Genomic DNA, 249959 nt, shown 5'->3' on the forward strand with positions numbered 1-249959 from the left:
GTTTCAATCATACTGTATTAAAATCATTTCTGGGGCATTCATCCCTGTGCATAACTCTTTGCTCACTTGCCTAATTATTTTCCTAGGAATCCCTAGAAGTGGAATTGCTGGATCAGCCATTTATACTTGCTCTAAGGATGCTGATCCATAATTCCAAGAAACCATCTGGAACAGCTGGACCAACTTGCCCTCCCCCAGCAAGCTAGGAAAATGCCCGTCGCCCACACCCTCACCAACTCAGCGCACTGTAAAATGATTCGACCTTAGTTTACACAATTGCAATAAAGCACATCACTGTTCTGCTGTGTGCTGACCTCCAAAGTGTCTGGACAGAAGCCCTGGGGGAGGGGAGAGAAGGACCAAACACAGCCAGGAGCTCTAGGTACAGTGAGCATTACTCTGGCCTTGCTCTTTCAGGGCAGAAAATGAAAAGGTCCCGGGGCATTATCTTTTTATGTGCCAACTGGAGGTTAGAGGAATTTGAGGAAAAGAAGGGGCCGTGGGTGTCATAGCTCACTTCCTTCACACTCCCAGGTGGAAAGCATTTCACCGCCTCCCCCAGCCTCCTTCATCCCAAACAACATCTGCTGGTGAAAGCAGAGGAAGAAAGAGGAAAAGCAAATACAAGGGCCAGAAGGGAACAGCTTGGTCCTTCAGGTTAGAAGGGCAGTCTGTTCCCACCAGGGACCCCTGTTCAGCTGCAAACTGCTGCCTTTGACATTTCAATGTGACCAAGGAGGGGTGGGGGAGGAAGAGGAGGGAGCAAAGGGGCTGCACGGGAGACCTGAATAGGGACCAGGGGACAAAAAAAATCTGCATCTCTTTAATTCTGCCACTTGTTCTTTCTCCCCTTTTTCCCTCACCAGAATGTGACACTCAGGAGCAAAAGCATTTTTTCTCTCACTCTCTCTTTTTCTTTTCCTTTTTCCTTTGACATTTAAAAACAATATACACTTGGGTGCATTGAAAGCTGGGGATGGTTAGGGGGAGGAGGGAAGAGGAAGATTGTTTCTGGAAGAATTGAACCTCAGGAAAGCTGCTTTCATCTTCCCTGGGACTTGTCCTGGCAGCCACATTCCTTTTCATCACTTTGGAGGGGAAAAGTAAAAGGACTTGGGTTTTGCAAACAAAAAAGGTAAAAATCTAACCCTATCTAGTGAATGTGCTTTCTGGTGGGGGAGGGAATTCCTTGGAGAAAGGCCCTGGGAGCTTTAAGGAACAGGACTCTTCTGAAGCTAACCTCCGACAGCAGCAGCAGCACCTCTGAGTGGGGTTGGGGTTAAGGTGGGGTCAGAGCCAGGCTGTCCTCTCCATGCCCGTTCCTGAGACGGAGTCCGCACCTACTCCCACCAGGCAATCCAGTTAACCCTTGAACAACGTGGGTTTCAGCTGCACCCGTCCACTTGTACATGGTCCCCCCCCCAATAAATACTGTAGATGTGTTCTCTCCTCCTTATAATTTTCTTAATATGTTCTTTGCTCTGGTGCACTTTATTGTAATCCAGTATATAATACATATAGCATACAAGATACGTGTTAGTCAGCTGTTATCAGTAAGGCTTCTGGTCTAGAGTAGGCTATTAGTAGTTCAGCAGTTCAGGGAGGAGTCAAAAGTTTCCACTGCGCAGGGGTCAGCGCCCCTAACTCCTGTGTTGCTCAAGGGTCACCTGTGCTGGCTGCAGCCTCTGGCCTCCGGGAACACCACTGGGTGGAACACATTTCCCAGTCGGGCTTGTCTTTTCCCAACTCTTCCCCCTCTGCCCCGGCTGCAGGTGAGAGCACTGAGGCCCAGGAAAATGGAAGGCAATAACCTCACAAAGCCAGGCAAATCAGCCCCAAAGCCAAGTCCTTCCTCTCCTAGGAACACCCCCATCTCACTGTGGCTGCCCGGGTCTGTTACAAGAGATTGAGTCACAGCTCTCTCTCTAAGTCACAGTGGCTTTCTCCACCCACCACTGAGCAAAAATAGCAGGAAACCCAAGAGAAGTGTTCCCCAGGGGGAAGAAGGGACAGGAATATCACTTATGCTGGAGCAAGCAGGAAATGGGCAGGCTTGAAACTGAGAGGAAATGACATTCTGAAGTCCTCAGGGACTTCAGGTGGCTGAGTCTGGAGTGGTTCCCTGACCCAGCCACCGAGACCCCTGAGGACACGGGAAGAAACGGCCATGTGTGCACAGCCGGGAGCGTGGGGTAAGGGAAGGAGCCCAGGCCTGAAGCCAAGATGCACAGGTGCCATGGGGAGAGTGGCCTCTCCCTGCCTCGTCCAGATGGGCAGGACAGTACCCACTGAGGCCATAGGTCACCGCCCTAGAGTGGACAACACCAAGCTGCCCATGTATGTTTACAAAGATGTGGCCCTATTCTGTACCCCAAGCTGGTAAAGTGAGACATAAGGATAAGATAAGGTAGTGCCTAAACCTTTGTCACAGTATTTTAAATCACTTTAGCCTCCAAGTATGACCAGAAAGAACCCAAATGAATTAAAAAGACCCTTTTCCTATAGTAGGAAATATTAACATAACAGAATAGAACCTTTTTAAAAAATATAAAATTTTCAATTTTAAAGCAGATTTTTTTAAATCAGCAATAGTATACAGAGTCCCCATATATACTGTGCCATCCTACATTCATATGGTACATTTGTTACAGTTAAAGAACTACGATCAATGCATTATTAACTACAACCTATAACTTTACTCAGATCTCTTTAGTTTATAAGCAATGTCCTTTCCCTGTTCTGGGATGCTGTCCTGGACAGCGCATTACTTTGAGTGGTCATGTCTCCTCAGGTACCTCTTACTCTGACAGTTTCCCAGACTGACTTTGTTTTGATGACCTTGACAGATTTGAGAGGTTCTGACCAGGTATTCTGTGAAATGTCTCTCAGCTTGGTCTATGTTTTTTTCATGATTTGACTAGGGTTATGCATTTTTGAGAAGAAGACCACAGGGGTAAAATGCCGTTCTCATCACATCCTATCAAGGGGTACATCCTATCAGCCTGACTTATCACTGCTGAAGTTGACCTTGACCACTGGGCACAGGAAGTGTTTGCCAGGCCTCTCCACTGAGAAATTACTCCACTTTCATGCCTTTCCACAGTGTCCTCTTTCGAAAGAAGTCACTGTGTGTTGCCTATACTTAAGCAGTGGACAATACGCTCCACCTCATGAAGAGCAAAGTATTTAGATAAATTATTTAGAATTCTTCTGCTTGGAAGATTTATAACAAACTACTTTGTTAAATGTGGACTGAGATTACTAGTTTAGCATCTTTATTTTTGAGAAACAGGTCATAGAGTGTATGAGAGGTTCTCAAATCATGTCCTACAAAGCTGTGGGAATCCGGGGGGTGGAGGGGGGGGGTTGGAAGGGCTTCGGGAGAAGGCAGGCAGTGAGCAGGGCTGCAGAGTCTCGCCATGGTGACCTACCACCGTGTCATCGTGCTTTATGAAACCCATCATGCCCTTGTCTTGTTCTCCCACTGAAGTCCTGTGTCTGCTGTCATTCAGGTCTCTAATGCTTCACTGAGTGAGTGGGTTCCCATTCCACTCACTGCTTATTAGCCAGCAGACCTTGGGCAAGGTACCTACCCCTTGAAGTCCCAAATGTCTCACTTTTAATGTGCAGATGGCACCAACTCGCCCTGATTGCTGAAGTGAGGACAGAGCCAGGCAATGTGTGTCAGACACTTCCAGGCCTGGCCCAACCTGGCCCAATGTAGGTTTGTGAGTCTGAGAAGCTATTCCTGTCTCTCTCTAGGGGGCTCAGAAAAGGGTCATGTGAACTATGAAACAATGAACAAAAAAGCTCAGTGACTAATACGGAGGGTGGGAATGAGAAGCAGCAGTGTCTAGGAAAGAGCAGCTCAGAACGGCCAGCTGAGTGCTCTGAAACAACCTGGAAAGTATCTCGGCCAGCCAGGAGAAAAGGCACGCTGTTCCCAGGGAACCTTCACTTTGACTCACAGCTCAAAGTTGATGCTGTATTAGCCACGGCTGCTCCCCAAAAGCAGCGCAGGACCAACAGGGCCTGGGATCAACACTCCCCCAGCTCAGCCTCAGCAACTCTGTGCGGCCCCGCCTGAGCTGTCAGGCTCTCTGGCTGCAGAGAGAAGCACTTGAGGCAGGATGGCTGAAACCCCAGGAGGAGGTCCCAGGGGTGAGGAAGGGGAAGCAGCTGGGCAGAGAGAGAACTTATTTTTACCAGAAGTTTGAGGTTACTCGGTTGCCATCTCCCCATGACACAAGCAAAATCCCTACTATTTACATCGCTTGTTTGGGCCAAAGCACTGCCCCCCAAATCCCTCTTAAAAGGTTGATATGGCCTCTGAAAGGTGACATATTGACCAAAAACTGCCCATCAAAATAGTTCTTTAGAATTTATAAACAAAGTTTTCTTTTTAAAGAGAGTAGCTGTAGGCAGAAAGGACCAGTTGTGGGGTTCAGAAGGTGGGAAGACAGCCTGGCTTGCATGCCTGAAGTCCCCATCCTGGCTCTGAGTTGGCAGCTGGGCCAGGAAATGGACAAACGTGTCTTCAAGGAAGGCCTGTGTGTTCAGCACCAAGGGTTTGAATAAAACCCAGAATGAAACCAACCCATTTAGCAAATTTCCTCCGCAAACAGCGTACCCTCCTCTGGATGTGCCCGGCCACCTGCCACCATCACCCTGTGAAACTGACATGGTCAGATGTCACGCTAACAGAAGACTTTAATTGAAGCTGAGTTAGATTCACGACATCAGTTTGCTGTCCGAGCTGAATTCCCCTGAAGTTACATCACGAAACCAGGGCATTACCAAGGATTAGGGACCAAAGGAAGGTACATGTGAATAGGTTTCCACATGGCCATGACTCATGTCTCAGAGTCAAGTCCCACATGTGGGCCCTCATGACTCACCACTGATATCAGCACCACTTCCGTGCGGCCTCCACATGTGTGGATGCGGGACCTTGGCCCTTGCTGCTGGGAACGCTGAGAGGCCCCGGGTATAGTCAGAAGGAAGGGGCGCCACAGACAGGAATCATCATCCCAAACAGAGCCTCTCAGGGGAGCTCTGCTTATCCAGGAAGAGTTCAACACCGTCTGAGTTCAGTGTGGCCCCCAAAGTGTCCCATGGTCAAACACGTTTGGGAAAAGGATTGGTGAATGGGTTTCCCCACTGCAAGTCTCCTCGGGGCCCTCAACCTCCTACTGCTCATTGTGAATGCCCATGAAAGCAATGAAGTGGGCTGCATTTCCCAAAGCTGCTTCTCTGGGGAACCGTTTTTGAGGCAGAATCCATGGGGTTGGTGCATTAAAAAACACACTTTGAAAAAGTCTTTTTAGTTGTAGCTTCTCCCTGCACTGTTCTCCCTTGCCACGAAGACAGAGAGGCCTCCAGCCCCCATGTTTCCAAGACCTCTTCTCCTTCTGCCCTACTCGAATGCTGCAGGCTCTGCAAGAGGGAGGCCAGTGAGAAGGAAGAAGGCAGAGAAGAGAGGTAGGGAGGGAGGGAGAACACTAGGTCCAAGCACCAGCACCTCCCTGAACTTTCCCTTCCCACTTCAGGCATGAGGACTGCCCAGTGCCCACGCCCCCACCTTGCCCTGAACTGTGGCTGCCCAGCAAGTTAGCACCATGTTTCTCCTACCACATGCACCCTGGCACCTCAGCCTCTGGCAATACCAAGAACCAAGAACTTGACGTTCCTCCAAGCATACCATGGCAACCTACCCAGTATCCACTCTCTGCTTCTTCCTTAATAACAGACTTTGATTAATTCAGGGCTACAAGATGCTCAGCTAAAAGACTATATTTTACTGCCTCCCTTGAATCCAGGCAGAGACTGAGAAGTTTCTTTCCAAGGAGGTGATTCAGTTAGAGGGCATAACCTTTTGCCCCTCTTCCTTCTCCATTCTCTCTGCTTGGAACACAAACATCCTGGCTGGAGCTCCAGCAGCCATCCTGTGACTTGAGGATAGAAGACACATGCTAAGGATGGACAACGCAGAGAGCAAGAAGTCCCCTCCATACCAACTCTGAATTGCTTGCTTTTGGACTTCTTTATGAGAGAAAAGTAAGCCTTCATCTAATTTCAGCCACTTATTTGGTTTTCTCTTTTAGACAGCTAACCCTAAATCTCACACAACAGCCATGCAGTATCATGCCTCTGAGCCTTTGTATAGCCATTCTCTCCACCAGGAAGAGTGCCCAAAAGCAAGGAAGCCAAGGACCAGAAAGGTAAGTGACTTCAGGGCTGCACAGGTGTGTGCTCTGCCCTCACCCCTCACTTCTCACAGTGTGATCCTCAGACCAGAAGCCGCCTGCCCTGGGAGCTTGTTAGAAATGGATCACAGATTTCTTTAATAAAATTATTTGGCCCTCCCCATCATCCACAAAAATGCCACTATCCAGGGAACTGGCCTCATTTCCTCAGCTACCCAACCACCTCAGTGACATCAGAGAATGTCTCTGAATAGACACAGGAATCTGGGGCTTGATGCCCTAGATGGGAACCCAGGGCTGTGTGACAGTTACTCTACGTTCTAACCTGGGTTCCCAGTTTGTTTCAAGTTGACAGTACCAGCACCTCGGCCTCTCCGGGTGGCCATGGGCACATGCGGGTACGAAGGGCAGAAACCCACGTATATCAGACTTCCACAAACAGCAGCTACTGACCCACTGGTCACAAAAAGCACTCCAGCCACAGAGTCTCAAAGCCAACCAGTGACAGAGTATTTCCCCCAGCTCTCCTAGCAAAGAGCTGTTCCCACGTTTCTTGTGGCAGATGTGGCTCTCACTTTTATCCCTCCCTCCAAAATGCACCGTGGACCACTGCAAGCCCTTTGTTCCCAGAGCAGCTTAGCAAGGAATCTGCAGCACTGCTGTGGGAAGCCTCTGGTGAGAAAGCAGCTGGCCCTCCAGCTGGGCCCAGGTGGTGAGGATGCAGGCAGAGGTGGGCTGGGTGAGCCCTGCAGTGGTGGATAAAGGGGCGCTCAGCTCGGCAGCAGCAGAAGCCTCTCCTCTCCCAGCCCTAAGAAGGGTCAAAGTTTGCCCCTCCTCTCCCCAGGCTTGGTTGGTTCCTCAATCAGCTAACCTCAGGCACAGGACCAGACTTTTTTCTTTTCCATAATACAGGCCAGCATGCATGGGGGAGCCTGGCCCAGCTGGGCACACAGCATGAGAGTGGCCATGTGGGGCCACCTGGAGAGTTCAATGCTCTGAATTATCATGGCTACACGGTAGGAATGAGGGGTTTCATTCTCATGCAGAGTTGGAGTCTGTGGTTCTGGGAGGTGCTGAGATTCTGCATTTCTAACAGCCCCCAAGTGATTCCTGAGCTGCTAGACCACAGAGACCACACTTTGAATAGCACGGACTCAGCACACCCAGGTTTGAATACTTCTCCACTCCCCCCCACCAACACACACACACACACACACACACACACACACACACACTCACTACTGATTGCACTCTCTGAGCCTGTTTCCTCATCTGCAAGACAGAGTGACAATCAGCACCTGGTCCATGGGGAGGAGCTGGAGCTCACAGGCAGGCTGTGCCTCCTGCACAGCAAGATAAAGCCCCATAAGATGTTCAAGCAGGGTTGGGGCCCAGTGACACTGTTGCCACCAAGAGGCCATGTGACAGCATGGGTTTTAAATCAAACAGACTGAATGGCTTGCTGAGTCTCAGAAATGCCTCTATAACTCACAGGCAACAAGATTTAGAGAAAGATTTGGTTGTTAGGCAGTTAAAAAAACAGAAAAAGAAATCTTTAAGGTGCTTAGCACAGGGCTTAGCATGCAGGAGGAAGTCAAGAATTGTTAGTTTTCTTCTTCCTATGTTCCTTTTTTTCTAGGTTGGTTTTCCACTCTCCTCTCTTCCCAGAGAAAATGCAACTGCAAACCAACAGGGTCCACCAGGGGCTTCCCGGGCAAATCATTCAATGACCATGAGCATGAACACTTCTCTCTCAATCACACTTATTTGTCAGGAACCTTCCATTACAAGTGAGAAGAACCCAACTGAAACTGGCTGAAAAGGGTACTACGGCCCCCTTCACTGAACAGTCCAGTGGGGTTCAGGCACCACTGTATCTAGGTCCCCAAGTCCTAGTGTCAGGAACCTGTCTCCATCTCTTTGTTCTGCCTTCCTCAGCATCAGCTTCACTCTGGGTCAGGCTCTGAATGTGGTGGCAAAAATTTCCTCCAGCAGCTCCATGTTGACAGATTTGACAGAAAAATGAAAAAAAGATTCTCTTTCTCAAAAAATATAGAAAAAGCCTCAGGGCTCACTTTTACTGGCCCAGATGGAGTGATGTGTCTGTCCCTGAGTGAACTGCTATGCGTTGTGCAGTCCCGAGCAACACGTCACCTGGAGGCAGGGATGGAGCCCAGCCACCGTATTCATGTCCTAGGACCATCATAGCAATGTACCCCAAAGTGTGTGGCTTAGACAACAGAAACTTATCGTCTCACAGTCCAGGCGGGCACAAGTCCAAAGTCAAGGTGTGAGCAGGGATGGTTCCTTCTAGAGGCTCCAAGGAAACATCTGTCCCCTGGCTCTCTCCTGGCTTCTGGTGCTCTCCACTCGTAACTGTCTCACTCCATCCTCTAACTCCATTTCTTTCATTTGCTCCTCTGTGTCTTCACATGGCCTTCTTATAATGACACCCATTATCAGACCTAGGGCCCACCCTAACCCAGAATGACCTTATCTTACCTAATTACGACTGCGAAGACCCCATTTCCACATTAAGTCACATCCTGAGTTTCTAAGTACATATGAGCTTAGGGTGGGGCCACTGTTCAATCCAGTTCAGGTAGTAAACCAAAAGAAAAATGGGGTATGGATACCAGAAAAAAATAAGATACAGACGCTTGGCAGGCAAACCCCAAAACCAACAGATGTTCATAATACCACATAAGTCACCAATCATCAGATTGTCAAAACAGGGGAGATCTTAAACAAATCTGTACTCCCAGTGCCTAGAAATGACTGTGCCTAGTTACACATGGGAAATCCCACAGGGAACCCAGCTCTACAGCAACCAGAAATCTCGTTTTGATGAGAATGATTCTTAGAAGCTGAGCTAAATTTACAAGTCAGGAGACTGCCATTCTCTTTCAGGCAAACTCACAGCAGCCCCCCCACCCCACTTCCTCGACTGCTCTGACTTCACATGTGTCTGAGATAGTGAGAGCCCTGCCCTGCAGGGAATTCCTCCGGCCCACAGAGCCCAGCTGTGTCTAAAAATGTAAATCTGCTTTGGGAAGGCAAAGTCAGCTGTTTCTGAATCTCCAGCCTCGGGAGGCTACCCTCCAAGTTGGCCGAACTGGCTCATCTTCTCAGAACTGCCGTCGCCAAGACTCAGACCAGTTATGGATTTTACTTCCTTTCCTCCCTGCAGAAAAAAAGTAATAACTTTCAATTTCTTGGGGGGAAAAGTTCTAGGAGAATTTAAGCCAAACTCTCATAGTGTAATCTCTGGAGGGTAGGATAAAGGAGGGTTACAGGAGCATAAATTATTTTTGAAAAGAATTAGAAAGATATTTCTAAATTAAAAACATCTCCTAGTGGTTCTGTGAAGGCTTCCATTATCATGTTGGTGAGCTAACAACCTTTCATTCAGGATGTCTAATAAATAAGAAAATTTCTCCCTCAACCATAAGGAAAGAAAAAAATCTAAATGAAAAGAAAGCAGTGGAAACAGAAAAGTACATGTAAAAAATAAAAATCCCAGCCAAGTGCCATTTCACATTCTTATTTCCTCCAAGAAGCGAAGGTTTCCTATTTGGTGCAGTGATACACCCAGGGGACCTGAGACCCTGGATAAGAATCAAGATTCCCAGGTCTGACTCACAACGTTGTCACTTCCCAGATGTGTGACTCCGGGCGAGTCACTTTACCCATTTGAGCCTCAGTCTCCTCATTTTCTAAAAATATCTCCACTATCTAACTATATTTATGTAGTTGTCATAACACTCGAATGGGTCCACCTACAGGCAAGGGCTCTGAAAACACCATAAACATTATAGGGGATTATTATGAAAATTCTCTGTTATTTAAGCATGTGTGGCATCCTACCAGGCCCCAATAAAACTCATAACCAACAAAAGGTAATCCTTTTCTTCAAAATGATGGCCTTTTTTGCCTGTTTATTTTCCCTCAGGTATACTGAAATCATCACACTTAGCCCATGAAATATGATCACACTGGCCCATGCAAGCTTCCACTCACTCTTTATTTATTCCCTGTTTGCTCCCTTCCCCCCTCCCATCTGCCTCCTCCCTGCCTATAGGCGACTATTTCTTTCTGGTTAGTATGTAGTCTTTTGCACATATTCCTTAAGAGCTGTGTATATCTGCACATTGTTTAATGGTTCCTTTTGCTTCTTAGGGTTCTCCTTAAATTCTTAGGATCCAGCTATGTTTTTGTGCACCTGGTCTACATTTCCTCTCACTGTGGCATTGCACTTCATGTGCGTCTGCAGCACTTGGCCAGCCTGGTCTTCCAGCTTGAAGGAGGACCCCTTCCTCTAAAAACAACACTGCAGTGATCATCTCTGCTGCCGGCTCCAGGGCACGTGCACACTCACTTTGCTGCTCTCCTGTTTAACGTCCTGGTGTCGCCACCACACACGGCGTTATCCAGCCTTCTGACAGATACTAATACGTAGACATACAGGGAAATGTCATTGGCTAATTTCTGCTAATTGGTTACGAATGATATTAAGCACCTCTTTGTGTGTTTATCACTTCAGGTGTGAGGGAGGGTTCTTTTTCTAAAAATTGCCTATTCATATCCTTTACCCATTTTGTTATGAGTTGCTGTCTTTCCCCTGTCAGTTTGAGGGTTTTCTTGCATAGCATAGGTATATCTTCTTCCATTCTGTCTCTAGTGAGTGGGCCAGGCAGAGATCCTTAATTGTGATGTGATCAAATCCTCTCTCTCCTGCGTTGCAGTGTGCACTTCCTGTGAGGCACTTCCTATCCGCATCCACGTGAGCTGGCCACACACTAGCCAGCAGCCACTGCGCCCTGAGAGTGGCCCATCCTAACCACCAAAACTCACCTGTGCCTTCAACTCTCCCGCTGGCTCAAGGATGAAGTCAAAGCATCTTACTCTGGTATCAGGGTCCTTATGAACCTAATCCCACCTTTTCTGGCCCTTTTCTGCTGTCTAAGCCCGCACTTCTCTCCCAGGCCCCTCTACCCCCGCATCCACAACAAGGCTGTCCTGCATACATTGCCCGCATTTTTAAGATACCCCCACCCTGTCCCTCTTCTTAGCAGGTAAATGGGAAGACTCAACTGTTGCTTTTGCCCTTTTGTAGTTGGGTTTTCCCCCCTAGTCGACACACCACTGATATCTGCATGTGTAACAAACGTGGTTTCATGTCAGAAGACAATCCTAATGGCCCATGACAGGTTCCTGTCAGTATAGTCATGATAGTCAGTCACTGTCAGTCACAGAGCAGCACACAGGAGAAGCAGCAGCCGTCACCTCTCTATCACACAGGTCAGAAAGCTGAGACTCTGCTGAAGAAAAACAGCACTGGACCCGTGTTACGGTAGATTTTGTTCAGACGACTGCCATCAGGGACAGAGACTCCAGTGTAAACTGAGCTCAGTGCCAGCCAAGACAAAGGTAATTTGAGGTTTTCAAAGAAGAACAGAGAGAAAACAGACAAAAAAAGGTCTACAGGGAAGTGAAAGAAGGTAAAAAAAGACTAGGCAGACTCTAAGGACACGGGAAATTACAGAAGGAAAGGGGGGAGAATTGCTGTGCATGGTGTGGCAAAGTGAGTGGAGGCCATGCACATTTTTAGATTTGACATCACTGTGTTTTCTGGAGCAGAAACTCATCATGGGAGCTGAGGTCACTTTTGGGGACACAGCCTAGGGCAGGTGGAAGCCAGGCTGAGGCTTACAAGCACAGTGTTCAGGCGAGCCCTTTGTGCCACACTGGAGTTCACAATTCACTCCTCTGGTGGTTAGCTAGCTACCTAGCATGTGCCTGTACCAGCAACACGGCAAAGCCTAGAATGAAATACAGGCCTGCCCGACCATAAAGCCCTGTTTCTGGTTGGTATTTGTCATTTTGGTGAGGTGCTTATTTGGAATGAGCCCTGGAGGAGACTTGTGAGCAGAAGGCAAGCAATTTATCTGATGAGGCTGCCCAGCTACCCTCAGGGTTGGGGGGCGGAGGTTCTCCTCTGACCCTGAGGCAGCAGGAACCCTTGTGAAGGAATATACAAACTTTTTAAAAATCACTTTGTAGAAATTTGCCACCATGTGAGAAAAAAACCTCATGGCAAAGTTGATGAATGATAAAATATGCAAGAATTATGTGTTTCTTAAAGGGAATACAACCTAGGAGAAAGCTTAAACATTTCCTTCAGAGACATGGGAAGGAACTCCCAGAAGCTTCTAGAAGAAGCCCTCTCAAGTGTCTCCATTCTGAGACACAATGAACTCCCTCAGTAGGTTTTGGCAGAGTGCAGTTTTAAGAATCACCTGGAAATTAGCCAGGAGGCACCTGGCTGTAGGCCACACCCTTCGCAGAGAGACATCAGCAACTTTACTTTCTGTGGCAGGGAGCATCAGGCTGTAAAACTCAAATCCCTCTCTGGGTCTCATTTAGGTAATTATAGTTTGCCTCCTAGGACCCTCCCTGTGGATCCAACTGGCTTTGGTTGTCATCATTACTGCTATTCTTCTAAATTACTGGGTAGGGCAGGATTAAAAGGCCAAGCTTCCTACAGGGAGGACAGAGCCGGGAAGGTGGTTTCCTCTATCAGCTAAATACCCCCTCTCTGAGAGAACCAATTCCTTTGCACAGAGCACAAAATGCCTACATTTGGTGTAATGTCATCAGAAAAGTGAGTGAGTCTCGTGTGGTTTTTCCTGACCTTGCACTGTCCTGGGACCCGAAACTGTTCTCTACAGCAGACCAGGTTCTGGAACACCAGCTGGCCCACTCAGAGGCAGCATCGCATAGCAGTTAAGTGTATCTTGTCAGAGCCAGGTTGTTTCTGAAACACTGGGCTGAGACAGACACCTTCTTCACTGCGAGTCAGAGGCAGTGACTGGCTTTTTGTACGCACCAGGCACAGAAGAGGCCCCAGTGTGTGCTCAAAAGTATTAGCTCTTACCTGTCCATCCAAGATCAGGCCACTAGTCTCTCTGAGCTGGGCCATGGCCCATGTCATGCAGTTACTGCAAATGAGGAGAGTGGGAGTACAGTGCGTATATACATTTGACCCTTGAACAGCATGGGTTTGAACTATGTGGGTCCATTTATATGCAGATTTTTTTTTCAACTGAGCCACACAGTTTGAACCTGAGCTCAAGGTCAACTGCATAGGTTGTTGGGAAGAGGTAAGCTGTTATGACAAATGGCAGGCCCTTGGCATGTGGGGAATGGGCCACAGGGTCTGGAATGGGTTCTATCACATACTGGCTGTGGGGTTGGGTCACACACACCTCCCTTCCTATGCCTCTATTTCCCCACCTGAGAATATACCAGTTCCTATTTCTCACCTTCCATTCTAAGGCTTCCAAACTCTGCCTGGGCCTAGCTGAGACAGTCTTGCAAGGTCAGATTTTAAAATCATCTCAACTTGTAGTATTTATACCTATACTGAAAATAAATCACCTGCAATGAAGACAAAAATGTGAAATCTGGGGGAAACAAAGGTACTGAGAGACCTCCTACACAGGCCTCCAAGAGTAACACTGAGATTGGGGACTGAGGAAGGGGGAGGGAGGGAATTCCTCATGTCCACTGAGTAAAGATGGAGTCAGAAAAGCACTTGCTGAGAGGCATTTCAGAAATCAAGAATGTAAGCACCATCACCAAGTGAGGGAGAAAGTAGGAACCGGGACAAAGGCCTAACCCTGCAGACAGAGGGGCCGTTGTGCCGGACCGGGCCAGCTATCAGGGGCACCCAGGTCACGTGCCCATGTGGGCCATCCACAGGACCAGCCCCAGGTTTGGCGCCCACCTGCTCGCAAGGACAGGGCCTAATGAATGACCGGCGCCCTCTGCTTTGTCTCAAGCCCAGGATGTGTCTGATACATCAGCCTGAAATTCTTCAGGGCCTTAAGCCTGCTGAATCTGGGGACAGCATAATGACAGCCAGAGAAATTCCTCTATAATTTTCAAGGCCCATTTAGGGTTTGATGCCTAGAAAGCAAACTCTTTATTTGTTCAAATCTAAAGTGTTAAAAGCCCCCAGTGGACAAAAGCTCTATTTACAGGCCTGGCCCCCACCCCTCTCCTCTCCTGGGCATCATTGGGCAGCTCAGCATGTTTGCTGTTTTTGTCTGTTGTGTTTTGTTCTCCTTCTTCAAGTTGGTTCTGTGTTCCAAGAAAAAGACAAGACTGACAACTTGAAGAGAGAGCAGCCCTCTCCTCTCTGGTCTACAAGGTCCAACATCTCCTTGGCAATCAGCCAGCCTAATTTAACGTCTTTCCTAATGATGGGAAAGGGCTGCTGATTAAAAACCTGCAGACAAGGCTGCCAGGAGGCGTGGCAAACCCAAGGGGACTCCAGTGGCTGCACAAAAGGGGCTGCCAGGAACTTGCACCACAAGGGGCTCACACTGGCAGGGTCAGACCTGCCACCCAGCTGCCCTGCCCTCACCTCCACCAGGCATCATCACCAGACGCCAGTGTTCAGGCCTCATAAAACCGGGTTTTCCTGTAGACAGTGCAGACAGCAAAGAATAGCCAGGGCCCTAGCAAAGAAAGAGGGGCAGAGCGCTTACCAGAGAGTTGTACTCCTTCCCAAGCAGACAGACTCCAGGTAAGGGGGAGGCAGGCCAGCGAGTTAGACCCTCAAGAGGTGGAGGGTCTAACCTGACTGCAAAGGCCCTAACTCTATTCCCACAATCATGACTGCAATGTTTTATTCCTCGCCTGCCCTGGGCTGCAAGGCACACATACTCAGCTGCCCATCAACACCTCTTCTTGGCTGGGAAAAGCACGTTGTTAGGTGTGCTCATTGTGTGGTTACCCATTCTTCTTTATACTCTGAATAGAACCTTGATTTGGTCTGGGGTGCAATGCGCTCCCAGATTGCCTTTCCAGTAGTATGTGTGGCTGTGAACAACATACAGGTGGAGGACCTGGGGAAAACTTGTACTTTCTTTCCTGATAGTTTCCTGTCTCCACCCCTCCTACTTTCCCCTTCCTGCTTCTTCCTGGATGAGAATGGGAAGCTGGGGGTGGGGAGTAGAGACCATCTATGACTGAAAGCCACAAACATAAGCACAAGGTGGCAGAGCAGAAAGGCGCCCTAGAGCCCTCGGTCCAGCCCCAGAGCCACCACCTCGGCCTTCTTACTCCACTAGACACAAAGCCCCACTATTTCGTGCTTGCTTCTGACACTCACAGTGAACTCAGCACATCCAGAGTCAAACTCAGGATTTCTCCCAAACATGGCTCTCTGGCAGTCTTTGCATATCTGCAAGTCAGAAACCAGGGCTGCCATGAATTCCCCAGGTCCCTCCTCCTCTGTGCTGAGACAGACCAATTATCTGTCTATTGCTCCTTCTCCTCTGCCCACAGTCCCCAATTCATTTGCTATCCAGCACCAGAGTGATCTTCTCCAAGTGCCCATCTTCTTGGGCCACCCCTGGCCCCCCGCCACACACTTAGGAGAAGGATCTTCACCTGACCCCAACCTGGCAGCCCCATACCTCCTATCCTGGCCTCTTCCCTTCTGGGCTCCATGCATTCTTGACTTCTTCCAGGTTACCGATTCCCAAACTTGTCCCACATTACAGTCATCCCGGGCTTTCATCAAATTTAACTAAACCACCATCTCCAAGGGTGTGGCCTAGGCATTGGTATATTTTGAGCTGATTCCAGGGTGCAGACGAACTTGGGAACCATTGTTTCCTTAACCAGCGGGTGCTCCTGCAATCCACTCATGGGTTTTCGCAGATGGTCTTCCTCTTGCCTGGACCACTCAGGCCTGCCACGCCGCTTCCTCATCCCCTGCACCTTCTCCTCCCTCAGCCAACATTTCAGACATCCCTGTCTTGGGGAAGCTTTTCCAAGCCCCCAACCTCAGTGGGGTGGCCCTGTCCCAAACACAATGTCTGACTTCCCAACCAGACATCAACCTCTCTGAGCTCCAGTCCTTCTTGTTTTACTTGGATTGTGTCTCTAGGTCAAGCACACTATCTGGGCTTAGTTGGTGAGCAACACATACAAGGAGGGACCCCCCAAAAACCAGAGTTACCTTCTGGAGGGCAGGCCCCTTATAGTACAGGCTTCCCCTCCTAGGTGAGTGTCCTAGGAACCCATGTGGGTCAGCTGCTGTTGTTGTGAGAAGCTGCGTTGGGCTTCAGTAAACTTTTTTTGAAGACTCTTTCAGTGCATTTGCCCATTTCACAATGGGCGATTTACAAGCGCACCTGCCCACACTGCACTGAGTGTTCAGCAGTTTTTGACCAAAAACAGCATGACCCCCACCCCCTCTCTGCAATCGCCCAATCTCACCATAAGCAACTTTTGTTTCCCCAAATGAAAAAAGTCCTCAAAGAGAAACATTTTGTTGATGTGGAAGAGGAGAAACAAAAAACAGCAGAAGCACTAAAAGGCATCAAAGTCAACGAGTTCAAAAACTGTTTTTGAGCAGTGGGAAAAACGTCTCAATAGGTGTATTGCATCCAAGGGAGAGTACTTTGTGAATGAAGTTTAAACAACAATAAGTAAACAATTTTTTAATAAATAAATTCTGGGTTTTGGGGGGTCCCCCCTCATATTTGTTGAACTTAGGAATGGTCAGTAGCAGCTCACCTCACAGGTGTGAATCTGAGGCCCTAGATCTAAGATCACACGGCTGAGTGTAACAAAAGAGTGAGCACTCACAAGCCAGGCGTCAGCCCCCCTCTCACCCCAGAGTTTGCAAACGTCCAGTTCATCAGCATAACCGCGCAGGCCTCGGGCCCAGAGTGCGTGATGCAGTAGGTCTGAGGAGGGGCTCAAGAATTCTTATTTCCGTCAAGTCCCCAAATGACGCTATTGCTGCCGGCCTGGGGGCCACACTTCAGGACCACTGCCCGGCTCCCCTGTCAGTGCCTTGCAGCCACTGGGTGCACTGACTGACAGGAAGTCAAAGTTCAACTCAGGCCCACCTTTACTCTAACAACTATCTTAAAGCTTTATACAAGAGTTATAGTCATATCATTAGAAGCCGGTGTTCATCCTGGGTTCTGAGAAGGGTCTTCTTCCTCCCCATCGCCCTACTGACAGAGCAAGTCCAGCGGCAGCAAAGCTCAGTCTCCCAGGGGGCTGGCAAAGTTTCTAAACCTATCGGCAGCCAAGTGGCAAAGGGGTCTGGCAGGGCACTCCAATCCCAGCACACCTGACTCGTGTCCAGAAAAGAGACAAGCGTGAAATTCTGCCTGTAGAGAAATGGGCCAACCACAGCTCTTCCGCTCTCCCACCCTAACCCTGCCTCCCATCCATACTCTCAAAGCCCTGGAGATTTCCAGAAGATTCCTGGAGCCACACTTTCAGACAATCCACAGTCCATTTAAAAATCCCCCTTTCTCTACTCTTTCTTCTTCTCTTCCGCGTTTTCCAACAAACCGCTGTGAATGAACCTGTGCCTGTCTTGAACACACGCACATTCGGGCAGGTGAACACGAAAGGCACGGGCCTGGCAACGTGGACGACAGCTAATTCTACCCGGATCATTCCTATCTTCAGCCTGGCAGACCTGTTCCAACCCACAGGTTTCATGTTCATACTGACTGCCTTGTCAGGAGCAGTGGCCGCACAAAAAAAAAAGTAAATAAAAAAAATAAAATAAAATCATAGCCCCTTAGTTAATGGTTCATTTCAAGATTGAGATTGCCATGTCAGAGATATTACAAGTAAAGGCAGTTCCATGGGGGTAAAAAATGGAGACATCTGAAACATTTGTAACAAAAACCACTGGGTAGAGGCCTGTGGAGATGCCTGGAATGAATGGGTTTCTAGCTTATTCTTAGCCAGAGCTAAGGCCACTAGGACACTCATTCATTCACATCTTACATCCGGAATTTGGGAAAGAGATGTACTATGACTGAGGTTTACCCCAACACAACTGGGGAAGAAAGCATTTGTAGCTATTGTTCTAACTGTTAATTAACTGTGTCAACAAGATTGTAGAGAAAATGTTTTTAAAGCCTCTTAAGAGGGCAAACACATTTTAAGCACCTCTAAGTACTTTCGGAATACCCAAGGATTTAAATTGACAATGATAAACAATCACTAATTATAGTCATTCTTAACTGGTTCTCACCAAGGATCTTTATTAGATAACACTGGTTAACCTAGTTTCAACCACAGTGTGTATTTAAGGAAGATTAAGTTCAATTTAATTCAACTCTGCTGTTATCGCGTTTCCTATAATGTGTGTCAAGTGATGAGACTGATTATTCTCAAATACACTGTCGTTCAGACTGGCCCTTCCCTGGTTAGCCAAAAGTGGTCAGACTTTACTCTAAAACCTGTAACCACAGAAATATAACTTTATCATGCATTGTACTAAAATCACTAAGATGTCCCATGATGGGGATCGATGTATCATATCATCTTTGTACGACTAGCACCCAGCACAATGCTTACCACAAAGACCCTAATACGTGTCCACTGGACAACGGAGTCGCAGAAACAACAACAATCCTCCATGATGGATTGTTTCAGAAGATGAAAGGAGAGGAATTAGTGTCACTGGTTTTTCAAACAGGACTCGCTCTCTTTCATTGCACGTTTGAGACAGCAAACACTGAGTTAAGCTTTTCCAGTGTTTCATCTTACTCAAGCCGCAGGACCAGTTCTGAGGAAGGTCTCTCAATGGACCCATTTTACTAACACAGACTAAGACAATGGGACTGTGAAGGGTGGGAGGAAAAAGAAAACCCGAGTCCCTCGGGCTCCAGGCCAGCCCCCTCAACCTCTGGGTGCCATGCCTCCCGTTCAAGTCCAGCCTGGCTCCACACCCAGGGGCCCTGGGTCTTAGCACTTCTGACAACTTAACAAAGTAAAAGACTCCAGAAGTAGCACGGTTATCAAGTATGAGGAAGAGGAAGGGGCTGGACAGGGAATAAAAGCAAAGTAGAGGAAAGAGGAGTGCTTTGCACAGATAGACAAAGTATTGCTTCATTTTCTCTCCTTTGTGTCGTCAAAATAATGTGGACCTGCAGAACGAACAGCCTTGAACAAGCCACAGGCACCCCACTCACCATCAAAAAAATAAATTAAATAAAGACTTTCTTGTCATTGCAATCTTTGAGCAAATTAGCCTAGTACGAAATAAATACATCGAGGTGTCCAATGTGTTGTTATTTTGTTACATAAATTATTGCTTACCCTTAGCATCAAGTAGGTTTTGAAAGGAGAACAGGAAAATGAAGTCAGATTGCGCAAGCAATGTTTTAATACAAGCAATGGGGGTTAAAAAAATCACAGTTCAAGAAAGTAGGTCTCAAATTTCAGAGGGCATAAAAGCTCCAGAAGAGATTCTTAGAAACAGATTCCAGAGTCACACAGAGTCACATTCCCAGAGAGTAGGCTAGTGTGAGGCCCAGGCCTTGTAGCTTCACTTCCACTGTCCAAGCCCCCTTATTCATTCATTGCTCTGTATACTGAGCAGCCGCTGTGTCCAATGGGGGCTCCAGAAGGCAGGGAGACAGAGGTAAGCCAAGTACTCAAAACCCCTGCAGTCACAGTGGGCAGACAAGCCATAACCGGAGGCATCTACAGACAACATGCCAACCAGTGAGAAGGGTTCTATGAGGGATAAAGTAGAGAGATGAGAATGAGGGGCATCACCTCCTTTACCGGGTGTTGTGGGAAGCTTTTCTAATACAGGAACAAAGCAGGTTTCTACATAGAATTCTAGGGAAACTGTATGCCAGACGGAGAGAACACCAAATACAAAGACACTTGGAAAGCTGGTGCTGAGCTGAAGAGCACTTGCTATGTGCTGGATGCTTTACAGCAATGGTCTGATTTCAGCAACACAGCGACTCTGCGCTACTAATTACTACGTCTCCCACTTACCCCATGACTACATGGGGGATCTGGCCACAGACCCAGCAAAGGGTGGAGCTGAAGGATGGCCCAGGTGTCCATCAGAATTTCCCCAAGCACAGTGTTTTAGGGGTGTCCACCATGGGGAACAGGTCCCTCCTGATAAGTGGTGAACATGCAGAGGGGTAAATAAACCATGATTTAACTGTAAGATAGTTCATTAGTGCAGCTGCCTAAATGGTATTTATGAAGAGCTTAATGATTTGGGTAAGTGTAACGGCATCAGAAGTAAAACAGTATATAGAATTACATCGATAGAAAGGACTTAACTATATAAAAAAACTGCACGAGAAAAAAAAATGAGAGGGAAATGTGTGCCAAAATGTGAACTTTGTGGTTGCCTCTAAATGTACATTTATCTTTTCACTTTTTCATACTTCCCAAATGTGCCTATTGTGATAAGCAGACATCTGTTTCATCATCAGGGAGGAAAACGAAAAATATTGAGAGATGTGCATTGCTGATGCTTCAAATTTTGACTATGGCCCCACCTGCAGGTAAGAGTGACGGCCCCACTCACGTTAAGGCCTCCAAGTGACACTCCATTCCTACACATGTCCCCTCAGGGAGGCCCTGAGCCGGAAGCAGCCAATAGTCCCCGGAGCCAGGGTCTAGATGCTGCTCCCTGGCTGCTGAGGGAGGGACATGGGGAGGGAGCCTGTGCTGCCTCCACCCATCACGTGGGCAGCCAAAGGGGTCACCTTTTACAGGCGGTATGAGCGCTCCACTGGTGAGCCTTCCAGCGTGTCACTGCTATAAATTCTCCTGGCTCTTATTAATAAACCATAACAGTAATTCCTAGAATGATGGCCTATTATCCAAAGTCGCAGAATGACAGCACAATCAAAATCAGAATGAATTATAGGCCCGAAGACGTGGTGGAGAGGTGGGCAAGTTTAACTGGCTCCAGGGGAGCAGCAGTAGGCCCATGCAGCAAATCAAAGTAGTAATACGCAAGGCAATTGTTTAAATTGCTAGAAGAATAATAATGGTAAGTTTATAAAGCAAATACTTTCCCAGAAATGGATGCTGCACCAAAGACGTTAGTTAGGTGGGCATGTGATGGGCTACAAACTGACCCCCAGCCGGCCACACTGGTCTTGTTTTCTGTATTGTGTTTACTTCCCAAAGCGTTTTCATTTTAATTTTGCTTTGTGTCTGAGTTCTAGGTTGATGGTACTACATGATTTCTTCTTTCACCAGGTAAAAACCATTTAACACATTTGACCAAGACATGACCAAGCCAGCTGAAGGTAAAAAAGAAGTCTTTGAAGTCCAAAATAAAAATGCCTCGGAGTCATCTCTAACAGAGAACCAGAGTGACTAGGAGGCCCCCAAGTGACTTTGTGACTTGGTCTCCCAGCACTAAGAGGCTTGCTGCCTTTGGAAATCCTTGACAAGGACTTAGCAGAGAGGACTCTGAACCCACACAGTGAACTTTTCCCCTGGAGACTCCAATGCCACCTGCTGTGATGACTTATCTGTGACTCCCCCAAGTAAGCTCAGAGATCCATCTAATTCCACACCAGGGGCGATTCCTATCATACCATCTGTTACATTCTTACAGCGGGGAGAGCTTCCATCACAGTGGCCCCCAACTTCCTGCAATCCATCTTTTATTAGGTTCTAAGGCAATGGGTCTTACCCCTAAAAACATGGGGAGTGTTAATAAAAAACATCCATGGCTTGGATCCACCTCCATGATTTAATTGTCCTCTAGACCCTTGCTACTCGGAATGTTGCCCTCAAGCCAGCAGTGACAGCAGCACTGGACAGCTTGTCACGCATACAGAATGTCAGACCCCACTTGTACCTAATTCATCAGAATCTATGTCAACAAGATTCCCAGAGAATTCTAATGCACGGTAGAGTTTAAGAAGCATTGGTCTAGGGTAGAGCCAGGAAATTTTTTTTAATTTCCCCAGGTTATTCTAACGTTCAGCCAAGACTAAGAATTCCCCACTTAGATTCTATCACTGGCCTTTTCTTTTTCTTGCTGACCACAGCCAAGCCTAGGACCTGAGGCATCAGACCAGCTGATCCAAGCTTCATCCCTCATAAGAGGGACTGTTGTTAACTGGAAAATTCCCTGTATCCCACCACTGCTTCCCTGAGGTTTATCCCAGACAACCACATCTAGTGGTCTCCCCACACTCAATGCTAGGAATTTTTTAGCCCTCTCCTTATCCCGTTGCTGACCATCTCCCTACCTTGTTTCTACCTTGCTTGTAGGAGTTGGCCCCTCCCCATCAGCTGCCCTCTCCCCACCACCTTTGTTTCTTGGCAGCTTCCAGTACAAGTGTTCCCACAGTAAGAAATACCGAATGGAACAAGGGAAGGCTTTTCTTTCTCTCGTCTTCAAGCACCATCACCCACCGACAGCTTTCTACATGGCACACATGTGAGTTATGTTAATGGCATGAAGGCAGAGAAAAGGAGGAGAATGCAGCAAGCAGAGAGCCATGGGAGAGGCATTATCTGACATCTGAAGTTAAAAGCAACATCAGTTTTAAGCAAGGACGCTAAGTCCACATGAGGCAAGCAGCAGACAGAAACTTGGGACAAACACTGCATCTCATATTAGGAGATTCCATAAGTGACTCAAATTATTAAAGGCAACTAAAGGTCCAGCACCGAATATTATCCCATTTCAAATTGCAGCCCCAATGACAGAGAACAGCCAGATCTCCTAAACAGCCACTGTAATTCAGAGCCGCAAAGTAGCCTGAGCTTAGGTCCAGATGCATCTTCACTTCACCGAACGTCCTCAAAAACACGCAACAGCGTTAGAACAAAAACTAGACAGGTTAAACACCTGAAACACTTACTCTGCTTACTCTGGGTTGGCTATGAAGGTCACCTGGCAGTACACTCTCCCTGGTGGCCAGTCACGAATACACTCAGACGCTGGGGGACAGTGCAAAATGCTTCACTGTTTTGTTGTTTTTCACTTGGTACCTGGAGAGTCAAAGGCAGCCTCTCTCAGGCATCTGCTGGCCTCACTGCCTGTGTCCTTCCCTCTCCCGGTTCCTCTCCCTCCTCCCTCACCAGGCCCCAGCATCATCATACCAGTTGCAAAGGTGCCACCGCTAAGAAGGCCGTCATTCCTGCTTTTACCCTGGGAGGGTACCTTGCAGCCCTCAGCACCTTCCATCCCTTCTCTGACCTTCAACGAGAAGCACCTGTAAAACAAAATGATATTTTTCCTAAGAAATGGCATCTCAAGACATAACTTGAATGCATTATTATGGCAAAAGACCCTCTTTGCACATTCCCACATAAAAAAAAGACTTCTGTCTTTGATCACGCTTCCTATTCTTGCATACCTGTATTCTTTCTCTCCCCCTGTGCATCAATCAGTATAAACTGGACTTTGCTGCAGTAACACACAACCCCACCTCAGCGGCTTTAAAACAACAGTTTTCTCTCTCACTGAGTCCATAGCCCATGGTGTGCCGGCAAGGGCTCTGCTCCTCACAGCTACTGTGGAGCCCCAGCAGGCCACCATGCCAAGAAGAGAAAGATTTCTGCGGGTCATGCGCGTCCTTCAAATAAGCCACGTCACTCCTGCTCGTCACTCCTTGCTCAGAACTATTCAAAGGCTCTATCCAACCCCAGAGCAGCCACGAGTGCAGTCCTGCCACATGTTCAGAAGAAGAACCAGGAACATTGTTTTGAAATGCCTTATTTACTACCATTGCTCCCTAAATTCAAACTCCCAGGAGAAAGAACACAACTGGTTCCATTTGACCATACTGCCCAAGCTTACTGGCCGGGCGGAAAGAGGAACCTGTGTACTTCATGAGTGTCTGGGAACGTGGGGAACAATGGACATGGATGAAGAAGGCAATTCAAAGGTCACGAGCCAAAGAAACAAACCGTAAGACATGAAAACAGGACCACTGGGTGTGGATGAGTTGGAGACGGGATGAGAGGATTAAAAGCACACAAAACAAAGCAGCACAACTTGCAGGGATGAAAGTAGCAATAAGCAAGGAAGCTAATACCCATTACCTGAACTCAGTTTCCAAACATTCATGGAAATTTTCCCACTGTGTAGCTACTGACACACCTGCAAGGTAGAAAAGCTTCTCAACCAGAGGTAAACCATGACGGGGGCTGAGCTAATAAGAGCACACTCAGATTCTTCTGCTGCTCCACTTATAATTTATATACTAGTCAGACACAATTTTCATTTAATCAAGAGCTATCTTGTCCAACCTTTCAGCTGTGAGTAACTTTGTACAAGATGAAAATAACCTAATCCATCATGATGATAGAAATTTTTCTACTTCTTCCAGGCCCTTACTGCCAACAAAATGCCAGGAATCTTGCTGCTTTGGATGGTTTATTAAAACGCAGCAGACCCAAACTGCATTAGGGCTATGTAATAGCATGTCCTGCCCACCAGCTAATGCTTGCCAGATGTGCGAGCTCAGCCGCATCTGCAAGCACCTGCTCAGGGGAGTGGGCCTCCAGAGCCAATTCAGGGAGAATGCAAGTGCTGGCTGTATGTGCCCTCCAACTGATGCACTCTGAAGCAAAGAGTTAAATTAAAATGGGGAAGGGGGGTGCCAGGCTGAGCAGGCAACTGTTTCAATGAAGTGATTTTCCACTAGACTTTTGCAAGCATATTCCCTGGACTTCTGCACCCATATATTTTTGAGGCTGAACACCAAAGTTCTAATCCACACCCACAATGATCTTGGGAAATAACTTCCTTAACTTCTCTGAGCTCTGCATTTCTAATTTGTAAAATGCGGACAACTACACACACTTGCAGGCTGCTGTGAGGATGAAACAAGATGAAGTATAAGGAACTGCTTTGCACAGTAAGAGGGACAGAGTAATTACTCAATAAATGTCCCATCCACATAAGCATTTAACACACAGACAGGGCCAGAAAACATGGATCTCTCGTCCACACTCAAACCCTGTTACCCTCTACACACACACCTATTCCCCCCCCCCTCCATACCTCCATCCCTCCATCCCTCCTGCTCCCTCTCCTGTCTTTGTCTGGCACTGTACTATAATGCAGGATTGGCAAAAGGGACAGGAGGAGCACTCTGCCCAAGCCAGCTCATTTCTCTGAAGGGAAAAGTTCCGAAACAGGCAGAGAGACAGAGTAATGCAAGTCCCACCTCTTCGCACCCCCTAAAGCATAAGGCAGTGCTGGCATGAATCACTAGCTCTACCCACCTATCCCTAAGAAATATAGTACTTAGTTTGATATGTGTTTAAACTTTATATAAAAACTTGTATATTTCTACATGACTTGCATTTTGTACTCAAGATTGTACTTTTGAGATTCTCTCCCGTTGGCGCATGAGGCTGTAATTTATTCACGTTCACTACCATATAATATTCTACTGTGTGGCTGTACCACCATTTATACCACCACGGACGGGCATCTGCGCTGTTGCCGGTGTTCTCACCGTTACAGACAGCACTGCTATGAGCGTTCTCATGCTGGTGTATGTGATCCAAAGACCTTCCGAGGCAGGAAGCTAAGAGAACACTGCTGGGTCACAGGTTTATGGTCACCAATTATTTTTCCAAACAGTTTGTTCCAGTTTACACTCTGACTCCCCAGGCAAAAACATTGCAAACTACCTTGGAGGATGTTACTCTACCAAGTAGAGGGCTGCTGGAGTTTCAGAACACTGGCCAAATCAATTCCCACACATGCCACCTAGAAGTTCACAGTCACAAACACTCCTCCAGGGGAAGGAGAGGTTTTGTCGTGTACATAATTTTTAACAAAGAGGGTCTTGAGATGAGTGGTTTTGCGGCCCCCTGGCTCAAGGGATGAAACCTGCCCAGGATTAACGTGTACTATGCAGACCAAGAACAGAACACTCTGTAGCTGCTGCTGTTTTTCCCATGGGGGTGGTGGAAACTGGCATAAGACTTTACTTCCAAACCACTCTTCATCAGCAGACTACAAGGGCTAGACTGATGTCTTTGAGGACAAGAAGCATACTTTTCTCTCTCATTTATATCTGTAATGCTTAATATGGTGTCTACACATCATAGATGCTCAATGAAACTTCCTATAATGGAATTAAGAGTTCATCATTTTGGCAGATACTGCTGTGTATTACTGAAATCTGTCTCTTCCACCTCCTAGGCACAACGCTAGACCTTGTTTCCCAGCTTTACTCACAGTACACTGTGACCATGTGACTGATTCAGACCAATCAAATGGGAGCGGAGGGGATATCTACCACCTCCTGTCCTGGTCTATCACAACCACCCACAGGATCCTCCACAGCCTCTCTTTTTCTGGCTGGCCGCCAGATGCCTTTTCTCCCTCGGTCATCATCTGGGCTCACATCAGGAAAGGTGTTTATGGCATCTTTTTTAAGTCAACCAAGGAAATAAACATGTTTTCTCTGTAAAGCCAACAGAGCTGTGTGAGGGCCTCTTTGTGTGTTTTTCATGTGATGGGGAGAGCAGATGAGCACAGTCATGACTCACTGCCTCAGGTGATTCGCACTCAGCTGCCCAAGCCAGCTGCCGGGCTGGCTCTGAATAAAGTTCTATTTCTGATATTATGCCTTTTATATCCAGGTACCTCTTCACGTACATCAACAGGATGCATAATGGTGGTGCTAAAATCCAACAAGGAAGTAACAAGGTATATTAATTATCTATTGCAGCATAACAAATTACCCAAAACTTCAGTGGATTAAAACAAAAACACTTATTATCTCACATCATTTCTGTGAGTCAGGAATCTGGGCACAGCCTAGCTGAGTCCTCTGGCTCAAGACATCTCATGGGCTGCGATCGAGCTGGTGGCTGGGGCTGCCGTTACCTTAAGGCTCCACTGGGGAAATCAACATTTAAGCTCACTCTGTGGTTACTGACAGGATTCAGCTTTTCATGGGTTATTGGACTAAGGGCCTCACTCAGCTTCTCACCAGCTGTTGGCTGCTGGCTGCCCTGTACAGAGAGTGTGAAGGCTTCCTCATAGCATGGTGGTAGCTTCATCAGAATGAGCAAGTGAGAAGAGGGGAGTAGAAGGAGGGGTGGGGAGACAGGGAGGGAGACAGAAAGGGAGGGAGAGCATGAGCAAAGGAGAAGTCACAACCTTATCTTGGAAGTGACATCTCATTTCTTTCGTTATTAGAAGTAGGTCACTAGGTCCAGCCTTAGAAGCTGCCTTCCACACAAAGAAATTAAAGATCACAATTTTACCAATTCACTCCTCAATTTTTCTGAACCTAACCTCTAAATTTCAATTATCTAGTCAAAAGTCTTAATAGCTCTTCAAGCTCTCTTCAACATCTCAGAAGCCAATGTTAAAGTGAGAAAACTATAATGGAAATTATATCCAATTTGCTTCTTCCTTAACTGGGAATAAAGCTATCCACTTCTGCAATGAAATACTTTGGAAAAACAATGGCAAGTGGCCTATTTTCCTCTCTTATGTCAACACTTAGAAATAAAACTCAAAATTTACACCAATTAGCTGGTTGATTTTTTAAGTCAAAATGCAGGAATTCGAAACACAAAAGCAGGACTATTTTTAATGCTAATATGAAATTAAATTTCCATCTGCATTTTAAAATTGTGTCTCTCAACCAAGTATGATAACCTGTGTAATTTGTGTATATACTTGTCGACAAATCATGCTTTTCTAACATGAAGTAAATTAAACAGTATGTATCACTTACTAGATAAATTTTTTAATTCTTAAATTCAATTCTCATAACATGTAAAAATGACAAAATGGGCTTTTGCTTTTAATCCCTACAAGATGAGGAGAGGTAAGAAATGGCATGTTCCCAGAAGAAAGATCCAGGTGCAGACTTTTGAGAAGCATCTCTCTGCCTTACACACCACACCCTCCTCTCCTTTCCAACCCATGTGACTGTGGGCAAATCAGACCTCTTGGAAAAGACCCACCATACACTGTTTCCATGTCCTATGAGAGGCACGGATTTGGAAATATCAGTCCCCGGCAAGCCCGCACATTTTAATGAGCCATGGCCAACTGCACTGACAGAATCCTTCAGCCACGTCAAGTGTGCTGCCACAGCTGACCCTGGGCAGCAGAAGCTGCCTCCTCCCCGGGATATCTCCCAGTGTCTGGTCACAACCACATGAGCCCTAAACTCGGGGCACGTGTTCCCAGCTGCGCTCAAAGCCCAGGAGAAACTGGCCTCGTGGAGCGCCGGGAGCCATGGCAGTGCAGCAGAAGCTAGAGTATGTTGGAGGAACACCAGCTGAGACAAGGAGTGGGCAGGGAGTGGGGTACCAGGCCAAGAGAAGGAAGCCAAACCTAATCAGTCCAGCAGCCTTGCAAAGACATTTTAAAGTGTAAAGTCATTCTCAGTTCCAGAACCAGGAACGTCTCCAGATGTTGAAATGGCTTTTGCCAAATGCTGACTTGGAAAATTTGCCTTTCCTTTGGTTCATTAAGAGAGAATAACCATTTATGCATTTGTAAAAGGAAATATGAGCCTCCAGGGTCTACAAGCATCTACTCAGGGGCTGGCATAATCTCTCCTTGGAAGCCAATTCTGCTCTTTCTTTCTAGCAGCAAATGTTTATTCACCAAGGGGCTTCAAGGTCCCTGAGAAACAGTGCCTACCCTCAAAGAGCTTTCAGTCTGGTGCAGGGACAGACTGGGATGTAGATAATTATGACACAATGTGGAACTGTAGCCCCTTCTCCAGAAGCAGTGATCACTGGGCTATAAAAGCGGATGCACGAGATCCCTGGCCTAGCTGGGGATAGAGGCTTCAGGGCACTAATGAGCTATCGTGGAACTGACAGCTGAGCTGAGACCCCAGAGTTCTAAGGACTCATGGGAGTGAACCAGAGAAAATGAGAGTACGTGCAGAGTAAAGATTCTCTGTGCATAAACAGGCATGTGAAGGCGGCTGGCTCAGATCAGAGCATGGTGCCTATATGAATTTATTTTATTCCCTAGAATCTCATACAGGTGCTGCTATTAACCCCATTTTACAAATGAGGAAACTAAGGCACAAGGAGGTTAATTGACTTTTCCAAGATCCTCCAGCTAGGGAGTGGCTGAAAGTAGTTCAAAATGAGTAGAGTATATGGGGGAAGTGGGGGAGGCGCAGGCTGTCCAGAGACATAAAAGCAGGCAGAGGCCAGATCACGCAGGTTAGGCATTTGCAAGCATCTAAGCAACCATTGCAGGAGGGAGGCGAGCTCCGCAGATCTCTCACCACATGCCTTGTGGAAAATGTGTTGGAGACAAGTGAGGGTGGTGGTGGGACACCAGCGATGTGGTGAGATGTCAGTGACCTGAGCTAGAGGAGCAGCAGTAAGGGTGGCAGGGACTGTGGTTCCTGGGACCTTTGGTGAGTATGGTCAACTGAACAATGGCTGCTGGCGTGGGTTCCACAATGGTGGGGCCCCCAGAAGAATTCTGAGACCCTAGAATAACAACGAAGGGACTGGCTATGATCCTTGACTATTGCACGGCACCAGGCTGGACGCCTGGAAGAATACATCTGCCCTAGGGGTTGTCCAATGTGACCAGCACGTTGCCAGACACAGGGTCCTTCTCTGCTGCCCAGTGTTTGGGAGACTAGGGCCCGCACTGGCGTCTCCAAGTCCTCCTGGTCTGTGTTTCTGGACAATTCCTTTTTTAACAGGGCCTGGCTTTGCTCACCCCAGGAAAGACGTGCACCCAGGAGTCTTGGTGAAGAAGCAGCAAATACACCTAGGTGCCTCTGGCCTTTTCCATCTGCACCCAACAGGCTGAATTCTTTTTTGAACCCATATCAGGCTTGGCCCGGGCATATTTTCCTGACATATGTGGGTTTTTGGTGAAATTTATTTTAATCTGTCTCTTTCTGATTCTTCTACACTTAACTCATTCACAGGGTGTGAGGAAACAGCTACTTGAAATCCAGGAAACCTTCCTGGGTATTTTGTGGCATTTTAAAGCCTCATTTTCTTTCATCTTAGACATAGGAAACAACAACTTGCCAAGTATAAACAAACTTTCTCCAAGATGACTTTAAATGTCTTCTCAGATAGAAGTAAGAGGACAGAAAACAAGGGATGGAGACGGAGCAGAAGGCGTATGGAAGAAGGAATACGTTTGGGCTTTTGAATAACACCAAAGGACTATAAAAAACAAATTAAATACAGGCACCAGTAATGTTGTAAGTACCAGAGTCACCTCTGGCTTGCCAAATACTACCCCATCAGCCTTATCCTATGTCCCTCCACAGAAGGCACTTGAAGACTCTAGGAGAACAGATGTACTGAGCAATGGACTTATACTTTGTGGCTATTTCTCATTATCCTAATGTCCACAAGTCAGCTCAATGTCCTGAATTAAGCAGTGCTTCTCATGTTTGGGCCCTACAGGTGGCCATAAGAAAGAGGTCACTAGATGCATAAACCACTGAAAATTGAACTTTTCTTTCTTTTTTTTTTTTCATTTTGGAGACTTTCTCCTACTTCTTGGGAAAGAAACCCCAAAGCCACGCAGAAACGATCGTTTTTATGACTGCTGACACATCTGGGGGGTATGAGAAAAGTCTGCATCCCTTCCCTTCGGTTGTTGAGAGCCAACAGTTGAGAGAGCTTACTTTTGGATTTCTGTACTGAAATCCAAAAAGGCGGCAACATACACTCCAAAGGGGGCAGCCCTGTGGGGCATCAGGAAGCTGACCCGAGTGTTCAGGGTCTGGGATGGGTCCCCAATGAGGGCCAAGGCTGATGATGAATTCCTGTGGGCTGATTTGCAGAGAATGACCACTGATTACTCTGGGCTTGTTAGGACAGTGTCCTCTAGACAAAATGTAACCCAGAAGATAACAAGGTGAACCAGCTGAAGCCACAGTCACCAAGGCCTCTGTCCCACACCTGACCGCAGCAGCAAGGCAGGAGGCAACCCAAGTGGGATGCCGTCCCCCACCTCAATTGCACCCCCACCTCAACTGCACTGTCGTTTTACATCTCATCTCATTGGCTCTTGTGCACACTGAGACACTGGGGAAGGGCTGGCTCAAAGACTGACTGACTGACTGCTGTCTTCAGCATTAGCGAAGAATCCCGCCTCCTCTTCCTCTCCCCACCCCTGCTGGAAAAAGAACACTGATGTGGCAGGCAGCATTTTCAGCTGAAGGAACCACTGTCACCCTTTACGCGTTTGCTGGTTTGGGGTATTTATCAATGTGTGCTCAGCACTTTCCACAGAGAAATTAAAGTGGCCACAAGAAAACTAAGAAACAGAGACTGTAAATTGAAAAATTATCAAAGCCAAGGTAATAGGAATTGGATTGGGAGCTCAACATGGCAGCCCGAGATCCACCACCCACATCTCTCGTCCCTCTGAGGACCTCTGAAACAGATGTGCAGAAGGACAGACACAAACACCCCTGCGTGCCACTGCATCACACGGAGGCTCTAATGAGCTAGAACGGAGCTCACGTCAGTCTAGTCCTAAAGCCTGTGAGCCATGCACCATGCTAGGGGCCTGTGCACAGGAAGGGAAAACTAATTGGCTCAAATAAAGATAAAGCTTATACACATAGCCACAGGGAATGGTGCCTTCTGGCACTGAGCCAATCCACAAGGAACACAGCTGACATTTGCCTCTTTCTTTCTGGCCCTTCTGGCCCAAAGAAGAGAAGAATCATCTCTATGCAAACTGTTAACAGGCCTCATTAAACCAAACCACTTTGCCCAACTGAACACGAGGCACAGATTCCACAAAGAGAGTCAAAGTCAAGTCACCCGCGAGAGTTCTTCCTGAGACCCAACAACCAAGATTTTCCCTGAACATGTTAGAAGGGAGAAGCTTGTGAACAACTGGAAAATACCACCAAACAACCCACAGTTGCCACAGAAAAAGGATGAAAATCCAAGGGCAAGTCCAGACCATTCTACATATCAGACTGTCTTCTAGCCAGCGAGAGGGATCCAAGCCCCTCACCTCGCAGACCTAGTGTCCTCATCTGTCACGGCTATGACAGTGCCCCTCCACAGAGGTATGGCAGGGCTCAAGCAAATCAGGTACAAAATGGTTTAGAAGGGCATCCGCCATATTGGAAACAGTTATAAGCAGCTTTTATCATCATTTTTCTTATTACATGGTATTTAAAATTTTTATTTTTAACTGTATTAATTTATACTTAAAGGGCCATAGATACAGAAAAGTGTTTGCTTGTATATTTATTTGTTTACATGCTTATTTGTTTGTTTGATACACAAGATAAAGCCTAATTGCCAATAACAGTTAGCAAAGTGCCTGGTTTTGGATAGCTGCACCATAAACTTTTGTTGATTGAATAAGTAAAATGAAAAAAATATTATCAGGAAGGAGACTTGACTTGGGGTGGTGAACACACAATGATGTACTATAGAATTATACACCTGAAACCTATATAATTTCATTAACCAATGTCACCCCAATAAACTCAATAAAAAGGGGGAGTGGAAGAAAAAGAAAATATATTATCAGGCTTCTGGAAATAAGAAGAGTAAATTAGTAAAGCAAGACAAATGAGCAACTCTGAGAGCTAGGACAGGTATATAAACACATTTAGATGTGGAACCAAAAGATCTTCATGAAATTCACCCAAACCAGCTCGGCCACAATGACGTCACTGAAGGTAAATCAGACACGTTGCTGAAACCAATGAGGCTGATCAACTGCACTGAGTCATGATGGAGTGACAACCAGTACGTCAAAACAGGTTGGCAAGACACAGCTGTGCTAATCTGGGCATGCAAGATCTCGATAGGATCATATGGTTTACGAGTAAGTACTTACAGGTAAACACATGAACACAGTCCTGAAAGCCTCCCTAAACTTTTTTTTAAAAAATACAATAGCAACAGGAAGAGCCTTAAGGGCGCATCAACTAATGCTAACTAAAAGGCTAAACATTTTGTATTTGTAAAATAATAAAGCAACTGAAAACATTCATCTATGCCTCACACTTGGTAAGAATAGTAATAAAATCTATGTTTTAAACTTTGTAGCTCTGAAAGAGAAGTTTAAAAAAAAGTACCAGGAGCCTTCTAACCCAATGTATTCCTGCCCATGTTTCCATCGGATGCTCAGCCAATAGGAAGCATCATATTGCAATGAGTCAGCCCCAAATTCATCTTCCAGATCATCCAGTTGGGAGTTTTTATTCGAATCATCTAGAAGGTTTTGTAAAAATAGCCATGCCCAGATCACACCTGCAGAAATCCATTTCCACTAATCCAAGAGGACCCAGATGTGGGATTTTTAACAGATCCCCAGATCTGAGAGCCACAGCTCTAATCCGTACAAGTATATCTCAATATTGGCTAAAGACAAGGCCATAGTGAGCATGCCTAAACTGGCATGTCAAAAGCAAATGCTCACCATTCTAAGGCTACACTGTCCAAAACAGTGGCCACTAGCATGTATTGCATTTAAGTACCTGACATGTAGCCGGTGCTATTGAGGAACTCGGCTTTTAATGTTATTTTATTACATTTAAATTTAAAGACTGATACACAACTTAATAATTGGAAAACACTTAAGTACATTTGAAATAGCTTGGGTATATGAATCTACCTCTAAATTTCTAAATTTCCCTTAGAAATTTTGTGAATTCTAATACACATCAAGTGTTTCTGGTAACGTTAATGTCTAAATTGAGAAATATTGGAAGCATAAAATGCCTGCCTACTGGATTGCAAAGACCTCATAAAAAATAATGCAAATATCTCAATTTTTAGACTGACATGTTAAAATAATATTTTTTATATACTGGGTTAAATAAAATATATTATCAAAATTAACTTCACTTGTTCCTTTTTACTTTTTTAACACAGCTACTAGAAAATTTTAAATTACATGTGTACGTTCCAAGGAAAATGAGCAATTTGCAGCCAAACATAACAAAAGACACACAGAAACTAAGGATCACGTGAATGTCAGCAGACACCATAATAGCTGAATCAGCCTCACGAATATTTTAGACATTGGAATTACCAGAGACAAAATATGTTATGTGATAAATTGAAGTGTAAACAATAAATAAGAGACTTTGAAAATGAGTAAGCGTAATTGAGAAAGAGCCAAACAGAACTTCTAGAAGTGAAAACCATGGCAATTGAAATTAAAACCTCAACAGAAAATGAGACACAGCCAAATGGAAAATTAGTGAATGGAAAGATACAAATAAATTCCCCAAAATGCAACGGTGAGAAACGTGTTTGAAAAATGTGAACATAACATTAAGAGACATGGCAGATAGAGTAAGAAGTTTAACAAATATTTAAGTCAGAATACCAGAAAGAAACGTCAGGGAAAGCAGGAGAAATGTAGTATTTCATGAGAAAAAAATGGTTTGGAATTTTCCAGAATTGTTTAAAGCCATTAAGCTTCAGACCCCAGAACTGCAACATCTCAAACAGGATAACCTTCATAAAACATAACAGAAAACCAAAAGAAAAAGAGGACCTATTAAAAGCAGCCATCAAATGAAAATTAAAACATAACTTATTGAAACTTGTGGAATGCAGCAAAAGCAATGCTTAGAGCATTTCATGGCTATGTTAGGAAAGCAGTCATTTCCAATAATGAGTAGTGAAGTACCAGAAATTTTTCTAAACTATCAAAGATGCAACCATGCTGGAAGAAAAGACTGAATCGTATTTACTATTTCCTCCATAGAATAAAACATTGAAAATGACTGTCATATGAACAGGTGATCAAAAGACTACACTGCCAAAAATGTGGGAGAAATTATTATAGAGATATATCAGACAGTTATACATGGCTCTCACTTAACTGCGAGGCACACAGTCTCTGAACACACCACAGTGCTGCCCAGTCCAGCCACTGAAACTCTCAGAAACTCAGCAAGCAGCTCTCCTCCACCCCTCTGAAAGCACACACCTTCGCCAAGAGCCTGGTGGTGACTGGGCCCCAGGGAAACATGTATAAAAAGGGGGGAGGGGGGCGGCTCCTCACCGTTATGTTTGCCTTGGGCTCACTTGGAGTGCAGCCTGTAAGAACTGCGTAGGGAGCTGCCTTTCTGTGCTGCTGGGGACCGAACAGCATCATTGTCTGATTTCTGGACTCCAATAAAGGCAGAGAAAGGGGCTCTGGACATCTCTAACAAAGCTGTTTGAAAACACGAAATTGAATGTAATTGGTTGTCCAAACACATTCGTCAGCGGGTTCTCACTGAGCGTCCATGGGGAACCCAGGTCTGGATTAAGCCTTCTGGAGCCATCATTAACAAAATATTCAGTTTTTCAAACTCAAAGGACCTTCTCTGGGATTTCCAGACAAGCTGAACTAAAGTCGAATGCAGCTTTAAGGCATTGCTTATGGTACAGATGATGGGAATTTGGGTCCTAGAGCCTCCTGGCATGCTTTAGGGTATCAGCCCTTGGTTCTGAGTTCAAGTTGCAAGCCTCAGGCTCACATCCTCACAACTTCAAGTGCAGTGAAAGAAAGAACAAAAAAAAAACACCTCATTTATCTGTAGCTCAACCAACTGTCCTGAGATGAACTCTATTGGGACCTGATTGGTTTATGGGTCAACTACCCATTCCTGAAACACTTACCATGACCAAGAGGATGCCACATTCTGGCCACTTCTGGCTCCTTCCATAGGGAGAAATGCAGAACTGGGGATTAGAAACAGTCTCAATCTAAGTGGTATAACATTTTTCTCTATGTAGAAATTTGACTCAACCTTGTTTCAGCTTTTCAATTTTTTTTTTTACCAGTGAAATAGAGAGCAGAGCTAATCTGCCTATGGCTCCTAAAGAAGAACCCCCAGATGGTTGATCAAGGACAAAAGGAGAGGCTTCAGGAACCCCCCACTCTGAGTACCAAATGGAACCCTCTATTTCCCCAGCCCACAGACCAGCCTTCCTGAAGTGCGATTCCACTTATTAATGGCTGAATCAAAAAAAATTATAATATCCTAGATAGTTAAGTTTGAGATACTTGGGGCTAAATACAGTCAAAGAGCATTTTTGACTACAGGACATTTCAGAGCCTGTAGGATTCCAGTGAGTGGCTGCAGTCTCCAGAGGCAAACACAGCATGCAGAATTTCCCAAACCTATTTGATCATGAACCTTTTGGAGCATCTCTTGGGACTCATATTCCCTGGAACAAAATCAGGGACATGCTGCTTTGGAGGAAACAGTCCATTTTCTGACCCAGCCCCACCTTGCCCCACCCCTCATTTTAACTGAGATCACAAAGCAGTAAAAGGTCACTGAGAAAGGCCTATTTTGTCCCTCCATCACCTCTCTGGGATGTTTAAGAGAGGAATATAATAACACAGACATAAAACCCACCAACTCCCTGGCTTCTCAAAAGAAACCCTTTCTTCATCCAACCTGCTACATAGTCACTGGAATCAAACTGCAAAAACCCTGCACTAACTCCAGCTCCAGTGGGAAGAAAGACCACTGGTGGGCTACAGCAAGGGGGCTTTTGGCCTCTGCAGGAGCTGGCGTTCACCTCTGGCAAACCTCTGCCTGCAGCTGCAGAAGATCAAGTCAGGTTCACATCTGTTCCCCAGACACCCGACACCCCACCCCAGCATCCCCATCCAACAAAGCCTGGCCAGGTTTTCACAGTTAATTCCTCCAGGGCCCCTGGCTCATCTCCTCCCTTCTCACTCCTATGAATTCTCAGAGATCAAAGCAGCAAGTTAGCCAAAGCTTTGTTTGCTCAAAATTCAGCAGAACACCTTCAATTCCCAGCTTGAAAGGAGGCTGAAAGAAGGTCAAACATACTCTATTGTTGAAAAACTTTAAAACAGCAAGACATGACCACAGTATTAGCAGAGGAACCTCCTGATTTCTCTGGACTCAGGGTCCTGTGAAGTAAGAGACTTCCCCCTGCAAATTTAATAGAAGAATCTGTTGGGAATGCAGCCAGACTTTCCCGGGAGGTCACTTGGAGTTGACTCGGGCAATACAGTGTTTCTGAAGTGGATGCCGGGAGCTACTGCCACAACCCAAGGGATAAGCCTCCAATTAAAATGAGGTCTAAAATGTCCACTCTGGACTACTCTTCTCATCCATTCAACCCGTGTTCTGGGCTCTTCCTCCTCACCCTGGCCTTATTTCAAAAAATTGTATGGAATTTAGAACTAAAAGGCTATCTAATTTGGATATTTTCAAACTGTTTGGCAGCAGCAAATATTTTTCCAAAGAAAATCTTAAACGGGACCCCAATACAAAGTAGATAGAGTTGGGGGCTCTGGGGGATGGGGAGGTGGGGCAAAACCTAAACAGCAACCTCCTCAGCCACCCCCTCTACCACTGTGACTCTGGGCTTCCACCATTTGAAAAGGTCCTTAAGGAGTCCGACTGCTTCGGTTTACACAAATGCTGGGGGCCAGGGATGCAAAGGGAGCTGCCCAAGTCTCACGAGCTTGAAGTCTTCAGTCTTCATTGAGAGCCTGTACTTTCTGCTCTCCATGTTTAAAGAAAAAAAGACTTCAAAGTGGTTGGTCCTTGTATCAAAAATGCTCTCTTTCTGTTCTCACGATCACTGCCGCCCCTACTGGGAAACACCTGGTACCCCAGCATCTGCCACCAATTGCCCCAGGCTCTTCAGTTGCTAAACTATTGCTCCAGCTCAGTCAGTCATTAGGGCCACCTTGAGCCTAGTTAAAAATAGAGATTCCCTGGCCCAGCAGTGGACCTAGTGAATCAAAATTTCCAGGGGTGGGTGTAAGAATCTGTGATTTAAATTTGCACCCTAGAAGATTCTGATGACTGGCCAGCTTTGGAGAGCACTGCATTGAATTTAAGTTGTTTCTTCTTCAAATCCACCTCCAAATTTAAGGAATTCTTACATTAAATCACAGCCCTTGTTGCCGGCAGGATCACAGCTTCATATGACTTTCTCTGGACATCCTCTTGGGATTATAGAAGGTGAATAGTTTCTGCAAGACCTTTCACCCATGTATTCTAAAAAAAATAATCCATGGACTTGTGCAAATATTTATCTAAAAGGATGTGCATTGCCTACACTTAAAAAAGCAATCTTCAACAATGAAGGGATTGAGTCAATAAATGTTGGTGTATACACATAATATTGTACATTTACTAAGAAATGTTTAGAAGATTAATAATATGTAAATGTTACAATATACGTAAAACAAGTACAACACATTATAAAAGCAAATGTAGAGCAGGATTCCACTTTTTCATATACATAAGAAAACTAAAAGTATAAATAAGAAAATGTTAATATTATGTCTGGAATGGTGGTGGAACTAATGGCAATGTTTATTTTCCTACTTGCATTTCTTCTCACCTTCCAAAATGTCTATAGAGAACATGAGTGTCGAAATCTACAAAAAAATGCAGAAGTTATCTTAAAAGCATCTTTGGGGTGGGAATCAATAAATGGGATCAAAAGGATGACTTAAGATATTAACTACTTACACTCTTGCCCATATCCCTTAAAGATCACCAAGAATAGGCTTGTTGTTTTTGTTATTATTGTTTTTAGAAAAAATTCATAAAAATCTTTGGAAAACAAGAAGGCACATCACCCATAGACTAGATACAATAAGAAATTTCTGGAACACAGAAAGCAAATGAGATCTCTAGATACTTAAGGAAAAGCAATCATGCGAAGGATGAGAATCAGAATCTTTAGTACATAACAAAGATTTTCAAATATGAAAGAAAAGAGAAAAGATGCTGGAAAAATCTATTTGAGAAGTCCAACTTCTGTTCACTGGGAGAAGAAAAAAGAGAAAATGGGGGAAAAGGCAAAATCAGAGAACAGAGAAAAAACACTCAATGGGAAGAAAGGCATGAACACTAAGAATAAAACAGCCTGCTGAGTTCAACAAAGTAAATCATAACAAAAATATCGACCTCTTTCAGAGCGAGGCACTAGGCGAACTGGTCTGCATGTAGTAGGTATTTTAAGCCTCATGGCAAATGTGAGTTTGAAACCCTCACTTCCCCCAGGTTATAAGTGAGGCAACTATTTGAGGGATTCTAAAACCACTTGCCCAAGTCCACCTACACACATAATATTCTTCCTTACTTAGTGAATAATCTTAATACCAAGATAGGGTTCCCTTTCTCAAGAGTTTTCCTATGGTATATAGATTGGTATAAAAATAATGAAATATTTCTCTTCTGATGCAGAATAGTCTTTCCTTAATTTACAGGCTGGTTAATTCTTAAGAGCTGTAGCAAATCAACAGTCAGTCACAGCTGTGTTGTCATAGAGGGACTTTAGCAGAAAGGCTTTGGGCTTGACCCACATTACAATGCAAGGAGCTCATCTGTGTGATGCCAGCTCTCATACTGACTGCAAAGGCAGGAACTAATACTGATGGCCTCGACTGGAGCGCTTAACCTTTCTGTGACTGAGCAGATAATACAATGAAATAAAATAATGTAGGAAAATACTCAGTCTCGTGCCCAGCATGGAGAAGGTGCTGACGGAAATAAATAAGCATTCACTTAGCAAATAAATAAGAAATGAGCTTAGTTAACTCACTTAGTAAGATGTGTGGAGAGGCAACCTGTTTCTGTCAGCACCAATATCACAAGGTAAGGTCTTCTCCTGGAAAAAAGAAGTCTCAGAAAGATTCGATTTTCTTTCAGGATGTAGGGATTAATCCTTGGATTATGGAATCCACATCGTGGGAAGGATGACAGAGGCAGAGCTTCAGATGAGGGGAGAAAAAAAAGGAGAGAATGGTGGGAGGAAGGGAGGAGACAAAAGCAAGCAGCAGAGGAATAATAATTATCCCACCCAATGTTGCCACGGCACATCCTAGGAGCCAGCCTCTGCAGGGAGCGCCTCATGGGTATTTACCTCATTTAATCCTCACAATGACCCTACACATCAGGGATCGCACTACGTCCATTTCACAGATTGGTAAATTGGGGTAAACGCACGCAAAGCTAGAACTTAAACCCTTCCCCTCGGGCTCCAGAGTGCGGGCTCCTTGATACCACACCACTGTCTCTCAGGACAGTGATAGGAAAACCTCCCCAATGCTTCCACTGGTGTCCTAGCAGATGGACTGAGCAGCTGACTGTGTCTCCTGTGTCTGCTCATTCACAGTACCCTCTATTGGGAATCTCAGCTCACAGGTCTACCTCCTACGAAACTAGCTCCCTGAAGGCAGAAATGCATCTTCTATCTGTGAGTCTGGATCTGCCACATCCTAGCACCTGCCATCATTAGACACTGAATCCAGAGTAGCCGCCATGCATCTGGAGGAGACAGACGGCCAGCACTGCGATTCCGGGAGGCTAGGATGTTTGGAATCATCTTGTTATTCCAATGGAACCTTCCAGCTTTTCCGATCGCTCTGGGGAGGCACCACTCAACAACGCAACATGCCTGCTACCAAGTACTGGTGCAGACTCTGTGATTCTGCAGAACAGTCTGGATTTTATGAGGCTGACTTTTTCTCAATCAAAGCAATTTGCTAAGTGTTCAAGAGTTATAGCTGTGCTCTGTTAAATCAATGTAAGACTTTCTATATAGATTAACTCGCAAATCAGAGAAAATCCTCTGATGGCCCAGAGATCTCTGCTTAGCCAGTGTGCTAGCAATCTTAAGGAAACATGACCTTAAAAGTCAGTAAAGACAAATATATATAAAATATATACAGTATATAAATATATAGAGAGAAAATACAGGGTGGGGCAAAAGTAGGTTTACAGTTGTTCATATGGAAAATAATGCAATAATTAATACCACAAGAATAAACTGTGTTTTGCACATCACAACTGTATACCTATTTTTCTCCCATCCTGTATTTTATATATATGGGTATATTTCATATATATCTGTATGTGTGTATAGATATATATATATATACACACATACATATAATTAGAGAGAGAGGAGGAAAACACATTTTAAAAGTTTCCATTTTTAAAAAGTATTATAAATAGAAAAAATAGAAAATGCCAAGAAGCAAAAAGGGGAGGAAAAAAATTTCCATGCCAGAAGTAATTACCTTCAGTTTTAACACATACTCTCCCAGACATTTCTCTATATGTACGTACTACTACAAAAACGTGATCACAGTACTGTTTTCAACCTGCCTTCTTCCCCCTTAACATCGTGAATAACATCACCCTTGTTTTCCATGCTTTTTATCATCATTCTGGCTGTGCTTTATTGGAACTTCCCCTCATTTTCTATGCTTCAAAGTATTCTATAAAATGAATGTGTCCTATTTACTTTGTAAGTTCCCTACTCCTGGACATTAGACTGATTCCAGTTTTTTGGTCTTATAAAACACTGCTTAATCCTGTCAACATTTTGAGTAAATGCCACTCACCTAAAAGAATGGAACTCAAAAAATACACTACCAGCAGTGGCCTGAAGTCATGTGGAGTCCACTCTTGTCCTAAATCTCCTTTTCTCTTAGGATTTTTTATTTCTAGATTCCATCTTTCCTGCCACCAAGTCATCGATCCATCCAAACGCTCCCTCTCTTGATCCTTCAGCCCCTTCCTAGCTACTCATCTACCAGTTTTGATGAAACACCTTTTACTTTCCCTTTTGTTAAGTCCCTTTCTGCTCTCCCCTCTCCTTGGCTTTCATCCACTCACCCTTCGTCCTATGGACGCATCCAACCCTTTGAAACCTGCTGCACAAAGATACAGGCAGGCCATGGGGGGCAGGGGGGTGTCCAGCATATCCTGAGCCCTCAAGGAACTCGGAGTGTAATTGGAGAAGCAAGGTACAAGCACAGTGGTATGCCGGTAAATTGGCTCTCTGAAGGGGGAAAAAACCCTTGATTTTTTTTCCTGCCAATTTCCACATATAAAATATTCCCACTATGGCCAAGCTATCAACATGACGTCACTGAGCCCAGAGGTGGGGAGAGATGCACATAAGCCATCTCCAGGACATAACTGCATGCGCAGGAAAAGTCAAAAAACATATGTGTGTTCATGTGTGTGTGTGCATATGCATGCATGCTTATACGTGTGTGTGCATGCATACATGTATGTGCATGTATTTTAGCTTTCCATGGACATGCAGTCCTGTAGGTATGCATCTGTAACCAGACAACCAAGCAGACATTTCTAGGTAGGTAATCACATCATCATCTTCGTTATCAATAACAGTTATTGAGCATTTATGATGTGTCCAGCCCTGCATTCCACATGATATATGCATTGCTTTACAACGCACCCCTCAGAAGAGGTAGCATCATCACTGCCAATTTGACAATTTCACCCTTGCAAAACTGAGGGAGACAATTTCCCTGAGGTCGTTCAACGCAGTGAGTGTGACGCCAGGATCCAATCAAGGTCTATCTGTTCCGAGACCAGGCTCTGACAACTGCCCTCTCCTGCTGTTTCCTACCAGGGAGCTGGCCTTGGGGCTCCACACAGGGGAACCCCAAGGGCAGACTGGCCATGAGTCCAAACGGGTGGGCTGGCCTTCTTGCTTCCCCACTGTGTCACTTTGCCAGCACGCCACTGGGGCTGGTTAGTGTCACCCAAAGCTGCCCTCAAACTTTCTATGCAATTCTCTCTTTGTTTAGTTATCATCCCCTTCCTGGGTATTTTTATAAACTATAGCTTTCTCAGGCCTATGCCTATTTGTATCTGTCTCCTGAACATATTTAAAAATTTCTATCTCCTTATCAATTTTCATTGGAAATTCTTCATTATAAAAACCTGGGAGACAGAGAACTTGTACAACTAGAAAGAATGCACGTATGTCTAAAGAGGCAGATGAACAGCCCGAGAGGCGGGCCAGATCGCATGTGTCAGCAGGACTAAGTTGTCACTCAGAAGCCACACAGGTGTGTGCAAACGGTAGTGTCGGTGCAGGAATTTTGCAGGAATTCTCCCATTCCTTGGCCCTGGCGAGTCTGAGTCTAGTTCCACAACAGAATGACTTGAGGAAATTGGAGAGAATTCAGCAGAACACCACGAAAATGATTAAGGAATTGAGAAATGAGACCAACAATGGCAGGATACACACACCAAGAATCTTCCTGCTAATGGAGAAAGCTGAGGGGAGAATGAAAAATCGTTTTCAATTGAAGGCAGGAATGAGGAATTAATGTTTGTTGAATATTTACCATGTGCTGGGCACTGTGTTTGGCATTTAATGTGCATTAGCTCCAGTAACTCACAATTCCCTTCAAAGTCGGCTTTATTCACCTCTAGGCTCTCAGGCAACGTCCACAGGGATTCGGGAACTCCTTCTAGGCCACGCAGCAAACACATGTGGAGGTGGAAGGCAAACCTCTGTCTCACAGCCTCTAACGCTCGTTCTTGTCTTTCCCACTTTAGACACTGCCTCCTCTTCAGGTGCAGCAGTTTCTTAGCTGCAGCACCCCTGACATTTGGGGTCAGATAAACCTTTGGGCAGGGGGCTGCCCTGTGCACTTTGGGATGTTTAGCAGCATCCTTGGGCACTACCCACTAGATGCCATCAGTGTCCCCAAATGCTCAGCAGCTGTGACAACCCACTATCTCTCCAGAATTCACCAGCATCCTAGGAGGAGAGGGCAAAATCGCCTCTGGTTAAGAACCACGGAGGCAGAGGAAGTTCATACCAGATCTAGTGCTCACTGTTCTCCATTTCCCCCCAGGATCTTCTCAAGCAGTCATTTTGGTCAGCAGTAAGAAAAAAATGTACTGAGCGTGTAAACTGTTAGCTTAGGCACATTTTGCTTTATAAGAGGGGGTCTTTCTGAAAGAGAGAGAACTGACAAGACAGCCTGTAAAGGCCTTTCCTTCTCAAAGATAAATTTTAGCAGTGCTAACTCTTACTGAGCCATTGGGTCAGGCTGGGTGCTGTTCTGAGTAACATGTATTACGCCATCTAATTCACAAAGGCCTGTGAAATAGGAACTATGAGCACTCCCATCTTAGAGACGAGGAGACTGAGGCAAAAGGAAGAAAGGAAACTGCCCAAGGCTTCACCACTGGTGAGGGGCAGGGCTGGAACATGAACCAGGACAGCAGGCAGCCAGCGCCTGCAGGCTTAACTCCTACCTGATGTGGCCCCTTACAACTACCAAGAGCCAACAATTTATTAGACAAGGATGAGCAGCAAAAATGAAGCCTTTTACCTGAAAATAATTGTCTCTGCCAAAATTAATCCTGTACACAGAGCCTCAAGATTTTCTGACAGGACTCAACACCCTCCCTTCAGCAGGAAGGAAGGCAGGAAGGCATGAAGGCAGGAAAGATAGAAACACATCGAGGACACATCCTGGTCCCCAGGAAAGTGATAATGGTACCTGTGGAAGAGCCACCTGAGCAGCTTTTTGAATGAAAATTCTGAGGCCCCAACCCCAATGACTCTGCTCCCGTAACTGTGGGGTGAGGCCCAGAAACCCACTTTTTAAACAGCTGCTGGGGCTCTTGTGATTCTACTGAACTTGGCTCTAGTGCCACCTGTTGAGAAATGAGACCCCGGGACCTTGACCCTAGGTCGGCATAGAAGCCTTGCTATGGTCTGAATGATTGGGTCTCCCAAAACTCACACGTTGCAACCCTAGCCCCCAGTGTGATGGTTTTGGTGGCTTTCCTGAGAGAGATCATGTGATCAGCAGGCAGGGCAGTGCTGCCCACCATGGCAGCGGGAATAAGAGGAAGGACCTGTTTGTAAGTACTGTATCTGCTGGCCCTGATCAAGGTCAAGGTGAGCTTCAGAGCCATTCCAGACCACAAGTTATCAGTCTTCACAGCTTCTGGCAAGAGGTCTTACCATAATAAGCCACAGCCCTTCCAATAGACACTGACTATTAGTGGGCATCATACAACTTCCGTCACAGCACTGTTAAGGTAAAGCAGGATTAAATCTGAGTGTTACTAATGGCAACACTCGGAGACCTGCCTTTCTGTGTACGTGGCCTCCTCACAGCTCCCTCCCAAGAGCCCACAGCGAACCTCTCCTACCAAGCTCACACTCAGCAGCAGAGCACTAGGGCCTGGGATGCACTTCCTGCCCCTCGTCCCCTCTCCAAGCATTAGCCCCGCCAGAGCACCTGGACAGGAGTCAGAGAGGCCTCTGCAGACTGAGGACAGATGCCACATGCGACAAGGAGCTGAGTCCAGCCTGTGCACTGCTGTCTGCCCAATATCCAGCACACGCTGGAAGGCCCCATGCATATAGGGCACTAACTAATACAGATCTACGGGAGGAAGAAATGAACTGGTATTGACTGGGCCAATCAAAGGACAAGTAACGAACAGAGGCTGTGATGAGCCTGGCCCCCCCTTGATAAGCTGTATAAAATAGCTGATAAATCCCAGATGAGGGTTTTCACAGGCAACAGATGATCTGTACAGACAGCAAAGACCTGCCCCTTATACAGCCGGGCTAATGGGGGGGGCCTGGCTTCCCTCTTTCGCTGCTGTCTTGAACAGAGCAGGCGCTGTTTGGTGGCCAATTAGCCAGCCCCAGACTGTGGGGGAAGCCGCTGGAAGCCATCTCCACGCCCAGACAAGCAACTCAAAGCACCAGCAGGTCAACAGGAATAAGAGGAAGGACCTGTTTGTAAGTACAGTATCTGCTGGCCCTGATCAAGGTCAAGGTGAAAGGCAGAAAGGACAAAGATGGTCTGAGGCACTCACTCCCCTGCGTTTGCCAGGACCCCATTTATCTCTTCCATGGGTCACTCCTGTCCAGAGTGTCCTCCCTGACAACGTTGCAGGTCTCTGCTGACCCCGTACCGTACCGAGGCTATGCCCGGCCCACAGGAGGCCTAAGCAGAAGGAGACTCGAGGGCCTGGCCTCTGTGAAGGTGCTGTGCCCACATGTGCCCTGCCTCTCTCCCTCCCGTTTTCCTTCAGCTCAGCCTCCCAGGCTCCCAGCGGCCAGCACACATGGCAAAGCTCTTCTCCCTGCCCAGCCTAGCCTGGCTCCTCCCAGTAACCCGGGCCTCGGGGCCTCTGTGTGCGCGCCCTGACCCATGGCTGAGGCCTGTTTTCTCTCCCCGGGCAGTGACCCTACCTCCCAGGATGCCTGCTGTGTGTCTGTTGACTTTTCTCCTTCCTGTCTTCTCACATTTGCTCCGTCTTCCCCATCTGTAAACGGCATGTCTTTGGGTGTGCAGGGGGCCCCAGACCACAGGTATGTGTCCTGTCTGAGCCGGGCTGTGGCCCATGCCAGTCAAAGGCAGATGCCTGCGGTGCCCTGTCCTAGCGGGCAGGGGAAACACGGCCTGGAGCATGGTCAAAGGGAGCTCTGTGTGTCTTCATGGCTGCGTGTTTGGGTGGCAGCTCTCTCCTCGTTCCTCACTATTTTTACTTTGAAAGACTCTCTCTTGTCCACGGCCCCTGCCCTGCCAAGAGCAACATGATGGTATGAAACCATCAAGTCATTTTGAGCCCAGAGAGTCTTGGGTTCGAATTCTGTGCCATCATTTCTTAGCTGCCCCTACCTGTCCTGCTCCGGGGAACACAACCCAAGGGACATGAGGAGTGCAGCCTCCCACTTTGGCTCTTGTTAGGATGAGGGGTCAGAGCGAGTGGAGAGGTCCCATGTCTGGTGGGCACTCCGTAATGCCAGCCCTCCTCCCACTCTCCCCTTAGGGCTGATCCACAGGAAAAGGCCCCAGGGACCCCAACACTCATGCTCACACGTGACCTGCCCCTCTAGGGCCTAGGAAAGAAGGACGCTGTCATTCCGTATTGACCTCTATGTCCTCAATTTCTGTTGGGTTTTTTTTAAACAAAACCACATTGTTACATTTCGTATTGAACACTAAGATCCCCTTTTTAACGAGAAACAGAGATCGGTTTACAAATCAGAGTGAGGAATTACAAGAACTGTTGACAAGGGAAGAGATGCTCTTGTTCACGGAAAGAACAGCTACCCTTGGAGCACTTAGTAGATGCCGGATGCTTGGCTAAGTGGTTTAAATATTTTCATCATATTCTTTCAGCTGCAAGGAACTGAGACCACTGAGAATTCACTGACTCAGGTGACCAGAAGGCCCAGGAGAGACCCTGGCACAACTTGACCCAAAAGTATAAACTTTGAATAGTATCATCTGGTGTTTTCTGTCTTTCTCTGTCTCATTCAGTGTCTGTCTCTGTCTTTCTCTGTTTCCCTCTGTGTATCTTTGTCCATTTCTCTCTCTCTCTCATATGCTCAGAGGTGTTTATACTATGTGGCTGCTTTCATAGAGATTTTGAGTCTGAGTTATCATCTGGTATTTCTATCAGGCTCCATCTGCTTCCAGAACTGTGTGCAAACAGTCACATCCCAAGCTCAGAAAAGAGGGGACATAAAACATTTTTATTTCTCTGACCTGAAGAGCCATATGATCCAGAATATGTGAAAAAGGAGGGAAAAACAGATTGTCAGGCCTGGCCACAGCCACAGGGAGATTCTTGGACCAGTTTTCATAAAACCAGCCCCAGCACATGCCTCGTGCCCACAGTGCAGCTTTCCAAACAATAGTGTCTTGTGTATTAGGAGAGCGTGCAGGCGTGGGTTCAAAATCCTGGCACTACAGCTTTCTACTGTGTGACATGGAGGAAATTACTTAACGTCTCTGTGCCTCGGTTCCCTCCACTGTAAAATAGGAGTAATAATTCCTACTGTGGAAGAGTTGTGAGGATTAGCCCTACGGAAAGCCTTCAGCATGCTGCTGGGCCTGTGGTGGTGGGCCATGTGGTGGTGGTGGTAGCAGTGTTGAGCACAATGCTGGTTGGGAAGGGGGCAGGAAGAAGTGGTCCAGATGGTGCTGGTGAAGGTGGTGGTGGTAGAATCTTCCTGTTCATCCCTCTACCTTCCACAACCCACGTGCACTTTACAAAGACAGTGCCTATCAGGGACAAAGTGACCTTTCAGACACACTTCTCACTAAGGGACTTCTAAAGTCACCACTGAGCACTGCAGTCCCTTCAGCTGAATTCCCACAGGAACTGAGCATGAGTCACCTCATCATGGTGAACAGAGAGCCAGGCTCTGGGCTCGGGCCTGAGAGTGTCACTGTGAACAGACATATGCCTGTCCCTTCCATTCCCGCCTATAAGTGCTTAGCTTTCCAAGCACAGTGTGGCTTCCTCTCCAGCTTCTCCACTTTTCTCCCAACTCCATTTCTGCTCCGAAGATCTGACTTCTTGGTTCCGACTGCATCTGAGGTCTTACTCTAAGGTAAACCAAGTGAACAACGAAAATACAGATTTTTTTCCCTCCTTAATGCAAACCAAGAACTTCCTCCTGCCTTGCTCCAAAGTTACCATGAGGAAATTCCTCAACATTTAGAGAACAGGCTCTAAAAACCAAGGTGAGCCTCATCCCTGCCAAACCAACTTAGGTTTAGAGCCAAAGCACCAAGAACTGAGTGCAAATTTTAAAAGACAATATTGACGTAGAGCTCATTTCACCCTCAAGTGAGCTGACAGTTCTTGAGACAGAGATGCTGTCCCATCACTCTTTGCAAAAACACGCTATCTGTGGACATTTCAAAAGTATGATATAAGGAGAGGAAACACGTAAGATCCAGAACCAGAGGCCTGGGTTCGGGTACTGGCCCTTTGGTAGCTCGGTCTGCCGGAGTTCGATTTCTACATCTGCAGACGGGGGATAAGCGTGAAACTGTCCTCTGTGTGCATGGAGGGATGGGTTTGAAACAGTGAAGGGCTCTACAAGGATAAGGCCTTTTATCCTTTCTACTCATTTGAACATCATTCTAGGACAATTCCACTTTCGACCTTCAGGGCAGGGATGAGGCTCCCACCTATCGCAGGACAACATCCCTGAGCCTGTCCATTGTTCTCAAGGCCCCTCCTGCAAACCTAAACTGGAATGAGGTCAGCGATCACTCCCTTGCAAGAGGATCAAACAGGCCCGTACCAGGCACTGGATCGTTGTCTGTGATGAATGCTATTAACAGGAGCCTCTGGTGTGTTGAGGTTAAGATGGGAGTGAACATTTTGCAGGGTAACTTGCATATATACGTATGTGTTCCTGGGATGGGCAATCTACTCTTGGGGAACTTTCCAAGAAAATAGGGATCAGAGTAATCTATCTTTGAGACCCATATGCTCTTGAACAAAAGCACATGGCAGCCGGAAAAGAAGTTAAAACTCATGGCAGGTTTAGCAGCTGGGTTGAATGCCTAGCTGAACCCAGGACAAGTGTGACAACGCGTACAGCAAAGGTGCTCCTGCCAGGGCTTCCCCTTTCGCACAGTGACCATCTTCCTACACCACACATTCTAAGCCCATACTGCCAAGTCTACATCATTCATGGGTTAAATAAGCAGAGGCGTGATGCCTGACCCCAAGTAGCACCAGGCAAGTGCTGGCTGCTCACTTTTGTCAATGTGGCTTTTGTTCTGCCCCTTGATCCTTAGGCCTGCATCCGGGACAGGAGGTAAGCACCAGACCAGTGTTTCATGACCACCGGTGCGGCCAAACATCCTGCCACAGTCTGCAGAGGGCACCCAGTACTCCTGTCCAGCCCTGCCCCTCCAAGACCCAACAGGTACAGAGAGGCTGAAGAATCACTGGGGAGAAAAGTCTGCAGCAAAAGTACAGTTCTGCACAGAACCAGACCCTCTGACCTCAGGGAAAAGTTGTAAACAGCACTCACCCAAGTCCCCAGGGAGCTTGGCAGCTGGTGTGGGTCACATCTGGTGAAGAAAGAATGCATGTATGAACTCACAAATCTCTCTGCATGCACAGCCACCTGTATGTGTCAGACCACAGCGAATGAGTCAACTCGGTGAATAAAGCATAGAAAGTAGGTCCAAGTGCAGGGCTGCTGCCCACTGGCTCAGTGGAACTAACAAGCAGCTTAACCTCTCATTGCTCAGTGTCTTCCTCAGTACAAGAGAGGACCCTGTGATATCTCCCTCACAGGGCTGCCATGGGATTAAATGAGGTAATTCATGAAAAGCACTTAGGACAAGCCAGGAACAAAGAATCAACAAATGGTAGCTATCATTGTCATAATCATTATCGCTATTCAGCTATATCAAAATAGTGAAGCAGCCAAAGTTGAAGAAGTGAAATGCAGACACTGACAACAGACAATGAAAGGGGCCAAATTAGCAGGTCCCCTCATAGTGCTTCCATCACCGTTGTAACAAGAAACTGCATGGGCAAATTTGTGACGGTCCTATTTTACACCCTAAGCCTCCAGGAATGGAAGCCAATAATCAAACGTCTCCTGATAGCAACATCTTATGTATATATATTGTCCCTGGCACCTTATGCCTGTTGTTGCTGGTTGTACTCTGTTTGTGTGTTTTTCCATCACTCTGGCTGGGCAAATCTGATATCCTTATTAGCTGGAAAACAACCGGCTGTGATCTCAAGTCTGTGGAAGGTCAGTTCAAGAAGGAGCATCTCCCTAGCAACAGTTGCTAGGGAAGATTATGAGGGTGGACTCAACTCCCAGTGGAGATGAAGACATGGAGGGCTATATAATTGGCATTTGTTTGAATGAGGCAGCTGGGAGACTTGCCACTATGAAATGCATATGTAATCTCTTTGGTTAGGAGTTCTGGCTGGCGCTTTTGTTTTATTTGATGTCATTTCATTTTCCTAAAATATGAAAACACAAAAGTATCCAGTCCGAAGGTTTCTAATCCTATTAGACACAACATCACACTTTTATAGTAAATATTTTGCAATATCCCCTTTGCTATCCTTTAATGAAAGTATAGATGTATAACCTACCAAAGTGCACAGTCTTACAAATAAGTTAATGTCTTGCAATAGATAACTTACAAGATCAATGTCAATGTGCAAATGCTTATGCACAAATATACTTAGAAGACCTAATAAACCAATCAGATGCTTATATCTAGTCTTGATATATTATCCATGTTTATTCTTTCTAGATGACCTTTTTAAATAAGAGTTAAAGAAGTACATTAACAACAGATATAGAATAACCAAGAATTTAATGCCTACTAGTGCAGAGTTAGACAGTGCTGCATCAAACACCAGGAACAATGTCATCAGTGATGTGACTTTTCAAAGTGGTAAACAACTCAGTAAAGCTATTTCTAAACAAGACAACATATGAGCTTCTTTCCGTTTACGTGGCACTTGACTTTCTAGAAAATTCAGTGTGTATTAAAACCATAAAACAATGGTTTGATTTTGTATGTAAAACAGAGCTGGGCTCGAAACCCAGGTGATTATAAACAACTTTTTTTAAAGAAGAGAAAAGGAGAAGGGACATGACTCCAGGTGCTTGTGAACACAGATGCCTTCCCTCCCTGACTCTCACCCACTAAGTGCCAGCACAACCCTGTCCCATAGCTGCGACAATCTGAACTGTCTCCACAGATTTCCAGAATGTTCCCCAGGAGCATCAGTTATCTAGACCAATCCCCTGATTATAATGGAGGGCACAAGTCTCACCCTCGTGCAGTCCCCAGCACAAGTGTGAAGGTGGAAAATTTCTCATTATGGATTTCACTGTCTTCTCAATAAAGCAAAAATCAATCCCCAAAACCAATCTTCGCAGTCAAAAGCATAAATGGATGAACAGAAAAAACATGTGTCCAGTCTATTATATATAGAGTCAATGAATTCTCTATTAAAATGTGAAAAGTAAAATTGATTGCGACACTGATACTGGCAATTTCTCGCTCCTCTCCCTAGTGGTCTGGTCACCGCCATGAAACAGCGATGCCTACAATTAGGAAGAGCTTTCTCACATGTAGTAAGAGAAGAAGCTCCAACCCCACCCCACAAGAGAAAACCAAGCTTGGAACAACTGGTCCGAGCCATCCTGCCTCCGGGGTCCAAGCCAACCCCCAAGAAGGGTGTCCTGCCATGTTGTATGAAACTGTCCTTAGAGGAAAGAGATGAAATTCACTGTTTGCCCTAACCTTTGAGGGAGATTTGACTTTGCCAATATCCTCCAGTAGACCTGGGAGGGGTCCAGGAATACACATTTTTAGCTATTATCCCAGGCAATTTCTGAACAAGTGACGCTTGGAAAGCACCCTGAGAAACACAACTAAGTGGGCATGCGTGGCTGGCCTCCAGTGAGGAAGGAGGCGGATGTAGACATGAGAATACAGAGGCATGGGACACCTTTCATTCTTGGAGCTGAGAGATCAGGGGAGAAAGGATCCAAAGAGTCAGGGGTTCACATGCTTCTTAGAAAGAGTACTTTGATCAATAGCTTCTGCTCCCACCAAAACATAAGCTCCAGGGGTCTCTGTTTGCTTCCACTGTATTCCTACTTGAGTGTTTAGCACATAATAGGTACAGAGTATTTTTCAAGTGAATGAATGAATGATGAATGAATGAATGGGTGAATAGTAGAAGGGTAGGGGATGGTTTGGAAGGATGTTGGGGGGCTGGAAGGCTCTTACTGTGGCTGCAGCATGGGATAAGGACCTGTGTCTAGCAAGAGGGTAGGAATGGAGAGGCAGAGAACTAACGATCATTCTGGCATATTTGAGGCCATGGAGAACTCATGGTGCTTCTTGGAGGCATTTCTATATTTCTAGCATATTTGAGAATGTCTATGAAACTAAAGCAGTTATGAGGCATAATCAGGACTGAACTGTATCACAAAGCCGGTCCTCCACCCCACCCCACCCCTGGGAAATACATTCTTCAAGCGCAGGCAGCTGGGCAGTGGGACGGAACTCCTCTTTATCCAGACCAGAGCACACCCAGACCAGGCAGACACGTTCCTAGCTCATTCCAGCTAGAGGTTTCACTCTGGGTTTGGCAGTCATTTTGGGGTTTTTGTGTCCTAGAGATATTTAACTCTGTACTTAATTTAAGTTTAATAGGCAGCTATTATGTCAAATAGAGACCAGCTGAACTGATTGTTTAAGACATAGTTATGGTTGTTTAACAACTATGTGGTTTGACTGCTACATCTCAATAAAGGTTTTCCAGTACTCGGCTATTACTATGACTTTGTATACGACAACTGTCCTCACCTAGCTACTGCCCTCTCTTTAACAACCGCCTGAGAGCCTGCAAGCTCCCAGCTCTGCTACGTCCCCTGGTCCCCAGACTGCTGAGTGTCTGAGAATTCATGAGTATCCACAGAGACCAGGAAACTGGAGCTGAAGTCACGTGTGGCTGTGCAGGGGGGCCAAGCCCCGCAGACAAAGAGCAGACTCATGGCTGCACGCCAGCTCCAGCCCTGCACCACCTGTCAGCAGGATTCGGGACTTGCCTACCAACGGCAACGTGGCTCTGCTGGGAAACTCAGAAGCCACAGCCGAGCCCCAGAGGTAACACACACACTTGGGACTCTGCTGGGAGAAAAGAATCTGTGTGTAACAGAGAGAACTAACAGGAAAACTATAAGGGTACTGACTCTCTAGAAGTATCCCCTGCAGTATTGCTTAAAGCGTGAGTCATGGACCGGCGCCGGTCTGAGACCTGTTCTTACTGGTCCACAAATGAGCATCTAGAATGAGCATTTAGAAACTTGTGTTGCAATCTGAAATTGTCACAATATCCAGGCATGAGATCGATGGATCTAGCTGGGCAACCAGGCCAGTTTGGGCATTGCTGAGCTCATGTGCAGAGGTGTCCGTGGCCCAGGCTGCGGCTAGTCACGTGCCCTTGGAACACACATCTGTCTGCCAAGTATTGAAAACGTGAAAACTAGTCTTTCAACTCAGATGCTGTCCCTAGCCTGCCTGCACACTTTGCAGTGCATAACAAAACTTTTAAAATCTTCCCTACGTACATTTAAAAATGGCTGAAAAGTTAAGTGTTATATATATTTTGTAATTAAAAAAACACTTCTTAAACTGAATGCTTCTATTTCCAGAATCAAATTGAACCTGTTTCTCTTTTCAAAAAAGTCAATAATGTTAACATAATAAAAATTACTGGATTGCATAAAGGGGAAATGTTATAAAGGATATAAAGGGGATAATGGTATAAAAGGATACTTATATAGCAAATTCATGTAAATTATATCTTAAAAAACCACTATTTTAAGAAAGAAAGATAGTTGGATGGGTGGATGAACAGAGAGAGACACAGGTGGATACATACATGGATACACAGATATGACAGGCATTGGCTCACATCATTAGAGAGGCTGAGAGGTCCCATGAGCTGCTGTCCGTAAGTTGGAGACCCAGGACATTCAGTGGGGTAATTGAGTCAGAGTCCAAAGGAAGCATCAGGAGCCAGGCATAGAAGTCCTGGTCCAACTCAGGAGGCCAGAACAGTAGGAATGCCAACGTCCGTGGGTAGGAGAAGATGCATAGCCCAGCCCAAGCAGAGAGAGCAAATCCACCCTGTCCACCTTTTTGTTCTAGTCAGATGCTCTGTGATTGGATAATGCCCACCTGCGTTGGTGAGGGTGATCTTTACTCAGTCTACCAATTCTAATGCTAGTGTTTTCGGGGAACACCCTTACAGACACACCCAGAAATGATGATTTACCAGCTATCTAGGCATCTCTTAGCCTGGTCGAGTTAATGAAATTAACCATGATACACGCAGTCAACAACCTTATGCCGATGCCAGCTATGCCTCACTCATCAGCCTGAAGACTAGGAACCAACCAGAACCACAGGCCCTGCCCTCTCCAGCCAGTACAAGCCAGCAGGGAGAGAAACACGCGCACAACTAATGGCGACTCTTCGGGCTGAAAACTTCACCAGCTACAGGAACACCGAGCACTGGAGAGGGAGCAATCAAGGCTTATCTCCTTCACCGCAGGGAGCCTACACGATTGCTGGCAAAACTCCATCACTCCCTACCTTCCGGTTAACACGGAGACAGTTCCCTCTGGCTGCTGGGTACAACATTTCAACTTCAGGCACTTTGCCTGGGTCCATCCATGGACTGGACTGCTCCACACACGAGCTCGTCAGGCAAATGAGCCAACGCTACCCACCCACTCCCTCAGACTGAAGATTTGGGGCACTGCTGACTTTGACTCCAACGAGCTTTGACATGTCAAAGCCTGAGACAAATTTAGGAGAGGAAGGCCTCCCTGCGGACTCATCACAGCCCAGGACACTGAACATCAGAAACACATTTTTTAATCTGAACCTCCATGGAGTAAAAGAAATTAAATCAGCCTAAATCCCAGAAACAGGAAAAAAAAAAAAAAAAAGGAAGGGCAGGAAACATTAGGATGACGAAGCTACAGCTGGGTCTTTGCACTCACTAGCCAAAGAGAATCGGGAGCCAGACAGAACTGAGAGAGAGAAGTGAATAAAGTCATTAAAAGGAAGGACTTCAGCAGCAGCTTTTCCAATGAGCAAAATCAGACTTTTGGAGGCAATTTCTCAAGTGGGGTTTATTTTAAGCCTTGACAATGAGCAGGAAAAGCCTTTGGGAAGCGTAGCTTTCTGGAGGCCTGGGAACAATGTGGAGATCAAGTTGGAATTATTTACACTCATCAGGGTGGGCCTAGCGTGGATGATTTAAACCCAGGCCAGCCCAACGCACCCATCAGTCTCCACCTCCACCAACCTCTGGCCACATTCCTCACCAGACACATTTCACGACCCCGCATCAGTTGTATCTTCCGTCCAGAAAACACCCTCTGCCCAAAACTCTTACTTAAATTTTGTCCCAAATACCCCACTGTGTGTGTGTTTTAAGTTACTTTAGTGAAAGCAACTTGTAACTGAAAGCACGATTTCTAACTTTTGCTAGAAAGTTATTGACTGATTTGTGAGGCAAAAAGCAGGTTTCAGCCGATTCCTGCCCGAGTGGAATGTGCCTTCCCCACCTCCCAGTATTATACACAGCGCCATTGTCCGTCACAAACCCCAGCTCTCCAAACCCAAGTGTTCGCCATAAATTCCAAGAGCAGAGGCCGGCCTGAGCGTCTGCATCGCCCCAGCCCGTGTTCTCAGACAACTCACAGGCATCTTGATCTGCCTATGTGTCCCCGAAGGCCTGCACTGCAGACCCGCCAACAGCTGAAAGTTATAAATAGGACAGCGGGGGAGGGTGGGGGTTCGGGAAGCAAAATCTAACAAGGATCCAGATGCAATGGGCCAAGTAAGCTCTTTGGAGGGACAAAGAAGGAAAATGGCTGTGGTGTGCTTCTAAAACCAAACAGAATGTTCACGCTGACCTCATTAATTGACTGTCAGAGAACCTGAGGGATCACTCTAACCCAGTGACATTACTTGGAGTGACTTCCTCATTTAATAGCTGATCCAGGTAAGTGGCCAGCCAGCACGAGTAGGTCCCTCCAGAATGGGAATTCTACCGCCCCCTGACCTGGGCACAGTGGCACACACTAACCATGCAGCGTGACCTCACAACCAGTGGTGCTCATGGCAAGGGCAGGTTCTGTTTGTTGGGTTGACTGATTAACACTCGCCTGCCCACCTGGATCCTAAGCTCCCTGTCTGTCCTGTTTGCTAGTGAATGCCCAGTGCCTGCCACAGTGCCTGGTGTGTGGAAGGTGCTCATCATCTCTTACCTCCTCTGTTCAGCCTGCCAGCCTCTGCACCGTGGTGTCAGCTTCACTGCTTGGGCCTCTCACTTCACTGTGCTGTGATTCGGTTTCCCCACCTGTCTCCTCTGGGAAGTTTACAGGTTCATCTTAGTCAGCTTCACAGCTCCCGCACCTCACAGGCTGCCTGGCTCGCCAATTCTTGTAGAACAATTAAACTGCTCCCTAAGGAAGATATGCATGATTTAAAGAAGCTCCCACTTGTGATTGTCTCTTATACGTTAACAATTTCGGACTTCTTGGTTTATTCATGATGTCATATATTCTTTCCTCACAAGTATCTTCAGCTTGGGAATTAGGAATAACCTGTGTCTTTATAGAAACAACTCAGGAAAGTTGACCTGTAGGAGACTGGAGAAGGAGAAGGAATACTCTTCGTCTCCTACAGGGTTTGTGGGGTGTTTTCAGGGTTTTTTGTTTTTTTTCCAAAACACTATTGGTCCAGATGGAGCCCATGCTACCTGCGCTAATCTAAAAGCCTCAGACTTCTTTTCCCATTTATGTTCTTAGGACCGTCATCCTCCATGCTGGGTGTGTGCAGTGAACTTAATGCACCAGCTGGTGAGGTCCTTCTGAGTTACTGTCTCTTTGGGAAGGCTGCCACCAAAAGCCGCACTGTTCCCACTGCCAAAACCATGTCCCACGGCTCCGTGGGGCTGTGTCCACCTGGATTCCAGCCAAGGGCTTTCTTGGCTTGTTCTCTGCTCCTGAGAAGGAACAGCCTGATCCCTCTGTGCTGTGGTCTCCAGAAGAGCCTGTCAGAATATCTACCTCTCTCTCTCTGTCTCTCGAGTGACCCCAGGGTAACTGACTCTGCCACCTATCCTCTCCCCAGAGGGTGGCATCCCCATTTTTCCAAAGGCCGCCATGCAGAGCCTTGCTCCTACTGTGTGGGCAGAACCATTCAGTACAATCTGGATGCATTTTCCTCTAGAAATTCCATTCAGAAAAGTGTTTTCTCTAATACCCAGACCTCGTTGGGGGGGGGGGGGCTAGATTTCATTGTCTTTGTACAGTTTTTCAAACTCTAACTCATGACCCTTCCATAGGATATAAAATTGATTTTGAGGGCTGGACCGACATTGAATGCATAGAATTTCATTGTAAACAGGAGAAGGATGGACTGAGCATCTCCCATTTTAGTTAAAGGTGAGAGAGATCTATTGGGAGGAACTGGAGAATGTGATTCTGGGGGCTGTCCAGCACAGGCCATCAGGAGCGCCGGGCTGACCTTGCAGGTTGAAGCTGCCGGCCTCACACAGGATTTCTTCTACCTCACAGAAGCCTCAGCTCTGGTCTCAGGGCCTTTCCACTGACCAAACCAAGTCCACCTAGATTCTCTAGGATAATTTCCCTTATTTAAAGTAAACTGACTGCAGGCTTGAATCACATCTCTGGAATGTGAATACCTGCAGAGCGACACCTAGCTTAATGTTTGAATTGCTGGGGCCTACAGCCTAGCCAAGTTGACATAAAAGAACAGATATAGAGTATACAGAGTTTGGTGGGGTTTTTTTACCTGTAAAATATTATAGTGGTACAACCTGATGCTAATATATTTGAAAGTCTCAATAAAATGGATCATTTTCTAGGGAAACACAAATTGATAAATTTGTCTCAAAGAGAAGTAAAAAAAATTGCCTTGACCAACAATCATGGAAGAAAGCAAACCAGCTTCAAAGAACTGCCTCCCCCCCAAAAAAGACTTCGGGGTCAGACTGTTGTCACAGCGTGTTCTTTCAAACGGTCAAGAACAGATCATTCTCACATTATGTAAACTATTCCAAAGTGCAGAAGAAGATGGAATACAATCCAATTCATTTTAGAAACCTAGCAGAGCATCAAGACTAAAACCTAAAAAAGGATATAGTACAAAAGTGAATAAATTAACTTCATAATAAATAAAGACACAAAACTCAGTCCTAATCAAATACTAGCACACTGAATTCAACGGGACAGCAAAAGACAATGACAACTTCTGGGGTGACAGGGTGGATGGCACACACTCCTGCCTTCCACCCCAGCAGGGAGGCATGTGCCTCCTGACGGGTGAATGACACCTGTGAGGGGGACTGGGGCAACCCACTGAGCGAGGAACACCCCCTCACTAACTGCCCCCATGCCCCCCAGCAAGAGGATAGACCTGAGTTTGCAGGGGAGTTAAGCAAGGTGGTAAAAAGTCCTGTCTCCTACACCTGGGAACAGTGGCATGGGGAGCTCTACCACTCCCCCAAATACTTCCTCACTGTGCCCCACAAGGTGACCAACAGTCTCAGGCCTGCCACAGAGGGGGCACAGACAGCCAGTTAGAAAAGGAGGCAACAGCAGCCGGGAGTAAGCAAGGTCACTTTCCTTCCCTTCTCCCCAGCCCAAAGTTCTTAAAAGGGAGGGAGAGCCAACAGGATAAGAGCCAGAGGTCCCAGCTTGAGCCTGTGTGAAGGGAGGCAAGGAGGCAGGATGAAAACTGAATGTGAGATTGAAGCGTTCCACTGGGCTGAACACTCGTAACTCAGAGGGCCCTGAGGGCTGCAGGACCAGCATGCCACACAGGTCTAACAGGGGAGGCACACAGAGCAAGTGTGGCTGATATAAGTGCCCAAGAAATTAGTTATGTTTTTCTTCTGTAATTGTATTTTTTTTTATTTTTCTACAAGCAAATAATACTTTTATAAACAAAACAATTGAAGCTGACACTGTGGATGGCGTGGAAAGGAAAAATATGCCATTTTAAGGAATATTTCAAGGGCGCTGCGACATTTCACCTGGAGAGGATTTAGGGGCACTTACCATCACACATCTAAAGAGGCACCCCTTGTAACCATCAACTCCATAAAAACTGTAAGCTACACATAGCGACATTTGAAGAAAGGATAGGCTTATGCTGTGATCTTGCAGGTTCCAGAGCAAGAGTTAAGGATTTCCAACTTCGGGAGACAGATTTCAGTTCTAAGTGAGGATAACTCTTCTTTCCCCTGGAGCAGCCCAGCAGGATCAGGTGTCTGTCTAGGCTTTACATCAAGCTGCATTATCAGCTTCTGAAGTGCCCCAGCAGCCCATCCAACTCCAGTGTTCTAGGATCTGTACCTACTGGGCTGGCCTGGAGCTAGCTGCTTAATGCTGAACCCAGCCAGACATGCCGGGCCACAGCTGGTCTCATCGATAAATATTGTGGACCTGTGCAAACTCAAGTACGTAAATGCCACTTCACCCCCAAGCAGTGTCTCCTCAGGCTTTCAGCTTTCCAACTTCCCTAAGGAAGACCCTCACCAGCAGTCACACGTGATTGCAAAGGACAGGGGGAGAAGTGGCACAGTTTTCTCTCTCCCTCTGTTCTTTACAATAGAACGGTGAGATCATCCTCGAAGCAGCTTCGGGGGAATTAGACTTCACAATGCCACAGAAATGGCGGGTTTGGTTAGCAACAACAGAGCCTGGCCTTGCAGGAACACTTGGGAGCACCAGCTGCATTCCCTCTGTGTTTTCAGCAGCTCGGACTACCCTGCATGAGGTGAGGAAAATACCTTGCACAGCATTACAAAGACTTGAACCACCAGAGTCTCCAAGGTAGAGTTACAACTAGATTTCCCGGTCAAGCAGGAGGTGAGATACTGTGCCGGCTCCTTGCCAGGCACAGAAACCATGCGCTGTCCCCTGGAGCCCAGCCAGCTTCAGCTCCTTTCACCATCCCAGCCCAGCGCCCAAGTCCATGCCTTTGCTTGGTCCCCGAGGCCCCTCGCCCGGCTTTCTGCATCACGGCTCAAGAATCCCCTCAATGTTCCTGAACGTCTGCTTGCCCACCCAACTCACATTTTGCTGCTCCCTTCCCGTCATCGCCTGGTAACCTGGCCAACCTCTCTTAGTCCCAATGATGCTTCCCTGTCATTGCCTGCCTCTATCTAGGCTGTGAGCCCTAGGGGCAGGAGCTCTGTCTTCTCAACCCCACATCCCTTCCGCCATGCCTGGCACACAGCGGGCGCTCAGCAAGCACTGGGTGACAGACTGAATAAGGCAACCACACCATGGTAGATGTGTTCTTTTTTAATCCACGCAGCAATGTTCCAAAGCCAAAGTGACTGCGTTTGGCAGAGCCTGTACCCCTGATTACCCACTCTGTCTTTCCTAACTCTCTAAAGCACACTGTACGCCCCACAAATCAATCAAGGGTCATGTGCTTATTGTGCATTTTGGTTAATTGCAAACCCAATCAGTTCCCATAAAAAGCTGGCATTTTACACAAAGTTGAAACAGGCCGCTGGTTCTGAAAGTGCATGTGATGTGGTTTCCTGATGGGCAAGGGAACTTTGAGGAATATTTATGACGCTCACAGATGACATCCTAGCTATTGTCCATGCTCCTTTTTATGGCATCATAAAGATTGCTTTTTACGGTCAGGCTGGCTGATATCTTCATCAAACCCCCTAATGTGCACATTCACCAGAGGAGCACTTGTGCCAATGAGTAACATTTCAGTGATATTCAACAAAGGTTTATTGAGTGCCTGCTCTGAGCAGGGCACTGAGTAATGGGATTTGTCTCCAAAGCTTTCAAATCTGCTAAGAATATTCTTAATTTCACAAACAGTCAGGACAAAAAATAGCTTGCTCTAGTCTCCCCTCTGGGGCCCACTGGGTGAAAATGCACCTAGAGCTGCCCAGGGAAATAAAACCTCCCTTCATGGACCTTCCAGATCTTTTGAAAAGTTCTGTCTGCAGCTGGCTCTTAAGAACTCGCTCATTAAATTCTGCACACAAGCTCTGCTTCCAAGCAGCTGAGCTTTGGGACACCCTGCAGTCCCTCAGCGAGTCCCAGAGACTGGACAAAACACAGATGGCCACCGCCCTCCTCTCCCTACTTCAACATGATTCAAAGGCACCTTCAAAGCAGAAGGAACAACACCATTATTACGTCCTTTGAGCCCCCGTTTCTTCATCTGAAAATGGGAATAGAGCTGTCTTACTTCCCACCCCGCCAACCCCCACCCCAGGCTACCACGCAGAAGTGGCTGAGAAGAGGGAGGAAGGGGACTGACAGGGGAGGAGCGAGTCAGGACCCTCAGCAACCTCAGCGAGGAGCCAGGCATGGAGGAAGGAAGAGGAGGGGCAGTCGTGCCAAGGCTTCAAGCCCGGTGGCCACGTGGATGGTAACTCCACGAGCACAGCAGAGGAGCCACACTAGCACTAAGAGCTGGTGGCTCTGACTTTGGCTGAAGGTGTGTCCCACCTCACTCCCCTTCTTCCCTACCCTAACCTGGTTCCCCCTTAAGCCACAGTGTTTCCTCCCCCAGGAAGTCTTCCTGGCCGTTGGAGGGGAAAACAATCTCTCTTTCTTCAGTGTGTGTTTCTCACAGCATTTCGGAATCACTGGGTGTGACCCCTCCCCATTCAGTAGGAATGATGGGCCTGGAGGCCTGGGGCCAGCAGGATAAAGACAGGTTAGACTGAACACATCCAGGTGGCGTCTAGAGGCAGAGGCCTGGGCTGGGGGAGAATCCTAGGAGCATCAGGGCATGGTGACTAGGCATTAGGACTAAGGAGTGGAGAGGATAATCCAGGGAGAGTGTAGGCAGGAAGGGAAGGAGTTGCTGTAAGGCATTGAGTAGAACAGAGCACATATGTCAGACGCCTAGTGATCCTCGCCCAGGCAGCTTCAGCGCCCAGTGTCCCTAACACCTTGCCTCCTGGGCCCATCCCTATTGGGACACCCCCTTTGATGATCCCATTGCAATCAACAATGCCACCTCTCCTAGCCTCAACTTAGCATTATTTGCCTTTCATGACTGAAGGGAAAATGAAACATTCCACCTAAAAGCAAATCACAACATTCTTTAAACATGTTTCTTTTCAGTGCCTGCTGCACAGCCCTGTCTGCAGGCTACCCCTGTCATTGCCTAATAAAAGCTTCTGAAGCAGAGCTGATGGGGGCATTTAAAGTGGGGAGAAAAGCTACTGATTGTTGACATGCTGCTGGCTCCTTGGGTTTCTGATATCAATAGCTCATCAATGCCTCCTAAGTGTTTAACAACTTGCCTTCTCTCCTCTCCAGACAGAACAAGTGCAGTTCCAACCTCGGGAAAGAAAGAAGAGTTCGCCTACGTGTGGAACAGATTGTCTTTGTTTCAAATAACCTGGTTTTCACTGGCCCAGTATTTATTACGCATTTATTCACCTCCCAAACACCCACTATGATACATGACACACTGAATTTGAACCTCCTTCCCTTGACCAAGAAACTGAGGCCCTGCTGGCACAGGCACCCTGGAGCATGCTAGAAGTTCCCCACGCAGGGCCAGGGGCAGCCCTTGTAGCCACAGTTTCTCATCTGGTCACATGGGCCTCGGCCACCTCTCTCGATGTCATCAGGATGCTTGGCTGTGAGCTGTTGTAAATGCAAACACTGTGGACTAATCAGGCTCGGTGGCCATCATCTCCCTGGGAAATCTCAATCCTATGGGACCAGTTTCTGCTCAGAGGCCAATGTTCCCCAGGTCTGCACCTACATCTCATGTGACAATGTCCTGAGCCCCAAATGGGAGCTCCCTGGCTTCAGGGCATCTCCAATGACCTGCAGACACCTCTACCTCCGTACGTACAAAACCGAACTCAGTATCTTCCCCCAAAATCTGATCACACAACTACATCTTATTGGGCCACCCGTACGTATCCTTGAGCCATACTCATGAACATTTTCCCAACTCCTTCCACAGCCAACTGGCACCGCCAAAGCCTGCTGGTAGCAAATGCTTGATATCTCTACCACCCACTCCTCTCCATCCCCACAGCAGCCTTGGCTGGGCTGGAAAACAGCCTTCTAACTGACCCCTCATCTTCTCTCCAATCTGCTTTCACCCTGTGGTCAGCGCGATCTCCTCTAAAATGCAAACCCAACCCTCATCTGCCCAGCACTGACCTCCTGCGTAAAGTCTGCGTCCAAACCTGGTGCTCCAGCCAGAAAGATCTGCCAACAGCTCCCCTCAATGTTCCTACCTCTGGCCTCGGTCAGGCTGTTCCCCAGAGAGCCCTCCTCTGGGTTGTCTGCCTGACTCGTCTACCCTCAGTGCCAATCACTTGGCCTCCTGTGCCCATACTCGAATCTTCCTCTAATTTTCCACTCATCCTATGCCTGTAGCCCTTCACTTCTGGGTCAGTCTCGCTTATTAAAAAAGTGGGCTCCATCATTTACCCCAGCTGCATCCCCAGCATCTAAGCAGCAGACAGAAAAGCCCATCTCACTAAGGATTGGAAGGAGAGTTTCTGCCTCTTCAACATGTCCCTTTTTCCTAGGATGGCCCTCACACTGACCTCAGAAAGCAGCCGGTTTTGGGGTCCACACCCCACGGACAAGAACCCACGGGGTGATTCAGATTGATGAGCTAAAGGAAGGTGCCCCCAAAAGTTTGCAGCAGGGAAACCTACTCGTTAGGGGTAGAGAAAGTGGTGCAAGCCCAGAGTTCCTCCAGAAAACTCCTTCTGTCCCTGATGCCTTTTCTCCAGTCACCTAGGACTGGAGGGAGTGCTGGTCACACGGGCCTTTTTTCTCCAGTTTCTTTAGCCAGGAATATTTTAAGGTTTAATACTTGCTCTTCTTCTCAAATGCAGAAGCGTGAGTGGCTCCCTGCTAGGAAAATTGGCTTCATTCCCAGAGGGTCTTTTCACTGGGGAGTTAATCTGCAGGCTGAAAGCAATCTACAGCCTGGAAGTAATCCTCAGGCTGAAAAAATACCAGGACATGGTCCTCAAACCCCAGGACCCCAGCTCATAAGACAATTTAACATTTGGAGGAGGGCAAGGCATCCACCGAGAGTCTGACCCTGACCCTGGGGTGGCCACCACGCTCTGTGGCCTCAGACTAGTCACTGCACTGGCTATAACCATTAGAGACCCCATTTGTGACATAAAGGAGTTTGACTCAATGATGTGGCTATGTCTCTTCAGCATCATACCTTGGAGCCAATCTTTTGGGTCTGGGGCAATGGTCACAAGTACTGAAATGGTCCTGGCCTCAGGAAACTCTCCCATAAAGTGAGAGAAGCCAACCAGGAGTGAGGAATACCCATACAGTGTGTGGCAGATGTCTCCAAAGGTACTGATTCATTGAATGAAGTGCTGATTTATTAAGAAGGATGCCATCTCCTTCTCAATCCCTGGCTAGCAGAGCGGTTCACCTACCTTGTTCCAATGATGGGCAATCTCTTCTCTGTTTGGGAAGAAAAAAATATCTCTTTGAGATGGAGGCAGCTGAGAGCCACCCCTCACTGTCCTGTGGTAGGCAAGGTCACGGCAGAACCTAAGGGAGGGGGGTTTAAGAAAATTACCTGGTAAGTCCTTGTTCCTTAAGCTCAGAGCCTGGCAATAAGATTCAAACTGCTCCACAACCACACAATACAAGAATCTGGTTCCCATCACCAGGGATGAGGTGAGGGGAGGAAAGAGAAGGAGAAGAGGAGAAGGGGAGAAGATAATGCTGCTGAAACTAATTGTAAATTACTATTGATTGTTATACAAAGTAAAATACCGTACACACACACACACACACACACAATCTAGAACTAAAACCCAACTGAAGAGGTGACCAGGTGATGATGACCAGGTGATGATGACGGCACGGGGAAATAAACTGCTAAGATCTGGCCATCGGAACTAATGAAGGAGTGATTCACACTATGACACGCATGGACACTCTGCTGGGCCATTCACAGAAGACCACGTGTGTAAGTGCATCTACAGGAAATACCTGCAGTGTCTAGAATAGATGGGTCCACAGACAAAAAGTGGATTCATAGTTACCCATGACTGTGGGGGAAGGAGAAGGATAGGGGAAATGACTAAAGGGTCCAGGGTTTGTTTTGGGGGGTGATGAAAACATACTAATATTCATTGTGACCATATGAAATAATATACAACTTTGGGAATACACAAAAAATCACTGAACTGTATACTTTAAATAGGTAACTTGTATTGTGTGGGAACTTTATCTCACAAAAGCTGGTATATATATAATTTCTTTTAAGCACACCAGGGCTCTTGTGCTTGCTGTATTGAGGAGAGATCTTTATAAATACTGATTAGTTCTAAATGCTGATAGATGAAATGCTGACTACTAATTCAATTACCAAAGTAAGAGCCACTCCTCAGTCACAAGAGAGCAGACTAATCAAGAAATGTCACTCTCGAACACTACTTGCTAAAGTCATTCTATTCCTAGATTCGTCTGGGGGCTGGAAGGAGTGTCATGTTGCTGGTTTGGCAGATGTGATAAAGTGAAATACATGTTTTGTAATAAATGTTAATTCTGGCAGTTGCAATATGTGTAAAAACAGAACTCCCTGTAAGGTGTGAAGTGAGAGTTCTGCTTGGAGATGCTGTGGAGCAAAGCCAGAGGGATGGGGCATGCTCAGGTGGAGAAGATGCTGGAAGGAACATGGGGAGAGATGGAGGGGGCTGGGCATGGGGATGGAGAAGACATAACTTGCAACTCATAAGTCTCATGGGCCATAATAAGGCAAGCATGATAGATATTAAAACTAGACTGTACTTGAAGTTTCTTATGATCTTAAGACTTGATCTTGCCTGAGTCCAGTGGTTCTCAAACTTGTGTATGCACCAGAATTATCTAGAGGGCTTGTTAGAATACAGCTTACCGGGCCCCATCCCAGAATTTCAGATACAGCAGGTCTGGGATGGGACTGAGAATTTTTATTTCTAATAAAGAGCCAGACGAGGCTGACGGTGAAACTGAAGCAGCCATTCTGTGGACCACACTCTGAGCAGCAACAGTGAAGGGAGCCTGCCAAACGCAGTTCAGGTCACAGAGGACTCTTCCTTCAACAGGCATTTCTTAAGACTGTTCTTAAGATATTCCGGGGCAGAAAGGGTTAAGAGAGAGAGGACCCTCATGCGGTTTAGACTGGATTCTAGCTTCCTGCTTATTGACTGCAGTCAGACGAGTTACCCCATAATGAATCCCCTGAAATTACTGCAGTGGTAATGGGCACAGCTGGGTGGTGCACGTCTGTACTCATTACAAGGTCGTCCACACTGCACGTCTCCCACTGGGTCTGGTGCAGAACGATTTGTTCCAACCAACCTGGTACTTCTCGGGGCTTGTCCATCTGCAAAGTCACTGCAGACTGAAGACACTGAAACCCCTCGAGCATTTCTCACAGGTCTCCGAACACAGTCTTCAAGTGCCCGATGCACACATCCATGGAGCAGCCACGCATGCACACGCATGTATCCCAAGTGCCGTGAAGCTTCTTAACAGCATGCATGCTAAGTGCTTATTATCTGTTGATAATAACAAAACTCGTGATTAGAAACAAGTTACTCACAATGATAGCCTGCATTGGGGACAAATTAATGAATTTGAACCCAAGAAACCTTTGTTTCTAAAATGCAATTTTTTCCCAGCTTTATGGATACAATTGACAAATAACATTGTATAAACTTAAAGTACACAACGTGATGATTTGATACACGCGTGTATTGTGAAAAGAATAATGTCAGTGAACACATCCATCACCTCGCACAGTTACCACTCTGTGCATGTGAGTGGCTTTCACGGACATTCAAGAGCTATTCTCTTTGCAGATTTCCAGTGTACAGCACAGTATTGTTAACTATAGTCACCATGCTATACATTGGGATTTTCGCCCTGGTGAAAGGAGCATTAGGAAACACAGTATTTTCTTAAGGCAACTTTCCCTGTAATGAGATAGGGCAGAGCCTAGCTGTGGTAGGGCTGATGAAGATTAAGATAGGCTCCTTAGAAAGCATCTTGAGACAGAACATGCAAATCGCCATGGAAACCAAGCCATGTTTTTATTGTATAATAGGTTTGCTAATTATACTAAAAAGGTAAGAAAGTCCACTGCCTAAGGGGAGATCAGGATGAGTATTAGAGTAACACAGCAAGAAAATGGAGAAATGGGGCAGCCAGGAGTGTCCATCACTCCCTGACCTGCCAGGCAGGTGTGATACGCAGGGCAGGGCAGCAGGGGGTCTTGCTGTCCTGCTGGATAGAGGGAAATGAGGACCAGCCACGTTCCCCAGCCTCTGTGCTGCCTCTCTGATGGTTACAGCATGGAACCTCCCAGATGGTGGGGGAGCAGACCATGCTGCCGCCGTCCCACCCCCAAGGTCAGCCTGGTCCTGTGGTATACACCTTCCAGGTAACTGGCTGGACCAGAACAAGAAAACCAGGAAGGAGGATGTAAGCCCATCCTGGACACCTGTCCAAGGAAATTTTGCCCACATTAGCTCACTGAATGCTGTATTAAAACCTTGTCTGGACAAACTTAACATTTGCTGAACACCAATCATGTCTGAACACTGCACCCTTTTTTAAAATTCTAATAATCTCAAGCATAAAGGAATATGTAGGAAGGGATAGGACAGTCCTCTAAGTAAACACAGGCTAGATTCAAGACACAGATTTGCCACACTTCTTTCAGACCTTTTCCTTTTTAAACACAGCATTTCTGATATAATTAAAATAACTTCTGAAACACTCACCCCTAATTGGGTCCTTCCTTCCTGTCCCCACGCTTTTACTAATCTAAGTACCCATAAAAAATAACACTGTATTTTTAATTTTACACAATTGGTATCACATTACATTCAGATTCTGCCACTTCCTATTTTCATTGGACATTAAGTTTTCAGGAGATGGGGACAGTGAGAGTACAGAACACAAACTGAGCTCAGCAGTGTGGCTGAGCTTCACCTATGAATACAGCGCACGTGCAAGGAATGGAGCCTGTATGACACAAACCCTGGGGACTGGAGGCTTTGAGACCTAGAATGCAGCCAGTTCAAGGAATGTTCCGTGTGGGCCTGCAAAGCATGCGGAGTCTCTGTTTCTGGGGTTCTTCTATGTGTACTAGATCAAGCACATAAGTAGTACATACTAATCAGTGTCTATGTGATCTCATTTATGAAGAGTTATGTCTAAGATTATAATAATAAAACTTTAACTGTATCAGTTACTTTGATCATCACAACTTTTCAAAAACGTGGATGATCTGACTCAGGAATGGAACCTGCTTCTAGGAGTCTGTATCTTCACCTGAAGAAATGTTTAGCAACTAGGGAAAAAAAAAAAAAAAAGTGGCAATTTGGCCCACGTTTAAGTCCAGACCGGTGAGGCTCTGAAATGGTAACTCTCAACCTCTAAATAACTGCGCATATTCTAGCAAACAAAAACCAAACATCTCCCTGCCACCCTACACTTGGCATTCTGATTGACCTTGTCTGCTGACTTTGGATGGATAGCCAACCCCCCCAAAATTTCCCCAGTGTGTACTACCTCCCATTGATGTCCCTGCAGGTACCAAGCCCTCCAGGCCTCCCCTTCGCTCTCTCCCACTGGTCAAAGCTCCCACCTGGTGGCCCAGTGATGGCAAGTTCATAAATTAATAACCAAAGCCCAATCCAAAATGTTTTCCCGGCCTTCATGTCTGCATTTCATCCCTGTTAAAACAGAGCCTGAAATGGCAGATTCACCATAACAATTAAAATAGCTGAGAAATCAAGACCCCTCTCTTGCAAGGACCTGTTCTAAGCCCCTGTACTTCATTCTGTATCTATAATTTTGTTTTTACAAAGAGGACTCCAAAAATCATGTGAACTTCTGGCCACCCAGAACCTGGATCCACCCCTGCAGAAAAGACACCTTTACCTAAGAGATTTTCTAGCCAAGTAGTCAGGTCCTGCAGGGGAGTTCACAGGTCGTAATCTCGGGGTTACAGCTTAGATCACAGACATAGACCTCTCGGTACCCCACGTCTTTCCACTTGTGCACCAGGCTGGGCGCCTCCCCCCACCCTATGGGACTTGGTCAGCCCTGCTCCGCTGTGGCCTTCAAGCCAAGGGAAGGCCAGCGCTCCCAGCTCAGCAATTTGCCTGTGCCCCACCCTGCTCCAGCTGTGTCCACTGGGCTCTTGGGGAAGGGCCAGTCCAAGCCAGATGATCTGACATGATGAAAAGGGAAATTCTCCGCATTCTTTCAGCAGAAGACATTTGCCAAATGCAATGCAGAGAGGAGAAGCAGGCTGGGGTTTTCTTGAGCAGCCAAATGCATCTTCACCCCTAATACAATTCTAAGGGAAAAAAAACTTGATCACATCTCAGCAAGCTGAATTTCAGGGGGAGCTGGTGTCTGCTGTGGACAGAGCTGGAGGCCAGGGAAGGGAAGCCAAGGAAGGATGAGCAACGAAGCATCAAGATACTCTCCCAGTGCACGAACTTCCAGTATTGGAAAACTGTCTTCCTATTCCCAGAAATGACCCAATGGAACAATCAGATTACATTATTTTCTCCAGTCATCAATGCACAGTGATGGTTCCAGATGGAAAGGGCCAAAACCCTGTTTTTAACTCTGTCTTAACTCTCCAACACTAACCGATTACCCAAAGATGCTCATAAAGGTCCTCTTTCCTAGATGTTCATTTTCCTCTCTCACCACCTATGGAGGTTTGGGGGGAAACATGTCAGTCTGTCGGCCTGAACTTCCCAAGCCAGCCTCAGCTGATCAGCTTCCACCAAGACACTTGAGGGGTGTCCAGAAGGCTGGCCAGAGTCCTCTTTCCCCACAGCCAGGGGGCAATCTACAGCTCTAGAATCACTTCCTCACACGCCCTTCCAGGAAGCCTGTGCATTTCAGTTATTAGAAGCATCAGAATATCTGGTCAGGCTGGTAGAGCCAATTATTCTTTCAAAACTCAGCTGGTTGCCTTCTCCATGAAGCCTGTCTGATTGCCTCCCACCTTGAGGCCGAACCAAGCATCTGCCTCCCAAATATCTCTGTAGAATATATGATTTTATATAATTTATATGACTTTCATATAATTGTCTACATCAATTTTATCTCCCTCACCAGTCCGGAGGCATAACATTTCCATCCTCCCCTGCTATGATTCTATCTCTACCACCCTTTAAAGTTCAGAAAGACCTCTGACTTACTTCCCATTCAATTGTCATGGCTATGAGTTGCCATTTTATCAATCAAGGAGCTGAGACTTGGAAAGACTGTCAACACCTAGACCTACACCCAGATCCTCCGATTTCGAGTCTGGTGTCACGTTCCCCATTCAGGGGCAACAGGGAACAAGGCTTTAAGGGAATAAAGATACTGGAAGGGCAAAAGCCCAGAACACAGCTTCCCTGCCCTCAAACACAAGGTTGGATGATAAATTATAGTGAGAGGTGCCAAAAATACACCACAGCCACCAATCAAAATGCCTCCAGAGGCCAAGCAGGGACTGCAAATGGCTGAAGCAGTCTGGGCGGGGACTCTGACCCACCTGTCAGGTCTACCTAAGAGACCCATTCTTTATTCAGAGCCAACAGGTTGCTACCACACAGGAACACAGGCCCAGAGTTACTAATCTTATTTTTTGTAGTTGGAAATCTGGACCTTCTTGTAAAATCTACAATATTTTTAATGTTAACAGCTAATCCAAGGCTTAAAAAAAATTACTTAGGGCCAAACAAATACATGGGCAAGCTGAACACAGCCTACGTGCAGGCCACCGGTGTGCAAACTCTGATGCAGGCCCACCCCCTGGACATCGATCAGCCCATGCACATCAATCTAACTCAGCTCCTACGCAGCTGCCCACTCACACAGCACCACCTTGCCATGTAGAAAATGGGGTGGGCCATCACCTTTCCTAGGGTACAGCCTGTGTTGCTTTGATTGCTACCTCTCTTGGAGAACTGGAATTTCGGAGGATTCAGACACAGAAATGGTGGTCCTCAGCATAAGGCTGCCACTCTAACCATTTTGCTCCTCCATGAAGCCTTTATCCTCACAAGTCATAGTAGAATAAGCTCATGATTTTATTAACCAACAGGCCATTCAGATCAGTCAGCCTCCCAGAAGGAGACTATTTTTTTTTCTAATTTGTGTCTGATTTGGCTTTTATTTTGTGTCCATGAGTCTTTCAAGTACTTTCATATAGGCTCCCTTTCAGACTGCTGTTCAAGTGCCCCACGGAGCCTCACATATTTGCACAACAGTGAACATTTCACAAATGTTAAAAATAGAAGAACGATGGACTCCAAATCTTCAACCCGCCCCTCCTCACTGCGCCTTTGCAGGCATTTTCATTTCAGGCCCGCCGAAGGGCCTATGTACCTCTCCCGCTGCAGTCATTACGAGCACCTGCCATGCACCAGGCCTCAGTGAAGCCTCACAACAATCCTCTAAGGCAGGGCCTAGTTTGATGTTATAATACAGATCAGGAGAACAAGGCCCAGAGAAGGGAAAAAACACTCAAGTAGCCAAGCTAGGATTTGAACCCAAATGAAAGTAATTCCAGAGTCCACACCCAATGACACCAGCCGTACAATCTTCATAGGCCCTGTTATAATTCCTATCGTACAGATGGAGAAAAGAGGCCCGAGAGATCCTAAAACATCCTGAAAGTCACACCCAGCTGGTAAAAAAGCATATTCACAATTACATCAGGTCAACAATAGACCCAGTTCTAAATCCACTTCTAAATTTTAACACAGGCTTAGCTGAAATGAAAAAATGATAATAAGCATAAGAAAAAAGTTTAACCCTGGCTTTGCTCTAATGCCTGCTAATCGCACCTTTAATTAAAAAACTAAAGAGAAAAAAAAGGTACACATGAGCTTACCCTGTTGGATCTCCCCCTTCATTTGTAAGTCTGATTTCTCCTCTGTTTACAAGTTTGCTCCTGTCTGTCAGCCTCTCCCTGCTCCATGTGTGGTCCATGGATCAACAGCATCAGCAACATCTGGGAGTTTCCCAGGAATGTGGGAGCTCAGCCTCCCTGAATCAGGATTTGCATGTTAACAAAACCACCAGGTGATTGCTGTAGACAGGAAACTTGGAGATGCACTGACATGACCCCAAGAAATCTCAAATATCAGCCATTTTATGAAGAATTCTGGCCTGTGTATCTACAGACATTGGCTAGTGAGTGCTGATTTTTATGTACAAAAACTCTTCCCAGAGACACAGCTGGCAACGAGAACAGCCTGAGGGGACCACGATGAAATGACTCAGAATCCCCGTTTATAGGATCGGGAGTACACTTTGGGGGACCCCACATTACACCTGTGTCAACTCCCCCTGTACCCCATCACCTGTGTCATCTGCCGCAGTGACTCTGCCTCCTCACCCAAGATGCCCACCCACCCTTCTACCTGTGCTCTGGGTCTGTTTTTCAGAGGTGTAGGAAGGGTGTCATGGTTTTCAAACAGTGCCTTGCTGAACAACAGCAGAAAAACTGATCTTTTGCTACATGGAGAAAAAAATGCACCCAAAAATGAAGTAATAGGGGAATAACAAAGAACCTTAGGGGCTGTCCATAAAGCAAGCCTAGGATGGGATTGAGAACTTCCTTATAAAGCCATATGGCAGTTCCTCAGTGGCTGAGCTGTGGGTGGTATGGAGCTGAGACCAGAACCGTGGAATCCTGGGTTATAGAAGGTCAGAACAGCTTCTGCCACTGGTCGAATCTTCAATGAGTCCTTGGGGGAGACTCATGGGAAGGGACCGTTGGCTAAAAGGAGGACCCAAGCCAGGGAAAGTCAGGAGCCTTCTCCAAAAGGCGATGCTTGGCTTTTCTTGAGGCTTGTGGGAATTTCATTATCCTGTGCACACTGTGCAGATGGGAATTTAATAATTAATTAGGGAGGAGCTCACCCGAGAGCCTGTGCAGGGAGATTATGCAAAGCAACGGAGATGTGGCAAGGGGCTGAATATTTTATAGTGTGTTTAATTTGCAAACACTACCTACTCAGAAGGCTTAGGCAGGAAACCCATCGTCATAATAATAATTATTACTCATGCAAAACTACTTGAATTTCCATCAGACCGCCTTCCTTTCAACTGCTTTCACCAAATACTTCTCCCAAAAAAAATGTAATTTTTTTAATGGAGAAAAAAAAGGAACAAATGCAAAAGAACATTAGAAATGAAAGGAACCCATGTTTGGATTAAAAAAACCTAGACACCACCTTTGTGTAGCTTGCAATTCTTTTTAACATTCGAACAGCTTCCATCCTGATAATTTCGTTCACGTGCACTCTATCAACTGAGCTCAGATGCTGAACCCCCAAAGAAAGCAACCAGTGCATTATTTCTTGGGCACTCTACACACAGTGCATTCATTAAGCCACCCATTGACTCTGAGTACCCCAATATTCTACCTATAACTTCTCCTCTGCTTAAATAAGCCAGAGTAGTTGCCTATTGGCTCCCAACAAAAAAGCCCTAACTGCTCTAAATTGTGTGGATAACAGGGGCTAGAGGAGTACACGCCCAAGGCTTTCTAGTTAATTCTATCTGTTCCGCAACCACCACAGGTGGAAAACTCAATCATCTACAACAGGGTCAGCAAGCTTTTTCTGTAAGACGCCAAATATGTTAGGCTTCGCAGGCCTTACAATCTCTGGTGCAACTTGTCAGCTCTGCGGCCCTAAAGGAAAGCAACCACAGACAACCCGTAAACAAAACAAACACGAGCATGGCTGTGTTCCAATAAAACTTCATTTACAAAAGCAGGTGGCGGGCCTTAAAGTTCTGCTATGGCAATTTTTAAGACTTCATGCAATTTTACTCTTTAAAAAATGATGGGAGGAAGGCTCTCTGACTCTGAGCATGTGTAACATGCAGACGTACATATATTAGATCAAGCCGGCGGTTCTCACATTTGGCAACGTCTGGGGAGACCAGGATCAGCTTCACAGGTGTGTAAGCTGCACGATGGAATGGGGTACCACACTTAGAAAGGCCTCAGCCCCACACCTGATTTGAACACGCTCCTATCACTGTGTTGAAATTCTTAATACTCTTTCTGCAGGGGCCCTACATTTTCCTTTTGCACTGGGCCTCACACGTTAGGTTGGCAGAGGTGCCGGAGACATGGAAAACATCAAAGATTTTGACGACTGGGGAGACGCCGCTTGGGCTTTGGCTTAGTGGGCTTAGACAGCCCCCGCAAGGCAGCAAAGAACTATCAAAACGTCAGTAGAGTGGTGTCCCCTGCCCCCCATCACCCTCAGCTTCACTTACCCACCGTCAGCTGTGGTCTGAAAATATTAAATTAAAAAATTCCAGACACAAGCAATTGGTAAATTCTCCACTGCGCCATCTTGAGCAGCGGGATGAAATCTCACGCCCCGCTCCTGACACAGGCGGGGGGGGGGGGGGGGGGGGGGGGGGGGGGGGGGACACGCTCCCGTTGTGGAGCGACGCACACTGCGCACGTTTCCCGCCGGGCAGCACGTACCGGCGCCTGCGCGATCTCATTGACTGACTACCCCGGTATCCCAGCGCCTGTGATAACGGAGACCTCATTTTAGTTCATCATGTCCTCTAAGCGCGAAAGTAGGGCCTCTGGCCACTCGGAAACGCCGAAGATTAGCCTGGCATGCTTCCTTTAAGTGAAAAGGTATGTATAGAAAAACCAAACAAATAGAGAAAAAAAAAAACAGTGCATATAGGGTTCGATACTGTCTATGGTCTCAGGCATCCACTGGAGTTCTTGGAACATATGCCCCCAGGATAAAGGGGCAATACTGTAGTGCCCAAGCTTTAAAAAAAAAAAAAAAAAAAAAAAAACACCTGGGTTAAACCATGTAAAATTGTTGCTATTCTACCTTTTTGGACATGCAAATAAAGTCATTTTGTACAGTGCAGCCTAATTGAACCAGGTTTTACATGTATATAAGACATAAAAGTATTTACGAAGCAAGAAGAAAGTCCTCTATCAATCTATGCATTTCTGATTTGTTTGCATTTACCACAAATAAGCCTCTTTAAATCTACCCCCATTTTGCGTACCCATGTGTTTATTTGTTTCCTGTTTATTTTGTTAAGAAGTAATACATGCAAATGCAGGACTTTTTGAGATTCTGAAACATGCTCAGTAAAAGTGATTCTCCCACCCACCCTGTCCCTCATCCCTGTTCCCGTTTTTAGGACAATCCCATTTATCATTGTCCCACTCAGACACTTTGTAAAAGGGGGCATTCTATAGGCAGGATTACTCTTATTTTCTTTAGGATGTCCTTTATCTGCCTACCGCAAATGTTCACTGATGATCTGCTGTGCATGGTCCAGCCCTTGCTTTGCTTCCCGTTTTTCCAGGGGCCCCGGGGGTGGGTGTTGGGGGGCGGCAGCAGCTACTTTCCTAAGGACTCCAAGTATTTCAGGGCCTTCTCCTCCTCCAGCTCTACCTCCTGGATCCCCTCTCTTGAAGTCACACCTGAATAAAAAGTAGCATTGCATTTTCCATTTCCTAATTTCTCCCCCTCAGTGTGCTTTGTTACAGAGTGCCTTATTGCTTTATTTCAAGTCTGCTGGGACCCAGCAACGGTCAAAGTTGTTGAACAGAGTAAAAAGCACTTGAGCTAGATTTAGGCCAAACCTCTATAGATAGATTGGGCCCTCATTTCTATTCCAAAAAGAGCAGGAAAGAGACAGCCTGACATTGGAAGCTCAACTTCCCTGGTATTGATTTTGACTTGAAGCACAAAGCAGAGCGCGCCTCTCCCTATGCATGTGAGTGTGGGTATATAGGACCATGTAGGTGCTCATAAATTATTAATACCACTTTTGAATTAAAAAGAGAAAAAGACAAGAAAAAGCAACCAGAAAAGCATAGGCAGGCAGAGAACACCAATTCAAAAGAATGATTAATTATTTAGAAGTATTTAACGACTATCTTAGTTCAAGGGCAACATTTCTACTTCGGAGAAGTGAGAAGCCTGCGGGGAAAGTGTGGCTGTGACCCCAGGCAGCAGCAGATGGCTGTGGGAGAGCCCCAGGGCCCTGAGAATGAGCGGTTTCCTCCTTCTTGATCTTTGAACTCCTGGGCCACCATACTTTGCCTCCCAGGAGGAAGGCCATTGGCTCCTGTCTCTCCCAATGCTCCAAGGAGGTGAGGATGAGAGGCCCTGGAGGACTGGTTGTCCTGGCGGCTTGATGCCAGAAGTGGCAACTCTGTGATGGAGAGAAGGCTGGGTTGCACCACTTCTGATGGGGTCATCTCCCCCAGAGCACTGCTGTCCTTAGACTCTAAGGTGACCCTGACTGGTGCAGAGGCTGTGTTGGCAGGAGAGGGGGGTTCTTATTGTTGGGAGGAAATCCCTCCACCAGCACTTCTAGCTGAACCCTCCCGCCTCCCAGTCCTGCTACCTTGTCCTTCAGGGCACATTGGGTCCTTCCCAGTTCTTGCCACATCCCTGCCTAAATGGATGATTGAGATGGTGAAAAGGGGTGCAGGATAAGCTACGGGTGAAACAATAGAAAATAAGCATTTGGAATGGCAAAATAGTCTCAATTTTAAGTTTCCAGACTTGCTGTGCTAGAAAAGCCTGTGAAGGTTTTTTTGTGTACAGTAAAATACCCATAACATAAAATTTACCATTTTAATCATTTTAAAGTGCACAGTTCAGTGGCATTAAATGCATTCACACTTTCGTGCAACCATCACCCCCAGCCATCTCTAGAACTTTTTCATCATCCTAAACTAAAAGTCTGTTCCCATGGAACACTAAGGCCCCATTCTCCCCTCCCCCAGCCCCTGGCAACCACCATTCTACCCTCTGTCTCTATGAATCTGACTACTCTCGGTGCCTCATATGATTGGAATCATACAGTACATGTCTTTTTGTGACTAGCTTATTTCACTTAGCATAATGTCCTCAAGGTCCATCTGTGTTGTAGCAAGTGTCAGAATCTCCTTCCTTTTCAAGGCTGAATAGCATTCCAGGATGTGTATGTACCACAATTTGCTTAACCATTCATCCATCCATCCATGAATGCTTGGGTCGCTTTCACCTCTTGGCTATTGTCAATAATGCTAATATGACAGGAACTACTATAAAGGACACGTGGACAAAACCAAGGGGGAGGGTGGAGGTGGGGGAGGGAGGTGGGTTCAGCTGGGGTAGGGTGGAGGGATGGGGAGAAAAGGCATACAACTGTAATTGAATAACAATAAAAATTTTAAAAAAATAATGCTAATATGAACATCGGTGTACAAATATCTGTTCAAACTAGGTAGTTTTTTTAAACATAACCCTAAGTCTTACCTCGTGAAATTTTTATTTCACTAGCTCTGGAGTAAGTGCTGGGAACCTGTACTTTTAACGAGCATCCCCCTGATTCTAAAGCCAGACCAAGTTTGGGAAATGAGGAACTAGACACCTGAGCAAATTGTGCTAATCTTAGGGAGTCCTCTTTTTAGTTCCTGTGTAATCCCTGATGATGAAAGCAAAAACGGCTTTCATTTTGTAAATGTCCACTCCAGCAGTCTGAACAACGTCTGATTTTTTTCATTTATAATAGGGAAACTGAGGCAGAGACACAACTCAAACACCAGGATTCAAGTTCATTTCTCTGACTCCAAAGAGCCTGCTATTTGGCACATTGACTGTACTGGTCTGACCCCCCTAAGTCTGTGGCAGCTCTGCAGGGTGGCACAGGGCAACATCAATGCCAAGGGATATGAGTGAAAGGAGGAAGAGTCTGCACCATGCAGGGGCGGCCACGGGGGCTGTCTGTGGTAGCTGCTTCTTCATTTCCAGAAAGGTGTCATCCACGACTTGGAAACGGGTGAGTACGGCCTGTGTTTGGCTTTAAGACCATAGGTCAGCTTCCTACTGTCTTCAATGTAAAGATGCAAAGAAGATGAAAGGAGACCTAGTTGTGCTGGCTGCCTTTCACTGCACTCCTGCCGATCGATTCAAAATCCTGTTCTTGGTATTTTATATGAGTTAGCTTCTTGAGTCCTCACCAACTCTTCCAGGAAAGATCTTTCCACTTTACAAATATGAACATGAGGGCAATGTTGTATGATTTGCCCATGGTCACTCAGCTAACGCCAGAGCCAAGGTTTAAAACCAGATCCTTCCCACCTGGCAGTGAGTGTCCTCTCTTCCTCATTCATTCTTTGCTTCTCACTCCTCCTTCCCCACCTTCCCTCTCCAAAAAAATTTAAAATCACAGCACTTGAAGATTGGTGTTCAGGTGAAAAAGAAGGTTCTCCTTTTTTGGCACTCTGCTAAACTTCTCATCTTCTAGCTGCTATAGTTTTTGTGACTCTGAAGTTCTCAGAAAAGGGCCATTGTCTGACCAAGCCTACTGTATGTCTCTGAGCTCCTTTAATGCTTACTCCCTGGTTGCTTCATGAGATTCTACTGGGCACTTTCAGGGAACCACAATATGAGTCCATCACACTTCGATATTACAAATTGTGTCCAGAGCCCTCTGCAGGGCTATATACATGTTTATCTCAATAAATTATTACTGACCAGATGAAGGAGAGAATGAATGAATGCATACTTCTCATATGTGTTCAGTGGACCTGTTTGCTGTGTTAGTCAGGGTTCGCCGGAGAAAGAGAACCAGTATTAGAGAGAGATTTATTTTAAGAAATTGGCTCATATGATTCCGGGGGTTGACAAAAAAAAAATTGTCGAGCAGGACGGCAGGCTGGAAAGTCAGACAGGGTTTCTGTGTTTTAATATTGAGGCAGAGTTCCTTTTTCAAAAATCTCAGTCTTTGCTCTTAAGGGGCCTTCAACTGATTCAGTGTGGCCCACCACGTTATGAAAGATGATCTACTTAAAGTCAGCTGATTGTAATTGTTATCATATCTAAAAAATACCTTCACAGCAACATCTGGACTAATGTTTGACCAAACTGGGCACCATAACCTAATCAGGTTGACACACGAAATTAACCATCACAAGCACATACCTCTCAAATTCAGAGATTTATAAAAATACAAGATACTATGAATATTACCAAAGGAGAAAAGAATAAGGATGTTACAGATTGACAACTGTTAATGATAAGATTACTATGAATTTATAATCCCAAAGTCTAGAGTCGGGGTGTTGTTACTATTTATAGCCTACTTGCTTACAGAAAATATTTGAGGAATCACAGTCAAGAGCAAAAATAAAAAAAAAAAAAAACAATTGTCAAGAGAATTGGAATTAGTGAGTAATAAAATTATATATACTTTATCTCCACTAAATCATAGGATTTTAGAACTACGAAGGAACCCAATTTGGAAACCACTGTTTTTATGTAAAATAAATCCAGGACCAGAGAGAAAAATTTACTGAAGGTCTTACCCTATTAAGCCATATGCCCTAACCACTCTGCAACCAGATCACACAGTCAAATTAACCCAACGTAGAAAAGGAAAAGATTTTTTTAAATTGAATCGGACTTATTGCAGAGGCCAACTTCTGGGGATCATGGGATCTGGTCATCATATGTTAATGAATCATTTTAGTTTTCAAAGATGTTGAGGGGTTACTTGGGAAGCATGGTGAGTGGAAGGGGGGCCATAGGTAATCAATAAGAATGAATATCCACCAATGAGCTCCTTACCAAGGTGTCCAAATTTGAATACTAAGGTAAGATCTTCAGAAACAGGTGTGACTCACTCACTTCCCGGGAAGCTCACCCGAATACTTAAAGGAAGCAAATGTCTCTCTAAGCTTCCCCACAGTTCACAGACTGACAAAGCCCCCTAAAGCCCACTAGGTAAACAACTCACCAGCAGAGCTTGCTCTGAAAACATTGCGTACACAGGCCAGAAGTGACAGCACTCCATTTACTCCACCAGCGTTGCCAGCTCTGCAGAAAGGGGCAGGTGTAGGTGTTTCTGTCTTAAGCCCAGCAGGAGAGGTGGGAAAAGTACGGTAAGCATTTTCAAAAGGACGGTAAGGTAATTTTCAGTATGCTTAGCGGAAAATGCGTTGGTTTGGGACTCAGGTGCACGTGGATTGAGTCCTGACTGTACTCCTTGTTCATCACCTCTCTTAACACTTTGAACCTCGGTTCCCACCAAAATGGTAATAGTTGCACCCACCTCATGGAGTGTTATGAGGACTGAGGAAACATCTGTAACATTCATACAATGTCCTGGCAGGGTTGGTGCTCGGTTAAATAATAACAAAATAAAACTCAAACCAATCCTGCCAGCTTCTAAAAGGGCCTGGAGGGGGGTCCCTCACAAAAAGAGAAAAGAATGGCCAGGAAGGGATGGAAACCCCAGCTCTCCTGTTTTCCTCTACAAATTCGAGGCCAGATTTTAACCTCTCCCTTGGGAACGTTGCACATTGGACGAGAGAGAAAGTAATGGAAATATTAGTCTTGTACTGCATTAGACATCCATCCCCTGCAGCCCCTGCTTGTTTCTTAATGACTTTACTTTTTTAACTCTTGAATCCAGGTTAGCTATTGCCTGTTCATATTGTTAAGGAATCCAGGCCCTTTGCAGTAAAGAAGACAGGCATTCTCTGGCACTTTCTATCGGGAATGTTTCTAGATTGTCGGCAGAAAGCACGCACATTTGTTAATTTGCACCCTAAACACACCCCGTGGCCTCATTTAACTCTGAGTGCTCATCTGTGTATTGCAACTGCCTATGCATGGTTCCAACTTAATCAAGTACTTAATGAGTAGCATTAATATTCATTGTCTTCTCCACAGGAGCTTATGCTCATCAAGGTAAATAGCTGCTGGCCTGCCGCCTGTGCAGCCTGTAGTTGAGCTGAGAATTGTCTGTTTTCATCTAGACAGTGGACTGTTTGTCCCTCCCAAGATGGGGAAACCCTCCTGGGTACTTTCCAAAGGCTTCATTTTAAAACGAGGTGTTTCCACTTACATCTCATATGAAAATGCCAAGTTGCTTGGCATATTTTGAAAATGCCAAGCAACTTGGAAGAGCAGTAAGAAATCTATTATCTGTGTGATAGTCATTCCAAAATTCTTGTAGCATGCCTATTATGTGCCAGCAGGCACTGTACTAAGTACTGGGGATGCAGTGACAACCCCAGGCCATCCTGGTCCTGCCCTCCTGGCTGCTTACAGTGTAGTGGGAGAGGCCCTCACTTATGGAAGGGTTATCCACGAGTGCATAACTGCAAAGTGAGAGCAGTGTAAGAGCATAGGGTGTTAGGAGAGCTATTCCCAAAGGAGGAGATGATGGAGCTGAGTTGAAAGGTAAATAAGGGAAGAAATCAGTTATTCACCAAATATTAGGACTGGAACACACACTCACCCAACATCTACTACAACTCTGTTTACAGATGAGGAAACTGAGGCCCAGCAGTGTCTCGGTTTGCCCAACCTCTTGCCCAAGGTCAGAACTAATATAGAAACCAGCCATCCCAATACTCAATCTCTTCCTGCTAAATCCCATGATTTTATTTATATCCCAGCTATAGATTCCCTGAATACACTTGGCCAATGAGACGCAGGCTATTACTGTGTTAAAACCACATCCCTCAAGACCACAAGCATCAATAACGATTGTGCTTTAATGCGGATGATGCCTTTTCATTTTGCAAATCCAAAGAGTTCTCATCATATCAAAATCCAAGACGGTTTGTTTTCTGTAAGAACGGGAAGGTCATAATACTGTCTAAAAAGTACTGGCAAATCTCCACCAGCGCGATGCGATGCTGATTTGGGAGTGAGCCGCGTTGAAGCCGACTTCAAACCCCAGCTGGGGTTTCACATTTGCAAGCGGCGTTTGGTTGGGTAGCTCTTTGCTATTTCCCCGCTATAGTCTGTCTTTGGACTCTGGAAGCCTCTGGGGATTTACCACTGCTGAAGTGGCGTGGTGGTGTTCTCGCCAGTGTGTGCATGCGCTGCATGCTTAAACGTTCTTTTGAAAAGCCCATGAGAATCCACTTGCAATCTGTACGTACGCCTGCAGAAGTGCAGAGCAAGGACTGAAAAGAGCCGCAGCGGAGCACACCCTGACCGGAGGTTACCTCTGGGGAGCGGCTGCAATGGGGAGGGAACGTGATGCGGTCTCCTTTTTGCTCTCTAGAGACGCCTGAGTTGTGTGAAACCTTACGCAAGGACGTATTCATGTGTTACACATTTCATACATATGTATGAATTTTTAAAAATAAGATTCTGAAACAAAAATTGCTTGTCAGCAGAACAAAGGTACGTCTCCCAGAGAGCAGCGGCGTTTCTCACGGCTGTGACTGTCTACTGCAGGGACCTCACAGTAACTCTGGCCCATCAAGGAATTGAGGGTGTAAGAGGTGCTCTCCACGGCATCCCAGCGGGAGATTTGGAAAGTTGGGGACATCTCGGGGATCGCCGCACTGGCCCGCGCCCCCAACCCGTGCGTTTAGCGACGTCTTGACTTTTCACAGAGCGCACCCCTCACTCAGCCACCCAAGGGGTGTTGATGCGGGAGGGTGCGGCAGCGACTGGGCGGGGCAATTCAAACTCTCATCCCCACCTACTCCACCACCCGCCCTCGCCCCCCGCCCCCGCCCTTGCGCCGGCCCGCCCCCTCCCCTCCGCGCGCAAACGAACCTCGCGACGCCGCGCTCCGCGGCTGCGGGCTGGGGGCCGGGCGAAGGAGGGGGTGGCTGGAGCCACCCGACTCTACCCGATTCCGCAGTAGTCTCCCGAGCGCGGGCTGCGCCGTGCGAGCCGCTGGGCAGGGGACGCAATAGCTAGCTGTTCGCTCCCGGGCCGGCTCCTCCAGGCGCTCGCAAGCATGCAGCGGAGGAGCTGGCGGTGCGTCCGGGGCCGCTGCTGATCCGGCCGGGGCGGCGGGAACCAACGCCTGCCGAGCCCCTCCCTCCCTGCCCCGGGGCCGACGAGCGGCTCCCGGGCACCCCCTCTTCGCCTGCAGCCCCGCCACGCCACCCCGCGAGGGCCGCAGGGGCTCATGCAGCCGCCAAGGTAAGCGCGGGCCAGAAGTGGGGTGGACCGGACTCCGAACTCCGGGAGGCGCCTCTGACATTTGCCGGGGCCACTGCACTGGTTGGCTACCTCCCTAGCCCCACGTCTCATCTTGCTCCCATCTTGCCCAGATTTGGAGCTTTGCTGTGCTTCAATCGCTTTTAGCTCTTGGCAGCAGTAAAGTTTTTGTGGTTTGGTATTTGCTCTTTTTTTCCTAAAGGGCTCTCCCCAGGCAGCCGGCAGCGCGCGTGGTTGGACAGTCTCGGCGAAGGTCTCCACTGTGTGCGGGCTGGGAGCTCCTTTTCCTCTGCTCGACCCTCTCCTCCCGGTAGCCAGCAATGGAGCCGGTCACCCGGCTACCCCGCCGAGAACCCCCAACTGGCTCGACTCGCCCGGCTGCCTCCTCCGGCGGTGCGCGGGTCTTTCTAAACCAGCTGCACAGCCTCAAGACTAGCGCCTGCGCCCGGGGGCGTCAGCTCAGCGCTAGGTCAGGGTTCGGGTCCCAGCGGTCCTTTGCCCCGGAGCGCAGGTGCGCTGGAAAATGCGGGACTTGGCTTAAGTGCTAAGGGATAGGGTTCCCAAGTGGCCTTGGCGTCCCTAAGTGGGTGATTGAGGTCTGCAGGCCAAGCACAGGGATCACTACGCGCCTAGCTCTCGCCTTGGCTCATCCCAGGGAACCAGCTGGGGCAGGAGGACAGGTGTATTTAGGGGGGTAGGCCCAGGTGGGGACGCTGGGATGCAATTCTTGATTGCATCCTGTTAATGTAATTGAATTGGATTTGCTCGGAGGTAGAATCAATTCCCTCAAATTGAGATTTTAATGGGGGCCTTCGAGCTGCTATTATGTAGTGTGGTTTCTGAAGGCGTTGGATTTTATTTATTTTATAAATAGGGTGTCTTGCGGACGAATTAGGGGAAATTGCGCCATCTAGAGGAAATGGTGAGCTGCGAATTCCTTTTAGGCCGCAAAGTTCTCTACAATAGATGTCTCTTGCGCCAGGTGGGGAGGTGGGAACCAGACTGCAAGGAAGACTAATTCCCTGTGTATCTACTAATTCCCTGTGTATCTCCCTGAGCCCGAGAGTCCGAGCTCAAGGGACAGAATTGCAGGTCGTGCTGAGTGGCATGGTCATGCCGTCACCTCAAGGAAATCCATCACCTTCTCCATCTGGCTGTAGGATCCTCCAGCAGAAATATAACATAAAATGTTACCTGCTGGTAAGAGGGGGTGCCTGTTCTTCAGGCATCTGTGGCAGAAATCTGGAAAGTCTGTGCACGAACCTGGCTCTTCTTTGCATCACAGATGAGTGATTTTTCAGGCAAATCTTGAGCCCTGATCCCTGGAAACAATTAGCTGTGCTCTGAAGGGCAGCTGAAGGAGAACTTGGCAAGGCTCTTACCAACCTGCGCAGATGTAGAAATGGTATTTTTACATCTACAAAGAGGTTTCCCACTGTTCCACCACCATATCAGGTGACAGGCAAGCCCCCTTATGAGGGACATAAGTTAACAACAGGACACACTTTGCTGGATGGCAGGCAGAGTGGAAGAAGGCTCTAGGTGGGGTGCCCACACATCCAGGCATTCTCTGTGGCTGAATTTTGCTGCCACCTTCCAGGCCAGATGGTGTTAGCAATGAGCGGAATTCTCTGTTTGAAAAGGGACCTTAGTCCTTGTAGTTAGTGTCACGTTCTGCTTGTGGTAAAGACCCTCCCTGATGAGATCCTTGGAGCTTCAGTGGTGGCCCTGCTCCCATCATTCCTTCCCAGGTGACAGACAGGTGCTTCCTGTCTGGATAGACATGAAGAATGGTAGGTGGCTTGTCTCCCACCCCCCAAGCTGTCTCTCCCATTTGCAGGTGTTTATTTAGTAACAAGATTTGTGAAAAAAGAAAAAAGAGTCTTGCAGCAACCTGGCAGTTTTTTTCAAGGAAGGCTTCTCTGATCTTTGCTGAGAAACCTCTGTTTGCCTTCTCTCCTGCCAAGCCTCCTCCAGGCACAATTCACTGCCTCCCTAGTGTGTGTAATAATACAAAATGAGGCGTGAGAAGCTCCTACTTAACATGCCTCTCCAACACCCAGTGTGGGACCAGACACAGGAATTGGTAGAGAGGAGACGCAAAAGAAAGTGAATAGACACTGAGCATCCCTAACAATGGGGCAGGGAGTTTTTTGAGCCACGCTCCCGATGTTTCTGCAGGTGCTGGAATTTCCATTTCTCAGAAGAAGAAACTGATGCTCAGAGAGGAGAAGCAGTGCGGGCAGAAGTCTGTGGAATTAAAGTGCTGTTTCCCCTACAGCCTTGCTACCAAATGAATTAAACTCAAGCACTTGCTTTTACGTTGTGTGGTCCCCAAATCTGGTTATGCCTCAGGAGGTACGATCACCAATCTCTCCAGAAATGTGCCATCCAGAGAAAGGGAAGGGATATTCCTAAGTGAGCTGAGCCTAAACAAGCATATTATCAGAACCAATGCAGCATTTCACTGGAGTCTGTTGTGTCGGTGAAATGAAAAGGTACCACTCCTTAAAGATCATTATTCTAGAACTTGAGTTATAATCGCAAAGAGAAGTTCAAATAGCTTATAAGCATCCATGGTGTCCCTGGGGCTCTTTAGGAGATGGCTTTGCTTTTCAAACACCATCATTGCTTATTCATTCCACAGACAACGTAAGTTCAACCTGAAGGAGGGAGGTCCAGGTTTTCCCACCCGTAGGGTATCCAGCCCCAAAGGACAGCTCAGCATTGGCCTCCCTTCCCTCAGCTTTAGAGCTGTGAAGGAGCAATAAACAGGGCAGTGGGAAAAACTAAGGACTGCCTCGCCCAAGGGTGCATACAAGGTCAGGGTCACCTATAGACCTGATGAGGTTCCTGATGGTATCCCTTCCCAGGTCCAGCCCTGCTCATCACCCCTCACTGCTAAGTTTGGCAGGTCGTTTTGCCCCATAACAGGGGATTCGTGGGAGTTACTATTGTTTTACATCAGTCAGTGTGGCTAAAATAGTCTGATACTTAGATTTCAATATACGGGTTTCAAAATGCTTCCCTAGCAATTGTGAAGCACATTGGTTTTGGATCTTGGATTTCTCAAGATCATATGGTGAGAAAAGGCCAGATGCCAGCCTCTTCCATGCTGTCAGGGTTTTACATTGCTTTTACGTTTCTCTGTTGAGAGCATTTTGATAAAGGATTATCCCTAAGCTCCAAGTACCTGATTTGTTTGTGAGTATATGGATTCTATTGGCAGCCTGACTGACTTTGGACCTGACAGGGAATATATCGCCCCTCTGAGCCTGGGCCAAGAGTTAGGGAGAACAAAGCAAACCCAAGCCAAGACGGTGCCCAGGCCCTCCCTTCCAAGGTCAACGACCCATCTCTGGGGGCAGAAGCCCATCTAGCTTTGAATTTGAGGCACACTCTACAGAGCATGCGGTCAGACAGGACTGCAGTGGATTGATGCTGTAGACAGGCTTAGCTAAGTGCCTTGTTGCGTGGTACTTGCCTGTCAATCAGAGGCTTTCAAGTGCAGGTAAGTACTATATGAAAACTTGACCTAAATATACCATTGAGAATGCAAAAGATAGAAAAAAATTCTATAACTATTTTAACTTATTAAGTTTATAGGGAGATGAGGGAGATTATTCAGGGAAACTTACGTTAAAATGGATGTTTTTGTTTACTTCTGGAAGATAGTATAGTTCTAAACATATTCCTGTCTCTAATGCACGGTCCATCATTAGACGTACAAGGCGTAGTGTCTGACTAACAACAGCAACAGCAGAAGCCCTGGGTGAGGACGAGAAGCAGCGTACCAGTCTCCTCATTTATGAATGGAGACGTGTGCGCCCATCCCATAGCTAAGAAGACCCTACAGTTACGCAGGAGACGTCTTCTCATAACAGGAGCTCACCAAAACTTGAGTATAACTGATAGTGCACTTCGAACCCACCAGAAGTCAAGTTTATCTAAGAGTCCTTGGAGAATTCTGCATATTTCCCCCCAGGTAGACACTCTCCTAGTCCAAACAATGGTTCTTATCCATGATATAAAACTAATATTGGCAACTACTTATCAACACTTTCTCTGTGCCAAGCCTCTGTATGAAGTGGTCTATTATTGTTTTCACTCATTTAATCCATATAAGAACCCCCTGATGAGCTACAGTATGTCCCTGATTTACAGGTCCAGGTCTCTGCTCAGCCTGCATGTTCTCGGCCAGCATGCTATGCTGCCTCTCAGTGTAGAAGTGAAGAAACCCCCTCAGCCTCCAACACATTTTAACAAGGACACCATGGAGTAGAAGGGAAAGTCACATAAATGTGACACGTATGTTCTTTCTGGATTGGCACTCTTCCCCACCTCCCATCAACTGGGGATCTTCTTTCCTCCAGCTTTGCATGAGCCATTCTAAACAACTTTGAACTTGATAAATAACTTGGTTATCTGTTCCTATTGCTAAACGTTTGTGGTATGTGTGCTTGGCACCAAACTGTTCATTAATCCAAATACTCCAGCCTTCCGCTGGTTGAGAGAGAGACAGAGACTCACTGTCAGTTCAAACACTTGCCTTTTGGTGCCTAAATGGTTCCAAGCTGGTTCTTCTCCCACGAACTTAGTGGAACGGGGAGAGGTAAACACTAGGTTGTGTGTTCCCCATGACAGGAACCTGGTGTATCTCGATATGGGCACACAAAAGCTGCTTTAGAACAAGAAGTTACTAAGTGTTTTTTACAGTGTGGTTTCAGATATGTAGAAGTATTGCTGGGGGTTATTAATGAAGAATTCATGCTGAGACCAAAGCACAAGATGTCACTCCTCAAATGGCATTTCCCACTCGTTCAGTGACGTGCTCACTTGGCACATTCAAAAATTCTACAGACGAAGCTCCCCAGAGTCAGAGGTGAGCAAGGCCAGTTAGTTACACAGCCAACACTACTTCACTGAACACACGGAGTCCCTCAAGCTAGAAGACCACCCTGCAGGCAGCCAGGCCATGATTCTGCACATTGAGAAGCTGACGGGGTAGAGATAGGACAGGGCACCCAGGGGCCACAGAGCTGGAGGTAAAGTTACCCCATACCCCTTGTGTCTTTCTCCGTATCTACTGCCGTGTCTAGAAGTCTCTACCTCAATGCTGACAGTTAAGCCATTCAGAATGCTATCACTTTCATCCCTGGCTTTCGAGGCAGAAGGATTTGCAAGCTTGTAGACCAGATAAGGGATGTGCTTTGGTGTCTCAGAGGAGACGCTCAAGAGGGAAGTAAGAAGAGGAGACTTTTGTGTAGGAAACTGCCGTTAAACACTAGTTTATAATCCCGGTAGGGAGAGATGGGAGAAGTATCAAAAGAGAATGTGGCTGCTCCAGAAGTTTACTGAGCCAACTCCAAGGTCAAGGAGGAGAGGTGTGAAAAGATAGAGGGGGGGTGGGGCTTAAATGCAACCCCAGAAACTGTTGGAGGTCACCAGAAGGGCTCCGACCCAGGCTGAGGCTGGGGGAGGAAAAGGGACTCCTTGCCTTGTCCAGAACAAGAGAATGAGCACATAGATGGAGTAGGGGTAACAGAGGCAGAGAGAAGACCAAATACTCTCCCATGCCTGGGAAGGAGTTAGTGAGCTCATTAGAGGTGGGGAGACAGCTGAGAGTCACCCAGGCCTACTACAGCATCAGCTGTTGACTTCTGGCGAGTTACCTGCCTTCTGCAGTGGAATTTGGGATAAGTGTGAGTTGTCTGACTTCCACATGAGAAGGGACAGAATTAACATCTTTAAATGGGAATTGAAGTCCTAGAGAGGATGTAGCTGTTCAAAGGCGTTTGGCATCCCTCATCTGGACTATTTTTTATATAATTCTGCCTGTACATCCCCTTTGGCTGGTGAACTCAGTTCTTCTCTGACTGCTTATGCCTTGCCATGACAGAAAGGTTCATAGGACTATTTCACTGAGAAAGAGAATGAGGTATGAACTACCCACCGGGGAGGGAGCAGGCGGGGGGTTGCTAATAGTTTTTGGTAAAATGATAGGTAGCTAGACAGCTTGATGGATTGATTGATTTTATATCTGTCTCCCCCGGGACCATCTGGAGGGAAGGGACCAGTGGTAATTAGAGATGCTAGTGATACCTAGTGGCCAAAGTGAGCAACTGTCCTTCCACACCAGCCCTGCGCTCAAAGGGGTACATGCCGGGCTCCTTGTCCACCAAGGGAGCCCACCCATGTAGGAAGGGTCATTTTTAATAGTCACTTTGGTGGAATATATACTAAAATGTAATATCACCTAGCATTTTTTAAAGTCCCAATTAACAGGACAAAGCACAACACACTTTCTGAAAAAAGACCGTGAAACCAGGCCAATCTGTGAGCATTCTCTGAGGAGGTAGAAACAGGCTTGGAGACCAGGGAGAAACCCAAGGATGAATTATGTTTAGACTTCCAAAATTCCTTCTGACAAAAGGCCACCCCCAGGGTCATTTATGATAGTAAGTTGTGCCAGAGTGTGGGGGAAATCGCCGCGGACTGGAATTGTCCTTAGAGGCGGGAAACAAAAAAAGCAGGATAAACAGGTACTTTTCTGGATGAATAATTATAAACAGTGGGGATCCCCAGGGATCACTGGTGCTCCCAGACTTAGTGTAAATGTTCATATTTCATCCGAAGCAGAGCATGCTCGGCTGGTTTCAGGCCTGTGGTTGAAATGGAGGCTGTGCAGAGCAATGGCAAACAAATGGTGATTAACAGCAGGCCAGGCTTAGGCATTAGCAAGAGAATGCATATTAAGCTTTTGCAGGGGCCAGCCTCACTTAATGCATTTAGGAGAACATAATCCAAATTACAAGAAAATGGACTCTGTCCATTCTGTTTACAGCCACAAAAGGGATCCTGGGGGAGTCTTTGCAAAATGCTTGTTTGCTAAAGGCCACGCAGGACCGAGTGTTCAGAAGGTATGCACCATGAGGCCCAGGCCACAACCTCAGGGAGAAGGTGTAAGCGATGGGACTATAACAGGAGCTGTTTGTCTGAAGTCAGCTACACTTTTAAGTTACATGAGTTTCTTTGGCAAATGAAATGCTGAGGTCCAAAACCCAGTGTTTCAAGAGTTTCTTATTCTCGCAAAGAGCTCGGGAGTTGTCAACAAGCTGGCCTCTTCGGCCAGCGTAGACAGGCTCCTCCAGGCCAACACAGCCCCACACTGCTCTAATGGGCCTGGGTTTCTCCTGATAGTCTCAACTGTGCAAAAGCCAAATCTGTACTTTTGTGATGTCCAAATTCAGCTGCGCACATTTCCCCTCATGAGAAAAAAGCCCTTGGCATTACCTCTTCCAAATTATCTGCTTCTGCCATGAGAATTGCTCCCCCTCTCCAAATGACAGCCAATGACTTCCCTGGCAGGAATGCTGGGGAGCTCCTGTGTCAGGTGCCCCTCCCAAATGGTATTATCGGCCTGCCCCTTACAGATGAAGAAACTGGGGTGTAAAGACCAGAGGTGTTGGTGTCAAAGGCCCCCTTGGGTCAGGGCAGGGCTGGAAGGGGCTGTACCAGGTCTTTTGAAATCACACCGCCTCTCTGCTGTGTTCCGGACCTGCAGATGAGGCGGCAGTGGTGGCGGTGCATTTACAGGTGGGAGTACGAATGGGTCCCTTCTCGCTCATTAGCAGGAGGCTTTAGATTAACTGTGAAAGGCAGACTCCAGCCAGTGGTGCTGACTGGTGGAGCTGGAATTGCCTCTGTGCCGTCTGGCTCTGTGCCTGCCTCAGTGCGCCAGGGCTATCCTGGGCTCCTGAAGATTCTACATCGTTGGGTCTGGCCCAAGGATGTGCCGGCCTGGAGAGGAATACCATTTGAGACCTGGATTTCCATGGGCAAACCTATAGTATTTTGCAGACCGGGGCTTCAGATGTAGCTCAGTTTAGGGAATAACCAGACGGAGCCTGTTAGACTGAGACCTACAGATTACAGGGAAATGCGGTTGCACCCCAACTGTAGAGGCCAGTGGGCAGTTGTTTGGCGTGGCCTTTGGCCCCAAGGGAACAACAGCTTCCTTGTGCCCCATGGCCTGGCTGGCCTTAGGAGGCCGTCGTGGCCTTTCTCACCTGTTTTGTAGAAGCCAAGATTCAAAGCATTACTACTCTGGGTTGTGTCTTTACAGACTTAGGGCTTTCTTCCTTTGCCCAAAGTTTGCTCCTGCAGAGGAGGCTCCCCTCCTGGCCGGCAGAGAGCCCTGCAGCCTGTGTGGCCTCCAGCAAGTGAGGACTGTGATAGTGCTTAAGAGAAACATCTAAATTGGATAAAAACTCAGACTTCTTTTCCAACGAAGCAGATGAATAGGCTTGGAAGTGACGTGAGGGGGCCAAAGGAGGAATTGGTTTGACTAAAAACACTTGCTCTGGCCTATTTGTATTCCATCCAAAAGATGTTTCTCAGGGGAAGCTGCCAGTCTCTTAAATATCCCAGGAGCAGCGGCAGAAGAGCTGCAAGGCCTAGGAGGAGCCTTGGGAGGAGACATTTCTCTCCCAGAAAAAGAAGCAACCAAGGGAAGGGAAGTCTTCACCCAGATGCCCTCCCAAGAGTGGACTTGGTGCCAGGGTCCTGAGCACCGCAGGGACGGCTGTATCCACACCTCCTCTGGGGTGGCAGTGGTCCTCCCCCCAACAGGCTCGCAGGCCCGCAGCTCGGGAGCGCAGCCAGGGCAAGTCCTCTTGGGAAGCAGCTTGGAGGGGATGCTGGAGGCAGCTGAGCCCAGGCAGGGTGGGTGGCCCGGGACAACAGCGGGCGGGCCTCAGGGTACGCTGGTGGCTGAGGTCCGACAGGCCATCCCGCCTAACCCCCAACAATTCGGAAGCGGATTTGCAGTCTCTTGCACCGGGGGACACATCTGAGTGAGAGAAATGAGCGGCTTCAGGACGAGTCTAGTTGGAAAGGGGACCTGGGGTTTGTGTCCCAGCGCAGTCTCTACTTGGACTGAATATTTACGGGGAAGAATAGGGGCGCGCTGCCGCCCTTGCACTCTGCAGGGCTGGCGGGCCTGGGGAGCGGGCCCGTTCTGCGTGAGAAGCCGCGTGCACCCTGTGTCCCGGGATCCCCGAGTTTCCCGGGGCCAGCGGGGCAGCCGGACCATCTCGGTCCCCGCCCAGCTTCCCCACCCCTGGCGGGCAGCGCTGAAACTCGAGCGCTAGGGGGCGGGCAGCGTGGCGGCGGGGGCGGCAGGCAGGGCCACGCCGACATTGGAGGGGACCGGGTGATGGATGGCGAGGGCGGGGCGCACTGGGAGGGGGCGCGCCGGGCGCCCGAGGCTGGCTGAGGGGGACCGAGCCGCCCGGCTCGCTGCTCCCGCCGGCGGAGCAAGGCTGCCCTTTCTCTGCAGCGTGATTGATTTTCTGCTTTTCTTCTAAACTCTTCTAGGAAGAGGCTAGTGGTAACAGGCCGAGCTGGATGGATGGGTATGGGGAGAGGGGCAGGACGATCAGCCCTGGGATTCTGGCCGATCCTCGCCTTGCTTCTCTGCAGCTTCCCCGCAGGTAAGGCATTGCTGCGGGAGCGCCCCCCCGGGGGATCCCACCTCCTATTTCCACGGGTCTTTGTTTCTCCCGTGCCCGGCCGTGGGGAAGGGGGGGGCGCCCTACTGGGGCTTCATTGCAAAAAGGCTGGACGCGGAGGTCACTTGAGCCGGAGGTACTTCTTTCCGAGAAAGTGGGGACCAGGGATACGTACCCTCGGAGCCCTGGAGGAGGGGGAGAGGGGGTGGCATGGTCTCGGAACTGGGGGCACTTTACCTGGCTCCTCACCCACCAGTGTGCAAACCTGCCGGTGCCTAGGGGTGGACTCGGGGCCGCCCCCGCGGTCCTAGCCAAGTCCCCGAGGCCCCTTCCAAGTGGGACCCCCAGCCTGGCCCCACGCGGGGAGCCCAAGGACTGGGCTCAAACCCGCCCGTATTCCTGTTTGATAACATCCCGCGTTGCCCCCTGTTTGTTTTTATTGTGTCAGAAAGGGAGAGAATTTCAGAATTAAAGCTGAAAAAGCCCATCTGTTTCCAATGAATCCCCCATAGTTTTTCACAATGTTTTTGGCAGATCACTGCTTTCAAATTCCTCCGAGCCCGGACCTCTTGTTTTTGTTGGGGGAAGGGAGACCAACTCCACAGAGAAGCATTTGTTCGTTCCCAAATGCTCCAGTTTCTTGACTTTTTTTTTTCCTTGGGGGGGGGAGGGGGGAGGCACGAAACTTAAATCCCTGCTCTGTTTTCTTTATAATGTTTCATAAAACTTTATTTCATTTTTGCCATATGCTACTCACAGCTGGGAAAGGCTAGTTAAACCCTTTATACCCATTTTTCTCTTGCTAAAAATACAAATAAACCCAGTGTCAGGGGCCAAAGGGTCCCCCTTGCAAGGCAGAATCTCCAGGCCATTGTGTTGTTGGGGCTCTGAGGTGTCTTGCAAAAATGCAAGTTTGTTTCCCTTCGTGTTGCAAGGAGCGGATACACAGCCCCCCATGCTCCACCGAGCTTTGCAAGAAAGGACTTGAGTTAGGCTGGGATGGGGTTGTTTTGTTTGCTCCTCAGCCAACTGGGTTTCAGGAACTGGCAGAACTGGGCCATCCAGGCTACAAGTTACTGCTCCCTGCAGGCGGACCATGCAGGCAGCTACGGGACCAGGGATCAGTTTACCTTCCACCCCACCCCTGCCTGGGATGCCCCGCCACGCCCTCTGGATCCAGCACACCCACTTCACACTCAGCAGGCACATCCCCAAGGGTGCCTTGGAGAGCTCTAACCTGCTCCCAGCCCAGGATTTCTTTGGGGAGGACCAGGGGAGAGGAGGGGTGTCAGTGCCTCGAAGAGCCCTTGGGCCTCCTGTGCCCTGGCCTGCCTGGGAGTATGAAAACCTCCATAGTGGGTCAAACAGCAGGGCGTCCTACTCTCCGCCCCTGCCATCCCCCAACCCTTTCTAAGGCAGTTTCTCCATCTACTGAGGTCTGGCTGAAAGGCTGATTTGGTTCTTTCCCAAGAACTAAAAAAATATAATTAAAAATGACCCTCTGCTTTAAAAGGAAGTTCCCCTTTTGGAGAGCGGGAGTTTGCAATATGTGTGGATCTCAGTTTGGTCTAGATAAAGATCCAGCCTATTGGAAGTTTTATCAGATGGGTTGATAAATGGCTTTTGTCCCTTGGCTGCTGTGGGGGATGTGATCTCAGCTCCAAGCTGAAATTGAGAAGGGGGGCTTAGAGGCCCTTAAAACAACACCTTCCTGCTCTTAAAGTGGCAGCGCTCGTTAACTTCTTGGGGAGAGAGGGAGGAATGGAAGGGCTGACAGTGCTCAGGGGCAGGGGGAGCTGCGAGGGCTACTGGTGGCAGCTTTGTTGTTGTTGCTTCATTTGTTCATCTTTGAAACTTCCAAGTATCTCCCATAGTCTGGGGAGAGCTGGTGGGTTATGTAATTCACAACCCAAATTCCATCACTTTTGTTTCCAAGAAGCCCATTTCTTTTTGGCTTCAAGGCTGGTAACTCAAACCTGGCAGATAGAACAGATAGCTGCAGTACTGTCATGCCAACTGGCTAATGTTTCTTCTAATTTGAGGCCCTAACAGCTGCATTTAGTCAAAATTGCCCACCTTACTGAAAGCTGAGCTTTCAGGATCCCCAAACTCAGTACACTGGGGGCCTCCGGAAAGTTGTATGCTCAAGAAACCTGGGTCAAAAGACAGTTTCTTCAGGCAGAGGTGAATCGGGCCACCTCCACGACAAAGAGATGGACTGTAATATTCTTTGATGCGTTGGCAGAGGGGCTGCTTTGGGGTTAAGTCAGAGAACCCGCAGGTCTGGGGGAGAGCAGGGTGGACATTGGGGGGGAAAAAAGAAGCTCTGGCAAGGGCAAGGTTGGGGGACCTTCAGGGACCCCTCGTGCCACGGCCTCTCCTGCTGAAAACAGGTGGACTGTAGCTCCAGCAGCCGCGTGAAAGCGTCGGTTTGTTCGATGCTAGTCAACTTGAATGACTGCCAGGAGTAACCCCAGGGGAGTGCAAATTAAATTGGACGTAGTTATGTGGAGAAAGATGCCTTAATTTCTGCTAGACTGAGAGCGTTTGTGTCATTCTGGAGTGTTTACTGTACTCGCTCCACGTTTATGGCACACCTACTGTGTTCCTGACTCGAGTGACATTGGGGGCCCTCATCTGAGCAAGGCTGGAGTCTGCCATCAAGGAAAGGGAAAGGGGTTCTCGGTGTCCCACGCTCTGTGAGTGTGTCTGCTTGGCCGGTGCTGCGTCTTTTAGCGGATGGACAGAGCTTAGCCACATCTCTCTGGGAGGGACGGGGGCAGAAAATGCTCCTTAGAACAGTCTTCCACAAATAGTATCCTGTTCAAAATACGAGTAATAGATACGTTTACAACACTGAAACCGTTGGGACTTCTTAAAACAGATTTCTAAGAGCAGCCCATCCGAGGCATATGTGGCCGACCCGTTGGCGCGCCTCCTGTAACTATGTATGCGTGCTGTACTCTGGCATGCTGGTTCTCAAAGTCTGGTCCTGGACGAGCCCCATCTGTCTCCCCTGGGCGCTTTTTAGAAAGAAACACAAGTTCTGGGCCCGCCCCAGACCTGCCGAAGCACATACTCTGGGGTGGGCCCTGTGGTCCGTACTTTGTAACAGGCCCTCCGGAGGTTCGATGCACACCCCAGTGTGAGGAGCTGCTGCGCTAAGAATTGCTGCCCTGCAGCCTTTCTTTTGTCTTTATTTTTTCCTCTGTTCCTTTAAAATGCAGCTGCTGTTAAAATGTTAGTCCTTGGTGGGGAGACTGAGGCTGGGGAGGCCAAGGCCCTCTGTAGCGTGCAGGCGCGTCTGTGGTGTTAGAGACTTGAGACTGTTTCTCTCAGAGCCGCTCCTCAGAAAAGTGCGAGCGAGTCAGTCAGCCTGCCTGCCCCATTACTGCCCTCCTGGTGGGCCTTTGTGTCCCAAAGCGAGAGAATGACACCATGGCCAGTTGCAAGAGCCAAGAGGCAGCAGTGCCAGCGAGCAGGCTGCTGCGTGACACCCCCAAGGGTCTGCCGGATGGAGCCTTGCCTCCCAGGGAGAGTGGGGGGCACAGTCCCACAGACAAGTGGCCCCTTAGGCCCAGAGTAGGAGTAGGATAGTAAGGAGAGGACGTCCAGACTTCCAGGAACCCTCTACAAGGCTGGAGAAATTACTAGCCATCACCCCAAAGCTCCATGAGATAGGGAGGAGAAGGTCCCAGGACCCTCTGGAGGTGAGAGGGTGGGGTGGGGCCAGTTTCCATATTGGGGGCAGCCCCCAACAGAACTGGGCAGAGAACCCGACTTCATGCTTTGGTTGAATGGCGGGGACCCATGCTGTTTCAGTACTTGGCTAATTCAACCTGACTGAATTGAAGGCACTGTTTCTTTCTAGGTGAGCAATCCATCTGAGTTTATCTGGGACTTTTCTAATTTTAAAACTGAAAGTCCCATGTCCTAAAAAAAGCCTTCTCTGTCCTGGGCACACCAGGATGATTGCTCACCCAAGATTCTTCCCCTCCTATCCCCTGGATTAGTACCGGCCTGTGTCTGTTAGGGACGCCACGGCCAAGGACCACAAAGGCCAGTCCCCTGGGGCTGGGCCCCCTTCCCATGCCCTTCCCTGCCAGTGCTCAGGGCCCCTTTGCTACAAGCAGCTGTCCAGCTCTAGGACCCACTTTCCTGCCACCCCCACCCAGCCCCCCCGCAAGTTGCCAAATGAATTGCAATCCTTTTTCCAAAATAAGTTTTTCTGGTTATAAAAACAATACTCATTTTTAAACCACCGGCTGAAAACTAAGTGAGAAAATGTAAACAACCCAAATTCCACCCTCTCAACAGACAGCTATCGCTAATGAACCTTCACATACATCCTTTGAGACATAATATCTTTATGTTGTTCTCTCCAAAGTATGATCATTTGAAGGAGAACAGTAATTTTTCATTTTTAAAGCTCTTCCATTTACTGAGTGGCCACAGTACATGTCAGGCGCTCTGCTACGCCCATACTGACCACCTCAGATCACCGCGCCTTCCTGGTGTGCGTGGTCGCGCCCACCGTACAGATGAAGAAGCAGAGGATCAGGAGGTTGCCTAATATCACACAGCTTGTTAGCAGCAGAATCAGAAGTAGAAAGACCCCAGACCCCTGCCCTTTTCCATACAGCTGATCTTGCATCGAGACACTCATTGAATTTGCTCCTTAGCCCATTAGACTGTGTTCTATGAGCTTACATGGCTGTAACGTGGGGAAAAAATAAGAACCGGGCTTCGGAGATAGGTGGTAGCAGAAGGAGGGATGAGCACATTTTCCATGGATCTAGCATCCTTGCCTCCTCCCAAGGCTCCTCTCTGCTCCCTTTCCGTCCCTGGCTTAGCATTCCAGAGAAGATGCCACCCAGCCATAGGTCGGGAAAACCAGTTGGCAGGGCTGTTGCTGTGCAAATTTTCCTGAGTCAGATATTATGTCTTTTGGGCTTTGTTTATTTATTCATGTCATGCACCATTTCACCCAAGCAGTCAGAATACCAAGACCTCTATTAAAGCTGTCCGTACCTCCACGCCTAGGTCCCTGCAGAAAGGAGCCCATTATTGCTCCCCACGCTACAGAATGTCCCACGGTCACAGGCTCACCCTCGTGTGTGTGTGTGTGTGTGTGAGCGCGAGCGCGAGCCCTGGGCATGTGCCCAACTGGCCTGCCTTTGCCCTCCCACTGCAGGAGGAAGGTGGAGGAGGAAGGCCTGCCTGCGGGTGGTGGTGGTGGAGAAAAGCCACTTCAAATGAGTGTTGACCTGGAGTGGCCAAGCAGATGAGTCCAGGGTTGCTGGAGGCAGAGCCAGAATGGAAAATTAGCATCTCTAGAGCTAGCCCTAGACTCAGGAAGATGGGTTATGCCTCGCCTCAAAGCAGAAAGACTGAATTGCCCACCTGCAAGCTTCAATTATATTTGAAAAGTGATGTCTTTCTTTGCCCATGACCGATCTCCTTGGGGAGCCCCAGTAGCTCAGTTCTGTGTCCTAAGCCAGGATGGTATGGAAGTGGAATCCTGTGCCTGGCCTTTGCCCACCACGGGGCCTCCTACCCAGAAAAGCCCTCTGCTGCCTGACTGGCTGTTCTGTTTGCTGTTGACTTGGCGCTGTATGGCCCCAGTGGGAGCTGGGGGAGGGCATCCAGTTTGTAAGCTGAGGTGTGCCCTCTTCCTTGGCACTTGGCGTGCTTTCTTGCAAGAACTTGGCCTGTAGGGAGGCTGGGGCAGAGCAGGCCTGGCTGGGTGGGGCCAGGGGGCAGTGCCTGTTGCCTCAGCCACCTCTGCCCACACTTGGCAGGGAGTTAACCCCTAGCTCCCCAGCCCACTCTCCTCCCCTTCCTAGCTCACTTGAGATTCTCCAAGAAAATTCCTCTGGCCTCGCTCTTTCTCCCCTAAGCCAGTTCCTGGAGGAAGCCCCCCAAAATTCCCAGTGCCTTCAGTGGAAGGGAGACAAGTTGGAGCCACGGGCTAGGTTAATTCCCTGGGACAGTCTTTGTCCGGACTGGGGAGGAACGCCTTTTCAGAAAGGCGATCGATTTTGCCGTACCTGGCGAAAAATCCAACCCGTCACCTGGGTGTGTTCCTTTTGGTGTCTCATGCCAAACACCTGTATGTTTACACCAGGAAGATGGAGTGACATTCCTGCAAGAGTGACCCAGACAGGCCGCCTGGGGCATCTATCAAGCAAGGAGACTCCAGAATACTGCCTGGGCCAGAGTTTACCAAATATCGGCCCCCGGTCGGTTTGCTGCCCCCTTCTAGGTTCAGTGCTCAGGGACAGGAGAGGGTGGACAATGGTCCGTTGCTCCAGCTGCTGCTGGGTCTTACAGTGGGAGAGACAGGTTGGCCCTCCTGCCTGCTGCTCCTTGCCCACCACCTTCAGGACCCGCACCACAGCTTGTGACCAAGGAGGAGCCTTAGTGCCAATGCTGCCCAGGGTGGGTGGGTGGGCAGTGAGTACTCAGGCTTCAGTGTGGCCTTTCCAGAGGCTGGGAAGCGAATTCTCTTTTAAGCTCAGCCCGCTTCTTATCCTGATTGGAGCCATTGCCTCCGAAGTTACACCACGTCCTAAAATGGTGTGCGGGGTGGTGCTGTGTACTTACTGAAAATTACCCAGGAGCCCCGTGATCAGATGGGTCTAGTCTGAAGTCATGAGGCTGATGAAGGAAAACCAACACGGGGTCTGTCCACAGAGGGACTTAGCATAGGGGATGGCAAATGGAGTGGAGGGAAAGCAAGAGCCTTGAGGGACCATAGGAAGTGGTTTCCACCCCTGGGGCAGGGGGTGGGAGGACGGGTCGCTGAGCAGAGGCCCCCTGCCTGGCTGGTTTCAGTACTTCGGAGTGGCAGTAGTGATGCTGACGGGGGAGAAGGGCCACTGTCCAGTGGTGGTGATAGAAACAGCCTGGGGACAGAGGGTACAGCAGTGTGCACCTCCATCTGTGTCTCCTTCATCCCTTGCCCCTTCGCAGCAGAATCTTATGGGGAGCCTGCTGGGGTTGCAGCTCCCCATAACAGAGGAAGGTGGGCGGAAGCTGGGGACATTCGCCTCCTAACAGGCACAGCTGGCGCTCGAGGCTCTGGTGTCCAGCCCCAAACCCCTGGCTCAGCGCCCACCCGCCAGCACTTAGCCCCTGGCCAACCTCAGCTGGTGGGAGGCCCCTTGTCTTCCTGGGACCTTGTGTGGGTGGCACCCATCAAATCCCACTGCCCTTCCAGACCCGGTTGAAATGCTACTGCATTTCAGAAAGAAATGATAGCGTCTCCAGCCTCCACTCTTCCATCGTTGTATTTTAGTACTCAGATGAAACATGCATTCTGGAAGTTTCCATGGCTTACTCTACCTGAGCACAGGAGCTCACTGGGGCTTGTTCCAGGAATGGCAAGAAGCTAGTGTCTGGCACAGAGCTGCATCCAGAACTTGCAGCAAGTCATGCAAGTTGCCAAGCAGAGGCGAAGGAGTTGCACATCCCAGCTCAGCCATGGGGCTTGTCTGCAAACTGAGCTTTACCCCTTTAAGAAGAGGCAGGTTTTTCTGTTTCCTGGCTCACCCCACCCCTCCTGCCCGGCATCTGAAACCTGATCTAATCCCTTTGCACACGGGTAATTTATTGGTCTATTGGGCTTTTCTTGGTGGCAAATTGCATTGTCTTTATTCCTGGGTTCAGGCTGTAGAGCGGCTCGCCGCATTCCTAAGACTCCTTTCTCAGGGGCCCGTCCCTCACACCCACTCTGCGGGCCGCCAAATACGTTTTATTGGGCTTCTTTGTCATGCAAACAAGGCGGTATAATCAGGCTATTATTCTGAAAGATTGGGCTTGATTAACAGTTCAAAGGAGGTCTCTGAAAGCAGCTAATGCCGCTCTGGTGCACTCTGGTGGGTAAATATTTTCATCCCGCCTGGGATGGTGCAGCTGGTACTCCAAGCTCCCTGCCTCCCTCTTTCTGTTTCTCAGAGGTGCTAGGTTGCTGTCAAGGATAGTCTTTAAGCCAGAAAAGCCGTGTGGCTGTGATTTCTCTCTCCGCTGTGTCTCAGTCCACGAGGGAGGTAGTCTGGAGCCCACCTCCCCCAAATGGGAAATGTTACATAGGTGGGGTGCCGCTGAGTGAGGAGTGTGGGAACCAAGGATTCTGGGACAAAAATGAGGGGCTTCTGCTCTCAGGGGACTCGAGGGCGGGAGGTGGCACTTGAGCTGGGGTATCATGGCTGCACAGACAGTTCAGCCAGGCCCACAGAATGGCTGGAGGGTGAGGCCAAAGATGACGACAGGAGAGCTGAGAGGCTGTCTTCGATATGCATGGTGGCCACATTCGAGCCTTTTCTCTGTGGCTCTACAAGAAGGATGGAGGTCCCGTGAAAGTCCCTGGGAGGCAGGGGTGGGTGCATAGCTGGAGCATCCCAGAACAGAGGGGACAGGCCATGCTACCGGCAGATTTCCTGCCTTGGGTGCTGGCTGGCTGGAGTTAGAAACCAGTGATCTCGGGCATCCCTCTGGCTCTGGGTTTTAAAACTCCATGGCATTATCTTGAGAAGGCAACACAGAGGCTGGTCACAACGTGACCATTTTGATAGAGTCCACTGCACAGAGGACAGGGACTGCTGGCCGTCATTGCACAGGTCAGGAGCAAATAGGTCGGATGGTTGCCCGGGGTTCACTCCGCCCCCAGTAAGTCTGGGAGACCTGAGCATAGGCATTGCCTATACCTCCTCTTTCCCCCCTGGCCAGCTGCATCTCTGCAGCCTCTGGATTCTCCTGTTTGTCCCCCTGTAGCTAATTCTGAAAGTGCTGTCCCAAGAGGCCTGGGTCAGAACAAAACATGCATAGTGGGCTTCAAAGGAGCGTCAGTCGCTGTGCAGTGCCTTTGCAATTTCCTGGGCCTCTGGGGTACAGCCCTGGGTATGAGAGCTAGCAGAGGCCCCGAGAGCCGTCCCTGCCAGAGGACATAGTGGCCAAGATGGAAATCTTATTTCCAGTTGGTTTCTTTAATTCCCTGGCACCGACCTTATTGGCTGTCTTGGATCCATCAAGAGGTGGCCGAAGGGCCAGAAGGGGCTGCCTTGCTGTCTGCAGCCACATCTCTGCAAAGGGGCTTGTACCAGTTGCCATAGGATCTATGTCAAACTCTCAGACTCTTCTCTCTTGCGTCTTGGACACTCACATCAGAAAAGGCCAAGGTTTACTGCCGGGAATTCAGGTCTTGTGGTTTTTTATCAGGGATGCTGAACATAAAAATCAGCACCTCTGGAGTCTCTTTGGCAGGTGACGCCACAGCTGAGAGCTCTCTCCCTTTTGATGCTGGGCCAGGTTGCATTCCGGTCCCTGACCTGGGAGGCCTTCAGCCTGTGATTTAGTGGGGCAGACGTGGGGTGGCAGGATGGCTCCCAGGGGGTCAGCGAGCCCCTCGTCTCACCAGCATGGGGACTGTCCGGCCCTGGCGTCCCTGATGCCCTTCCCCAAGACTACAAGGAAATGACAGCCCCATGCATGTCCACTTGAGGCAGGCGGGCCCTGAAGAGCTACGTCTGCGCCTGGAGAGGTGACAGAAGGGAACAGCAGCCATCAATTCCAGTCCCAGCCTGTCACTCTCAGTGGCCTCTTGCAAGCCACCCCCTACCCGAATCTACACTTTCTCCACCTAGAATGGTGCTTGGGCTTCCTCTTAAACTCGTAGGAAGATTTGCAAGGGCCGAAGCTTTTAAGCAGCTGGGGACATCCAGGAAGTCAGATGTGTGGAAACCACGGTTCTCACGTATGGTCGTTTGTAGCCATCATGAGGGTCTCAGAGCTTGTGAAGGACTTTTTTTTTTTAACCACGCATTGTGCAAATCCAGAGTTACCACCCTCGCTTGCTTCCTAGCTTGCTCTCCTGAGCAGGAGAGAGAGGGAGGGAGCTAAGCAGACAAGGTGACCAGAACCAGGCCCTCTGTGACGAGGGCTGATCCAGTATCATACTAGCCAACACTCACTGAGCTTTAGCTGAATGCTGGTGCCTTTCTAAGTCCTCTCACACTTTTAGCTACCTCACGCTGAAGCTACCATTACCCATTTTCCAGATGAGTATAATGAGACACAGAGAGGTTAAGTAATTTGCACAAGGTCACACAGTGGCAGAGCTTGGAATGCATTCATTCCCTGCCAGATTTCTGCTGCTGTTGCCAAATTCTCAGGGGGTGGCTGTGAATGTGTTAACTGCTCCCGCAGTCCTGCCCACCCCCGAAACACTGACCAGTCCCATCCATGGGCTGTGGGGGCTGTGGGAGAGCTGCCACAGCCCTTGTAGTTTGTGGGAATGCATGCCTGGCTGCTTGGGGTTATTCGGGCCTTTGCAGAAGGATCTGGACAGCTGAGAGCCTGCACTTCACTACTACCTTTGGATTTGTTTTTTTTCTCCAACTCTGTGGGCTGGTGCAGTGTGGGTGTTCTTGGGCATGCGCCCCCCCCCCCCCCAATGACGCGTCCCGCTGTTTCTCTGCAGCCACCTCCCCGTGCAAGATCCTCAAGTGCAACTCTGAGTTCTGGAGCGCCACGGCAGGCGGCCACTCCCCAGCCTCGGACGACGCCCCCGAGTTCTGCGCCGCCCTGCGCACTTACGCACTGTGCACACGGCGCACGGCCCGCACCTGCCGGGGCGACCTGGCCTACCACTCAGCAGTCCATGGCATAGAGGACCTCATGAGCCAGCACAACTGCTCCAAGGATGGCCCCACATCGCAGCCGCGCCTGCGCACGCTCCCGCCACCGGGGGACAGCCAGGAGCGCTCTGACAGCCCCGAGATCTGCCACTATGAGAAGAGCTTCCACAAGCACTCAGCCGCCCCCAACTACACGCACTGCGGCCTTTTTGGGGACCCGCACCTCAGGACTTTCACAGACCGCTTCCAGACCTGCAAGGTGCAGGGCGCCTGGCCGCTCATCGACAACAATTACCTGAACGTGCAAGTCACCAACACCCCTGTGCTGCCTGGGTCTGCCGCCACGGCCACCAGCAAGGTGAGGGTGTGCCTGAGGCTGCAGCGGCCCCGGCGGGGTCCTGTCACCCAGGCCTTGCTGTTGGGAGGCCCCGGCGTGGCCTTCTACCCACTGTGTTCTCACTCTCAGTAAGTGAGCAGGTTACTTAGAATGAGAGGTTTTTAAAGTTGCTGAGAGTGTGGTGCTTCTCACACTGCTGCACACTTGCACTGTGGGTTTGTGAAATCGGCTTTCAGGGTGGGGAGGTATCAGAAACCATCATGTGTGTGTCTACACACACACACACACACACACACACACATGGTTTGTTGAATCGGGCAGGGTGGAACAGGGTAGTCCACCCTGTTCGTTTCTGTATACGTTTAGGTATGCAGGAGCTGGCATACCCAAAAGGCAGTTTACGAGTGCACCATACACAGTAAGGGCAAATGTTTAAGGAAACCTAGTTTCTGTTCTGTGTGCACACGCATGTGTGTGCGTGCATACGTGTGCACACCTGTGGCCCAGACAATGGTACAGCCCGGTCCACCCCAGGTTCGTCTTCTGTACTCACTTCTGGAGGGTGTCCCGTGACCTCATGTGCAGACTCAGCCAGAAGGCTGCAGGTAGACTCTCAAGAGTCCAGGCTCCGGGGACACCTCTGCCTCCTCGGGGCCAGGCCCATCAGAGCCCCTGGGGTTTCCAGGTTGGCTACGGGTCTGTTTTCCTAGGAGCAGCCTGCGGCCAGGGTGCCAGGCTGGCCCACAAGGGTGTTTCTGTTCCTTCCCATCCCTCCCTGCCCCAGTGGACAGCGAGGTGACCTGGCAGCCAGGAAGATTCCTGCCACTTCCCTCTGTGCCGGTGGCCCTTGCATGCCCACAGAGGGTCTCTTTCTGAGACCAGCTGCTGGGTAGGAAACATGCAGTCTTTGCCCGGTGGACATACTCACAGGCCCTTAGTGCCAGGCCTTGCAGCCTAGTGGCAGCAGGGTTGTGGTCTGCGCTCTCTCTGCCCTGTCCCCCTCCCCGCCCTCCACAGACTGAGGGGGCCCCATGTCACCAACCCTGTCTGCATTCTCTGCAGCCCCTTCACTTACCCACCTCCTACCCTAGATCCAAGATAAATGAATACTGGGGGCCTGGGGCCTTCTAAATCCAGTAGCAAACACACTCTGGAAGGGGACCCCGCCTCCGTGTCCCATGCCAGCAGGGGCACATGGGAAGGGAGCTGCCCCTCCTAACCCAGCAAGGTGTAAGCACCAAATGTGATAACCGAGCCAAGGGAGGAATTGTGATTAGTGACCAGCTAGGCAGGGCTGCTGCCCCTGGTGACTGCGGGGGGACACAGAGTGAGAGCCATCAGGCCACAAACAACTGGAGCCTGCAGGCTGGGGCAGTGTGCCTGGGCTTAGAGCCCCCAATCCCGCCCTCCATCTCTGCTGACACTCACTGGGGCGCTGAGCCCAGTGATGCTGTCCAAAACCCAAATGGATTAACCATTCATTCTTATTCTCCGTTCTCTCACTTGGCTGTATTTCCCCAGTGCCTGCTCTGCTGCAGGCTCACTGCTGGGTATTGTAGTTGCAGGCCAGCCCCAGCAGCCCAGTTTCCAGAAGGCTATGGGGCCCTGAAGCAGAGCAGGACCTGCCCAGTACCTCCTGGCTGCAGCGCAGGCCCACCTTGATTTTGCAGCAGGCTGAGAGCGTGGCGGCTTTCTGCTCTGTCCCCGTCAGCCAGGAGGCAGCACGTGGCCCTGCTAGAGGCCCAGCAATGATAGGGTCAGTGCGGCCTTATGGTGCTCGGGTGAGAGGCGTCACGGCTGTTTTCTGACGCCTGGGGCCTGCCCTTCCTGTTCCCGTAGGTCCCACTGCAGAGGGGTGTGTGTCGGTCCATTCGTTGAGTCAGCAAACACCTCCTAGACACCTCTTCTGTGTCAGCCTCTGTGCCGGGGGTGGCCTGCCACCCACAGCTTTCAGGCTAATAATGGAGAACAGAGACCAGCAGACGGTGTTGGTGCCAAGGATGCTGAGGGCTCCACCCAGAGCAAGGGGTGGGGGTGGTTCCTTCAAGTCCTTGCACTGATACTGTCCCCCAGGACGGGTGTGGGCAACCTCAGAGCCAGGGTGAGCGTGAGGGCAGCCTGGAACGCCCGGGGAAGGAGGAGGAGCTGGGGTCTTTTATCTCCGAGCTGATGGTGCCTGGGCTTTTTCAGTCCTGGTAGGAGCCCCCTGTTCACCTGACCCCTCTCTCCTCCAGCCTTCCCTGGGTGTGGCACATTTCCTCATTTCCCACAATAATGCCATCATCCCTCCCGGCCCATCCTTCTCTTCTTGTGGAAGAGCAAGATCTGGTCTGCCATTTTAGCCAACCTCCCACCCCATGGGACTGCTTCCCGTGCCTGTCTCCTTCCAGCTGTGCTGGTAGCACCCCACGCTGCAGGTGAGGAGACAGGTTCAGGGAGCAGAGAGAGGCCCTCTGGCCTCTGCCCCCCATCCCCTCTCCCCCTCGCTGGTCCTACTGGTCCACCATTGTCATGCTCTACATTATTCACCTCATCTACTTGGTCCCTGACCCCTTCCGCCCCCACCCCCGAGTGTGAGCTCCATGAGGATGAAGTGTTGCACTGTTTTGTTTCCTGTGTGGATAGAGCCCCAGTACCAGGCCTAGCATGTCGTTGGTGCTCCGTGAACAGCTGTGGATGAAGCCCAGGCTCTGCCCCAGGCACCTCTGGGAAGGGAAGGGGGCAGCAAAGGCAGGAGCAGCAGCCCCGTGCGGGGCCCTGTTGGCAGCGAGCCGCCCGGCTTTCGACATGCCCCCTTCATGCTGTTACTTGTGGTTGAGTCCCTGGCACCCATGCCAAGAGGAGTCAAGCCGCCTGTCAGGCTTCCAGGAGACTGTCTCCACGAGAGATGGCAGTTAGAGCAAAACCAGCCTTTCCTGTTCCAGGGAGACGGATGGCACTTGGAAAGCAGCCGCGCCCCCCCCCCCCCCCCATGCCCCTCCACACACAGTGTCTGTACACCAGGCAGGGACACCAGAGCCCCTCATCCCACGCCCCCTCTTCCAATGACAGGACCACCCACTGCCCAGACCACCCTGCCTGGCCCACCTCCTGGCACCCCCACAGGCAGCCTTCACATCAGGGCAGGAGCCTTGGATGGAGAAAAGGAAGCAGCAGGAGGTGGAACCATATGAAGTTGCCATTTTTTATAAGCTAGGCATGGTAGCAAGTGGCAGTTTTATATGGTTCGATGCAGATTGCTCAAAGCAGGATGGAGAGGCTGCGGCCACCTTTAACATCCCACAGAGCACCAGCTCGTCCTCATGCCCCATGTAGACAGCAGAGTTGCAGGTGCCCCTTGGTCCAGTGGGCAGTGGCCTTAGAGGCACCAGCTGAGCCCGGGAGCAGGAACAGGAGAGGCTGTGGTGGTTTTCTCTCCCAGTTTTGCGTATTTCCAGCCCATGCAATCCTCCTAGTTAGGATTATAGAGGAAAGAAGCCAGACATCTCTGCCACAATTGTGGGTGTAGGGGATTCACACTCAGGCCCTGAGCTGTTCATCTCCCATCCTTCTCCCAGGCCTCCCACACTCTGGGCTTGTAGCCACAAAAGCTCAGGGGCTGGAAACAGAGACTGGTCCCGGCTCTGCTGTTTGCTAGCTGTGTGACCTTGGGCAATTTGCTTTACTTCTCTGAGCCTGAGTTTCCTGTCTGTAAATCGGAGGTAATGTCACCCTCTGCTGCAGTGCCACACGGGACTAGAAATAATGTGGTGCCTGGGACACCGATGTAGTGAGTATGCCTGTGTTCTTGGTTTTCGGGAGGTCAGTGACTAACGTGACTAATCGTGGGTTCAGCCCAGCCACACCCCCTGCCATGGGCTGAAGTGCGAATGGGCCTCCCAGCTCCAGCCCTGGCCAGGGTTTCACATTCAGCCTGGAGATCCCATCTTCTTTTTGCCAACATGCACCTTCTTCCTCTCCCTCTGCTTTCTGCTCCCCTCCAAGGCCTGCCTGCATGGGTTTTGCCCCTCCCCTATTCTTTCTTCCAACATCAGTGTCTTCTCTTCCACCTGCTGTTGCATCCAGGCTGTGGCTTACAGTCCTTTTTCAGGAATTCTGCTGGAGGCCCACCGTACTGTGAGAGATGGTGTGAGACAGTTGTGCACCATATTGGTTTCCTATTGCTGCTGTAACAAATACCACAAACTAGTGGTTCAAACAAATAGACCTGTATTGTCTTATGGTTCAGGAGGCAAGAAGTCTGATACACATCTTCTGGGGCTAACGTGAAGGTATCAGCAGGGCGGGTCCTTCCGGAGGCTCCGGGGACAGTTCGTTCATTATCTCTTCCAGCCTCCAGTGGCTGCCAGCATGCCTCAGCTTGTGGCCACATCACTCACTCGAGTCTCTGCCACTGGAAACGTAGCCTTCTTTTCTGTGGTCAAATCTCTGCTTCCATCTTGTGAGGACACTTGTGATTGTGTTTAGAGCCCACCCACGTAATCCAGGATGATTTCTCCATCTCAACCCCTTCATCCGATGCCCTCTGCAACGCTGTTTTGCCCTCCCTGGTCACACTCACAGGTTACAGGGACGAAGGCCCTTACCTTGGGGGCACGTTACTCAGCCTGTTACAGTGCATAAGGGCCTTTATTTTTAATTAACGCTGCTTTTCTTTTTACAGTTCACCTTTCTATATAGTAAATGAGCTGGTTTTCTATTTAGGGTAATAATACAAAGTTCCCATTCTATTTTTTTGAAGTAAAAACAAGTTGTTTTAAAGAAAAATATTGAGTGCCTAATAGTTTAGGAGACACTGGGACAAAATGGGGTTTGGGGCACCCTGGGGCTCCTCCGTGCCTCTGTGGAGCTTTGTGAGCCTGGGGCTGGGCCTTCTCCCCCAACAGCTGTCTGCTCCGTCTAACCCCACTCTCCGCCTGCTTCCCTGCAGCTCACCATCATCTTCAAAAACTTCCAGGAGTGCGTGGACCAGAAGGTATACCAGGCTGAGATGGACGAGCTCCCGGCTGCCTTTGCTGACGGCTCCAAGAACGGTGGGGACAAACACGGGGCCAACAGCCTGAAGATCACAGAGAAGGTGTCGGGTCAGCACGTAGAGATCCAGGCCAAGTACATCGGCACCACCATCGTGGTTCGCCAGGTGGGCCGCTACCTGACTTTCGCAGTCCGCATGCCAGAGGAAGTGGTCAATGCTGTGGAGGACCGGGACAGCCAGGGCCTATACCTCTGCCTGCGGGGATGCCCCCTCAACCAGCAGATCAACTTCCAGGCCTTCCAGGCCCACGAGGGCCCAGGCGCCCACAGGCCCCAAGCTGCCAGCCCTGCCCCCGCCGCCCCCGACACCTTCCCATATGAGACGGCCATGGCCAAGTGTAAGGAGAGGCTGCCCGTGGAGGACCTCTACTACCAGGCCTGTGTCTTTGACCTGCTCACCACAGGGGACGTGAACTTCACACTGGCAGCTTACTACGCCTTGGAGGATGTCAAGATGCTCCACTCCAACAAGGACAAGCTGCACCTGTATGAGAGGACACGGGAGCCACCCAGCCAGGCGGCCACTGCAGGGCTGTCTCCAGCCCCCAGGCTCCTTCTGGGCAGCCTTCTGCTCCTCGCCCTGCTCCCTGTGTTCCTGGAGGCGCTTACTGCATAGGATGGAGAAAGTCACACTGCCTGTCACCAAGCCAGCCTGCAGCTACAGAAGGGTTGGCTGCTTTCCAGGGGCCCCTCAGTCTCTGCAGGGGCTAGAAGCGAAGGTGGCGGCCGGTGAGCTGTGGGATGGTTACCTCAGAGCGGCCCCTCACCCTCTCCAGGGCCTTGGACAAGGTGGTGGTGACTGACCGGTGCTGTGATGTCTGTGACAGTAGAGCTGTGTGAGGGGGAGAGCTGCTCCCCCCTGCCCACCCCGCAGTGTGAATGTGCAAAACCGAGCCCCTCAGGCTGGAGCCCCCACCCCACCAGAGACACTGGGAAAGGTCAGAGTCAGCTCCTCCTGCCCCCCTGCAATGCACTGAACGGCCCAGCCAACTGCTGCACGCGCCCGCCTGCCATACGCGCACACTTCCACGAGCACACTCGCACACACTAAGCTGGCAGGGCTGGAGCACCCTCAAGGCTGGACCCCCAGGCAGGGCCTCCTTTCCCGTGGGGCCTTAGGGCACCCGGACCCCTGCCTCAGGAGCCCCCAGCTGGGGACAGTGCATGTTGGCACGTGCTTGGAGCGATGCCACTCGTGGGCTCGGATACCCTTCTCTGGCCCCTCTTCATTGTGCTTAGAAAGTTGAGTTTCTAAATGTTTAAACAGAGAACTACCCTTTGATTTCTGTTCCTTCCTCTCCAGCAGATGGTAAGCCCCCCCTGGGCAGGGGGCTTGGGCCACAGGGTGTGGTCAGGAGACCAGTGGATAGGGCCAGCTGGCCTGCCCTGATCCTCTGCTCTCCCCAGCCGTTCCCCAGCGCCCTGCTCCCTACCCTGTCTACCCAGGGCCGCGTCTGGGGAGAGGAGCAGCCTTGGCAGGGTCTCCCCTATCAGGTCCCTTCCCTTAAGCCTGGGGCCACACAGCCAGGAGAGACCTGCTGCTGGGAGCCCTGGCTGCCCATCCAAGGATCCCTGGACCAGCTCTGCCTCTGCTGCTGCCCCAGAGAACTGCAGAGACCAGCACCTGTCTGGGCTCTGCTCCCAGATGGGCTGCTGGGCCCCTGAGGGCCATTCCCCCAGAAGCCCTGCAGTCCCTCATTGTCCCCACCTGCCCGCCGGCACCAACTTGGCCCTTCTGCTGTTCCCCAGGGACCTCTCATACACTGGCCTCCCCCTCCAAGAGGTCCCCTCTCTGCCAAACCTGGGTGCGCAGGTGGGAGGGGCAAGACCCCTACTGGTTATTAGACAGCCCCTATGTTGGAAGGAAAAAGTAAAGCACTTTATTTTGGTTGTGTTTGCTCACGTTCTGCTTGGAAGTGGGGACCCCTCACTGCGTCCTTGTGTCTGTGACCTGTGTGGAGTGTCACCGCGTGTACATACTGTAAATTATTTATTAATGGCTAAATGCAAGTAAAGTTTGGGTTTTTGTTTTGTTATTTTCCTCTGGGCTGTGTGTTGGAGTTTGTTTTCAGAACGGACTGCTTCCTTTTGGGGGGGGGGGCGCGGGACCAGTGGCGGGCGTCCCCTTGCAGCTTCCCGGCAGTGTGTTTGGGGAGGAAGCCAGCATGTGTGTATGCTCGTGCTGTGAGCATGTGCAGATGATGGAGCAGTTTAACCACCAAAGCCCCCACTTTCCTCAAATTACTTTCCACCCTTACGACGCACTGTCTTGGCGGCTGGAGGGGTCCAGGTTCCCTGGCTCTGGTGGAGGTGGAACAGAGTCCCAAGGACACATGGGCACATTGCGGAAGGATGTGAGGTGCCCTTGGGGGTGAGGTTGAGACCCAGGGTGACTCCATCTTGGCGGTCAGTCTGGAGCCTCAGACCTGGGACTGTCGCTGTCCCACTTCCCCAGGGTCCCTCTGTCCCATGCAGCCTGGTGGAAGAATAATGGCTCCACAGAGCGGGGTGCCACCCACATCAGTGTGAAGAGGACCAAGACTGACTTGGGGTCAGGTTCACTGCTGTCAACATTTCATCCTGTCAAACTACTCAATGCACCAGAAAGAAATGCATGCCCTTTTATAGGTGAAGAAGCAGACACTCGAATGTGAATTGCCTTGCCAGGGATTCCTTAGCAGGGGGCAGGGCCAACTAGGTCCGTTCCTGCTCTTGGCACTAAATGCCGTGAGGCAGAGCAGCAGCAGAGTTGAGCCAGGCTACATTCTGGTTCCTCCACTTTCCTAGCTGTGTGACCTTGGGCAAGTCACTTAACCTCTCTGAGTCTCCATTCCCACCTCTGTAAAATGAGGGGTGCCTGTCACATCAGACTGTTGGAGATTGAGGTAACTCTTGTACAGTACTGAGGCCAGGGGTTGGCACAGTGAGTGTCCTGTGTTGATGTTATTCCTCCAAAGCAAGAGGAGTTGAGTGAGACGGTGGGTGGGAAGAGAAGGGAGAGGGCCACACAGCCTGGAAGCTTGGGAGGGACATGAACAGAAAAGGCTAGCAAGGGGAGGAGGCCAGCCAGAGTGAGCACGTACACAGGTCCCAACCTGCAGAGAAAAGCTCAAAGTAGGGAGAACTTTCTAGAATACAACTCTTAAACTTCCAGAGAGAACTGGGAAGTCTGGGCTTTGAAAGGGACAAAGCAGGGCTGGATCCAGCATACCTTCGCGTCTTACCCAGTTGCCCAAACTGTCAGTACCAAGGGGCCTCTCCCTCCCAGTAGAAACTGGGATGAAGCCACTCAGGGGAGGCACCGCCGAGGTGGCAGAGCTGCGGCGCTCAGCCAGCACAGAAGAACCGATCATTGAGAAGCCAGGGCACGCAGGAAATTTTTTTAAAAACCTTGTTCACCATCGGATGAAAATGCTACGTTACTTGCCAGAAATATCCTTGGTTTGGAATTTGTTCAGGACCCTCCATTTAGCATGGAATTCTTTTCCAAGTACCTTGCTACCAGTTGCCCTCCTGAACATGGAAATTTGAATGTCATGTGAACATGGAACAGAGTCTTGAGCTAAATGGTTCCCAAGAAGTGGCTACATCTCACATGGCGGGCTGGGCGGGAGCAGGTAGCCCATGCCAGCTTACTTGTGGCCAGTCGGCCCGCAGTGAACACATTTGCAGATGGAGGTGCAGCCCCTCTATCCCGACGCACTGGTGTGTGGCAGGAATCTTGGATGTGTCGGTCAGAGAACCAGAATGTGTAAAAATACAGGAGAGAAATGGCTACTAAAAATGAGAGTGGTTCATGAGAAAGGGGGCAAACTCTGGGATGAAAAGAATTAGCAGGACACAGGGCCGGAGTGGGTGTCCTCCGAGCAATGGCAGGGAGCAGCGCAGAGCAAGGGGTGGTCTCGGGCGGCAGGCCGACTTGGCATGCAAACTGGCTCTGCCCGTCGCTAGCTGTGTGGTCTGCCTTGGATTTTTTGAGCCTTAGATTCCTTATTTGTAAAATGGAATTATGAGCACCTACCTCCCAAGGTCATTCTACAAATCCAATGAGCTAACGCTCATAAACTGCCTGGCACCTGGGCCCTGGTGCGGGGCAGAGGCCACCGAAAATGGCACACATTTGTTCCATGGACAGAGTAAAAAGTTCTGAGAGAGATGCACCCTGTGTTGCTGGATGGTGGGAGAAGCTTTCATCTCTGCTGAGGTTGGCGGGGGGAGGGGGGGAACCTCTGACTGACTTGCATGAATTTGGGGAGCCAGACATGCAGAGAGATCTGGGGGGAATTCTACAAAGAGAAAAGGATGAGTACCAAGGACTTAGCACAATGATAGCAGAAAGTGATGGGACTGGACGGCAGTGAGTGGACATACCAGGGTCTAACCGAGGTGATGCCACAGAGAGGCCCGAGCCCAGCAGGCCTCACCAGCCGGGGCACAACTTTGCATTTCTATTCTAGTTTCCATTAAGGAGGCCTTTGCAGCTTTTGAACGTGGGAGCGATCACACCTGATGCGGGTTTTGAAAGGCCTAGTTCAGCTGCTGTAGAAAGCTAAGGGCAGGGCCATCAGGAGAGAAAGAGGAAGTCGGGGGCTGTGACACCAAGCCAGGCAGAAATGGGGTGGTGGCGGCCGTGCTGGAGATGGCACAGATGGTTGGCTTTGGGTTTAAGGTGAAGGCGGAGCAGACAGGGTTTGGGGAGTGAGAACTTGAGAAGGGACTGATATCCCACTACAGGGGTGCTGCTTGGGAAGACCAATGCAAGGAATGATAATAGGAGGGTGCCCCAGCCTGCTGGGGAGACAGCTGCGATAATGTGGAGGCACCAGATAGCCTCTGTGGTCACAGGGTAGAGACAGTCAGGAATGGGAACCGGACAGCAGGTCCAGTGCAGCTGCTCAGAGGAAACTCAGCCTGAACTAAGTTGTGACGATGAACAAGGTTTGGCAGGAGATGACGGGGCGGGGGCAGGCAGCAGAGGGCAGGAGCCCAGGGGCAGAGAGCTCTGGCTCAAGGACCCAGGATGGCGAGAGGAGTGGGCTGGCTGTGGTCAGGACTCTCAAAGAGACAGAGCAGTTCAGAGTGACCAGCAGGGACTGCTCACAGGGGGTCTGGGGCCCAGACCAGGAAGCTTAAGAGTTAGGGCAAATCATGGGAAGCAACAGAGTGACGTCTGGGCCTTGTGGCTCAGGATAGTGCCTCCAGCTGCCACATGAGTGGGAAGGAGGGGCAGCTGAACCCAGAGGGAGCAGAAGCCTGTGCATCCCTGGCTGTGGTGACGGTAAGCAGGGTATGCCCTTCAGCCCCAGGGGGCACAGAACCCAGCTGGCTGGTGCCCTAAGGAGGCTGGATGTTCAGCAGTGCACCTCTACCCCTTGTCCCGTCCCTAACCTGTCCTATGAGCTTCACCGTAGGCTCTGCAGCCAAGGGGAGCGGCCTGCTGAGCGCAATGGAATGAGGGCCGAGCCTTCACTGGGTAAGGGTGAAGTGCTGGGGCCAGGCAGGCCATTTGTGGGACTCTGCCACCCTCTGCTGGACAGTTCTAGAACCACATGCACACAGGCCCCACCTGGGGTGGCTGGAGTGACCTCCAACTGGTGTCAGGATGGCCAGTGCTGTCCTCTGACAATGATGGGTGCCGAGCCCACCACGTGTCACCTCAGTGGCCTCACTCACCCCACCTTGGCGTCACAAGGGGCTCTCTGAACCACAGCTCTGGAGACACAAAGGCTGGCAGGTTCACACCCAGGTCCACCCCCTCCTAGACCAGCCCCTCCCTGTCCCTCTGACAGTCTCCCAGATCTTGTCTCCCAGGCAGTGCAAATCTCACCTGACATTGCGTCCCCTCCTTTGCTTGTCTGGAGTTTGTGTACATCATTCAGCTAAGAGGGCAGGGCCTCATCCTGGTTCAGTATGTCCCTGGCTCCTGGAACAGGGCCTGGCCACAGCAGAGACTCGAGATCTTGGTCAAGGACAAACTTGCTCTGCTGCAACCGGTCCCGGATGTGCTTCCGCCATCCTGGGAGCTCTTTGAAGGTTCTGGATGGGCCTTCCTCCTGCGGTTGAATACCCCCCAGAGCAAGCCTGTTCTGGGGCCCTCGGGCTGCAACGGTCTCTTTAGCTCTGGGCTGAGGGCTGCTGGCTTGCTGGGGCATGATACTACTAAGCAGGCTGGCCTTCCTGGCCACCATGTCCAGTCCCCCCCGCCCCCACCTCCCAGCCCCAGACTGAAGAGCACTCCTGGTCTAGGGTGTAGATAAACCTTTCCCTTTTAGGTTTGAGCTCACTTAAAAACCACATTAACGCTAGAAGCTGCCTCCTTTGTTCGCAAATGACAAGGCCAGTTGCCTAACCACACAGAGGGAAGGACTGAAAGGGGACTTTCCTGCCCAGTCCCTTCAGACCACGCTGCCTCCCAAAGGCCACCACAGTGCCTGTGGTCGAGAACTGGGCTTTGTTAACAATAGTTCCCTCTTAGGTCACGAAAGAAATTAAGACACCATGTGCAAACCCTCCCCGGGCAGCCAGCTGTAAGTAAGTGATGGTATTCCATCTTAGGGATGAGCAGCCCACAGGCCCTGGACTTGTCCATGTCCCCACATTAAGCCAGGTCACATGGCCACAGAGCTGCACAGGAAATCCTGGTGTCCGGCGCAGCACAGAGTCCACCAGCTGTCCAGGGCTTAGGACAAACCTGGCCCAGCTCCTTTAAGAGCCACAGATTGGAACCCGAAGCCCAGACTGGTCTGGCAAACTGCAGTGCCTTGTGTTTTAATAAGTGACCTTTATGTTGGCACTAATTGAGGACTTGCCTTGATGACAGACATGCGCGGCCCCGCCAGGCCGGAGGGAGGGGGCCTGGGCTTGCTGCTTCCAGTAAAAGGCAGGCGTTTTGGCAGGAGGCAGTTGAGAAGCTTCGTTGCTATTGTAAATCGTAATAAGCTGATTATTGCAGCACTTGTTCTTGAAAGTTTTCCCCACGTCGTTCCAGCTGAGTTATGAATTACAAAACGGCTGTGAGTTTATCTGCAGGAAGAACCCTCAACTCTCTCTGTGTCTCTGACTTTAGAGAACTACGTGTGGTAAAAACCGCAGGCTCTCCTCTGAGCAAGGCCCTGCAGCCAGGTCATGCCGAGAAGTAAGAGCATCACACAGACTAGAGTTTGGTTTCAGAGTCCCTGAAGTATCAGAAAAACCCCTCGGGCCTGGCAGACCTCTGCAGCTGCTGCGCAGACAGGCCCTCCATCCACGGCCTGGGCCACCCTTCCTCTGTCTGGCCCTCGCCAGAGCTGGGCCTGCCCCTGTGCCAAATTGCTAGAGTTAACATTTGTGTCAGTGTTTCCATTATAAAATGCTTTTTTTCCCCCTTCAAGAATATGTAACCCAACTGTTAAATTACCCTCAAGGCCACAGACTGGCAGACATGGTGTTTTTATTTCCTACGGAGGGCGGGGGCTACAGGACCCCAATGCAGACGGCACAGGTTGCCAAAGGCATCTTCCGGGGCACCTGCAGCCCCGCCACGCCATTTCACCAGGTGCAGGGACACAGGCTATGGACTAGAGCTGCCCCAGGGGACAGCTAACCTCAGCAATGGCTGCTCAGGGAGAAAACCTTCGACCCTTGTGGTGTGAGGTCCTGGACCCAACAACTGGCGCTGTGGTAGGGGAAAAATACCGTATTTTTTGGACTATAAGATGCACTGGACCATAAGGCACACCTAGGTTTTAGAGGAGGAAAATAGGGGGAAAAAAAAATTTTTGAGGTAAAAAATGTGGTCTCCTGTCTCCTATGACCCTGCTCCACTGCCGCCCCCGCCCCCCAGTGAGCCACATAAGCTACATTCAGACTGTAAGATGCACCCCCATTTTCCTCCCAAATTTTGGGGAGAGGGTGTGTCTTACAGTCCGCATCCAGTAAAGTTGGGTACAGTACCCAACTTTAAAGGCTCATCTCACCAAACAGATCCGAATGACCCAGAGACCCAGGGAGGGGAGACGAGGTGCGGCCAGTCAGTCCATACTGATGCAACACAACGTGTTCGCCTGACTCTACAAATCCTTAGTAACACTTTTTAATATACAAGAATCAAAAGTACAGCAGTTTTACAATGTAGGAAAATTTAATACATACTATATAAACAACATTATTTACATCAGAAATCACTAGGACAGTGGCATTTTTCACAAATATAAATTAATTACTGTTTTAGTCAACAGGTTTTAAAAGTCCACAATTTTACAATAAAGAAAAACCGTCTGCCCCCGAACGAGGGGGGCACAGACGGACTAAAGCAGCCTGGACCTTTGGCCTGGCTCTCCTCGTCTGGCACGGCAGCCCCAGACAAGCCAGAGGACCCCTGGGGCGGGCCCTGGGCCCCACTCCTGCTGACGAGTGCGTTTTGGTCTGTAGGACCACGGGGTCCGTGTGGGTTTGTGGCTGGACTGCGTTCGCACCGCACGTCCTGATGCAGCGTTCAGTTGCCAGGCTAGAGGGTCTGCAGCATGAAGTGAGCAGTGTTCTGGTTTCCCATGAAGGGCGTAGGGAATGAGGAGGAGAGGGAGGCCGGGGCCCTCGGATGGGACCCACGGAGAGCCTGGCCATTTCCAGCCGTCTCTGAAAGACAGCCATGCTGGGTCTGGGGGTCATGTGCCCTTTTCCAGGGTGACAGTAGCCATGTCAATCCTTGTTTATAGTTGGGTTTCAGGTGAGGCTAATTCCTCTCTTCCTCAATCCTGCTATTTCTACCCACTTATGGAATCTGTCAAAGGTAGGCTCCATGGAAGACCATCCTCAGAGACTCCTGGGGCAGCTTCTCCCATCCACAAATGAGAGACTTTCCACCTGTGCAAATTTCCGTGTTTGATCTAAGCATACAGTATTCACGCTGACTGAGGTCAGTTGAGGAAGCGCCTCCCTTCTCCAACGCACTCTCCAAACACACTTCAGCACCTTCAATAGATGCTTTTATGGGGATACTGCAGTTTTATAATAAACTCAACACTGATCTGGCTGATACTGCCTTTTGCTCTATTATTATATGGCACTGAAGGTCCTGAATGCAAACAAAAGGAAGTTCTTTCATGATGAGCCATCTTTGGAAATAACTCACATCTCTTAACAACCAAAAGCCTTGATGAGTATTGAAACGCAGGGCATCAGATGACTCCTGGCCTCTTCACAGTAAAAGGAAACAGGGAGCCTCGAGGAGCCTCCAGGAGGGCGTGACCTGACTTCCCACAGGGGAAGACCCTGGGGCTCCGCCCCATCCAGAGCCAACTTCACCTTCCTTCTTCCCGGGTGACTCAAACATGGGGTAGTGTTAGCATCGTCAACAAGAAGCTGTACTTATGGTGGCCAAAGCAGAGACCTGATTTCCTACTTTCTCCCACAGGGCAGTCACAGCATGTCCCTAGTGGGTGTACCTATCCAGGGCCTCCTATGCTGTCCCTTGGGCTTTGCCTCAGAGTATGTGTGGTACATGTGGAAGGTGAAGAACCCCAAGTCCAGGGGGAGATAAATAAGGAGGTGGTGGGCCCAATAGACTCGCAGCCCAGGCAGTGAGAGCCCAGACCCTCTCTGGGGCTCCGTGCTGGCCAGCCTTAGGGTGCTCTGTGCAGTGGAAAGTAACAGCCACCAAAGCTACATCTGATTCCCTAGAGGGATGCAACCAGGGGGCTGTTGGTAAAGGCATCAATGGTGCTGCCCAGGACACCAGCAAGTAAGTGACAGTGATCTCACGAAGCACCCCAGGTCGGTGCGGGGAGTTTAGTGCCATGTATGCCCAATGGAAGGCTTTCCCCCAGCTCCGAGCCTGGACACAGACAGGAACACTGCATGTTCAAGTCAGTTACTCTGTCTCCACCCAAAGAGGCCTCTGGATGTGCTAACAACACTGGCATGCTCTATTTAAATTGAATGACACGGAAAGCCCCAGGATCAGGAAATGGAAGGAGCCCACTCAATGGATGTGACCACCTGGCCCCCAGTCCTGACTCTCTGCCTGCAGCTCAGTCACCTTGTCCTTGGATGCTTCCTACCGTGGGAAAAAAGTTTACCTTAGGTCTATGTGTTAGTCAATGTCATTCTAAAAGAAACTGAGCTCAGTTCTAATGGTAACAGTGGAAGCCTGTTCACCACAGGTAACTACTTACTTGTCCACCCCCAACAGGTGTCAGGAGATAAGACTCTTGTCCTCTCCTTCTTTGAGCCGTGTAAAGGGGACTCAAGTGCCACCAGCAAACGCTGACCTAGCACAACACTGAATGCTCCCCTCACTTCCTGGCACTACCCGCCCACCTGGGGAACCTGCTCACCCAAACACCCCCAGCTTGGTGCCTATCAGCAGGCTGCCTCTGCTTCCCCCTCCTCTCTAAGCCCTGGAGTTTTACTTCTCATCACAGGAATCAGAAACCCACCAGGGATTCCAGTTTCCAGCCACACTCCCCCCAACCCTGCCCACTCCCAACCAAGTCAGACCCCCTGCTGACTTCCACCTGACTCAGCAGTACCCAAAAGTCAGCCTCGCAGACCTAACTCTCCCTAGCCCAAGAGGCCCATTCAGAAGGACTACACCTTTGAAATGTACAGACAGTGTGGGAAAAATTAGTGTTTGTAGGGAAGGGCCATTGTGCAGCTGTTCCCCTTTCTCCCCCACCCCCACCCCCTGCAACATAGGTGTTACACAATGAACCCCAAGGGTATCACTTTTCCCAAGAACATGTTTGAGGAGTATACCTGCTCCCCGCCTTCAAGTTCTATGATGCAAGACCCCACCCACTTGTCCCCACACCCACTCCCCATCAGCAGCATCATCACGTCACCGTGAACCAAATCTCGCCCTGTCCACCATCCAGCAGGTCCTGGCAGCCTTCATGCACACGTTCCTTCCCTGACCACTGCACCCAGGTGCCAGGCACAGTGACCCCGGCAATAAAACATTCACGACTGAGGTCCCTTCTTCCTTCACTGGGGAAGCACAGCCCACAAAGCTGGGACACAAAAGTCACCTCTTCCTCCTAGCACCCTTCGGAGTGGGAGGCCAGAACCAGGCTGGGGCGGGATGGGGTGCCAGGGTGCAGGACTGGTGACCCAACCAAAGCCCCCCACTCCCAGAAGCACCCCTCAGCCAATGCGCTGACGGCAGCAGCATGTCCACAAATGCCACTTACTGGTCTAGATAACCGGCTCCTGTGGGATCAGACCAAAAACATCCAGTTGCTTAATGACTCATGCTCTCCCATTTTCTGAGCTGTCCTTTATGTTTTCCGGACATTCCAGTTATAATCTGGGTTGTTCTTCTGTTCTAGTGATCTCTCCAAAGGAGACCTATGATCCAGGGGTGACTTGGAGTCGTGAGGAGATTTCTGAGAAGGGGGTGAGCGAGGATCCGAGACTGCAGGGTGCAGTGGGGGCAGGGGCTGTTTGTATTCCCCCAGTTTGTCTGTGTGGAAAGAGCGGTAATGGTCTGAGGGTCCCTGGCTGTGGTAGCCCATTGGGGGGCGGTGGTCAGACATTCGTCGGAAATCCTGCTGGTGGTAATTCTGTGGCCTGAATTCATCAGATCGCCGCCGCTTGGAGTCATGGTGGTGCCTGAAATGGAGATGCGAGGATTAGCAGGAAGGTCACAGCCACATTCCCACCCCTCTTCCTCATCATCCAGTGGTCCTCTCGTGTGCTCAAATTCAAGGGCATTTCCACAGCACTCACAGCAAGTGCTTACATTACTAGGAATCAAAACCAAAACAAAACAAAAGTAATTACAAAGGGCTATTTTATACTTATTGGCAAAACACATCCTTTGAAATGACATAAGCCCCACCAAAGCTGCAATGGAACGAGCACACACTTGCATCACTAATGCCTTTGGACCACACACTCCCTGCAGGAAAGCTGGCAATGGCTACGCGCACTTTCATGTTCCTTGACCCAGCCCAGGGGAAAAAGAGCCACAGAAATTGTTCTCTAACTTATTAGCAAGAGCAAAAGCCACAATCAACCTAAATATTCAACAATGGGTGAAGAGTTAATTATTTTTAAAATTGGCTCAATGCAAAGAATGTTAAATTTTTTACTTAGGGCCATGGTGAACTGCTTGCTACCCCACTGTAAAAGAGAATTGGTACAAGTCAACGACACGAAGACAATCCAATTCAAAACTGGGCAAAAGACTTCAGTAAACATCTCTCCAAGGAAGGTATACAAATGGCCACTAAGCACATGGAGAGATGCTCAACCTCCTTAATGAACATTAATCACTAGAAAGAGATGAACATCAAAACCACAGTGAGATACCGCCTCGCACTCGCTAGGATGGCTATGTCAGTAAAACCAGGAAATGAGTGTTGGCAAAGACATGGGAAAACTGCAACTCTCCCATGTTGCTGCTGGTAGGAATGTAAAATAGTTCAGCCTCTGTGGAAAAGTTAGGTGGTTCCTGAAAAGTTAAACACAAGTACTGTAGGACTGACAATTCCGCTCCTAGGCTCACAGCAGCACTATGCACAATAGCCACAAGGTCCCAACAACTCAGAGGCCCACCGACGGGTGAAAGGAGAATAAAATGCAGTATACATGTACACAAAGGAAGGTTATTCAGCCATAAAAAGAGATGCAGTCTCATGCATTCTACCATGAGCATGGGCCTTTAAAACATCATGCTAGGTATTCAAAGAAGGCAGTTCCCAATGCCAATTTTTGTATGATTCCATTTATGCAAAATACGCAGAATAAGTAACTCCACAAAAACAGAACACACACTGGGAATTGCCAGGAGCTGGGGACAAGGCAGAATGGAGAGTGATTGCTAATAGCTACAGGGTTCTGTCTGGGCGATAAAGGGTTCTGAACTTGACAGAGGTGGTGGTACAACTGTGAATGTATTAAATGTCACTGAACTGTTCATTTTAAGATAATTAATTCGTGCTATGTGAATTTCACTGCAATAATAAGAGAGAAAGATAAAGATGGATGGTGACTTCAGGTTCTAGTCAAGACACAGGAACAGGGACAAGGTTTACCCTCCTGCCTGAAACAACCAAAAAGAGACAAAACATACGCAACAAAGGTTTTCAGGACATCGTGTCAGACATAAGGCAACAAACAGTAGTGATTCTGGAGGAATGGGAAACTATTGAGATGGGCCTGGCTAGCACCCCGCAGAGGGACTGCAGAGTGTCCAGGCCTCTACACAGGGAAGGGGGACCAGAACCCAGCAGACTTCCCGACCTGAGAGGCTGGGGCAAAAACAGAACCAAGGCAGCCGGAGTTTGCAGGTGGACACAAAAGAGAGTTCTGCACAAAGAGAGCAGTTCAGAGCTCTGCAGATGCGTTCATCTTCTCCGTGTCCTTGCCTGGGTGCCTATACTTGGCCTGGGCCCGTGACGCCCAATCCAGCTCCCTGCTGAGCTTACTCCTCAGGGCCCAAATCAACAATCGACAGCCTCACCTCCTCCTCAGCCCTCAAAAGACCTCAGACGTCCCTACCACCAACCATCCAATCAGCACAGGGTCAGCTGCCTACATCACGTTTCCTCCACAACACAGCAAAGACGCCGCAACGGCCAAACGTTTGCTCAAACTTGGGACCATGTCTAGGCACACGTTGAGATAAACGCATTATCAGCTCACTGCATCTGATAAATACACCAATGCATGTGCTGCTGTCTCTCCCCCTACAACAGACAGCTCCTGGCAGAGGCCTGCTCCTAGTGCCCCAGGGCCTTCCACACACCTGTCGTAGTAATCTCTGTGTCCCCTGTGGTCTCGATCGCTGCTGTACTGGTCATAGGGTCTCTTTCTGGACAGGTTGTTGGGTCGGTAGCTCCCAGAACGGTGGCTGTCCATGTGTCGCCGGTCCCCATAATGGTGGTCCTTGTACCAGTGCTGCTCGTACTGATGGTGCCTGTCACTGCCCCACGGCGGGTTGTTGCCACCACCGTAGTTGAACTTCCTTTCCCTCTGCCAGTCCCCTCGATCTGCGGGAAGAGAAAAGAGTGATCACCTCGTGGCTGGAAGGAATGACTGCATTTCACTTACACTGAAGTTTAACCTGAAAGGCTGGCATGTGTTACAGACATTAAATTTCCTCCTTTTTGGTCTTTTCGCTGGCACGTGTTATAAATAGACATTAAATTTCCTCCTTTTTGGTCTTTTTGCTGCTGGTAACATACCACTAATGAGTCCTAACATTCTTTCCCCCACATTTTAAGGCAAAAGAAAACTCATTGCCTTTCTCCTTCTGAAATCTTAATAACTATTGCATTTCATTTTCTACCTGTTTACACCTTCCAAACTGGGGCAGACCATTAAAATGAGGTCATTTAAAAAACTGAACATTAATTCAGAAACAGCACCACAGAAATTCACAGCTGCAAGGCAACAACCTCCATTTACCAGTCTGAAGTTTATTTACCTGCTAGTACCATAAGCTAGTGCCTGGTCTCTGAAAATTATTCCAAACTATACTCACTGCCTGAGTATAGTTCTTCCCCTGCCAACACACAAAAAAAGAGAGGGTAAAAGTGCTCCCTCCAACTTTGGAACTGGATCAGCACTCGAACTCTCAAGGGGAGAGCTAAAATAAAATTTGTTTTAGCTTTTCCAGCCTCCATTTTCCCCTGCAGAGAAGAATCATGCTTATTTCAATCAAAAAAGGTAGTGAAGACACAGAAGTCCAGGAATGGAGGCTATAGTGGGGTGTCCACTCAGAACCTGTGGATTTAGGGCCCTCGATCCAGTGAGACATCCTTTTGAGAGAAAGGCAGAGGGAGATCTGAGACAGAGATGCACGGGGGAAGGCCATGCAGAGACAGAGGCGGAGACTAGAGCGACGCAGCCCTGAGTCAAGAATGCCCAGGGTGGCCGGCAGCCGCTATGGGCCTGGACAGAGGCAGGGAACATATTCTCCCTCAGTTCCTCCAGAAGGAGCCAACCTGATTTTAGATTCTGGCCTCCAGACTGGGAAAGAATGAATTTCTGTTGTTCTAAGTCACCAGTGTGTGGCAGTTTGTTAATAGCAGTCTCCGGAAACTAGCACAGAAACTGACCCAGAAGGAACTATGTGGCCTCATGGGGAATCCAATCTTCTGTCTACAACGATGTGAAGACCAAAGACATGCCACCAAATAAACGTCTCCACTCATTCTGCTGGTCTTCTAGCATTTTTCTACAGAGCCAAAGAATAACACCATCAAGGAAACTATGCAGTTTAGAAATTTACACCATTAAAACAACGTACAGTCAGCCAGTGGTTTAAATTCATTGCTGACCCAGGGAGGATCAGGCCAGAAGACTGAGAAGTAAGAAACTGTGACGCTTCTCCCTAAGAATTAACAAACAACAACAAAATGAGACACCTCCACAATGTGAAAGGAGCGCTTGAAGACGGTTCAAACCAAATGGAAAGTTGGGTTTCAAACAGGGTGTCAATGCCTGTGGTATAGCGCAGATGCTTAAAACCCATGCCAAGTCGCATTTATTTCCAGAGAAATCACACAGTGCTTCTCTTTCTTCTTGAACCCTCATGAGGTAGGTCATTGGTTAGGAGTACCGAGCTATTAAGGACATGGATGAGGAATCCAGGGTTTAAATAAAAGACTACAGTTAGCTTAAAAAGAAGAGTTCTTTCAAAGGATCAGAATGTAAAATCTGTGACATCACAGGAATAACCCAAAACCAGCCCAATCCCAGGAAAAAGCCGGCACAACTAATACAAGCAGCTCTAAGCACACAGGACCCTTCCCAACCACCCTGCATACTCATTACCCCACCCCACCCCCCAATAAAATGGTGACCAACTAATGTGGAACTACTTGATTTTTAATATTAGCAGACATCAGACTTCTGCTTCCAAGCAGTTTAGAGGAGCTTGCAGCAGAAATTACATACTGCCAAGAACATTAAGAAAGGGCAGATAAACAAAAAGTAACCTGTTTAAAGACATCAAAGAGCAGCCAAAGCAATCAGGACTAGGAGGAGTTTGATTCCAAACAGCAGAAAAACCTCCAACAGCGACGGGCTGACTGCTGCAGCCACGGGCAGAGCTGTGGCTCGGAGCTCAGGTGACAGGCCGAGGGCCCAGCTGGCCATTCCGTCACACTGGCCATTCGAATTACCTCCTCTGTATGAATTCCATTTCTAACTTTTGCCCAGATCTTTATCTTTTTAAAGCAAATAACAAAGACCCCGTTTACAAGGTTTACTTTTTAAGCCTAAGCTGAACATTGCACATACACAACTGTGAAAACTCCCAAAGCTGTCGGCATTCACGCACACTAGAGAACACCCTCAACTCACACTAAACCGGAAACGTATTGCCACGGATGCATTAGTATCTGTCACCACTGAATACTGAAACAAAAACTGAAATTTCTCCTTTTTTCTATTTGGTTATCCTTTTGTTATTAACTTACAAGGGCTCTTTCAATATTAACTGTCTTTCAATGTTGACAATTTTGATCATTTAAGTATGATGTGTAATGTAGACTGTTTCCCTCAGCCTATCCTTTGTCTTTTGTGGATGGGGGCTATGTTCTTCTTTTAAGTTAAAAGGACGTATTTTTATTTCATGTTTTATCTCATTCTGAAAACTAGAGAACAATAAAGTGATGGCCGAGAGTGAAGCACAAAGGTCCAGCTGCTGTCCCTGGAAAATAAAATGATCCTTCTTTCGTTAGCTCTGTTCACAAGTCCACTTCATGACCTACCTGCATTACTAAAGTGTCTCTTGTTGGGGTGACTGTAGTTATCTCTTGGGTGTCCGTGCATCTGAGGGCCATGGGAGGCAGGCAGGTGAGACTTCTGCAGGTGCAGGCCGTGCGGGGTGTGAGACTGAGACATCACGGAATCCCGGCTTGACCCCGAGGCCTCAGGCCGAAATGGCTTCTTACCACCAATCACATCATCTTTCTTCTTTTGCTCCTATAGAGTAAAAGGAAACCACAGACTCTCAAGGTCCCAGGCTAAATCCCCAAGAACAGTATAAAGATCACCTTAAACAGTTCCTTCTTGGCTTGTGACCTGCCCTTTACTACCTTCTTTCCAAAGCACACTCAGCGCACCACCTGCTGCCCTGCCCCGCTAGACCAGCTCCGCTGATGAGCACCCACAAGAGCACACGGGCCCCGGAACCGGTGCCCAGGAAGTCAGCATTCTCAAGAGATTCCCCTCCCGTGTAAAACCAGGACCACCTGCTTTCTGAGGCTCACTAAACCAGACAGCCCCAACTGGTCTAAATTGGTCCATATGTTCTTCCTAAGCCATTTTGTGGGGTTTTGTAATATATGTGTATTAAACAAAAATAATATTTGGTATTGTTTTTCACTTAATGTGAAAATCTCATGTGAATACTTATTTCTACAATATTATATTAAAGGCTGAGTAATACTCCCCAATGTGGATATATTATGATTCATTTAATCTAGTGCTTACTTTTGAACATTTGCGTTATCTCCACTACAAACATGTTTACATCCTTAGTTGTCTCCTTAAACTAAGTTCTTAGACGGGAAGCCCATGTCTCAGTCTTGGTAAGTCGCACTGAACTGTCCTGCAGACAATGTGTGGAGATCCCACGAGCAGGGCCACTGTCGTTGTCGCTTAGCTCACAGTAACTCTGATGCCCACCCTGCTGAATGAAGCCCTTCACTCCCCGTATCCAACCTCCAACGCTGCTCCTCCCAGCTTTCACTCCTTCCCCGCCACTCCACTCCCTCCTCGGGCCTTTCCCAACTAGTCACTCAAAGACTTCTTATAACACTTAAAATTTACACTCATGTTCAGCAATGTTAGTATATCATTGCTACATTTACTGCTGTATCATGTATCACATTCTTCCATGTGAATAATTATTAGTTACTTCAGGGTACTGCTCCCCAGCTCAACACAGTGCTGACCCAACACAGGGCATAGGACATGCTCATGTAGCAGGTACTTCTGAGCACCTGCCCTGTGCTGGCATTGTTCCACATGCTGAGGATACAGCAGAGGCCAAGAGACATAAAACTCCTGCCTTCATGGAGCTGCCGTGTTACTAGAGCCTGTAGTTAATGCCCCTGGATGGGCCCTAATGGCTAATTTGGTTGGACCCACATGCCATGTCAGCAGGTCTTCAAATGGACCTGTCTGCTCATGGATCTGTCTGCACAAGGAACACTGGCCCTGCACCATCAGCCAAGTCCCTGCTGTGCCCACCCCCCTACACCAACGGGGAGGCAACTTCTGGGCTCCCACTCCTGTCTGCTCTTCCATGTGAGCAGCTGGGACCCTCAGTACAGAAGCAAGGAGGACACCAAGTTCACATGTGACCCACAACAGAACAGAAAAAAGGATTTTCTGCCACAATCCTGTCACCTGTCAGGAGCCACATTTGTAAGTGACAACAGACATGTGCTTCTGGAAGAAAAGGCCTGCTGAATAAATTATTCCACGGTGGAATTACAGAGAATAGCAACCTTTATCAGAATTTCAACACTCTGTGAGATAGCCAATAAATGTACTGGCTATTTCCCATCTGGACACGTACAATTAGCTAGTGGAGCAAGCTGAGAAGTACACAGCTAACATAAAGAAAGGGTGCACAGGCCAAGGCAGGGTGGCCAGGGTGGGCTCCTGCACCCCCTGTAACACCACGGTCCCGAGATCCTATGATCCTTTCCCCAGGGAAAACAGTAATGAAGGAATTTTCCTGTGGAATTGGTTTTTATCTATTTGAATGAATTCAGATTAAATTTGTATTTTACCTCCTCTTCTTGAGATCTTTTCTTATGAGCCATCTTGTATAACTTATGCAATTTTCGAGCATCAAATTCTGTAAACTTGGAAACAAAAATCCATAGGTTCCTTAAAAAAAAAAATTAAAAAAAAGGTTCTGGTAAGTTACAGAATTAAAAAATAACTTTTTATTCTCTTTTGATTGATGGAAAGCTACTGAATTTTGCTGTGCAATCTCTCCAAGTGTGGAAATCAAGTTACAGGAAGAAATACTCTTTCAGGCCTTTGCTTCAATCACACACCTTTACATGCTTCTGTCAATGGGTTCTGACTGAGCTCCGAAGACCAGGGCTCTCTCAGAGCTCAAATCTACTTATCGCACTGGCACCTGGGACTCCAGTCTGAGCCTGCCTCCACCTTCTGTGCTTCTGGCCTCCTCCACGCAGTCCAGCAGGACCACCACCTCCCAGATCCAGCTGGGTATCTCTGTGTGGCTGTCTGTTCTTTCCTTGCAGAGGTCAACAAGGCCTCTTTTTCCTTCCCTAAAACCCTGAGACAATCCTCCCCTCCAAGGGCAGTGCCTTCAACCTAGCACACAGCATTCCTGCCAGCAGGGAAGTGACTGATCAAATGGGTGTAGACCTCGGAGGCCTGGGCCCTCTCGGGTAGCTGGAAATGGAGCCTCGCATCCTCGAGCTCTTTCTAGAGCAGTTCCACCCTGCTGTGCTCAGCTACTCGCAGAACACAGGGCTGGCTCCCGAATGCGTACACCTGCTGCACCACAGAGAAAGCCATTTGCCTTCCTTTCTAAGGTCTGCTCGAATAGGACTTCAGCCATCTTACCTGCCTTTAAAACCTAAAAACCTCCCAGTCCCCCTGCCTGGCCCACTTTGGGCCCTTGCTGCAGCCTGAGAATGCTCTTCATCTAAGTCCACTCTGCTTTTCTTTGACCAGTTCAAGTGCACCTGCCTGCCTCTCAAAAGACGTGCCTCCTGACACCTCTTTGGCACGTGCTTTCTGCTTCCAGGAACTCCTGCTACACTCGGGTCTTGCAGTCACTACTTCACGACGCACAGTTTCTTAGGAGCCAGCAAGAACTTTCCTATGAACTACTGCCAGCCAGGACACAGCGCCTGGTACACTTGTACACACACAGGCCCTGGTGCACAGCAGGAAGCCCAGATCATGGAGCTATGTGCTAGGACGACCTTCTGTTATCTTCCAGTAGGGATGAGGTCCGATTAAAGGAAATCCAGATGGCTAAGGACAGGAAATTGGTAACAGTGTAAAGGGGAAGAGTGACATTTTAAAACTTAAATAGTGTCATGATAGAAGGTTTTATTAAAATCATTTTCACTCTGAAACCAATCTACCAATGCTGGGCATATTACACAAAGACAGTAATTATATTCCATGAAATATATGAGGTCAAATAACTGACTGGATCATGGAAATTAATGTTATAATTATCTTTGACAAATTCATTGTATTTTCTTAAAATATCAGAAGTGAATATATAAATGAATACATGTCATGATTCCTTACAAATTAAAATTGTGCAGTAACTGAATTAATCCAAATTATTGCTAAAGTTATTTAATTATCACAGTTTGGTGACTTTGACTTGTTTACCCTCCTATGTTAGTAGAGAGCTAATGAATTAGTTGTTGTATCTGAGTATCAACTGCAGATGGGTAAAGTAGTAAAACTAGATGATTTCTATGCCTTCATCTGAAGGCTGAGTCTCTTCTGAGAATAGGCGAGCAAACCCAGCCTCGCCGTTGTTCTCTTATAAGTTAATGACATCATCCAACCCATTCAGAAGACTGGTCTCGGTGGAATGGCCTATTTCAGGAAAGTAAAATTCAAGCCTTGCATTGAAAGCCATCTATGTTGCCAAAGATGGCTTTCATTGGGGGGAAAAAACGTTTCATTATGTGGATGGATATGTCACCTTTTGTAAGAGAAAAGCAATCCTCCCTCCCACCCTCACGCTCTCTCTCAAATCAAAGCGGGCAACTGGAGGCCCGGGTAGGTTACCTCCTCCACAGTTTGATGTGCTCCTGGTCGGAGTAAGCTTTAAGGCACTCGGCTATTCGGTCTCCGATTTTCAGCAGGCAGTTGCGGGTGTGCTCCAGCTGCTCTTGCACATTGAGCCCCTTGTCGGGTTTGTCCAGCTGTTTCAGTGCCTTTTTCACGGGCCTCATCCTCTCCTTACACTGAAACAGGTCAAGAGGGAAGAGACATAAAGCGCCTGCCGCAGAGATGTGTCCTCCTTTGCGTTCTGTGCCCTGAATTCCCAGAGAACACACAGCCCACCCTCGTGCCCTGTGATCACTGGAGGAGGTGGGTTAAGCCAGTGGAACGAGTACCAATGTCAGTCAGAAACACCTGAAGTGCAAGTCCCACCACCACCGCTTGGAGCAATGACTGTGGACACCTTACTTGGCCTCTGAAAATGCTGCTGTTTCCTCCTCTGCCAGAGGGGCCTGATAATCCCACAAGGCCTTCATGAAGATCAAATGAGAAGCAAAATTACAGACCTAGCCTGAAAACCTCCCATCACAAACTAGCTAGAACTGCAGGATAAATTATTTGCAAGTGTTTTCTTAAATTGATTTACAAGTTCTTTAGGCTTCTAAGAAACTCAGGGAGGGGCTTCCAGATAAAAATAGTGAACTGAACATAAGAATCTTTTTTTCTCCTCCCCAACCCTAATAAAATGATAGTAAGGGGATTGTCTTAAAATAGAAAGAAGCCCACAAAGAAAAAATGAGAGAGAAAACAGCAACAAAATTCTGGCACAAGGGAAATGACTTACGAAAGCTGCGAACCACCTAAGGTACGTTACAAATTTCCCCCAAAGCTCAGTCTCTGGAAATAAGGGTGAGGGCTAAAAATAAGGACTGGTTTTTCAGAGACTACCTAAGAGTAAGAGATACTCAGACTCATAATATACACCCAGGTCTCCAACATGGCCCAGCACAAGACAAGGAAATGTATTCTGAGAGCATAAAAGGTCTCTGAACTGGGCTGTGCAAGCAGAGCTGAGGGGCAGGGTTACCACGCTGAGGACAGAATTATACGAACACAGGCACACCAGATGAGCCACAGCCCAGTCTTCTGCTGCTTTCAGATTCCAGAAGGAAGAAAGCCAGGCCTTCACTCTCCAGTCAGGAGACTGGGAGATGTTTCTCCCTAAAATCCGACCACCCAAGAGGATGAACCAAACGATGCGGACCATCCACTGGAAGCTTCCCAGGGAAGCTGCGAAGCCACATCACCCCCAAGCGAACACTCTCAGTCCACCAAGCCCCACCCACATGCTCAGAACCCCCAATCCAAGTTGGACCCCGCTCGTAAATATGAGCAGACGACCAAGGACTACTGAGCCAGTAGAGGAGTGTCTAACATGAACAACAGCGACCGAACTGAAAAGAAGAGCCAACTGAGGATTACCAAGCCATCTGAAAAAGTATCAACATTAATGATGGAAAACAAAGAGAAATGTGGAAACATTCAGAGAACCACAGGGAGGGGAATGCTGGCAATAAAACATGTAAAAGAAACAAAAACCTCAAAAGAAAAAATGGGAGATAAAGTTGAGAGAATTCCCCCAGAAAGAGAGTTTAAGAAGCAGAACTCAAACAATGAAAAAACAGGTAACAGTAGGGACCACTTTCAGAGTCCATTACCCCAAAACAAGAAGTCCCATAAATATACAAATATACAACTAAGAACTTAGGAGGAAATCGTCACAAACTAATTTGAACGGATTTCTCAGACCTGCCAGATACGGCTGCCAGACACTGAGTGTCTCACTCAGGCAGGTTCACGACGTGACCATGACACGTCAGGATGGCCCAAGTCCTACAAGCTTCCGCCACTCAGGGGTCATTCCCAGAACCCAGACTCTCCTGCCAAACTGCCTGGGACATAGGACAAGCTCCTTGACTCTCTTCACCTTTTTAATATGAAGCACTAAGGAAATTACCTTCGTCACAGGGTTATCATGGAGAAAGTACGCATAAAGCGCACGAACAATTGCTGGCTGCTTACGGGAGTGGTATTAGTATTGTCTTTAGAGACCTAAGTAGTGAAACTCTAAAGTCACCCACGAGAATGACGACTGAATTTAGAGTTGTGGTCACTTCTGGGGAGGCGACAAGGGAAATGCCTGAGTTTAGTGGGGGAAAAAGCATGGGCTTCAACTCTATATTCTGAGTTTTTAAAGAATGCAGATTTGACTGAGTTTCATGGCACCATATCAATGTCTATTACGCTCCTAAAACTTTTCTGTATTTATAAATACTTCATAATATAAAAATGAGTAAATGAACCAATATGTAAAAGCATTTTTTTGAAATAGTGTGAATTTATTCATTTATTGATATTCCACTAGCATCTCCATGTAAAGAAAGACACAGAACTTGCCCTGAGAGAGCTCACAGGCTGAAGAGTGAAGAGAATTAAGAAAAATGAGTTTAAGTACAAAGAAAATACATGTATGTACATACATACGCTATAGGTTTGGGGAACACAAGAGAAAAGGGGAAAGACAGAAAATACTACGAGGATAAGGTCAAAATTCTATCCTCTACTGACACAGTGCAGGAATATTTTGAGATTTGGAAGAACACTTTCTCTTTGAGACAGAATTAACCGTTCAAGTGAACTGTAATTTGTGAAAACTGAGGGCAAGGAAGAGACCACAAGAGAGGTGGGGAAGGGAATCGTTGGATGTAGCACAATAGAATACACACGTGCAGCTACAGGAAGGAATCAGAACCCTGAGGATGCCCAGCTTGCTCCCCCCACCCATGTAAGGCCTGGTCCGTGCACATGCTCCCCAGCACCCTCCCTGTCCGGGAGGAGACAGCGCATATCCGAGGCCATGTCTTAGCTCCGACCCCCACAATGAGGAAGCACACAGGGTAGGCCCCCTTCACCGCTGCTCTAGCTAACTCAGCCAGGACCCCAGCCTTGTCTTATGTCACGCTGTCCCCTTTCTCTAACCAGTCTAGTCACAGTGGCCTCTGCAGCCTCCTCAATACACTACGCTGGGTACCGCCACATGGCCTTCATGTGTGCCATTGCCTTGCCTTGGTACGGTCTCCCCTTCCCTCCTGTCCTGTTATCTTTCCCTCTTCCTTTGGAGTCCAATTCAAACATCCCTTCCTTGAACGCGCCTTCTTGATATCCCGACTGGGTCAAGTCCCCTCCTCACAGACCTTCGTGGAATCCGGTCTTTCTCCTCCACTGCCCTGTGACAGTAGCACACACACAAGGTGCACAGTGATCTGACTACCCCCTGCTCAAATGTAACATCTACAGCGACAGAAACAGTTCTCTATTCACCATGGTAACTCCAGGGGCTGCACACAGACAGCATTCAACGAGTGTTAGATCAGTGAGCACTTCCATTCCCCAGATACTACTCAGGGCCCCTGCAGCGCTTTCGGACCAGAAGCACACGACATGACCTTCATTCCCTAACATTCTTTCTCATAATTAGTGCAGTAAGAAGATCTTCCTACCAGCCTTTTCCAGAGCTCAGGGCTTTCACTCTTAGAAGCTAAGTTTCCAAAGTAATGCACGGAGACTAAGACTGGACGAGGCTGTGTGGCTGGGCCTACGAAAGGCAGAGCCACAGCAAGCACTGGGGCTGCGGGCGCTGGAGTCCCTCAATGTCAGGACTTACTATGCTGAATGTCTCCTGGTCCAGATCATCCTCCTCATCCTCGCCAATGGGGACAGGTTCACTTCCTGCTGTAATATGGACAGGACCCTGAGATCGCTTTGATTTACTCGAAGATTTGGCATCACCACCTTTAGGCTTTTAAAAAAGAGTTACAAGGAGTCATTGTCACTTGTGCCATCCTGCCCTGCCATTCGGACTTCCTGCCTATGTCCCATCACTACAGCAGGTGAATATGATGGCCTCTGTTTATGAAAAAGGTAAAATAATGTCTCCTTGGACATTGTGGAGCCAAACTTACATGATTAATAGCTTAATCATACATCATTCCCATCTCTGTCTCTAAATGTACCAATTTTAACTTTAGATTCATCAGTACTGTTTTGCCATGTTCCCTCACCCGTAAAATGCACAAACATGCCATCAAGAGGTTACGAGTGTAAATCGGCAGAGATCTGGTACAGTATCATGTAGCAACTTTCATTAACAGCTTATAAATGACTATACAACTTTGATCTAAAATTTTTTTATTAATAAAAACATTTGCAGTGATTGAAATCTGCATAAATCCAAATGGATAAATCTAATTTCTCCATAAAAGGTTGCAGAAGGGTGGAGATATAAATAGATACATGTATAAAAAATTGCTGCATGTATGAATATTTAAAAACATAAAATAATATTATGCTTTGTGATTATATAATATGTAGTAAAAGGAACTATAATATCTGGGTAGTGAATACATGGATGTTCATTAAATCATTCTTTATTCTTTTATTTTTGAAGTATTTCATTTTTTAAAAAGGGTACCTCTGTGGAAGATAAAAACATAAAGACAGCTGTCACAGGCTGGTTTATGGTATTAGAAATGTGGAAACAATTTCGATCAGGGAGACATAAACTGCTTCCAGGCTGTTATAACCATACAGAATCTTATCTATTTAAAAAAATATATTTTAACATGTGTTTATTCACTTGGAAAATTGTTTTGTGATATATTGCTAAGTGGGGAGAAAAGGCTTCTCAAACAGCCTGGCCTATTATTTATTTTATATTTGTTTTTATATGCTTAAGACAAGAGTTCCAGAGGTACCCAGCAAGACATCTACTCAAATTATGGCTACATGGTAGAGTTAGAGCAGTTATTAGTTAAGTTTGAACGATGACTAGGGACTAACTAGAAAATACTTTCATTAAAAGTCAGCAAGCATACATGCACCCTGGACCAGAATCCTGTGGTTTGGAATGAACTTCATAAACCCCAAAGGGAAGGTTATATAATAGCACTTTCCACCCAATTCTATTCCGAAAGTTTAACTCTTAATGGTATTTGGTTTGAATCCTAAACCCTTCAAAATATTCAAATTCATCTGTGGATTGTGCTCATCTATTACGAACCTGAGAACATACCTCAAGCAGTTACCTGTAAATGCCCATTTCTCTCACCTGTCCTATCTCACTCAAATATCCCCTCTGAGATATGTGAAACATTTGTAAGAAAAGGCCTTCTATATGGAAGAAGAGCCCGAACTCTGTTTCCTTCTCTCTACAGGGAGAGGTGCAGGCCTCACTCCGACAGCCCCCTCTTTTTCCTTCTCGGATGTACCCACGAGACGACGATTATTTCAGGGCCCTCGACACCCCGACCTATTTCTAAGTCCTGGAAGGGAATGTCAGAGGCTGCGGGCATCTCAGTAAGTAGAATAACACAGATACCTTCTCTTTCTTATCTTTCGACTTCTTCCTTTCCTTGTCCCCATCTTTGTCTTTCCTAGAACTCATTTGTTTCTCCTTGTTCTCCTTGTTCTCCTTCTTCTTCTGTTTCTTTTTCATTGGACTTTTTTCTAAGCCATCATCCTAGAAGACAAACAGGGCTATGAGCTATGGCCACAGACTTTACATTGACTCATTTACTCTCTAGAGAAGGCAGCACTGCCTCCAATGGCTCCTTACCACATTTACACGTAGTAGCGTGTTTTCAAGCAGACAGCCTTAAAGCCCGTACCTAATTCTAAACTCTGGTAATGACCAGTTAAGCCAGCAGAGGCTTCACTTACATCTCTTTCACACAGCGACCTTTCAACACAGGTATTATCGTTCCCATTTCACAAATAGAAAAACTGAACATTGGAGGGTAGACAGCTATCAGCTAGTAAGTAACCGGTGATATTGCTAGTATCTGAATTCACGTTTGCATGGCTCAAATCCAGGCTATCCTGTACCCACTGCTGATCCTCCTGGAGCTCATCTCGAAGCCAGTTACACTCAAAGAGTAACAACAACAGAAAGACCCATGAAGTTGTCACTCACTGAAACACACTGACACATGCTAATTTACTTTCCACTTTGCTTAGACCAGAAGGTACAAACTGGCAGGCCCCGGCCAAGCCTGACCCACAGGGAAGTTTTGTTTGGCCCAACAACGAACTGAACTGCACAGCGGCTGTCCCTGGACATGAGCTCCCTGGTTGTGTCCCCACCACTCCCTGTCTGTCCCAACAACGAAGCTGAGTGTCAACCGCTATTTAGCAATGAAACATCCTTGGTTCTCTTCATTTACTTCTATTATCTGTGATTGTGCAATTGCTGACTTAAATGAACAACTACATTCCTCTCAGGTTAAACCAAAGACATACGTATGCTATTTTATCTACTGTACATGTACACCAAATGTATTTTCAATGGTTTTATACTAATTAGCACAGTAAGTGTAGCTTAAATAATAACCCTCAACTGGGGAGTACGGTGCGTACCTTTACTTCCCCCTCCTCTGATGGGTTATCTGAGTGTCTAGGAGATGAAAAGTCAATCCCTTGCTCATCTTTCAACCTGGGAGCTTTGTTCTCCTTCTTTACTCGAGGCTTCCGCTTCTTTAATTTGGCCTGGAAAGAGAGAGAAAATGATGATTAAACGACAAATTCAGACCCTCAAATCTTGGCCAAATAGCACAATGACTCGTGAAACAGTAGCAGCCATATAGTCAAACAAGGAAACTCAAAGGCACGCGGAAAAATATGCCTGGGGCGGAGGACTACAGGCCTCACACATGTCCTACCCCACATAGAAACACCCGTAGCCTTAGACCTGCTGATTCCACTTTTTGGAACTCATCCTAAAGATGAAATTCAAATGAAGGAAAATCACCTTACATACAAAGACATAAATAAAGGTTGTATATATAAGACAACAGTAACAACAACAAAAAAACAAAACCCCAGAAGCATGTTTCATCTAAAAATAAGGGAAAGGTGTTTATCTACTCATTCAAACCTAACGTGAGCATGAACATGCGGATCTGTGTCTAGAGCATAACTTATGGTGTACACTCAACGTATTATCTGGAGAATGACACCACTTATGTGACACTACTACGTGAAAAAAGCACCAGGTGTGGAATTAGAGTAACTTTCTCTCCCATACAGGGATATTCGTACGAATGGCACAGGTCTGAGAGTGCTTAAGGAACATACACACAAAAAGGCTGCTAGGACCAGATGTAACTTGTATCTTCTAACTGTGACAGCCATCTTTCTAGGTCTGAACTGAAATGAAAAGTTGGGAAAATAAAATGAGGTACAGCTCAGATGAGTTCACTGGCAACTCACTTGGTATTTGTCACTGAGCAGATAAGGCAAACATACTGAAGTCCCGCTTCTGGTTAACTGTGGATTCCCATTACCCATTTCACCCCTGACCCACTATTACAAGTAGCCCGGAGTGAGCTGTGACAACAGGCAAACCCAGTGGTTTGGAACCACTAGACTGGAACTATGTTCCAAAACTCGGGAAGCAGCGTAAGAAACAGCAACAGTATGTCTGGACCAAGTGACATTGAGAGCAGTAAGGACTATTTTGAGACAACCTGGTAAGAAAGTTACCAAGATGTTGTTGGGTCAGGAATTAAAATGAATACTTCTATTGCCAACCAACCACCATACCTGAACCTCAGAAGCAGTGCCTGACTACGAGAAGCTGCCACTCTGGGCGGTGGCCGAAGTGAGCATCTTTCCTCCCTAACCTGCAGGGCTGGAGCCTCTGATCACTGAAGGACACCAGCGGGCAGCCGCACTCACCTCTTCGCCGCCTGACACGGCCCCCTTCTTCTCCAGGCTCTTCCTGAGCAGCTTCAGCAAATAGTCCACTCGGGTCTGTAGCTGCTTCCCCTGAGGCTTTTTATCTGTCTCCACCGGCAGAATCTTCAACAGGAAAGGAAGAGAAGCACCCGCCACCACCCAAGTCCCGGTTAGTGGATCAGGATAAACAGAGACAACGAAGAACTGAGCAGTCCTTTCCCTCCCCAACCACCCAAAATATAGATACAGCCTCAGATCCTATCTCATGTCCATGGCTCCCAGTCACTGAAAATCCCTTATGAGCCGTTCTCGTTTTACAAAATGGGATGGAGAAATCCAGCTCTCCCACTGGCTCCTACCTGTGCTGTTAACAGGGTAGAACAACTCAGGTAGGAGGGGCTTGTTGGCTTCATCTGCTAGAACATCCCAGCCGTCGTGATTTCCTCCTTCCAGGAGCAGGGAATCCCTGGAGCTAGGTTAAAGCTTCGTTTTAGATTGAAAATGCTTCTTAGAGCATTGCCGGAGAGCACTGAGCTATGCCAGGACAAGATCTGTCCCTGCTACCACAGCTGGGCCTCTCAGGCCAGAACGGATTTGGTCTCAGCGCTTATGGCAGGGTGCTGTCACCCTCTCTAGGACATTGCACGTGGGATGAGCATTGTTTGACGTGCCAGGAAAAGCCCTGCCAGGAGCACAACATGGAGCACATCCTACTAAAGTTTGAGCCAGTCAGCTTTTCCCTGCTTACAGCTCTGAGCACGGCCTTGCTACCTGGTAGCCTGCTTTTCAACGGATAGGGTGGGAGGCTCGATTTTGTGGGAGAAGTATGGCCAATGTTTAATTCCATTACAAAAAACACCAAGGTGGCTCCTTCTTTCTTTGTGTAGAGAAGAGAAAAATGGTCGTTTCAAATACAGTTGCCAACAAAGGGCCAACAAGTAAGGCCGAGGGATGCTTTTATTATTAATAATCTTACCCTGGTATTTGTTGCAATGAGACTGACCTACAATAAAAATCAGAATTTTAAGATTTCTCCTGTAATTTCCCCAAAATTTTACCTATTATCTTCACCTACGACACAGTGTCACAGTCCACTAAAGACGGTAACATTCCCAAGGATGAAGAAATCCCAGGAATTTGCTTTGTACTAATTTCCAAGTTGATCCCCACCACCCCCAGAAAATAGTTAAAAATACATACAAAAATATTATGCAACAGATCTTCTGGAAATCTCCAGCCTCGCACAGTCACTTACTTTGTCAGTTAACTTGAGCTCTGGATCTGTTTTAATCAGCTCCCAGTTTCCATAGCCATGTTCGTAAATCCCCAGCAGGAGGCGAGAATCATCCTCCACTCCCCACTCTACATCGAAATGTGCAGCTTTGACTCGACAGGTTAAGCAGTATCTACAGGGATTTCAACAACAGGAGGACGTCAGAGGAGGGCCTTTCTGATTTGAAAATAAAGACCAACGAAAACGGACAAAGCTTTCTGACATGTTAAAGAGACAGCAGTGAAAACCCTACATAAGCACACGTTAACTGTAACTTCAAGTCTATTTGCTTATGGCACGACCACTCAAGCACAGGCACGTATCACACTCACTTTTTTTTTTCTTCAGGGTCCACAGGAATAGATTTATGCAGCATCTCAAATTCTTCTTCATGTTGGAGAATGGATTTCACATTCACCTGAACCCCAGATATCTTGATTGTTGGACCTCTCTTTTTTCCTGGTCCTTTCCCTAAAGAAGGCCAATTCCACATTAGTTAAACAGGAATTTGCTGAAGTTCCATAGAAAACATGTATCAAATCCTGAATGCTTATTCCTTCGATCTCTATCTGTCTTATTGTTAATCAAAGATACAACCTATGGGGAGGGGAGGGAAGGCCTCAATTAATTTTTGTAAAATAATCTTGAAACAATTCAGTTTTTTTAAGATTTAGAATTTTTTATCTACTAGTATTTATATTTTAATCTTCTTACTTGTTTTATACTTCAGTTCTAAAATTAATAAAATTAGCAAAAGAAGATTCTGAAGGAATTAGTGCTAAAGATTTTTCTTTTGTCATTCTAGCTATCCCATTCACAAAGTTGTTGGGTTTTTTTTAAGTTGTTTTTGTTTTAAAAATGATCTCTACTAAAAAAGTATGAGGTCAAGCTCATATCTAACACATGTGAAATGAACAAAAGAGATGTCATGGAAAGGTTACCCCAACCCTTGTTTCAAATTAAGATAATCCTAGAAGTAAAAATAAAACCCAGTACTCCAACCAGAGTCCAAGTTGAAACCCATGAGGACAGCACTTGTCTGTGAGAGGGTGGCTCAGAGTGTGGGAAAAGATCTCGTTTTTTAAAAGCAGGCAAGTCGGTGAAATGAATGGCACGACAGTTACAGACAACTATTCAGGGATTCTTTTGTGATCCACCAGATTGTCACTTGCAAATGCCATTCACAACAACACTTGTGGGAGCTAGGACAGAAGGTGCTAAAATGGGCAAGACCCTCTGCTGAAAATCAGGAATCTGGAACTTATTCCGCATTCTGCACAAACTACCCCTTCTCCCTTTTCACCTTTAGTTATTAACCTCTCTAGGTCTGTTTCCTGGACTACAATAAAAAAGTAGACAAAGGATAAAGACACAATTTGCAAAAAAGGAAATTCAAGAGGCTCCTGAACCTACGAAAAATACTCAACCTCACTTGAAACAGAAATGCAAATTAAATGTATACACATGCCAGTTTTCCCCTATCAGGTTGGGAAAAGGAAAAAAATCTGAAAATATTACATTGATGAAACTAAGAGAAAGCAGACATTCTTACTCAACGCTGCTGGGACAAGATGGTACAAAATGAAATACATACAACAGGATGCTCTGAAGCAACAGATGGAAAGCTAAATGTCCACTGACAGGACACCAAGATTGTATGTCCGTAACAGTCTACGAAGCACTTAAAAAAAAATCAGGCCAGTGGAGAAATGATGAACCATTTTTAATGAATACAGCAGATATATATTTAATAGAAAAAAATAAAAGAAAACTGGATATACCAGCAAAAACTCCAAGTGTATCAGAAATATAGAAGTAAATGAAATCACGTAGGTATGGAAGGGCAAAAATTACAGTGAGTTCCTTTATAAAATCTGGGGAGTAGAGAAGAACATTGTGAACTTCAGGTTTACTTTTGGATGCATTCCTGGTGCTATGAAAGCACATATTTGGATCATAGTCCAAAGCACTCAAGGTACTGAAGTTTCCTTTACAAAAAAAAAAAAAGAAGAAATTACATCTAAATATTTTTTTACTATATTTAAGAGATTTAAAAATTTCTTACTTCAATAATGTATCTTTGAAAAGAATACATCAAAGCACAAATACTCCTTTACTTAATGGTAATGGCTAATACCACAGGCCACAGACTAAGCAAGGTAAGTACTTTACATGTATGGGATTATTCAAGGAATCACACAACCCTCTGAGGCAGGTACCAGATGCCACTTTCCCAATGAAACCGTGAGAAGCTACCACTTATCTATGGTCTTGCAGCTAAGAGATGGTGGAGCGAAGATTCCAGGTAAGCTGGCTGCCTCCCGGAACAGACCACTAACCACAGCTGACAAAGCCTCCGGTGAGTAGTGAAGGGCAACAAAAGAAGGGAGGAACTGGCGTAAATAAAGCACAGTCCAGTGAACCAGTGGCAACACCCTCATCTCTATCTGAGGTTCGACTATGGGAGTCCCTTAACCAGAAGGATGTCAGAGCTCTTTGTTCACAAGCCCCACACCTGTGGTAGGAGGCCCGGCAGGAACACTGTCTGGTGTGAAAGAGAACAAACTATAGGTCAAATTCAATGACAACAAATTCGAGTGCTATGAAAATCTCAGTGTGACAAAACGTGTACGATATTCATCCAAAATTTTACTCCAGCTCATTCTCTAAACCCTTGAAATTCATCACAACGACCCAAAAACCATACAGGTATATCCAGGATAATTACTGATACTTGTGGTCTGTAAGTCCTCGTTTACACCCAAAATACAGGTGTGTTTGCTCAGCTTTACCCATTTCCATCAAACCAATCTAAATTTTCCGTAACAACATAAAAAGAAACCATCTGTTCTGTTCACTCTGCACCTTCTGCAAATCAACCTCACTTGCGAGTAAATCTGTGGGAATCTTACAGCACTGAATTCACAGAAAGGCAGGAGAGAACACACACCTCGAAGGCAGAGGGATGCGTGGAATGCAAGTCTACTCTTCTAAGAAAAGTCGCACAGCCAGGCGGCTTACTGACTTACCCTCGCTGGCGTTTTCTTTGAGCTGCTCTTCATACTCCTGCATTGCTGACACACAACTGTTGTGAATCAGTTCACCCAGGCGCTTCAGATCCGCCACAGACTTATCGACTAGCTCAGCATCGCGTGCTATGCACTCCAATCTAAGGACAGACAAACACAGGGATACTTCAAGGCCCTGTGCCCACTTTTCCACTGTCACAGGAAATACCACTGGGTCTCATATAAGCTTGCTCCTGCATTCTACGTTCCTACTTTTCTCTACACTTCCTAATCGACAAGAAGCCTGCAATAAAATGACTGAGGGCTAAAGGACATTTTCCACCATAAAGAATTGTGCCTTGGAATAGTCCAATTTCAAAAGGCAGGGATTCAGCAATCTGTTAACTGAATGGGCTGTCTGATGACGGTAGCAGGTTAGTGCCTGCGAACAGTATGGCACTAGTCTGCTTCTGTTGTGCCCACTCTCCTTTCTCTAGCCTACTTTCATTCATCATAATGTTCCCAGAAGCAAAGCACAGTTACTTCTATGATATGTTTCTGATCTCTAAGTCATATGCAGAGTGTGAATACATTGCCTAAAAATCAGGCTGTCAAAATGTGCCAGACCTGAAATGGAAATAGTACAAAAAAACTCCTGCTATCAATAAAAGTAAAAGAGAGGCAGATCAAGAACTATTACTAAGCTTACCGTTCAAGAGGGAGACCAAACTTCTTATATGCCTTGATGAACCTAAAGAGATGAGTAAAAAAGCACATTAAAAAGAGACTTCAGCTATATGAATGCAAACATATCCTGTGTTATAATATGTATCAGTGAGCCATGTAAACTGTCAGAAATACACTGGGCCCAATCCTTGCAACAGACCCTGAATGCCTCTGCAGATGGCCAACTTGAAATATCGAGTGCTGGCAATCTGTTCAAACTAAAGATCAGCTTTATTCTCATGACTCTTTGTGAAACTGCTTAGGGACTTAACTGAGAACAGTGACTTAACTCATTTTAGAAAGTACATGTTCATTTAGTACATACTTCAATCACCACAACTCTGGAGATAAAAATCTCCAAATAGTTAACTGGTCTATTCAGTCCACTACTCTAACTTTCAATTCCATACTGCAATGCTGTTCAGTATTTTCCGGTCAACAATACAATTATGAGATTTTTAAAACTGCCTCAAATATTTTTGGGAACGGAAAAAAGTAAGTATGACTTAAAGCTTCTTAGGCAAAACTCTTTTGGAAACTGTGCTGACTCCTGCCCAACCCTACCTCCCACCAAAACTCCAACCTGCCCTTCTACAAGTCTCCACCCTAAACCACACGGTCTACCGGTCTGCCCGCCTGCACGCCCGCCGCTCCCCTCTCTCCAGCTAACCAGCAATGCCAATGAAAAGCAAGATGTGACAACACATCAAGGGCCTCGCTGTGGCCTGACAACTCAGTCACTGACATGATCTGGTTAGGTAACAGAATTAGAAGAGATATTATGGGGAAAAAACTAGAAACAGAGGGCATGGTGACTGAAGAAAAGTGGGAATGAATATAACAATAGCTAAGAAGCAGTTAAGAAAGGGACAGCGTGGATACAGGGATTAGGAAAGTATGACACGTGAAAGTGAACCCAGAGATTACTCCTCAACTCTACATTTCTCCTTGATATACACTGAAACATTTTACATCTGCAATAATGTAACATTTAAGGTCTACTTCAAAATAACATCAAGAGACTGTAATTGAACAATAAAAATAAAATTAAATAAATAAATAAATAACATCGAGGTGGAGAAGCATCTCTGGAACAGTGCATGGCTGTCTCTCCTGCCCTCCCCGGAGTGTCAGGGCTCCAATCAGTCCATGGCCAAAGGCATGCCCTTCCCACCAAGACCCAGTGAGGGGGGGCCTCCACCAACCTGCGGATCTCTGCATCCGTAAATCCCTCTACGAGGTCCTTCCGCACACTCCGGGGGCGCCCTCTGCGCTTTGGCTTCTTGTCATCATCAGAGTCATCCGTCTCACTCTCAGAGGCAGAGGACCTCTGGGCCTGTCTCTTGGACTCGGCGTCAGAGTCACTGTCATTTGTCTGAGCCTGGAAGGCAAAGTTGCATTGGAGCATGTGCCAGGTCCGAGAGGTCTGAGTACTAACACCGGCCGCTCGTGATTCTTCGGGACTCAAAGCTCCCATCGCCTCAGACAAATCCATTTTTGTTGAGAAATAAGGAGGCGGATGTCATGCAATGAAGAAGACCTGACTGGGACGTCACGCTTCCAGAGAAGTGTGAATTCTGTGTCCCAAGAAATAAACTGGAATAAAAGTACTTGGATTGTAGTTTATGTTGACTTCTTTGGACAAGTTACTTGTGTCTTTGCTTGCTATTTGTAAAATCGGGAGTACAGCCTCTATAATCAGGGTTTTAATAAAGATTAAAATGAATCAGTAACTGTAAGTGCACTAGCTTATGCCTGGCACATAATGAGTACTCAGTAAACATGAGCTGCTACTACCTAATATTTATTTACTGAGATCTTGGACAAACTCAAGTCTCTTTATCTTCAACAAACTGGGTAGTAACTGCCTACAGCAATGTCGTCGTAAAAATCAATTTGATAGGGCCTGTGCTGGTGCTTTGTAAGCTGTGAAATCCAGTTCTATGACCATTTGTAAGTATTTATACCAAGTGACAAGAACAAACACTAAAGGCAAAAACAGGTTTGTCAGTGAGAAACAAATTATATGATTACTGGTTCTTATCTCAACGGCAAAATGCAAACTCTGTCCAACTCCGATCCCCGTTCTGTTGTTGCAGAAAGAGGCAACGTGCAGCAATGAAATGCCTCCGGGGGTGCTCCCAAGCCCTGGGCATTGCCCCCTGTTCCTCTGCTAGGCTTCCCAAGACTCTGTCCCTGAACCCTCCGGGTCTGGGCAGCAATGCAAGGCCCCTTGCCTGAACAATCAGCACTTCTGCAACCAGCAGAGCCTAAAAGAAGGGACATATCTTTCATCTCACTTGGTCACCTTTTTAGTGGAACTTCGAATTCGAGGCAACATGTAAATTTCTTCCAGCTCCTTCTGCCGCTCCTCCTCCTCGACTCTCTTCCTTTGCTCCTCTGGAATGATCTCATCCCAGTCCTTGTGAGGACGCTCTTCCAGCTCTTCCTCATCTTCCATGGTGGCGAAATTGGCAACCTAGACACAGAGAGACAAATGACATTTCCCTATTTCCCAAATACCAGCTACTAAAACACCAACTCACACAGTGTTTTTAAGCTAAGTGGGTTGCTATGAATAATACGGGAAGGTGGGGATCGTCCTGTGATATTACATAATCAAAGAATCAATTTTCTACTAATCTCTCCCTTATCTCCCCAAGAAATCAAGTTGCCAAATCCTCAAGTTCATCAGAAATGTTACCAAAAAAGTAGGGAAATGGATATAAAGATGTAAATGGTCTTAAAAAGTTTTACTGAAACAAATGTTGTTAATACAGATGATGTATGATAGAATTGTACATCTGAAACCTGTATAATTTTATTAACCAATGTTACCCCAATAAATTCAATTATAAAAGAAATATGTTGTTAAATCATACACATTTTCTAATTATGATGCAAACTAAAAATTTTAGATCTAGTCATATTACATGCTGAACACCTACTAGTAATCCATTATTAACTTATAGTTCTATAAATTATAAATTGCTACTGAATAGAACTCACTTGAAGCAATGTATAACTCAAAGCTCTAGCTAACATCTAGCCAACTAGTTCCCTTATTCTTTTGTATCAAAAGTATAGAAGCTGAAGTTATATAATAATTCATACGCTCAAAAATGCCTTTCAGACTCAGACCCTGGCCACACAGAGACACCCGCCAGCTCTGGCCGGCCTCTGAGCAGTGGTGGGCAGCCCCAGGCCAGGGTCCACGTTACTTCTCTCCCTTCCCACCTGGCCTTTACCACTATATCAAAGTATGGTACAAAGGGGCTGTTAGAGTTTCCATTCCTCAAAGCCACTTGGAGCTGACAGTGAAGTCAGAAGTTTATGACTCTTGGCCAAAATTAACTCTAACTTCCAACATGGATGTTGTGATAGTCACTATCAGATTTTTTAAATTCCACGACAAACAAGAGGTGTGATTTCTGAGATTAAAAATTTAACATTCCTCTGTTTTATATGTAAAAGGAACCATCTGACCAATCTCTTAAATTAAGCACTGTCTGTAATTACTTTAGATCTGACTCTTAAAACAGCTTGAGGAAAATGGTAACGAATGCTATAAGAAACAATATCACATGTACCTATGTTTACGGTTCATGCAGTTGGGAACTGAACTTTTTCAAAGGTGGCATGGTGGGTAGGGCTAGAGCACCTGCCTAAGATGTAGTCCCAACTCCACTATGTGTGACCTTAGGAGATCTACTTAGCCCCTCTGTGCCTTAGTGTCCTCATCTGTAAATGAAGATAATTCATGTACTGTTGTAAGAGTTAATATATGTAAGGCATATACTAAAGTACAGAAGGAGTTATACAAGTATTGGTTATTATTACTTAAGAAAATGGATATCTTATCTATCTCAAAAAATATTTGCTGTTTCTAACATGTCAAAATAAGGTTACAGGAAAAAACAAAAAGGGGTTATTGGGAAAAATGAGCTGACTCAATGAAGCACTCCAGAAAAAGCAGAGGGACCAGATTCCTTCAATCCAATCACCTGACTAGGTGCTGAAATGTAATTGGCAAAAGGGCCTTAGAAAGGTGAGAATCACCAGTCCAGTCACGTGACTTCTGATAGATGTGCAGTATGTAGAAATTTTGACACCTAAATACTCACACAACATTCTAACCAAGGCCACATCATGAAGGTCACTTCCGTTTAGGAAAGGAGCAGTACTCACAGAAGCGGAATCCAGCTGAAACACCCATAATTCACCTCCACCCTCAGACACATGAACTCTGAAACTAGAGCTCTTTGATCCACTTCTTCCTGTTCTTCCATGAGACAACTTCTACCTGTGGCCAACCTTGACCTCATTACATACTGCTTCCTTCCAAACACTGCACCCGCTTCCCCCTCCATCGTAGTGGGTCTACCACACTTAACCATCACTGACTGTACCCGGCTTCTCTAACCCGCATGAAATTAACCCATGGTCAATCCTTTCAGCTTTGTTCCGACTTACACCGGGGAAGCCTCTGCCGCTTGGACTCTCCCCTGCTTCCCGAGCCAACCTCCCACCCTGGGATCACCCACGGTCCAGTTTCTCTGATTTCCAGGACTGGTGGAGAAGGTCATATGAGCCAGGTGACTGGCTCTAACTGAAGCCCTATTTCTAAATTCAGCACTACTCCCTATTAAGTTCCTCCCCATCACCCCTGGCCCCACCCATGCCTGTCCCAAATCGTTTCCACTTCTCAGCAAACACCTCACTTATTTTGCTGGTACTTAAGGTCGCCAGTTGGAACTCCCACATCTCTCCCTCAAGTGCACTTTCATTTTTCCTTCAAAGGCCAACTCCTTCATCTGTGCTTTTGATTACATCCCTTGCAGTCTCCTCTGAGGCAACACGTCCTCAAGTTTTCCTTCTTCCCCTAGAGCCTTCAATAGCTCGACTCTCAAATCCCTTCCTCAACCTAGGAACATGGTAACATGTTTTTAGAAAACCTTGCCTTGCTTGAGCCTTTTGTCATGTAAATTTCCTTCACTCTACTCTTCACTAGTTTTTTGTAACTCAGCGCTGGTGCCCAGTTTCTGCGTTCAGTCCTGATCTTATTTAATTTTCTGTTATATCAGATACCACTGACCATCCTGTAATCACCCTTTAAAAAAAAAAAAAGCACCTCACCAAGCCATCAAGAGCCTCCTGTCACTTTCTGTTTTTGTACCTTTGACCTCTTTGTCATCTGATACCATTAATGTCTCTCCCACAAGCCTTCCACCCCCCCCCCCCGGTCACCACCTATCCCATGATGTCATATCCTCAGCCCTCTCCACAGACTTCTCTTCCTCCACCCGCTGACCTCAGTGGTTACCTGCAGGGGGAGGACTAGAGATTCTACACTGAGAACACACTCAGAACTGCAGAGCATGATTCTCCGGGGACATGAGTCAATTCACGTAAAAGGAAGAGCAGAGTGCCTGGTACCCAGCAAGTGCTACAGGCATCAGCTATTATTGGTTAATGAATCAATGCGAAGGACTTTCTCCCACGACGACTTTCATACCTTAAATTGTGACAGGAGCTCATCTGTCGCACTGGTTGACACTTCGTTCTCTCTGGTTTCAGCCAAGCGCAAAATTTCATCTATATCCATTTCCTAAGGGGAGAACAGCAATGCAGCTAAGCTAACAAGGCAACAGTGGTTGGCAGGCACTGAAGTGCCTGCTGCAAATAAATAAGTTCTCTTTTTTCATGTTCCATTTTTACCTTCCTCTTACTGTTCCAGCTTTACATCATTTTCATTTAATGTTTCAAACTACCATTTATACAAACAATTAGGTGAAACTTCAGAAATTACAAGAAATAAATAAAACTGGAAAATAAAAGGCCAAAAAAAATCTGCAAGTGCTTTCCTCATTTTTTTAATTAAATTTATTAAGAGCTTTGAGCTTTACTGTAAAAATCAAAAACAAAAAACCTATATCCTTGAAGTAATTTATAGAAGCCTATAACTGCTTCTTCATAGAAGGCTGTAACACGGACTCAGAAATCTGCTTCCAAAAAACTTTCTCTCACAAATGATGCTTGTCAAAAAACATTTTCCCCTCATTGTTAATTACCTGAGGCTCTGACTCCTCCCCTTCAAGTTCTTTGAAAAGATCCTCTGCTCCAAATTTCAGAATAGCTGTCAGCTCTTCTTTATTAAAAGGATTTGAACTGTGAAAGTAAAATGCAGCTGTAATACCTCAGGAATGCCAAGCAACCTCTGTGGAGTTCTACTATGTATCTATCATTCATCGGGGGGTCAAATTACTGGTGAAAATATAAATTCTGCCATAAGAAAAATGATCCTCAAATATCTTATTTTTATCCACAGGATGGGACTGTGGTGGGAAATCTAACCTAGGAGAAGACTAGGAAATCAATTCTTTCCCTGTTGGCTCATCTATTATATGATTTAACGAGACAGGTAATTAGCAACATGAAATAAGAGAGGTCTGTCTCTGTCCTCTGACTCAGAACATTACCATTCACCCAGAATCTTCAACCTCCTCACCTCTGGTCCAAAGTAAGAGAATCAAACTTCTACCTAGATTGCTCTATAATGGAAAATCATCTGAAAATATCCTGTTTGGGAAAAGCTCACTTGATTCCACCTATAACAAAGCTGTAAGACCACTGCAGAACACACTCAGCAATTCAGTCAAAATGTAAATTCTTTAAGACAAATAGTTGTGCTTCCAAATAAAGATTGTAACTACCTTCCTTTTGTTTCAATAGGAAAGATAACAATTTCCACACAAACATTTTTACCAATAGTAAGAAAACAGCTGCCAATTCAATCCTGGTGGAAAGTTCAAGGCAACACTGTGCCAGGATGAAAGCTGCTACTTGCTGCTGTGTCATATGTCCCATGTGGAGCCAATCACACAAGGCCAGAGAGGGACAAGAAAGAGAGAGCGAGGAAGACAAAGAGAAGAAGAGGGCAAGAGCACACCTATGCAAAGGATTGATAAGGAGAAGAAACAGGGAAAACAAAATAAAATAAAAATGCTATCCTCTAGCAGTCTTAATCCAGGTAATTAAAGGCCTAATGTCTGTTGCACAAAGTCCTATTGGAAGAATGAAGGATACACCAAACGTTGATGTAAAACCAGACTCCACAGACTCTCCCATCCCTCTGGCACTCACTTGGACCTTCCCGAGTTGTTTTCCAGGACCGTCCGGCCAGTGGTGTCCATGCGCTGAATCACCAGATGGTCCAATACCATCTTCTTTTTGGCCCGTTCTATGATCTCTTCCTCCACGGTCCCCTTTGTAACCAGGCGGTAAATATTTACCTGTAGGAAAAAGAAATGTTAGACTTATGCCTGATCACACCAAAAAATGAAGTGACACCTGTCTAAAACCAGGAGGGGAAATAAAAAGAGATCTGTTCTCTAGCACCATAAAATGAGTGTAAGCCACCCACCCAAGCTGACAGCTTAAACAGATGCAGTATTTTTACTATCTGCACAGGTTACACTTTAAATAAAACTGCCTTCAAGGAATTATGATAGCCTTGTTCTAAAAATAAAAATCTTGCTAAATAATCCATTTCACCAAAACTGGATCTTTGGCCAAATATGAAACTTATGAGTTACCCAATACTAGAGCCAACTTTGAAATTCACATGCAAAGGAAGTAAGTGTGTATTTTTCCCACATTCCTTAGAGCTAGGATTGGTCACATATAATAAAAATACACCATCTTGAACAATGTTAAGTAGAACAGTTAACAACTTTTCCATATTAAAATAGATGGAAATTTTCAGTTCTTGCTCAATTCATCATATATCTTTCTTAAACGAGAAAGTCACTGGTGATGCACTTTTTAAACAGCAAAAGAGAAGTGTCCCTTAATAGGCTCATCTTGGCCCCAAAGACAGCTTCTCTGCACTAATTAACAAAAAGACATCTCCCCTTGGGAAATGAAGAGGAACAGGAAAAAATGCATTTTACAAAACATCCCAAAAGGCCTGAGTAACTTATCTCCTCCTCCCCAAGCCATATCCAGAAGCCTCTCCCCACTGACCTGCTTCTTCTGACCAATCCTGTGAGCTCGGGCTTGTGCCTGCAAGTCGTTCTGGGGGTTCCAGTCAGAGTCAAAGATGACAACTGTGTCCGCTGAAGCCAAATTGATTCCCAGGCCACCAGCCCTTGTCGAGAGCAGGAAACAGAAGTCCTGTACACAATGCAATATACTACTTTATGCAGTGGCCTTCTCAGAAACAGTTTCACAGTCCAATAAGCCCTTATACCTGGAAACCCCTGCAGGTGTGAAGAAAAGTGAGATATGATGGACAAACTTTATGGAGGCTACAGGAATGTCAGGGACTTGATGGCAGGCTGAATTTTCATTCAATTACGAGGTAAGAGTCAGTACAACGAACTAAGGAGTAAAGTAGGATCTGACAAGGCAACAGCAGCAGAAGAATTTATGTTCGCACCTAGCTAAAGCTAGCATACAAGCAGTAACAAAAACTAGACAGACTTAATTATCGAGTGGCCTAGAAGCTGATTTTCCGCAGGGAGGTCACTGTCCCGTGTAAGGCAGTCAGGATAAACAAGGATACTATTCTGTAAACACCCCTCCATTTGTTAGGCTGGTGAGGAAACAGAAACACTGCCCCAGAGTCCACATGATGGGACTGGTGAGAAGCAGAGTGGCCTCCATCCCCACAGGACGTGCACGGGGAGACGGGGGGGGGGGGGGGGGGGGGGGGGCACGGGCGGAGTGCTGCGTGTGTGGGAGCCCTAGGCACTGCTGGCACACTCCAGTGTTCACACTGATGGCAACAGACAGTGGGCAGGCACGGTACACCCACCCACGCCTCAGTGCTCAGGAAAACATGGGCACGAGGCAGGGAATAAACTATATGAGCTGGAGAAACAGAAGTCAGACTTCCATTTTCAAAGTTTGATCATGTATGTCAAAGGCTGGCACGTTCCTGGCACAGAAGTGGCACTCAAAAACGGACAGTTCTGAGGTTTTTTATTATTTTGAGAGAGGGGGAAAGGGAAGGAGAAAGAGCGGGAGAAACACTGATGTGAAAGAGAAACATCAATCGGCTGCATCTCACACGCACCCCAACCAGGGACCAAACCCGCAACCCAGGCCTGTGCTCTCCATGGGATGACATCCAACCAACTGAGCCTGAGTTACGCTCTGATAAATGGGCACATTCAATATACAGACAGATGCACGGCAAGGTCTCCATGTTCTAACTACAGTTGCAGTGGCCAACGTCACGCCACAGAAGTAAAAATGGAGACAGCCGTCTTGCAAGAACATTAAGTAATGCCAGTAAAGGACTGATTAATGGGGAAGTTGACGCACATACTCTGCGGTCCTTGGTAAGATTCCAAGCGACACCACTACTCTAAAGAAACCTACAGGCACACAGGACAGTTCAGAATGAAATACCCAAAACCTAAAGTCTGGGGTCTGACTGACCATATGAGCCATTTTCAAAGTCTCTCTTTATCAAAGATAATATGAATTATAATAAGATGTTCTTTGTGTCTATTATCAAATGGCAAAGGATAAAACTTATGAAATTCAATGAAGCTAAGGGTGAAATACTGGAAATATTCATATATAAGCAGTATTAGTATCAATTTTGGGGGAAAGTAAATTAACAAAATGTATCAGAAACCTTTTTTAAATGTTCATATCCTGTTACCTAAACATCCAACAACAAAGTTACTAAATAAATAATGGTACAGGCATGAGAAAGTGTCAGAAATTAAAAAATTTTTAAATCTTTAATAACGAAGAAAAAATGCTCAGCATATAATTTTGAATGAAAGGTGGTAACATGGTCCCAATAAGGTGAACATATAAAGAAATAAATGGTTTCACTCAGTATTGAAAGGAAATACACCCCAATGATGGGAATAAAGAGCAAGCTGTCTCTGGGATGGGAGTTCTGCACAATTTCTTACTTCGTATTCTTTCCCATCTCCTAAATTTTCTACATGTGCATATAATATTCCCCCAACGACTAAATATCTAATTCTTTTTAAATTAAGTTAAAAACACTCTTATTTGTAGAAAATGGAAGAGAACCTGTACCCTATATGTAGCCATGGGGCAGGGGGATCAATTGAGAACTAAGAAAAAAAGGAATTTTGGCCTTTTTTTCTAAGAAAAGGCTATATAAAACATCCGATTCACACTATTTTTTAAAATTAGAGCAGGGGATGGGGAGAAAAGGCACACAACTATAATTGAATAACAATAAAAAATTAAAATTTTTAAAAAAGAAAGAAAAAGAAAAAAATTATAGAGCAGGGAACACAAAAACAATTTCAACAAATGCTAACAGAAAAGCTAACATTTACTGAGTGCTCACTCTGTGCCAGGCCCCGTGCTCAGTGCTGAGGGTCAGTTACCTCATTCCCTCCTCACAGCAGTATCCTGAAGGAGGTATTGGAATTACCACAATTTACAGCTGAGGAGTTGGGGAGGACAGAGAGGAGGAACAGGAATAAGATCGTTATCAATGTGTTTAGTAATTCAGTTCCTCTTCTCCATGACTACTCAGAGCCTTGGTTCTGAGAAGATTAGAGCCCAAAGCTCCTCAGGAATTAAAATTTCAGGCTGGAGAAGTCAGAAAACCAGTTTGACTAGGACTATATGCAATTCTGGAGGCAGAAGGCATGCCACTCTGGAGTAGGAGAAAGACACTGAGAGTGTGTAAAGCTCTTCAGAAAGCAGGAGGCCAAGTCTGTTCTATTTACACAAAACAGTGGCCCAGATTTCAAAGTTCTACCATTCTCTCCAAAGCACTTCTTGGTGCACTCTGGGTCTCTCCGCAGCTTCCTTTCCCTCTGCCGACACCAAAGTTCTTCTCCCTACTTCCCTCCAGTCCCACAGTTCTTAATAGCTTGATGTGCACAAATGACAACACTACCGTGGTTTCCAACTTGTCCTAAGTGGCTCTCCCGTATATCTGAAAAGCGAAATACTCTGTAACACCACATTCAAGCTGGACACTACAGTAAATGTTGCTGTTAGCCAAAGCAAGGTCATTAAGTCACATTGTACCGGGGTCTAACAAATTTGAGACATGGCAAATGTACTTTATAAGACCCAAAGTCACAAAAAAAGTACAGATTGGAACCTCCTAATATTAAAAATATGTCAAAATTAGCCTACTGGCCAGCCCTCCCCCACCTGGCTGCTTTCCTAGGCCCAGAAGCTTGGTATCTGGAAGTCACCAGAGAAAACTCAGTTGATATTAGAACGACTGTCATTAATCCACACTAGGGCGATAAACAAGCATGCATCTGCTTTCCTGGAGTGAACACGAAATTAAGAGGCATCTTTTATGTTAGCGATTTCTCATTTCCTTCTCACAACAGGAGAACTGTACTGTGAATTGTTTCTGAAACGGATCAGATTAAGTCAAAAGGGCATGCCCTTGATACAGAGCCCAAGCTGTCCCAATAGCAAAGCCATGCACGATGTACCTCAGAACCATCTGCATTGAAGTGGTCCAGCGCCTGTTTTCGGATTTCTCCCTTGATGGAACCATCCAGACGCTGTAAAAATAAACCACAAGGAAATCATAAGGTAGGAAGATGAGCTACACTCAGAATAGAACACCAGACTTGCAACCTTTATCAGCTCAGCACCCACTGGGTAAAAATAACTGGAATGCACCAGCAATGTGCTGTCTGGGGCTGTGCTTAATTAAGCACCACGCTCTACTTGCCCCAAGCTCTCCCGTTACAAACTCAAGGTCAGAAGCTTCTGAATCAAAGGGCTGTCTGGGTTCATCCAAGGATCAGAATGGCTGCCAAGACCTATAAGGAAAAGAAGGCAACCCAAGCTGTGCTTTGAGGCTTTGTTTGCTTCTGCATCTGTGGGTAATGAAGAGACGAGGAAATACTACCCCAGTCACCTAGGAATTAGCTCCTAACAAAAAAAAAACGATGCTTTGTAGCTAACGTAGGTAAAATTTGCCCAGTTATTAAGTGTTACACAAACCAAAAAATTATTTTCATCCTTTTGTTTGAAAAATATTTTGCAGTAACACTGAGAATGTTAAAAATTAATTTGGTCATATAGCCCAGCTTTTCAAAAAATTGTGGTCTACAATGAGAGCCGAGTTCAAGCAGCAAAATGCATCTTCAAGAGAGCCTCTGGTATTTCCTAGTACATACAGTGCTTTAGAGCATATGTCAGTTCTAAGTAAAAATAAAATGTCATCATAGATAAACCATGTATATAAAATAAAAAGTAAAGATTACCTGTATATTGTACATACAAAGCCCTTCTCACTCTTTAAAATCATTTTTGTATTTCTTTCCCTCACAATCACCAGGGGAGATTAAAAAAAAAAATACCTCGTTTTACAGAAGGCAAAACTGACCCAAGAAATGATGTCAGCTGGCCGATGACCAGTGACTGGCTGGGGGCAACCTATGGAAGGACCTACATTCCCCCAGCTCACACCTCTGCCTACCAGCCCCAGAGCCATCTGAACCCAAGTGGAACAATACATGGGAACCCCCTTCCTTCTTTCAGATGAAGAGCCTCAGCCAACAGGTAAGTTTAAGTGGCAGGTTCACTGTCTATATTTGAAATCAGAAAACCCAAATGCCCACATTTAATATTCCCATTAACAGAAGACACTAGACATGATAAAGCTGAATGAGTCCAGCCTACTTATTCCCTAGAGAGAAAAATAATGCATTATTTGACTTGATATCAAATAATTACTAGACCTGAAAGCTCACAGGGACCCGATGCCTAACAGTGTACTCTATTTTGATGATAACCATAGTACTAAACTATATGCTATGACAGCTACTGAAAGACCACACAAGGTGTGAGGGATATACCGATGCCTTCCAGGGTGATTTTGAAAGACAATCTGTAAGTTAGTTTTAAAGCTCGGCCTTCCTTGGAGAGTCACTGACTCCAAGTTGCTTCAATACCAGCATAACTAGGTGAGTTGGTAGAACAGTCTACCCATTCAAAGTTAAAGAGAAAAACTTTAAATAAATCTTAAAAATCAAAGCGTTATAAAAATATTATGCCAAGAGTCAAGGTAAATTACAAGCATGTCTATAAATAGATCAGAAATAAGTTTCCCATAGTCTTACACCCAGAAAAATATTATGCCGAAGAAACTCTTTCCCACATATTTTATTTTTCTTATCTCATAGGAGATAACTGAACAAAGACGAAAATCAGCATTAACACGTCTGCAGAGGAAAAGGGGACCATCGCCACTTGCTTCAGGGACCAGGAAGCTTCAGGTGCACTGTTCTGCTGAGTCCCCAGCCCCACAACCAGGGCCAGCCTCCTTGGAGTGGGAGTACCACCACACTGCCACTTCTCATGGGCTTCAGTTTCTTTAACCAGGTTCCCACCTCCTTCCTCTCCACCTTCAACCCAGACTTGGGGATTGCTAGATATTGTCTAACAGGTTTTTCTCTTGCCCAGTTTTGCTTTCTCTCATCCCCCCCAAAAAGAAAAATGATCTTCATGTGACCCTTTTCATTATAGGGTTATAGCCTAAAGGCATGGAAGCAAAAATGAAGACCTTCCTGGAACCTTCAAATCAGTTTGTTTCACACAAGGGAACTCTTGTTCTCTATGACAGGTTAATTCAGCAAACAAAGGACAGAACCCAGAGGAACAGAAGGAAGGAGGGAGTCCAATTACTGAGCGTCCTTACCTGGAAAGGGTAGTGCTTAATAGTCAAGTACTCGGCCAGGATATCCAACATTCTCACCATCTGGGAGAAGATGAGCACTCTGTTCCCCCTTTCTCGAAGTCTGGTCAACAGTTTATCTAACAGAATCAGCTTCCCGCTGCTCCTGATCAGGGACTGAAGATTGAAAAGTCATTTCAATGTTCAAAATACTGCAGTCTGCCATTCCTCTCTAGAAGTTCTTATTTTTAAAATCATATTTAAGCTTTCTGTAACCTGGCTGACATATTTAAAGCAATTCTGAAATGCTGTTTATCGGTGATGTTATTAATGCCACAATACTTTTGGATTTTTCCTAGCTATGTTAATTGCTCACATCTGTTTTTAAAGCCTCTTTTGATGCTTTTGTCATTTTGATAAAAAGCTACTATAGAAACTAAACTGTGTTTGAGAAAGTAACACGAACAAGGTAAGCATGTACCGTGAGAACTTCCTGTCCGTTTTCCCTTTCGTTTTCTTCAGGCGGTTTAATCAGGTAGCAGTGGTTGCAGCACTTCTTCAGTTCCATCACAATATTCAGGAAACCAGATGTGCTGCCTCTGGTCCCTTTGGCAAGAGCCTTGTAATTCCTGGTCAGGATCCACCTGTAAATTACACATGATAATGATACTCTTGGATTCAAACAATAGAGAGTTGGGGTATTCTCTGAAACACTGACAGTGAATCTGAGTTGAATCAACCCTCTACCCTGGTCTGTGACTGCACAAGAAACAAAGTATCCACAGTAAAATATGAAATAATGCCACAGAGCTGGAGTCAGCAAAATCAAGGCAACACAGATTCAAGTTTCTTCACTCAAAGAATTTACAAGGACAGGGGAAAACGGGTTAAAATAAACTTAAGGGACATGCCAACCAATCACAATGAATGGAGCTTACTCAGATCCCAGTGCAAACAAGCAATATGTGTGTGAGCAGACACATGTGCACACTTACTTATGACAACCAAAAAATGTAAACACTTACTGGACATTATAAAAATATTAAAAAATCATTGATTTTTAAAGACATGATAACTGCTCATATTATGCTTAACTCTTTTTTGAAACTGGGGTATAACTGACATATTACACTAATTTCATTGTATCACATTACGAATCGGTATTTGTACACACTGTGAAATGACCACAGTAAGTCTAGCTAACATCCGTCACCACATAGTCACAATTTTTTTTCCTTGTGACGAAGACTTTTTTAATCTGCTCTCTTGTCAACTGTGTTCATGACGCTGTGCATCACACTCCCACGTCTCTCTCTTTGTACCTGGAAGTCTGTACCCTTGCAGCCATTTCACCCACAGCAACCTCCCATCTGTTCTCTCTATAAGCTTGGGGTGATGCTCTTAAACTTGATTTTGGGGTTTTATTTTTTTGCTTAACTCTTAAAAAGAGAGTCCCTTGAGAACCAAGATGGCGGCGTAGGTAGACACACTGCGCCTCCTCGCACAACCAGAACTGACAGAGAATCGAACAGCAAGGGGGACCAACACCAAGGAAACAGAAAATAATCATTCATCCAGACTGGTAGGAGGGGCGGAGACGGCACTGGGGTGGAGAGGACTCGCATGGCTGTGGCGGGACTGAGACTGGCGGAGTGTGGGACAAATGGCGCAGGCAGTCCGAGCACTAGCAGACCCTGCGGTCCCACATTTGCACAGATAAACCCAGAGGGCCGGACTCAAGAGTGGCGGAGAGTGGGGCAGGCAGAGTGGCGGGTAGCACCTTGCGGCACCACATTCGCCCACAGATAAACTGGACGAATGGCGGGCAGAGAAGCAGACCGCTGCGCAACCTAGGGCTCCAGCTCGGGGAAATAAAGCCTCAAACCTCTGAAAGCGCCCCTGGGGGTTGGGGAGGCAGGAGAGACTCCCAGCCTCACAGGAGAGGTTGTTGGAGAGACCCACAGGGGCCTAGAGTGTGCACAGGCCCACTTACTCGGGAACCAGCACCAGAGGGGCCCAGTTTGATTGTGGGTAGCGGAGTGAAAGACTGAAATCCGGAGGAGAGTGAAGCGGGCGCCATTGCTCCCTCTCGGCCCCGCCCCCACTTACAGCATCACAGCGCAGCGACCAGCGTTACCCCGCCCCGGTGAACACCTAAGGCTCCGCCCCTTAAAGTAACAGACCCGCCAAGACAAACAACAACAAAAAAAATGGCCCAAATGACAGAACACTTCAAAGCTCCTGAAAAAATACAACTAAGCGACGAAGAGATAGCCAACCTATCGGATGCACAGTTCACAGCACTGGTTATCAATATGCTCACAGACTTGGTTGAATCTGTTCGAAAAACAGATGAAAAAATGAAGCCTATGCTAAGAGAAACAAAGGAAAATGTACAGGGAACCAATAGTGAAGCAAAGGAAACTGGGACTCAAATCAACGGTGTGGACCAGAAGGAAGAAACAAACATCCAACCAGAAAAGAATGAAGAAACAAGAACTTGGAAAAATGAGGAGAGGCTTAGGAACCTCCAGGACACCTTGAAACGTTCCAACATCCGAATTATAGGGGTGCCAGAAGGAGAAGAGGAAGAACAAAAAATTGAAAACTTATTTGAACGAATAATGGAGAACTTCCCCCATCTGGCAAAGGAAATAAGACTTCCGGGAAGTCCAGGAAGCTCAGAGAGTCCCAAAGAAGCTGGACCCAAGGAGGAACACAACAAGGCACATCATAATTACATTACCCAAGATTAAACGCAAGGACCTACATCCAAGATTACTGTATCCAGCAAAGCTATCATTTAGAATGGAAGGGAGGATAAAGTGCTTCTCAGATAAGGTCAAGTTGAAGAGGCTCATCATCCCCAAGCCCTTATTATATGAAATGTTAAAGGGAGTTACCTAAGAAAAAGAAGATCAAAAATAGGAACAGTAAAAATGACAGCAAACTCACAGTTATTAACGACCACACATAAAACAAAAACGAGAGCAAACTAGGCAAACAACTAGAACATGAGGGTTGTCAATAAGGGAGTGGGAGCGGGAGAGGGGGGTAAAGGTACAGAGAATAAGTAGCATAGATGATAGGTGGAAAATAGACAGGGGGAGGGTAAAAATAGTGTAGGAAATGTAGAAGCCAAAGAACTTGTAAGTATGACCCATGGACATGAACTATGGGGGGGGGAATGTGGGAGGGAGGGTGGTGGGCAGGATGGAGTGGAGTGGGGGGGAAATGGGACAACTGTAATAGCATAATCAATAAATATATTTAAAAAAGAAAAAAAGAAAAAAAAAAAAGAGTCCCTATTTTTTAGATGTATGGAAACACTTACACTATGTACCTGGAATGTGTTTCAAATGACCTAAGGGTAGGAATGGGGACACAAAAGGAGATCTGGATGAACTAAGACTGGCCATGAGCCAGTACCTACTGAAGGTAGACTGTGGGTACGTGACTCCATTCTTTTCTATTTCTGTATGTAGTATTTGACAGCACCCATTAAAAAAAAATATTTTTTTAATCAAGGGAGTATTAGGCAAACAGGTAAGAGAGTAAGGATTGAAAATTAAAATCTTATTTTTTATCCACTTGTATATTAATGAAGAACAAGCAGGGAATGTTAAGATTACCAAACTTCTAACTTTAAAAGGCTGTAACTTTTATGGCAATACCATTAGTTACAATTATTCCAGATCCAACTTTAAATCATCAAAATGAAAGGCCATGCACGACAAGCACGTTGGATGCTGCTCTCTGTCCTGAAGCCACCATTCTGCCTTTAACATATTATAACCTAGACCAAGGCCGTAAGCTGCCCGTGGCACCTGGAGCACCTCCACCTTCAGAGCTTTTCCTTCTGAACGTCCACAGCCCCAGCACACACCTCCATTTAAACAACACTCTTAACTGTCCCCAGTTTGCCTTCCCTACTAAACAACAAGGCTCTGGCAAGAACACATTGCATTCATCTTCATATTCCCAGTATCTACGGAATGCCTGGCATTATCTCACAACCTTAAATGACTGAGCAGCAGAGAAGTACATAAACGAGCCTGCTAACTGGTTGGGGGATTAGCACTAAGAATTCACATATTCTTCAGACCATTTACATAATGGAAAGTGCTGTGCACCCTCTCACCCAAATAAAAAAGCAAGGGTAATAAGATGTCCTCTGACCATTAAATTGCTACATAAGTCTGTGTTGAAACATCACAGAAAGAAACAGTTGATTTGTCCATTATCCCTCTCATGGCTTCATGGTACTGACCTCAATCCCATCAGGCCTAACCCAGCCTGTCACTTACTTGTAATACTGTTTCTGAAGGGCTGACATCTCCACCCTGAGAATCTGCTCCACTTTGGCAGGCAGGGATTTCTCCACATCTTTTTTCACTCTCCGGAGAAGAAAAGGCTCTAGCACCTTATGAAGACTCTGGTAGCCGTTCTCTCTCCCTTTCCCGTGGTCTTCTTCAAAATCTTCCCAGAACTCAAACCTGGAGATGAAACAGTAGAGTGTTACTTAGCTACATAGAAGAAAAAGGCATTTTTCCACAAAAAAAAAAAAAAAAAAAAAAAATTAAAGGAACTTAATGATTAAAAAAAAATCTAGGTTAAAAAAAAAAATCTTCCCTATATGGAAAGATAATCTTATCTGTCACTAGACCTTGAATATAAGAGAGGGGGAAACCAAATGAAATAATTAATTTCATCAGTCTACACTGGATAACAGTTTTCCAACTTTGAGACTGCACCTACAGTTCACAAAATATTTCAGTATATCATGCGACTGGAATATACACAAACATACTAAGTCACTGTGTGTAATACTATGCAGAAAAAACATTCATAATCTTTTAATAAGCTTCAAATTCCTTGGGAAAATAAAATTCCGAGGTAAAAGAATAATTAGTGGCAGTGTTAGAGCTGTCACTGCTCAAAGGTAAAAAAGCTATGTAATTTCCATCAATGATCTTCACTGTTCATAGATTGAAAAGTTTATGGATTATAACAACAGTAAACAAGACTATAGCCCTCAGACAAGAACAATACAACTGATATAAAGTTCATATTAGTGAAATCTGGGGACACAAATTTTATTAAGGAATTTAAAAACTTGTCTCTCACGTACTTCTGCCTGAACTCTAGATAGGAGTTTCTCACATTTAAATTTTAGTTCAATCATCTTTGGTTCACTAAAGGACTTGTGGCAGAAATCCAGAATGGGACATTATGATCAATTTTCTTCAAAAATAAAAAAGGAATGAAGAAAACTTGTTTTACAAGGATCAGAAAAACCTACTTTGTCCTGCCACACAAACACCACGCGGAAGAGCTAGCCTCGTTTTGCGTGCAGGCGAGCTCAGTAGGTGAGAGGGCGCCTGTAACTGAGGCCACAACTGGAAGCCCAGTCACTGCCCACACCTGCTCTCTGACACCAGGCAGCCCAGCTCGGCTGAGGCCGGTCAAGTGCCAGAATGACAAACTAGAGTGACTCAGTATTACCCAGGGATAACACTGAATCACTCAAGGACTCAAAGCACATGCTCTTTTGTAAGAGGGAAAGTCAGAGACAGCAATGGCCACCAGGCACAATGGCATCAACCGAGTCTGTGGCAATCCCTCAGCTCATCATAAACAGCTTCAGGTACCGCCAGGTGAGTCAACCTCAGCCTTAGAAACATCCCCAACATTGTTAAACCTTTACCAAAATGATCAAGAAAGAGAGACAAGACACTAGTTACCATCATGAAAAAATCAGATCACTCCTGATCCTTTAAAAATCAAAAGGATTATGAGGAAATACTATAACTTTATGTCAATAAATAGGGCAAGTTAGAGGAAATGGATGAATTCTTAGACACATTTTAACAAAACTAAATCAAGAAACAGAAAACCCGAACAGACCTATAACTAGAAAGTGAATTAGTCATTAAAAAATTTCTCACAAAGGAAACCTCAAGCCCACAAATAGCATCTGTGGGACAGAACTGAGAATCCAGACATGGACCGTTACATTTATGGTCTCAACTGATTCTCAACAAAGGTGCCCTGACAATTTGAATACGAAAGGGTATTCTTTTCAACAAATGGCCCTGGAACAATTCCCAAAATCCTTCTGCCAAGAAGGATGAACTTAGGCCCTCACACTTAACACTATAAACAAAAAAGGTAACTCAAAATGAAATGTAGACCTAAACATGAGAACTAAAACTTCTAGAAGAAAATAAGAACATCTTTGTAACCTTACATTAAGCAAACATCTTATTTTACAACATGAAAACACAATCCATTTAAACAAATAATAGAATATACTTCATCAAAGTTAACTTCTACTCTTCAAAAGGCAACATTAAGAAAATGAAAAGACAAGCCACAGATTGGAACAGATACTTGCAAATCACACACTGACAAAGCATTTGCATCTAGAATACTAAAAATAAAGAAAGAAAAGTTAAAAACCTGTTTAACACCGAAGACAGACAATCCAACTTTTCAATGGGCAAAAGACTTGAAAAGACATTTTACCAAAGATATACAAATGGCTAATGAACCCATATAAAGATGTTTAACATTATTCGTCATTATAGAAATCCAAGTCAAAACCATGAGATACCACTACACACCCAGGATGGCTAGAATCGAAAAGACTGACAAGACACCGAGTACAGTATTGGTGATGATACACAGGGAACTAGCAAACTGAAGCACTTCTGATGGGAACATACAGTGGTACACAGTGTCTTTGGACAAAGCCTGGTAGTTTCTTGAGAACTATATACTTTCCTGGCAACCCAGCAATTCTACTCCTAAGCATCTAACCAAGATATGTAAAATGTACGTCCACACAAGAACAGGAAAGCTCGAAACTAAAACAACCCAAACGTCCATTAAGTGAATAGGCATAGAATGGAGTATTAGTCCACAGTAAGAGAATAGTCACTGATAAACTATGACAAAGGTGAATCTCAGAAATATTACACTAAGTGAAAGGAGCCAAAAACAGAAGCCTACTTATCAGGATCCCACTTATATGGGATTTCCAGACAAGTAAATCACTAGACGAGGAAAGTCAATTTGTGAAGGCCTAAGACTAGAGATAAAAGCAGAAATTAAGGGAACTTTTTGGAATGAAAAAATATTCTGAAATGAGATTACAGTGATGGATGCACAACTCTACAAATTTACTAAAAATGTTGAATTGTATCCTCCCAATGGTATACTTTATGGTATGTAAATTATGTCAAACAGTTGTTTTAAAAGTTAACAACACCTGGGGGAAGGAAGGGGCCCTTTCTGTGTTGGTCATTAGGCTACCCAAAAGGCCTTGATCAGTTTATGACTCATAGTAGGCACGCATATCTTTTCTAAATTGTAAAAAAGGCAGGAGCATTCACCTACCAATTTGACACCTCTTAACCACACTACTGACTGGGTGCCGGGTCCTATTCTCCTTGATGTGGAGCATCGATAAAGTACACAGATCCCTATTACGTCTGAACTCATAATTTAATGATACGAGATGGATGAGGGGATAAATGGAAAAAAAAAAAAAAAGGTGTCATATAGAAAATACAACAGGGTAGGGATGATCGGCATGTCTAACAGGCTACTTTAGGTTGGATGGTCTGAGAAGACCTCTAAAAAGAGGTGGTCACATAAGCTGAGGCAATAACATTAACAAGTGACTGGCCAGGTGAAGACAAGGAGGAGAAAAGTCATTCCAGACCAAAGGAACAAAAGGATGGCCAGAGCGGCTGATGCAGATGAGTGGCGGAGAAAGAGGTACCAGATGGGTCGGAGTACTGTCAAGAGGCAGACTGAATAGGGTCCTTCAAATGAGGGCAGTGAGTACAGATTTCATTTTAGGTGTCATCAAAATTACCACTGGGCAATTTTAACTTTTATGAAATTGTATACCATATCCCCCATAAACATCTTTAATACGTTACAAACTGGAGTAAGACCTTAACCTAATGCTTCTGTTAGCAAAGGTTTGGATTTAAGGTATTTTTAATACTTCTCAGATTATGTACCTTATAGACTTCATTTAATTTTTACTCGGTACCTCATAATAACAGTGAGAAGGTCTGATGTTTCCTACATACTAATTATTTCCCCAAAGCAGTAATTGATTCAAATTATTTGATAGACAACCTTCCCTCCCTAACAGGCTGATTTCTGTGCCTTCTCTAATTTATTATGGAACATTTTAATACATTTGTTCCTCCCTCAGTCAATGCTTTGCTTTCCCCAGAACATGCCATCCATCTTCCCTAAGGTCTACTAAAAAAAGTTAAAAAGCATTGGCATTTCAGACATTCCAGCATGTTTGGAAATACACAGTAAGGAGCTTACTTCTCCGGCATAATAAAGTGCAGCAAGGACCAGAGCTCTTTGAGGGAATTCTGAAGAGGGGTCCCCGTAATCAGGAGCCTATGGTTGGACTTGAAATCAATCAGAGTTTTATACAATAAAGAGTCATCATTCTTCAACCGATGGGCTTCATCCACTCCCAGAAAGGCCCAGTTAATACTGCCCAGCACAGTCTAAAGTAAAAACAAAACAGAACGAGCCACCAGGTCAGAAGGGAACCCAAAAGTACTTTCAAGTGTTAATCATCTCTGTACACATACCACCACAAAGGTATACACAGAAACATTTATTCTCTGCTGACTTAAAGTACATGAGGACTCTTCTGTTTATTTTTGTTGGTTGCCAGATTTATGTCTACTCAAAAGGGCACATCCTCCTGGAAAAGATTAGGGCATCTCTTATGCCAGGTATTATTGTGTGCTCTTAAGCAAGAATGCAAAAATTGTTATGCTGGGCAAAAAAACAAAAAACGAACAAAAAAAAAAGTGATTTGGCAGTCTCTCCTTAATTAACATTCTTCTCTCCCTGTTCTCCAGCCCAACCCTGAAGCACAGAAACATCAAGAGTCACTAAACTGACCTTTACACTTATTTGTCACCAATGGCATCACCTGCCACATACATTTCTTAGTAACTATAGAAAGGAGATAACTTGAAGAGCTTTGTTTTTCTGCCTTCATCACAGAGACTGTCCCCACCAAGCGCTCTGGAGAAACCTTAGCAAGGGACAGAATGGCTCTCAGGCCCTGTTTCCAATGCCTGACTAGAATCTCAGGGAAGTTATGGGTCTCAATACCCCTGCATCTGCGTCATTCAACTGGACCAGGTGACCGAAGGCCCCCTTCAGCTGTAAGGTTCTAATTTTTATTTACAACCTTCAAGTTCTTTCTGGATTTATTTGTTCATTTGTTTGCTTTTTTAAAGAAATAAAGAAAACTAACATGGTAAGTGGGAGGTATAAACCATTTAGATACATCACTCTATAAAACTTAGCCTTTTAAGCTACCAATTACATACCTTATCTTTTAAGAGGATCTCGTATGTTGTGATAAGTGCATTGAACTTGAGCCTTTTGGTCTGAGAATGAATCCATTCATATTCCCGTATCTATAAAAGTAAATGATAATTAAAATACAATTTCTACTTTTACTTTTCTCTATCACCAGCAAGTCTTATGACAGATGCAACAGAAACATGTTCAACTAAAAAATCTGATCAGAATTTAATAAATACTTTAAGTATTCTAAAATGACACAATTTAAGCATAAAGCAGTAAAAGTTAGAATTAAAAGATAACTGAGCAGCAAAAATGTTACTGCTAGAATTCAAATAAATTGTCGTTTCCCTTCATCCCTCCAACCCCAACACAACTGCCTAAATGATGCATTTCATCAGCAATTTAACCCCAAAATGAGGATTTTCTTAAGGAAATACAACTTGATTATTCTCTGGTCAATACTTTTATTAATGGGTAAAACAAATTCCAACCATTAGCTCTGTCAGAAATTTCATTAATCACAGAACACAAAGATGTGGGCCCCAAGGAAAAGGAAAGTGAGGGTTAATGGATGAAAATAGCATTCAAAATGAATGAAAATAATGTCAACGTGAAGGAATACAAAAGCTGACACACTGACACGGAGGGTGTAACTGGATACCCAGCCAGCCCAAGGGCCTGTGACAAAGCTCCTGACCCTTTGGTTAAGTTAGAAAATGGACAAGAGGAACAAGGAGTACATGGCTGATCACCTCCAAAGAGGAAGAAAGAAAAAAGAAATAAACAAACAAAAAAAGGAGCAGTGAAGATTACTCGAACATACAGGGGTGAAAGAGCAAGGGTATGAGCCCAGACATGTCTCTGTCCCACCCCCACATTCCAGGTGGCCTAGGGACAAGCGTGAAACTCTCCGAGTCAGTATCTTCATCGGCTGGTTGGAAAAGTTACCCGAGGATCACAGGCAACATACATACAGCACCAAGCACAGGGCCTGGCGCATAACAGGTGCTTTTTGAAAAAGTTATTATCAAGAAAAGAATTGCTAAACAAAGATAAACTTAAGGCCCAGTGTTCTAAGTTTCTGATGCTTAAGTTTGATAACACGCAAATCTCACTTCTGCCACCTTGGAATGGCTCACTGTCCTTTCCCCTTATTCCTTTCTTGTAAGTTATGCAATCTGACCATTTTAATTAATTTTTGTAAGTTTTAAATTTTTTTCCAATTACAACAGCAACAATAATATTAACCTTCTTCAAGGCATTAACTCGACCTTATAACCCTTCATAAGTAAAGTGGTCTGAAAGTACAGAGGACAGAAGAAAAGTTAATACTGCAATCTAAGTGATTCCCCCTCACGGATTTTCTTTGAATACAGTAAGCATGTTTTAAAGAACATCTAAGTTGCATTTTTGCAATATATATTGTCTCCCAATATTGGGGCACAGCACAGTGACAGAATCATAGTTTTACTAAAAACTATAATGGCTATAGGTCAATTTCCAAAATACATTCATAACACAGATTCTATCCCAGTTCTTTTGGTTTACACACCGTATTTCTGCTCATCAGGTCACCTATGTAAACCACTACGTTAATCTCTGGTGCCCAGATTTCAAACTCCCTCTGCCATGAGGTGAGGGTGGATAAAGGGACGACTATAAGAAAGGGGCCATACAGCTGGTGTTGGTGGAACAGGTAGGAGAGGAACGATATGGTCTGGATGGTCTTTCCTAGGCCCATTTCATCAGCAAGGATTACACTGTTACTTCTGCAGGAAGAAAAAAAAAATCGTTAGTTCACACACACGCATAGTATGTGTGCAGATTATAGCAAGGACACCAATGCCCCACAATGTCACCAAGTCAGACATTTCGTTGTGAGCCTCAACTGTATTTCCTCTCACCTGCAGTCAGGTCTCCTACATAAGAAAGTGGAAGCCACAAATAGCAGAAAAAGTGACCAGAGCATGGTCAAGACTCAGACTGCTGCAGGTGCCAATTCAGACCATGTTCCTGACCTTGCCTTTTGGTCTTGCACATCTATCCCTGGTAACAGAGAAGGCAGGTGGACACAAGTACATGACCTTGGCTTCCAATACTGAAAGCAGAGCAGACTGGCTAGCCCCGCTGTCAATGCCACCAGGTTGCTCAATGCTACACACTGCCCCTAGATCCACACGCCGCTGTGTGTATGGCTTGTTTTAAGTACACCACAGTCTACAGCACGGGTAGGCTGTAGGGTTCTGAACTGCCCCCACACCTACTGAATCAGAGTGTCTGTGAAAAAGCTCAGGAGTCTGCATTTTAACAAGCACTTCTGCAGATTCGGATGCAGGTGTATTCCTGGGACCACACTTTGAAAAGCACTGCTTTAGCAGATGGGCTGGACTTCAGCAGGATGCCAGTATGAAAAGGAGTGTGCAGACACAAGGGGGAAGAAAAATGACGAAGTGGCCAGAGTCGGGAAAAGAATGTTCAGAAAATAGAAAACAGCCCATTCAGAGGGAAATTAGGAATACATGTACGACATAGGTTGCAAACGTTAAAAGTTTGTAAAAATTGGGCCACTGAAGGTTTACACACGTACAATACCTGTTTAAGCAGTGAACCAGAGCGCACTGGAGTGATGTACAAGTTAAAGCCAACTTAACTGAATAGATAAACGAGACACTCGCCATAAAAAGGTTAAATTTTTAGTTTAGAGAAAAAGCAGACAAAACGATGAAGCAGAGTATGATGGAGGAGGCCATTTCTCCATGAATCTCAGACACACCTATTTTATGTACTGTTCAGACACAGTGTGTTCCTGAGTCCTCATTATGTCTCTCACCTTTCCAACCTACTGGGAGGAAACAGGGTAAATTTTCACCAACATTTATTTCCTCTCTCTAACAAACTTTTCTCCCTAGAATATTTTCAATCGAAAACTGCTTGAATGTGTGGATTTGAAAGGCTGACTGTACTTTTGACTTCCCCAGAAGGGAATTCTCTCAATCCCATAATTTTCTTATTTCTACAATACACAGGAGAAAGAAGTAATTCTTTGCATCTAACAACAAAGAAGCTAGAAGCAGTACAGACAATTTCAAACATCTTTTTCTACCTACTTGCACCAGGAATGAGCAAGCCAGTTGAGACCTTCTAGCTGATAATCACGGAGCTCCAGATTCTCTCCCCCTAAATATGCCGGCTGTTTCTTTAAAGCCACGAAGCGTGGTCTCTGCTTCAGGGCCTGAAAAACAAAAATTAACAAAGTAAAGATCTCCCCAATATCTGATGAACCTTTGTAGCAATACATCTTTCCCCTAAAAAAAAAAAAAAAAACAAGCCACAACAACAACAAAAAAAACACAAAGCCAGCCAGCACCACACCTTGCACTCTCTTGTGGGAATGGTTTTAGAATTGTTCCGACTGTGGAAGCTGCCGATGCAGCCCTGGAATTTCTTTCCTATCAAGGCTTCGTCTTCCCAGCTGCACTCTGAGTAAGGTAGCCCCATCCACTTGCATAGATACTCGGGTTCATTCGAAGGTGCTGGCTTCCGACTGTGAGCTATTTCACATATAAAAATGCACAGGTCAGCCAGTGTCCCTTAAAGGAGGGGAGTGACATTCTGTTTTACATATAGAATGAAACATCATGTGGCAAAATATGAGCTGCTGGTAAATGCTAAACATTTATAAACAAGATATCTTTCTTACCTGGAAAATCTGTTTGACCCAGTGTAGATTTGCTTGTCTTCATAGCTAAACAGAGGGAAGGTAAGAGAGAAAAGTTATCACTATAATCAAGGAGTGACATTTTAAGTCCTATGAATAAGAACATAAATATATGATCTCCCACCTTATAAAGAAAAAAGCCCGCCAGGTCCTCAAGGCCCTGCCTCACTCTTTGTCCCTTTCTCTGTGCCTCTTTACAACACGATGCCCAGGAAAGCTGTTTCCGCTCCCTGTCCCCCTCATTCTCTCTGGAAGCAGCCCCAGGCAGGCCTGCATCCCTACCACCTCAGGATCCGCCAGTGCCTTACCTATCACCAGACTCAAGGATCAAGTCCCAGTTGGACCATAAGAACCAGCAGCATTTCCGCCTTCTTGAGCCATGTGAATAACTTGCCTTTCAGTCTACCACCCTTCTCAGCTCCCCTATCTCACTGGCTGTCCATTGTCAATCGCCTTTTGCTGGTTTCTTTCTGACTTCCAAAAGCTGGAATGCTCTCAGACTTCCTATTCTCACCGTGTACTCTATTTCTGATGACCTCATTAAATCTCAGGCTTTAAATACTATCTATATACTGATGCATTCCCACATCTAAATTTCCAGCCCAGACTAAGGGTTCTAAGACTCACATATGCTACATTTAGGTGACTAAGAAGTTTATCAAACTAAGCTCGTTTTCCACTCAAACATCAGCTCTTCCCTTAGTCCTTCCAGTTCAGTAAGTGGTACCTCAACTCAGGTCAAAAACCTTGGCATCGCCCTTGACACCTCTTTCTGTCATTCCCCTACCTACAAATTTATCAGCAAATCTTGTTCACTTTTCCTTCTAAGTAAATCTAGGCATCTGTCTATTCCCAAAATTAAACCTATAAAAAAGTATTTTTTAATTTACATCATTCCCGTTATTCATGGAGCTCACATACTGCTAAAATAAATTTCCATGTTCTTACCTATTACTCTTTCTACTATCTGATACTGTTTGTTTAACTCTGAGGCTAGCTCTTGTTGGCAGTTGAAATACTCCACATCTTCAGGAGAAACTTTTCCCAACCTGGACAGAAGACAGAAAAAGTACGTACTCATTAAATTTGGGATATCTGTACACATTTATCAAAGTGAAGTCAGAGATAGGAAAGGAATCTTGTCCTCACTTCCACCTGCCCCTTTAGTTATCTAACTAGGCCAGAGATTTTACAAAAAACATATACTTTTAGAAAACACTGACCACCTTAGACCCCTCTCTGATGTGGCCTATTTACAAAGAAACCTAAAAATAACTATTTTGTGACAAATTCATGCAATTTCACGGGATAAATTCACATATCTAAACAGACTGAAATAATACAAGTGTCTTCCAGATTTAAAAGATAATATGCCTTTTTTAATATATAATGGGCTTTAGGAGTGATTGAATGTGACTTTTTAAAAAAAAAAACTATTCTTAGCACCAAAGTTCTTTAAAAGCACAACAGCAGCCACCTGAAATTACATAATACCGTACTTCTGAGAATTTTAAATTTCTATGCTTTATAAGGTACTATTTTAGGAATATTTTTATTTTTTACTCAGAGAGAAAATATGTGACTTGGTGAAGCAGCATATTTTGTACTGTAATAAAACAGAAATTAGAACTCGTCTGTCTCTATTCCTAACACAGAATAACTTGATCACGTTACACTGGCAGGTGTGATGAGCAGGTATATGGACCCTTCCTGTCCCTCAGGCTGCAAATGTATTTCTTTAATCCATGATGGAAAATGTACCATTGCTTGATTTCATCCTCTTTCTTCTTGAAGTTCTCGAGTTTCTTTAGGCCCTTCACTTTCTGCTGCTGTAAAGACTCTTCACTCTCCCACGTGCTGTGGATGTAAGACCAGCCCTTCCACTTGATGAGGTACTGGACTTCGCCTTCATCCTTTTCTGGGTCAAAGTCACCACTTGGGTCTCCATTAGCTTCAATCGCATACACAGTAGTAGATGCTCCAGTGGCTGCAAAAGGATTCAGTTTTAACAAACCTTAAGAGTACTTGAAACCAGACATTTCCAGTTTCCCATGTGCACAACTGTCTAAAGAGCCTCTTTTTGGATAAAGCACCAAAATCCTTCAACTAGAAAGAAGCAGAAATTCACAAATATAGGATAAACAAGGTCGATAATTTCAAATATTTTCAAAAAGAAAATTCAATTTTTATACTTTAAAATATACTCCAATTTGCTAGTGAAATTAAAAAAAAAATCCTTGTGCCCACACACAATAAAAATGGAACAGCAACATTCGTTCATTTTGGTCCCTACTAACTCAAGAAAGCAAATCCAGCCCTCCAGGAATATTAAAAGTAAGGTAAGAAAATAAATATCCCTCCACCAACTACCCAAAGTTCTCTGTTAACTCTATTAACCTCAGGAAAAAAAAAAAAAAGGCAGAGAAAAATGAATTATGTGTTGGCTTGATTATTTCCTACATTGAAAGATTACTTAAAGAAACTAAGTTATGAGAACCAAGATGGCGGCGTAGGTAGACACACTGCACCTCCTCGCACAACCAGAACTGACAGAATCGAAGGGCAAGGGGGTCTGACACCAAGGAAATAGAAAATAAACATTCATCCAGACCGGTAGGAGGGGCGGAGACGGACACTGGGGCGGAGAGGATTCGCATGGTGGTGGCGGGACCAGGAGTGGTGGAGTGTGGGACGAACGGGGCAAGCAGTCTGACCACTAGCAGACCCTGCGGCCCCACATTCGCGCACAGATAAACCCGATGAACGGCGGGGAGTGAAGCAGACCGCGCAACCCAGGGCTCCAGCTCCAGGATATAAAGCCTCAAACCTCTGATTGAAAACGCCCATGGGGGTTGGAGCAGCAGCAGGAGAGACTCCCAGCCTCACGGGAGAGGTCCTTGGAGAGACCCACAGGGGCCTAGAGTGTGCACAGGCCCACCCACTCGGGAGCCAGCACCAGAGGGGTCCAGTTTGATTGTGGGTAGCCGAGGGAGTGGCTGAAATCCACTGAGAGTGGAGCAGGGGCCAATGCTCCCTCTCGGCCCCTCCCCCACATAGAGCCTCACAGCCAAACGACCAGTGTTACCCCGCCCCTGTGAACACCTAAGGCTCCACCCCTTTAAGTAACAGACACGCCAAGACCAAAAAAAAAAAAAAGGCCCAAATGACAGAACACTTCCAGAAGTGTTCTTAGCTCCAGAAAAAATACAACTAAGCGACGAAGAGATAGCCAACCTATCAGATGCACAGTTGAAAACACTGGTTTCCAAGATGCTCACAGAATTGGTTGAATCTGTTTGAAAACCAGATGAAAAAATGAAGCCTATGCTAAGAGAAACAAAGGAAAATGTACAGGGAACCAATAGTGAGGCTAAGGACACTGGGACTCAAATCAATGGTATGGACCAGAAGGAAGAAACAAACATCCAACCAGAAAAGAATGAAGAAACAAGAACTCGGAAAAATGAGGAGAGGCTTAGGAACCTCCAGGACATCTTGAAATGTTCCAACAACCGAATTCTAGGGGTACCAGAAGGAGAAGAGGAAGAATAAAAAATTGAAAACTTATTTGAACAAATAATGAAGGAGAATTTCCCCAGTCTGGCAAAGGAAATACACTTCCAGGAAGTCCAGGAAGCTCAGAGAGTCCCAAAGAAGCTGGACCCAAGGAGGAACACGCCAAGGCACATCATAATTACATTACCCAAGATTAAACGCAAGGACCTACATCCAAGATTACTGTATCCAACAAAGCTATCATTTAGAATGGAAGGGAAGATAAAGTGCTTCTCAGATAAGGTCAAGTTAAAGAACATCATCATCACCAAGCCATTATTATATGAAATGTTAAAGGGAGTTACCTAAGAAAAAGAAGATCAAAAATATGAACAGTAAAAATGACAGCAAACTCACAGTTATTAATGATCACACCTAAAACAAAAACAAGAGCAAACTAAGCAAACAACTAGAACAGGAACAGAACCATAGAGATGGAGATCACATGGAGGGTTGTCAATAGGGGAGTGGGAGCAGGAGAGGGGGGTAAAGGTACAGAGAATAAGTAGCATAGATGATAGGTGGAAAATAGACAGGGGAAGGGTAAGAATAGTGTAGGAAATGTAGAAGCTAAAGAACTTATAAGTATGACCCATGGACATGAACTATAGGGGGGGAATGTGGGAGGGAGGGGGTGGGCAGGATGGAGTGGAGTGGAGTGGGGGGGAAATGGGACAACTGTAATAGCATAATCAATAAATATATTTAAAAAAGAAACTAAGTTATGAGATATCTCAATTTGATTATAAAAAATTCTTCACTATTGTCCAAATATGCATTTAATCAGCGGCATACTTTTCCCAAGATTCAGAAACAAGTAAAGGCGTATGTGCTTAATGTTAATGAGCAAGAAGCTCTGCTACATCACCACTGTTTAAGGCACTAACACATCTTCACTAGCTTCAAATCTCAAAAATATTAAATACATCTCTCTGGTGTCAGCTCTGAAACATGAAGAGAGGGCCAGAAAAACTTCCACAGTTCACAACCAATATGGGCAGGGACCGAATGAAATGCATCACTTCAGAGTTCAAATATGTAACATGTGGGCCTCAGTAAGCAGCTAAAGAAAGGACTTTGCTTCCCAAAGGCACATACCTCCTTTCTTGCCCAGCCTTGAATCTAAGACCTTTTCAATGGTTTCACTATTATCTTGCTGGTCATCCACTCCTTCACCAGTCATTTCAATGAGATCATCTGAGTCAGTCTCGAAGTCATCATCTTCTTTGTAACTGCAAGAGGGACAATGCTGAGCAAGTGGGAAACTATCTCTTCAGAATTTAACACTGCCACGCATAATGTCATTAGAATAAAGAACCATGCCACGGTGGCTCTGATATGCTTGCTGTTACAGATCAGCCACACAAGAAGTAGGCACAAAGTTCATTTTTTCCCTATTTATGTATTAATGCGTGTTCATAGATAACTACAGGAAGGCTAACTCATGTTTCAAAATAAAAACAGACTATATTTACACTGATTTGTATAAGCAAGATATAAAAAACAAGGACATGCCTGTGTTTTCTTTTTTAGTGAGATCATTACTACATAATAAGGAAACAACTACCAAGAAAATGTATAATCAATTTTTAAAAAACACTGTTCTTAGGCAAAAGCCAAGCAATATTTCTAAGATTAAATGTTTTAACCCTGTGTTTTGTCTCCCAATAACCGGGATATAAAATTTAAGTATTTTTAAATTGTTGAGACCTTCAACAAACATACTTCCTAGGAATAAAATACTCAAGTGTGACCTTCCACCACATAGTAACAACAGGTGGTGCGGGAGTCACACAAGAGAAAAGGCCCAGTCCTGGATGCAAGGGCAAGCAGTGGGAAGAAAAAGCTCTGTGTCAGCAAACTCAGGGCCTGGTCCTAGCTTTGGGATCACTCACCAGGTACATTGGACTGGGTACTGGTATCTACAGGACTGAGTTTCAGCACATTTAAGTAGACAGAAAGACTGCATATTTTCTTTAAAAAAATTAAATGCCCTTTAATTCATGTAACATAAAATATTGTTTGCATGAATCTACTCCTTTATTTCAATTTCTGTTAATGCTTCATACCCTATCAGTATGCTGATAAAATTATTATACCCAACTACCATATATAAGCTGAACTTCAGAAAAATTTGTCTGATCCCAAGAGCAAATTAGAAGCAAGAATACAACCCAAACATCTTTCCTAAAAAAAGGATGTTATGAAACGAAGACACCTCGACAGAACGTGAACTTAAAGCAGCTCTGTTGACAGGAATGGAGACTTGCAATGAGCTATTGCTACTCTGTCCACATTCCTATTGGCCAACACCACTCTTCTGCAAGAACACAGACCAGATTTCCAAACACCTATGCAGGACATGTCATTATTTTTGCTTAACAGATGCACAATCCTGGGCTTCAAACCAAGTCCAAACCAAGTAAACTATCGCCCTCGCACTACCAGAAAAACGCTGGGGCATAACCTACCTAACATTTTTAGCCGCTCTGCGACGAGTCTGCCTTTTTGGAGCTTCATCGTCTTCATCATCATCATCAGAAGACTCTTGTTTTTTTTTCTTTCCGCGCTGAGCTTTAGGTTGCTTTTTAACACGAGGTTTCGGCACTGTTCTAAAAGGAGGAGAGAGAAGAAAATGGCCGTTTTTACTATCATTTGTTGTTTACTTCACATCTGTTTAATTGTATTTCCCAGATCAGGGAAATACGTAGGATTAACCAAGACAAAGTAAGAAATTATATTCCTGGGTCCCATTCTCTGAGATTCTAATTCACTAGAATTCTGCATTTTCAACATGAAAGGGGTTCTCGTGCTAGCAGTCTTCAGTGACTGATAAAAGATACAGTGGTTCTGAGGCAATGGTTCTCCACTGCTCCTCGGGGTCACCTGACATACAAATACACACACAGCATGTTGCTGGTGGTGTCTTTGGTGGGCAATTTGGAAGTGTCTCTCACACTTTCTAATGGAACAGTTTCACTTCTGGGGATTGATCTTACAGATACACACCGGTACAGTCACATTAAAGTATTCACTGGAGTATTATTTGCAATAACGAAAGATTAGAAAAACTGTTAAGTATGCATCAACTGGGAACTAGTTCAATAAACAGGATACTGTGGAGCCATAAAAAAAGAAAACAAAGGGAGTTTTTCCATGTACTGATGTAGAAAGATTTCCAAGGTAACAAAAGAAAAATACACAAGGGGGACAGAATGTATAATCTGTATAAAGGGTGAAAGGACAAGAAATAACTACACATGTATTTTTGTGCATAAAATATACCTGGAAGACTACCTGGGAGACTGCCCTGCTACAGACCAATGAACAGACTGAGGATACGGCCCTCTAGTGACGCCCGTGCACAGTCATGACCAGGGGCCCTAACGTAGGAGCTCACACAAGGAAATCCCCAAATTACTACTGTATCACTGGCGAAAAGGTAGACGGAGAAAAGGGACACAAAAACTGCCAATCGCATCGATCTGTTTCTCTCAGACCTACCAAACCAACGCTACACAGAGGAGTCAAGGTTAAGGGCTCAGTAAATGATGGGGAACGTCTAGCAGACAGAACTGAAGAGCTATCCCACTCCTGAGCGCCCAAACTCAGGTGAAGTAAGACTAAACTCAGCCCCTAATTCCCTTGTGGGAGTGGTGGTGAGGGGACAGGTATGATGCCCTAAGCCAGGGGTCGGCAAACACTTCCTATAAATAGCCAGAAGGTAAAGATTTTTGGCTTCCCCAGACAAAAGGCAAAACTGAGGCCACTACACAGCTACTAATGTAGTAAGAGAAAATAAATTTTCACATTTTTAGTGACAAAATTCAAAATAAAGTAATAATCATTGAGTTGTTTGGGGTTTTTTTGTGATACATATCAACTAACAAGAATATCATTCTTTTTGAAGAGGTAGTATTTCAGTTAACTGGGATTCAAACGGAGTGTTCCCGATCATCACACTATGAATGTCCCTCTGTAAAAGCGATGCGTAGCTGGCAGGCCACACAAAACGAGGTGGTGACTGGGATCTGGCCCAAAGGCAATCGCTCGCAAACTGCACCCTACGCCCTACTGCAAGGAGGTCAACTCTCCCGGGACCACTCTACCCCGTCCCCCTTCCCCAACACCAGTACTTTATGCTGTCCTCTGTCTGATGAAAAATTACCAGTACCCTGCCACCTTGGCCTACTTCCTTTTCTGCACACGCAGATTCTGTTTAATATTACATAGATTATACGAACAAGGTAATAAACAGTGAAGCATGCTTTCAACTAGACAATCAACGTTTTAAACTTTACAATTAGTTCCCTCAAAAAGAACCTGTACAGTGGGCAAAGGCACAGGGAGCACTTTTTAGGAGATACGTTCTTCCCTCAGACCTAACCCTCCATGTAGTAAGAAACAGCAAGTCACTCTGAGCTATACACTGTGCAAACACCCACAATCAACACAAGCAGCTCCATCATCCAGTCACTTGCTAACGATGTCGGCTGGCAAGAAGTGAACCACAGACATTCCAAACCCAGGGCCATAACACACTGCATTCTACCAATCAAAGCTCTCCTGCTAGTACTGCGTCGTCTCCACCTAACGCAAACTGGGCTCCACCAGAAGCAGAGATGGTCAAGCAAACATTGCACCTTCTGGGCACAGGCCTCCTGGCTTTCACTTTTATTTGCTCTGGTTCACTCTCTGCACTGGTGCCTTGTTCCTGTTCATCTTCTGAAGGCTCCCGTTTCCATTTTTCTCTGTGATCAAAGCAAAGCAGAATGATTTTTTTCCAAAAGAATTCTTCTAGATTAGTTTGAAGAATCTGACACACTAATTTTGATTTAATTATCCAAAAGACAGAACATGTATATTTTAGCTACTATGCTAAAGCAATTTCTTCTAGCTCCACTGAAATTTTGGTTCTGTTCCTTCCTGGACTATGTAGTATCTATTCCTATTTTCTCTCTCGTAACAAAATAAATGAAAATGGAAACTAAGAATGTATGTTTTAAACTATTTGTTCTGGAAAAGATGCCATTAAATCTCATATTGTTTTGATTACTATCACTGACCAGATTGGAGCTGTAACATAAACTCAATCAGTTCTTCCCAGATTTTAGCATCAATCAGAGCCACCTAAAGGGCTTATTAAAACAGATTTCTGGGCCACAGCCAGTTTCTGATTCAGTAGGTCTAACGTAAGGCTTAAATTTTTAATTTTAACAAATTCACAGATGATGCTGATAGAGTTGGGGACTTCTCTGAGAACTCTCATAAGTAGATATTTTAACATTGTTAGAATACATTTGAGGAAATCATCCCTAAAATCACTTTTTAATGATAAACCTACCATCTACTAAATTATCTATTAAGCCATAGTTTTTAGTAGTTTTTATAGAAAGGTGTTCCTTTGCTCCTTGAGATCTCGGAAGGTGTGGAAGAACCATACCCTACAGGTGTCTTAGCCCCTAGTGTTTGAAGTTTGCTTGAAAACCCAATAAGGTATCACAGGGACTGAGCTCATTTCTCACCTGTAGGGAAGAAGGAACATATAATAGCTAGTGGGCATGAAATGTAAAAAAATAAAATAAAAAAGGCGAGTATCTTGGTGTTTCCCTGCAAATAAAACCATCACCACTGTGCTTCTTGGTCTTTGTATAGGAAATGGTTATGCTAAAAACACCTGTTTGCAGACCTGCCAAGTCAAATCGATATTCTTCATGGGAGAACAGGTCAAAGTAATAGTGGAAGCTTGCTGAAAGAAGGTGGCTGATCTGTGGATCCTGAGAACCTTCCAAATGGGTGCAGGAGCCACCCTACACCTAAGTGTAGGCTTTAGGGAAAAAAATGTTTTTCAAGCCTTCTATGAAAAGGCAGTGAAGCACTTTTACGTCCATTACTGAGGTTCTAGTGACACTGTTTCACATCCACTTCCCTAGTAGTAGCTCAGTCCCTGTGAGCAAGGCCATTTTTGTGCATCTTTGTACCAGAGCTCAGGTCAAAGGCAGGCAAAGAGAGATACTCTCTTCTTAAGTGAAGAAATAATTAAAGGATGAACCCTATCAGTCTATCCGTCAGACAGGTGGGGTGTTGTTGGAAGTGTTAAGGAAGCACACGAGTTAAGACAGTAATGCCCATTAGCACTGCCTAATCCTTCAGTCTCTTTGAAACGACTTCCTTATGCATAAGGACTCTCACTCTGGGCACCTATCTTACTCTCTTTTCCCAGAGCCGAGACAATACGTGTATGCTAAAAAATCCAAACAATAGAAGTGATGGCCAGCAAGGAAGTCAGGAAGATGTCTGCAGCAACCGGGAGATTGGCACAGGAAGCTGCAGTCTCCCAGTACCAAGTCCCCAACAGCTGGCCCTGCAGGAGGGGCTCACACAGAGGAGTCAAGCATGAAAGAACATGAACAATTGAGACTAAGGGACAGCAGCTCAAATGAGAAGATCCTCCCTTAAGTATTAGTTGTGATTTAGCTGACCCCACCAGGTACTGAGAACCTCAGTGAGGGTCTAGGTCTTCTCTTCAGGAGGCTAACATGTAGGGAAGACTGGGAGAAGGAACGCTGCAGCTAGGCCTTTCCAGTTCCCCTGCAGATGTACGGACTTACGGACAACACGAGGTCTGAGAACTTCCCCGTACGAGAATGTACAAACACTCAGCAAATCTAGTGGGCCAAATGTGTCCTCCTGGAGAAGGAAACTAAAGCCCCATGAAAACAAGTGCTTTGGCCACATGTCAAAGCTCTGGCCCTGTGATTCTCAACCCTGAAAACCAAAGAATCAAGAACAACTACTGCCAGGCTTACACATTCTGGGGGGATCTGAACAATCGGAGGCCTAATGGATTTTGTATACATACGTGCCTGACACTGACTGAATTATTTTAAATTTTGTTTTCATTTTCAAACACAGGGAAAAAAAGTAAAGGTCAGCAATTTATGTTACTCTGTCCGTGAGGCGAGAAGAGTGATCACGTAGTGGCAAGAAGACTGCCTCCCAACCCAGCATATATGTTGTGCAGGAACATTATGCTGTGTAACTTTAAGCTTTTAAAATGCTAATTCACATTATGACTTGGCGGAGTTAGTCCCCTGTAAGGCCATATTCTTCAAAAATGTCAATGTCATAAAAACAATGAAACCTGCAAACACGCTCTAGATGAAAGCAACCTGACAACCGACACAAGACCTGATCCTAGACTGGCTCTGGTACTGCAGGTGGAAAAATGTCAGAAAAACCATTATGTCAACTGGCAGAAACGGGAATATGAACTGGACAAAAGTATGTCAGCAGTGCTAAATCTACTTATGACAAAACTGTACTGTGCGTATGGAAGAGAATCTCCTTCATTCTTAGCAAACACACGCTTAGGTGTTTAAGAGTAAAAGGCCATGATGTATAATGTCTTAAACTAGTCAGAGGAAATACTATGTGTGGGTACATATAAATGAACAGCCACAACAATAAAGGAAATGGGGCAAAAATGATAACCAATGGTAATGCTGGGTAAAGCACAAACATTCTTTGAGCTTTTATTCTCGCAACTTTTTCAAAGTTGGAATTCCCCCAAAAAAAAACGTTAAAAAAATTGCTCCTTCTAAAAATCTTTCAAATCTGCAGTACAGTCTTCAGGGTTTCAGAACAGCATTTCCCTGCACTGATATTTCAAAGATTCCCCTCCTCCCTTTGAGTGAGTCTCTCCCACATCTCAAATTTACACGCTTGCACGCTGGATTTTGGTCCTGCTTGCTCCAATCACAGAGGGCACCTTTAGCACTGTGCCTTCCAACTTGAGTCTTAGCAGCTGGCTATGGGACCTCCCCCAAGTAATCTTACTAATTAAACTCGCAGAGCAGAGGGGCTCCCCCTAAGTCCAGTCACCAGAGGCTGACCGGAAGCCAGACTAGCTCAGTGCTCAAATGCACAAGTGCCCAGTAAGTTCCTAGGGAGCCTAGGGCCACAGAGGCAGTGTGACAGAAGACACACACCCCTGTTCGAGAACTAAGAGGTTCTACTCTGGGGAAAGAAAGGTCCATGAAGGCCTCAGAAAGTCGCCAACGTGGAGAGCTCTGAGGATTGACAGGAAAGGGAAAATAAATGAGGGAGCCGGTCCAAAGAGGAAGCCTGATGACCTGTACAAGGGCTGAGAAAGTGCAGGTTTCTGCGCACCTGGAAAAGGCCATGAAGATGGGCAGTTGAGGATTTCAAGCACAGCACCCCTGGATCCCAGTCGAAAGCCCAGCAGGATGCAGTGAGAGGTGGAGAAATAGCACACAGTCATGCACTTCTCAAGGCTCCCAAAGGCCACTTAGCCTGGTAAGCTGAGAACAGAATCTCCTAAGCAGGCCACGCAACAGAGGTAGAAAAACAGCCTTTTAAGATACCAAGAAGTGCAGGCTCGCCTAACAGTTATTATTTTTCCAGCTCTAACTATTTAGAACAGAAAGGAAAACTGCATGTTCTTTGAACAGGTCACCACCATTAAACACCAGACTCAGCAGGTTCCGCTGACCTAATAATCCTGTTAGGTCAGCAGAACAAGAGTTACTCCACTTTGGAAATGAGGAAATAGATTTTGAGAACTCAAATCACTTTGCCTTAGGCCAAATACTTAAGGTTCCTAAAATTTTAGAATAGAGATATTACCGAGGGTCTTACTGGACCATGAGAACTTGTTTTGGTTTACCAGGAGAAGCCCCTAAATCTGTGTGCGAAGTTTTGAATATCAACATTTTTCGGTCTTTCTTTCTTTTCTGAAATGCTGCTATACATTTTTCTGAGGAGATGGGCTTCAGGATCCAGACTCTCAAAGGGATCCACATCCACTCCAAAAGAGATTGTTTAAATTATTTCTCAAAAAAAAAAAATCACATACATTTTCACCATAAACAATATTATTAAAATAAATGTTAAAATAATGAATTATAACTTTGTAAAAGAATTTCACATTAAGCCCAAGAATTAAAATGTTCTGGCTTATGAACTGTAGTATTAAAATTACATGGAAACAACAAGGTGAATTTTCATATTAAAAATGGGTTTCTCCAAGCAATACAATTTTGCCAACACAAAAAAGAAGTGGAAATGAAAAACAGAAAACCCAAATTTGTTCCATGTTTGACTAGAATAGAATACCAACTACCTATATATCTGGTATTTGTGTACATTTTTAAGAAAAAATAGTAATAAGTTGGGGTCTGCCCCCAAGAAGGAGCCCAAGCACATGTGAAATACTGACTTCCACGTGTGGACAACTGAGAATCTTGGGCTCTGAATGCTGTGCATGCTGCTGCCACAGCAGGCCCAGCTGGACAGTGACCCAAGATGGTAAGATAGAGAAGTGGACTCTGGGACCTGGTGTACAATGAAGGCACAACCAAGCATTCCCAGAAATGCTGATATGTTACAAACTCCTAGATTTCGTAATTTCCCCCCAGAAAAGACTTACTGTTTTTTCAGTTGCCTCTGGCCTCTTCTTTTGGGGCTCCCACTCTCAGACCCGCTACTGGCCTTCAGTGTATGAGGGGGAAAAAATGAGTACAGACTTTAATTCACAGTTGTTAGGGTCAACACTACCCCTGGTTCAACAGTCCACTCAGCACAACATCATTCAATAGGAACTTTCAGACAGGAGAAACCTAAGCATTGTTTGGTAGTGGCTCACTCTCCTTTTGCTTTGAAAATTAATTTGTGTCATTACTAATGCCAGGAAACACTTCTCTCAGCTTGACTCCTCTACGAGCCCAGTACGGTGGAGTTTTCTAGGGCGACGGCAATGCCCTGTGTCTGCTCTGTCCGTCTCAAATATCGTAGCCGGCAGCCACATGTGACTCCCAAGGCCCCGAAATGTGGCTAGTGTGACTAAGGAATGGAATTTTTCATTTTAGTCAATTTTAATTCATCTAAAAAGTCACATGTCTAGTGGCGACCACGCTGGGTACTGCAGATCTACAATGCCACACAAAAATGTCACAGTTAGTGTGCCACTGGAGGTGGTGACTACTGATCGTCTTCATTTAGACTCACTGAAGAGCACAGCACGTCCAGTCGAAGCAACAGTGCTCTTCTGACAGAGCTTGGCCGAGGGAAATTTGCCGTCAGAGCCATCTTTGAATAGCACTTTTTCTCCAAAAGTAAGCAAAAGGCAAACTACCCCTCCCTATTGCTGTTAGTCTTGTGACCTACAGAGATCGTGTTCATTTATATACGAAAGCGAAAAACATTTACACAGCTATGTGGTTGGTTATAACAAACTTGGCTCAGTAACCTAGTCCTAGACACTACAGAAAAAAGAAAGCTAAGGCAAACCAGCTCAGGCCATCCAAAACGGAACACCATAAATGCGATGCAGATTTACAGTCAAACAGATTTTTTAAGTAAAAACCTACCCCCAATTCACTAACCTTTGGTTATTAGTATTTAGCTTTCAGCAGAAGGATGTTATATAGTTAAGAATAGCAAAGAGAGGGGACATTTTACCAAGAAACAAAAAAGCATCTCTTTAAAATGTAATCTATAAAGCTAGTATAGTTAAGAATTCACAAAAATATCACAAACTGAAAAAAGGTCTGAATCTCTAAAAACAACAGAACCCAGTATATAGTCTAATTTTAATAATCACCAATGTCTCACAATTAGATCACAGTAAATATTCTATCAGAGTGAAACATTTTACAGGGCACACTAAAAATGAGCTAGTAAACCACATTTAAAGAAATCAGATGAAATACATTACTTATGTCAAGCAAACTCTCCTTCCTTTCTCAGAAATAAACCTGAAACTACTTCCATTGTTATATTTGTTTACCAGGCAAGTGACTCAATGAACAAAAATCTAAGAGATTTAGAAATTAGATATTGTAAAAAGTAAACATCTTGCTACAATCAATTTCACTATGAGAAATGTAAAGAGAAAGAAAAGAAAAATTTGAGCCAGTTCTGTGTAATGCTCTTAGCACTGTACTGAAGCATGCACTATGACATGTACTTTCTGAGAAGTTTCTTTTTTTAAGAGAGACAGGTGGCTTTTCCTGTTGTAGCAGGTTGAGAAAACTATCATGAGAGTCACTTAACTCCCATCCTGAAGTTGAGTCTTGTTAGTGGTCATACGTACCAGAGTCGAAAAGGATGAGGTAAGATAAGGAGTTTCAATACATCCCCATAAAACCTTTCTTTTTCTTACCTCCTCCTTAATATTAAATCGTGATGGTTCTTGTCTGCTTCGGTTGGAGCGCCGCACCCCATAAACATCAGGATATTCCTCCCACATCTGTAAAATTAACAGACCGTGCATGGATCTTTCTTCCTTGATCCCCCATTTGCTATTTTCATAACTGGAACATGTACTTTAATTTAAGAGCATTCAGGTAACAGAATATCAAGAGGGTTGTTTCATTAGTTTTATGAGGCAGTAAGTGGCCATCTTTAAAAAGAATAAGGCATGTTACCCTAGAACACATTAATGTTTACCAATGCCTCCTCATTACTAATGCCTATTAAACTATATGCTACATTGCTTACTCATCACTAAATATACGTAAGCTTACAGTTGAATAAAATGTCAAGAGAACACCTGCTTCTACTAAAGACAAAGTATTTCCTGATATTTAAGTCCCTAGTGTTTTCCATTTCAGCTTTGACTGCATACTGACCCATCTAAAAAACTCCAGAAACAAGCAGGGCCCAACCAAGTCTAATTAAATAGGAATCGGGGCATTTGTATATTTAAATTCCTCAGGACCGTTAACATGCCAGGTACATGTAAGTTAGGTATTTCTAACACTCAAGTCAGAAATTCTCAGAGTGAGAATCACTGCCACCCTTTTTCCAGCACACCTGATTTTATTTTCTTAGCAGTTCAGGAGCCCTCTGCCTCCAAGAACTATTTTTAGTAACAATCCTCACTAGTGATCAAAAAAAATAAAGTTTAAAGGAGGAATTAGTTGAAGAGAAAATTTTTTTTCACATTTTAGCACCATCTTATACGAAGACTCAAGCCAACAAATGCACAGAAAAAATATTCAAGGCCCCTCCTTCCTCAGCCTCTAAAATCAGGGTCTAGCCACCAATCTCACGCTCTAACCAACAGCTGAGTGTATTGTGTTCTTTTAATAAAACCTATCACTTATACGCAGAACACATCCGAATGCACCGTGGAATACCGATGTGCAAGTGTTTAACCAGAGTTAAACATGTAAGAGATGGTTGAGAACCAAAATTAGAAACGGGGGGTTTGTCATTAAAACACGGGTGAAAACTTATGTCACGAAAATGTGACGGCAAGGAGAATGTCACTGGCTAAGGCTCATGAAATATGTGTAACGTGGCCCATGAAAGACAAACCTGATGAAAGACAACCGGAAAAAAAATGTCATCAAGTCAAGGGAGGACTTTTATCAAGTGACTTAAAAAACAAAACAAAACAAAACAAAAAACCCTGAGTAAGCTACAGAAAAACAAGGCCTCCATAAAAACAACTGAAACATTCCAGGAATAGGCATTTTAGAACTAGAATCTGAGCTAATCACCTAACCCAGTGTCTTCAGTTTTTTAAGGTGAAGGCCGTATAATGGCCTCAGAATCATCTGAGGATCAGAAGACAAAAGGTCCAACCACAGGAGTCAGGAATAACTAAGTGGTGGGAAATTTAGGCCAAAGAGGCAGCAAATGCAGAGCACTGGCAGAGGAAGGAAGGAAACAAGCTTTACCCCAGTCCCGTTGGCCAATCCCAGTGCCCACCCCACCCCTCTCTGAACCTCTGCTAGAATTGGGAAATTAGTCAACACAGGTACTTTTGGAGCTTTCATTAATGGGGGTGGCGGCTGAATTATTTATTGTCACTACCCCAAACAGTCTTACCATTTAAAAATATTAGGCATTCAGGCTCCACTACTGAGACTTTAACTACAGTATGTATTGTAATGCATATATCCTGAAATCATCTTAGTCCTTTTGAGGGTTCATGATATCTAATTCAACTCTTCGACGGAAGAGCCACCTACCATGTGGAAGGGGCGTGTACGAAGAAAACGAAGAACCTTCTTCAGAAGCTCTCCTTTTAGAGTAAGGATAAGGACAGTCACAATCCAGTCTTTCTGTCTGGGATGTCCATCCATGTGTTAACTATGGTAACTTTTTAGAACTGATCATCTTAACCTTAAAAGTATTATTTTAATATTTATTTCTGCCTGAAGCTGTATATTCTATCTTGAAATTCAGTCTTAGTAATGATTCCCTTCTTTCTTAGTTCCCCTTTATCTTTATAAAAGAGTTAAATGTGTGAGATCTTACAGTTAATAGTGGAGAACGCTAGACAGTCAACACGATTTCAATAAGGTTTTAAATGCACACTGGTCTCCTTTCCTCTGTACAAATAAAGAACTGTGTACACAAGGAAGTTACATCCAGACCCATTTTTGTCCCTTACACTGCTTTCAAACCTGTGTTGTGGCCCTTGGGAGAGCGCACCTGGTCTGGATGTCCGCGGGAAAGCAGGCTGAAGCATCGTGCCCTGAAGGTGGCCCTGGGCAGCCTTCCACTACAAGTCTGGGAGGTAGGTTTCTGCATTTAAGGACACTCAGAGCAAGATTTCTCAGCAGCACTCTCCCGTGCAGGGTCTTTTTGGATGAAGTTAAGTCACCACCTGAACTGCCTCCTGTGCAAGAGCCCACTCGGCAAGTACTTGAGGGTCTGAAGTTCACTTCTCTGACGATGAGTTAATTAGCAAGGACAACTTTCACTTTCCTGCTGCTAACATGGCCCCCAGTGTTCCCCGACCTCCCACCATCTCCTAAGGGTCACTTGCCATTAAGTGATGGTTATGCTGGGAACAAAACTGAGGCAGCATGGTTAATCCCAATTCTGCTCAAATTCAAAGCAGCTTTATTTTGTTTTCTTAATTTAAGGTTTTTGAAGCTATTCTGCAGAACCTGCAGGTAATTTAAAATCACTTGTACTGCTATGAAAATCTAACTGCAGAATAGCGACTGGTATCTTAAAAGAACAAAAACTGATTTGGCATAAAGCTTTAATTTTCATTAAAATATTTTATTTTAAAATTTTTAAAAGCAATATTCTTATGTGAATCACTGAAAATATGTCTCTCAAAATGATATTTTAAAAGATCAGCTGCATTCTTATAATTAGACCAAGTCATTAAATTTTTCCCAAAAGAAATGTATCTTAAAGTACAAGCAAGAAAAAGAATATGCCGTGCAACTCAATTTATGTCTTTACATTCTTTGCTTGAAGACTCTTCCCTGCTGAGCAAAGAACACTACCTACACTGCCCAGGTACAAGTAACTTTTCCTCTGTGCGAAGTATTTCTCTTCCATTCTTCAGAAAACAAAAACTGCCCTTATTCTTGGTTTGTTGCTATCCTGTCACGTTGCTTTACAGCTGCATTTCAGTCACCCATCAATGATGCTCTGGTATTTTTCAGTATGGCGTGTCAAAAAAAAAAAAAAAAAAATCTAACCCACCTTTTTCAAATATTAAAAACCAAAACTACAGAAATTTGTCCATTGTCCTAGAATTTCACGGTTTATGTAATTATTTCCTTTATAGCTGATGATCAACTAATAGAGTAGAAAGCAGTGCCCATTTATACCCAGAGACAGCTTATTATGGAAGAGGTGGCTGCAGTTGTCTTTATCAAGACACCTAATGAGTTTTCCTTGGGAAATAAAGGTCTGCTAGCTGGTCTCAGCTGGCAGCCAGTTTGTACGGTTACAGCAAAGGAGATACCTTCTTCACATCAGCTATCCGTTCCTTCTTAGAGGCTGGCTTCTCTTTGGCTTCTGGAAGGACTGGCTGGGACTTGGAACCCGCTGATTCACTCTCAGATTCAGACTGACTCTCTGAAGACTCAGAACTGCTATTTGACTCGCTGCCATGTCCGCTTCCTGGATCGCTGCCCTGCTCACTCTCCGACTGGCTGCCTGAGTCTGAACCTGAAGCTTCTTCAGATGCCGAATGACTTGATTAAAAAAAAAAAAAAAAGATTTTAAAAGATTTAAGAACTGCCATGTAATTCTTTTTAAAAAATCCTAGCAGTAAAATAACAGTGTATATTAATTTTGGTAATACACGATCAAAATTTCTTCATTTACTTTTATATTCTTATATTGCAAATAGTATCATTACTACTAATTTCAACATCCCTATTAGCTACCATTTCCTGAGAGCTTATATGAAGCCACGTACTGGCTAATTTATACAGATTAACTCTTACAAAAACTCGGAAAGGGAATATTATTTTCTGCTTTATTCCAATGGAAAAAAAAAAATGTGAAGCTCAGAAGTCCTTAAGTGACTCTCCCAGGTGACACAGGGAGGACTTGAAACCAGCTCAATCTGTCTGAATCCACCAAGTTTACTCGTTTAGTTATCATCCCTCCCTCCTCAAGACAAAAAACAAAACAAACAAAACCCAACACAGAACAAAATTAAACCAAGGCAGGCAGAGTTACCCAAAAAGTAAGACTGCAACCTGGCTGTAGTTTTCCAATCAGTGTCCTCAATAATAGGTGCTAATCAGACTCGTCTGGGCAGCTCCGTAAACACACACACATGAACCCCCCCCCCCAAACCAGAGGTCCTGCCTGAGAATATCCTGCAGTGAGTCCCAGACCTGGAAGATCTAACAGAACAAAATAAATAAAAAGAACATTCTGATTCTAAGGAGAAGGCCTAATCCAGCGTGGACAGCTCCTGGCTACCACACATCCCTGCCCCTTCCTCACTCCCAACACCCCTCACAGGGAGGCAACCTAAGAAGTGGCAGCAGAAGCCACAAAACAGGAACCGAAGGCTGTTGGGAGATTATCAGCCTTGGGGCATAGAAGGCAATAAATACACCCTCCTAGTCTCCAACCAGGAGAAAACACACCAGAATGTGCTGGCAGGAGTAAGGACACTTTAAGAGAAAGGACCTAAAGTGGGTGGACATGACAGAGGAAGAGGTGGAGGTGGACTGCTCACTCAACTCTGCTACCTACAAACTACTTTTTCAGCTCTGACTGGTGTGGCTCAGTGGGTGGGGCGTCCTCCTGCAAACCAAACAGTCACATGTTTCATCCCCAGTCAGGGCACAGGCCTGGGTTGCAGGCTAGGTCCCAGTTGGAAGTGTGCAAGACAGCAAGCCGATCAATGTTTCTCTCTCTCCTCTTTCTCCCTTCCTTCCCCTTCCTTTAAAAATAAATAAATAAAATCTTTAAAAACATTTTTTTAAAAAACTCTTCTCATTTCGGAGAGAGGGAGGTGAGGCAGAATGCAGAGTAACATTAACTTAACAGAAAGGTCCCTGAGTTTAATAACCAGGAGATAAAAGACACATGGCATGAAAGCCCAAAAACCCTAGAAGGGAGGTTAACTAGGACTGACACAAAGTCTGTGTGAGCCACAGTAAGCACAACGCAGTATGGAGGCATTGTGTTAAGATGAGGAAGCAATGACAATAAACGGGGAGGGAGAGTCTCTACCTTGGGAAAGGGAGATGTGATCATTTCCCAAGTGTCATGCATCACTCTAAGTGCTTTATACGTATTATTCTGCTTATTCCCCCAGAACAACCCTCTTAGGCGTTACTATCCCCATACAAAAGAAGAGAAACTGAGAGGTTTTAAGTACCTTGACTAATCACATAACTTAAAAATGTCCAGGGTGGGAGAAGGGCAGGAATTGCTCCCCAAGTCTCACTCTGAAAAGCTCACTCTACTTTACAAGAGGGGCACAAAACCTTAGCAACTCAGAAAGTAAACTTTTCCCTGCTATGCCAAGTCACAGATCAGTCAGGCACCCGGTACCAGTGACTCAGCGTTGTCAGGGCCTCGTCATACTTACTGACTCCTTGATCGTCCCTCAGGTGTCCAACCTGCGGCCCAGGATGGCTGTGAATGCGGCCCAACACAAAATCGTAAATTTATTTAAAACATGGGATTTTTGTGTGTGTGATTATGTGTTGCAGTGTGTTTAACGTGTGGCCCAAGACAGCTCTTCTTTCTCCAGTGTGGCCGGGAGACACCAAAAGGCTGGACCACTCTGCCAAAGGTGACTGATCACTCCTTCTCCACCTGTGACCAGTGAGAAGGCATCACCATGCAGAGAGGAGAGAGGGGAAGGCTAGGTAGCAAAGTTAGAAAGCAAAGACTCTGGTGTCCGTGGCAGGGGACCCTAGCTCATCTCAGACCTGTGCCATCCTCTGGGCCATTATCTATAGGGTCATGAGCAAGAAATGACAGCTACAAAAGCAGCACTCTACAAATGCCAAAGCCTTACCCAAACACGAGAAATTTCAGAATTTCACAGCCAAGCTCCGCCTGTCCTTCTAACACAAAGTTCTTCTCAGCTCGCACCCGTGGGTGAGTCAGTGCCCACACAATTCGTGGCACTGGTTGGAATTTATTAACGGCTGGGCCTCCACCAAGTGCTTATAGAAAGGTACTGGAGGCAGCTCCAGGAATGTGCTTGTAAGTAAGGGATTTAGAAAAGGGCAGTCTATTTGAAAGGGGTGTCACTCATCACTCATCCATTCCTCTGCTTCAGTGACTGAACCACTTGCAGAGCACACAGTAACCCCTGGTGCGGTAACCTCCACTCTTTGCTTCTGCACCAAGCTAAGTACCTCTGATTCTTGAAGTCTCTGGTTTTACCTTCTCTAGGAAAACATCCTCTGTGCTCTCCAGTCCGAAGCTTAGTGCCTATTAGGCACTTCCATGATACCTTGGTTTAGCATCTCTGCCACAGCAGCTATTATTACCCCTGGGAACTGAGAACAGGCAGCTGGCTTTCAACCTGAGCTTCAACCCCCATACCCCAAAGGCTCTCACTCTTTAACACATCCTGGAGCAGAAAATATTTGTTTAAAAAACAATAAACGACTCCACAGTTAAGGCACTGATTGGCTTATTATTCCCTCAAAGGACAGGATATTTCTTGAAATATTATGCAGCTTTGCCATTGATGCCTGATTATAATACCAAACACTAGTGATGCTAAATTGTAGTTTGCAATGCTGATTCAGAGTAAAAAAATGTGAAAAACTCACAAGACTCTGTCTGACAAATAGGGTCAAACAAAGTTTAGTTGATGCGAAATCCTTTAACTAAGCTGTTACCTAAACAATAACCTACTAAAATTACCTGATTTCCAATGATATGAATAATTATAAGGCAATTAAAAATAGAATTTTCAGGAATTATCCACCATACATACAGAATCCTCATGAAAAATAAGTATCTGAACCTGAATACAAAATAATACTGAATGTAAATTGTAATTGAAAAATAAAATTTAGAAAAATCAGTATCTGAAAATTACTCAAAATCTAAATTGGAGACAAATTTCATAATTTCTGACTGAACAATCAATACAAGGGAAATACAACGCAAAAATAAATGAAAGGGACTCAAGTCAAAACTTAGATCCAATAGAAGAATGCTTACGGAAAAAGTTTAACACTTTTCACTTGTGGATAAAAAGAATTTGGTATCTCTTCGAAATCCTTTCTGAAGCTGTCAAAATGGAGTGGTTATGTATTTCTTACAAATGGACTTTGAAATCAGGCAGCGCAGATAGCTATTCCATTTTTAACTTTTTAATTTCCATTTCCCAAACGGCCACAAGAGGGCAGCACAGCAACATCCGCTTAAAAGAGCCAGCGTGCAGGTTCTCTGCCAGAGCGCTGCCATTTCAGCACTTAGTGTTTATTTGCCTAAACTTAACAAAATGGCTGAACTACTTGGCAGAGCAAATTTCTGTTGTTGCTGGTGGTGGTGCTCAAAGCAAAATCTGGTAAAAACACAAAGCAATCTATGCTCTGCCTCCATAAAACTTACTTCCAGATTAAGCTCTATCCATGATAAACAGCTAATACTTTTGGAGCACTCATGCGGCAGACATATGCAAAAATTCTTCTTTAACCCTTACATCCAGGAAGACGAATTATCCTCATTTTACAGAAGAGACTTAACCCAAGCGTGTGTGTGTGTGCGTGAGAGAGAGAGAGAGAGAGAGAGAGAGAGAGAGAGAGAGAGAGAGAGAGAGAGAGAGAGAGAGAGAGAGATGCCATCATCCCCACCTCCAATCTGGAACTCTAAGCAGTACTGCTGTCCCACCAAATCAGTGATTCGTCAGTAAACTGCCCCAGGCTGATGCAGCACACTTCCTTCTAATCACCTCTATGTCAAAGATCCTTAAGACCTCCTCCACCTCTGGCTCAAGGCCTATGATTCTGAAGACTAAGCCACCTACATCATAAACAAGGTTGAAAGGCAAGCAACAGAGAAATGTCAATGTTATTATATACAAAGCAAAAAATGTATACATAAAACAGATGAAGAATTCCGTATCAAAGGGAAAATCAATAGAAAACTGAGCACAGGAAACATATGCAACTACGCAACAAGAACTGAAATGGCCAATAAATTTATACATAGGTAATTAAACCTCACCCGTAATTTGGGATGTGTATGTGACAACAGATTATTTTACGCTCATTTGCTTTGCAGAAATTTTGGAAGTCTGGTAATATTAAATGATGGTAAGAGAAGTAGGGAAAATAGCCATGGCTGGTGTGGCTCAGTGGATTGAGCACTGGTCTGAGAACCAATGGGTCACAGGTTCGATTCCCAGTCAGGGCACATGCCTGGGTTGCAGGCCAGGCCCCCAGTAGGGGGCATGTGACAGGCAACCGCACACTGATGTTTCTCCCCCTCTCTTTCTAAACCCGCCCTTCCCCTCTGTCTAAAAATAAATAAAATATTTTTTAAAAAAGAAAAGTAGGGAAAATAGGAGTCACATATCATTATTGAAAAAGTAATCAGTAGAAAGCATCCTGACATTAATCAGTAAACCTCAAAATATCCATACATATCATGCAATTGAACCTGTGGGTGGGTATGTAACCTAGACAAATTGTATCCAACTTGTGCAGCAGGTGGGATATATAAAGTTGTTCAGAGCTCTGCTCCTAAAATAAAAAAAAAATCTAAATGTTCATGTATGAAAATATAAAATATGAAATATTCATACTATGCAATGAACTAGGGGATGAATTATAACTATAACTATCAACATGGCAATTTCAAAACTATGATTTTAAACAAAATATATTATGTAAACCATGGATGTTTTAGTGTCTTATATGCCAACTTCATAAAATTGACTAGGGAGAAGGGGTAAACCTTCCTAGTGTTAGAAGAAATATATCTTTCTTAAAACTTTATTTGTATTCTTGAAACTTTTCTGAATTTCTCAAAAAAGAGGGTTTTTTTTCTAACACTGCAGAACTGATCAGTATTCAGGAGCAGATTCACCTAGGATTCGACAGTTCTTCTGGAAGTTTCTTTAACACTAGTAACATATGGATCCTCTTCCTAGAAAAAGGCATATGTGTAACAAAAATGCCGCTTACAATGCCAGGGGATGAAAGCCAAGTCCCAACAGCACCTCTCCGACTGAGGAATCCAGTGGTAAAGCTTGGGGATGGGGGGGTCTACCTTCAATAAGTGTGTTTCCAAAATTCCCAACTGGTGCTAGATAGAAGTCACCTTTATCATGGTCCTTAGGGCACAGCAAACAAATGACAGCCAGGCATACATGTCATTAGAGGAAAATGAATTAGAACAAGAAGTGTGGACAAAGGACAACCTGCTCAGTCCAGGCCTGGAGATGCACTAAGGATTACATAAAGGAAAAAGCAAAGTTCTACACAGGCAACAGCAGGTTAAGAGCTTAAAAGACTTTGTAACCCACAAGCAGTTAAAAATGGCATCGTGAGGGGAAAATCTCTCCCTTTAATCCACCACCCTCAAGTGACCTACTCACAGCCATTTAGAACCCTGAGGAGAGATGGCCTAGTTCGAACAGCAATTCCTTTCAGCCCGCTGAGTCTTGTCTTTCCTTATTAACTTCTACACTGTGATTTTTAGACTTTTATAACACAGCAACTCCGAAGTTCAAAGGAGATATTTAAAGGCATGCGTGCTAACCTCAATAGTAAATTATGCCCGGAATGTCACAGGAAGTGAGGTCTCTGCATCACACCACAGAGAAGAAACAGAAAAGGCAAGTGCTCACAACTTTCTTAGTTAACAGCCAACATTCACCATGTCAAGCAGCTTGCTGAATGTTTTAGACCAACTTCTCAAGTGTAGCATTATTGGTCTGTGGGGCTGCCCTGTGTGCTGTAGGATGTTTAGCAGCATCCCTGGCCTCTACCCGCTGGATGCCAGTTGCACCCCAGTCCAGCTGAAAATATCTCCACACACTGTCAAAAGTCACAGGGTGGGCAGGGGACGCCCCTAGATGAAGTGTGATTTTATTTCAGTGATTCAGAAGTGTGATTTTATTTCATTCTAACTACCCTAAAAGATACACACTGCACATTCAAAAACTATTCCCCTAAAAGATACACCTAATCCTAACCCTGGCTATGCAGCAGACCCACCTGGGCGACTTCAGACAGAACTAAAGCCCTAAAATCTAATCAAGTGTGGGCTGGTTTCTTTTTAAGTGATTCTGGTGCAAAATCTATTTGCAAACTAAGTTTAGGGGGGGAAAAAAGGAAGCAAAGTCTAATCTTCACAAAGGGGAATCAAATTGTGCAAGGACAGAGTTCTGCGAGGTCTCCAGGCCAGCACCTCCTGCAGCCCTCCCAGCCCCCATCACCATCCTGGAAGCAAGTACTCCCACACTGTTTCTCTAACTAGCACACAGGAGACGCTCCAGCAGCTGCATTTTCACTGGGAGTCTTCTGATGTAAAACTATGGCCCACTGAACAGCACTGTTTGTCTGGCACCAATCCCACCTACAGTGCAGTGATTTTGAGTTTCTGGCTTCTTTAAAATAAGCAGAGTACAGAATTATTCTAGATTTTCCCTGTTCCACAATCTCCCATTGAGTGTCCTCTTACCCACCTAATTTGACAGCAACTTTTTAAAAAAGATTTTATTTATTTATTTTTAGAGTGAGGGGGAGGAAGAGAGAGAAAGAGAGAGAGAGACATCAATGTACAAGATACAATTGGTTGCCTCTCACACACCCGCTACTGGGGACCTGACCTGCAACCCAGGCCATATACCCTGACTGGGGATTTAACCTGCAACCTTTTGGTTCACAGGCCAGCACTCAATTCACTGAACCACACCAGCCAGGGCTCACAGCAACTTCTGACAAGATGTTTCAGTGGAACCAAACTGCCAGTGTTTGACTGCAACTCTACCATTTATTCTGTCTTGTGCCTCGGTTTTCTCATCTACAAGACAGACTTGTGAGGATTACTCAAAACTCCAAGCTATTATTACTCAATCTTTCCGAAGGAATAAACTAAGTTCTCACTGAAAACACCTCTCAAGCTCATTTCGCTGTGGGTTTGATTATTTAGTTGAAATGCATGAATACAAGCACAATCAGCATAAACAAATTTGAGAAGTAGCTACTAATTCTTCTTAAGTATACAAAAGTCAACTGAAGGAAGAGAAAGGCAGCATGTATAAAGCAGCTCAGCGGGGTGTAGGACCACCCATACACCTGCAAAGGCAGAGTGTTCACTGACAGTTACTTTGGAGAGCTGGTTACCTGTAAGGAGGTTACTAAGCAATTCCGCTACAATAACTCCCACATTAAATAAAACAGCACTCAATAAAATGTAAATCTACTGTTACTTTTATAAACTGCTCACTACGTGCTACTGTCCCTCCAAAAGAAAAGATTACTGGCATTACAAGCACTGCTGGACTTAAGAAATAACCCAACAGGCCTGGTCAGGTAGCTCCGTGGGTTGGAGCCTGGTCCCCCAGGACACCAGGATTGCAGGTGTGATCCAGGGTCGGGCACAGGCAGGAGCCAACCCAAGAATGCATGAATGGGTGGAGCAACGGGTCGATGTTTCACTCTCTAAAATCAATAAGTAAAAATTAAAAACAAAAAGAAAAGGAAAAAGACAAAGAAATACCCCCACAAAGTGCAAAACCCTGAGGTTCATTTTCACATGCTATTATTCTCTCATTTTCTTTTTAATGCTGGTTACATTTCACAATCCACCAACAGTGACAAACACCACTGCATAGCCTCGTCCACTCATACAGCCCCTGGCTTTAAGTTACCTGTAACGGCTACAGGGGAAGGAAGTTCTGAATGGACTGCAACTGAACTGAAAGTTAATTCTGGAAACCGAGCTTTTGGAGGTATTTAAAAAGGAAGAGGTAGCACTAGATTTTAAAGCAATTTCAGGTAAAAAAAATCCCATCAGCGTACACAATTTCAAGGTATGCTACAGCTGGATCTGGCAGGACACGATGCAGAAACTTCCTCTTCCATCAAGCACACAACCCAACCCCCTTTTTCCTTCCAGACCTCCAAACTCAAGCTGCTGTTAAAACTGCCCAGAAAGGGAACTGAGAATATAAGACAAGCAAAGGAAAGACCAAGGGTTAGAAAACAATATAAGGGCAAGAATTCTGAGCTCCATCAGAATATCTGAGACACATGGAAACACATGCAAATGTATGGAAACAAATGCAAATTTAGAACACATGGAGAGCTTTTAAGGTAACTGGATCCCAGGAATTGAACTGACCACTGGTATTTTTAGAAGCTGTAAGATCTGATATTAAAACAAAAAAGGAAGAAGAAACAATTCAATTGTTAAATAAAAATTCAACCAAGTAAAATTTCAAGATCTAATTGGCTTTACGGAATCATTCAGGAATTGGGCAGCATGCCAGCTAGCAAGCAAAGAGGAGCTCCACAGGGCTGTACAAAAGGGAAGGATTTAAAGGCAGAAAGGGGGCAGTAAAAGAAAATTATCAGCAGGGAATCCACCGCTTCTGGCAAGGTCCCTCTCCACAGGCGCACGGAGGGGTCTATGAGCAAATTGCCTCCAGGTTGGCTGGTTAAAAGCCACACTCCTGGGGAAGGATGAAAGTATAATTAGGTTAGGTATTAGGTCTTGGTTTGCTGTGTGGGGCTTTCACACCAAGTAACTCCATTTGGGGCCTGTTTTCTCTTTTTTAAAATACAACTGATTCATTAACCATAAAGGAAAGGAAGGAAGTATATTTGTGGAGGAAACCCCCCAAAGCCCCACAAATACTGAGACAATACAGTTCTAACATAATAAACTGGACTTCAGACATTATGCTGAATCAAATACAGAGTGCTAACGTGAAGACCGATGACCAAAAGCAAGCTGCAGCCAATATGAACAGTCGTTGTAAATGTTATTACTGTTCCATTTATACCCAACTAGCGCTGCACTCTGGCGTTCACTGCTGACTCTTACACAGCCTGAGAGGGAAAATGAGGCAGAGGGTGAGCCGGGACAACAATCACTAGCCCCAGAGGAGGAAAAAGGGCATCTGCTCAGAGTGACTGCCAAGAGTATAGGACTGACTCAAATAAGAGGCTGCTCCGAGTCCAGAAAGAAATCACAGACTCCCTTAAAGGCTGGTATTCTCAGAAAGAAATTCTAGGAGAGGCTTGAGTGCAAAACACACAATTTCAATGAACTAAAAGGGAAGCTCGTTCCTTAAAACCATCTGAACTTCTCTTGTAACTGGCCTAACAAGACCCTTGTTGGGGGGGGGGGGGAGTCCAGGACACCAGCTGAGGCCCTCAGGGACAACCTGGCTCTTAAAATGGGGCTTAGAAAGTACAAAAGGGTAAGAACATAAAATGAAGCATTAAGAATAAAATAACATTATTAACAGCTTTCCTTTATGAAGCACTTTCGGTAAGGACAAATTGCAAGACTTCACTGGTCTCAATTCGGGGAAAAGTTTTCAGCACTAGAGTACACACCTAATTGGGTATTATGTACACAGCTCTTGCCAGACCCTGAGGGAACAAACACATCACAAATGATCAAACAGCTCACTAGAATGGAATCCAAAGTATAAAATCTGAACTCGCCTCAGAACTAGCCTTACCCAGGGCTCTTCAATATTCACGCCTGAAGGCCAGAGTGACAGCATGAGCACCCAACCATGGGGGCTCTCTGGGAAAAAGAATTGAAATATTTTCAATATGAAATAAAGTCCAAGAGATGTCGGTGAAGAATCAAAAAAAATGACCCTTAACCAAAAATGTTAACAATAAAATGCTAAATTGGAACTGTTTAGAAATTAGCATGGATGGCTTCCACACACCTCACTCTTCCATGATTTATTTCATAAAGTAAGCCCTGTCACTCAACTAATTAACTGCACTCAAAAGTAGACAGCATTGGAACTTTCTTTCGAGTTTAGACTGAATAGGGAGAAAGATCCTAATAGACATTTAAACAATGTATTCCAACCGTAGCATTTGGTGAGTTGCTTTTGCTGAGGCATAAATTTGACTTCATTGCCCAGTCAGGCTGGGAGCAGGAGGAAGTTGCTCAGCTGTAACAAGTACTCAGCAGAAGTGAGCCAACATAGTTATTTTTATTCGTATACAAAATAACTTGGGCAATTAAAACATTAAAAAAAAAACCCACTGTTAATTCACGTAGGTGGCTTGTAGCTAGTTAATAAAATCAAAGAGATGAAATTACAACCAAAAAACACTGTTTCTTTGCTAATGTGATACCCCCCTTTAAGAAAAGTCAACTGAATTCTAAGGTTTTCAGAAAAAGAAAAGACCTTTAAAAATGGAAAGCGTCCACTAGATGTCACACAGCGCAGTCACACAATCTTTACATCAGGAAAAGGTTCACTGTGGGAGAAATTACATTTTATGGGAGAAATTACTACAGTTTGGAAATCTCAGGTGGCCTCAAAATTTATCACAAATGTGAGGGGACTGCCACCTTTGGGGGTGTCTGGGGAGACACTAATTGTTAAATTGTGATTTTCACATACTGGCAGGTATAATGCACTTAAACTTCCAAGTTCACCTCTCCAGCAATACCTTCCAAAACTTTATCATAGTTTTGCCCACCTTCCTGTGATGATGTAATCTTCACAAAAGATGTTATTCCAAAGAGCCAAATATCAATTGAAAACTGCAGATTTTCAAAACAAGAATCCAAAACAGAGAGATCAACACTTTTCCATTGTGGGCACAGGAGGAAAATACAGAAAAGGCTCAATGAACAGACCTAAGTAATACTCTGGTTCTTTAAAAATGTAATTGGTTCACCTGACATGCAAACAGTTCATAGATAAATGGCCACATTATCAGATGTACTTTAACTCACATAGTAATGATACCTATTTTAGGCTAACGCATCTCCAGCAGAAGGATTTAGATCCTGGAACAAGACTTCAATGACACAATTCTATTCCACCTTTAGGAATTTAAGGAAAATACAAAAAAGAATTTACCAAATACGAAAATGTTAATAAAACTATTTAATTATAATAAATAAACAAACCAAACAAGAAAACCTTTGTTCTTGTTAGTTCTCATGAACTGCAAGCAGCTGGAAAGGCCCTGACCAGGGAAGTGTGGTTCAGTTGGTTGGGTGTCATCCCTCAAAGCTAAAGGTCGCAGGTTCAACTCAGGGCACATGCCTGGGTTGCAGGCGGGCCCAGTCCCTAACTGGGGCACTTAAGAGAGGCAACCGACCTCTTCATCTCCATCTCCCTCCCTTCCCCTCTATCTAAAAATAAACGCCAATTATGATCAAGTTCTACAGTATTTGTCTCTAAGGCTGTTAAGTGCTACATTTGACACATTTAAAAAATCACTTGCAGCCCTGACTGATGTAGCTCAGTGAATTGGGGTGTCCTTCTGCAAACGGAAAGGTTGGCCGATGGATTCCCAGTAAGGGAACACCCCTGGGTTGCAGGCCAGGTCCTCGGTTGGGGGGTGTGCCGGAGGCAACCAATCCATGTTTTTCTTGCACATCAATGTTTCTCTCCATTTCTCCCTCCCTCACTCTAAAAATAAAATCTATTTTTAAAAATCACTTGCAGAACCTTTGATGATCAAGTCTTTTTATAAAACAAAATGAAAACCCAGTTTCACCTGAAGTTTCCATAAAGTATCCAAGGAATTCTTCCTAAAGTACCAAGACTAAGACAACTTACAAAACTATAATGAATTTTACCTTTTATAAAGCGACATTAGAAGGGCCACATCTCTTTTGAAGTAAGATATTTTATTCAAAAAATGTCTGACCTACGGCCAACTACATGATACTTCACTCCTGTTAAGTGCTAAAAGTACTCAATGACTTACAAAACCACCTCTGGTCCGGTACAACAGAAAAAACATTAATACAGCTTTGCCTTCATGCCTAAATTAATTAATTGTGCCTATATAATGCCATTTTTTTTTTTAACCAGAAATCCTTGCAAGGGTTTCCAAACAAGGCAGGGCACGAGAATCACCATAGTTATTTTCACAAGTTTATTGGGACTGAATTAAAATGTCCAGAATGCAGATTCTGAGACATTTTCCAACACTTTGCCAAGTGATTCTACTATCAGCTAAGTTTTGGAAGTCACTTTTCTTTTGCACATGCTATTAAACCTTTAAGGGTTGTTTTTCTAACATCTGTTTGCATATTAATGAGTGCCTAAGGCTATATTCTATTTTTTTAAGTTAACCTAATATTAGGATATTAAAGTGAAAAACTTTAAGCTCTATTTTACTATCCCGTTGTTAATCTTAGAAATAAACCACTATGCACATACTGACCTGAACTTTTCTCCATCAAATGCCAATTCAGAAAACGTATGGTACCAAGTAAAAGTACACGGGGACAAACTGAAATAATCGTCCCTTTTTTTATGAGCCATGTATTAAAACAGCTCTAACACCTGCTAAAAGGTTTTGATTTCAATAAAAAATGTCTCCTCTGACAGTGAAACAGTTTTGGTCGATAGTAATAAAATTAAACTCACTAATCTCATTGAACATTTAAAAAAAAACGTGAGGGGCCGCCAGGATACCAGAAAACAAAGCGAAAAATGTAAAAACGGGCAGTTTTTCGATCTGAAGGTTTCCTACTAGCGCCTTTTACTTTCTCCCATAGTAGAAGATATTTCTAAGACAGGAAAACCATTCTCAGGAAAAGTAAGGGAATACGTGCTGCAGGATGTAGACGGCCTGAAAGGGTGGAAAGATCAGCCAGCAGCGAAATCATTCAGAGAAGTAAACGCCCCACGCCGACCCCGAAAGTCCGAACTAAAAATCCCTTTCCTTTCCGCTCCCCTTCCAGCTGCGGCTCGCGGGGCTGAAGAGGAAGCACCTGGGCTGCGCGCGCAGCACGTCACCGCGTTCGCTCGCGCCGGCGGCGAGACGCCTGACGTCAGGAGGCGGGGCCGACGCTGTTGACCTGCTGTTACCAAGCGTGCGCTCAGCCAATCAGCTTTCGGCGCCGGCGCCGGCCGGCCTTTGAACTCGGCACGGCAACTTCCTGCTGTTTGGCGAGTACACAGTGCAATGCAGTATGTCTGTCAGCGCTGCGGCACAAAGGAACAGCCATTTTGTGACTGAGCTGGACCTGCACCAAGATGCCAGGGGCTCGCAGAACTGCTGCCAGGGCTAAGTACCGAGATGGCCTTTATTTTAGCACCAGAGGACCAAAAAAAGGAGAGGTGGGAGAAAAAGAGGTTTTGGTATTTCAGGTTTCAAGTCGTTTTATTTTCAGTCTTGTGAAAACTCCCGATCCGTAAGAATTAACAGTCTCATAAAATGGCTGCCACTTAAAAAAAAAAAAACTGACTTTTACAGTCCACAAAAGCAACTGCATTTACCATTTCCAGACACCCCAGGGTTTTAGAATAACTGCTAAAAGCTGAATGTCACCGTACCACAGGTTACCAAAATAAATCTGGTTCAGAGGCAATTTGGAGGTAAATTTAATGCACGGCTTCAGTTCCTAAGATAAATTGCAAAGGCGGAGGAGTCCTAGAACACAGAAGTCTTTGTGTGCACACACACTTCCATTCTGGTTCCTTCTCTCCTGCTTCTCCTATGCGATACTACTTAAGCCACCTCAAAATGTCAATTACTTAGATAAGTGTGTCGTATACATTTCTGTAGAGGCCCATCACTGAAACTTTGTTTTACATGTTTAGAAACGTTACAGGTATCAACTGTTTTAAAACCCTAATTTTGAAAGTTAACTTTCACTCTTCAAAAGCCATGCTACACAAAATATAACATTGTACCTAAATATTTACTTCAACAGAATACAGGAATAATTTACATAGTCATTGCTAAGTAATGAATTTTCTCCAAAAAGAAGAAACTTGCACTCAATCCCTTCAGCTCCTAAAGTAGTTCAGGCCAAAGTTTACTTGACCTGCAAACTTCTCCCTTCGTCTAGTGCAAAAGTGGTTTTTGTAGTACTCCCTGAATACTACAGACTTCGTGACCTAGAAACAGGTCCTTAACGGGGAAATTCTGATGGATTAAGGCACAAAGTACTAGTTAGAGACAGTCTCCTTTATTTTAGCTCACTAAAAACAACAATGTACTACAATAAAACACCAATAATATCCTTTAGCTTTACAAGTTTAAAAGGAAGTGATGTCATAATTATGTACATGTGTTAAGGTATTCAATTTAGGGTAACCACAATTCAAGTAAATTTAAAACTTTAAGGTCTCTTCAAGGAATCTCCCAAATATTTTTGGACACTCGTCAGGGACAGGAATCAAAATATACTGGACAAAACACATTGTGTGCTTCTCGTTAAGATGTAACCCCCATGCCACTAGGTAAATATATGACAGCCTCAGAGTCGTTTTCCAGGTGAAAGAAATTATTAAAATAGCAACACTGCTTTCTCTTTTTAATTAGAAAACAGAATTTGATCCACGTTAACCACAACCCTTGCATAAGAAAACCAAAACCCAGTTGAGACTATGCAAAACACACTCAAGGGATTAACAGTTTTAGGTACTGTGTCTTTAGTAATCTGTCAAACACCTGTGGGGATTCTGATTTCTTCAAATCACTGACTTCTCAGAAAAATCAGTTTACGATAAGGAGTAGATAAGTTCTGTCCTAAATCTAACCTGGGTAATTAATTACAAGGGCATCAGAGTTCAAAAGACAGCACCAAACTATGTGACAACTCAATTTGCAAAAGAATGTGGAAAGGTATTTTTGATAAAAAGGGTCAGCTATTTGAAGTGTAATGGAAGAGATAAAATTCAACATTTGTAATAAACCACGTTAAAAACTTTCATATTCACTAACCTACAGTAAACTGTTACTTATATGAAATTATAAAAAAGCAAAAGTGGGAAGAAAAAATATAATCACATTCTTGTTAACTCATGGTCTAAAATTCATGCCATGACAATTTATAAGAACACAAGAAAAGCATTCATATACTTAAAAAAATTAACATACAGACCATACAAACATCTGAGGCTTTATTCCTTAGTCACTAATATATACTCCAACAAATGAAACAAATCATGATTTTAACAGTACATTTGTAAGCTTCAGAAGATAAAGCATTCTAAAAGGCACTGTTGAAATAAATCAATAAATGTAAAGCAGCTACAACTGAAGCGCCAGGATAATATACTACACTTCATGTACCAACCAGAAAACACTGTCTGAATATGAGCATACAAATGTAAACCTTAAAATATTTTAAATATAAAATACACAATTTTAATCACAGTAACAAACACAAAGCAGACGTATATTAGGAGTACTCCAGGATTTCTGGGATCACAGATTTAATTTCATAAATGCAGGAACTGTAACCACTGCTTAAATGTTGATAAATCATACAAAATTTCTTAAAATGTCAAAGGGAGCAAAAGAAATATAGAATCAAGTAAAAATATAAACTGAGAGGCATCAGTCAAAGGGTTCCTTTTGCAATTTCATTTTAAAATGTACATTTTTTCATTCATATAACTTTCTCAAATGTCTATTTACTATAATTTACTACCACAAGGCTCCTCTATGGCCTTCAGTTACAAGTTTGGGAATCCTAGTTTCTTCAAAGAAAAAATTTGCCTTGTATGTAAAATGGTGCAATGCAGCAATGGCTAAACCGACAAGGTCATTTTTCTACAGCACAAAAACCTAAAACCTGAAGTTTATTAACCGAAAAACTGTAGTTTGCAAAAAAGGCCCCCTTGAATAAAGGTACCTTACCTTTAGACTGCTGTAAGAGGCCTTAAGTCAACTCAACTTTCATAAATTGCTACCAAAAAATTAGGGTGTGGCATATTAGCAGTCTCAAGGTCACGCTTTAAAAAACGAGTCCAAATTAGTAAAATACTTAAAATAACACAGACAGCTATCCTTGTCTGTCAAGGTAAACAATGTAAGCTGAGGTTTCCCCCCAAAAAAGAAAAAAGGAACAAAGTTGATAGCTCATACCTCGATGCATTGCTGTGTGGCGAACTGTCCTCCTCTTGGCTTTTGTCCTTATTTCTCATCATCTTTTAATTCTTAAATATTAAGGGGGAGGGGGAATCTGTGTTTGCTTTGAAGTCCTGTGCCCAGGTATTTACTGTCAAAAGTTGAAAGAAAGGTAAGGTCCCAGCTTCTATCTATGGTTTCATTATCAGGAACAAAGTCCTGACCACGTAACGATATTGTTATAATACAACAGCGGTAAGCACCAAAAAACAAAATATTTTTACCTTTAAAAAAAAGGGGGATAAACCGAACAGGGGCAATCATCTCTATCAATAAGGAAAGTTTCTCAAAGTAACACAGTGGATACAAATAACAATCTCTGTATCTTATTGCGTCATACAGGAATTTCTCATATTTACAAAAAATAAAGCAAACTTTAACATATAAATCTTTAAAATAATCACTAATGATCACGAACTTACCTGATCCATGTAGTAGGTCCAAAGCAAGAGTCCTATCTAGTAGTAGAAAAATATCAGATCCCAAATAATTAAAAATAAAAAAGAAATTCTCCGCTAAAAGACGAAAAATAAATAAAATAGCCCTCAAATATGTTAACTGTTCAAAAAAATAAAGCAACAATTAATACTAAAACGGGCACGAAGGAAAAAAACCTCATTAGGAGAGCGCACAAAAATGGAGGTGCGCCATGGCTTCTAAGCTGGAAAAAACAACGACCTGGGCTCTCAGTACGGCTGCTTCTTTCCAACAAGGCACGAAAAGAAAGCTCCTAAAAGCTGCTTTTCTCCCTAAAAAAGGTTCGAATCGACCCCAATAAGCCACTAGGAAAGGCAGGGGGCTGCGGGGGCCCCCTGAGGCTGCCCGAAAGTTAGGGAAAGTTGCGTAAAGTGAGGCGAAGGCAGGGAGCAGAGCGCGCTCTCTCTAAGGCACAGCCGCCATCTAGAGCCTCCTTCCCAGCTCTGAGAGCTCTGCCTTTGATTGACACTCTCTACATTTACCCCACAACTCAGGTGATGTACCATAGACCCACCCCTTCATCTCCACCAAAAAAAAAAAAAAAAAAATCTTTCATCCCAGGGAGCCTGAGGACCCCCCACCCCACATCTCTCTGCCCCTCCAGACCACCCCATCAGAGGGAGGGGGGAGGGTTTCTTAACCCCCTCTGGCTCAAGCACCCTTTTTAAGCCAGAGAGAAATGTAATTTGTTCCTTTTGTCTAAAGATCTGCTAAATATTTCAGTCCTTGAGCTAAAATAACTTCCTTTCTGGACAGGAAGTGCTGTTTTATAAAGCCATTTTGAATAGGGGATAATTCTTAAGAGAATTTTAAGCTCATTTTAATACTAATTTTTTTAAAAAATTAACAACCCCCCCTGGGTAAAATGGTTTCTAAATAAAAGCAAAATCTTAATTTCATAAGTTAATTTCAACTTTTGCCTTCTTTATGAAGTTATCTAAAGACAAAATTTTAGGGGGAATTTTCCATCCCAACTGGAAGAAAGGGGTACAACTCAAGAGCGCCTCCCTAGTGTTCAGTTGCATTAGAGCAAAAATTAACTAGTTTTTATTCTAGCATCTCAATTTTTCTTCATACTTTAACAAAATTCTTTAACCAGTTACATAACCTTGCAAATTCCCCTCCCCCAAAAAACTCATAGTCAAAATATATTTACTTCCCACAATGATTCAGGCAAACAGTTATTAAACTAAAGAATATGGAACTACCATAGTCACCTTCCAATAGCAAACCCAACAAACTCCACCTCCAAAACCAACACAACGTATATATCCCCAAATCTTCCCTTGTATTTCAAATCAGTTTCTATGTATGTACACATTTAAACAATGGTTAATAACAGTCACATCTGTCAGCATAGTTATCAAAGTAATGTCACAGGGCAAATTCTCCTACATATGAAAACACTAAGATCTATGGAAACAAAATTAATACTAAAGCCAAAAAACAATTATTCAACACTTTTTCTCCCAGAAAGCACCCAAGAAAACATTCACACATCCAAAAAACATTCCCTGCTCAACATTATAATCTTCCAGAACAACGTCCTTTCCTCACCGAGGATATACATTTTCCATTTATACACTGCAAAAGCAACAAGTTGCATCTAGGTAAATGTAAAAGCCAATTGCAATTCCATACTTACTTTCTACAAAAGACAATTTTTGTACCAAAATCAAAATCCAGAATTCCACTTTTTACATATACAAACCAACTACTTCAAACCAATGAGAATATATACTGATAATGGATGTGTGAGCTATAGTATTTGGCATTAATCACAAATCACAGTATAAATAACTATTTCTCACCAAGAACAAAAAAATCAAGCTGGGCTATTCTTGTATAATGAGAAAATATTATCAACAATTCATTTGGTCTAGCAAAATAAAGTCTACTACACCTTTATAAACTGCTATCAATTGATTATCAATAAATACAATGCCGGTATTCACCTGGAAATCAAATATAAGTAACCTGTGGCATGATGTGATTTATTTTAAATTTCTAAAGGTACAGAATAAGAAAAATTCAGAATATAACTATTTTATACTTACATGAAGTATATTATAGACAATATTGCTACCAAAATTTCAAGGCCTTTTATGAATATACTAAAGGACACTTCCCTAATAAAGCCAACACTTCTTCCCCTAACATTAACTAAAGACAAAATGAGGCAACAGTTTAAATGTTCAGATGAATATTCTATTCCAAGATGTTTTATTAACAATATTAAGGAGCAGAGGTAAAAAAGATCTTTTCATCAACACAAAATAACTCAGAAAAACTCTGTACCACTCATCCTGAATTTTGAGGCAAAATGCATTTTTGTTTTAAAAGTTCAGTACAATCATGTGGCAAGTTAAAGACTCTATTATTACCCATTGGTTGGTTGTTATTTTGCAAGACGTTTTAAGAAAGCATAGAACAGCATTTCAACCAAATGACCACCTCTTAAAAGCACAAATAAATTTCCACAAGTTTGTGGAGAAAAATTTTAATCAACCAAGTAAAATATTTTGCAGCACACCATTGCCATTTTTACCAGTTTTATTCAATACACTTTACTGCTGGGCAACTGTAAAGGCCAAAGAGTTATTTACGGCAATAACTGAACATTTAATTTAATGAAACTTCAGCTCAAAAAAAAAAGCCCAAACTGAGAAATTTCAAAGTGTTAGAAATTTTATTAAAGTTAACATTCCACAAGTTCATATTCATACAAATCAAAATGAAAAAAATTCCAGGCATACGAAAACATGCCATCATTCAATTCCAAATGTCAAAAATGGACTTGTGTTAATGATACAAAAAGTCTTTAGAAAGTCAAATCCACTGTCCATTTGTGTTGGGTAAGAAATCTATTGTCTTCATTCATTTCATGCAATCCATGTTAAAAGAACCCTGTCTTGGTTGTATATTATCACAGCACTCTTGTATTAATCCATTTTCCTCTATTCCCCATAGTGGACTGCCATCTTGATTTCTCAGTGGTAGGGTCCATTTGAGACTCTTCAAGTTGATAGGGTGGCTTGATGAAAACATTAAAAGAAAAAAATGCTGTTGGAATACCAATAATCTTATTCCTTAGAACAGAGAACATCCACCCACCTTGAAGATACTCTTATCATACACAACACTTTAATTTTTTAACAGCTTTAAACCATGAAACTCTTTTAAAGTTCTACGTACTTCACACTTAACTTGTCAATCAGAGACTCAGACTGTACACAAGTTAACAAAGTTCTTTTACTATCCCAGATACGTAAGTAACCATAACAAAGCAGCAGTAGAAAGATAAATTTTCACTAGTTAAGTGTAATATTGTTATACTGTGTGTGAGAAGACAAAAATTCAAATGTAAAAATCCTGGAAAGCTAAATTACCGCAACACTATGAATTTTAAATCTCAATGCAGAAACTTTCCAAGCTTCTTCAAATAAAACTAATTATGTAAAAGAATCTTAAGGGATAAGAAAAACCAAAGCTGTGGATCATAGCATAATTTTCCAGTCCAACAGATGTTAATTAATTTTGTTTAGGTAATGCAAATAGACAATAAAGATGCCAAACTCTTTAGCTGCATATCTGAGAATGCATGAAATATGGCACCACTAGGGAAAAAAATGATAGAAAAGGCAAAATATCAGCCTGGCTTATTGATAATTTGCCATAAAATGCTATCATAGTTCAAGTTAAATACAAATAAAATATTCCCAGTGACAACATTCCAAATTGGGGTAAGTGGGAAGCCAGGAGATTTTACCATTAAATAAATAATCCTGATTCATCAGGATCAACATAATTGCAAAACTAAGTTTTAGCCTTGGTCTTCTCTATAAATTTTGTAGCTCTCAAACTATATTTATAAAGTCTAGGTGACCTGCCTAAGAGTTTATTGAATATAAGGGCACTTTTGCTCATGAGGTAGTTAATACCTTGTCTCTATCCCTAAACTTTAATTTGAATTTGTTGTCTATTGTGTACAATAAAAATCTACTTAATAAACTATTTGGTTAAACAAGAAACACTACCAACCATATTAAAAAATGACTAGAAATTAGTGTCATGACATCAGTAATAAACAAAAGATATTTCTCCATAATATATTTTGCCGATTTCTCTCCAGCCTAAAAGGAGAACTAAGTAACTCATTTGTCCCCCACATTTGTAAAATATCTTCCATTTGAATTATTACTTTAAATTAAGGGATATACACTCCTATATAGAACTGTAAAAATAGAAATACCATCATTCCTCTTGCATAGTTAATTATAAAACAATTTTTCCCCAATCTTTACTGTTTGATGTAAAATCAAGCTCTAAATGAAGTTGGGGATGTAAATATTATGATAAACAATAAAACTAAAGCATTGATATCAAGTTACAACCATTTCAATGGATATAGGTGCAATTTATTCAATTTAGGACATGAAATGATGAATCAATGCTCTATATCAAGAGGTGAAATCTATCTAGGACTTCATATGAAATTTCCATTGAAAATCCATTATTTAAAAAATAATTTTTAAAAATACCTAATGACATTGACATCATTCCAGAATCACTCAATAAAATCACCAGTGTGAGTGATAAAAATAGAGATTAGGCCATGCTATCACATATATTTAAGATGGTTAAAAAGGGGATGGGGAGAATGACAAAATAAAGGATGCTCGGAGAAAAAGCATACAGTCTCTGACATTAAAAACCACTATCAATAAGCACTCCTGTAAGGCCAATCAAAAGCCAAAAGTGATAATCTTGTTAAGTAAAAGTGCTCAGTCAATCACCAAAGCACCAAGGGGTGAGAAATTTAGGAGTAAGTCATTTATTTTTGTGGAATTCCAAGTTCTTAAAAAAACTAAAATTTCTAATAAGCAAAGTTATGTTAAAAAAAATTAAAAAGAAAGCAGGCACGAGTCCTGTGAGCCTAGAAATATTCTTGTTAACAAAGTCCAGTTCTTCATCTGTGAAACAGAAATAGCAGTACCTACCTCGTGTGGCAGTAGTGAGGCTTAAATGAGATAGTACATCTATAGCATTTACATTACCTGGCATATAGAAAGACCTCAATGTTAGCTATTACTTTGATATACCACAATAACCACAGTACTTGGGAGCCTACAAACTCACCTTACTAAATCAAATAATTTATATTCTCATAGTTAGGAAACCTCGGAAGAATCCATAGGATTGTGGAAGTCCATTATTTAAAGATAAAACACTTTCTGCTTTAAAGAGCAGTCTTGCACTAAAATAACATCAGTACAAAAAAAACTGAGTAGGGTTTTAGGTATCAAAGGCCTACTACTCCATCTCTCACCAGGAACTCCTGCATTGCTGCACACGTACTGAAGAGATGATGGTTCAATCTAGAATCCCTTCATCAGACAGACTAAGAGCTTTCATGTATTTCACATTCAAGCTAAGGTTCAAAACTCATTACTATGGAAAATTACACTTTTTCCACTATGATGTTCACTAGTTTATGCTTTCTTTTTGGGGAAATTGTTGTTCTAAGGTAAATCCCACAGCAAAGGTAAAAGCTAGTATGGTAAGAAGGTAGGCAGTAACTGCTACCTCTTAAAATCCCCAAATATTATACATTCAGAAATTAACATAAAATTGAGCAAGGAGGTCTACTCTTTCAATTCTAATTCGGTAAACTTGTTCCAAAAACACTGAGACACTGCAAAATAAAAAAGCTGAAATGCAAGCAAGTGGTTCTACTAGACTGGGTTTAATAGTTTGGTGCTCCCCAAAAGAAGCAGTCTCCTTACTAACTCTACTTCCCAACAAACCCTGCTATTTTCTAATAGCAAAAAAAAAAAAAAAAAGTGGGGGACAGGGAGAAATCCAAAAACAAAGAAGTGATTAATGATTCTTAATTTTAAAAACAGGGGGCTCTAATATTGCCACAATTTATTAAATTATCTTGAAACTGGTACACTTATTCCCCATGCAAACCAAAGGGATGGGTATAAAATTAAAATCTGCAGCAGAAATTGACCCTTCCCAATCATGTAATTAATGTTCTTGGTGGTTATGACTTGATTTCACTATTCTTTGTAATGATCTTTAATTTAAAAACATTTAATAGAAAATTCAAATCTGTTGTCTTATTACACAAAAAGCATTCAAATTCTGTACAAATCACAATGTATTAAAAAGTCTGGGTCCTAAAAAAGTGGGCATAGCCCTGGCCAGTAGCTCAGTTGGTCAGAGCATTATCCTGCCAGTTGGATCCCCAGTCAGGGCACATACAAGAATCAAGCAATGAATGCATAACTAAGTGGAACAACAAATCGAGATTTCTGTTTCTCTCTCCCTCTAATATTAATAAACTAAAATATTTTTAAAAATTTTAAAAAATAAAGGGGGCATAAACACTAACTACAGAATGATCTAAGAAAGACCAGTCAACTGTTAATTACCGGAACTGAGTCATCTTATTAAATCAATTCTTTCCATTGCCCCTCTTAGTGTAAAACTTGACTATATCTCCTGAAGAGATTAAAAGTTGTAGTTTCTAGTCAGTTTTAATTTTTACTGAATTGAAGTTTTAGCTTTCAGGCACACTGAAAAATTAATATTTAAAAGTATTAAAACTTATGTTTTTTTGTTAGACCCAAAACAACAGTTGATGTTTAATAGAAAGTATAGGTAATATATCAACAAGAATTTACTGAGCTCCCACTATTTGCCAGGCAATTAACCTCTTTAAAATATGTTAAGACAAGGTCAATAATTATACTACATTAGGAAAGCTTTCATTTCTGCCCTCACCACCCCACATCAAAAATCAAGACACACACACACACACCCCTTTACTATTTTGCGGGCCTTAACAGCCATTTATACAGTGGAAATTGAAGTAGTAATTAGAAGAAAAACTGTCATCTATCACCTAACATCCCCAAATATGATCCAAAATAAGTATGCATAAGAAACTGCTAGTCTGTAATCATACCTAAAATTATCTGTCAACAATAAATCCTTTTTAGAATTCATCCAAATTCCTGTATACAGCCTTAACACTAACTCTTCCCACAGTAATTGTAACCAAATCTTCTAATATCAAAGCATTAACTTCACTATGAGAAGAAATTTTTGTTGGGCTTTCAAGTTTAAGGGAAGTTCAGAATTATGTATTAGAATTACTACACTGAAATCCATTAAAAAGTATATTCTCTTCCCAAAAGAGAACCGTCCCCAATCACTCCTCAGCCTTTTGGCTAAGACCAAAAGAGAACCCCAAAACTTCCAAGTTCTACATAAATTAACAGTAGAGAAGGATCTAGAACAAGAGTAGGCAAGCTTTCCTCGCAGAACAAGACAGTAGACATTTTAGGGTTCGTGGCCATTAGCTACAACTATTCTCAACTCTGCAGCTGGAGTGAGAAAGCAGACACAGACAATGTGTAAAAGCCTAACAGCTATGTTCCAATAAAGCCTTATATATAAAAATATGGGGGAATTTGCCAACACTCAAATCTAAAGTGGTGTTAGAAACATGTTCAAATCTGTGTTGTGCTGCATCAAAACTTTTGCCTCAGTTTAAGTGAAGGAAGTAGAATAGGTTAGAATAAGCTAAATTTAAAGAACAAACTTTACACACATCTAACCATGTTGGTTTTATATTTTTGTGCTGCTTTGAGCTTCACTAAATCCCTCTATGTTTTTACAATTCTGACTCACTCAAAATTTCCAAGTCATATTTAAAATTAAAAACAGATTAAACATGTAAATTGAATAAAACTTACTAAAGGCTTCCACCAACATCTATTATGTTGTACAGGCCCTTTAGAGATTCAGTCTCAGGATTCGTATTTCTGCAGAAAACAAAAATAATACAATTTTATGCATAGAAAAGAAATAAAAATAAATTATTAATATGCCATGATTTATTCAGAAACATAAGGATCACTTGCCAGAAGACCAAGTCATATATGTATTTATGAACACTACAGTCCAAGCAGAAGATACAAGTTCTACCTCAAATGACCTTACTTAAATCCTTCTGTACAGGAGGCTCACCTATAGAATAAGTTACTATGAAAACAAATGTTTCAGTCCCCAACAACTCCAAGAGAAGGTAAAATTGGCCTCCCTGGGTAGATCTCATAGGCAATAAGGGTTGAGATCTAGTTGTTTAGCAGAGCCAACATCACTCGTTAACAGTACAAAATTATTTTACCTTCTGGTCTTTCATCTAATCTACCTTAAAAACTTCTGAATGAAAACTCCCATTACCTACCTGCGAGGCCACTTTTCTCACTGTATGTCATATTTTCACATTATCACGTACACTCTTCTAGGATAAAGTGTGTCAGAAAAGAATCCTTAGGCACAATTTCAAACTATTTTTACTATTTGTATTGACCTATTTAACTCTAACATTAGCCCTTTCTAAAACAAATAACTGATATCAAAAATTATGATATCCACACTTTTCACTAGTTAAGACTGAAAAACCTCAATCTAAACATGGAAGATTTGTTTCCCATACCTCAAATACCTCTGAATATAGATTTATATTTTTTTCAGTCACTCCTGCTCCAAATTATTATTATAATAATCACAATATGTAGAGCTACCAAAAAAGCTATTTAAAAGTTCAGTATTAAAGGATAGCAATTTAAGAAGTTTTAGAAAGCAACAGAATAGGATTTAAGTTAAAACTAAGCTACCCAATGCCTTTCTATGCTAATGATTCAAATTTTCAAAGTATTAAATATAAATAAAGTTTCTGATTTTCTTACCAAATCTAAATCCCTTCACTTGTTTTGACTAATCATAATCAGTACAGCAAAAGTCTGCTTCAAAATTGCCTCTAAGAGTGAGGTGCTAAAATATCCTCCCGAGGTAACAAAGCACTTTACAAAAAACATGGCATTATTTATTTTTAAGCTTCCGATGTAATCAGATTTTACAAGGAAGAGAGGATTTTCTGAACAGACAAATCTTGGATCTACAAAGTAAAATTAACTGATATAACCCCTAAGAGAAGAATGGAATTGATTTAAGGAATATTGATGAAAGAAATGTCACATAGGTCTTACAATGTGCTAATAGAACTGCTACCTACCATTACAAGTGTGTACCTCTGGGTTCGCCCTTCACCGAAAACAGAAAAGGACTTGGATCTCACTCTGTGCTACCAGAAAAATTACTAACACCAATTTAATCAACCATACTGGCCCTTCTCAAAAATTGACAAACTAATACTTTCCCTTCTTTTGAAGGGGAAAGAAGCCAAGATCAGCTTAAGCAAACTACAGAGGTTTATGATTATGCCCATATTTCTACCTATCTTTAACAATTTGCAATACTATAGATTTACATTTAATATGAAATTATAGGTGACATATAAATAACCATTTTGATTGTTGGGCCTTTTATCATAAAAGGCAAAGACAGTTTTAGTCAAGTCTTGTATTATCATCCTCAGCACATCTGTGCTTCACCATACTATTTGATTTTGTCACCTTTTAAAATCCTTAAAACAACCTTTTTAACATTTAAATTAAGTATAAAATCTGAGAACACTATGCAATATTTTTAAAATCTCCCACAAAAATAAGGTGGTGATAAAGTCATTGGAAAACATTTCTACAAAACAACTAACCAACCAGTAAAATGAAGCAAATTTCTAGCATGATAATCCAAATTTAACTGATTATGATTACTATGTAGTACATATTACGGATGTAATTCTTTGGGTAATATTCCATTTCAAATAAATGCTTTAGTTTCAAAAGCAAAGGACTATTTTTCAAAACAAAACTATCTAGCTTCACACAATGTTTAAATCAAAACTATCAAATTGCTGTAGGAAAAATGCTATTTAAATGTTATATTAATAAATCAAGTCACATTTTTTATTTATAAAGTTTGTAACATCCTTGAATTTAAATTGTAATGGTTAATTACAGTCACAAATAACAGGCAATTTGAAATTTAAAAGTTTGACCTAAGCCACTCCATCTGGAAAGGGAAGGTAACCGGTAAAACAAAGACATCTATCTTTGAAGTACAGATTTCTTAAAGGAAATTAATTATGTCAGGCATGGAAACTACAAATCCACATCTATAATTGCAATGGTCAGCTGCAAACGTTTCATTAGATACACTAAAGTTTAAATATACTTAATGGAATATTTTTAAAACTCCAAATAATGCTTTTATTATAGCATTCTAAATTTTAATTATTTAAAGACAATTTCACACCTTAACTTCTGTTTAAGATCAATTTTCCAGTGTCTTCATTTGAATTACTTATTAATATTTTGGAATGCCTAAAATTAATCAAGTTGGGTCCACTATTGCTTGGGTCTCATGTTATTCAAGTAGTTTCACCACAGAAATACATGATTTGCAATGTAAGAATCACAAAACCTTACTCTCCCATTTTTGTAAGAAAATCAGACACTCCTTACTATTTTTTTAATTCAAAATCTAAGAAATAAAAGTTATCTTAAAGAGATTAGAAACTCCAAATACTCTATATTAACTAAGAGACTAAGGTGTACAGTGTATTAAATGTCAAAATTACAGGGCTAATTTACATTAGAAGCTAGGTCTCTCGATTGCTGAATCTGTTATGAATCTGTTTTCTGCTCTATCACACACTAATGCAAAAGATAGAGATGTCCTGAAGTTATCTTTTTGCCTGTATGCCTCTCAACAAAGAATTAAATCTGAGAGGAAAAAAGTAAATTAATTGGCTGTCCAGTCTCAGTATTTTAATAATCAAAAAAGTGAGTAACAGTAAACTGAACTTGAAGAAAATTTTATATTCAAAGTTACCCACTTCATATCATCTATCCTCTAGGTGTCATGTCACGGCTCACAAAAACCTTGTCATCAACTATGAGCACGGCTTCTTTCCTTTCTGTGCAACCTCAAGTGATGTGTTAATAGTTACTACCTTAATGACAAATGCGATGCAACCGAATCACCAACTTGATCGGGAGATTTTCCTTTTACGATTCAAGAATTAGCTCAAAATGCTCAATTAAAAGTAAATATTTAACCATTTACCATTTTGATCCTCTAAAGCAGAAAACAGTAGCAATATTTTACTTTTCTCATGAAATATAGTAATTTAAAAATATAAGCACTATCATGAAGGTTGAAGCACATGAAGACTTTTTCAAAGTGTGATCTATCATAATTCTTTATCAGGCTGGTAATAAAAGGAAAGTTGTATCCCATTAAAATAGGGATTAATTTACAAGTTACTATGTCATTTAATTTTGCTATTATAATTATTGACACTAAGTAAGATAAAAATAATTTAACATTCTAACCTTCAACTGTTCATTTTTTATTTTACAGGTTAAATTATACCTTTGATAGGTCATTAGGAATTGCCAATTTATACTTAAACTTACATTGCACTTCACACACGTGTGTCTTAAGGGGCAAATTCTCAATTTTATAAGTGCCCAACAATATCTGCTGAGTAACAGTCTAATATCCAATCATTTGCATAGGAAACCCTAATGTTGACGTGTGTTTAAGAAGCTTGGGATAATAGATGTTTTGAATTTTTTGCATGTTACATCTTTAAAACACTGTAGTTGCAGGTCTAACATCCTGTTTTCTTTTGCACCCTATAAATACAAATTTGATCAAACTGCGAAGGACTGGAAAGGAAAAATTAAGCCAAAGCAAAGGCAATAAAAATATTACCCGTTTCACATATTTGAATCAAGAGAATAAGCAAACACCAACAGATAAAAGATTTTCCACTAAAATAAAATAAATAAATAAATAATTCAAGGACAAAGAGGTAAGTAAACTTGCCCTTATGTTAATTAATGGTTATTTGATATTCTTAAAATTGCCCAATTATATTACATATTTTCTGTTAAATCTTTACTAATATCAGTTTAAAATTAATTTTCACATTCAATTTTAACTTGTAATTAAAGAGTATTTTCTATAAATTATCAGTGGGCATGTTTTTTCACTCACAGATCTAGTTTTAACATGTAAAACTATTATATGCATATTGATTACTTCTTCCTCTTATGATTTAAAAATAATTATTAAGCTATGGAGGTCTTTTTAGATGAGTTATTCTAGTTTTCTGTAAAATAAACTCATTTTTCTATCTTTGAAAACAAACTCATAAAAATGGGTACGGTGACTATTTAAAATCCATGAAGTAGAAACCAGAATGTGAAAATGTTTTAGTGTTTGCAATGTAGTTCTTTTATGAATCCTAAGATCCGCAAATGCAACATTCTACGCCATTTCTAAAACGTGATCAGTATCATCAAAAAGAATGTACACTTCAGATCATAAAGACAATTTTGATGACTTAACTACTGATTTAACCATAATCCTCAAGTACCATTATGTTGGAAAGTACTTCATGTCTTACTGTTCTGATAGAAACTACATTATCAACTGTTTCAATATTAATACAAAAGTGCTTTGATGTAAGGAAATGGAATTTGATGGGCTTTTTCTCATCCCTTTCTCAAGGTAAAGAAACAAGTCTACAGTTTATGTTTCATTGACAAACTTTACTGATATTTTCCTACTCAAATGGTGGTAGTTATTAAATTTCAGATGTTAGATAAAAACATTTACTTACTTGCTACATAAAATACAGACTTTGGCAAAGGTTTCCTTTATCCTCAGAAATAAAACTCCACGGTCTCAGTCTCGAAAATGGTTTATCTTTTAAGGGGAAAAAATATTCTAAACAATTTATTGATGCAACAACCAACAGCAAGTAAGGACAAGTGTTTTATAACTTTATTAAAGAAACAAAAACTAAAATCTATGCTCACAAAATCTGCTTTTTAAAATGTCCTTCCCTAAAATCTATTAGTAGGAATAGTAAACTAGCTCAAATTTTCCAGTAAATTCATTATTTACATGTTTAGAAGATTAAAACTGTTTGCACAATACATTAGAGAGCTAAAAACAAAAAGTGTATCATGGTTTTCCTCAAAATGTAATCAGTCTTTTCTTGTTCCCAAAATTAAACAAAGGCATTAATGGGCCTTTAGTATTTAACTATTCAAAAGACACATTTATTTACAATGGCTATGCAAATATACTTTCCATTCAGTAAAAAGGCTTACAAGGCTTGTAAAATTACATGTTATTTATTAATATTCATTCATCACCACTTACTGGAAATATAAATTATCAAAGAACAAAAACAAAACCTAATGAGCTTATTTTTATGTCGAAGTAATAGAAATTTACCCAGTCTTACCTCAAATGAAGAGCTGTATGTGTTCAGAACCATCATCAAATTTAATTTTAATCTTGTAAGTTACCTTAAAAAAAAAAGAAAGATGATATCAATGCTTTGATTTTTAAACATTTCTTGGCCTAAGTTTCAGTGTGATGAAACAATATTCCACAGACACGATCTATGGATAAATTTAAGAGACTGCTCATCCACGCACTACCTGTACGTTTTAGGTTGCAGTTATTTCTTAACATCTGTCAGTCTTTGTTTTCCTCATCTTTTGGTTGCAAGGACTAACACTTGCGATCAAGGCGGTGAAGTAAAAAAAATATAACAGATTTACATCTTTGGACAGATTTAAGATTATGATTTTGTTTTTATTTTTCTTCTTTTGATGCCAGGCAATACCAAAAAACAAAGGAAAAGTTTACCATTTTTTAAAGACTGAAATCTTAACATTTCCCTTACCATCTATAAATACCTTTTAAATTTTTGAGTAATTGAAAATTAACTCTTTCAGGAGAAATTAGTGAAGTTAAAATGGCCACTGGTTACTTTAAATTTTTAAACTACAAGTTATTTGATCTCACCAATTGGGATATTAGCTTTGTTTTTTAGTCAAGTCTAAAACATGTAGTATCTATGACATTTATTCAATTTCAAACCAGGGTCTTGACCATTTTTAGTCTTTCCCTTCCCCCATTACTCATGTAAAAAGATCTTCTGAGGTTAAACTGCCAGCAATTATATTGCATTTCACTATTCAAAAAGGATTCTGAAATACCAGATTCAGAATATTCATTTTAAACCACTTTCAGTATTCAAAAATTTCAAAAATGTTCATTTGCAAAAACAAAACTGGTACTCAAACAACACTGTCTGTAAAATCAAAATATGCGCAACTGATGTAACATGTAGCCTATATGAATACCATTCGGAAAAAAAGAAAAACATTTTTTACTGACAAATATACCCTCAGAAATACGGTCAACTACAGCAGTTTCTTTGATCTTATAAGTACTGTACTACGTAAATTTGCCCAACACTATTTTCACGTAAATCTCCACCTTTACAACACACAAGAGGTACCGCAAAATGAAGACAAATATATTCTAAAATGCACAAAGCTTTTTGCATCTGTGGTTTGTTCAAACCACTGAATTTAAATTCCCTCACAAACAATTTTTCAAATTCATAGGCAGAGGACAATGCAAATTATTTGAAACCAATATATATTATTGAACTACTGTTCCATTTTAAGAATATCTAGATTTTCGTGCATGCAACAAATGCAACAAATATGGCTCCTCTTCTTCGTCCATTACCGAGAGCAATCCTACTTTAAAATTTACACTGCAAGAAAGTAACTTCACAAAGAGATTTGACGTCAAAATATTCCCCTGTAAAAGTTTTGTCGACCATAGCTTGTGGTAATATAGATTATTTTTTTAAAAAAATAATATAATGACGAACTTAAACTTTTAAAAGTCTAGGAACTGACCCAAGTACGTTCTAACATTCAGGTGTGCTAAGTTACAGATAACGGCTCCTTACGACCTTTTAAAAAGTATCAAAACATTATTCAAACATCGGAATGTCAAATAAACTGGGCAAAATAAACTATTAATCAAACGTCATCGTCTAGCACCCCAATTAAATTCTATTCCCATTAAACAGCCTTGACATTATAGTAAACTTGTCTTCCTAATTTTTGAAATACGAGACGCCCTCCTCCAACTTGCATTTTAAAACACAACGTTAACGTCATCAAGGTTTTAATAAGAAACAAATACCTTCTCATCTGTTAATACTGCTGCCGTTTTCAAAATCGGCTTTGAAAGAGTTAAGAGCCAACACCCAAAAGAAAAAAAAACAAGTTTTATTTTTCTTTAAACGTAGCCAAGGTGCCATTGTTCTTTTAAATTCGACCATCAACATGAATTCCCACCTTACCGGAAAGAGGTTAAAAAGCTCCCCCGTTGCAGAACCTAAAATGGGTTTTCTTTTTTTTTTTACTCCAAATTTCAAAATAACTCACCAGGGCAGAAAGGGGTTCTTCTCGCGCGGTCCCCTTCGGACTCCCGCCTGCAGTCACCCGCCGCCACCCCTTTCCCCGCGAGGCCGATGCCGGCAGTGAGGCCGCCCCCTGCTCACTGCAGGGTCTGGAGAAGGGCCCCCGGCGCCACTGGGCCCTGGGCCCCGCGGCGCCGAGGCGCTTCCCGCCCGGGGAGCCAGCCTACGACGCCAACGGGATTTTCACAGAGCCAGGCAAAGAGGCCCAACCCGCCACCCCCTCCTGCTCGCGTGTTCAAGGACATTTTGCTTTTCCTCCCAAGGACAAAGGACAATAAAAGGGGCCTGGGAGCCACTTACCGGATCGGAGCGCGGCTGCTGGCACCTGGAGGTCGCCCGCACTCGATTCCCGCGCCGGGCCTCTCGCCCGCGCGGGAACGAGACGCCGGGGCTCCGGAGAGTCTCTGCGGACGATGCCGCAGCGGTGCTTTCGGCGTTGTGGGCCCGGCCGCTCCCGGCGCCCCTGTCGCCAGATCCGACCCCGACACATGGCCGATCTCGTCTCAGCCGGGGCCGCTTCGACCCCGCGAGCCTGCGGGCCGTTCGGGCGCAGCTCCACGCCAGCCGGCGGGCCCCGCAGCCGCGTCAGAACGCCTGACAGCTCGGGGTGCTGCTGCCTCTCCGGCCATCTTGTGCCGTGTGTGTGTGTGTGGTGTCTCTCTCGCGTCTCCTCTCTCGGCTTTACTCCCTCCTCCTCCTCCCCCCCGCCCCACACACCACACAACATGGCCTCTTCGCTGCGGCGGCGGCTGCGGCGGCGGCAGGAGAGCCGCGGCGCTACTGCCCGATCCCCTCCTCCACACTCTCGCCTCCCGCCTGCAGCCCCAGGTCCCAGAGCGCACGCGCGCCGCCGCCCGCCCACCGCGGCCATTGGCTCTGCATTCTTCCTACCACGCCTTCCTCGGAGCGGCCTCACGCACGCTCACTGGGGTCTCCCTTCCTCCCAACAACAACTACTTCGATACTACTGGTTAGCTATGACCCCACCCCTTCAAGTTCCTTCGCGCCGATAGGCTTGCCTTAGTGTCACTCACTTCCCGCAGGGAGATTACGGTTTTCTGGATGGGCCCGAGCCAACGATTGGCTAGCGATTAAAGCTTTGGTTTGAAGCTGTTAGTTTGCGCCCCGCAGTGCGGACCCTTCAGGGCCGTCTCAGGTGGGTTTCTGACGTGGTGTCCAGGCCGGAATCACTAGTACAGTGCCCTGGAGATAAGGGCTTCGCCTCTGGAAAAATCTCGGGATTCTGGATTCAGGTTCTTGCTTTTTTTTTTTAAGGAAAATGACTGACAGGATGATGAGCAAACAGGACGTAGGTTCATAGTCCTAAGGCAAGCGGCCATATCTTCTCAGCTATACGTATCAGAATTTTTGTTCTAAACAACCAGGCATCCCTCAGGGTTACAGAGTCAAAGCCAACGGTTTTACAACCAGTGCATGCCCTTAGCACAATATCTGACTTGAAATGCTTTTATTTGAGGGTATACAAGCTTCCTGTCGCCCATTTATACGAGACAGCTTACTAGCATGTCCAGTATCCTGAGTCCTTAATGAATCAGGATGTCATAACCCTGCTTGGGCCAGATTGCACTCTCTAGGGCAGTATTTGTTAAATGGGTAGTTTGAACCTGAGCTATCACAGTCTATCCATTCTTCTCGGAGAGAATCAAACAAAACAAAGTTTGTTTCCTTCAAGCAAATCCCCCATTTTTTCATTGTCTTCCATCTTAGACCCTGAAGCATCTCTGGGCCGCCCACAGGAATAACTGAAAAACTAAATTTTCCTGAATTGAATGGAAAAAGAAAAAGAGTTGGCTGTCTCCCACTGCCAGTATTTTAGAAATCTTGCTCCTTTTTGGAAGGGACCTGGAGAAAAGAAAAAGAACCCCTGATTCTCCTAGTTTAACAGATTTTTTTTTGAGGGGAGGGGTCTCGAAGTTAGGTGAGAACCTTCTTAAGTTCTCTTGAGACAGTGCTCCTGGGGTAAAATCAAAGGATGTTGAATACTTGTAAGGCCTAGGAACTAGTTTGGCCTTTTTAAAAAAATGACAGTTGTTCACTGACTTGGCCCAATATGGCCTCCACTGCTTAGGGCAGAGTTAGGACTAGAACCCAACTCTCCTGACTTAGAGCTCTTAGGTCCCTTCTGTGTTACCTGGCCATAGCAATATATTCCTCAACAATATAATTGGAGCTCTAACTCTGCACACAAAAAGAATGCATCTTTAACTGAACTTAAACTTTCTCCATTTAATTTCCAAGAGTCATTCCCTTACACCTTTGAACAGGTAGACTACCAAGGAGGCTGCTTTCTCTGAAATCGTTCCACCCTGAACCCTTTCTCCCATTCTTCCTGGTGTGTTCTTCACCCCTTTTTTCCCCTCACTACCACTACGTGAAATCCATCTGTGATTCTGCTTTTCCAGACTTATCACCACATATTTCTGTGCCAGCAAAACAGGCCTGAACAGGCCTTTATTAAAAGTAGTAGTAGCTGAAAAGCATTGAGTTAGCTATGTGCCAGGCATTGTTCTAAGCCTTCCTTGTAGACTAACTCAGTTGATCACACAACACCCAAAAGAAAGACTGTTATTACCCAGGCATAGTATGAGCCCAGGTAGTCAGGCTCCAAACCCATTCCTTTCTGCCTCTCCCAGTTTCTTTTTGAAGACCATCCCCTTGCAAAATAGGTTCACTTGGGTCTTTTGTTGTATGTAGCTGCCTGATTTGCCATCTCCTTCCTCCCCTACTTCATTGAAGTTTTCCACCTTCGGAATTGGGCCTCCCTGCAATGGGAAATGTCAGATCCTTTCTAACATAATTCCCAGCCCTAGGCCCCATCCTATTATTGTCAATCTCCCAGCGTGTCACCTGGGAACCATCTAGTTCTCTTGTTTCTTCTTCAGTTGTGGACGCCCACAGTTTAACTGCGGAGTGATGCCCCCTTCATAAATGTACACCTTGGGCAGCTTACATGAAACAGCTTTCTTTTCCCAAGCTTACATGTCACACAGCGACCTCTTCAGAGAAGGCCCTTATCTGCCACATTGAACCTTTATTCTCTATCACACATGACAGCCATGACTTCTTTTGCCAAATGCATTGTGTCTTCAGCCATCACTCTGTAAAGCTAGGCTAGGCTTTGCCCTGGATTAAAAGCACCTGACACTTGGCAGATCACATCCTACCTCCACACAGTTCCTTTTCGTGTTAGGTGATCTGCCAAGGAACCCAGGGGGGATCCCTGTCTCCTCCAGTCTCGCTGGCTCCTATTTCTGCCGTTTCTTTACCCGTGAAAATGAAAGGCAGAGCCCTTAGCCTTGGCTCACTTAGAGGAAAGGCCTCTGCATGTGCTCTGAGCACTTCTGGTTCCATTTCATTGTGTCCAAGAGAATATTTCTGGAAGGATACAAGGATCTGTTTATACTGGTCATCTCCAAGGAGACCTGAGAGGGAGATGGAGAATAGCAGTAAGTCTTAAGAGTACTTTTAACTCTATACCCCTTTGTGACATTTGAATTTTGAAGTATGTGAACATATTACCTTTCTTTTTATGAAAGAAAAACTAAACTTAAATAACAAACTGAACTGAAAGCACACTGCATTTGTCACAATAAATACCTTTAACTTCTTTTTCTTTCAAAATAAAGGTCCCACAATAGTCAGTACCTCCAGGAGTATAACTGCCACCTGAAATGTCCCTGGTTGATGATAAGAACTCTGGTTTATGAAATAGGGGAGCATAGCTTCCGTTCCCGATGTGACATGGTCTCAAACACTGCAGAACAGGGCTTCCCACCGTGCTCCATGCTTCCCTGCAGCTCCCCAGGACTCTTTCCCGGTTTCTGCCCTCCTCTCCTCTGCTAGTAATTAAAGAAGGGGCAGAGATGCCAGCAGGCCTGCTTTTCTCCTGTTTCCAGTCCTTTTTGTACACCTTTGGCAGGGGTGTCTCCCTTAGAGAATCGACCCAGCTCATTAGAGAGGCTCAGGAAAAACCCAGGGTGACCTTGACTCAAGTCACAGACACGGTTTTTAAATACAGGCCTTTACAGATTCCTGCAGCTCTGCCCCTGCTCTTTGCAGCTTCTCTTGCTGCTCATACTCTGCATGACTTACACACAGACTGTCTTATTTCTGTATACACCCTGCTCCTTCATGGTGGCAACCTTTCCTTTTCCCAGGGTACATCACACACAGGATTGAAGCTCATCTGATACTGAAAATACGATCTCCAAGCACAGTTATGGAGCTTCTTCCTTTTACCAGGTACTATTCTACAAACTGGGGATACTGCATGGACTGGGGTACCTGTTCTCATGGAACTTACATTCTAATGGCAAAAATCCACAAATCGGAAAATACTGGAAAAAATAAGTGTTAGGATAATGGGAGCCTAATTACAGTTGAGTGGTCAGGGAAGGCCTCTCAGAGGAGGTGACATTTAATTGAAACAGGAAGGACACAAAGGAGGCAGCTGTGTATGTATGTCTGCATGCCAGTTCCAAGAGAAGATGGCAGATGGTATGCATGCAACTAATTTTCCTCTGTTCCCAAACTACACTAAACATAGACTTTCTTTTTTTTTTTTTAAGTCACAAACTCAGAAAGAAATGTTCACTTAAATCCCTATATAATCTGTCCCTGACCCGTGTGGTTCAGTTGGTTGGGTGTCACCCCAACAAAAGCAGAAGGTCACTAATTCTATTCCTGATCAGCGCACAGATGTCTTTCTCCCTCCCTCCCTTCTCCTCTCTCTAAAAATAGATAAATAAAATCTTTTAAAAAAACCCTATATAATCTGAAACTTGATTTTCTTAGAGGAGTGGTAAATAATCATTTTTACATTATCCAAGCTTTTGAGTCCTAATGTAATCAATCCTTAAGCATCTCAGAAAAATGCACATTCCATGAATACAGTCTTCATACAATTTGTGGAAGTTCACAGACCCCTGCAAGCCATCTGAGCACTTCAAGGTAGGCGGGCAACTTTTTTCACGTTTCACCTCGGCATCTGAACTCAGACTTCCGTCTTGAAGCCAGACCATTTTCCATTAGCACACCTTTCATTGGAAATGCTCTTTCCCTTTTACTCAGAAACTAATTTATTACATTTCAAAAGGAAGTGTAAGGGAACTTGTACTTCCCAGCCAAGATGTAGTGTCAGGAACCAGATTTACCTAGCCATGTAACACAAGCAAAAACAAACCAAATACAAGAAACAAGGGGTTTTTTTTAAGACATTAGAGGGCAGGTAACAAAGGACCGTGATTCTTGGTTACAGGAAACAAATGAGGCAAGCATTACTGTTGCCCTAGCTTCCTTCCTGGATTATGTTTCCAAGCTTCAGTTCTGGGGGTGGGTGATTCAGACAAAGCCTAGCCATCTCCCTGAGTTGAGGAGATGGAGCTGGGAATCCAGAGAAGGCAAGGTAGCTGGAGTTAGAAAGAGTACCAGAGGGAAGAGAACATGAGCCATAGAAGAAGAAAAAAATTAAGATCTCGACTTCATAAATATTAAAAAGTCTCTTCTTTGAAACTGTTAAAAAAAAATGAAAAAACAAGCCACAGATTGGGAGAAAATATTTGCGAATCACACATCTGACACAGGACTTGTATCCAGAATATGTAATGAACTCTCAATATTCAGTAATAATAAATAAACAACCCAAATTTTTTTAATGGGCAAAAGTTTCAGAGACAATTAGTTCACCAAGGAAGATGTACAGATGGCAAATAAGCACATGAAAAGATGCTCAATATTATTAGTCATAGGGGAAATCAAAATACATATAGAAAGTTGAGAATTTTTTAAAAACCTGCTGGGTGGTGAGGGTGTGGGGCAACTAAAAACTCTCATTCATACTTTGTTGGTGAAAATTCAAAATTGTATGGCTACTTTGGAAAAGTTTGGTAGTTTCTTGTATCGTTAAACATACTTAGGATATGACTCTGCTTGTAGGTTTTTATCCGGTGATATATCTATAAAATGGGATACTACACAACAATTTTTAATGAATAGCTATTAATACATGAAGCTATTTATCAATCTCAAAAGTAATTTTGCTTTGGTGAAAGAAGGCAGACAAAATGATTCCAGTTATATAAAATTCTAGAAGATGCAAACTAATAGAAAAAGGACAAATTCTTTGGTTGTCTGGGAATGGGAGAGAGGGTAGGAAGAGGCAGGAGGTAGTGATTTCCAAGGGCATGAGGAAACTTTCAAAAGTAATGAATACATCTGTTATCTTTATTGGGCTGTGGTTTCACAGATGTAAATGCGTGTCAAAACTTTTAAATATGTGCAGCCTGGCATGTGTCAATTATGCTTGATAAGCCTGCTTCTGTAACAATTGCATGAATTTGCTTATTTGCCTATTTTGTGATGGAGCATCTTGTGACCATGGTAGTGCTCTTAAAACATTTGTTCCTATTTCATCTGTTTTTCTCAGCATACAAGCATTTTATCCTTTGGTTAAAAAAAATTTAAATAATTAACACTTCATTCAATATTTAAAGGGTATACAGTGAAAAGCCTTCCACATCCACCCAGCACCCCTCTCTGAAAGCAGTTAATGTAACTAGTTTCCCAAGTGTACTTCCAAAGGTATCCCAGCTTTTATTATAAGAAACACACTACTAAGATGAATTTACAGTGTGCTCGTGTTTTATGTGTTGGCTCAAAGTTCGCACAATCAGGGCATTTCAGTATCAAACAGACCGATCCAGTCCTTCTAAAGCCACGTTATCAGGCCACCTGCCCCTCTGAAAATACCACCATCCATCTCGTGTTTTTCTCACACTGACTACTCTCCTTTCATAGGTCTCAGACCTGCACACATCTTCAAGCAGATGCCCCTTCTACAGAACCAGTGCATGCAAACTGTTCTTTTCTCTCTTTCGAAGTGATTGCTTTCTCTCCTTGGAATTTCTATGACTCAATGGCTATGCTATTCAGTATTCAGTTGGCTCTTATCATAGTTAATATTTGTCTGTTGCTCTACAGATCGCATGTCCCTAAGTAGACTCCACGTGGCTTTACTGGAGGTAGAGACTTTGACTTAGACTTTGTTACCACTGCATAGTTAGAGATGTTCAAATAACAGCTGGTTAAAGAGTTGCTGTATTAAAACTACCCGACAGACCATCAAAATCCCCACCAACTGTAAATAAAATTCCATGGACTAGATTAGGTTAACTTGATATGGCATGAGCTTCAACATGATTGAGCCAAAGTAACTCATCACAACTTAATGCACTTTTAATATAAATACAGGTTTCTATTTGTTAGAACTCCTTAAAAGGAGGACACACCCTGCACGTTGGTGGTCAAAAATAGATCTTGCCCTGGCACTCTGATAAGAGTTTCTGGAATGCTGGCGTGTTATGCAGTTGCTCCTAACCAGCCAGCCAGAAGTATTTGTATCCTGAGAACTCCTTGGTATTTTACTCAAGCTCTTGAGTGTGCAGCGGAATGACTCCTTGACATGTTTTTTCTCCTCACTAGGTGTAAACATTAGGAAGAGAACAGGTAGAGGCAGCACAGTCACAAGCAAAGCCCAAGGGCCTTGGCATCATCAGCTTTGGGATCCAACCTGCACTTGGCCATAGCCTGATGTCTGATCCCAGACAGGTTCTGAACCTTCCCTACACTCAAAACTCTTGACTCCCACCGTCTCGGGTTCTCTCTGCTCTGAGGTTCCACTTTCATTTCCTGATGGCCATATGTCTCCTGGTTGCTTAGACCAAAAAGATGGTAGGCGGTCTATTAGACTTAAAGCCACCCCAAGCCATACGATGTCTCAGGCTAACCAACCCCCCCCTCCCGCCACAAAAGGAAACTCACCTTGAATTTTTTTTCTCTCTCCAAATTTTGACTTCCTTTCAAAATTTGTTTGCTTTTGTTCACTCTTCAGAGACATTGGGTAGATGTGTTTTGCATTTTGTGTATCATTTGCAGTTGGTCTCTGTGGTGGGGCCAGTCTGTCAGGCACTTACTTACTCTGCCCTAGTGGGAGTGGAACTCCCTCTCAGTTGAATCTCTTTTTTTTATTGTTGTTCAAGTACATTGTCTCCATTTTTCAGCCCACCACACCCCCCCACCCCACCCATCCCTGCCTCCCATCAATTGAATCTCGAGCAGAGAACTGAGAAGAGCTGTGACTGAATCATTACAGAACGATGTTCTCAGGAGATGGTTCCACGAACTCCCCAAGCCTCCGAGTTCTTATCTTTTTGGAATATGGCCCTTGAGACTTCCCTTTTCTGAGTTCCAACCAGAGCAGGTTCATGCAGCTTACAGCTGAAGATTAGGTTCTCGTGCTTATCCTCCCAACTAGACTTTGGGCACTTTGAGGGCAGGTGTTCTGTCCTTTCACCTTGACGTCCCAGGGCCCCTCAGCCCTTGCTGCTTTCCTTTCCTGGCCACCAAGGCAGCCCCCTGCTGTGCAGGAGCCCTGAGACAAATAGGTGCTAACAACCTTGTCCTTCAGGATCTGTCATCTCTACTCAGGTGGCAGGATTGGCATTTATGAAATGAAGGTGGCTGATACAAAGCAGAATACAATCAAGTATCTGATTCGAGGCTAAATCATAGTGACTCTGTGAAGTCCAGGAATGGAAAAGATCAGAGTGGGTGGGAGTTGCCTGGAAGAGATTCTTGGAGAAGAGGATTTGCCCTGAGCTGTGGGGAGCTGGATAAGCAGGGGTAGGTAGATGCTCTGTAGAGAGTAGCAGGACAGTTGGTTACCAGTCCTCCAACACCATGCTCTTGAAAGTGATACTTTTAGAGTTATATGTTTATATAGCAGCTATTCGAAGGAGAATAAAAAGAAGCAGCAGCAATTTAAAGCTAGCCTCAGACAAGTAGATAGAATCAGCAAACTATATAACAGTTAATCAGCTTTGCTCAAAAGCTATGGGAGACACTTCATACTGAATGCAGTGCATAGCATTTAAAAATTAATCTGATCAAGTAGGGAAATGGGTTTCAAGCTCCTGCAGCCTCAACTTGGAGGTCAGAATGTATTATGTGTGACCTGAACATACTTAAGGGTAAAATCAGTTTCATTAGCTAGCTCCTCCTGCGGGCATGGTATGAAACTATGGGGGAAAAGGAGAAAGGCAGAATTCTAGGAGCTGATATTTTCCAGTGTGCTCAGAAGTGGGAAGATAAGTCAAGTCCAGGAAATAAGGGCAGTGCCACAGGGAAGATTGTTGCTCAGGGAGAAGACACAAGAGGCAAGGGCAAGCCCGAAGGTTAGAAGAAAAAGCTGGAAGGCTGGGTAAGAATTTAACTCAGCAGGCAAGGTTTTACTGGGGTCCTGAAATGCTACAGGGCTGCGTGTTAACCCGTTCTTCGCCAGAAGTCTTCCGTTCAGTCTGTGTATTTAAATTCACGATAGGGGGAAAGGGATTGACTTTAGCACAGTTAACTTTCTGCCCCACAATTATGTAAAATAAAGCTTAGGAAAGAAAGCTACTTAGAGGAGCCCCTTAACCCTTCTTTCTTCTCAGTCTCATTATACCACCACTGAGGAACTCTCATGTTCTGTGTGTTCAGGTATTTAGTTGTACACAGTACAGACACCGACCACGAGTACGGCATTCATGAGCATGACCTACAGCTGAAGTTACCTCCAAAGAGGGAGCAGAAGAGAACCCTGGAGACAAAAAGGCCTGTTTGGTGTTGGCTGCTGAGAGCAGAGGGTTTTAAATACCTTAGGAGGAAAGAGGATAGAAGAAGTCGGAGGGGGTGGGGAGTTGAGCGGCTTCCCTGAAGGACTGAAACTGTGGTACTGTGAATCAGCAGCCTTGGGCATGAGAAAAAAGGCTTTAGGAGAAGCTTGCTATTTTATGAGAGTCAGAAGGGCACACGTACCAGCTGGAGAGATCCACAGCAGGGCTGACAATGGAAGTGGGCCCTTCTGGCTCTTCAAGGAGAAAACGCTTCCGTGGCTGGGAAGAACCTAGGGTCACTCCAGAGGCTCAGAGCAAGGAGAAATTGGCTCCCCACGTGAGTGGGCAATTGAACGTTAATGGCGCTGTTTTGTGAGCACTGGGGCTGTCTATAAAGTGGAAATATACAAAGGGTGACCTGACCTTCACGATCACACACTTCAAGTGGTAACCGGACTCTAAAGATGGATTCTTTTTCCAGGATCAGCATGAAGCGTCAAGAAAATGAGAGTAGAACTCCTCCCCTCAAGGTTACTTAAGTGATAAGGAGGGTACATCTGTGACACACTAAAACACGTACATGCCAGAAATGCTTTGCGTGAAATTGTGCCTGCTTTTAAAAAATTGTGACAAAATACACATAACAAAGTTTACCACCTTACTCACTTTTAAATGCACAGTTCAATGACAATAAGTACGTTCATAGTGTTGTGCCATGGTGTAACTGCTTTTTAAGAGTTCATGAAGCATTTCCGGATTTTGTGGGTCACTTGGTCATCACTGAGAACGTTAATTACGGTTGTTTAGGAGGTTGGGAAATGCCCATCAGTACAGAAGTTCTAGTTAGCAGATGATTGGCTGTGAATCTCTGGTGCTCCTGTTGTTCAAGGGGTCTGGTAGGGGCTGCTTTTAGCCCAGTGTTGGGCCGTGGTGGTGTGGCTGTGTACAGCTCAGGGTATGTTCCCTGAGAGGCAGGGTCATAGAGGAGTTGAGAGCATGGGGCTGGAGCCAGACTGCAGGATTCTGAATTGAGGCTCTGTGACTTACTAGCTACATGACCTGGAGAAGCTGCCTAACCTCCTGTGCCTGTGTCTCCTCTGGTTTAAAAGGAAGGTCACTACAGCTACCTCAGTGGGTTACTATGAGCATTCATGGGTAAATACATAAAAATCCTTAGAATGGCTCTTGATATGTCCTTTTTTTCTAAAGATTTTATTTATTTATTTTTAGAGAGGGGAAGGGAGGAAGAGAAACATCAATGTGTGGTTGCCTCTCATGCACCCCATACTGGGGACCTGGCCAGCAACCTGGGCACGTGCCCTGATTGGGTATCAAACCAGCAACCCTTTGGTTCACAGGCCGGTGCTCAATACACTGAGCCACACCAGCCAGGGCTTGATATGTCTTAAGTGCTATGAAAGAGCTATTATTATTGGAGGAAAGGTAGAGAAGAGGAAGGATAGAAAGTGATGTTTCTGATGTTCAGACTTGAGAGAAATGGAGCCATGTCAGCATAAGAAGGTTGAGTCAACACCAAACCAAACCAGGTTACAAGTAATTTCTATCTTTGACATAATCCCTCGGAGGGGAATTTGGGAATATTGAGCACCAGCCCCTTTGCACTCTGAAGTACATACCCAGCAGATCTAGCAGTCTTAACAGTAGTCACAAGGACTCACATTGGTCTAACACAGAATTCTTAGCACAGCAAATGGGTGCAGAAAAGAAAAACAATGGATTCCTACAGGTTTGGTAAATTTTCTTCAAATTCTGTGTATAAATGCTTGAGGGCATGTTCAGAAAACAGCACAGCAAGCCTTGGCATCTGAACATCTGGGAGCCTGGATTTCAGGAGGAGGGTTCCTACCATTCCCAGAAGTGCTAAGAGTGACGCACTGTGCCCGCACTGTCTGGACAAAAATGTAGTGCATGCCGTCCTTCTGGGAGTCTGGAATTTCGGTGTGTGGTAGGCACAGGGGGGCCTATGTGACTGGCCTCCAGTAAAAGCCCTGGGTATGGAGTCTGTAATGAGCTGTCATGGTAGACAACATCTTACACATGTTGTCACAAGTCACTGTTGGGGAACGAAATATGTTCTGTGTGCCTCTGCTGGGAGAAGACACCTGCGGACCTGTGCCTAGTTTCTCCAGATTTCACCCCGCATGCCTTTTCCCTTTGCTGGTTTTGTTTTGTATCCAAAGTAGTCTTGAATGCTTCAAATTACCTTTGGTTTAACCACTTATATACTTGTGGCTGAATACTTATGATTGACCATTTGCTAGTTCAAAAGCAAAAAAAAAAAGTCCATAACAGGACTTCGATCTTTACTTTGATAATTCAACTTTTCCATCATTAGGTTTCACCAAGAAATCCTTCCTTTCACTTAGCTGTCTTTGGTATTATTCTGTGGAGTGACAAGACATTTTGAAATGTCTGTCTACCTAGAGATCTAGGGAAAGAGTCTTCTTGGGCAACTTCTACTGCTGAACACATGGCAAGACAAAAATTCTTTCAAACTGTTAGAACAAATTCCTGTGTTGTTGTTGTTTTTTTAAGTAATTAAAATGAGCCTCTCCAGCTTATTGTAGTTTCATCAGAGGGTGAAATGTCGAGAAACCTGAATGTTGAATTACTGCTTCCCCTACAGAGGAGGTCTCCAAAACTCCTGACCAAGCCTAGACTGTGATTCTGAGTCAGTGATCCTCAAAGTTTCTGTGGGTGTTGTAAACACCTTCTCTTGGTGAACAGATAAATAGAAAGTAAGGGGAGCCTCGAAATGATCTCACTGAGAAACCCGCTGGTTTCTTTATATGTTTAGTGCCTGAGTTTTCACGCCATCATTTTTGTTGAATTACAAGAACTTCTGTTTACATAGTTGCTAAGCAAAAAAAAAAAAAAGTTCTTACTTAAAATGAGAAGTTAACTCAATTCTTAAGACCTCTTTCTTCATTAAAAACAAAACAAAAAAAGAAAAGTAATATATGTTTCCACGTTGTGTTGGTTCCCCAGGGCTGCTGTAACCAGGTACCATGTACCAGGGGACTTAACAACAAAAATTTATTCTCTCACAATTCTGCAGGTTAGAAGTTTGAGATCAAGATTTTGGCAGGGTTGGTTCCTTGTAAGGATTCTGAGGAAGAATCTGTCCCATGCTTTTCTCCTAATTTCTGGTGGTTGCTGGCAATCTTTGGTGTTTCCTGGTTTATAGAAGCATCACCCTGCTCTCTGCCATCATCTTTAAATGGTGTTCTCCTGGTGTGCAGTGTCTGTGTCCAAGCTTCCTCATTTTATATGGACACTAATCATACTGGGTAAGAGGCCCACCCTACTCCAATATAACCTTGCATTAACTAATTACATATGCGGCACCCCTGTTGCCAAATAAGGTTACATTCTGAGGTACTGAGGTTAGGATTTCAATATATGAATTTAGGGAGGGACACGATCCCACCCATAACACATGTGACTACCTTTATCTTAACAAACTGACATTGTGTTAGAGATCTACCTTCTCTGGACCTCAGATTCTTCCTTTCTTAGGAAGGGGGATTGTGACTGTTCTTGATCCCAAGACTGTGGTTCTCCAGGAGGCCAAGTCTGGCTTGTCCAATTCAATAGGCTGAGACAGAAACAGGTCTGGTTTTACTTTTTCTGTTCAGACAAGCACCTGGAAGCAAAACCATCCCCTACTCTACCCTCAATGCTCTTGGTGGCAAGTACTTTGTTCTCATCAGCTGCAGTCCTTGCACATGAGCTGTGCTTCATTACCAGCTCAGCAGCAGCTCCCCACGTGGTTCCATCCCCTTTGCCAGGACCACATACCTCCCTCCTCTCTTCTTCCCAGTATGTGAGCAACCATCACCATTGCAGGTTCTCACATCTGGCTGCATATTCTTCCTCTGACTTAGTGGCACTCTGGCCAACTAGCACCTCCAGCCTCCCTTTCCCAGGCCTGCCTCGTTCCCCCAAGACTAGTACGGCACAGCACAGATGTTTTAGCCCCGGCCTCCATATCATAGCCACACAGTGGGTGTTGAACTGTACACTCAGCAGCTCCCCTTATCATGTGCCCTATTAGATATGAAACTCCCCAGTAACCATATTGTCAAAGCTACACAGAATGTATTCCTAATTCCTAGAATAGAATTCATTGCAATCCAACTTTTGGAGCAGTTGATTTGTGGAGCCGGTAAACCAGCCGTTAAAATATGCTGGCAATGATTGTGCTCAGAAACAAAAACTATGAAAATCCTAACCTATATTTCATAACACTTAGTAGACTGCATACCCACAGACATGCTCGCAGGTCATGGAAGCATGGGCTGGGAGGGGCCTCTAAATAAAGAGACGACCAGGTGCCTCCCTGGATATGTGATACAGGAAAGAAACTCAATCCCATGAGAAGATCAATGTGAAGGTTCATTTCATGTGTCATCTTGGCTAAATTACAGTGGCCATTTGTTTGGTCAAACACTAGTCTAGATGTTGCTGTGAAGGTATTTTTAGGTGTGATAAACATTTACAATCAGCTGACTTTCAATAATGATTATTCTCAATAATGCTTCATCAAGTCAGTGGAAGCTCTTAAGAACAAAAATGGAAGTTTCCAAGAAAAGAAGGAATTCAGAGAGAGAGAGAAAGAGAGAAGGTATCCTATTGATCCTATTATTGTGAAGAAGTCTGACTGATAGGATCAGACTCATTCTTAATGAGTTGTGTGAATAAAGGACTTGAGATAAACTGAGAGGCCCAATACCAAGTCTTTATCAATTGTCCACTCTGAGTGGTAGGGAACCAGAGGAGGAGAAGGAAAATGACATTTGACAACTTCAGATAATTTGCTTCCCACTTGGAAGTTTGCCAGTAAGACAAAGTGCTTCCAAGAAGGAAATCTGTGAAGTTTTCGTAAACCCACATACCTCAGATCCAAAGATGGGATGAATTCTCAGCCTGCCTCTACAAGTAAACACTTAGGACATGTCCCCGTTAACAGGCTATAAGTGTAAGGTGGACTTCTCTTCTGCATCTACACAGTTTTTGAAAAGATGCACTAAGTAGGTTATTGCAGCCTCAAAGGCAATGAAATGAATTATGGATGACTCAATGGAGAAAACCGCAGATAAAAAATATACGTCTTCTAGGTCAAAAATAAGCTAATGAAATCCAAACTCAAAAGGCAAAAACGAGATGAAGGGAACTATTTCTTAATAATATGAAATAGAATTAATAGTCTTAATATTTAAAGAGGTCATAACATTGAGTAAGAAAACCCCAATAGATAAATGTGCCAAGGATTCTACCAAACAATTCTCAAAAACAGGTCCTATGAGTAAGCGGCAGACATTTGAGAGAAAAGTGCAATGTAATTCAAAGAAGTGCAAACTGAAGCAGCAATTGATTTTTTAAAAATATTTTATTTATTCATTTAGAGAGAGGTGAAGGGAGGGAGAAAGAGAAGAAGAGAAACATCACTATGTGGTTGCCTCTTGCACACACCCCCAACTGGGGACCTGGCCTGTAACCCAGGCATATGCCCTGACTGGGAATTGAACCAGCAACTCTTTGGTTCACAGGGCAGCACTCAATCCACTGAGCCACACCAGCCAGGGCTGAAGCAACAATTGAGATTGCATTTTCCCACCAAACAAATTAGCAAAGGCAGAAAAAAAATGAAACTACCCATATGGCAGTGCTGACAGAAGTAAGTAGCCTGTTGGGAAGCAATTTGGCAAAACCTAAAAGCCTTGACTTAGTAATTCCTTCTCTGAGAATCTACCTAAGGAAGGGTTGAATGACCAAAATGTTTCATCCAGCATTATTTAAAATAGCAAGAAATTGAAATATCTCACCAAAGGGGACTGGTTCATTCATTTAGTTATTCAAATATTTATTGAGGCCCTACCATGGGATCATTTCCTAAGACTGCTAAACAGTGACTAGTTATAGATGGATCTTCTTTTAAAATGTGGGAATGTGGGTTGAGTGTGTATAAGTAGATGTGCATGACTATTCATAAGCTTATATGTGATTACATGTGTTTATGCTGTGGCTGGAAGGCTACCCTAGGAATTCAGAAAAGAGATTTCTGGATGAGGGGTAGAAGGCAGGATTACTTTTCACTGTACTCTTTTGCACCATCTTGAATTTTTAAACATGTACATGGATTTGGTTGGCATTTTAATAGTGCACAGTGTGTATCTAATCTTATTTTTCATAGACATGTCTTGAGTTGTTTTCCAGTGATTCCATGGGTGTCTCATCTTCCTGAACATGAAAAGCTCTTCAAGGGAAGGGACTATTTTATATTTCTCTGTATTCTCCCATAGTGTTTAGCTCAATTTTGACACATAATGGGTATTCAAAAATACTTGAATAGAGAGTAACGTAATTTGGTGCTCAAATACCCTGCGAGTAGAAGTTAAAATCAATTGACTCTGGGTACTGCTTTAATTTTGAGTTGTATATTTTAAAGGATATCACTTATATTTTATATCATAGTTTGTTACTTAGCAATGGGGAAAAACAAGATAATCAATGACATTCTTTAGTGAAACTCTATATAGAAAAATGCAAAATTCCCTTTTAATTCCTAGGTATCCACCTGTAATCTTAATGGTTAAATTGACTTAAAGGCCTCAGTAGCAAGTAAGGAAACTATATATAGACAATCTGAAAGTTTTAATTATTACAAAAAATAAAAATTGTACTAAAGGAATTATGCATTTGTTACACACTAGGTTTGTTTTCCTATATGTTAGGCATCTGTCATCTGCAGCAATTCCTTTGTCATCAAATACACTTTTATTTTTCTTTATTCTCCTCTGTGTGAGAAACAGAGATCGAAGTTGTTATGGTGGTAAGTTGTGTTCACAAGTGAGTTTATCTCTTTTCTACTGTTTCATGAATGAATGACAACATCACTTGAAACCGGCACCTTATTTAGTACATTGATTCCCTTCACTGACTTTACACACGCGCGCGCCATGCCCATAGTCATTTACTTTCATTGTGGCTAAAGAAATTAGCTGGCAAACTACCAAAGGAAGCGTATTTCACTAAATGAAGTTCCTGAAATGCAGCTTTTGTTTTTTGGTTCTTTTCGCTCTGCCAGCAACTTCCGATAATGAGACAGGACATTATCTACATTGCATAACATAAGACAGTTCAGGACTGTTCCAGAAGGTACAGCCACTATTCGATACAGAGTACAAAGCAGGGATAGGCTTCAAGAAGAGAAGGAAGAAACTACTGGACAAAGGATCTGTTTTTGTTTCTGCAATTCACAGGTGGAACTAGTTTGATGTTGAATGTTAGTGAAAGGGCAGAGAAGGTCGTTCCATCCCATGTGAAAACACAGGCTTGGAGACAGAGGTGTCAGTAAGGTCTGTTTTAACCAGAGTGTGAAAAGGACCAAGTTCAATGAGCAGAGTTCTCCCAGCTGGTTCCAGGGGATTTTGCAAAATTCTGTAATGAAAGGAAACCCACACATCTGCTGGAATGCAGCTAAGCTGCATGATGGGAAATTGGAAATTTTATTAAACTAGACATATAGATTGAGGTTCCAGTACAATAACTGACAGATTACCAATTGTCAATTGCCAGCCTGAGGCCAGAAATCAGGAAGGGTGGCCCAGTAAGATCTAGAGGTTATGCCTTGTCACTGAGGGAGGGGGACAGAGCACTGTTTGTTGTGGCCTTGGCAGTGTGTCCTTCCGTGAGAGGAAAGCGAAAGAACAAAAAAGGAGGGAAAGAAAAGAAAACAAGGAAAAAGACAGAAGATAAAGAAATTCTCATTTCACAGAGAGTAAAAAAAGGATGAGAGGAGGAAAGAGTTTGAGGCAGAAGCTCATAGATATCATCTCCTCTCCTCCTCTCGACAATCCCCAAGTGGTATTTTATCCCCATTCTACAGATGAAGGAGGCTCAAGTGACAAATATTAGGAGTGAATCTTATTAAAAGTGAAAAATAGTGTCCTCTTAACTGGCTGAAGTGAAAATGAGACAAAACCACCATCATAAAGCAAATAGCAGATTTTTAATTAATTATCTTCAACTGTGGTAAAATTCACAGAACACAACACTTACCGCTCTAACCAGTTTGAAATGTACAGTTGGGTGCAGCCATTACCACCATCCGTCTCAGATCACCTTTCAGCGCTGAGACTCCGTCCCTTAATCATGATAACTCCCCAATGGACTGAACTTGACCTCTCGGGGTAACTCCCAGAAGTGGAACCATATAGTACTTGTCCTTGTTCTTGGCTTCTTTCACTCAGCATGATGTCGTCAAGCTTCCTCTATGTGGCAGCATGTTTCAGAATTCCCTTCCTTTTGTAGGCTGGATAATATCCCAGTGTGTGTATAGACCACGTTTGGTTAACCTTTCACCCATCATGGACACTTGCATTGTTGGGCTTTTTGGCAGTTGAACTGATTTTTAAAATCTTGCATTTGTACCTCAATTTTCAAGAAAATTTCAAAGTCCTTTTCCATATATAACCTCACTCTGTTCTGTGTATCTTCTTCATTGCAGTTAGGGATAAATTCATAGTTATTTTTTTATACAAGTTTTGAAAGGGAAGTCTATCCCAAAAGTGGGAAACAATCATACAAAGCCATTGCCACCAGTCCATGGAGAGGCCTCATCAAAGGCAAGGAGGGTTCAGAGGCAGCCAGCTCTGTGCTCCAGGGTAGACTGGGTATTAGGTTGCCCTTGGCATGCTGGAGAAACCCAATGCCAGGTTGGAGCAGGCAGGAGAAGGAAGGGCTTGCCCTAGACCTGGCATTTATGGTCTGCGGCCCTGTTGTTTGATCACAGGTGAAAAAACATATAATAGGTTCGGTGCTGCTATAAAATAACTAAGGTCAGAACACAAATGACTCCCTTGTCGTTTGTTAGTTAGACATGACACTTGTATAGTTTGGGATTAGAGATTTTTCATAAAGTTTCTATCAGAGGGATGCTCCAGTAGAGTTAAAGATTAGAGAAAGCTGCCAAGGAATATGACAATTATTTGATGAGCTCATCAACATTCGGTCAGTCATTCAACAAACATGCGTAAAGACCTGGTGGGTATTAGCACTTACATGTGGGTTGTCTCACTCTGACCATGCAAGAACCCTCTGCAGCAGGCCTATGCAGTCTGTGGTAGGGTCACTGCCAGGCACGGGGCCAAGGGCATGGCGGCATGTGGGCTCTGCAGCAGAGAGCCTGGTTCCACCACCGCCAGCTGGGCCACCTGGAGAAAACTTCCCCATTCTGAGTTTCGGTTTCCGCATTTCTAAAATGAGGCCAGTAATAGTGTCCACCTCCATAAGGCCAAGTTGTGGAGATGGGATGAGATAAAGTATGTAAACCATTTAGCCCAATGCCAGGCAGATAGCTGGCATTTAATACGTCCCACCCACTACTGCATATCTGCATTCATCCCAGCTCACCTGCCCAACCACCCCATGAGGTGCATATTATTCATGTACTCACTTAATGATGAGAGTACAGCAAGCAGCCCAGAGAAGTGAAATAACCCTCCAGGGTCTTGTGTGCCAGTAGTGCTCACAGGGAAGCGGTTCAAAGCTGGTAGGTATCTTTACATATGTTCGTAGAGCTGGACATCCCTGGCCAGCAAGCTCCATTGTCCTGGGATGGTTGTAGGTGCTTGTGTTGACAGTGACAGGGGGAGGCCAATAGGCTGGGAGCTGGACTGGGTCCCAGCTGTGTCCTTAACCGCATAGCAGCTGGTGCCTAGGTCCAAAACATGCCCCGCTTCATTTGCAAACCCCAAGACTCCTTCCCTGTCTTCACACCCCTCCTTGTCCCCCTCATCTCTCTCTTGCTCTCTGCCTTCCTGCAGTCACATTCCCCCTCCTTACAGTTCCATAACTTTCTGTCTTCCCTCCCTATTAGCCTAATTTGGAATGGAACTAAATTATTTTGTGTTCATTAAAGAAGGCGAAAACTTCCTGTTCTGAGGTTTTAAAAGCAAATGAATCGAATATTTAACCCAGGCTTTTAAAACGCTTCAAACATCAGTGACTTGGAGAGATGAAAGAATATATTAAAAGGAAAGGAAATCTAGGAAAATGTTAATTGTCGAATCTCAATGGTACATAGCTGAGTGTTCACTGCATAACTTTTTCAACTTTTCTGTGTGTTTGGGAATTTTCACACTAAAATGTGCAGGAGGATGGCCATCAATGACTTGACATTTGTTACTTTCAAACAATTTTTGTTAGGAGGAGGGCTGGAACAATGGCCACAATATAAAAAAGGTTTCTCGTTCATCCTGGCAGAGTGCATTTGTGGGGAGTCTCAGTGTCAGCATCTCTTTTGGGAGGGACATTGTCAGGGGCTCAGCCAGGGCTGGCAGTCCAGTAAGGAGGCATTTTCAGACAAAGCGGGGCAGAGGCAGACGTGCAACTGCTGGCTTTCCTACGAGGAATCACTAGCTCTGCTGAAAGCTTTGATCTCAGGGCAGAGCATATGAGAACTGAGCTGACTTAAGTTGCCCAGGTCTTTCACAAGAGAAACACCCACAGGTCGGTAACCTTGCAGAACCCCCTCCTGTTCGTTCTCTGTCTGCTGGTCCACATTGCCCTAACGTACAATCTCTGCCTCCGACTGCCTGAGGCACAGAACGGGTCCAGCCCCTGGGCCTACGGGTCCAGTGGAAAAGATGACAGGGGAATTTTTGCCCAGGCGTACTTGGGAAAGCTCTAGGTGCGCTCCTGTTGCTGCTGCTACCAGACTTCAGCTGCTCTCCGGATGCTTTTTCTGAGCTCTTTCTCCACGTAGCCACACAAATTCTCGTCTGACTATGGAGTAAACTGCAGCGGTAATCTATGCCTCACTGGCTGGAAAAGGGGGGCCAGCCATAAACTTCGCGCCCTCCCTCCCCCACACCCGTGACATGAGAGATCTCAGAGGGGCCTACACAGCACTGCAACAAAAACACACGCAGATTCATTACGCTGGCCTGTCAGAGCTTCCGGTTGGAAACAGCCTAATCAGTCACCGTAGGGGACTGGTTAGATAAATTATGACACAGCCCAACAACAGAAATGCATGCAGCCCCTTTAAAAACCAAGAGAGTGCTTTAGGCATTGACAAGGAATAGGTTCCAAGCTACACTGTTAATTAGAAATGAAAAGAAACATATAAAAACAGTGTGTGTAGCCCATCCCCATTTGTATAGTTAAAAACATACACCTCTATGGTTATATATGCAAGAATATCTTTAGCTGGATGTACAAGGAAGAGGTTGTCTCAGGGGATGGATACAGGGCAAGGAAAAGATGAAAAATCACAGTCACTAGATAAATTATGCTTTTTGTATTATTTGACTTGTTATCATGTGTGTAGTTTCTATTAAAAAATTACTTAGCTAGAAAAAGTACAAGGAGAAACCAGACTCTTGAAGCCACAGCATCAGAACCATAGTATTCAGGCTGCCCAAGCTCCCCTTTTTGATGGACATGTGAGTCCCAGGTAATTAATTCAACATTGGGCCTGGAGGGTTGGAGACCAGCTTATATCAGATGTTGAGGACCCACTGGGAAGATCCCACCAGGCTCCCACAGTATCTTTTCTGAGAGCAGGTTCCCTGGGGCATCTACAGCCCTAATTTCCGATTTCCAGCCATCTGGTTTGGTAAGAGGAGAGGAAAACACGTCCAGGTTGGAATTTGGAGTGGGAGGTGTGACTGTGTTAAGTCAATGTGGGTGTTTCCAGGGGGCCTTTTGGCAAAATTCTCTGGGGGTGAGCAAGCTGTGATCTCTCTCCCCCTAGGACTGTGACACCTGGGGACGCCTGCCCCTAGATTTTGATGCCAAGCTGCCCGGGCTTCCCATCCTGGCTCCACCTTTGACTGGCTGTGGGACTTGGAACATGATAAGTTTTCTAAGCCTCAGTTGTTTGTTTGTCTTTTTCATTGAAAAAGTAGGAGGGAGGGTGGGAATCGAGAGAGAATACTGTTCCTAATGATGTCATAAGGTCGTTGGTAAAGTTAGACTTTCAATAAATGTTGTGGTAAGATCTAAACCTAGTAGGGTAAGATCATGGATTCTGGAGTCAGACTGCCTGGGTTTAAATCATAGCTACATCATTTACTAGTTTTGTGAGTCTGGGAAAATTATTTAGTCTCTGTGCCTCAGTCTATTCACCTGCTAAATGGATATAAAATAACACCTGCATGATAGGGCTTTTATGAGCTATAAATAAGTTAACACATGTAAAATGCTTAGAATAGTGCCTTGCATATCAATATTTGAGCTGGATAAGATCCTCACCCTGCTTTTTCTTTTTAATAACGAGGAACTGTCCTCCAGAGAGGGACTTGCCCAAGGAAAAACTATTGATTAGTGACAGAGTCAGGAGTTAAAACCAGTCTTCTAACTCCCATTCTGGTATGTTTTCTACTGTATACTTTAGAGCAAAATGTATTCTTGCATTCTGGTATGAAATTAGAAAGAAGTGAGCAAAAATCTGTTTGACATCAAATAAAATGACATTGAGTTCAAATTCAGTTGTGTGGCCACAGCCAAGTTTCTTCAGCTCTTGAAACTCCCTCTTCCCTGGGACTAGGTTGAGGATAATGACACGTACCTGGTAGTGGTGATGTGGTACGTGGTCTGCATGTAAGATACCTACCACATAGTGGTTCTCAGTAAATGGTAATGTTAATACCAGCTAGTAAGAGGTGATGGTGTAGTGAGATCCCCCACCTGCGAATAGACGGCTTTTATTCCTCACTCTTCCAGGATTTGCAAACTGACTTGATAATAATTCCCACTGTGGATAATTATAACTACACAGATTCATTTTGGTCACGGTTATTTTCAAAACAAATTGGAAATGGCAGCATAAGCTCTCAATGTCAGGGGTCGTAAATAAGGTTGTTTCCTAAGCCGGATAGTAATATTTCTGATAAAAAGTAGGTGTGGCGTCATCAGGAAGATGCAAATCAACACCACAGTGAGAAACAACTCTACACCCACATGAAAGGCTAAAATCTGAAAGACATGGTGATAGGTATCAAGTGTTAGGAAGGATGAGGCATCTGGAACCCTCATGCACTGCTGGTCAGGGTGCACAATGGTGAGATCGCCTCAGAAAATAGTTTCGTACTTTCTTATAAAGGTAACTATAATCTCACCACGCAACTTATCAATTACTATGGAACAAATTATCCCCAAATTGAGTGGCATTAATCTTTATTTGTTAACTTCTGATGGTTTCTATGGGTCAGAAACTAAGACAGGGCACTTTTTGCTCCACCTCACCTGGACACAGCTGGGAGACTGAAGGTTGGGGACAAGAGCTCCTGAGGGCAGTTTCACTCACATGTCTAGTGGCTGATGTTGGTGTCAGCTGAGGACGATTGTCTGGAATCCCCACCCATGGCTTCTCTCTGTGGCCTGGGCTTCCTCACAACACTGTGCCTGGGTTCCCAGGGCAAGCCTTCCAAGAGAGTAGAGGGAGAGGGGGGAGGAAGAGGCAGGAAAAGAGACAGAGAGAGATCCCTAGAAGCAGGGTGTAAACATACCTATGTCTATACCCTCACAACAGCTTCAGCCTAGTAAGCAACCTTGTCATCCAACAAGTGAATTTTCCAAAATGGGTGTATGTTAGCCTGTGTGATAGTTAATGTAATGTGCCCCCTTGGCGGGGCCACAGTGCCTAGATATGTGGTCAAGCATTACTCTGAATGTTTCTGTGAGGGTATTTTTGGATGAGATTAACATTTAAATCACTGAACTTTGAGTAAAGCAGATTGCTCTCCATAGTATGGATGGGCCTCATCCAATCAGCTGAAGGGCTGAATAGTACAAAGACTAACCTCTGCCGAGCAAGAGGGAATTGTGCCACGCACAACCCTCAGAATTCATGCACCAGTCTGTCATTTCACTCGGAAGATTTTGGACTTGACAGCCTCCATAATCACATGAGCCAACTCCTTAAAATAAATCTGTTTATCCGTCTATCCATCCATCCATCCATCCATCCATCCAACCTATTGGTTTCTCTAGAGAGCCCCGACTAATATAGCTTGTTATTCTCATATTACCAAAGCCATGGAGTTTTTGCCCTTGGTTCAAAACTTCAAATGAGATTTTTATGTAAAATATTTCCTGTGCTACTTCTTCATAGTAGACAGTGTGCCCCTAGCATACAGCATTTACATAGCAGCTGTGAGGCTTTGTAGCAAGGTGGCAGCTCTCTGTGGCTTCCCAAGGAGGATGCGAATGGAAACATGGCTCATCAGTAATCTGTTGCAAAGAAGCTGTGCCCATTGGAGCAGAAGCCAATCTTTCATCACAGGAAAATGTGAATCAACTCAAGTGAAACAGGGCTCTGTCAGCTTATAAAACTTAATTATGTTTTTAACTCCACGAATTTGTCCAACTAAAAATGTTTGAAAATGCCCAATTTCCAGCATGAAACAACAGAAAATTAATTATAAGAATGCAGTGTGCTAAGAAATGATCTGAATTTCTTAACTGTGTCTTCCAGCAAGGATGTGTGCTTGAAATTTTTGTGTTACTCTGCATCAGAGTTGCTCAGTTTCTTCTTATAGAACAAATCCCAGAAAAGGCTAAACTTTCCTGAGGAAGAGAAAATAGAGTGGGGGGAAATCCAAACGTGGCTTAGGTTTTTCACCCTTGTGGAGTTAGGAAAAACACTTCAGCCTGAGGACAAAAGCTCCCTTGTTTAAGCCTTACCCAGCTGCACTTCAACTAAATATATCCTGGGCAGAGTGTTTTCACTTCTCCACCCCTCTCCTGGAGCCAATCACATGGTGACAAACATCTCAGAGGCCCCTAGGGACAGGCCCTGTGGAGGCACAGCTTTGGTTACAGGATTTCACCTTCCTCTCCTGCACAGGCCTGCTCTGCGGCCGCTGGCTTCCCCCAGAGGCTGCAGGGAGCCTCAGCTCAGAGAGGAGGCCTTCACGGGTTAACTCTGCAGTCTCTGTCTGGAATTCACGCACCACCTGGGCTGACAGCATAAATGACTCATTGTTTCCCCTCTGAACAGTCTGAGGAGTGCTTCTCGGTGTCAATAATGGAGGCAAAGTAAAATTGTTTTTTCCCTTTCAGCATAACCAATTCTCGAAAACTGAATATAGAACTGGAAATCTGGAAAGTGTGTTTCTTAAGGGGTAACCGTAGCCAAGGTTACTGCTGTGAGTTGGTCCGTGGGGACAAAGGATTTAAATCTGTCTACAATCAGAAAGAGGCTAAAAACCAGGGGTCCTTGTACTCAAAGCTTGTGTGCCTGTCCTATAAAATGAAGGAAACTTCGTTGAAACCTCTAGTCTGCCTAAATCTGTGGTTGGACTGGATACAATCCTAGATTTTATATTACTCACAATTTGTAGATATGGAAATTTTGATGGATCATTTCCCACAGCTAAATGTAAGACATGCATGCATCACAGTTTGTATATGTCTTTTACACTCCTATTCCTAAAGCAGTGTATTCATAATTATGCCCCATCTTAAATTTTTCTGTACGGCGCCCTTCCTTGATCTCAGCAAGCTTTACACTCCTTGGGAAACAGGGCTGGGAAATTGGCTTGGACTGTGGGACCCTTTACTTTTCATAAATATATCTCAGTCCAGAACCTTCAGAGCCAGATGACATTTTTCTATCTGCACATGTGTCATAGACTGCACATGTTCAACTCATATTTCTTTGGCCTCCTCCTCCTATTTACCTACATTCATAGGTGTTTAAAGGAAAATATTGAAAAAAAGATATGGAAAAGTAAATAAATATAGAAAGGAAAGGAAGAAAGGCCTGTGTAGATTCAGGACCTAGGTTCTAACTCAAATCAGAGGGAGGGGGGGAGCACACAGCAGAGTGTTCTTCTCATCAAATTAAGTGACAGCCCTGAATAGATTCCAAGTCACTGTGACTTGGAATAAGGATGAGGGCTCTTGATACTGAAAGAAGAGGGAATATGCACAGAATATGGAGATTAAATAGGGTGCTTAATAAAATGGCTGTAATGCCTTTATTTTAGTTGATACAAGTCCATTCACGCAGGCTTTAAATTTCTTCAGGAATGGGAGACTGGCTTATGTTTGGCTGGTTTCATGAGCTATATGGGCTGACTCTATCCCATGGATGGAAATTCATGTAGATTCTGAATTAGAAAGAATCAAAATTACAAAGGGCATGTCCATTTCTATCAAGCCCATGCTGTAATTGAGCAGATTGAGTCTCTCTCTTTGGTTGTTAGTATCTATCCTTAAAAGCCAGGTATCAGAATATTTGCATTAGCCCTTTTGATGCTACCGAAAACCTGCAAAGATTAAGTATTTCTCCATTTTTGTACATAGGACACAATTATTGCAGCACGCTTAGGGAAATGGCAATAATCAAAGCTTCGGTTTCTCACATCTAACCACCAACGTGTAGTGCTCTGAATGAGCCTGTTTTCCATCATATACAGTCTATTTGCCAGTGAGCTTCCTTAGCTCCTAAAGATTCTGTGGTCCTTGTGCAAACACCATAATCAAGCAGAGCTGTTGAATTATCTGGAGGACTGTGACTGGAGACGAGCAGAATAAGCAGGATCCTACTATGTGCAGTATGGTACAGGTCTTCCAACAGAGACTGGAATGTGTATTTTGGGATAGCTTCTAGGCTGTCCCAATGAGAAGTGACATTTCCATTTTCTCATCAGAACAGCTACCTTCCCCTTGTCCCTACTGAGTCCTTTCATCAAAACAAAGTTCTTGGGACTTCAACTCTGCTTCAGGTCCTTTCTGGTGATTGATGGGTTCATTCTGCTTTTCTCAAGTCCGAAGTAAATGCAGTTTGCGTGGCTGATTGTTTTTTCTCCCAGTGCATAGAACCCTTCCACTGTGAGCTTAGTAAATGTAAAGTTCTCTGACACTCTTCCCCTTGAGAGCCCCGTTGTATTCCCTTCACATGTTTGTCAGTGGGCCTAAAAGGAACACTGTGGCTTCTTAATGGAAGGGTATGTCAGAATCAACCGGGAGGCTCTTCCTAAATGACCCCACCCCAATCACTTTCCTAGCAGTTCTGCACTTTGGAAAGTTCTCATAGGGCCAGGCAAAACAATATCTACTGACCTTAAAATCCCAGGCAGGGAGAAGGGGCTATATGATGTGAGTTGCATGTCATGATGTCACAGCATGTTTGGAGCACAAAGGAACACTGGGCCTTGACTCCATGGTATCATTCCATACTCAATATTGCCATTAGAGGACGGTGAACACTCAAGGTGTTTAGAAAGATTCCCTGCTCCACTAAACCAGATAGGATTCTTGTTCAAACAATGTATTAATAGCTCTAAGCCACCAGACTTCAGAAGGAAATAATTGAAAACCCTTCCTTGAAAACAAAAGTTATATTAAATAAATCTCTGGAATTAAAAACTATGGAACATATTAAATATGTCTTTTTAAAGACTTTATTTATTTTTTAGAGAGAGGGGAAGGGAGGGAGGAAAGCATCAACGTGCGAGAGAAACATTGATTAGTTGCCTCTTGCACACCCCCAACCAGGGACCTGGCCTGCAACCCAGGCATGTGCCCTGAATGGAAATCAAACCAGTGACCTTTTGGTTTGTGGGATGACACCCAACCTATTGAGCCAGGCCCCCACCAGTCAGGTGATGACACCCACCAGTCAGGCCTTAAATATACTTTTGTTATCTTGGCTAGTTTTATGTGAGACAGAACATCAATACCCTTGTACTTTGTATGCACATCAATACTTGCTGGTGTTTCAAGGAGAAGGATCATATTTATGTAGATGCTCATTTTGATATGAAAGCATTGATAGCAACAGGACTAATGATTTCCTCTTGTTCATAAGTTTTATAAAATAGTTCAAACATTGTCTATCATATATAAGAGCCTATGGATAATCCTCTAGAAAACCATCTGCATGAAACGATTTTGTGTGTGTATTCCATGCCTATTGAATCATCAAGGACAAAGGGCATATATGAGTACATGAACTTATCTCACTGGTTTTGGATAAAGTAGTGGCTATAAGAATCTGATTATCATGTGCACATCCAACCCAAATTCCGAAAATGTCAGATGTTCAGGGTGAAATTGAAGAATTGGCTAAAGGTTATATTTTGGGAAGTCTGTTTAAGTAGCTGGATTTAAGAGTGTGGAATCTTAACCATTTGCTTGAACTGGTTTATGCCTTGGACACATGGATTAAAAAAAAAGGAAAAAAGAAAAAAAAATAAACATGACCAGTTGTGTGTGTCCCAATAGGGGAAATGACCAAGTGTCCTGGGAGCCCAGGAGAGACCAAATCAGAATGAGGTGAGTGATCAGGGGAGGAGGTCAGGGAAAGATCCGTAAGGAAAGTATAGCAGAGCTGTCTTGCTAGTCTCGGTGGCCACCAGCAGCCCAAGCCTTTTGTCAAAGTTTCTAAGGTAGGTGTTTGACAGTCAGGAGATCAGTGGAGGGAAGAGGTCTTCCCTCCCAGGCATCTCTAGAGCTGTGCAATGAAGAAGGTTGAGGGAAGTCTGAAGACTGAACTCAAAAGAACATCAAAGCCAGTCACCCCTTTGGCAGTTCTGAGACACAGTCTCATGGTCTGGTGCAGCAGGCAAATTCACTCATCATCTGTTAGGAATTAGATGTAATTTCAAAGAAACCAGGAAGTAAGAATTTGAATCAGAATAGAAAAATTACCCCCCTGCATTTGGTCATACAGTTCTGGCTTCCTACTATTTGGCTCACTAGTTGTCTGTGGAAAGGATAGGCCAGTGAGGTGAAAAGTTGAATGCAAGCAGACTCTGAAGAAAGAGATGTCCTGGGCTGTCTCTATATCCTTTGTCAGGGTAAATACAAATCTAAACAAATAAACAAATCTCCCCAGTACGAAAAGGGAAAGAGACACCCTCCTCCCTTTCTTTTAGCATTGACTTTAGAAAATATTTGATGTAAATTTTTTTTCTCTGTCCCTTTGAGAAGTATGTAAACTTTTTCAAAAGCTACGTTAGTCTCTTGCCAGCTTTACAAGCCAAGGATGTCTTTCTCAGTGACCTGGGAGCCATCTCTTTGAAATGTAATCACCCAGGAAGATAATACCCCTATTTCCCAGTTTCTGTGGAAGAGTAGGAGTATAACCGGTAGGTGCCTGGTTTCAAGTTATAAACCCTCCTTCTGTTATAAAAATGTAAGTTTCTTCTTCCTTCATATAAACTAATTAGCTAACAGATACCAGCTACCAATTACCGAGGTGAATTTAGAATGAACTGTGTGTGACAAATGATGTTGCCAAGTCCTCCTACCTGAGAACCAGTTGGTATTTGTTTACCTTGAAAACAGGTATGTCACAGGGTGTGTCTGTTTAGCTGTGTAAAAGGGTGAAATGTCTTTGCAATCTCTCAGTGGATTGATTGCCTGTGCTGCACATCATATTTTGGTTTAATGCTTATTCAGTAACAAAACTGTTCTCTTTCACTTTTGTGCAGAGTTTTTTGGGGGACTGGCAGGTTATTTTGTTTTTAATTGTATTTCCTTAACATCTGCCACAAAAGTTGGCTCAGTTTAGGTTTTCCAGCTCAGAGTATGATAAGCATATAAACGCCTGGACTGATGCAAATATGGAAAGTATATTCATAACAAAGCGGAACATATTTCTGGGAAAGAGACTTTCACACTCCTCTGAGACAGTGCTGCAATTAGAAGATACCACGTACTCGCTGCAGTGTTCACAGACGCAGTTTGCCACAATGGCAGCCCAGCACAGGCAGTCCTCACTGTGGCCCTGGTTTGAATCTCAGCTCCACCCTTTACTAGCTGTGCGTCTGGAACCTACCTAAGCTCCTGGCACCTTAGTTTCTCCATCTATAAAATGGCAGATAGAATGGGGTATGTACCTCATAGCACAGTGTTTGGCAGAGTAAAAATCCTCAATAGTTAATTTGTAATATACAGCGACATTTTTTGAAGATTTGTTATAGGCAGAAACACTTGTGGGATACAAAGATAAATAAAACATAGTTCCTATGCTCAGAGGAATTTACAGTCGTATAATAATTACAATGGTACCATAGGCTTCACCTAGGTATAAACCAACCTTTACAGGAAAAGAAAAACCAACAGGTATTTCTAAACGGGAGAGGATTGCCAGGGGCTATTACCTAATTGAGCTCCACATAATTATATGGTTTATAGTCCAGTTTAAATCTCAAAAGACTTCTTCCTGATCAACTTTAACAGGAAAAACCAGAATTCTTATCAAAATAAGTGAATTTATCATCAACTTTGAAGCCAAAAGCCCTGCCACGCCAAGGTTAAGAAACCATGGCTTACACACCCTGAAGCCCTCCTTGATATTTCTCCCATCTAGACAACCTAACTAAAAGGGTTATAAAAGTAAATAAATATTGACATTGAGCTTTCTTAAAGTCAACCAACAACTCTTGATTTTGCTAAGCTCGAGTGTTCAACTGGCTGTTTTGTTCCTAGCGCATTAACACAGCATTCGGGGGCCATCTTGGAAACAAAAGGGTTGTGTGCGCCAGAGGTGGAGGGATTGGTATCCAGGCAACGAGATGCGCAGGCCTATCCCGCAGCCGCACTCTGCGGCGCCAGCCGCCAGCCGCGTGGGCGGAGCTAAAGGGGG

At 44.7% G+C, this 249959-nt stretch overlaps 2 protein-coding genes and 2 long non-coding RNA genes across 13 annotated transcripts; 2 read left to right on the forward strand and 2 right to left on the reverse strand.

The window, feature by feature from the left end:
- Positions 1–56459: 56459 nt before the first annotated feature.
- On the reverse strand, positions 56460–66758 carry LOC123479866 (uncharacterized). Its single transcript, XR_006655653.3, has 3 exons — positions 66570–66758; positions 64652–64769; positions 56460–56651 (listed from the first exon to the last, which is right to left on the reverse strand). It is a non-coding gene; the product is annotated as an uncharacterized lncRNA (long non-coding RNA).
- A 16073-nt stretch (positions 66759–82831) lies between these two features.
- On the forward strand, positions 82832–110784 carry RGMA (repulsive guidance molecule BMP co-receptor a). Its single transcript, XM_024561777.3, has 4 exons — positions 82832–83206; positions 92603–92718; positions 103217–103731; positions 108641–110784. The coding sequence occupies exons 1-4, from the start codon at positions 83193–83195 to the stop codon at positions 109358–109360; spliced, it is 1365 nt and encodes a 454-aa protein (XP_024417545.2). The 5' UTR covers positions 82832–83192; the 3' UTR covers positions 109361–110784.
- A 5987-nt stretch (positions 110785–116771) lies between these two features.
- On the reverse strand, positions 116772–220460 carry CHD2 (chromodomain helicase DNA binding protein 2). 10 transcript variants are annotated; one of them, XM_053912803.2, is made up of 43 exons: positions 219954–220460; positions 217602–217665; positions 216969–217054; positions 212122–212190; positions 204298–207386; positions 203834–203966; positions 187288–187519; positions 183724–183810; positions 181990–182051; positions 177182–177289; positions 175010–175150; positions 173637–173770; positions 170745–170970; positions 169932–170032; positions 168966–169010; positions 168638–168816; positions 168373–168497; positions 166818–167034; positions 165286–165375; positions 164252–164442; positions 160201–160389; positions 156375–156537; positions 155918–156070; positions 153699–153770; positions 150256–150405; positions 149374–149522; positions 148302–148398; positions 147746–147838; positions 144539–144709; positions 143436–143611; positions 142214–142255; positions 141526–141665; positions 138829–138967; positions 138479–138629; positions 137224–137346; positions 135904–136032; positions 134867–135007; positions 133154–133288; positions 129493–129671; positions 127482–127581; positions 125448–125661; positions 122474–122717; positions 116774–120333 (listed from the first exon to the last, which is right to left on the reverse strand). In XM_053912803.2, the coding sequence occupies exons 6-43, from the start codon at positions 203893–203895 to the stop codon at positions 120000–120002; spliced, it is 5484 nt and encodes a 1827-aa protein (XP_053768778.1). In that variant the 5' UTR covers positions 203896–203966; positions 204298–207386; positions 212122–212190; positions 216969–217054; positions 217602–217665; positions 219954–220460; the 3' UTR covers positions 116774–119999. The 10 variants fall into 10 exon arrangements, with proteins under 10 accessions (XP_024417430.1, XP_053768783.1, XP_024417426.1 ...); XM_053912805.2 differs by lacking the exon at positions 219954–220460 and adding an exon at positions 219619–219934; XM_071219454.1 differs by lacking the exon at positions 219954–220460 and adding an exon at positions 219374–219612.
- A 235-nt stretch (positions 220461–220695) lies between these two features.
- Positions 220696–241826, forward strand: LOC123479882 (uncharacterized). Its single transcript, XR_006655681.2, has 3 exons — positions 220696–220809; positions 223832–223916; positions 241110–241826. It is a non-coding gene; the product is annotated as an uncharacterized lncRNA (long non-coding RNA).
- The last annotated feature ends 8133 nt before the right edge of the window (positions 241827–249959 follow it).

This window comes from Desmodus rotundus, chromosome 10, assembly GCF_022682495.2.
Source record: "Desmodus rotundus isolate HL8 chromosome 10, HLdesRot8A.1, whole genome shotgun sequence".
Taxonomy (NCBI): domain Eukaryota; kingdom Metazoa; phylum Chordata; class Mammalia; order Chiroptera; family Phyllostomidae; genus Desmodus; species Desmodus rotundus.

Excerpts from the sequence above, each read along its gene's own strand:
- RGMA (XM_024561777.3), top strand. Across the intron at positions 92,719-103,216 it reads TCTCTGCAGCTTCCCCGCAG|CCACCTCCCCGTGCAAGATC; the intron begins GTAAGGCATTGC and ends GTTTCTCTGCAG. Across the intron at positions 103,732-108,640 it reads CCGCCACGGCCACCAGCAAG|CTCACCATCATCTTCAAAAA; the intron begins GTGAGGGTGTGC and ends GCTTCCCTGCAG.
- CHD2 (XM_024561658.3), bottom strand. The coding sequence starts at position 200,271 with ATGGCTCATAAAAAAAGGGACGATTATTTCAGTTTGTCCCCGTGTACT. Across the intron at positions 175,151-177,181 it reads AGGAGGCCTGTGCCCAGAAG|AACAGTGCCGAAACCTCGTG; the intron begins GTGCAATGTTTG and ends TCCTCCTTTTAG. Across the intron at positions 133,289-134,866 it reads CGAAAGATAAGAAAGAGAAG|CCTAAAGGTGGTGATGCCAA; the intron begins GTATCTGTGTTA and ends CTTTTTTAAAAG.